Raw genomic sequence first — 270,441 nt, forward strand, 5'->3', positions numbered from 1 at the left:
AGAGGCCTTGGGGCCCAGGAAGGACAAACAGGGCGCTGGCGGTCACTTCAGGTGCTTTTATTGTTTCAACTGCAGGGCTGGAGTCCAGGCAATGCTACTACAAACCCAACCGACACACACCTGCAAGCCCCAAGTGGGAGCACCGGGAGCAGACTGGTTGGTGGAGGCCGGGCACCTGGGCCCCCCTCGCTGAGCTGTGGTGCCTGGTGGCATGAGAGGGTGTGTCCACACAAGGGCAGGAAGGATGAAAGTGGAGCTGGGGGCCCCTCCCCTATGCAAGAGGAGATGGCTAAGCTGCCTGGGCCCAAGCCTGTTGGCAGGTACCCCCACTCCTTATGTTGACCCCCGACTCTCTTTGGACAAAATAAAGTGCATTACTGAACAGAGTGACTCAAAACCAGAAGCAGAGAAATCACAACACTTTTTCTTTAGCTAAAAGATAAAAGGAAACGAACTATGCAGATGCCAGAACTTCAGGGTGAGTAGGACACTGGTCAAAGAGAAAAGGAAATTAGCTCGGTAGATAAAGACCAGAGCAAGTACAGGAGGAACGGTGGGGGCCGCGAGGTCTGAGGTCAGCGCCCTCCTGCTCCCCCTGCAGACTCACATCTGATCAAAGGAGCAGATGACTTGGGCCAGATGGTCCTTCCAGCTTGCTGGCAGGTGGCCACAGATGAACTGGGGAAACAGGGGGCCCTGCACCTCCTGCCCCCCAGAACAGATCCGCTGTAGCCAGACCCAACCCCACTGGCCACTTGGTGTCCCATGCCAGGTGGACCTGGAGTGCCAGGCACAGCCCTTGCCACAGGTGAACACATGCCCAAGTGCTCTCTGTTCACAGGCCAAGGGTGAGGGAGGGTCACACAGGCTTGCCTCCTGCCCTAGGACAGAGACATGAAGTCCCCAAGCAGCCTGTGTCTGGGTCAGCCTCTCCCATGGGTGGGTGCAGTGCAGCTCAGAGATACGGCTCTTGTTAAGGCAAAGAGGCATCAGGATGTCCACGGCTCCCAGGGAAAGGCCAGACCGGAGCCCAACCACAGAGGAAACGCAGGGACCCCAAAGCACATGCAAAGTCTGACCACAACCTTTGTCCTGGAATAGCCTGGACCCATACCTCAGCACGGTACCTACTTTCCAACGTCCCCACAGCAGCCCCACAGCTGCTGTACTGTGGCCTGGCCTGTACCGGGGCCACATCACCGTGCCAGAGGCCAGGGCCTGGGCAGGACAACAGGAAGGAATGGTGTGTGGGGTGAAGGGGACCAGAGCTTCCAGCTCTGCCTGGGCCACCCAGCTCACCCCATGCAGGCCTGGTCAGCAGTGCTGGCCCCCCGGAGAGGCTGCCTGCTCAGTGGGAGCCAGCACTAGCTTTCCTGCTCGGACTACCTGGGTCTGCACCTGTCCCAGCCGTGTGGCTTGGCAGGAAAGTCTCAGGCACTGAGGTTCATTTGTGAGGAGACCTGACTGTGGGTCCCCTGTCCACCCACCCAGCCTGCAAACACCTCCAGGGACTCACTGAAGGAGGGACGAAGGTGGAAACTAGTCTCTCTCCTTTTATGCAGTTTTTATCTTAAAAAAAATAAATAAAAGTCTTCTTCGCAGGAATTACTGGTAACTGTTATTACAACCAAAGCAGACTTTAAGGTCCCCCCTGGACGCTGGGTGAGAGCAGGAAAGGGCGGGCAGCAGATTCACCTGCAGACCAAGCGGACAGAAGACCAGCGAGCCCGTGGCCACGCATTTCCACCACACGATGGCTACTGGAAGGGGAAGAGGTGGCCCTCACAGGCAGGGTCTGCCCCAGAGCAACGGGGTACAGAGGTCACCAAGAGCTCCCAACCAAAAACATGGGAACCAAAAGCATCCAAAGGAAGGAAAAAAGAAAGCTGGATGGTGCCAGCAAGCCCTCCCACCCTTCAATTCCAGGTGATGATTTAGAGGCACCTAGTCCTTCTACCACAGTAGGAGCTGCTGCAGGGCATCCGGATGAGGCCATACGGTGCCTCCACCAAGAGACTGGTTCCAGCCCAAGAGCACCAGCCTGGCTCCCTCCCTCCAGGGAAGCCTGGTGCTGAGAAGCTTCATGGGTCAGAGACCCCCCAGGGCAGCCGCCCCCGCCTCGCCTTCAGGGCTGCCTGCGGTGGGGCATGGTTGCAACAATCCTGGCTTCAGAGAGGGCTAGGGTGGGCCCAGTCCGGGCAGCAGGGCCCGGGAGCCCTAGGTCCTGGGGAGGCTGCACATCTCGCAGTGGCCGGTGCCTGGCTGGTTCATGAAGGTGCAGTGCTGACAAGCCCACATGGCGGCCGAGGTGGTGTGTGCAGAGCCCCCGACGGCTCCGTACTCGTGGAGGCCTGGAAGCTGCACACCGACTGTGCCTGTGGGGCAGGAAGAGAAGCAGTGTTCATCATTTCTGCACTGGGAAGCTGTCCCACCCCATCTGAGAGCTCTGCACAGCTGCTTATCAGGGTAGGAGTGGACTCTAAAAGCAACTGCTGCAGGCGTGGACAGATGCGGCTTGAGAGCCCCTACTGTGGGTCCCCTGCTCAAACACAGAACACCGATAAGTAAAGCTGCTGTCTGCAGAGCGGAGAGCTGTCAGCTGTGGCCACTCATGCACCTGCCCAGCCTCCTTGCTTGCTGTGTCAGTGGTTCCTTCCTTCTCACTGCTGAGCAGTAGAGCTCAGTGTGAACACCATCCCTAGTTATCTATCCCCCTCCTGATAGACAGTTGAGTCACTGCCAAGTTTGAGCCCTGCCATGAATATTCTTTTTTTTTTTTTTTTTTGCAGTACGCGGGCCTCTCACTGCTATGGCCTCTCCCGTTGCGGAGCACAGGCTCCAGACGCGCAGGCCCAGCGGCCACGGCCCGTGGGCCCAGCTGCTCTGCGGCACGTGGGATCCTACCGGACTGGGGCACGAACCCATGTCCCCCGCATCGGCAGGCCCACTGCGAATATTCTTAAAACAAATCTTGGTGTGGATCTGTGTTTGCATGTCTCTTGGGTAGCAGTGGGCTCGCTGGGTCATCCTCACTGGGCGTGCGAGAGCTCCAGCTGCTGTGGGAGCTCGTGAGCACGCGATGCGGCCAGTGTTTGCATCTCAGCCACCCTCAAGACGTGTAATGGTACCTCGTTTAATTTTCATTCTTCTGATGACTGATGGTGACCATCACTGTAATTCTTTTTATGGAACATCTTCTGTGGAATATCTTCTCCCAGTCTGTTCCTTGCCTTTTCAAGTTTTTTTTTTTTTTGCGGTTGTGGCGCACGGGCTTAGTTGCTCTGCAGCATGTGGGATCTTCCCGGACCAGGGCTCAAACCTGTGTCCCCTGCATTGGCAGGCGGATTCTTAACCACTGTACCACGAGGGAAGTCCTGACCAATTTTTGTTTGTTTGTTTTTGTGGTACGCGGGCCTCTCACTGTTGTGGCCTCTCCCGCTGCGGAGCACAGGCTCTGGACGCGCAGGCTCAGCGGCCATGGCTCACGGGCCCAGCCGTTCCGCGGCATGTGGGATCTTCCCGGACCGAGGCACGAACCCGTGTACCCTGCATCGGCAGGCGGACTTCAACCACTGTGCCACCAGGGAAGCCCTGTCTACAGGAATTTTGACTGAGATTGTACTGATCAATTTAGGGAAAACTGACATGTTAAAAATATCTTGTCTTCCAGTCCAGATAGTGGGATTTCTTTTCCATTTGCTTAGCTCTTCTTCTGGCAGAGTGTTAGTTTTCAGCAAAGAGCTCTTACGTAGCTTCCACTGACTATGTCCCGAGAACTCTCATGTTCTGTGACTCTGCATCTGTAAAGGGTACTCTATTGCTAATTTGTGTTACCAGCCCTATGCAGTGACTGGAATTCCACGAGTAGTGTATCTGTTGACAGCATTTGACAATCACGTAGCACTTTTTTAGCAAAGTGAGTGTCGGTGAACACCAGGCGCTCTCCCAACAGAGGCTGCAGGCAGCAGGTCCAGACAGTGTCACCCTGCTGCCGGAGGACTGACACCTGACTCGGGCTTGGGTTTCTTCCCACCCTAAGTATGAGGCATGAAGCCAATGGGACCCAGCTCCTATGGGGTCACTAGTTTTTCATTAGTGTCTAATGGGGTTGGCAAAAGCAAGCCAAATGCTCAGACTGAAACCTTTCCTGATCTAGTTTTCCATTCCCCCAACTGGGCCAATGCTTGTCCAGGATAACCTCTTAGCTAAGCCACCCCCTGTCCCGGCTTCCCTGTGTGCACTTTCTGGGCTGAGAGAGAGGGCTCCCAACTACTAAAGCTGCTGCACTCAATGTCTGTGTGTGAAGCATTTGAAGAATAACACCAGGGGCCTGGAGAGCCCCATACATAGGAGAGTTGGACCAGGTGCTGAGATCCTGGCTGGCACCTCACCACTGTCCACCCAAGGACACAAGGCCGTGGGCTTCACTGTAGGGAATTTGGTGGGAACAATGAGTCCTCTGTTTCAGAACGTGAGGGCAAGAAGAGTACATGGCACATCCAGCCCTTTTACTGTTTGGTTGTAAGAATCATATAAAAAGAAAAATTAAGAAGGACGACACAATGAATACCAAAGCTCCAACCCCTGAGCTTCTAGGTACTTAGTGTCGAGAGAAAATAAGAACCCTGCTGGACTCCCTGTGCCTTGGGTTCCACTGAGGGTTTCCTGGCTAATTTTGGCTCAAGTATCAGCCCACTAGATTGAGAAAATATTTAAACACTTTTTTATATGTACTTTCATTGTTGTCTTCAGGGGGCGTTACAGTACTTCTCAAAGCCGCAGGGAAAAGGGCCACCATGGTCACTGCCCTCTTGAGCTCTCAGCTGGGGGGCTTGGTGGCCACGGCACTGGCAGCGTGGGGGCAGCTCCCAAGGCTGATTGACAGAGGCGCTCACCCGGGAGACACAAGATCCCCGAACTCTATTCTCTAACTCTTTTCCTCCTTAGCCACCAAGAATGCTCTGAGAACTGATGGGGAAGGGGAAAAGAAAAGCCGGAGGAGTCCAGAAGGTCTCCGCACTCAGCACTTAGGTGAGTGTGAAGTTTCTGTTCATCTAAAACAATGACTTTCAAACTGCTCCTAAGATGCTTGAAGAATAGCGTATCTGGTATGTACGTGTACAAAAATCCATGGAACGGTATACCCAAAATCTGTGGCCTTTACGCGTATGTTATAGTGATGAAAACATCTGTGAGCCCCGGCAGAGGTCTGCTTGTTCCATTGCCCACGATGCTGTCAGAAGGCATCTGGGGTCAGGTGTCCAGGGCCCGGGAAGAAGTACTGGAGCCCTGAAGGGCAGGAGTTTGGGCCCTGGCAATGGGGACTGCGGGAGGGTAAGACACTTACTGCAGAGCTGCTCGATGGTGGCCCACTGCTCAGACTTCTTCCACGTCTGGGCGAGCTCCTCATTTCTGGTCCTCACAGCCTCCAGCAGCAAGCTGATGCTGTCCTGCAAGAAGCCAAATAAGAAGGTTCCAACTCGCTTCACTGACGTAGTAGATAGACTTGTTCACAAGTTTCTTTTTCCCCAACATCAAGACACACTTCAGAGGGAATTTCAAAAATCTCACAGGCTGTCACTATGACATGCAAAACACCACACACTTAGTTTTATAAATACAAGTGCTAAATTCTTCCCAGAGATCCCCAGGTTGGCCGCTGTGCTACTCTGTGTCCCAGGCTGGCTGTGCTCCACCCACTAGGTAATCACAGCTCACAGTCCTTCTCCTGAGGGCCTGGGTGGATGGGCAGGAGCCTCATGGCCGTGAGGCCCACCCTCTTCCCTCACAACCCCCTCGGCCCTCTGTTTTCTCCATCACGTCTGTATCTCAATACACTCTGCATCCTAGGCCTCCAGGGTCAAAGTGAAGAGAACTAAATAGTTTTTATTTTTATTTTTTTTTTGCTGTACGAGGGCCTCTCACTGTTGTGGCCTCTCCCATTGCAGAGCACAGGCTCCAGACGCGCAGGCTCAGCGACCATGGCTCACGGGCCCAGCTGCTCCACGGCATGTGGGATCTTCCCGGACCGGGGCACGAACCTGTGTCCCCTGCATTGGCAGGCGGACTCTCAACCACTGCGCCACCAGGGAAGCCCTAAATAGTTTTTATAACGAGAGACTTCGAAAGCCTTCCAGGGGCTCTCAGGCAGTATTTACAGAAAATGCTTCCTAACAAGTAAGTGACTGCAAAACAGCACACGTTTTCCAGGGAGAAGGCCCTAAGCTTTCACCACCTCCCCAACCGGAGGGGCAGCAGCTAAGCCGGGGGCTGGAGGTGCAACTCTCTGGGCTTAACAGGGAAGGCAAAGCCAGTGAAAAGTTTCGGGGTGCCTGGTGTCAAGTATCACAAATGGGTAGTTTGGACAAAACACAGACACAAGATATAAGAACAGCTATAGGCCACCTGACATAGAAAAGCAGTGGGAGGAAGGAGCCTCTCCTTTCTACTCTGTCACCTCGCAGAAATGCATTTCCTTGGGTCCCAAGCAGGAAAAGGGCCAAAGTAAAAGGACAGCCATGACACAACCCATGCAAGGGGCTTCCTGGCCGGCCCTGCTGGCCCTGTGCTGCTCAGAAAGCAGCCGCCATCTGTAACACTCGCCCTCATCTCCCCCAACAGCATGTCTTAAAAACGCCAACTGTGCAGCTGTGTGCCTGGGGCCTGGACGCTGGCCAACCTTCTGGGCCAAGGTGATAAACTGGAGCTGATTCGGGAAGAGGGGAGAGAGATCGGGAAGAAGCAGAGGCTGGGATTCTCAAACTGTTCCAACAGGAATTTTTAAATTGTTGGATCCCTCATGTTCCCACTAGAAGGACACAGAGCTAAGCGGCCTCTGCGTCCCATGTGGTTCTAACAAATGGAGGAACTGTCCTCCATCACAGAGGGCAGACACTTTTGAACAAGCTGTTCCAGTGTAAACGCTGCAAGTGAAAAATTCACCTTTCTATCAAGGCCTTTGTGCAAAGCTGCTGCCCACAGGACAGGTTAAGGGGGACTTAGCTGCTCTGGTGCTGCCCAGCATGCTCTGGTCTGAGGAGTAGAAGCCCACTTGGCCCGTACCTGCAGAGGCATGACGTCATTGGTGACCAGGAACAGCAGGAGGTGGAAATCCGAGATAGTGTCCAGGAACACGGATGAGGTGTTCTGAGACAGGTAGGTGGCCAGGCTGTGGAAGTCCTGGAGTGCCAGGTATGGGGGGAGACAGACACGAGCACCCGTTAGTCCCAAGCCAGAGTCGCAGGAAAGCCACTGTCCTACAAAGATGGAACTGAACACGTTCGGCGCTGATGGATGGGCCTCCCCGTCTCCTTCCAGAACCACTTACTGGGAGCCAAGGACAGAGGAATGCACAGTTGCAGAATAAGCTGTGGCCTCATCTCCCAGGAAAACACTCTCAGTACATTTGACTTATGGAAGAGTGTAAGCAACATGTCTGTGAAGCTGACCCAGCTGTGAGACATGTTCAAACTCACCTCTGGGGGCCAGTGGGAGTGGGAAGGGCCACTGCAGGGCTGGGAGAAGCCCCGTCTGTCTAGGTACATTGTTGATCCAGGGCAGCACGGTAGTGAGGAGTAGGAATCGGGGGGCGGTGGGGAGGATTACGTGACACTAACACTTTCAACAGGAGTGAAAGCGGGAGATTCAAGAGTGCCACCCCAGTCAGTGGCTCTGCACCTCCACAAGCACCTGGGCAGATGGGCAGTGAGGAAACCAAAGCATCAGAGAGGCCTTGTACACTAATCACAGCTTCAGAAGACAATCTCACTGTACACATTCTTTAACCAGGCCCCTTTCTGTAGTGCCTGTTATCAACTTGGGATGTGTGTTCACAGACCATTGATGTGGCAGGACAAGGCAGTCACAGCAGTTCTGATCGGGCCTGATGTGCAGGTGAGAGCCAAGGTGGCCAGGCCACATGAGCCCCCACGGCTTGGATGGTGCCTGAGAAACATGGCAGGGTAATGAGGTAGGGGGCAGAGCACGCAGCAAAGTGAGACATTGTCACAAAAGACAACGCTTACCAACAATCAATAACGTTGTTGGGAGAGGACAAGAAGTGACCAATAAAACAGGCCCCCTGAGAATGGTCCTTCCAGCAAATCCACAGGCCTGAGGGCTTACAGGGATTTGCCTCTGTGCTCATCCACTGCCCCTGCCCTGGAGAGGGCTCATGTGATCAGCAGTGTCTTAGACAAAGGCCTAGCCAGGTTTTGTCACAAAAACAAATCAGGAGAGTCAGAAAGCTTGCTACTTTCTAGAAAAACAATAGTGACACTAGATAAACAAACAGTAGGGACTCTAAATTATGTTTCTAAAGACAAAGAGCTTACCTGTGTCTCACCCAATACATCCCGGTTTTCAATAGGAAATGGATTTTGTGAAATAGAAAAAGTATAAACTGGATCCTTGGGGAAAGTTGTTGTGATCTAATGAACGAAAACACAAACCCGTGATAAATTAACTGTGCTATAAACAAGGGTGTGGGCCCTGAGCACACCCCTCCCTGGAGCCCTGAGCTGCTCACAGCAGCAAGAGTCCTAACTGTTCTACACTGAAGGGAATGCTTAACTATTAGGACAGCCCCTAAATGAAAACTCTGAAAACTGTGACTCTGGAAGGCAAACGGAAGAATCGTTTTTCATGACTGGTAAGATCATGGTGCCTGTGGGCAGGTTCCTAACTCCAGCCCCACTGGGACGGCCTCTCACACAGCTGCTCTCCTGCTGCCGCGGGTGAACCAGAGAGTGGGCCACAGGAAAGAGCACAGGTGTGAGCGCCATCTCAGGAGCAGACTCTGTTCCTGTCACCGGGTCTGGAGGGCATGTGCAGAACCAGCCCCTGATGGTTTTGAGAGCCACAGTGCCCTCCAGCGAGCTGGCTGAAGTCTTCTGAATTCCCAGGCACCACTCCATGGAGCCTGGGCATGTCCAGGCAGGAAGAGAAGCAAGGCCATTGAGATGCAGGCATGGTTCTCGCCTGAAGATGGCTGGAGTCAGGAGCTTTTGTCCAAAGGGGAGCCTAAGCCCTTCATTTGGCTCAGACATGCTTTAGAAACGACAGAGGGGATTTTAAATCCTACAATCAATAGAAGCTACAGGGACAGTGGCAAATGTGCAAGAATCAATACAAGTACAGTTTCTCATTCCTCCTGGCAGATGCTCCTCCCCCAAAACACACCCAAGTGTTAGCCATCATCAGCCATCTTTTGGTTGACACAGCTTTTTCTCTGCAATATAACACTAGCAGCAGCAGATTATACCTCGTCCAGATTTAGCGTAGCTATTCTGGTTCCTTCGGGACTATTTCTAAAGAATGAAAATGTTGCTCTGGCCTGTTTTCTGCATCAGTGAAGGCAGCGAGCTGTTCCAGGCCTGCTGGCCCAGGACCTGCTGTGACTGTGCCAGCGCTGTGAACGGTAAGCTGAGCCATCAGCAGCTCCCTAAATCGAGCCCCGCTGGCCTTTTATGGACGAGACCACGTGGCCTCAGGGCACAAGGTGTGGCCTTGAGCACACTGCCAAGTCCTACTGTGAGGCCTCGCTCTGTTCATCAGAGAGATACAGACGACCAGAGAGCCCAAGCCTCCTAAGGCTGCCGTGAGGATCAAATGCGCCCAGACACGTGGAGCCCACAGAATGGGTGGCACATGTGGGGCTCAGTCTCAACTGTTGTCATGATTCTAGAGATGGCAGAGGGGCCACTCTGCTGCAGAGGCAAGGCCTGTGGCCTGCTCTCGCCCCTCGCTTTGAAAGGCAGATAAAGGAGTGGACCAGCAACAACAGTAGACCCACTAGTTAAGTAAATGTGGAATTAGGGAAGTATTTGTTAGACCTGTAATTGCAACAGACCTTGGAGAGCAACAGAACCGAGGTTCACACTGCAGCCTGAACATCCCAGATGCCGGGGGAGAGGATGCAGGGTGGTGAGCACTTTGTTTTGTGCTCAAATCCTCTCCCTACCCAGCCTGCCTTGTCACCTAGCTGATGCCTGGCCACCTGCAGAGCACCTCTGCAGAAGCCTGGAAGAGCCACCTGGTCATGAGGTTTAGTCATCAGATGCCCTGGTCAGGTTGGGGTCTGGGGCCGGGCAAGGAGCTGAGCACACCTGTCTGGGCACCTGCTCCAACCTCCTTCCACAGTAAGAGAGCGCTTGGGTATCACAGGGTGGAATGCTCCCCCATCAACCAAACACTACAGTGACAACCACTAAGGCAAGAACTTAGCTCCTTTGTGAAAGGAAAGGGATGGGGAGGCCACTGGGAGAGAAGACCTCAGGAAGCTGGCTTTAAATCACGCAGACTCCTCCTAAGTGTATGCTCCATCAATCTGTTTTCATCTTAATTACACCCTAGGTAGTCTAAAAAGCAGATGCCTTTATGGCCTAGGTAATAAATATGTTCTCGGGAGCTGTCAGTTGGAATGGAGCGTTGGCGGGCTCAGCTCACAGGGACCCACTGCTCCAAATGCAATGATACTTTATGGCCTGAATCATATGCCCATCCTAGTCCAAATGCAGCCTGAATTCATCCTGGCAGGCAGCAATTAGGAAATGAGCCGCCTCCCATACCCTTTGGACAGAGCGCTGACTACTGCAAATGCATCAGGCTCTAGTCCTGCAGCACGCACTCCCCTCTGCACTGTGGCCACATCTCCGTGAGCAGAGCACACCCCCAGAAAGGAGCTGAGACTTGGGGAAGGCGTGTCGGTACCAGGTACCTTCTTGGCTCCTGGAGTGCCCCCCTGGAGACCATGCTGCCCCCACGAGTGGGCCTCTGAGCTGTGGCCAGGGCAGCACCTGTGCACAGAGCCAGGGAGAGGCTCGCTGACCTCCAGAGGCTGCTTGGCCTTGTCGGTGGTCCTTTGCTACACTTTAGGTTGGGAGAAGTTAACCCCTTAAATTGTTTTTAAGGAAATAAAAAACGAAAAGCCCTTAAGGTTTCTAGCTTTTCAGGGATGCCAGGAGCTCAGTGACTCAGAACACCTCTGGATGCCTGTCCTGTGCAGGCAGAAGAGCAGGTATTCAAGCCGCCACCCTTGCGAGGCCACCCCAAGCCGTCCTGACCTCCAGGGGGAGATGACACACACTTACGTCTATGATCAGATACTCCACGGGCAGGGGGCGAGCCAGCTGGGTAATCTCGTTGCCAAACTTGTCTATGTCCTGAAACACAAGACAAAGGTCCAGGGGGTGAGTGCAGGTGTGCCGACCTGTGACAGGTTTTCCATTCACACGCTTGTCTCACCCCTTAAATTACTACAATTCTTGTTGAAGTATATGAAAAGCAGAGAGGAAAATGTGCATATTTTTGCAGTGAATCCACCTTCCATCACTTCTTGGAGCTCTTGATGACGGCCAAGACTCAAGAAAGCAGCCTTGGGGGCTTCCCTGGTGGCGCAGTGGTTAAGAATCTGCCTGCCAATGCAGAGTACACAGGTTCGAGCCCTGGTCGGGAAAGATCCCATATGCCGCAGAGCAACTAAGCCTATGCGCCACAACTATTGAGCCTATGCTCTAGAGTCCGTGAGCCACAATTACTAAGCCCATGCACCACAACTACTGAAGCCCGCGCACCTAGAGCCCATGCTCCACAACAAGAGAAGCCACCACAATGAGAATCCCACGCACTGCAACGAAGACCCAACGTAGCAACAAACAAATATATATATAGAGAGAGAGAGAGAGAGAGAGAGAGAGCACCAGCCTGGTGCTAAAGCTGTGGAGACACAGACCCCGGGCTCCCACCCCGTCAGGCTACATCTGTACCCCTCCTCCTCTATAAGCTCTCCTAGTCTCACACCTGAATGCTAACTCTTAACAACCTTACACACACCTCTGGAAACCCAACTTCATGGAAACTTAATCCTTATACATTAATAAAATAAACACACACACAAATCAGTACACATACACACAAATACGCAGACATGGAAAACCACCACCACCAATCTGTCAAAGTCTAAACTTCTTTTGCTTTATCAGATGCATGGAACATAGTTTAATTATGGGGAAAAATGGCCAGCATATGTTCATTAATCATAAAATGAAAATGAGATCTGATTTATGTCAAACTTGCTGAGTTCAAACACAGCTCTAGAAATAAATTCATAAGAACCAACACTTTTCATTAAAGATTCTGCAAGAGGGGGTCATATTTTCTATTTAAATCATCACTTAACATTATATAAATCATTCAAGTCATATATAAATTATACATCCATAATTTCCAATTATGGGGCCTTACATAAAAGTTTATGTTTATTAAAGCTCAGACCCTAATGGGTGTCAAGCAGATCTCTCTGAGGTGTGCAGGTGACACAAAGCCACCCCTAGCACATCACACCTTCCGGGGATGTCCGAGGCCCATGCCATCTTTTGAGACAACCTTCTCAGGCTGTCCTACATTAAACCGAGTCCATTATCCTAATAGGAATTCCAGAGGCTCCATGTGGCCCTGCTCTTTTTTTATTTTATTTTCCCCAGAAATTAAACTCTCTGGTCCGCAGCACATCTCAGATTATCCACACCTTCCCTACCTTTTCTCTGTTCACAACCCAGAGAGTTGCTAGCAAGAGCCTGCCCCTCTGCCCTTCCAGAAAACGGTCCAAATACATCTAACCAAACACATCTAAGCCAGCCACATAGGGAGCAGGAGCACCATCAAAGGACAGGTTCCTGGAAACAGTGTCCGTTCTGTCTGTCTGCATTCCTTTGAGGTTGGAATACTGTCCCTTCCACCTGGGCAAGAGTCCCTGGTCCTTCCGCATGCTCGTTGCTGCAGCAGGTAGGCTGGGCCTGGCTTTCCGTGGCTCTACCAGCTTTGACAGTGGCAGCCCAAGGTATGAGGCCTGCTGAGTGGGTCCTGGGGCCCCAGAAGCGGTAGTTTCTACTGGAGGAAATACGGTAGGAGGCGGGAATCAAACCCAATCGAACTAAATCACCATTTCCAAAAATATACGCTTGCCCCTACAAGAAACAACCTGCAACAATTCACACATAATTAGCCCGTCTGGAATTCATCTTCAAATCTAATTAAGCTCTAATATGCAGAGACATTTTCCCAGCACCTGTTCGCTTTAATCTTCCCCTCTAGGGATGATTCTTGTTAAATGCCCCCCTCTCTTTTTTGTGTGTCATGCTATTCTCTTTCAAATTTAACTACCCCACTGCATCCTTCTGCTCCCCAAGAAAATAAAGGTGCTGCATCCCCTTCTCTTCCCTGGAGGAAAAGCAGGTACCTTCTATCTCTCCCCCATGCCTTCACTCAAATGTTTTCGCCAACCAAGCCTTAGCCCCATACACCATTTTAAAAGGCAATTACTTTTTATGGGCGTTAGCAAATGTCAGGCAGAGTACACTAGGAGGAAGACACCTTAATTCTTAGTTTGGCAGCTGCCAAAGTGTCAGAAATTTTATCTCCACCTGGAGCAAGACACTGGGAGAGTCAGAAATTGAGGTCCCTGGTGCCTCGCTACCTGCTATTGGCCATGTCTGGAAACATCAACAAGAAATCCAGGGATCTCTGTCTTTGTTAGCTCAAAGGCAGGCAGGCTTTGTGCCAGGACAACAGCAAACTCCACTTACTGGGTGGCACCATCTTGCTTTGGAAAAGGAAAATGAAATCCTTAATGTATTGCTTTTCTTCTTACAAAACTGGCAAGAAGGTAACAAGTGAAACTAGCAGTTTCTGAGACTTCGCAGAATAAAGCAAGAAAAAAATTTCTCAGGACAAAGTTTCTTAAAGAATCCCGTTTAGGACTACCCTGGTGGTGCAGTGGTTAAGAAGCCGCCTGCCTATGCTGGGGACACGGGTTCGAGTTCTGGTCCGAGAACATCCCACATGCCACGGAGTAACTAAGCCCACGCGCCACAACTACAGAGCCTGCTCTCTAGAGCCTGCGTGCCGCAACTACTGAGCCCGCGTGCTGCAACTATTGAAGCCCGCATGCCTAGAGCCCGTGCTCCACAACAAGAGAAGCCACCGCAATGAGGAGCCCGCACACCGCAACAAAGACCCAATGCAGCCAAATAAAAGAAAAAATTTTTAATTTAAAAATTAAAAAAAGTAAAAGCACTAAAAGAAAATGTAGGTAAATATACAGCTTTGAGGTAAAGAATTACTTCCTAAGTATGATGACAAAGGCAGGAATTACAATGAAAAAGGATTAACGTACCTTTGAAATCACAAAATGTTACACCTTACTTTGTATGAAAAGTATAAAGAAAATGATATCCTGGCATGTGTCTGCAATATATGACAAAGGGTTAATGTATAAAGACTTCACAAACGAATGTGAAAGTGATGAACCACCTTACAAATACCTCAGGGCACACAGAGGCGATTCATAAAGAAAACACCAACACACACAGGGGACTTGGGACAGAGTGAGTGCAGAGCATGGGGTCCTGAGAGCAGGGCCCAGGCAGGCAAGCAGACTAGCGCAGGGCTGGCCTGCGGCACAGTCTGAGCATGTAACTGCAGCCTTCTTGGAGGAACTTTGGGAGACCACACGAAACCCTTGAAATCTATGTTATCCTTTGACAAAACAACGCATGGAATGGTTTGCTTGGAATGTCTCAAGTAACTCAGCACACACATGGAGTGAGCTCCTGGATGAGCCACAAAGCACTTCTGGTAAGTGCCAGATGCTGGGACAAACCCGTGTCGGGCTGAGGACAGGTCAGTAAATGATGCCTAGGACAGAGAAGACTCCACAGTCCCCCCAGAGAGCGCTGGTCCCCTCCACAGCCGCGACGCCGCAGCTGCCTGCATGCTCTCTCCTCCCTGCTGCAGCCACCTGTCAACTCTTCCAACTCCTCAGCACTGAGCCCACAACCACCCTTCATGCCAGGAACCCACCCTGCTGCCCCTCCACCTGGGCAGCTGCCTAAGAGCAGTGTTCCCTGGGGTCTCCAATCTCGGCTTCTCTCCTCTACTTCCAAGGCTTTAATTTGGGGTTTCTGGGCAGATAACCGTGAAAAGGGCCTCTTAACCTCCTTCCGGTCCCACCACATCAAACTTCAAACACGGGCATCTGAACTCACCCCACCCCCCCTGCTCTCACCACTACTCATCAAGGTTTACAACTCCAGCACCCACCACTCACCCAAACCAGAGACCCAGTTCCATCCTGTCCTCCCCGGGACCGTGCAAGGCCCATGGAGCTCTTGGCTCCAGGACACCCTCTCCATCCCCAAATGCCATGGGGAGCAGACACATGTCACCTGGACTGTGGCACCAGCCTTCTCACTGGCCACCGGACTCTGTACCCAGAAAGAATCTTCCACACCGGGGAGCTCCCTCCCCACGGCCTGGCCTTCAGCTCCTCCAGCCGCACCCCACCGCACATCTCTCTCCTGCTGCCCCTCCTGGATCGGCCCTGGCATTTGACACTCATGTTGCTGCAAAAGCCTCCTGCCTCCAGACCCCCCTTCACGCCACATCCAGCAAGATTGTTCCAGAATCACCTTCCATCTTTCTTTCTTTGGCTTCTCACTGCCCACCACCCCCATCACGTGCACATTCCAGCCAGACTGAGCCTGGGACCCCTAGATGCACCATGCCCTCTGGACGTGTGGCCCCCAGATGGGCTTCCTCCCCACCTGGCTAACTTCCACGCTGCACTGGACACCTCAACAGCCACCAACAGACCACCTGGGAAGAGAGGATGATTGTGACTTGCTCATCACTGTAGCCCCGGGGTCTGGCGAGGGACGCCGCACCCTATCCACAGCTGGACCGAGTGCAGAGGCTGCGGTTCCAGAGGCAAGGCCCTGTCAACGTCCACGTGTCCATGCATGCACGCGGGGTGCTGGAAGGACAGGTGAAGAGGCGTGTTGGGGTATCTATTTCCTTATTAACCTGTAATGCAGGATTTCCCATAAAAAATATACATTTGATTTCACATTAATAAAATGTTCTTAGTTAATATTTAGAAGGCTTGCACTCCTAATGCACATGGAACCATGCACCTCACCGTTCTGCTGCCCGTCCCCAAGCATCCCCTCGCCGGCTGACTAGATCCTCGCTCCAAAACCCTCCTCTGTGTGCACCTCTCCCCACCTTTACAGGAGGTGCTCCCCGGCCGTTCTTTCACTGGCTGCACGGGACTTCCTAGGACAGACAGATCAGAGCTGTAGACAAGGGTGGACCCTCAAGCTTTCCACCCCCATCTCCTGTGTGAACGCACATACAAACGTGTATACGTACAGGCATCAACATCTACAAGTGTGCCTTTAAAAAACAAAAAGTTAATTGGGATTTTACTGTATATAGATACATTCGTAATTTTACATCATGAGTTTTATCCCATACCTTCAAGTAATTTTCAAACACACACCTTTAGTGATCACAGAATATCCCACCATATATGTATTGTAATTTAATGCCCGTTATTAGACTTTTAGATTGCTTTAAGTTTTTGTTACCACAGATAACACCATGATGAACAGCCTTAGACAAATATGGGTACGTGTCCTGTTTACAAGGTATATTTTAAATCCAACCCCAAAGCCCACAGGAGGACTAAAAGGATTACTTAAATGTTTGCTTTCATAGGTCTCTTTGCTCAAACTGGTATTTTCCTGAAACGTATGAGAAATGAGTGTCTCAAATCCTACAGGGCTATAAACAATCCTGGGAAGCCCTTCTAGCCTGCTCTCACTAACAGGCAAGTGAGCGATCTAAGAAAACAGCAGCATGATTAAGGAAATAACGTTTGTTCCACGGCAAAAGGGAGCTCTCTTCTTAAGGGCAAGAAACTTACAAGGCATGGAAATAAAAAGCAAATTTCCAACCTGATAAAGGGTACTACAAAAAAACAAAAACAAAAAAACCCACAGCAAACTCATAGTTAATGATGAAATCCCGAAAGCACATCCTTTACAATTAAAAACCAGACAAAAGTGCTGATCACTAGACATTGTTCCAGAAGCCCTAGCCAGCACGAGGAGTGAAAATGAAGGGAAGGGAGAAAAAGAACTGTCACTCCTGGATAATACACTCATCTGTGTGGAGAACCCAGAACACACATACAAATTAGAGGAACAAGTAACAGCTGAACTGCCAAATGGTAGTTTTTATAATATGTAGAAACTATAAAGTACCTAGGAACAATCTAACAAATGACGGACAAGGCTTTCAAGGAGAAAAATCCTAACTTTCTGAGAGAGGTCAAAGAACAAGAAACAAAGGGCAGCATCACACACATTGCGGGGCGGGGGGGGGGGGGGGGAGTGGGGGGGGTGGGCGTGACCTATTTGTTGTGTGCAACCTGCAGGCAAGTCTCCATGAAGGAGTGAAGGGTCAGGAACAGTCAGAGCTCGGGAAGAAAAGCAGGGAAGGGCTGTGATGGATCAGGGACGAAGAGTAAAGTTACAGTGACTCGGACAGTGCGACGTTGGTGCTGGCTGAGGAACACCGGCCAGTGGACAGAAGGGAGGACAGAGACACAGCCACGATCACAGAGACGACTGGTAATGGAAAGGCACCACAGATCAACAGAGAAAGAAGAGGGTTTTTCCCAATAAATGGTGTTCAGACAGTATATGACTAAAAACTAAGAAGGAAACTGGGCCCCTATCTCACACCACACATCTGAAATAATCCCAGGTAGAAGAAGAATCCAAAAACATCAACCTTAGAGAAGACAAGATAACAGACTTTCTTTGTGATTCAAAATGCCAACCATAAAGACAAGATTCAGAAAACTGACCACATGGAAACATAAACTTTCTGCCTCAATGACACCATGGGAGTGGAGAGGCAGAGGTGTCACACCCCTGACTGACAGGGTTAGAGGCAGGGAGAAAAAGATTGAACCACCCAGGGAAGAAGAGGAAACAGACACAACAAGCACGTTACGGGAGACAGGACGAGCCAACAAACAAAGAAAAAGGAGTCTGGCCTCACTTATGATCAGGACGGCACAGTTACAGCTCAAGGAAATGCCCCATGAGTGTCTGAGTGGGGAGTGGGACTCGGGCCCAAGGCTGCGGAGCGTGGTGGTTCGCACGGCATTCTGCTCGCAGTGGGCACATGCCGAGGTGACATGATGGCCACATGCAGGCAGGTCTCAGGCCACACCGGGATAAGTGAATGTGGCCCATCTCCAAGGACAAAAGAACACAGTTTTGGGTCTACAGTGTGCAGCAACATATAAAACTCAACACCTGCTTTAGGAAAACACACAAAGGAGGTAAAACTAGAAGAAAAGCAAGAATGTCATAGTGCACCCCCGAAGGTAGTGCTCCCTCTGGAGGGGGGAGAAAAGGAGACAGAAGCAGAGAGAAGGATCCAGCAGCTTCAGAGGCCACAGGAACGTTCTGGTCCTTAACTCTGGGGTAGAGACTCAGGATTGGTATTTCTGCTTTTTTTATTCCTTAAACATGTTTTATAAATAATCTTTCATATCTACTCAATATTTAATTTTTTTAAATTAATTTATTTTTGGCTGTGTTGGGTCTTCGTTGCTGTGCGTGGGCTTTCTCTAGTTGCGGCAAGTAGTGGCTACTCTTTGTTGTGGTGTGCAGGCTTCTCACTGCAGTGGCTTCTCTTATTGCGGAGCATGGACTCTAGGCACGCAGGCTTCAGTAGTTGTGGCACGCGGGCTCAGTAGTTGTGGCTCATAGGCTCTAGAGCACAGGCTCAGTAGTTGTGGCGCATGGGCTTAGTTGCTCTGTGGCATGTGGGATCTTCCTGGACCAGGGCTCAAACCCTGGTCCCCTGCATTGGCAGGTGGATTCTTAACCACTGTGCCACCAGGGAAGTCCCTATATTTAATTTTTAAAACTCTGAAAAGAGAAAGAAATGGCAGCCTGATGACCCTGGAGCAATGTATTCATGCACACTGAGCGCACCGGGGCTGCACAAGCCTCTGTGGCTAAAGGGGAGGGGCTCTCCACAAGGACAACAGGCCCTGTTACGGCCCCCAGACCAGTGAGCTGTGCCAAAAGGCTCAGGACGGCAGCCAGCAGGACCACCAGGTCTCAGGGTCTAAAACTGAGTCAAAACATAGATTCTACATTACAAAACAGTGCCATACAAATGCATCTTATAAGATAGAAACTTTTGAGGGAAAGACTGAACCCTCACATTGGTTCCCAGCGTGGTGTGACTTGATGTGTGAATGTTTAATAATGGTTTAAAACTAATGATTCTTCAAAGTACCTGATGCCTACACAGGATTTGTGTAAGGGTGAGATCTGTGTTATCAAGCCAGGTAATTGCTATTAAACACCACAGGAGGGAAGAGACAATGGGAGTTCCTAAACAAGGCTCTTTGGAAATATTTTCTTTCAAGAATGATATGGAGAACCCTTTCCTGGGGCTCCTTACTGTCCCCAAATCTGAGGGGTCATCTAAGCAAGTTGTCACAGTCCAGCCTCACTCTGTCCCTCCACTGCCACCACCTGAAAGGAGCAGATACAACAGCGAGGCCTGCCTGCTGCAGAGGAAAGACAGACTGCTCGCTAGCTACTGGCCTGGCCTTCCTGGCTCAGTGACAGTCCCCGCCCCCGCAGCCCTCGGACCACGCAGCAGCGCTGATTCAGAAGCAGACTGAAGACTTTCATTCCAAAGAGCTGAGGAGGAGACCAGGAGCAGGGACAAGACTCTCAGGCCCTTGTGCCCTTCCTTTGCACATCACCCACTGCCACAGACACCCACAGCATGGACAAGCCAGCTCTAGACAGGGTCTCAGCCCCACTTCTGATCCCTGAAGAGGTGACGTCTTTGTCACAATCAGGTAGTCTCTGGTCTCCAAATCACCACCAGGACGAGGCCCCAGAGCCCCTCAGCTTCTAGGCGCTCTCCTGTGTGTCTGATGCATCCCGCAGGTAGTAAGCTGCGCCCATACCACTGAATGCTATTCGGCAATGAAAAGAATGAAGTACTGCAGGCTGCAGGCACGGAGGAACCTTGAGACATTACGGTTAGTGGTGAAAAGTCAGTCACAAAAGACCACACACTGTAGGATTCCATCAGGGAAACCTCAGAGAAAGCAGATCAGCGGTTGCCAGGAGTTGGGAGGACTGGGGAGTAACCGTTAAAGGATGTAGGGCTTCTTTTGGGGGGACAAGAATGTTCTAAAATTAGATTGTGGTGATGATTACACAACCCTGTGAACATCCTAAGAGCCCCTGAGCCGGGCACATTAAATGAGTGAATTGTGTGGTATGTGAATTGCATCTCAATAAAGCTGTTTAAAAATGCAGACTTAGGGACTTCCCTGGTCCAGTGGCTAAGACTACGTGCTCCCAATGAACGGGGCCTGGGTTTGATCCCTGGTCAGGGTACTTGATCCCACATGCTGCAACTAAAAAATCCCACATGCCGCAACGAAAATCCCACATGCGGCAACAAAGATCCCACGTGCAGCAACTAAGACCTGGTGCAGCCAAATAAATAAATAAATATTTTTAAGAAAGAATTTTAAAAAACTAAATAAAATTTTTAAAAATAAATAAATAAAAATGCAGACTTGCTAGAACAATAAAAACAACAAAACGATGACTAGACATGCACACACTGATATAAAAAAATTGCTGAAAGATATCAAATCATTTTAAAGAAATTAGATCATCACTCTTTCTGGGTTTTCATTGCTTGCCTATTTTATTTCCAGGCCCCTTCTGCCAGCAGGTCTTTGTGGCCTAAGTGCAGTGAGATTGTGAGCAGACCTGTCAACCTAGAACTCCTTACACAGTGAAAATATTCTTCAGAAATGGAGAACAACGTACTTCTCAGACACACAAAAGCAGCCGGGAACACAAGAAATATTAAAGACAGAGCAGTGCCAGATGGAAACCAAAGTCTGCCCAGGACGGGGAACAGGCAGGATGCCTGCCTGTGACCAGAGCAACTCCCATGAGGAGGATGGGAGCCGTGTTGCTAATTCCCAGGGAAGCACCCAACTCCAACTTGTTCAAACCAGATCACAGTTTTCAAAAAAATCATTTTTATAGCTTTCACAGGAAACAAAGGTTTAGAAATGGAGAACTGCTCATCTAAGCGGTTAACCTAAACTTGGTCCCCTCAGGAGAGCCTAACTTCTGCCAAACAGCTCCAACCTTCACTCCTGCTGAGGCCCTGTTAGGCACCATTTCTCCTTTTCAGAAACTGAAACAGTCGGTGTTGCAGTGGTTTCACTTGTATTATGTACCCCTAAACCCAGGGCGTGTCACCCCCACTTCTGCTTATAAGCCCTAACACCACAGAAGCCTGCCTGAGTAGCTAACAAAGGCCCTGGAAATGCCAAAGAGTCCCTTATCCACAAGCTAGGCTCTAGACGACCACGGCTGACCAACAGCTCCCATGGCCAGAATGCACCAAAGTTAGCAACGTCCAGGACAGGTCAGTGTCCATGCTGCTCTCCATCCACTTCTCTCTTTCGGTACCGTTGCATTTTTACCTTATAAAACACATCAGGCACGTACTGCTCGCTGCTGGACTCCTTGGCGTAGCCGAGCTCAGGGGCGTCCTTGCAGGGCAGCAGGCACTCATCTCGGACCAGCGCCATGCACTGATTGGACACCTGGTACCCTTCAAAGTGCACCTGGTTGTCGGGGCCACCTGCAAAAGAGAGACCTTCAGCGAGAATCCTCCAAAGGACGTTCAAAACAAGTGTCATCCTTTACTTTGGACCTGCAGAACCAACTCTCATGAGTGTGTCTTGGGTAAGAATCAAAAATGTTTGACAGCAGTTTTACGACAGCCTTGGGCACAAGGCCTTGAGCACAGGGTGTGCAGATGCCACTGCAGCTCCTCAAACAGGCCCCACCAGCGACACGCTCTCTCAGAATCGGGAGGCAAGACTGTTAAACCTTCTCCAACACCCACCCAAAAGCATACTTGGGCTTCTGGTTTTTAGTATCACAGAGATGTGAACAACAGACAGAGCCCTGTGTTCCAGCAAATTCTGTTCTTGAGTGAATGCAGGGAGACGAATGGGAGTGGATGAGAGAACACAGAAACCTTTCCCAGCACAGTGTCAGTATCTGCATAGCATGGAGAGCAGCCCTGACCTCAGACACCTGTGCAGCTGGCACATCAAGGAGGCGTGGACCCCACCACAATGCCTAGGAGGTTGCTCTCCTTGCACCGAGCCCTGCCCTCCACGCCTTCCATTCTAACCTCTCTCAGGCCCTGCTCCAAAGAAACCCACAGTAGGGCTTACAGTTTGGGACAAGGGTAAAACCCATCCCAAACGGGTCAGGAGGTCAGGCAGTACCGAGCATGCAGCCATCTTCCTCCCCTGCAGAATCAGGGTCACACTCTGACAACTGTAACAGCCATCATTTTTATGGCTTTGGAGAATTTTAAAAAACCTTCAATATCTCTATCTTAGTTTCTTTGACAAAAACAGAATAAGTTACTGATCAGGGAACAGAAATTTTATCTGTCTGGCTTTCAAACATTTACCAGAAAGCCAATCTGATGGCCAAGCAATCAAAAATGTGAAGGACAGGGCAGAGCCAGCCCCCAAGGGACAAACAGGGGCCTGTGTCTGCTCGACTCTGCACACCAGAGGCCAACAGCAGCTGGCTTCCAAACGCTGCGTCACGCTGGGCTCCAAAGGCCCGGTGGATAGTCAAGCCTAGCATCTTCTCTCTGGCCCTCAACTCACACTCGGGGGAGGTGGCCAGGCCTGGACAGTGACCGCTAACTAAGGTCAAGGCAGCAAACACAGGGCATGTGACCCTCTGGTGCAATCCGGGGAATGAACGTCATAGCACAACGAGTGTGCAGTTCACAAGGAGCAGAGGAGGTCGGGAAGGAACCTGGAGGAGCCGCCCTTGGTGTGTGTACTGTAAACCTGTGCTGGTTTTGAGATAGATGTGGCCTGTGAGAACCAGGGAAAAATGGAAAGCTGTATTTATAAAACAGAAGATTCTTAAAAAAAGCAAACTCAGTCCATATGGACAGTCTCCAAAGGCAGAGTCACTGACAGGAACCGCAAGCTCCCCATTCCATGTGGAAAAGCAAGAAACCAGGTCCTGAGGGGTTCTCTGAACCTTGCTCTGGTACCGTCCCAGAGATGAAGCAGGCCAGGCCAGTTAACTCTCATTCCCTTCCCAAATCAGTCCATCAGGAAGTCCACTGTGTGATGGAAAGGGGCGGTGATAAAGGACAGTTGCTATTGAGTCTGAGACGCAGCCCAGAAAGTAACATGCACAGCTGAGAAATGAGTGCGAGTGTGCCAGGTGACCGAGACACAGACACCAGCATCGTGGCAGGGAGTTTAAACTTGGACTCTGTGATGATTCTCCTTCCACAAGCTCCTTCATGTGCACATGAGCAAACCCCACATGTAATCATCACTCTTTTCCCCTAAAAGTTTCAAGCTAGAGAAGTTCTTAGAAGGGATCTGCAGACACAAGGCCAAATGGTAAGGCCCCCACACCCCAGCCAGCATCTGGGCCTGCAGCATCAGCAGCAGCTGTGGGGAGCTGACAGCAGCGTGACCATGGAAGCACCATGAACCCCGGGACACACCAGCCAGTCTCCCGGGAGACGGCCATAAACACACAGGACTGCTCCTTCCTGTCCCATCAGGGTCTTAAGGATGGGACTTCGGCAAGGGCATTTCAAACAGCTCCCCAGGGTACCAACACGTCCCTGGTCAAGAACCACTGAAGAGGAGGAAGAGAACAATCTGTCTGGAGTCAGAAGATCTCTGACACTTTGGATAACCACCTTCCATCGCTGCCCCCTGGGAAAGGGAGAGGAATTATGAGTCTGAGCATCTCACAGCATTACCAAGAGGGACAAATCAGCACAGATGTGAAAGGACTCTAACTGCAGATCTTATTCTAAGTTAAGTGATTTTCTGCCTTATAGTTCGAAAACCCTAGTAAAGTGCCAATTTCGGAGGCAAAAATTCCAAGGTCAATCTATGATTTCCAAATTTCCAACTGAGTCAATAACTGAAAGTACAGGCAGCCCCCAAGTCGGAAACTATTTATAATTCAAAACATGTACCAGTTCTTTGGGCCCACTGAATAATTCCCCACAGAAACAGTAATTAAAGGGGTTAGGTTACCATGGGAGCCCATGGAAGCCTAAAACAGCAGTTCTCACAAGAAGCAGTTCTGGAAATCTGTGGAGATGATTTTTGGTTGTCTCAACGAAGGGGGGCAGCGGGGGGCAGGGGCTGCCAGTTTTAGCAGGCTAGAGTCAAAGGTACCAGACGTCCTGCTGTGACCAGGGAGTCCCACACAATAAAGAACTGTTCCACATCCCACATGGCCTTGAAATGTCCCCCTAACACTCCTGTAGGCAAAACCCGTATTTGTGATGATCTAGGATTAGAATCAATTATATTTTATACACAGCCACAGAAACAAACACGCCCAGCTTTAACACACAGCGAATCCTCTAGGAGCATGATACCACATAAGCTGAGGAAGGGCCCTGCTTGGCTCAGAGCTCCGTGGAGAGCTGCTGAGTGTCTGGGAACCACGTCACTGATGCCTGTGCAGGCCCCGCCCCACAAGGTTGGCAGCCCCGGCTCCTCCCCTGTGCTCTCCTCAGCAGGCACCAGTCCCCAAGCACTGGCATGCAGAATGCACTGTCTTATTACATGCATGCTCCTTCACTATTATTTCTCCTCAATGTTACAGTCAGCCTACTACTCTGCTTTCTTTTTTAGAATCAGGTGTGTGGGCAGGTATATTATCTATGAATTTCACTTTCTGGATAGTAAAGAGGTGTCACAAATGTTCTAAAGAGAGGGTGTCCAGTCTGATAGGCTTGAGAACCACCAGCCTAAATGCCTGGACCCAGAATCTCAGCCTAAATGAAGAGGGTTTATGTGATGCAGAGAGTAGAAAGAGAATACTTTCCTCCCCTTCATCAAACAGAAAGCTGGCTTGGCAAAATTCTGATTATGTAAAACGTGTCTCTTCTCTGCTCTCCTCCTTGGCTCCTGCTACCCTGAGCGCTCTCATCACAACAGGCCCCCTGCCCCATCTGCCCCCGTGGAAGGACTCTATGCTACGGAATTACTGCTTCCACAAATCCCAGTCCAAACTCCCATCCACTTCCTTAAGCATCTGACCCCATTAATTTATGCTAACATGTGAACAATGCAGCCATGGCCTCTCATGCCCCCAAAGTACATTCATTTCAAAAAGAAGGTGCTGGTCACTCTAAATGGATCTCAAATCAAATGGATCTTAAAAATTCAGACAGTATGATAGATGTTTTCCTTCCCATGGCAGTGGTAACAGGCTCAGCTGGGATTAATAAGGGATCTAGTTACTTACATGCTTGGGCTGTTTGTAAACTGGTATTTTGAACTAGAGGAAGCATGGTTACCATGAACAAACTGGATTATCATCTCTGTGATGGTAGAACCCAAGTCTTCACAGGATAGAGGTTAGTGTTTACTTTAAAAAACTGACCAAAGAGATTGTTTTTATTAGTTAGTTCTCCAAGTTTCAAGTTCCTCCTTCTTTCAAATTATACGGTCTTACGCCGGGCTTTTCTCTAGGACAGCATCTCAAGTATGGTATAAAAGATTTGGCGGTACTTGTTTAAGGCCACAGTCTTTTATTATTATATATTCATGGTGTACATAACATGTAGTATGATGTGCACAACATCTCACACACACACACTCATCACTCCCAAAAACAAGCTTTATGGAAATGGTTTCTTAAAATGACACTCCCACTCATAAATAAAAAAGTAACAGAAACAGTAAATCCCTCTTCTCCTGCACAGCTAGACAGAGTCATCCTTGGTTACTGCAAAGGGGCAAAGATAGCCCAGAACTCTCCAGAACCAAGTGAACTTGGACTGAGGCCAAGAGAATGGACTAGAGGAGGGCTACACTGAGGCCGCAATTCTAGTAGTTTTGTGTGATGCTGAGTAGTTCAAGATTTTTGCCGCAAACCAAAAAAGAAGAATCTTATGTCTCACAGGCCCATTAAGAAAATCTATTGTAGGGACTTCCCTGGCGGTCCAGTGGTTAAGACTCCACACTTCCACTGCAGGAGGCACGGGTTCGATCCCTGGTCAGGGAACTAAGATCCCATATGCCGCGCGATGCAGCCAAAAAAAAAAAAAAAAAAGAAGGAAAGAAAGAAAATCTATTGTAACTAAGTTAAGAATGCAAAGCTACTGAAAGAGGAACAAAACATATTAACAAGGTAGTAATATTTACAATATAAATGTCCCCATTTATACCTGTAGCCACTGCAGTAACAAACTTGGATCCAAAATGTCCATCTGGAGAGAGTCGACATATGTTGGGATGCTTATTTTGAAAGTCTCCTGCAGTGATACATTCTTCTGAACTCAGGAAATAGGTGTCCTAAGAAAAGAGAACCAGCATACCAAGTTTTATAGCATCATGTCAAAATATGCCTCTATTTCTTCTTTAGAAAATATTAAGAACTAAACTATGACACATCACAAACTACGGTGAAGCAAGTACCTGTAATTCCTGACTGTTACCAACTCCTTACAGAAAAACACGTGTAACCAGTAACGCCTTAGAAGCACAGGCAATCCACCTCATGGGCTGACCTCCAAAAAGCAGTGGTTTATAAAGGTAAAGTCTCTCTGATCTCCGAGACAGAATGAACAGACCCAGCCTTAATTTATCAAGAACACTGTGTTGAAAATAACATGGTCTAAAAGCCAGGGTGAGCTGTGCAGAGACACCGGAGAGTGCAGCCCAGAGCTGGTCCATAACAAGCTCTGGCCGAGCGAGCATCCCTGCCCCCTCTCACCTTATTTCGACTATATCGAACTGTACCCTTTCGGGTATCTTCCGAGACAAGGTCTGTAAATATCCAGCCAACCTGCATAAAAGAGAAGAATACCTTCTGAGTCTCTCCCTGAAACAGGTGACGAATGTCTTCTAGCTTCTGCCAAGAGAAGAGACTCCTGGAAGCCAGTTCTTTCTTTCCAGGTGAGTCAGCTCCTCAGCTAAGCCACTGTCCACACCAGGGCTCTCAAACTCTACTCAGCTGACACTGGCCGTCCTCCCCCTGGTGCTGCCGGGTGGAGATGAGGGCAAACGAGCACATCTCATTTATTCGTTAGAAAAAGTCTTCTCAGCACCACCTCTGTGCCCTGCACTATGCTAGGTGCAGGGGACCCCCGGGTGCATAAAATTAACAGAACATCAGTGAAAAGGGAATCTACACTCCAGAGAGGAAGACAGAGAACAAGCAAGCAAATAAAGACAATGCCACTTCAGATACTAGGGCTTTCTCCGTAAGACAGGAAAACATACTCCCCAGAGAATGCATGTAAAATAAAAAAGAATGATAGAACGGAGACTGCGCAGCTGCTCCTTTAAGCTCCGGTGTGGGGCTAAGGGAAGCATCTGAGGGTACACAGATCTGAAACGCCAGTCCCAGGGCTTGGGGCAGGGTCAGCCTCCCTGGCACGTCCTGCTACAGCAACAGTGCCTGTCTGTGTGCTCTGTGATCCCTGGCCTTCCTGTGCCCATGAATCTCGCAGCTGATTACCATTCCTGAACCAGAACCTGGCTGGGAGGTCTAAGAGCAGGGCTGGAATCCAGACACACACCCACTTCTGCCCTTCGGAGAAGTGATCTGGTGCTTGTGACCCTCTCTAGCACAACCCTGACATGAAACTCTTCAATTCCATCTCCTGCAGACATGACCAGGCAAATCTGGAGACTTTCATTTTCTTTAAAAATGCCCAAATGAACAAAACCCCCGAGGAGGATGGCAATGGAGAAAATGAGACTTAAAGGATAAATGTAACTCAGCAGTAAATAAAGCAGAACCAAAATCAAGCTGAGATAAATTAGGGCTAAGGAACCAGTGTTTGGAGAAAGGCATTTAAGTAACTTCAAGATCTTCTAATTATGATTATCATGACCAAACATTTATAACAAACATAGGCAAAAAAAATCAGGGACACTGATTTCTCTTTTGAACAAGAGAAAATTCCAGAATTTAAACCAAAACATGCCCCTAAATCATGATGCTGACTCCTTGTTAGAAACAACAGGACTTTTTTGTTCTTAAAACGATACAGTGACTTTGTTCCGCAGCATTCCTGGGTTATAAGGCACATTTCCAGTCTTCCCTGTTTATCTGTAGGGAGTTTATTTCTCACTGTCTAAATTGATTAGGAAATAAAGGATAAAACTTACATAGCTACTAAGAGTGAATTCCTAAGATGTGTTCAAATTCACAGTTCAACATTATCTATAAAACGCCATCTTTATAGTTCCTAGGAACTTAACCAAAGATGTGAGATAAACTAGATCATCAGACTCAAAAAGAAAATTCTTCTGTCTTCTAACTGCCCAGGAAAACTAAGAAGGCTTACACGCTCAGATGGCTCAATTATAAACAGGAGGTTCAATGAGGATTGAAGAGGGACCACGAGAAACTCCAAGTGTGGGGGACAGAAAACGATGAGCGCAAACAGACACGTGAAGGGAGAGCTCACACCTAGGAGGATGTGCCTTAAGAGCCTGGCGTCAAGGTCCCCTCCGGCAGGAAGTAGGGGTCTTGCTCCTGCTGCTTCTTTCCTCCCCCACTTTGAGGCAATCCTTAAGAAGTATGTCTGGTGGATTTAAATATAACAGTCCCTGCACTGGGATCCTTTTTTGGGCACCCAATAAACACGAGCGAGGTTTCAAAACGTGCCAGGCCTGCACCTGACCTTGTGCAGTTGGGAGTTCAGTCCCAGACCAGGTCTGGCCATACCACCCACCTAGATGTCCCCAACACAGAGCCGGGGCGCCCCCCTCAAGGCCAAGAGAATCAGTACCTTCCTCAAGCCAAGTTTGGCAGCAATTTCATCAACCACCTCAGCCTTTGGGTCTTCAAGAAGCTCCAAGCTATTCTGTGTACCAATCTGTGGGGGTATTAAAGAGAGATGTACTTAGAGGAGGGGTTCAGAAAAGCAGCACAGCAGCTCTGTTCCATTTCTGGCTCAGGTGTCACAAAGGAGCACCGGTCTCCCCCTTGCCAAAAAGGAGAGTTAAGGCAGCGGGAAAAGCTCAACCAGATAACACAGGCCAAGCCCTCCAGGCTCTTCCCATCTAGGGCTGTGCTTTGCTTTTAATCAAGGTTTAGAGAACATGAAGAGGCTGTATTCAGGCTGGTTCATGTCAGCAGCTCCACATGAAACATGTGGTTGTTTAGGACTAGGGAAGGCTCTCTACACCTTAAGGTTCCTTCATTGGGGATAGAAGTTAGTTTCAAAACTCCCTTGGATAAATAGTTTTCACTCCAAATAGGCTTGGCTAGATTAGGTAAGATTAGAGCTGTAAGGTAACGTTCGTTCCCAAAAAACAGTCTTTGAAAATTCGTATGCAGCTCCTGCAGGGACAGTGCTTAGCTTCACAGGCATGGCAGAGTGAGAGAGTACAACAGATACACACACCCTAAGCCAAGGATAGGACACCTGAAATCGGTAACCTGCTGACCGGTGGGCAGAGCCCTCAGCTTGGGGCAGTGGCGGGGGGCTTGGGCTGGCTCACATGCAACCTACACTGGCCACAGGATCCCACTTCCTGCAGTGGACAAAGCTTGCTGAAATCTTTAATCTGCACTGAAATGCAGCTCATAAAGCTAAGCATCATACTGAGCAGAAGACCCGGCTACAGATTATGAAAGTGAAGGTAATTCCAAATTGAGTTATACTAATTGGGTATATCCTTGTAAATTAGTCAAATCCTGGCAAAATAACAAAAGAACTTTATGTTGCTGGGTATGACCCATATGGAGATCATTAATACCTCCAGAGCACAGGTCAAAGCACAAACTCAGAACAAACCTAAGGATTTTGTTTCATGACATGTGGCAGCATGAGCTTCAACTTCTAATGAGCTGGAGGTTATTAGAGGTCAAGTGTTTCAACCTCCAAGATCCCCAATTTGGGAGCTCTGATGATGTTGTTAGTAGTCTGGACACCAGAGGCTTCTGTTCCGATTTTTGTTCAATCATACTCTTAACAGAACTGTTGAAATGCTTCATGAAAGGACCCTCCTCAAAACTGAATTGGAATGTCTTGTGCTTCCAAAAGCAGCTCCCACTGACAGAGCACACTCAGTGCCCAAAGAGTCAGACAAGCAGGGTCTCTGGGTGAGCATCTACTGCCATCTCACGTCTCCCTGGAAGTGAACCATCATAAAAGGCCTGGTCAAACATTTCATCTGTAGCTCTCAGTAAATAATGAGAATATCCAAGGAGTAGATGACACACAATCTGTATAAATACAGCCAGGGAAGAAACAGCATCTGTGCAGGAGCCACACACCTGCACACCAGCCAGTGGCCACAAGGCCTGCAGTTTCAGACCCTAGTTTATTTAAAAAGTAGACCAGTCGCGGTGAGATCTCCAGAACATGGCACAGGTGACACACCTGTATACGGCGTGGTGCCCACCCAGAGACAAAGGAGGGGATAGTGTGAAATATCTGTATATCTGCTTATAGTAAAAAAAATTCAAACTTTAGAGATCTAAGCCAAAAACTGCTTAAAGTGGGGGCTACCTGTAGGAGAGGGAGGAAATTAGATGAAGGGGAAGACGTTGTTTGTAGACCTCACTTTGCAAATGTGCAGTTTTTTTTTACTTTTCCAACATTTTTTTAAATAAAAAATTTCAGACATACAGCAAAGGTTAAAGAATTTACAGTGAACACCGATATCCCACCACCAAATTCAGCCACTAACATTTACTGTGTTCCATTCACCCCTCTGGCCATGCCTCAGCGCACCATGTTTTTGTGTTTTTACATCACAGTCACCTGCAGGCGCAAGACCCTCCCCCAACTACCTCAGCACATCATGAACCAGGATGCAATACAGTTCCAATCTTCACTTTTGTAGTAAACTTATATACTATAAGACAAAATAAATATTTTATATAATATATACTATACAACCATATAAACATTTTACATAATTATACAAATTAAAAAATATATATGGGCTTCCCTGGTGGCGCAGTGGTTAAGAATCCGCCTGCCAATGCAGGGGACACGGGTTTGAGCCCTGGTCCGGGAAGATCCCACATGCCACAGAGCAACTAAACCCGTGAGCCACAACTCCTTAGCCTGTGCTCTAGAGCCCACGAGCCACAACTACTGAGCTCACGCACCACAACTACCAAAGCCCGCGCGCCTAGAGCCCATGCTCCGCAACAAGAGAGGCCACCGCAATGAGAAGCGGTTGCGCATTGCAACGAAGAGCAGCCCCCGCTCGCCACAACTAGAGAAAGCCCGCGCACGGCAACAAAGACCCAACGCAGCCATAAATAAATAAATAAATAAGTAATAATAATAATAATAATAAGTAAATCTATTTAATAAATAAATAAAAAATATATACGTAAATCCAATCCCTAAATACTGAAAATAAAGCAAATGAACGTAAACGTGTAACTCGTTGGTGACGTAATCATACAGGGAAGATCTTCCAAGTGACTTTAAAACACAGTAACCAACTGCTGGTCCCTAGTGGGATATACCCTAGGGGCCCTCCCCTCCCACCAAAACAATCTTGAACTGTTTTCAGTCCTACACTGGTGGTAATTTTGATATTGTTATTAAGACAGTTACATGTGTGGCATAAGATAAAGAACTTGAGTAATTTTGTGACTCTAATTCCATAAATCCCGGGACAGCTGATTGTAGGCATGGACAGAAGAGATACAGAAGCAGAAGAGAGAGGGCAACTGTATGACACTTTTGGGGGAACTGACAAAGGTTGAATAAGATGGCAGATTAGATAAAAATATTGTATCAAAGTTCAATTTACTTAAGTTGCTCAGTGTACTTGTTATATGAGAACGTGTCCTTATTCTTTGGAAATATACACTGAAATATTTAGGGGCCATGATCTTACTTTCCAATAATTCAGAAAATAAATACTGTGTGTGTGTGTGTATAGAGAGAGAGATAGACTGGGCAAATGATACAGTAAGAGAAGCAGCATGCAACCTGAAAGGGCTCCCATACAGCCTTCAAAACAAAGCAATACAGAGACCCGTAGACAGCAAATCCTGTTCACATCTACCTGAGGAGGTTCATAAATCGCAGCCACTTCAGCCCTGATACCAAGAGGAATGTCTTTGTGCTCCGTGTACCGTCCATACAAGTACCCGAAGTGCTGGTTCCCTGTCTTCCTCCAGAAGTCAAGGAAGCGGTCAGCAACTGTATGATTCTCGAACATGATGTTGTCCACATGTCTGTATTTCTGTAGAGTTAACAACAATGGGCTAAATTAAAACACTCCATCAAAAATAAATAATTTACTATTTTATCACAAACTGTTCACAAGTATCTTTTACCTACCTTTTTTTTTTTTTCAAAATTTATTTATTTTATTTTATTTTTGGCTGCGTCGGGTCTTTGTTGCTGCGCACGGGCTTTCTCTGGTTGCAGCGAGTGGGGGCTACTCTTCATTGCGGTGCACAGTGGCTTCAGTAGCTGTGGTTTCTCATTGCAGTGGCTTCTCTCATTGCAGAGCACGGGCTCTAGGTGCGCGGGCTTCAGTAGCTGTGGTTTGCGGGCTTAGTTGCTCCGCGGCATGTGGGATCTTCCCCGACCAGGTCTCGAACCCGTGTCCCCTGCATCGGCAGGTGGGCTCTTAACCACTGCGCCATCAGGGAAGCCCTTACCTAGCTTTTTAAAACACACACACACACACACACACACACACACACACACACACACACACACACACACTCTTACTTTAAGAATGTACTCTCGGGGGCTTCCCTGATGGCACAATGGTTAAGAATCCGCCTGCCAATGCAGGGGACATGGCTTCGAGCCCTGGTCAGGGAAGATCCCACATGCCGTGGACCAACTTAAGCCCATGCACCACAACTACTGAAGCCCACGCGCCTAGAGCCCGTGCTCCACAACAAGAGAAGCCACCGCAATGAGAAGCCTGCGCACCACAATGAATAGCCCCCAGTCTCTGCAACAAGAGAAAGCCTGCGTATAGCAATGAAGACCCAACGCAGCCAATAAATAAATAAATAAATTTATTATTTTTTTTTAAAAAAAGAATGTACTCTCGGGACTTCCTTGGCGGTCCAGTGGTTAAGACTCTGCGCTCCCAATGCAGTGGACACAGGTTCGATCCCTGGTTGGAGAACTAAGATCCTGCATGCCACACGGGGTGGCCAAAAAAAAAAAAGAATGTGCTATGCCCTTAAGACGACTTCAGATTCTAGTGGGTGGGAGGGGTAGGGGTGGGACTCTCATTAAATTAATTCAAATTAATCTTACTGGGATTTTGCCTAAAACGCAGGTTTTCACAATCTCTAGGTCAAAAAAAAAGTTTTCAAAAAGAAATTAAGACAGAAAGAAAGAGAGACGGGGAATTCCCTGGCGGTCCAGCAGTTAAGACTCTGCGCTTCCACTGCAGAGAGCGAGGGTTCGATCCCTAGTTGGGGAACTGAGATCCTGCATGCCGTGCAGCGCGGCCAAAAAAAATTAAAACAAAATTTTAAAAAAAATGGAGGGGAGTTCCCTGATGGTGCAGTGGTTAAGAATCCACCTGCCAATGCAGGGGACAGGGGTTCAATCTCTGGTCCAGGAAGATCCCACATGCCACGGAGCATCTAAGCCCGTGTGCCACAGCTACTGAGCCTGCACACCCTAGAGCCCAAGGACCACAACTACTGAAGCCCACATGCTGCAACTACTGAAGCCCGCGTGCCTAGAGCCCGTGCTCTGCAACAAGAGAAGCCACCGCAATGAGAAGCCCACATACGGCAACGAAGAGTAGCCCCCACTCGCTACAACTAGAGACCATGCACAGCAACGAAGACCCAATGCACCCAAAATAAACAGAAAGGAAGGAAGGGAGGAAGGAAGGAAAGAAGAGAATGGGAGGGAGGGAGGGATGGATGGAGGGAAGGAGAGAAAGAAAGGGAAGAAAGGTGCTCAAACAGTTAAGGAGGGATGGAATTCTAAGGAGCTAAACATGGGCTGGCAGTGGCAGGGGAAAGATGAGGAGGGCTATTTTTGGAGGGCTGGACAATAAGAGTGGAAAAAGCCAGAATAACTGCACACAGTTTTCCCTGATTCTTTTTTCGCTCCTTCCTGAGTCCAGCCCCCTTCTTAACCTGGCCTGGACAGATGCCCTGAGGTGGTCCCAGGGCAGTTCTGTTCAACTACCAACTTCCAGAGCCGCAGTTTCTTAAAAGGTAAAGTCACAACCACTGAGCATTTTAAACAGTCGCCAAGTAAATTCTGCCTCCACACAAGCCAACAAAACAGAAAACTGAAGGCTCCCCTCTATGCTTGAAAGAGCTAGAGATCTTACAAATAATGTCCTCAGTGTATGATTTCCATAAAAGGGTCAATCAATCAGCCCCAAAATACCCGAGACTCTGCCCCATGTAACTCACACTGCTACCAGCAGCTCCTTTCCAAGGAGGGGCTTTTCCAGACATTCTCACTCCTCAGCCATGAACACAAATCTACTGCTTTCTGCATCTAGATGGATACAGCGAACATCTCACCTGTCTATTCAGAGTGATGGCACTTGGCTGGCACTTAGTACAGATGCCATTAGGCCACGGAAGGTGTCCTTCACACCCTGATTTAATCTTGCAACTGATGTTCTCCAGGGCAACAAATTTCCCCCTGAAAAAGAAAAGGCAACTTAATTAATTAAACATTACAATGGTGAAAAGTGTAGCAGGAGGCTGGAAATAAAATGTCAGGTATCTTACACTTCCTGAAGGGAGTTCTCAGGAGCTAAGCACGTGGTATCCACAGCAGGGAAAATGTGCTAAAACTTATTCTAATGGTGTTGTAGCTTCTGTCCTGTACACTAGACTGTACAAGAATACAAAACTATTTTCCAATAAAAGCAGTTTTAATTTTCACTACCACTGACATCTATGAAGATTTTTTTTCCTTTTTCTTTTTTTTAAATTGTAGTTGCTTTACAATGTTGTGTTAGCTTCTACTGTACAATGAAGTGAATGTACATATATGTATATACGTATATATGCATACACATATATACTACATATATATGTATATGTATACCTATATCCCCTCCCTCTTGGACCTCCCTCCCACACCCCCATTCCACCCATCTAGGTCGTCACAGAGAACTGAGCTGAGCTCCCTGTGCTATACGGCAGGTTCCCACTATTTATTTTACACGTGGTAGTGTATTTATGTCAAAACTAATCTCCCAATTTGTCCCACACTCCCCGTCCCCCTGTGTCCACATGTCTCTTCTCTATGTCTGCGTCTCTATTCCTGCCCTGCAAATAGGTTCATGTGTACCATTTTTCTAGATTCCACATATATGCGTTAATATATGATATTTGTTTTTCTCTTTCTGGCTTACTTCACTCTGTATGACACTCTAAGGTCCATCCACATCTCTACAAATGACCCAATTCCGTTCCTTTCTATGGCTGAGTAATATTCCATTGTATATATGTACCGCATAAGATTTTCAACAGTACTGCTAAATATCTAGATCTAACCTATGCCATTGACAGAAAATGAAGTTCTTTTCAAGTTCCATCAATTTATCAGAAACATTTACTTTATGAGTCTAGTACTTAGACTTCTGTATAAAATTCTTATTCATAGAAAAAACCTGATTAGGATACATAACAAAGATATCTTCACTCTGCTTTTGGTCAGTGAGGATGTCCTGGGCCCCACTGTGGACTTGGGGTGAGCCTGCACAAGTGACTTCACCCTCTGCCACTTTCCTGTTCACAAATGGTCCAGTGAATAGTCCTGTCCTCACAAGCCAGTGGCATGCTGGAACGATGGCACCTGGGAAGCAATGACTGCCACCTAGGCTGCACGTTAACAACAGCAACAAGTGAGCCCTTGACCTAGACGGACAAAAGGCAGACAGGTCCCAGCACACTCATGCTCTGGTCAAGACAGCTCCAGAGCTTACCCCACAAGTGGGCAAAAATGGGCTTCTGGTGGGATCTTTTTTTTCCTGGTCTAACTTTTTTTAAAAGTCATTTTAGGATGTTAGTGGGTTGTCAGAGAAAAACTACGAGCAGGCCAACATGACATTCTTCACAAAATGTTGCTGACTCGGGTTCAGCCACCGTCTCCTCTCCCTGCATGGATAAGAATCATAAAATCACAGTAAGAAGTCCGTTACTTTCTGGTGAGGTGAGCATATCAACAGAAGGGGGTTGCACAGGCAAGTACCTGACGTAGTTTAAAAGAAATCAAACTGCTCTCAGCTTGCCACTGTCACAGCATGCTCTAAGAGCCAAGAGACAGCTGCCCCCACTGCCCAACCCCACCCACGCTGCCCGCCTGGCCGAGCCTGCAGACAGCAATGCTGAGGCACCAGAGGCCAAGCCATGGACAGCGCCACCGCCTCAGCCCCGCTACAGCTGTGAAATTGAGTTGATAAAGAGGCAGCTTCCAGGGCAAAGGGCAGACTCCACAGACAGAAGACTGACCACCATCACGCCTTATCTCATCCAGGTTCAGAAACAACTAAGTTGCCAGGGTACCGCATACCCGAAGGAAGGTCAGCGGGGTGCCCCTGGGCCTCCACAGCCTGGCCTCTGCCTGCTTGGCCTCTGCCCATGCACTGGGCACTGTGGATTACAGCAGGGACCAGAGTCTCCCCCGACTTGTTTCTCTTTTAGAATCAGGACAAGATTCACGAATACAAAGACTTCATGCCCAGACTTTGATCTTTACTTTTCTCACTCATATGCCCAGGGGCTTTAAGCAACACGTGCCAGAGAGAGAAAACGAACTCTGCGCCCCAAAGCCACATGGGTGCCGCCCCCTGCCCTCAGGCCGCTTACTTGTCGGCCCCTCCGGTCAGCTTCCGGATGTAGGCGTGGAAGGACATGTGCTTCACGGGAGGCTCCAGGTGATTTAGGTAGTCCTCGTCGAAAGGCTGCCAAAACACACAGTCAACAGTCATGCACTCGCCGCTGGGGTCGCGGTCGCGGTCGCAGCCTCCACCCGCCAAACCCCGAGGCGGGTGGGCAGGCAGTGAGGGGGAACTGGTGATGGGTCCTCACTATCGTTCTAAGTCAGAACCAAGTTCTTCTCTGTGTACCAGTTATCTTTTCAAGATTGAAATGAATCTCTATTAAACACAAAATGCTCTAAGTCAAATAAATATCAGGTAAATTTTGCAAAAAAAAAAGCCACAAGATGAAGCAAGAGGAGCCTCATGAAGAAAATCAGGTTGGCCTTCCTGCCGTAAATTCAGTGTCAACCAGTCACCAGTCGGCATTATTGTGGTAACTCTCAACCTCACCACGACAAATCAGTAGAGGAGACGTGAGATGCAGGGTAGAGTAAATCAAAACAATGATGAGCATGAAAACCGCCAGGCCCGGCTTTGTGTCAGGTTTTAAAAGGACTGTCCAGGGAGCCCAGTGTAAATGCTGCCCGTTTATCACAGCAATACCCATGTCCCAGCCGTTCATAATCCACCCAGAAGGTCACTCCCATAAATAAAGGCTCATCCTCTCAGTGCAGCCTGCACTAGTGGGAATACGAGGCCCAGGGCAATAAATAGGTAACTTCCTTGAACCACTCTGACCCAGCCCAGGGACTTAGGGGAAGTGTCAAGACGGCTCTGGGAACTCACTCTACTCGGACTCTCACCTCTAGAGGAACGCAGTGCACGCACTTCCCCAGAGGCCCATGTCGGCACCTAGAGCACAGGGAAGAGAAACGCACAGTGTCAGCACACTGCTCTTCTGCTGCTGCCTCCCTGAATGTTGATACTTAAAAGGCACATCATACCTAATAAAGTACTTCCCCATCCACATGAAATTATCTGAAATGGTATGTGGTGAACAGTTTTTAATGGTTTAATATTTTGGTGTGTATTAGAAAACACCGACCAGTGCACCAAACCTGTGATTTCATGGATATTAACTGATTTCATGGAGATTACCACAAACTAAAAGCAAAACTGAATGGATTTAAAGTCAATTTAAATAAAAACGTTTGGTAAAGACTAAGAAAGTTGGTACATAGACATGGCAAAAACCCTGAGAATGGGAGATCAGCTCGGTGCTTTGTGACCGCCTGGAGGGGTGGGACAGGGAGGGTGGGAAGGAGGGAGACGCAAGAGGGAAGAGATATGGGAACATGTATATGTATAACTGATTCACTTTGTTATAAAGCAGAAACTAACACACCATTGTAAAGCAATTATACTCCAATAAAGATGTAAAAAAAAACCCTGAGAATGGTACATAAATAGCTAAAGTGTGGAAAACACCCACTTCATGCATATTTTGGAAAAAAGCATGAAAAGAACGCTTGGCTCTGTGGGTTTCAGTCTGTGCATAGTAGGACAGTGGAGATGCGTTCGGGCGCCAACAGGCTCAGTCACAGCACTGTCCACATGGGGTCAGAACTCCTAGGTGCACCGCATTCTGTATTTCAGAGAAGAAAGGGCCTGAGTCTCCCAACAGGCAGACTCTTACAGGTGATGCACGCACAGGCACGTGCACACTCAAAAAGATTCCTAACGAGGCCTCACAAACACGGATCGGGGTAGGAGTGGCACTGGGTCCCTGGGAAGAACACAAATGGGGGCAGAGAGCCAGTTGATGGCCACAGCCACAGAGTGGCTCCACGCCAACTGCAGCTCAGAACAATCTGGGGCCCTTTGATCTGAGACATACAGGTCACTAATGCAGCATGTGGAATCCCAGTATCTCAATGTCTTGATTACAGGGTGATGCAGTTACAGAGACTCCACTGAAGAGACAATCTTCGCTCAGACAATTTTACATCATTGAGTGTGAACTCAGATGTTTCTAAACAGTTTCCTTAAAAAGAACTGCAAAAAATCTATAATAAACAAATGTATACAAGCATAGGCATTTTATACAATCCTTGGTGAAAAGTGAATATTCAAAGAAGGAGCAGCACCTGCAGCAAATGAAGTGTTCCCTAGACGAACGGAAAGAGTGTACTGAATATGGAAGGTTGAGATTCCTCCACTAAAGTTAAATGAGACAACGTGAACAAGGACCTGCACCAGCAGGTGCCCAGGTACCACCCCCTCCACCCTGTCACACTTGCTAAAGCCCACTCTGCACATGCACGTGTCTCAGGGGAACACCACGGTAAGGACTTCTTAGAACTCTTAGTTCTCAACACTTGGAAAATTTTAAACTACATGCGGGGCTTACCTGGTGGCGCAGTGGTTAAGAACCCGCCTGCCAGTGCAGGGGACACAGGTTCGAGCCCTGGTCCGGGATGCCGCGAAGCAACTAAGCCCTGATGCCACAACTACTTAACCTATGCTCTAGAGCCCGCGTGCCACAACTACTGAAGCCCGTGCACCTAGAGCCTGTGCTCCGCAACAAGAGAGGCCGCTGCAGTAAGAAGCCTGCGCACGGCAACAAAGAGCAGCCCCCGCTCGCCACAACTAGAGAAAGCCCACATGCAGCAACGAAGACCCAACGCAGCCAAAAGTAAAAACTGATTAATTAAAAAAGAAGACAATCACAGTGTATTTTAAATAATAATAATAATAAAGTACACGTGGAGCATACTTTGAGATTCAAACAATGAGAAAAAGCTCACAGAACAGCTTGAAGTGAGATGTAATCTGAAAATAGATGGTCAAACTCAAAACTTACATTTCTTTATCAGGGCACGTTACAGACATTTCACTTCACTGACACTGTGGCCCCGCAGGCACTTACAGCTGTGGGTCACGGCTCCTGTAGATCTTCCCGTCCTGCCTGCTGAGGTACTGGTCGATCTCATCTTCCACCACATTGGGAGCACCACAGGCCTTTAACCCCAGTGGGGCCGATGTCTCCATCTCAGACGACGGTCCAGCAAGGCTCGAGGGAAACAGGAACAACAAATCTCCATGCCTGTTCAAATGACAAATGTTAAGTAGAGGCCGCCTTCCTTTCTTCACAACCTGAGCTGCACAGAAGATCAACTCAGGTGTGAGAACCTCTGAAACCTGCAAACAGCAACATCAACCACCCTGCAGGCCTAAACAATGAGGCTTCCAATTTTAAGAGACCAGAGTTCTCTTTTCCCACCTCCCCTATGCCTCTTCCCCCATGAAGGTCAGCAGCAGGCTCTCTGGACTGTAACATAACTTCCTTACAACCACGCTGCGCCATCTATGCTGCACACGCATACACGCACCTGGTTCCACAAAGAACACACAAAATCATAGCTGACACTGGAGCTGCATGGCCCCCTCCCTCTTCCTTCTCTGCTTAGCTCCCACTTTCCCTCATTCGTTCCCTGGCCTTCTCTTCAGCTGCCCCCCATTTACTTGCCTGGGACATACCTGCTTTCTCTACGTTCACAAATACATGTGTACATAACACACGTCACTGATATACAAACCTGAGATGATAAAAGACACATTTTCTGCATTTGCTGTTCTCTCACAATCCCTCCAAACACGGTCTACGTCTAATCAACGTTCTGCAGTGAAGTTGCCTCACAATACGCTTTGCTGCTCCCCGCATGACGGACATGGCTCCCTGTGGGACTGCCACCACAGGCCCCACCGCGGAAACGCCCAGAGACGGGCAGTCGCACGGTCTCCCGGCCGTAGGGTGGATTTCTGGGAGAGGGCCCGTTAGACCTCAGGAGTTTTGTTTGTTCCTAAAGCCACTGACGTACTGCTTTCCACAAAGGCTGCCATGATTCACAGTGCAAAGGACAATATTTGGTTTTCGATCATTTTCAATGTAAATGGCGTCCTTCCACTGTCAGACCCACCACTGACTTTGCCAGAGCCTGACTGCCACCCCGCCGGTATGGGTGAACAGTCCCCACCTGGGAGCACTGCAGGTCCCGAGACACTCAGCGTGTTCAACACCAGTACAGGAGGAAAAGCTGTAGCACCACCACCAAGCAAGTATTTCACTGCTCTCAACAAGATGCACATACAGGAAGAAAGACTGAAAGAACTGCCTGCAGCCCCCAATCAACAAACGGAGAGAATAGGAGCAGGTACCACAGCTGGGACAGCAAGAGGCTGGGCTGCAGCTCTTCAACGGGTCTGCTCGCCCCTCTTTTCCCTCCCATAATTTAGGGTGATAAAATCACCAACTTGTAATTGAAGATTTGTTTCTAACAGCAAATGAGATATTCCTAAACACCCTCCAGCTTCAGGATACATGGCTCAAATGCTACATCAGTTTTAACAAATATCCTCTAAAATGCACTGTGGAGCTCTAAAGAAAAGAGTTTCCCCAAGGGTCCAAAAACCCACAGCAGCTCAAATAAGAATAGTGAAGGAACCTCCGGCCAGCCCATTATGGGAACCCTGAGCTTGGCTTATAGCCACTGTCTGGGCCACGAGAGACGAGGCCTTGAGCCTGCCTGCCCAAAGCGAGCTGCTGAACCTGAAATGCCACACAAAGCCAGATGTCTGAAGGATGTCTCAACCGCTGGGAAAAACCCACCAGTTGAAAACAGGAACCAAGGAGGAATCCTGTCTGCCTCCATCCACTATGCTGTAGGGGAAAAAATCACTGCTGAGAAGTCTGTAACCAAAGGCCTGCTCCGCCATGTGTCTGGGGTAAAATCAGGGATGCTACTTGGTTCAGGAAACCAGACAGAAATTAACTCAAGTGCTGGGCCCATGACGCCCCCTTGTGCCGAGAGAAGCAAATGGCTTCTCCGCAGAAAAGTCACCAACCCCAGATCTTTCAGGGCCCCCTAAGACCAAGATTGGCCAAATATAAGCTCTCAAATAAAAGTCACCAAACATAAAAGAGAAACAAGCCACTGGGAGCAACAGAGGGCAGACAACAATCAAAAGATTTAGACAGCCAAGGACTTCAGGTGTGGAATTCAAGACAAAGAATATAAACTTACGTATGGAATGCTAGCTGGAAACGGAACAAAAGGAGTACAAGCAACAAGAGACTATCCGCAATGACAAGGGGCTCGGAGAGTGGGCAGAGGGGCTGCAGACTCGGCAGTTCTTCCCAAATCCCCTGCTTAGGGACAGGCTAGACAACAACAGCAACAGTGTGAAAGGATCCTCACAAACCCTGAATTCACTCGGGGCAGACAGACCCCAGACTCCTCAAGACCCGAGAGGGAAGCATCCGGTGTGTGATAGGCCAAGGCAGAGCCTCCAGGGAACCCAGCAGTCTTCACTGGAAGCCTGGGGGTCAGGGTGAGAGCACAGCAGGAGCTGGGAAGGAGCCCCTGCGAGCACATGACCTAACAGCCAGGGCTGAAAGGAATCAAACAGAATTAAACAGAAAAAAGTAAAAAACGTAATCACTGAAATAATAGAGAGAATGGGGGAGAGGTAATATTTAGATATAATGTGGACTTTCCTGGTGGTCCAGTGGTTAAGAATCCGCCTCCCAATACAGGGGATGCAGGTTCGATCCGTGGTTGGGGAACTAAGATCCCACGTGCTGCGGGGCAACTAATAAGCCAACGTGCTCTAGAGCCCGCGTGCTGCAACTACTGAGCTTGCATGCCACAACTAGAGAGAGAAGCCTGTGTGCTGCAACGAAGATCCCATGTGTCGCAGCTAAGACCTGACGCAGCCAAATAAATAAATAAACAAAATATAAAAATAAATTAAATAAAATATCTTAAAAAAAATAAAGAGATAATGGCCAAGAATTTTCTAGACCTAACCTGCAGATACAGAAAACACATCTTACATCAGATAGCATTAAACCAACCAACCAACCAACTAGGAATCCACACCTGGACAGGTCAAACAGAAACCACAGGACCCCAAGACAAACAGAAGATCTTAAAAGCAGCCAGAGGAGAAAAAAAAGAACCTACAAATGAACAACAGAATTATAACAGCCAGCTGAACTGCGACAATGGAAGCAGAGGTAGTGGAGTGAAACCCACAAGGAGCTCAAGGTGACCACACTCTTACAGACATGGTCAGTAACTCTCGAGCGGTGACAGGACAAGGTTCTCAAGTTTGGGCTTGTGCTGCTCAACAAGCATCACAACTATCACTGGAAAGACATGCTCTAGGATAATCCAGAAAGACATGCCATCCAACTGTGACCACACCTCAGGTAGACAGGGTGTTTCACTCTGCAGCCCCCGTTTCTGGCATCCAGTCATCAGAATAGCTTAGACACACAGCTGCCACCCCTGCAGTGCTCATCACGTGCAGGCACCGGACAACCATGTGGAGGAGGCATCGCCACCCCCTTGCAGACAAGGGTGGTGAGGCCCAGTGAGGTTAGGTGACTTCCCAGGCACACCGCCAGTGAGTGTTGGGTGTGAGTCCAAACCCGAGTAACGCCCATAGGAAGTGATTCTCAAGATGCAAAAACCCTTTGCAAGCTGGGAGGAAAGATGACCCTCACCCACTGGAAACGAACGTAAACAGGGAAAGGCTTTACATCATCACAGCAGCAGGCAAAGAGCAGGTACCGAGCGAATATTTGTTGAAGAACAAATAAATTAATGCTGAAACTGTATTTTTCCCCCCTTGATATACTAGCTGTGAACCTAAAAATGACCAAACTGCCAAAATAGCCTATTATTCTGACTGGTAAAAGGCACACAGCCAAGTGCCAGCAAAGCCCAGCCCAACCCTCAGGCAGTGGCTACAGCAGCCAGGCTGCTTGTAGCCCCATGGGAGAACTCCCTGCCCTCTGTCTGAGGATTAAGATGACTTGAAGGGTTCTGCTCACTGATACGTGAGGTGTGCCCAGGCAGTTCAGACAGGAGTCAGCAAACCTCTTCTGTAAAGGGCCAAATAGTAAACGTTTTCGGCTTTGCAGACCATACAGTCTCTGTCACAATCACTCAGCCCTGCCCTTGTAGCATGAAAACACATAAATGAATGAACGTGGCTGTGCTCCCATAAAACTAGAAAAACAGGCAGTGGGATGCAGGAAGAGGTCTCTGCAACCTAGAAACTCCTTCTGACATTACCCATCAATTCTAAGGCACTCCAGGGTGTCCTGCCAGCAAGAAATACAGCGTGGGCAACAGGCCACAGTACTGCCAGCCCCCCCAACCTACCAAGCAGGTCCTGAGGCAGAACGACGCACAGAGCTACATTCAAGGTCCTTCTCCGCAGTGAAGCAGCTGAGTGTGCAGGTGCACACACAACCCAGGACCATAACTCCTTCTCGTGACACACATCCCCGAATTCCGCAAGTCAATCAAACCGGCTCAACAGTAACTACAGATTCAGCATGGCTGCCAAACACCTGGCAAGAAGCACAGTCACCTGCACTTTTGTCTGCGTTCAGGACCGTAATCACAGTAGCATGAGAAGGGAAAAGGAGAGAACTAAGCGACCTCAGGCGGGTAACTGGTGCCAGCATGCCCTCCCTACTCCCCGCCCTCTCCCCTCGGGCACTCACTTGATCTTCAGCAGGTTGAGGGATTTGTTAGATGACGCTGTTATTTCTCCAGTCTTGTTTCTATTGATGTAAACTGAGAAGCCGTTATTTTGGAAGCCAAACTCCTTTGCGACCTAAAACAAGACCCAAACAACAGAGATTTAATAAAATATTGAAGTCTCACTACCCTGACCACATATATATCAGACATTACTAGTGAGTTTAGAAACTGCTCCTCATTAACCAAATTTCTCTTGTTATTTTGCTCTCTCATGAGGAAATTTGAGTCTGGGGCCAAGAGAAGGGTCAGATCTGGAGCTTGACTTTTAGGATCATCAGAGTACAGTTAAACAAAGAAAAGACAGGGAATCTTGGCAGAGAAATAGAAATGATAAAATAGAATCAAACAAAAATTCTACAACTGAAAAACACAATAACTGAAATAGAAAATTCACTGGGTGGGCTTATCATCAGAAGGGAGATGACAAAAACAAAGTTAATTAAAGATGAGTTAACAGAAGCCAGATAATCTGAAGACAGAGGTTTGAAAGAAAAATGAACAGTCTTAGGAACCCCTGGGACAATATCAAATGATCCTCAGGAGAAGAGAATAAGGCTAGGACTGAAAAACATTTGAAGAAAGAATGGCCAAAACCCTCAAATTTGATGAAAAACATAAAAGTAACAAATCCAGGAAGTTCAGCAAAACCAAAGTAGGATAAATAAAGAGAAAACTACGCCTGGGCATGTCATCATCACACTGCTAAAATCCAAAGATCAATGGAGACCAGAAGACAATGGAACAACATCTTTAAAGTGCTGAGGCAGGAATAAACATCTGTCAACTCAGAATTCTCCATCTGGAGAAAATACCCTTCAAATAAAAGGGCAAAATGAAAACGTTCTCAGGTTGACAAGACCCAAGGGCACCTGTTGCCCGTAGCCTCCACCACAATAAATGCCAGAGGATGTCCTTCAGGCTGAACAACACCAGACAGAAACTCCGACGCAGAGGACACACAAAGGTAAGAACTCCAAATCACACAGTAGGAAACCATCACAGAATTGCCAGGAGAATCCTGACAGAGCAACAACCACAGGTCAGGAACAGGACCAGGGAGGAGCCGCATGTCCCTGAGGCACCCAAAGGCTCACCCCCTCCCCCCATTTTATACCTTGTTCTACCTGCTGCTTTTTACCTATGATTGATTTGCCCTTTAACACGGAATTATTGATAAAACCTAGAATTTATTTACTGTAAGGAAAACACGAGTTTAAAGATTAACTTTATGTACTAACAGTACTTTCTGATTAAAAAAATGATTGAAAGTATCTATAGGGCCTTTCCTGGTGGCGCAGTGGTTAAGAATCCGCCTACCAGGCTTCCCTGGTGGCGCAGTGGTTGAGAGTCCGCCTGCCGATGCAGGGGACAGGGGTTCGTGCCCCGGTCCGGGAAGATCCCACATGCCGTGGAGCGGCTGGGCCAGTGAGCCATGGCCGCCGAGCCTGCGCATCCGAAGCCTGTGCTCCGCAACGGAAGAGGCCACAACAGTCAGAGGCCCGCGTACGGCCAAAAAAAAAAAAAAAAAAAGAATCCGCCCGCCAATGCAGGGGACACGGTTTCGAGCCCTGATCCGGGAAGATCCCACATGCTGCGGAACAACTAAGCCTGTGCGCCACAACTACTGGGCCTGTGTTCTAGAGCCCGCGAGCCACAACTATTAAAGCCCGCGCGCCTAGAGCCCATGCTCCGCAACAAGAGAAGCCACCACAATGAGAAGCCCACGCACCACAACAAAGAGTAGCCCCTGCTCGCTGCAACAAGAGAAATCCTGTGCACAGCAATGAAGAACCAACGCAGCCAAAAATAAATAAATAAATTTTTGAGCTTCCCTGGTGGCGCAGTGGTTGGGGGTCCGCCTGCCAATGCAGGGGACACGGGTTCGTGCCCTGGTCCGGGAAGATCCCACATGCCGCAGGGCAGCTGGGCCCATGAGCCATGCCCACTGAGCCTGCGCGTCCGGAGCCTGTGCTCCTCAGCGGGAGAGGCCACAACAGTGAGAGGCCCATGTACCGCAAAAAAAATAAATAAATAAAAATAAATAAAGCACCAGGAAATTAAGACCATGAAATCTGTATTCCCAAGAGCAAAAAAGGCAAAAATAAAGACTAAAATTAATGGCTCCTTTTTTCTGAAACAGATATAAACCGAAATTAACAAATTGTGGCACTTTATTCTGCAAAACCATTCTGTTTTTCTGTAGACAAAGCACTGCAATTATTGCCAAGAATGAGAAAGAACTCTTGTACCAGGAATGTCGGCTGTGTGAGTTAGCACAGCACTCCTGGGATGTAAGGCAATCTCCAGAGTGGAGCACGGTGCTATGTGGGCAGCCCTATGGGCAGAGGGAACTTCCCTGTGACCACATAACTGAGCTCTGTGCTTTATACCAGGACTGAGGTTCAGCTGCATTTTCAAATACGATAACCAACAACATTACTTCCCATATGTTGAAGCCCACTTTCGGGAGATGAAGAAATACATGTATTAGGTTTTATATGATGCTCCTGTGAAAATAACCGCTTCTATGAACTCTGTGAATTCTCTATCTAAAGATACAAAAATCTAACATAAGGTACCAGGCATTAAAAAAAAAATCTTAGCAGAGTCTTATAAAAGCACAATAAGGCTTCCCTGGTGGCACAGTGGTTGGGAGTCTGCCTGCCGATGCAGGGGACGCGGGTTCATGCCCCGGTCCAGGAGGGTCCTGCGTGCCGCGGGGCGCCTGGGTCCGTGGGCCGTGGCCGCTGGGCCTGCGCATCCGGAGCCTGTGCTCCGCGACGGGAGGGGCCGCGGCAGTGGGAGGCCCGCGTACCACAAAAAAAAAAAAAAAAAAAAAGCACGATTAAAATCTTAAAAATTTTATTTCACACCTGAGGTAATAAAACCAGAAACATGGTACGAAGTAAAATTAATACAAATGTTTATAACTGAAGGTAACAGAAAAGAATACATGGCATGATTCCAGTTATCTCAAGTTCAAAATAGGCAAAACTAAAATTTAGGGTTTAGGAATGCATACTGTGTGGTAAAACACAGAAAAGTGGGGGAGCAACCCCCATCAAGTCAGGAGAGGGGTGACAGGGTGAGGGAGTAGGAAGGCTGACCTATGGTTGCTGGAGACTGGCACTGGGTATTTGCTTCATCATCAATCATTTTGGCTGTTCATATTTTTCAAGCATTTCTTAGCAAGTATTTTATTTCACAGTTAAAAGAAAAAGTTTAAGTATTATAAGGGAAAACGTCACTTGCTGCTGAGAGGCCAGTTAAGATAGGACTGAGGGGAATTCCCTGGTGGTCCAGCACTTTCACTGCCGAGGACACAGGTTCAATCCCTGGTTGGGGAACTAAGATCCCACAAGCCACACAGCGTGGCCAAAAGAAAAAGAAAAAAAAGATAAAGGTAGGATCTGGGGTGACTCAATAAGGGCCACTTCAGGGGAGTGACAGCAGCAGAAGCAAACTCCTGGGTCGTGGAGGTGAAGGAAGACACCGGCGAGCAAGATAGCCAGAAGAACTTGTCCTGTAGGGGTTTATGGTCTGGTGATTCACAGAGAAGGAATTCTTTTTTTTTTTTTAATGATTGTTCCTATTCTTTTAAATTAATTTATTAATTAATTTATTTTTGGCTGTGTTGGGTCTTCGTTTCTGTGGGAGGGCTTTCTCTAGTTGTGGCAAGCGGGGGCCACTCTTCATTGCGGTGCACAGGCCTTTCACTGTTGCGGCCTCTTCTTGTTGTGGGGCACAGGCTCCAGATGCGCAGGCTCAGTAGTTGTGGCTCACGGGCCTAGCTGCTCAGTGGCATGTGGGATCTTCCCAGACCAGGGCTCAAACCCGTGACCCCTGCATTGGCAGGCAGATTCTCAACCACTGCACCACCAGGGAAGCCCGAGAAGGAATTCTTGAGTGAGAAGCATTAGATGGTCTCAAAGGAACCAGTAACTCAAGATCCTGAGAGATTTTCAATGCAAGCCATCTCATCACACTCGCAAAACCAATTTCCTTAGAGGGCATAATGCCACATATTAAATCAGGGTAAGGCTGTCAAGTATAGGGACAGCAAGTTGGAGCCAACAATGTTCACAGTGGTCAATATACACTTTTCAGGCAAGTCTGTGAGGGGACAGGAAGGCCATTTCAAAGCCCACTTATAGGGCACAAATGCACAAATTATTAATTATTAAAAATCAAGGGACTTCCCAGCAGTCCAGTGGTTAGGACTTTGCCTTCAATGCAGGGGGTGCGGGTTCAATCCCTGGTCGGGGGGCTAATATCCTGCATGTCTCTCAGCCAAAAAAACAAAACATAACACAGAAGCAGTATTGTAACAAATTCAATAAAGACTTTAAGAAAATGGTCCACATCAAAAAAATCTTAAAAAAAAAATCAGTATGAGTCCACTTATGTGAGATACCTGGAGTCAGATTCATAGAGATAGAAAGTAGAATGATTACCAAGGGCTGGGGGAGGGGGAGAGGGAGTTAAGTGTTTCATGGGTACAGAGTTTCAGTTTGGGGAGATGGAAAAGTTCTGGAGATGGACGGTGGCGATGGCTGCACAGCACTGTGAATGTACTTAATGCCACTGAACCGTACACTCAAACATGGTTTACACGGCAAATTTTATGTTATTTTTCTTACCACAGAAAAAAAAGAGACGTAAAACTACATTTATTGACACAGAACTATGTCCATAACCTATTGTCAAGTGAAAAAAAGCAGGACACAAATGATCACAAGGTGAGATTTGAACTTCACTAGAACGGGTGCATCTTACAGCAAGAGGCTTACAACTCTTGCCTGCAGGGCAGCAGGGCTGACATACGTACGGGTCACTGCCTGGGCTCATGCAAACCTGTCACCCAGTTAGCTAAACAACTGTCACCCCTCAACATTTCTATCAAACAATCCATTTAATGATCAATCAAGGAAGGAACAGGGACCTCAGTTTTTGAGCCCTGCTCGTAAGCACTCTAGCACCAGCACCTGCAGAACAGCTGTCGGCAGCTGGCAAACTGACCCTCCCGAGAGGGCAGACAGTGACCCCATCAGTAAGCATGACGCTGACAGCTGAGTCAAAAAAAAGGTTCAGGAGGGCTGGACTCTGAATATGATTTCATAGGGAGAGCCTACCCAATTAATTTCAATTGGATTTTCCTCATTACAAATACATAACACATGATTAAAATACATTATTTTCCAAATCAGTCTAAAAAAGCACTTTACATATAAAATAAAATGCTACAAGTAGGTGTGACAGCGTTTTTTTCTTTCTTACTGATACATAAATGTTTCTCCTTGGGCTTCCCTGGTGGTGCAGTGGTTTAGAATCCGCCTGCCAATGCAGGTGACACGGGTTCGAGCCCTGGTCCAGGAAGATCCCACATGCCACGGAGCAACTAAGCCGGTGCACCACAGCTACTGAGCCTGCGCTCTAGAGCCCACGAGCCACAACTACTGAAGCCCACGCACCTAGAGCCCGTGCTCCGCAACAAGAGAAGCCACAGCAATGAGAAGACCGTGCACCGCAACGAAGAGTAGCCCCTGATCGCCGCAACTAGAGAAAGCCTGCACGCAGCAACGAAGACCCAACAAAGCCAAAACTAAATAAATTAATTTTAAATTAATTAATTTTTTAAAAACTAAATAAGTAAATGTTTCTCCTTACACTCAGTCAGATTTGATGAAAATACAGCAGTAGTATAGTATGATCCCATTTTGGTGAAAGTATGTGTACATGCACATGCAGAGAGGTGTGTGTGTGTGTCTGTGTGTCTGCACATGTGTACACATAAAGACGTTACATTAACAGTTATTTCTGGCTAATAAAATCTTGAGTTATTCTTACTTCTTTATACTTTCCTGTATTGTTTTTGAGCCTTTTATAATTAATCCATATTATCTGTATAATCAGAGAAAACGATTTTCACTTGAGGGGAAACATTACTTCAGAGTAATAAATGTTTGTTTTTGAGTATTCCCAAGAAAATTTCTCCTAAACAATGACTACCATGTTGATGATGGCTTCAGCGATTAATCAGTCAACACTAAACTGTACCTCCCTGACTCCATCCACATCCAATGACAGTTATTGTGTCTATATTCCCTATGCAAGACAACAATTAACTACCAGAGGAAACACCAGGATTTTAGGAATACTTCTGAGGCAAATAAAAGTCAGAACTACAATCCTGACTTTTTAGGTTTCTCTGAAATCATCTGAATTTAACCTGTCCAACAACTCTACATTTGATGCCAAGCACAAAAGTCTCAAGTTAAAAACAAAATGAAATGATATCTCTACATGACTACTAGATTTTTTTTTTTTTAAGGTTTTTTTTTGGGGCACACTGCACAGCATGCGGGATCTTAGTTCCCCAACAAGGGATCAAACCTGTAACCTGTGCCCCCTGCAGGGGAAGCGTGGAGCCTTAATCACTGGACCACCAGGGAAGTCCCCTGGTTACTACAGATTTAAGTTTAAGAAATTTCCGTATCACAAAGACTCAGAAAAGTAAAGAACAACTGTATGCAGTCCTCTTACATCTCATGTTTATCCCCACAACTGTCCAAGCAATAGCTACATAATACTTAATCTTTGTCTCAGACAATCTCTCAAGAACTCGAGCATTTAATGTATCCCAGCACCATCTCCAGGAGCAAGCTGACAATGGTCAGCTGTTACTAAAAAAGCAAAGAGTAAGATATTAAAAAGTCCACAAAGACATAGAGATTCTCTTCTCTGCTGTCTATTGCACCTGATTTTTTCCTTTTATTCTTGTAAATACGGTCACTTAAGCAGCACTGTTGGAATCAGGATAGCAACTACCTTTCAGAAGCCAAACTTCCCAGGTAAGTGCTGTGGCTTCCCTAACAGAACACAGTGTGATCCTCAGCAAATCTCTTTATTCCCTGGACTTCAGTTTCCACCTTTGTGAAAATAAAAAGATCAGACTACATGACACCTAAGATTCCCTCTGGCTCTAACAGTCTGTGACCTGACAATTTTTTTTGCTTATGAACAGTGAAAAATGATATTTTTTATCATTACAAAGGTAACAGCTGCCTGCAACAAATTCAAATAGTAAAGAATGTATAAAGTAGAGGCTGGCAAACTTTTTCTGTAAAGGGCCATATAGTCTGTCACAACTACTCAGCTCTGCTGCTGGAGCTCAAAAGCAGCCAGACAGTGCATAAACCAATGAGTGTGGCTGTGTTCCAATGAAAACAGGCAGCCAGCCACAAGCCATGCTTTGCCAACCTCTGGTATGAAGTATAAAGCAAAAGCCACTCTCCTTACTTTGGCCTCCCCTCCTGGGGTTGCCCCTTTTAGGTCTGGCTTGTGCTCTTTCAAACCATATTCTCACACAACAATTTGTGTATGTGGCTTTAATTTTTTAAGAACAAAATGGGATCATTCTATACATGTTAGCAATTCCCCTTTGATGGACAATTCAAGTTTCTCATTCTCTGATTTTTCACTCATAAATATTCCTCTTGTGAAATCCTTTTACACTGACCTTTGGGCCCTTGGTCCTGCAATGGTTAGCAGTGGTCAGCTGTGACACTTCTGATCCTGTAACAGTCCCACCAATCATGACAGAGAAAAGCAATACAAGAGACTGAACTTGGGAGGGGGCGGACTCAGGAAATGAGGAAAAGAGAAAAGGTACACAACAGGAAGGGAATAACAGTAGAGGATGAAGGAAGGTCAATACCCAAGCCACAAGTACCTTTTTCAAAAATGTTGCAGCTGTTTCTCTCTTTGTTGCTGTGATCCGCTTCACCCCATCTGGGGACTGAACACGAATTATCTGTGGTAAATGAAACAAGTTGGTTACTGCACAGACTAGGAAGGTCCTGACCTATTACTGAAACTAACCTCTGCAGTCTTTCAGCATCTGGGTCACCGAAACTTAGAGCCAAACCTCACCCTTCCCCTTGCCAACACCCAACCCAATGTTTCTAGAAAATGAAGCAGAGGTCTGAGAGACATCAGCTCATGGGAGGACATCCTAAGAGGACTGCCCTAATTCTCAACTCTCACCGTTTCACTAAGAAAAATACGACTTCAATTTTTAACCATTATTTATAAAGAATATATCTGAAACACTAACGTTTTTCTCTTCCGATTTACAAAAAAAATTTTTTTTTAAATCAGCAGGAAAAAACCCACCATGAATCATGAACAACTGAGTTCTTTAAAAAATATCTCACTTTGTTCCAGGATCCATACACAGACTAGACCAACTTAAAAGGATAACAGGAAAAAAAAAAAAAAAAAGGATCACAGGGAATTCCCTGGTGGTCCAGTGGTTAGGACTCCACAGTGAAAGCTGAGGGCACACGGGGTAGATACCTGGTCAGGGAACAAAGATCCCGCAGCCAAAACAAACAAACAAAAAAAAACAATTAAAAACATAAAAAGGATCACAGGAAATCCTCTAATTTGTTATTTACTTTCAATAAAAAATAATAAAAGAAAAGAAAAAAGGTGTTTAATACCACGGTAAAACTTGGCAGGGTTTTAAAAAAATGTATTTTCATGGCAAGCCTGAAATGGTTGCTAGGCCTGGAAGACAACTGGACGGAGCATCACTTTCTAGACTTGATTTTCATGCTGATCGAAGCCCAGTGAAAATGTGCTATTATGCCCTGGCCAACCATCCAAGGTCCTGCCTCAGTGGGTAGCATAAACCGGCATGCCCTGCCGCCAGCAAGACAGAGGATGTTCCAACCACCTGAGGCATGGGAGGAACAGAATGTGCCAGAAAGTACTCATGTTATAGTTACATGAGTACTCATGTTATAGTTACTCCCCTCAGCAACTACTGCACAGTACACTGTATTCAAAACAACACTATACAGACAAGAAATGTCACAAGCAGTTGTTTTTAAAAAGACTTTCACTGATACAGGACAAAATGCCACAATGGCTTTCGATCTGTCCACCTTTATCAAACAAGAATCATCTAGATTTTGCTGAAATAGCTTGCCTATGTCTTTCTCATTTTCTAATAACTTCTGCTTAACTGAAAAGCCTTTGTCCCCATATTGTTCTCAGTTTTTAAGATTTTGTGTTGAACAAGCCTTATGAAATCCCAATTGTTAAGAGCATAAAATATTTTCTTTTTGCTTCTTAACAACATCTGTTTAACTTTCTCACTCATCTATGTGCACTCAAGTTATTTTGACTTTTGATTTCTAGTACGCTTTACTCTGGATTCAACATCTAGAAAAATGTCTTCTTAATACACAGCCTGGGCATTAGGTAAACTCCCATTTATTTGTTTCTGAAATCTGTCTCCAACACTGAGGCAGGTTAAGAAGTAAAGAACTCTGCTTCTCTTTGAGGGATTCTATGACTGTTGCTTTGACTGTTCACTTAGGACCAAGAGCATGACACTCCACACCTCGAGAAGCTAAAGGTCAGGATAACACGTTTCTGGAGAGCTCTAAAGCTTAAGAACTTATTCTACTTGTTCATTTACAACAGGGCACGGCAGTCCAGGTTTCCAAGCTAAGCTCAGTATTTAACTCCAAGAGACAAAGATAATTCATACTGAGGGAAGGTATGACTTGGCCTTTGACACATGGTATAAAGTAAAATACACAAGAGACAGACCAGGCAACATGGACACATAGCTTCTTGGTAACTAAGTTTCCCTATTTATAAGAAAATGAGCCCAGAATATTTCTTGTGGGAGTCAAAGAATTGGTGAGATAAAAATTAGTTATCCCACAGAAAATTTTAGAAGACCTCTTTCTAAATAAATAAAAACTTTTGAAATAAATTTCAGAAGAATCATGTTTTAATTCCTGACAATCTGAGAAATTCGACAAGAGATCCATGCTATCAATGAGACCCTAGCCTTACATACGCTAGTAGAAAAGTGGCCTTCTCTGAAACAACTCACGTGTCCACGGTTACTTCAATTTGGTCAAAAATATTACAGTAAAGAGAAAGTCTGGAAGCAGATTTGAGTGCTAATTCTTAACCTATTTCTAGAGTGAGTCACCAAAGACTAGTAAATCTTATTTTAAAAGGAATCAGTTGCTCGTTTCTCTTGGGGCATTCATGCCCACTGCTCATCTCCAGGCTGGGAAACACGGAGCAGACGCCAGGGCCCCTGAATGGAGAGCTGCATTAGGAGGAGTCACCGGATGAAAGCCTGAAAGTCCAGAGCTGGAGGTTCTTGCAGCCCAGAGCATCCAGAGAGGAGGATGAATGCCATTCCCAGACACCTGGCAAAACTGCAGAGGCTCTCCCATGGCCAAATTCTGAACATGACTTGCCACCCCATACTGCTTCTGCTTCCTCCAGGAAATCCCAGGTGGTCCTTAACGTTAACCAAAAATTTTTCTGTCCAGCTGGTCTGTTGGCTTTTTTCCGGCTATACTGACTTCTGAGAGGAAACTTTCCACAAGTTAAGGGATGGCCAGTTTTTTCCGATTTTCACTTTTTTTTTTTTTTTAACTTTAAGCAGGGAAAGGGAGTGTGTCAATCCCTGACTTAGGGTACAAAATGAGATCAACCTTTATAACATCCCTTTACAGACAGGTAGCTGTTAAGGTCTCCTTGCCATCCACCAGGCCACCGTTTCCCTTCTTAGCAGCTTCCTCTCGTGGGATGGGGTCCCCGTTTACAGAAAGTGCTCTCCTTTTAAGGAACCCATGACAAGGCACTCACTGGGGCGACGAAAGGAGGCAAGACAGACGGACAGGAGGCGAGGAGGGATCGTAGCCCCGGCCCCGAGGAACTGCAGCCCCTCCAAGCGCGACCCCCGCGACCAGGAATGGAAAGGCCGGCACAACCCACACCCCGCGGACGGCCCGGCCTCCCCCGTCGGCCGGGGACGGGAGGAGCTGAAAAGAGGAGGTCGGGAGCCCGGCCACCCGGCCGGCCCATGAAGAGGAGGGCGGGCCGTTGGGCCTCTCCGCAAGCCGCGCCGGCAAATCTGCTGCCTCATCCCGGCACCCTCCCGCCCGGCCGCCCCACTCACGATGCTCTCGGCCATGGTGGCCGCTCCCGTATCCGGGCTTGAGCCCCGGGCCGCCGCTGCCTGCCGCCCCGCGGGCCTTGCAGCCCCGACCCCCGCCTCAGCCCCAGCCCCGGCCTCCGGCCGCCGCCGCCACCGCCGCTCCAGCTTCACCGCCCGGCCGCCACCGCCGCGACGTCCGGTGCCTCGCCCGACGCGCTCCCCCGGCCACGCGACCGCGCAACCGGGTTCCGGCCGCGCGATCAGGTTCCGGCCGCTCAACCAGGTTCCGGCCCCACCAACGGTCCGCGCCTGCGCAGGGCGGCCCCGCACCGGGCTCCCCGCGGAGGGGCGCCCCCGGCTGGCCACGCAGTGGAGAGACGCTGCAGAGAAGCTGGGAGGGAAGCACTAACGCGCGTCTCGCCCAGGAGAGCGGTCGGTGGTCTCGAATTGGACATTCCCAGCGCCTCGCTGGTCCCATGGAAATGGAGAAATAGCTTCGGGAAGGTGACATCATACCTTCATGATATGTATTTTTTAAGAAGGCATTTTCCCTGAATCTAACATAAGAGAAACGAATGAATTTCGACCACATTTTGGATAAATGCTTCTTTGCCACGGAGATACAATATCCTAAAATTGCCCTCAGGGCCAGCTTCATGGGCACCCACGTGTGTGGCTCCGAATGGCCTCACACTTGATTCAATGCTCTGCCGTCACCGTCTTGCAACCTTTAATAGTTTTCAGCAAGGAGCTCCACATTTTTATTTTGCACTGGGCCCTGCACATTTGGTAGCTGACCTTGCCTATGATTATGAAAAAAAAGTTACGAAAACCTCTAAGAGGCTAAACTATGTTTTTTAATCCCATGATTCAATTTCAGATTGTGTTTGTCTCCTGTGTTGAAAACAGTTAGGAGGTTGTTACTCTCATTTCCTCTCCCCGCAGGAAGTCTGAGATCAGGGGGACAGCCGGTTTGGTTTCTTCTGAGGCCTCTCTCCTTGGCTTGCAGACAGCTGCCTTCCTCCTGTGTCCTCCCTCTGCACAGGTGCATCCCTGGTGTCTCTCTGAGTCCCATTTTCCTTTTCTTATAAGGTCATTGGAGGATGGCCCATCCTAATGACCTGATTTTAAGTTAATTACCTCTTTAAAGGCCCTACCTCTAAGTCTCATTCTGAGGTGCTGGGGTTGGGACTTCAATATATAAATTTGGGGGGACACAGTTCGGCCCATAACAGTAGTGGTAACTATGATTTCATCCGAAGGCTACTCTATATCAGAACAAGGCTGAGATGGGGCCTGAGAGGTGATGACCATCTCCCAGAGAGCCTGGCTTTGGAGCCTGATTGCGGTAACTGATGAGGCTGGGTGTGTCCCCTTTGAGGAAGGGACGAGACACAGTTTGGCTGCACAAGGCCTGACCTCCAGCTCCCGTCCTTGCCCTGACCTTCCGCCTGCAGCACAGCAGCCTGAGTGGTCCTTTTAAAGCATGAGTCAGGTCGGAATGCACATTACTCAACACCTGTCATCTCCCCATCTCACTTGGAGCAAAATTCGAACAGCCATTCTTCTTCAAACTTTCCAGGCTTGCTCCCACCTAAGGTACTTTACAGGCCTGAAGCGCTCTTCCTGCACACGTCAGCCTAGTGTTGAAACAGAACAGGACCCTATGGTCTATGCCCCCCATGTCTTCCGCCTGCCTTTTGTCTGTGGAAAAACTTTAGCCAAAGAATAAGTTTAATCAGAGAAATGAGAAAATACAGAAACAAAGGAAAATAGTCAAAGGGGACAAAACAATAATAGTTTATCAGTAAGCAAGGTCAAGGACCTTTAGTTCCACCTCAAGGGCTATAGATAGTATTCTGAGCCGTGCCCTGTGAGCTGTTTTTTTTTTTTTTTTTTGCAGTACACGGTCTCTCACTGTTGTGGCCTCTCCCATTGCGGAGCACAGGCTCCAGACGCGCAGGCTTCAGTGTAATGGCTCATGGGCCTAGCCGCTCCGTGGCACGTGGGATCTTCCCGGACTGGGGCACGAACCCGTGTCCCCTGCATCGGCAGGCGGACTCTCAACCACTGTGCCACCAGGAAAGCCCATGTGAGCTGTTTTATAGGTACTGAAACCCCCACCAGGTAGACGTTAACTACATGATGACCAGACTGTAGCCATGACAGAAGCTGCCACAATTCTGAGAATTGGCCTCATGGAAATGGGAACAAACTGACCCTGGAACTGAAGATTAACTGTACTTAGAACAATCAAGATGATGCTGGTCAGACCACCAAGGACCAATTTCAAGATGACCATCAGAGCTGACTGTGCTGTCTCTGCATGTAGCCCCCTCCCTCCGTCTATAAAAGCTCTTGCCCACTGCTTGTCAGTGGAGGGGAGTCGGCCTTTGGACAGGAGTCTGCCCTTCCCCTTCCCCGGACCCCGCCATTGCCAGCCTCAGAAATAAAGCAAACTTTCCTTTCCACCAGCCTTGCCTCTTTATTGGCTTTTGAGCAGCGAGCAGCTGGACCCCACATTCAGTTACAGTGTGTGCCAAGTGCACTGCCCTCAGACTGAAGTTGCTGGCAGCCCTGGCTGAGCTCCCCTTCGGGGACTGTGCTCACTCCAGATCACGGTCCCTTCCCCAGGCAGCTCATGCCCAATAACAGTGGATGGCTATCAAGGCGCATACCCATGTCTCAATCTGGGATGACTCTGCAGGCCATCCGAGCTGCGGGGATCACCAAGGACTCTGTTGAGATTGCCTGACAGCTCGCCTTCTCCCTCCACCAGCACAATGCTGTTTCCTTCCCGGGTCTGGATCCTGAGACACTCCCCAGTGACCAGGGTTGGCCTCGCAGGGACCCTGACCTGAGAAAATCCACGAGGTTCGTTCCCTCTTTTCTTTTTTTTTTCTTCTTGGCCACGCCATTCGGCGTGTGGGATCGTAGTTCCTTGACTGCGGATTGAACCCGCGCCGCTTGCACTGGAAGTGTGGAGTCTTAACCACTGGGCCACCAGGGAAGTCCCTCGTTCCCTCTTTTCCTTCGGCTTCTTCTCAGCCCTCTTCTTTTATTTTTGTAAAACGATATGAAATTCACAGAACATACAGTTAACCATTTTAAAGGGAAAAACTCAGTATCATGTAGTACATTCCCAGTGTTGTACAACCACCTCCTCTATCTAGTCCTAAAGTATTTTCGTCACTCCCGGAAGGAAGCCCTACACTCCTTCAGCATTAGCTGCCATTTCCCCCTCCCCCAGCCACTGGCAACCACTAATCTACCTTCTGTCTCTATGGCTTTACCTATTCTGAACATTTTATATAAGTGGAATCGTACTGTATGTGGACTTTCTGTGTCTGGCTTCTTTCACTGAGCACCATGTTTTCAAGGTTCATCCATGTTGCAGCCTGTGTTAGAACTTCTTTCCATTTTATGGCTGAATAATCCACGGTATGGATGGAGCACGTTTTGTTCATCCATTCTTCATTGATGGACACCCGGGTTGTTTCCACCTTTTGGCTGCTGTGAACGTGTATATCCATGTATTTGTGTGAGTCCCTGTTTTCAATCCTTTTGGGTGTATACCTAGGAACCCAACATTTTCCTACAGTGAGGCCTCTCTGATCACCTGATATAAGACAACACCCTCCACCAGCCATTTCCTTTCCTTGCTTCCTAACACTCATGACCTTATAAAATAGCATGTATTTACTGGTTTCTTTGCTTACTCTGTGACTTCCCCTGTACTCAAATGTAAGCACCTTATGACGGGTGATTGTCAGGTTTCCTCACTGTTGTAGGGCTCAGAACAGTCCCTGACAGAGAATAAACCCAGTGTCAGTCATCTGTGCTCACAATAATGCTGTGTTAACAAACTCTCCTCATTCAGTGGCTTAAAACTCAGCTGGCCCTCTGCCGGAGTGTAGGCTGGGCTCCGTGGGGTAGTTGTTCTGGGAGAAGCTAGTGGGGGACCCAAAGCAAGAACACAGACAAATGAAGCGAATAAAAATGAAAAGTGTTCCCTCGGCCGTACTACTCTGGAACTGAACACCAGGAGGAGATTTCAGGGGATGGCATAGGTCAGGGCACACAAGTGCCAGGCGTTTCAGGCCCAGCAAGCAGCCCATGTGGCTGGACTGTAAAATGGTGACTAAATGGAGGAAAAGAGGCTAGGCTTAAACATCAAACGGAAGAAGCTGAGAAAGGGAGTGGGGAGGATGGTGGAGACGGGATGCGGCACACACATACCCTGGAGGCCACCCTTTTTCCTGCCACGCACACGTGTTTGCAGAGGGGCCCCTGGCAGCCTCTGCCCCCACCACAGCCTCCGGCCACAGAAGCCAACAGCAGCGTCGACGCACGTCATAGCCTCATGCACTCCACAAGCAGGACCCAGGAGGTGTGGGAGTGCGTGCCCAAGGTCTTCCAGAGTTGTTGGCTGGTAGGGGTCTGCTCTGAGCCAGTCTTTCCACCGCATCCAAGCCAGGGTGAAAGGGCCGACAATGCAGGGTCAGAGAGCCTGGAGCACATCTCTGCCTGCAGAGGTGGCAGCTGCATGGCTGGGGTCCCTCCAAGCACTAGGGCACAATAGTAACCGTGACAAAGTCCTACTCCTGAGAAGCTCAGAGGGTGGGGGATCCCAGCCACCTCAAAACCAGGAAGGATGTGATCTAGCCAGTGATTAAAAAATAAATAAATAAACAAAGGGGGACTTCCCTGGTGGTCCAGTGGTAAAGAATCCGCCTTACAATGCAGGGGACGCGGGTTCGATCCCTGGTCGGCGAACTAAGATCCCACATGCTGTGGGGCAACTAAGCCCACGCCACAGCTACTGAGCTCGTGCACCTCAGTTAGAGAGCCTGCGTGCCGCCAACTACAGAGCCCACACGCCCTGGAGCCTGCGGGCCACAGCTAAGACCCGATGCAGCCAAAAATAAATAAAATAAATAATAAATAAATTCTTAAAAAAAATAAAGGCACTTCAAATATACACTTATAGGGACTTCCCTGGTGGCGCAGTAGTTAAGAATCCGCCTGCCAATGCAGGGAACACAAGTTCGATCCCTGGTCCGGGAAGATCCCACATGCTGCAGATCAACTAAGCCTGTGCGCCACAACTACTGAGCCTGTGCTCTAGAACCCGTGAGCCACAACTGCTGAAGCCTGCACGCCTACAGCCCATACTCCACAACAAGAAAAGCCACTGAAACGACAAGCCCACGCACCACAACGAGCAATAGCCCCTGCTCGCCGCAACTGGAGAAAGCTTGTGCACAACAACGAAGACCCAATGCAGCCAAAAATAAAATTAAAATAAATAAAAATTGAAAATATATATACATACACATATATGTATGTGTATACGTATGTATATGCACATATATACATAAAACTTCTTTCTTGCAGTGAATAAATCGGAATACATTGGCGTTTAGCTGTGGGCAGGTCTCCCGGGCTGTTACTGGGAGCCAGGGTCTGATCTTCGGGCTGAGCTGAGGGGCACCACTGGACCCGCCAGGCTGAGGCCCACACGGGGGCCCTGTGGAGATGCCCATGAGGTCTGCCCCCTGACAGCCCCACCCACGTCATGCCTGCACAGAGCGAGGCCAAGAATCTGGGCTCAAGAAGGATCCTTTGCATCTCAACAAGCAGAGGCTGTCTTAAGCCCTAAACTATGACTCCTCACATGATCCGATCGTGACTGCAAAGTCCCGGTGGGGCTCACAGCTCACAGAGCAGCCGGGGGCACAGGCAGCACCAGCCCTGGTGTCCCAGCCAGAGAGGCCAGCGGGGGACCAGCACACCTTTCCTGGTGGAGGATGGAGGAGGGGGAAAGGAGCCCGCTGCTGTCCCAGGTAAGCCGTGCCTGGAGGCCTGCTGGGGTTGGAGATGTCCCCGGCTGGGTTCTCCCCACCCGGGCCCCCCAGAGCCATGTTGTGTGCTGGGGCTAGCCAGCAGGTGGGTGCTCAGGAGGGGCTGCTAAGATTGGGGTGGGGCTTCATTAATCAGGTGCCTTAACCTCCCCCAGCGCCCTGTTCAGACTCTGAAAGGTGACCTGCCCTTGCCCTTGTGTTTGACACGGCATGGGGTGTGTCCACACCCCAAGGAAAGCGCACACCCAGGGGATGGTGCCCACCAGGGCCATCAGGCCACCCTCACATTTTCCCTGTCCCCCACCCACCTGCGACCTGCCCCGCCTTCTCACCTCCCTGTTGCCCCCTCCTCGAGGCTGCCATCCGCTCAGCCTGGTATGGCCCCTGCACAGGAGATCCGGCAGGCCTCCCCGTGGATCTGGCGGGTCGGGGGGTGGGCTCTGGCTCAGGGTGCAGACAGGGCTGAAGGCCAAGCCGGCAGCCTGGCCTTTTGCTCTTACTGACTTGTTGAGTTCTGGGGGGTGCTGATCAATAACCCTCCTTTCCTGTGCTCTGATGCGGTCAGGCAGGTGGGGAGTGAAGGGCCAGCTTCTTCCTGGTAAACTGGGAGCCCTGCCCAGGCCTGGGGCCTTAGCTTCCTCATTCTTCCCCCACAACCAAACTCAAGGGCCTGCTGCCCCTCCCCCTGCAGAGAGGGGGCAGAAGCCCTCCCATACCTGCCTGCCAGTGGAGGGGCTGCAGAGGCAGGCATATCTGAAGTGGAGACTGTCCATCAAGGGGCCAAATGGAACTGGCTTTGCAGCTTCTCCCAACCTCATGATCAGTGAGCCAGCCCTCTGTTGGGGAGCCAAGAGGAGGGTGGGGGGAACCGAGAGAGGGGGTGACCCCCCAACCGTCAGCACCCTGTTAATTTTCTCTGTGGTAAGGCCAGGGCCCCCAAGCTTGGCTGAGTGTCCCGCTGGAGGGCAAGGTGGGGTCCTCGGGAGGCCCTGCACCCCACAGAGCCCCGGTCTCCTGGCCTCTCCTCTCCCTGCCCCCAGAGCCCCTCACCGTCCCCTCTGCTGCTCGGCCAAGCAGAACAAGCCTTAAGGCCCCCATGTCCCTGGCCTTCTAGGGTCTTTGTGCACCCCTTCCGCCTTCACCTTCCAACTTCACCTTCCAGCTTCCTCCCCCCTGCAGGCTCTGACCCTGCTCCCAGCTGAGCGTCACAGGGTCTGAGTGAAGAGGGTTGCCCTGGTGAGACCTCCCTCTTCTTCCTCCCTCTGCAGGATGCTGGGGATCAGGAACCACCCCTCGCCAGAAGCAGCCCCCTCACTTCAAGCCACCCAGGGCCAGCACCCTGGGAGGACCAGGCCCGGAGGGCAGGCCCTGGGGGGGTCCTGGCCTGCTGCTTCCCCTGGGGAAGCAGCTTCCTCAAGTGCCTGATCTTCCTGTCCAACTTTGTCTTCTCTCTGCTCAGTCTGCTGGCCCTGGCCATCGGACTCTGGGGCCTGGCCGTCAAGGGGTCTCTGGGGAGTAGTTGGGGGGGCCCCCTGCCCGCAGACCCCATGCTGGGGCTGGTGCTGGGCGGACTGGCGTTCAGTGCGGTGAGCCTGGCAGGCTGCCTGGGCGCCCTCTGCGAGAACGCCTTTCTGCTGCGCTGCTTCTCTGGGGGCATCCTTGCCTTTCTGGTGCTGGAGGCCGTGGCAGGGGCCCTGGTGGTGGCCTTCTGGGGCCAGTTACAGGATGACCTGGAGCACGTCCTACGCATGGCCATCACCCACTACCAAGACGACCCAGACCTGTGCTTCCTCATTGACCAAGTTCAGCTCGGGCTGCAGTGCTGCGGGGTGGCCTCCTACCAGGACTGGCAGCGGAACCTGTGAGTCCTAGAGCCTGAAAGGGCGGAGGGCAGCCCCATGGTGGCCGGCAGGGTCCCTGGGGCTGGAGCGGAGGCAGGCCACACACACGCTCACATGCACATACTCACCTATACACAAACTCACCTGTATAGGCTCCTCACCTGTACACATATGTGCGCACACGCTCATGTGGGCACACTTGCGCATGTACACACTCAGGCCCAGCCAGGGCCACGTGGTCATGCAGGGATGTTAATAGAGAAGCTCAGCCAGTAGAGCTAGAAAGTCACTTTTGGGGGTTGTTTTTTTTTCTTTTTCAGTAAGGACATCGTACATCTCAATGTCAATTGAAAATAACTTTTAGTTTAATTCAGGACATCATTTTGGACTATGACTCCACAGTTCTCCCTCCACTGTGTGTGTGTGTGTGTGTGTGTTTGTGTGTGTGTGTGTACATGGGTGTGTTTAGAGCCATATGGAGACTCTTGAAAACCAGCCATTTGTACCCAACAGTCCCTGCGACATGCTGGGCCCTTCTTCCCGGGCACCTTAGAAGCACCCATCTGGATTGTTCTCATTTGGTGGCCAAGTGTGACTTTGGGTCGGTGGCAGCCCTTTCTGGTGTTGTGATGCCACCCAGCCTGCCGACCTCCAAGCCCCTGCCTTACTGAAGCCCATTCTTCAAGGAGATGAGACTGTGCCTGTGAGGGAGGGCGAAGGGTGAGCCTACTGGTCACAGGGCCCTGGATGCCAGTCAAAGGCCAAGGGCACCTGAGGGCTGCCTGAAGTGAGTGACAAGAGCAACACTCTCTCGAGGCCCTGCGAGCTCCTCCCAAGCCTCCCATCCCTTGTTGCTGCCCAGTGTGGCCCCTCATGCCCCCACCACGACCCGGTGACCACTACAGAAGCCTCTACCAGTCCTCAACCCACCTTCTCCCACTCCAGCTCTGCTGCTCAGACCAACTCAGCAGCATCTGTGGAGTGAGGCCGTCTTACTTCCAGCCCCCATCAAACCCTTGCCTCCCTTCAACTGTCTTACGCAGTGTGTGCCTTCTAACCAAGCTTGTACAGAGGCCTATGTAGTGCTGGGATGAATTATAGAGAGCTGGGTATCGTGTGTGTGTCTGTGTGTGCACAAGTGTGTGTGCGTGTGCATGTGTGTGTGTACATGCCTGCCAGTGTGCATGTGTGTGTGCATTCTTGCCTGTGTGCTTGCATGCATGCGCATGTGCATGCCTGCGTGCCTATGTGTGTGTGGCTATGGAAGTTTGAAGGCGGGTAGGAGACATTCCACACAGCGCTGGGGTCCAAGACCAGGGGCCCTGGCCTCCAGATTGATGCTCCCATGTGCCCTTGCAGGTACTTTAACTGCAGCTCCCCTGGGGTCCAGGCCTGCAGCCTTCCTGCCTCCTGCTGTATCGACCCCTGGGAAGATGGAGCCTCAGTCAATGACCAGTGTGGCTTCGGGGCCCTGGGCCTGGATGAGGACGCGGCCCAGAGGGTGGTGCACCTGGAGGGCTGCAGCCCCCCACTCCTCCAGTGGCTGCGCAGCAACATCTGGGCTGCAGGTGGCTACGCCATCGTTGTCGTGGTGGTCCAGGGGGCAGAGCTCCTGCTGGCCATCCAGCTGGTGAGGGCCCTGGCTGTCCACAAGAGGGCAGCAGAGAGTGAGGGCTTGTCCACAGGACCCCCAGACGCAGTGCCCTCCCCTCTGCCAAACTGGTCCCGGGCTGACTGGCAGGTGAGACGAAAGACCAGGGCACCCGGATGGGGTCTGGGGCTGCAGGCCTCCCCTCCCCTCCCAGGGAAGGTGTCAGAATAACCCGCCTTGGTGCTTGTGGACACGCACCTTGGGCCCCCAGGCCTCCTCCACCTGCTGGCCTCTGCCTCCCCAGGGTCCCCTTTCCCCCACACTGCCCATTTGCTTGTAAACGCTGCCATGGTCCGAGTGTAAGCTGACCCCAACGACTGCCTGGCCAGCGTCTGCCTCCCACAGAGGGTGCAGGCAAAGCCTGGCTGGCAGGGAGAGTGGGGGGCGAGCGAGACTGGATGAAATCCTGCCACTGAGCCCCAACTCAGACCCTCACCCCAACCTTCACTTCCGATCTCCACATCTGACCACTTTTGACTCTCACCACTGACCCCCCCCACTTCCAACACCTCCAAGCCCAGTCTATGAGTCCCCACGTCCTCACCATAGCCTGGCTCCTGCTCTCCTCTGGGGCCACCTCCCCCTTTCTTGTCCATTGTGGTGGTTGAGGATGAGGCCCAGGCCTCTCCCTCCAGAGTGCTTTTTTTGGGGGGGGGCGGTAAGTTTTATTGAGATGTATCACTCATACAGTAAATTGCACCAACCTTAAGTGGGCAGCCTGAGGGTTCTTACTTATCCACACACCTGTGGACCCACTACCAGGTCTAGATCCAGCCCCAGCAGGGTCCTTCATCTCCTCCTCGAGGTCACCCCTGTTGGAACTGTGTCGCCTTTGGTTAGCGTGGCTTTTTCTGGCCTTCACATAAATACGATCACAGGGGCCCCCTTCCTGAGAGTCACTCTCTGGTCACTGCTGTGTGAACGGACCCCCCGACGTCCGTGTGGATAGGCACTTGGGCAGCTTCCCGAAGATGACTGCCACTGGGGGCAGTTTCCCGCAGGTTTGTGTGTGGCAGCGTGCCCTGCTTCTCCTGGGTGTGGTGTCAGGAGCGGAATTGCAGGGTTACTGGTAGGCTTTAGTGGACAGTAAGGTTACTGTCCAGCTTTAGTGGACAGTAAGGATGGGCTGGCTGGGCCCAATCTCCCTGCACCTGTTTCCTCACCTGTGGGGAGCAGATAGGTGTTCCCTCCCCCTGACCTGAGCTCTGGCCCCCGGAGTACGTGGGGCTGCCTGCCTTGCCCCAGTCCAGCCATCAAGAGGTTGGCTCAGTGCCCGATGTGCTTCCTTCCCTCAGCCTGGCCAGGCCCCTGCCATCCCTGCCACCAATGCCCACATCCGTCCACTCTTGCTGAAGAGACTCCACCCTTGGGCCCTGCCCCCACTGACAACACATCCCAGACAAGTGGTGGGGGACACGCTAATTTTATTTGAAACAGGACATGGGCCATGTTGGAAAGGACAAGCATCCTGCTGGTGTGACAGGTCCAGAGGGGTCTTGCTCTTTCACTGACGCCCGCAGGACTCCTGCCACCCACTCCGCCAGTGCAAGGGCCTCAGCTGGGAAGGGCTAGTGGGGGAAGCTTGCCTCACCCCCAGACAGGCAGGACAGGGGACACTCCTGGGAGGCCTGCCCTAGCTTTCCAGCCATGGGAGGAGAGGGTCTGTGGACCAGTGTCTCTAGAAGTTAAGCCAGGCCTGGCCGGCCGGAGAGGGTATCCTGCAGGGAGTTGGTGGGCTCCCGGGAACTAGCTTCCATGGGCCTGAGGTCGCCGCCTTGCGGGGATCTCCAGACACAATCTCTGGACACTCTGGAACCCTCCGGTGGGGGGGCGGCCCTGCTCACAGGAATCCTGAGCAGGGGTCAGAAAGGGCAGCGGCATGGAGGGGTCAAGGGCCGGGGTCCAGTGCTAGATGATGCCGTACTGGGCCAGCTCATGCAGCTCCAGGTGGTTGAAGGCCTCCCATGGGCAGATGACAGTGATGTCTGCAGGACAAGGGGGCCAGTGAGTCCAGGAGGGTCCCATGGCCCCAGGAGCCACCAACCCCTCCGGGCCCTGTTGTCCACACCCCAATGGTGAGAGTACAAGTCCAGGGTGTACAGCCCTCTTTTCAGGACATACCACCTTTGGGGTGTGTCGAATGGGCGCCCTGCCCAGGAAGAGAGTGGGTGCAGCAGGCCCAGGGAGGGGGCCAGAGGAAGGTGGGCCTTGCTGCTGGGGGGAGGGGACAGCAAGAGCTTTGGTCTTTTCCAGCCCCTCCAAGCACTCGGTGGACCCGCTGAGTAGGAACAACCCCACTCGGGTGGTGTCTGAAGCTTGAAGTTGGGAAAAAAAAATGAAGGACAGCTGGAGGTGGTGCCCTAAGTGAGCCTCTGCCTGAGGAAGCAGGGGCAGGGTTGATGGGGCCCCAGGCACACTGGGGGGTGGGCAAGTGGGGGGGACCTGGGTGGACGCTAGTGGCCGTCATACCTGTTCCCAGGCCTTCCATTCCGGGGATGTCGTCACCAAACCTACAAGAACAGAGCGGTCAGGGCCAGGAAGAGCGGAGAGGGGGTGTGCATACACTTGAGTGCAGGTTCCTGGGAACGCGGTGTGTCTGAGTGTGTCCTGGGTGTGTACACGTGGGGCTCTTTGGGTGCAGGGAGACATATCAGTTGGTGGGGCTGTGGCTGAGTGTCTGGGTGGCCGCGGGTGGGTGTGCTTTCCGGACAAGAACAGCTAGAGAGGGTGACAGGAGCCCCGCCCCCCGAGTCCCCTCCACCCCCCGCCCCCCATGCCAGGGAATGGGGGACGCTGAGACAGGCCGGCTCAGGCCCTCAAGACCCGCACCACCTGCTTAAGAGGATGGGACCACCTTCCACCAGGAAAGGGTGGCTGAGGCCCCACCCAGCCCCCCAACCTGAAGGCCCCTGCCATGGCCTCTAGCACCAGAAAGGCCCCATCTCCCTCCTGTGCAGCAGGTGGGCCCTCCACCCCCCTCAGGGCCAGCCCTCCCACAGCTCTGCTCACCCTTGGACGCCTTTCTTGGGGGGCTTGCTCTTGAACTGCCTGGTTTGCCGCTGCTTAAATTTGGGGGGCCCTTTCCTGGGAGTGACAGGCCCCCCAATCACCCTGGTGGCCGGCCGGATCTCGGCCTTCGGCGGCTCCAGGTTCATGGCCAGGCTGGCAGAGACCCCGCGGTGACCTTCGGCTTCTGGACTCCCTCACGCTGTGGGCCCTCCTGCTTCCGACCCACCTCTCAGGTCTCAACCCACCAGAGCAGAGGAAACCCTGAAACATGAGACCCACCGGTCCCCAGTATGACTCAAACAGCAGCCCCCTGTCCCAGGGAGCCCCAGGCAGGGGCTGAGAGTGCTGGGTGGCCCCCCGGTGTGCCCCTCCTCACTGCCTCCCCCTTCTCCTGCATTCCCCATCCCAATCCCTGGGGTGGGACACTTGGCCTCATTCATGGTGGCATGTTAGGCACCTAGCGGTGCCAATAACGGTAACCCGAGAAATGGGAGGGCAGGGTGCCCGGGCAGGGGAGGGGCCTGTGTCACAATGAAACGCCCAGGCGAGCTGTGTAGCCCTGGCCCCAGCAGCGTCTTCCCTCTGCTGGTAAATACCCTACCTCCCCCGTCCCACCCCCCACCCCGCCCCAGCCACTCACTGGGCACCAGCATCACCTGCTGGTGTCCTTGAACCCACTGCACAGGGTGACCTCCCCTCCTCCTCTCCCCCGGAGTCCCCCCCTCGAGGCCCTAAGCCCTGGTGACCTAGGCCAGGGGCAGCTCACCTTCCTCTAAGCCTATTAGCACCAGAGGGAGACCCTAATTCCTCAGGGTCCACTATAAGCCCAGAAAGTTCTGGGGCTAAGTACATGATGCAGAGAGGAGCCACTGCCCTGGCACTGAGCCGGTGCTCAGGCACCACTTCTTGGGTCCTGTTTCTTGCCCCCCTCCCCACTTGTGGGCTGCAATGCCTGACTCCAGCCTGGGGCCACCGCTAGCTGCCTGTTAGAGTATTAGGGGCTGAGATCAACCGGGAGGCAAGAACAGGTGGTTCTACCAGCGAGGAAGGCCTGGTTGTAGGTGCCGGGGCACCTGGGATTCGGTGGACCCCACTGTGGACCTTCCTTCCCTAAGGTTCGGTCTCTGTGCCGGGACCAGCAGCAGCCTGAGAGGAACCAGGGGACAGGAGCTGGATCTACACGGGGTCCAAGTTGGACAGCAGCAGGTCTGGTGGCCCCGGCTGCTCAAACCCCACAACACCCACTCCTCACAGCCTAGGTAGTGTAGGCCCAGCTGGACCCCTTCTCTAGTCCCAGGCCACAGGCCTGGCGTGGGCAGCTCTGAGCCCTGATAGAGAGCCAACTATCAGATGCTGTTCCCATGGAAACCGCTGCCCAAGCTGCCCCGGCCGTAGCCTGGCCTGTGGCTGGTGCCCACTCAGGTTGGCTGACTGTGTGTGGCCTGAGGCTCCGAGACCACTGCTAGCCTGGGGGACAGCCTGCACCACTATTTGGCACGAGGAACAGAGGAGGTGATGGGCTGGGTGTCCTCTCTGAACAGGGCAGTAGGTGGCCTCCCCCAGACCCAGACCTCAGGATGGTGGTGAAAATCCCGCCCACTCCTCACCTTCTGGGCAGATACCCACTAACGCCCTTGGGTAAGTGGCCACCAGGAAAAGCAACCTGGGAAGGTCATTACTCACCAAGTACCAGGGCAGGTCTCAGGGGACCATGGGTGTGAGTGGCAGGCCTCCCTTAGGCAGGGTGCTGGCTGGGCATTTATCCTGCAGCTGGGTAATCTGATTAGGACTGTGCCTTGACACCACACTAATGAGATTGTGGGGTGGGTAGCAGCACCGAGGACTCCCTGAGATGGGGGAAGGGGCTCAGGTGCGGTCAAGGGCCTGAAGGAAGGACGAGCAGGGGGCAGGGTCAGGGCAGGAACGGGACGTGTGACCATGAACAGCCCGACTCTCCTGAAGCTGCTCTTTTTTTTTTTTTTTTTTTTCGGTACGTGGGCCTCTCACCGCTGTGGCCTCTCCCGTTGTGGAGCACAGGCTCCGGACGCGCATGCTCAGCGGCCATGGCTCATGGGCCTAGCTGCTCCGCGGCATGTGGGATCTTCCTGGTCCGGGGCATGAACCCGTGTCCCCTGCATCGGCAGGCAGACTCTCAACCACTGCGCCACCAGGGAAGCCCGAAGCTGCTCATTTTTGAAGCAAGGATGAGACGGCACTGGCTGCTGTCTTAGGCCTCCCCACCCTTACTATCCTGACTGCTGAGGAACCTGCCTTTGTGGCCCCCAAAACTCTGCATAGCCTGTCCCGATCCACTTCTTTGGCCTCACCTCTCATCCCTTCCTCTTGCTCTCTGTGCTCCAAGGAGCCTCTTCCACCCCAGGGCCTTTGCACCTACTGCTCATGCCATGTGGTGCATTTTCTATTGTACATCTCTCCCCTTCCCCTAGTTCCCTCCTCCTGGGACTTCAAAGATCTGCCCTGGTATCATACACACATAGAAAATCTTTCACAAATATGTGTTTTTGAGAAAAATACAGTAAACCTCTTCCTACATCTCTGAGGTAATCCACCTCCATGTTGTAGACCCCTTCGGGGGCCCCAAGCCCACTAGGCTCTGCTGTGCTTTTGTCTCTAGGGAAACCTTTCTCTTCCTGGGCCATTTTCAAATCTGTAGGACAGGGTTGGAGTAGATGCTCTCTGACATAAAGTGTAACAAACATGTATTGCTATAATCATGTTTCTCTGAACCAACCAAAACTGCTTCTGGATGACATCACTAGCTGGCCAAGACAGCCCGCACTACCGGGTGTATCCCCAGGCATTAGCATGGCAGCACGTTTTGTGGCTGTGTGGTTTCATTCTCTTGTCCACAGATCTGTCTCTGTGGGAAACTCTGGCTTTACATTGAAGGCCCCTACCTGGGAAGGCCTGCTTATCAGCTCAAATTCTTTGTGAAGCCTTATAACAACCCAAGCTTTTCCCTTAAATGAGAGAAGATAAAACAGGCATAAATTCATTTAACCCTGTCTGTCCAGGCCACTGGTATCAGAGCTTGAAAGCCTGCAGCTGGATGAATGGGGCACATTCCAGGCCATCTGCGGGCATTTGTGCCTGCCAGAGCTTTGCTAACAGCAACCTCTCAGGACCGGATGGTCCTCCCTCTGCTGCACCACTGAGAGTAACCAGAGCTGACCTCTGGGACTTCTGGGATGCTGGGACATAGAAGGGGGCCCCTGGGGTCACTGTCACTTGAATAGTCAAGGAAACAGGTTTAGCCAACCTCACAGGTTGGTGAAGGCTGTAGGTGCCCAGTGGACATACAATGACATCTGCACGTGCTTTCCTTGAGGTAATACACGCCTATGGATGACAACACAAAAGCCTCCTGTCTAACCACCACACAGAGCTTATTTATTCTCAGGCAAAGTCAATAAACAATCCCGTCGACACCAGCTGCACAAAGGGGCCGTGGATAAAGGAGGCTGTGCTGCATCCTGAGGAGGAGTCTGTCGGGGTGAGGCTGTCTGGCCAGGCGGCTCAGCTTCCACTCCTCATACGGAGCTGGATCTCCATCCGGAGGAAGGCCTTGAGGTTCTCATCAGCCACGTGCTCCTCCAGGGCGGCCAGGGCCCGCTCCCCGCCGTCCTGGTAGTGCTGCAGCAGTGCGTCTGCATATTCCACCCACACGCAGTTGGGGCAGCCGCTCATGCAGCAGTTGGTGGGGGGCTGGAGCTCAGGGGGTGGCGGGTACAGGGGTTCTGAGGGGCCCCCACCAGGCAGGGAGGACTCGGGCTGCCCAGTGCCCGCTGCACCTGCTTGGGAGCCCCCCTCCACATGGTCCTTCCTGAACTCTCTGTGGCCTTCACGGACTCGGATCCTGTGAAGAATGCTGCCACCTCCAGGAAGCCTTTGGCCCCAGTCCCAGCTGGATAGTGGCCCCTAAGGATTCAGATAAGCACATGAGTCTCCAGAAAGCTGGTAAGGCTCTGCCTGCCTCCAGCTCTGGGGAAATTTCGGACTCCTGTCACTGGCAGGGGGCTCCACGTCTTTCTCAGTTTCCTCACTTCCTGCGTAACCTTAGACAAGTTACTTCACCTATAGACTCAGTTTCCCATTTGTAAAATGGATGTAACGCTTGGTACGAGGATGAGCCACAGGTTCATGAGAAATGCTGGGTTCAAGGCCTCGCACTATGCGTGCCCTCCAGCAGATGGTGGGGGTTGAGACTGCACCTCCAGCTAAGATGCCTCTGCCCGGTGGACAGGAGTATGGCGAGGGCAGAAGGCTGTGAGCTCCAGCCCACACAGCCACCTCTCCCTCTCCAACCAGTACTGCCACGTCCCTCCCCCGTGAGCATTCTGACTAATCGCATCACCCCTTCATTCCTGTTTCTCTCTGTCACATGAGAAGCCCAAGTCATTCCCAAAGGCCAGTGGGCAGCCCTCTCCCCACCTCCAGCCCCCACCCCGGCCCCCGGGTCCCCTTCCCTGCTCTGTCTCCAGGGCACTGAACACAGGCGCAAACTTTACTTATTTCTCTAACTCCTCTTGCGAGGGGCGCCAACTCCTTGTACACTGAGGTTTCCCCAAAGGCTTCGCACAAAGCAGGTGTTCAACAGGTACTGGACGAGGGAACGAGCTCAGAACCCGCCGGCGCTACCCTGGGCTCTGCCCGGCTGCCGGGAGAGCGGGGCTTCTCGGCCCCGGCGGCGCCCGGCCTCCCGAATGCACCCCGTCCCCCTCCTCGCCGGTACTTGCCAGGCCGCGGGCAGCGACTGACACGGCCAAGCCTCCCCGAGCCACACTCCACAGCAGCATCGCCCACTGCCTGGCCCACGGCGCAGGCGCCCCCCAGTCGGCCCCGCCCGAGCTGTGAATGGCGGCCGCTCTGGCCAATCCCGGCCCGTCAGCGAGCTGCACAGCCCCAGTGAGCGCAGGAAGCGGAAATGGTGGGCATGGGGCCGGACCGTGCGGGAGTGCGGAAGTGGTTTCTCTTTTGAGCGCAGGGCGTGTAGATGGCGGGAACCCGGAGCCGAGCTGCGGCGCCGGCGAGGACGGCGGGGACGGCTGGGCTAGGGAGCCCAGGGCGACCGCAGGGCCGGAGGCAGCAGGAGCCGGGGAAGCAGCGCTCGGCGCCACGGCCGGGGCCGCGCAGGTGGGTGCCGGTCTCATCGTCCTGAAGACTCCCCGGCACCCCTCCCCGCACCGGGCCCAGCGCGCTGTGTGGTCCGTGCGGTGGACGGCCCGGAGGGTCAGCCGGGTGGGCGGAGGCGTGAGGGAGTCTCCGGTGTGGCACTTGTCACCTTCCGGGGCGCCGTCTTTGCTATCCTGGACGAGGTCAGGGAGTGACGGGCCTCCCTGGGGCTCTCGGAGCGCCCCCCACCCAGCGTCCTGTGAGAAACCGGTCCAGGGACAGCCTCCGGGCGGGCGAGGATGAGGCCGTGTTCTCTTGACCGGCACGCACTACAGCGGCCAGGATGGCCTGCGAAGTTTCTTTCTCCGGGCTCAGCTTCGGTTTCTCTGATTCTGCTTATACTCGATTGGAGACGTGTCTCACCCCCGTGTTCTCCTTCCCAGCAAAGAAAAGAAGAAAGTGAATTGCCAGCCTAAGAACCAAGATGAACAGGAAATCCCTTTCCGGCTCCGAGAGATCATGAGGAGCCGCCAGGAGATGAAAAACCCCATCAGTAACAAGAAGAGGAAGAAAGAGGGTAACTGCAGGCCCATGCTGGGTGGCCATAAAGCCTTGCGTGTTTGAATCTACTTAATTGCACAAGTATTCAGTGGCGTTTCAGGCAGAAGAAATCTGCCACACCCCAGCAGTCAGGCGGTGCAGGAGCATGTGGAGGACTGACCAAAGGCTGGTGTCACCAGGGCCAGAGTGGTGGCTGGCAGCAGGTGGCGGTGTGGTTTCAGGTGAGGCTCCAAAAGGAGCCCCTGGGGCCTCCTGGGCCAAGGTGGAAGCGTTGATTTTCCCCTCCCAGGAGTAGTGGAGATCCATCAGAGGGGACAGTCAGTTCAGATTTACTTGAAGGAAAGGTCACTGTGTAACAGTCGAGGGGGCGAGAGGACACTGCAGGCCAGCAAGGCTCTTGCAAGTAAGAAGTGATGATGGTTCCTTGGACCTGAGTGCAGAAATCATGGTGGAGAGAAGTGTATAGTTTCTAGAGGTTATGGAGGGAGTTGATCAGACCCCCTGAGAAACTCATCCCTCCCACCCTTCCCCCAAGGCCAGGTAGGGTGCCCAGCTGTCAGCCTCTGCCAGAGATAACACTCCAGATGTTGGGGAATGGGGTCCAGCGTGTTTGTGTTTTGTGTACACGTACAGGTATTTGTTTTCCCAAACATGGGACTGATTTTTCAGCAATGCTGTTTTGTAATTTCTTGTCAACCTTAGGCTTTTCATTGGAGGCTAGATGGCTACCAAAGCGATAGTGAAATAAAGAGTTGAGGAGGGGGAGGGGTAGAGGAGGGCGCTGGCCCAGATGGAAGATGGCACATTCTGAACCATGCTCTATTGAATCAGCTCTTTTTGGGGTTTAAGTTATTTAAAAGACATAAAGTTACACACGTGGTGAAATTAAACAGTACTGAAAGATATGAGGTGAGGCGTGGCCTCCTTCCCTGTCTTTCAATCCTGCTCCCTCCCCCTAAAAGAAACTGCTGTCTGTCTTGTTTACCCTCCCAGGGGAAATATGCATATTTTCACATATTTATGAGGTAAAAGCTATACCTTCATTCTCTATATTGTTTGGTGTCCTGGGTTTTCGCTACCAGTGGATTTTGTAGGTCTTTCCACGTCCTTATCGTAGCTCTACCGAGCTCCTAGCAGCTGTGCAGTGACGTCTCTGGATGAACGTAGGGGGATTCGCTCAGCCAGTCAGCTAGTGACGGATACTTAGGTTGTTTCCTGTTTCCTTTTTCAACCGAGCTGCAGAGGACATCTTTGACATGTACCAGTGGGCTGTAGGGGTCCCACCCCAGGTTCCCCCCAGCTGGCATCTTAGATCCTTTTTAGCTCCCACGTGAACGTGGTCTTCCCGTCCCGTGGCCTGGGGAGGGGAGATAAACATGGGCGGCCAGCCCAGCGCCACCTGCTCCCTCCTGCCTTCGCTTCACGACTTTCCCCTCTGAGGTCTCCCTTTGTCCTCAGCCCAGGTGGCCTTCAGTAAGACATTGGAGAAGGAAGCAAAGGGAGTGGAGCCGGACATCGCTGTACCCAAGTTCGAGCAGAAGAAGTGGGAGTCCGACAGGGCCTATGTGCAGCGCATGGCGCAGGAGGCGCAGCATGTGCTGTTCCTCAGCAAGAACCAGGCCAGCCGGCAGCCTGAGGTGCAGGCGGCTCCCAAGAAGGGGAAGTCGGAGAGGAAGAAAGCGTGAGTGGGGGCTGCAGGGGCTGGGAGGCAGGGCTGTGGGGTGCCACCGATTTCTTCTGTATTGACAGCATCTTGTTGCCAGGGGGCACCCCACCTACCCCATGATTCAGGCCGAGCAGGACCTGGAGTCAGTGGGTGTTTTTCTCTGTACTGCAGCCACTTAACCTCAGCGTTTCTGGGAGGCTCTGAACCCACAGAGCTCCGAAGGCCTATCTCTGTCTGTGCCTCTCTCTGGAAAGCATCAAGGTGTCCAAGAGCCAAGGGAGGTTGAGGGCCAGCTGTCTACCCCAGGCCAGTTGTTTCAGGGAAGTAGAAAAACAGTGAGGCTCAGTGTCCTCCCAGGAGGGCCCGCAGGCCGTCAGGGGACTGTGCCTACCCCACGGAAACTGGTTTCCAGGGTTCACCTTTCCAGCCCAGAAGAGATTTGAGAGTCTGTAGCTATGTCATTTGTACAAGTTCTGTGACCTCTCAGACTCAGCTTCCTGGTGGGTAAAGTGGTGAAATTGGCACCAGGAGGAAGCCCACCGCCAGCTGCGGCTCCCCTGCCCATCCCTACCCTCAGCCCTGGAGAAGTCTGGGATGCAAGCCGTGTGCCACCTCCCTGAGCCTGTGGGTGGGAGCTGGGGCAGTAGTTTCAGCAAACAAATGCTTTTTGAGATGTGTTTCTGCCTTTACTGCAACTTTTGTCTTGAATCAAGCCAGGCTTTCATCAGAAATTTCTCTAAAACTGGGCACTTCCTTGGTGGTCCAGGGGCTAAGACTCCAAGTTTCCGCTTCAGGGGGCGTGGATTCGATCCCTGGTTGGGGAACTAAGATCCTGCATGCCATGCGGTGTGGCCTAAATTAAAAAAAAAAAAAGAGGAAGAAATTCTTTTAAAAGCTGTGAAAGTTAGATCATTTTCAGCTTTGTAGAGTTTCCTTACGTCCAGATTCTTACCATACATGTACTTACGTTAGCCAGTGAAAATTACATCACACAAAACATATCCCAGGTACCACCTAAAGCCACAGTGATCTCTAAAACTCATTGAACGTTGATTCTAGTAACAATAAGGGACCATGTCACACATGTTGCTGTGCGGGGCCGTTTACACACAGCAGCACAGTTGACACTTGGGACAGCTGATTCTCTGGGGTGGGGGCCATTCCGTGCACTGTAGGGCATTGAGCAGCATTCCTGACCTCCACCCATGAGGTGCCAGGAGCACCACTCTCCCCCCGACGTTGTGACAACACAGAACATCTCCAGACATTGTCCGATGGGCTGTAGAGGTACAGCCGCAGCCGCTGAGGACCCCTGACTTGGAACTTTGGCGGGGCCTCCTAGGTTCGGAGCGCTCTCTGTGGGTCCTGGGGTTCAGAGGCAGCCACCTGGGGTCTTTCCTGATGCATCCCTCGTGGGCAGGGGTGACCTCTGCCTCTTCCTGAGTCCAGTGAATTGAGAGTTTAGGAAAGTGAACAGCACTGTGCTCTCTTCCCAGGTTCCAGAAGCGACGGCTGGTTAAGGTCCAGCAGAGGAGGGAGGAAAAGGCAGCAGAAAGGCTGGAGCAGGAGCTACTCCGAGGTAGCTCTTCACAAAGCAATTGTGTCAGCCCTGGTTCGGGGCAGCCTTGTCTCCCCAGGGTCGGTGGGTGGGTGGACAGTGGCTCCGGGTTCCAGGGCTGCAGTGGTTGTGTGGGCAGCAGGCCTCAGTTGTTCTTCTCTGCCCCTCCAGACACGGTGAAGTTTGGTGAGGTTGCCCTGCAGCCCCCAGAGCTGACTGCCAAGCCCAGGATGAGCACAAGTAGGGACCAGGTAAGCAGGGGTGGGGGAGTTGCCCTTTTTGCCCCTCGGTGCTGCCTGGTTCAGGGCACACAGGTGGAGAGCACCATGTTCTCACTGGGCTTAAGCTATTGGGCTGGCCTAGGCTCTTTGTTACCTCCCCTCCTTCCTGAATCTGTGCCTCAACCTCCCTCTCTCTCTTCCTCAGCCTGGCAAGAAATCGCTGATGCTGAAGATGCTTTTAAGCCCTGGCGGTGTGTCCCAGCCTCTGACCCCCTCTCTGGCCAGACAGCGGATCGTGGCGGAGGAGAGAGAGCGGGCTGTGAACGCCTACAGGGCGCTAAAGAAACTGCAGCAGCAGCGGCAGGGGGCTCAGTCACCACGGCCACCCCACCTCCGTTCTGGGAAGAAACCAAAGACGCAGCTGTGATGGTGAGGGACCAGAGACGCTGCACCTGGGTTGGGGGTAGATGGGCAGATGGCCTGCAGTCAAGAGTCCTCTCCCTGGCACACATCCTGGGACTCAAGTGGGGGAGAGGGCTCCTGTTTTTTCTCCCTAAAGACTGCTGTTTCGTGAGTGACCACCCGCCGGCCCCATGTCTCACACAGGGCGTCGTCTGTCTCCTGAGCCCCCAGAGATGGGGCCAGTGCCTGGGTGAGATGCAGCCAGCATCATTCCCTTGAGCCTAGCGTCACATATAGCTTTGTTTTGAAACAGAGGTCCAGGCTGAGACACAACCTAGGGCCACTTTACAGAGGGCCAATCCCATAATCCTGTCCCTAGATACCAGTTAGTTATAGACACTGCCGGTTTCGGTTAACTAAATCCATAAGCGAGGCTCTGCTGGATTCGACAGAGCAGTACAGCTAGAGCGAGAGCCAGGCAGCAGGTTGGTGTGGGGAAAGGGCGGGGGTCAGCATCTAGGCCACCTAGACCAGCTCACGGCACTGCTGTCACAGTCCTCGCAGGGCAGGTGGAGCCTCCCCAGCTCATGTTTGGGTGTGGAGACTGAGCCACCCACATCGAGGTTTGGGGAGGCTGGGTCCTTATGTCATCGAGGTCTCTGGGGAGGACAGGGCAGGGCTCTCCAGCAGGTCTAGAGTGGCTTGACAGCAAGGACAGGAGCCCAGCCCAGGACTTTCTTGTGGTCAGAGGGGCCGTGTGAGTTCCTGCCAAGGGCAGGGCCCGGCGAGGTTTGAATCTCCCACAGGTGCCAAAGGAGGGAGCACCTGGGTTTATCATCCTGCTCAGATGTGGGATACAAATGAGAGAATGGGGATGGGGCTTACAGACTGTTAGCAATTGAACATGGAAGGACAGGGGCAGGCCACTCATAGCCCCGTTGGAGAAGGACAGCTGCCGGGCTCCCTCACTCTCTCCGGCTTGGGCTTCTCTAGCCAGCAAAGATGGCCTGGACAGCTCAGTCAGCGCCAGGCCTCAGTACTGACAATCCTAGAGAATGAGCGTGGAGTTCTGTGGAATCTGTTTTGCTCTTCCCCAAGTTTGCATTTTATGTAATGAAGTTTATTTTTTTGTTTTGTGTTTTTTGCGGTACGAGGGCCTCTCACTGTTGTGGCCTCTCCCATTGCAAAGTTTATTTTTGAATTAAAAAATTTAAGTTGTGGAAGCTCTACCTGGAATCAGGGCTGTCACTCTTTCAGGGGTGTGTTTCTGCATGGCGGGTGGCCCCGGCCCCAGCGTGGGATGACCAGGCGCTGGTTGCTATGCAGTAGCCAGGATTTGCCCCCATCACATGGCAGTTGGGGCAGGCAGCACATCTCTGGTTCAATGTTGGCATCCTTCTGACAATAGGGTCCCGAGACAGGCAGGGCAGCAAGAGCAAGGGGTGAGGTGGGGTCGCTGAGAAACACCAGTGTTTCTTGGATACAGTGCAAGTACAGTTATGAATGTGGCAATGAGGAAACAGGTCGTGGTGAGGGACGTTTGCCTTTGGTCACATGAAATGTGAAAATTACATTCCCTCAGGCCCTTGTCAGAGTGCCCCTAAAACGGATCAACTTAGCTCAGGCTGGCTTTACCATCAGAGATGGTGACTAGGCCAGGGGTCACCCCTCAGAGATGGACCCACAAGCTGGGTATCACCCCTCAGAAATGGAGCCCACACTCGGGTCATCCCTAGAGACAGAACCCAGGTAGGATCAGCCATTAAGACACTCGGCCCGGGTCAAAGGTGTTGACCTTAAGAACGGCATAAGGTCTTTAGCCAAAATGAGTTTATTTGGAATCAGAAGAATTTCAGTTTAGGACAAGCAAACTGGCAAGTTGGAGGAGACAAACGGAAGGTCAGCTTTTATTAGGTTTTAGGAGGAAATTAGGAGGGCCCTGGTGGTTTTCCATTGGCTGCAATCAGTGGGTAGCTTGTCGCTGGGCCAGATGAAGACCTTCCTTCCTGCTGGGTCTGTGAGCTGTGGTGAGAGATGCATGCTTGAGAGCCCTCCCATCATAGCTTCCCTACCCCATTCTGATTGAGCTTTCCTTTGCTCATTTCCACATTCCCCCCATTAGATGAAGATCTTTCCTTGAGAGCATCACTGATCAGTTTTAGTGGAATTGTGTTTTGTCCCTCAGCACCAGGACCTTTCCTGGACGTCATGTCTCACATCAGAGGAAAAGGGCATAGTGATTGAAACCAAGTGAGCCCACATTTGAGTAACAAAGAAGGAGGAACTCTCAGCCATTTTCCCTCTTAAAATCTTGTCTTGTGAAGGTACAGGCATGGGCAGTCATCTCAAGGCATTGAGCCAACATCATACTATTCATTGTGTCATTTCTACAGGGGGTTGACAGGCAACATGTACAAAGTTTAAAAATGGGGAATTCCCTGGCTGTCCAGTGGTTAGGGCTCTGTGCTTTCACTGCCAAAGGCCCAGGTTCAATCCCTGGTTGGGGAACTAAGACCCCACAAGCCACGAGGTGTGGCCAAAACAAAACAAAACCATAAAAAATATGCAAAGCAGAATGAAAAATAATATGACATTTAGTTTGTATGACGGTTCTAAACCATGACCCTAGACCTGAAGGTAGCCAGCTGAACAAATCAAAGGACCAGAGGGAGTCAGGTGAAATTTGGGCTTGTGTCCTCATTTTGTGTAATTGAGTTTCTACTTCTCCAAAAGTGTTTATCCAGGTAGTATTTGCAATCGTACAAATGCCTCCTTGTTCAGCAAGTAGGAAATCGAAGGCTATGTGGTTGTCTAAAAGTATTTTAGCCAGTGAGTCAAGTGATAATTGTTGGGCTGCAGAATCAGCCAGCTCTCCTGATATTAGGGGGAGATTTCCGATCACGTTCTCATTGGCGCTTACTCCGACCCAAGGGGGTTTTGATGAGAACTGGCCAAATGGCACAGACTCGTAGCACTTGACCAAATAACGTGGGATCCCCAATCACTATGAAGTTCAAGAAGCGTTCCTCTCCCATGGGATCTTAGCCACAGAGCAGCAGTGGCTTGTCTACGTGGAAAAGCTTCGGTCCACTGAGGAAACATGCACATCATTACCAGGAATTATTTATACCCATGAGATGGTGGGCAGCTCTGTGAAACCCACTTGGCAAACGTTGAATGGTCCATCAGGCAATTTGGAGCTCCTGGGAGGGAGCATTGTGGACAGTTTTTCTGGATTTTATTTTGGGAATGTGACACCAACCCTGGATCCAACAGCTTCCCACAAAATGCTGCATGATATTTGATATCATCGGGCTTCCCTGGTGGCGCAGTGGTTAAGAATCCGCCTGCCAATGCAGGGGACACGGGTTTGAGCCCTGGTCCGGGAAGATCCCACATGCCGCGGAGCAACTAAGCCCGTGCACCATTACTACTGAACCTGCACTCTAGAGCCTATGAGCCACAACTACTGAACCTGCATGCTGCAACTACTGAAGCCCGCAAGCCTAGATAGAGCCTGTGCTCCGCAACAAGAGAAGCCACTGCAGTGAGAAGCCCTTGCACCACAACGAAGAGTAGCCCCTGCTCACCGCAACCAGAGAAAGCCCGCGTGCAGCAATGAAGACCAAATGCAGCCAAAAATAAAACATTAAAAATTTTTTTTAAAAGTTTGATATCGTCAGCTGAGAATTCATTACTTGGAAAAGCAACATTGAAGCCTGCACACTGGTATTAAAATTCACAATGTGCAACACTTTAAACAGCAATATCAACCAGCCCCCTCACTTTATTACCACCAGTCTGGTGTAAGGGCATGATGTGTTCACTCCTGTTGGAAGAGCACTAAGTCCTGTGGATTCCTGTCTTTTTTCATGACTTGCTAAGGTTTATTGGAAACTCCACTATTGGAATTGTGCTCCGAGGCACGGGCTGTTCAGTAGTAATGGGCTTGAGCACTGAGAGTGTAGCTCCAGTATAGAAATTCATTCCCAGTCTGGAGAGTTGTTTCTCTGAGCTGAGTAAGAGGGAGGCTTGGAAAAGCTCCAGATTCCTTGGAGTCCCATCACTGGGAAGTGGGAGGACATTGGAAAGATGAGTTGACTGAAGATGCCTGGAGCGTTTTGGTTTCTAGAAGTCTTTCTTCCAATATCCTGGCTTCTTACAGTAATGACGGAGGCTGAGAGGACTTTGCTTAGGGAACTCCATCTGCTGAAGTTGGATATTAAGGATTTTAATGGTTTTTTTCTTAGTAGAATCATCTAGGGTGCAGGTTTGCCAAATTAAGTCTGGAGAGGACATAGTTTCCCATTCTATTGTAATTCTCTTAACCAAGAAAGTCCTGGTTTAGCCCATTAATGAACACAGAGTTGAAGGCTACCCCAGTGGATTCGACATCCATAGGGAGAATACTGAAAAATAATTTGGAATCGATGTGTGATAGTGTGCTTTATGTATAAATGTAGATGTGGTCTTCATCTCCATTTCTGGCACAGAGCTCTTAAAACCCTTGGAATTTTCTTACTAGAGCAACAAAGGTGTCTCTTGTGAGGTGAATGAATTGGCTTTTGGAGCTCACCAAATGATGGGGGCTGGCTGCCAGGAGAAGCAACCTTGTGATTAGAGGGTTAGAACCTTTCAGTTCCAATTACCCCCTACTACCCAACCTCGGGGGAGGGGAGAGGGCCTAGAAGTTGAATTAATGATTCAATCAATTATAAAACCCAAAGGACAGGGTTTAGAGAGCTTCCAGGTTGGTGAACATATGGAGATATGGGGAGAGTGGTGCACTGGAAAGGGCATGAGAGCTCTGCCCTTTCCCCATACCTTGCGCTATGCATCTTCCATCTGGCTGAGTCATTTTCTTTTATAACAAACTGGTGATCTAGTAAGTAAACTGTGTCTCTGAGTCTGTGAGTCGCTCTAGCAAATTAATTGAACCTGAGGAGAGGTCCTGGGAACCTCTGATTTATAGCTGGTCGGTCAAAAACAGAGGTAACAACTCAAGCTTGTGATTGGCCTTTGAAGGAGGTGGGGGGCAGTTTTACAGTTTTGTAAGACTGAGCTCTTAACCTGTGGAATCTGTATCTCGGGGTGGGTTGTGTCAGAATTGAGTTGAGGCTCCAGAAGGACCGTCCTGCAGGGTTGCGACCCCATCGGGCACTCGGCTAAACAAGTCTCCCTAGTGGGGAAAACTGTCCGCAACTTCTCACGTGTTTGACATCATTACACGCTGTCAGCATTTACCCAGTAGAGGGAGGCGTGGTGCTGCCACGGACAACACAGCCAACCGCACAATGGGAAGAGGACCCCAGACCACCAGGAGAATCGTGTCCTGTGGGAGTCCTGAAAGTGCAAAAACTTGCCTGAGAAAAATGGGATTGGTAAAACTAATCAACAGAAAAACTGGTCATGCTACCAAGTTCTAGCTCATACTGCTCGCCACATGACAGGCCAATTGAGAGACGAGGTGTTGGGACAAGGAATAGCAACTTTTTTCAGAAAGCCAGCAGACTGAGAAGGTGGTGGACTAGCATCCCAAAGAACCATCTTCCCAAGTTAGAATTCAGGCTTCTTTTATACTGAAAGGAAAGGGGGTAAAAGTCCTGGTTCCAGCCAGACTCTGGACAGGAGTGTTGCTTTCCTCCTGCACCCTTTCACAGGTGCGCCTGGTCAGGATGTTTCCTGTGAGCTAAAAGAATTTTAGCTTCGGGCTTCCCTGGTGGCGCAGTGGTTGAGAGTCCGCCTGCCGATGCAGGGGACACGGGTTCGTGCCTTGGTCCGGGAAGATCCCACATGCCGCGGAGTGGCTGGGCCCGTGAGCCATGGCCGCTGAGCCTGCACGTCTGGAGCCTGTGCTCTGCAACGGGAGAGGCCACAACAGTGAGAGGCCCACGTACCGCAAAAAAAAAAAAAAGAATTTTAGCTTCATGCTCATTACCTGGGAGGCAGGGTTCCCAGAGATGGGCCATTATGTGTAATTTAAGCTAATAGGCAACATCCCTTTAGTGATAAACTTGTCATAGAATACAAGGTTCTTCCCTATTACAGTCAGAACAGTAAAATTCATTCCTGACTTTAAAAAATGAAGACTCAAAGAAGAAATAAGATGTTCTTAAAGTTTTTTAAGCCTGTGAAATTTGGCCCAGGAAGACTGATTTTAATGGAGGAAGAATGGCCGCAGAAGAATTTTCAGTAAGTAGAAATGAAATATGAATATATGGGTATATCTCTTATCTAAACATATTACTCCCCCTGTAAATGCCACGTGGAACACCCCAGATGAGGCCACTGGTATCCTTTGTATGCAAGCCAGTGGGACTGGCTTTATGATGACTGGGATATTCAGCTGCTGAATATGCCTGTTACCCAGGTCACGGTAAATGCTGTGATTAAGGGGGCCCCTTTCACTTGGGCACCCTCTTACTGCAAAATCGAAAAACAATTTGGGAAGCCTTAGGGAATTTGCTATCTCAGCTTGCACTGAAGGGTATTGCAGAGAACAGTATGTTAGCTAACAAGAGAATGGAGAGAGGCCCAGGGCAGAGTGAAGGGGCTCTTCCCAACAAGGTGGAAATTTTTAAAGGGTTATGAGAAGATGAATAGAGCAAATATTGAAAGAGACAGAAAAAAGGAATCAGGAAGGGATGAGCAGGATAGCAGTCATTAGATGGTTATTTATTTTTATTGAAGTATAGTTGATTTACAATGTTGTGTTAATTTCTGCTGTATAGCACAGTGATTGTTATATACACACTTTTTTTTCATATTCTTTTCCATTATGGTTTATCACAGGATATTGAATATAGTTCCCTGTGCTTATACAGTAAAACCTTGTTTATCCATCCTATATATAATAGTTTGCATCTGCTAACCCCAAACCTCACCCTTCCCCCACCCCCCTTTAGATGGTTATTAAGAAATGGGATGGGGGGCTTCCCTGGTGGCGCAGTGGTTGAGAGTCCGCCTGCAGATGCAGGGGACACGGGTTCGTGCCCCGGTCCGGGAAGATCCCATATGCAGCGGAGCAGCTGGACCCATGAGCCGTGGCCGCTGAGCCTGCGCGTTTGGAGCCTGTGCTCCGCAACGGGAGAGGCCGCAATAGTGAGAGGCCCGCGTACCGCAAAAAAAGAAAAGAAAAGAAAAGAAATGGGATAGGGAATTCCGTGGTGGTCCAGTGGTTAGGACTCTGAGCTGCCACTGCAGAGGGCACGGGTTTGATCCCTGGTCAGGGAACTAAGATCTTGGAAGCCTTGTGGTGTGGCCAAAAAAAAAAAGAAATGGGTTGAATAAAACAGACACTGATGGGGTTAAAACAAAGGTTTTAATACCTAGGTTGGGCAGACCAAAGGGACCCTATGTTGAGCCCCAACATTAAAGGGCCCCGAACACGTCTGCTCTGTTTACCCCAGTTTGGAGACATTTAACAGCCGGAAGGCAGAGATTACACTGAGAATCCCAACCAGCAATCACTTGGGTCAACAGTTAGGTCAGTTAACCAAGATAAAGATTGAAGGCCTGGGTCTCTTGGCTCAACCCCTCGCTGGGGACTTCTGCACAAGAGTGGGTAAAATAGGGGGTGGAGAAGAGAAGTTTCCAGGACTCCTTGACCCAGGAGCCCAAAGACTGGTACCAAAAGCCTGGTGAAGCCCTGACTTGGATGCAGTCAGACTGAGAGGATGTGACAGTGTCACGGTTGGTGGGGTTATGAGAGTTGGAATGTTTAGGCAAGTATTATGTACAGAAGTTGTCTCTCCCAACCTGAATTTACAGGGATTTTACAGGGATGGCTGGGGACACTTCCCCTACCCAGTGTTGTAAAACTGAAACACCGGAGGCCACAGTTAGGAATGTAAGAGTTGACGGAAGTAAGGGAAGGGTGTGTAGAATTGGCATGTTTGAACAGGCGTTGTGTGAAGTGGTTGCATCTGTTTTACCTGATTGTATTATGGGGACGGACATTGTACCTGCCTGGGGGACATTCCCCCCACCTAGTCTTATAAAACAGAAGGCATGTAACTGCCTTTCAGGACATGCTAAATGGGAACCGGTAAGGTTGGCTGAGCCCACACAGTGTGGGGGTAGAAGCTGGGGTGCTAGTCAGGGACAGATTCTCTGTGCGGTGGCCCTGTGTGGAGGGTGAGAGCCTGTGAGCACCCCCCAGCGACGGCTGCTGGGACTTTGGACAGGAGAACTTCCACTTGAGGGGGGTTTACCACTCTCAAGGTTTACCACCTTGCCATCTGACATTAACTGAAGCTACCCCAATGACTGAAGGACATAAGATGATCTTAAAGCTCCTACAAAGCTATGATGTCTAGGACGATGTCAGAGAAGCACTTTAATGGGGATGGCAGTCCTCAGAAGGGTTCCATATAAATATGAAAGTGGAAATGGTTTATACCAGACCAAGGTGCCTGGGGAAAGCAAGGAGGTGTAGGAGGCAGGAAGCCTCTTTTGCCCCCAGCACTGACTCTGGAACTGCATGAGGAAGTGCTGGATTCTGCCTTCACTTGGACAGTGCCCTATCACCAGCTCTCGACTGACCAACAAAGAGCTGTTTGGTTTGTGGACGGCAGTTCCAAAGTGAATGGACAACATCTCGTTTGGAAAGCTGCTACATAAAGACCAGAGAATGGAGACTAACTGAAAAAGGTAAAAATGGACCAGCTCGTTTGGGCTGAATTACATGCAGTTTTTCTAACAATGATGGAAGAACTGAGCAGTGGTAAAAGCCCATATGTTTGAGTTATTACTCATGGGTAGTGGCCAGTGGCCTGGCTATATGGTCAGGCAGGAGGGCAGTGGAAACCTGGCTTATTAAAGGATGCCCATTCGGGGCACAGCCCTGTGGAAATCACTGTGGGAATTTGAGGGGCACATTAGAGTAGGACATATTAGTGTCCATCAGAAGAACCCCTTTCCGGGTTTGGAAGGTGACTGGAACTGACAAACTATCCCCACATGCTCCCGTGAGATAGCCACCTGGGTCCATGAAATCTGTGGACATGGGGCACTGCAGCAACGCAGAGATGGGCTGAATCTAGACATACAGGCAGACCTCGTTTTATTACGCTTCATAGATAATGTGTTTTTTACAAATTGAAGGTTTGTGATAACCCTGTGTCAAGCAAGTTTATGGTTGCCATTTTTCCAACAGCACTTGCTCACTTCCATGTCTCTGTGTCAAATTTTGGTAATTTTCACAATATTTCAAACGTATGCACTGGGGAACCAAAATGTTTGTGTGGCTCACTTTATTACAATATTCGCTTTATTGCGGTGGTCTGGACAGGAACCCACAGTATCTCTGAGGTGCCTGTAGTCCTCTTGCGCCCTCTGAGGCCCAAAATGTCAGTAACAACGGTCCCGTCTGCCAGTGTGAGACACCAAGACCACAGATGGCTGCACAGCAGGTGCCCTGGTGGGCAGGCCCTGAGCATAGGGGGCAAGTCAGACTGATGCCAGGAGCCTGGGGCTACAGGGGGTCCTGACATGAAGAGGCGCCAACCCTGGACTGTGCTTTGCTGCCCTGGTGGTAGATGCAAATGCTCAGAATACTATGAAAGAATCACAACAGAAGATATTGCACCAGTTTGGACAGCAGACCATCACTTCTTCAGACCAAGGAACTCACTTTCATGTCCACCATGGGACAGACATTATTCTAGATGTTTCTGTGAAGGTGTTTTTTAGATGAGATTAACATTTACATCAGTAGACCTTATGAGTAGGGCAGATTACCCTCCATAATACAGGTGGGTGGGCTTCATCCAATCAGTTGAAGAGCTTAACAGAAAAGACTGACCTCCCCCTCAAAGCAAGAAGGAATCTGCCCTAGATGGCCTTCAGACTGGAAATATACCACCAACCCAGGTCACCAGCCTGCTGCTCATCCTGCAGATTTTGGACTTGCCAGGTTCCAAAATCACATGAGCTAGTTCCTTTTTTAAAATGTTTTCTTATTTTTAAAATTTTTTTCAACTTATTATTTATTTATTTATTTTTGGTTACATTGGGTCTTCATTGCTGTGCGCGGCCCTTCTCTAGTTGCTTCAAGCAGGGGCTACTCTTCGTTGCAGTGCACGGGCTTCTCATTGTGGTGGCTTCTCTTGTTGCAGAGCACGGGCTCTAGAGCGTGTGGGCTTCAGTAGTTGTGGCTCACAGGCTCTAGAGCACAGACTCAGTAATTGTGGCACATGGGCTTAGTTGCTCTGCGGAATGCGGGATCTTCCTGGACCAGGGCTCGAACCTGTGTCCCCTGCATTGGCAGGCGGATTCCCAACCACTGCACCACCAGGGAAGTCCCGAGGTAGTTCCTTAAAATAAATTTCATTCTCTCTTTCTCCCTCTCTCTATATTTATAGATACATATAGATGCTGTAGCACAGTCCCTACCCTGCAGCTGTACCATCCAAAATACTTACAGACTGGCCAAACTGCCCCAGTTAAGAACCACTGTGTATATAAATCTTTTCTGTTCCTTGCTGCTAGTTTGTGGTTTCCTTCGTATGTGTCCTTTACATTTCTTGACAGTTTACTCCTAAATATTAAAAAGCTATCACTTTGTGAATGAAATTCACAATTCATTAAATTATCTAATTTTACTGATGTATTTTTTTTGGCCATGCCACGTGTCTTGTAGGATCTTAAGTTTCCCGGACCAGAGATTGAACCTGGGCCCTCTGCAGCGAAAGCACAGAGTCCTAACCGCTGGACCGCCAGGAAATTCCCCTAATTTTACTGATATTTTAAAACTATTTTCTTTTACTCATTTTTAACAGGTGAGCAAGTGAATTATCTTAAACATATTGTTTTATACTTTATACAAAATACAAAACTTGCTCGTGATGGCACTGGTGCTCCAGGCCTGCTCTGGGCCTGGGGCCAGCAGGAGGCGGTCTTTGCTTTGCTCCTGCCTGATACCTGGGGGACTCTTGCACCCCCGAAGCTAGTCTGGGAACACAGACACCAGGTGGCAGTATCAGCACTTTTTTTTTTTTTTCTTTGCGGTACGCGGGCCTCTCACTACTGTGGCCTCTCCCGTTGCAGAGCACAGGCTCCGGAGGTGCAGGCTCAGCAGCCATGGCTCATGGGCCCAGCCGCTCCGCGGCATGTGGGATCTTCCCGGACCGGGACACGAACCTGCGTCCCCTGCATCAGCAGGCGGACTCTCAACCACTGCGCCACCAGGGAAGCCCTTTTTTTTTTTTTCATCAGCACTTTTGAGACGTCAGTACTGAGTTCAGAGGGCCCTGTGGCATCCACATGGAATTTGAGGGTCCATAGTGGGCTGTGCAGGCAAGTATCACGGCTGCTGCTTTCCCTCCCGCTGGATGGAGTACTTGCCCCAGCTTCGGGCTGTGTGTGTGTGGGAACAGAGCTCCTCCCTCTTAGGGCCACTTAGCTCTGCTGCTCCTTCTTTTAGATCCTGGCACTCACTAGGTCCAGACCAAGAACAGCAGAGGAACCCAACAGCAGGGGCAGGTGTGTCCGCTCCACCAGACACACCAGTTTATAAGGTGCACTAACAGGTGGCCTGCTGGTTTGCACATCAGGCTGTCATTCAGGGTGGCCTGTTCTACATGTCAGCTTAGGAGCCACAGAGGAAGGCAGTCTCCTCCCCTAGTTGAAACACCCTTTTTTCTTGGTAATAAAACCCAGCAGATCTGAGCAGCACATTATTCCCAGGTGTCATTCACTCCATGGTTGGAGTCCATACTTGGAAACCCGGAGATGCAGGCTCAATGGCTTTTCCAAGCGCCGGTGGGCATTTCCATCACTGGATGGGGCCATTCAGAACTGTCTCTCCTGAAATTTGTGGCCTTTGCTCGTAGCAGGGACCTGGAAATCCCAGGTCCGTCTCTCCCCCGACCTGTGTCTCTTCCTGAGCCGTTTTGTTTTTTTCCTGCTCTCTGGCACAATCCCCAGCACCCTCAGTGGAGGACATGGAAGGTGGAATTTACGTGCCATTTCTGGCACATTAGCAGTTTGAAGCAAGGCCTGGTGGAAACTGAAGCCCTGGCTGACCTGGAGCTCTCTACCCGCAGCTGACCAGAGTGGGGGTGGGGGACAACCTGATGGAAACACTGAGCAGGGGCTTGTGGGGATTGGAAGGCACAGAAGGGGAGGAGAGGAGGCCCTGTGGGAGGCTTGGCAGAAGGAAAGGAGGGCTGGGGCTAGCCAGAGCATGGCCAAGTCCAGGAGCCACCAAGGCAGGTGGCGAGGCCCCAGCAGCACCCAGGCCACGTCAGCAGCTCTGGGGCCGTCCAGCCACCATGTTGCCAAGCTCTGTAGGCAATTCTGAGAATGGGGACACTGAGGATGGATGGGCCCCTCTGACAGCCAACCTTGCGGGGTGGTGTTAGGGGGCCTAGCAGGACCCCAGTGTTCAGAAGCTCACCCTGTAACGTGGGCGAACGGGGAGTATGTGCAGGTGGCATGTTCTCCAGGGAGAGTGCCTAGCCCCTCACCAGATTCTCAGGTCCCAGACAGCCTCTGCTCAGAACCTCGCTTCATCCCAGAAGGGAAAAGACAGGTTCCAGGTGGCCAGCACCCACTCCAGGGTCACAGTCACAGAGCGGTCCCCACTAGGGCTCCAAACCACCGCTGCACCCGTGTTCAGGTGTTATGGGCACTGCAGAGCACCGTTCCATGGCCTCAGACTGAGCCGTCCAGCCAGTCACCACCTCCCAAAACTGGCTGCTCTGTCCTGCAGGTCTTGGGAAAACTGTTTTCAGGGCTCTTCAGGATCACCTGCCCAGCTCCAGGATCTCTTCACAGAGGACATTTACTCAACCGAGAGCCACTTCTCAGAGCACCTAGGGAAACAGGAGCGGGTCGAGGACACAGGGCAACGGGAGCCCAGACCCCTCAGGCCAATCTCCTGGAGTACGGATGTAGCCCTGCCTGTCCCCTCTGGGCCTGGATGTCTGGCCCTGGGGTCAGAGTGGCTGGGGCAAAGACACAACCGCAGGGGTGGCCGAGGCAGGCTGGTGTGAACTGTTCCCGCCCTAGAGAGACCCAGGGGTGCTGGGGCCCTGGGTCCCCATGAGACCAATGGGGGCCATGCCGGCCTTCCAAAAGCCCTCGGAGGGCCTCAACAGTGCCACCTGTACCAGCCTCATTTGGAAAATGCTAAAATGCTTTGTTAAAACACACCTGCATCAAGCCAAAAGATGAACTAGGCATGTGACCCATGAACGGTTGACACTTCAAGGTCTGGCCACGCTCTCCTCAGTGCCCTGAGATTGGGGGGCATCTGCCAGCCAGTCACTGTGGGTCCTGTGAAATCTCCACAGACCCACCATGGAGGGCGACCACTGGCAACTACGTGGTCTGCCTGAGAAGGTGGCACCGGCCCTGCACATCCAAGAGCCAATTGAGAACCTTCCCAGGGAGCAGCAGCACTGAACTGGGAGGCCTATCGCTTCAACAGGGAAAGGAAGACTTGAGACCGCACTGCCCTGCAGGACATACAGAGCTTTCTCGGAGCACCATTTAAAACCTCTGTAGAACAGAGCTCCCCTCACCCCCGCAGAGTGACCAACTGGAAACCGTGAGGAGGCTGAGGGCCTGGGCCGATGGCCCAATGAGCTAGACCACCAGCTGAGACAGAGGAAGCTGTTGTAGGAAACTCACAACAACACGCAGAAGCAGAGGATTTCTTACTAGACTGCAGTAGGTTTAATAGTGGCCCCAAAAGATACGTCCAAGTTGTAACCCCCGGAACATGCAAAGGTGACCTTTGGAAGAAGGATCTTTGCACATGTAACTGTGGATCTTGAGATGAAATCACCTTGGATTTAGGGTGGGCCCTACATCCTCCTTATAAAAAGAGGAGAGAAGACCACGTGAAGACAGAGGCAGAGATTCAAGTCCTGCGAGCCACAAGCCAATGACGCCAAGCGGCACGAGCAGCCACTAGAAGCAGGGAATGGATTCTCCCTCAGAGCCTCCACACTTCTGGCTTCCAGCACCGTGAATGTAAGTTTATGCTGCTGCAAGCCACCATTTGTGGCGATTTGTTACAGAGGCCCTAGGACACAAATGCACCAAGCAATAGGTGTTTTCCCACAAGCTTCCTTGTACTGTCAAGGTATCAGAAACTCAACAGGTTGGAGCTTGTATCAGAGTTGAGAGAGCAGCTCTCCTGGTGGGCAGGGGAACAAATCCCCTGGAACCATCCCAGGATGGTGTAGGACACAAGCCACCTGGAAGGCCTGTCCTCCTCTCCCAGCTCTGGAGCCAGAGGGCAGATGTCAGGAATTCTATAACCTGGGTGCCTCAGTTTACCCATCACTGCAACTCAGCACAGAACCCCATCTTCTAGGATTTATCCTGCCCTTATAAAAGCAGCAGATGGCCAGAGGCCAAGTAATGCTTGCTTCTGCCTTCTTGCCACAGAGCAGGCCAGCCACGCTTCTCGGCCCTGCAGTCAACCATTCGTTCTGTGGGTGTCCTCGAGCCAGCGCAGCACTTCTGACAAGCCAGTGCCTTTCCGGGCACTGATTTCTACCGTGGTGATGTTCTGCTTGGCACAAGCAATGAGGTCCGGGAGCCTGATTAACGACTTTATCTCTTCTATGGTCATGTAACACGGCAGGTCACTGGAGTGAAAGCAATACCTGTCAGACTGGGCTGCCATCGCTGCACCCCTCCCTAACGAGCCACCCTCCTGGCTACACTCCACAGGAGCTCCGCCCTGGGGCACCCCTGCATTTCCTCTCAGCTCACAGACACGTACATTTTGTTGAAGAGAATCAGAACCGATGCTTCTGCAAGTTGTTCTGCCGAAAGGAGAGCCAGGAGCTGCACACAGGATGCAGAGAGCTGGGTAGGGTTAGAGGTGTCCACCATGAACTGGAAAGAAGTAAATGGAAATTAGGACCCCCCTGCAATGGAACACTATCCCTGCCAGACCTCCTCTCCTCGCATTACGGGCCTGGCTCAGGAAGAGCAAGAAAGGCTTCCAGAAAGGGAGAAGCAGAGGGGAGGGAGCTGTGCAAGAAGGACCGGTGTTATTTATTTGTTTCCACCTACACGGAAGTCTCTACTTGTGTGGCCATTACTTTTCCAAGGAAGGGTCCTAGAATTTGGGGCACAGGCCTTGCCAGGATGGGACGAACCAGGGGATATAGAATTCAAACATAAAATGTAAAAACACACCCAGGACAATAAGGCAGTGAGTGGATAGCACAGTTACCTGCAGAAAAGGAACACTGCCCTCAGCAAGCCTTCTGTGAGTTTTCACGTTAGCCTGGGCTCAGGAGCCCTAGGGATCAGGCTGGGGTCCCAGAAGGAAGCAACTCTAGTCTGGACCCTGTTTCCCTGACTCGCACAGTTGCCCAGGAAACCAAACTCTATCCCACACAAAGTGAAACTGGGGACTAGACAACGCTAGAATAGGGACATACTTCCCCAAAGGACGTTCAAAAGACTACCACCTACCAGGAGAGAACAACAGGACCTACCAGGAGAGAATGACAGTTTCCATAGTAACTGGACCAGATGGGGCCCATGCACCCGCCCAGCTCCCGGATGGTGATCCTTCTCTGAGCCACGATGTCCGTTAGGTTGGTACCCACCTGTGGAAAAAAACAGGATGCACAGAGACCACCACAAGCGCTTTCCCACACGGAACTCCTGGATAGCAACGTGCCCAGCCCTTTACACTCCAACCTAACCCCCAGCATAGGTCTTCTCAAGTGTTTAGGCCCTAAGGTGGAACCGTAAGGGAGGAGGCCTGAAGATGCTCCCAGGCGTCCAGAACCCTCAAGGCTGGCTGTGGCCAGGGCACCAACGCCCACCAGCGGGATTCGCCTTGTGCGGCGAGCAGCAAATGCAGTCTGACCAGTAGTGAGGGGCGGGAGGCTCCGGATCCCCTGGGACTCTGTCCAGGCGGAGCCAGGCTCCCCGCGGCGACACCACCTCAAGTCTGTACTGAACACACTGACCCGCCAGACCCCAGCTTCCATTTAAAGGAACCCAGGAACTTCCCTGGGGGCACAGTGGTGAAGACTCAGGGCTCCCAATGCAGGAGGCCTGGGTTCGATCCCTGGTCAGGGAACTAGATCCCACATGCATGCCGCAACTAAGGAGCCCGCCTGCCACAACCAAATAAATAAATATTACAAAAAAGAAAAAAAAGGAACCCAAAGCGCTCTTCTAACCGCAAGGGGACCCACTTCTCCTAAACCTGCAAGAGGCCGGACGCCTACCGTGGGCCGCGTGGGGGGAAGATCGCCCAGGTCGACCTTCCCATCCCGGGAGCTCAGCTGTGCGAGGTAGTCAAGGTCTCCGAGCTGGTCCGAGGAGGGAGCGCTGGCCGGACCCCGCCCCGGGCGCCCCGCCCCCCGCCCGGGCGCCCCCCACCCCGCTCGCCACCAGCGGCCCCCGAACCCCCAGGCCCCGGACCCAGACCTGCGCCCCAGGCCCCATCCCCCCGACCCGGCGCGGAAGGATAGTCTGCAAGCGTTTCACCAACAGCGTCTTCCCCACACCCGTGGCCCCAAGCAGAAGACACATCACGCTCCCCGCTCCACTCTACACCCGTGGCTCGGCGTCCTGGCGACGCCAGGCCTTGCCCCCGGGCTGCTCATTGGTTCTCAGCGCTTACCGTCTCAGTGGGCGCGGTCCAATCTGCGCCCAGCGTCTGGGGCGAGCGGAAAGGCCCGCCTCCCCGCGGCTCGCGAGCAGGCCAGCGACGTGCGCGTGCGCGCACTCGAGACGGCAGGCGGAAGCGGAAGTCGGGGGCGCGCCGGCTCGCAGCGGGGAGAGCTGCGGCGTCAGGTCGGGTTCCTGGGTCGCCATGGGGCGCGGCAGCGGCACCTTCGAGCGTCTCCTAGGTAACGCGGCCCCCGCCCCCGGAGCGAAAGCCCCTGGGCCCCAGCGCTCCGGGGCGACCGCCGTGCCACCCGGGCCCTGGGCGGGCGCGCAGGCGACGCAGGGCCGGCGGTCCGGGGCGCGGCCCCGGCGCCGGCCGAGTAAAGGAGGGTCCGCGTAGGAGACGGGCCAGGAGCCTTGGGGAAACGACCACCAGCGTCTGGCCGAACAGGCCTCACGTCCTGAGTCACGAAAACGGGTGACTCAGTGAAATAGTAAAATCTCAGTAGACTCTCCATACCGAAACCTAGGTTGCATGGGATTTGGGAGTTCTGACACATACATGGGCCCCAGAGGGTGGAGCCAGCAATGTCCTCTGTAGGTCCTGCCAAGCTCTTTGGAGCGCTGCTTCCCCAGGGACCCAGACCTGCGCCCTGTGTCCCCACTGGGCTCCCGGAAGCGCCCAGGGCTAGGAAGGCGTTTCCTCTGTTTTCTGGGGTGGATAGCTGATCCTTCTGAGCCTCCTGGAGGTCACAGATTTTAGGAAGGAAAATCGATTTTTATGGGCGAGCCCCCACCACTCCATGAAACCGTGTGTGCTCTGTGTTTGGGATCGGTGCTCTGGGTACTGGAATGGTTAACCCGAGCCTGCCCTCCTTGTTCCTTGAATATGGTTTCAGAGGGACCTCAGATGAGGCGCCTTTCTTGCTCATTGAACATACAGGCCGAGGAGCTCAGCTTATGAGGTTGTTCAGGCCTTCAGTGGTTAGTCCAGAAGTTACTCCCAGATCCATGTTGACCATTTGTACAACTCCAGGGAAGATGGTACTGGCTGGGCTGGAGAGCAGCCCCTGAGCAGCACATCTGTCTGTCTGAGGCCACAGCGACATAGACTAGAGGTGGTAGCTGGAGAATCCTTGGCGGGTCGATCCTGTCTGCGCCTCACAAAACACGTGAAACAGAGCACTGGGGTCTCTGCTGCATGCCTCTCCAGCCATGCCTCAGCTGAGACCTAATCAAATAGGTTAAGCTTCTGAAAAACCAGGGACTCTGAGGGATGAGGCAGCAGAGTTCTCTTTGTTGAGAAACAGCTGAGTATAGTGTTGAATTCTGGCTTTGCCCCAGCAAGCTTTGTGACTTCAGGCAGTGACCTCACCTCTCTGTTTCAGTTTCTCTGTCTTCAGAGAAGGTGGAAATACCACCTAACTCTTAAGGTTGTGTGAGAATTGAGTGAGTTCACGTAAAAATGTTTGGAACAGCACTTGGCACGTAAAAAGCTCACAACAGCGTTCTCCATTGTTATTTTCCAACCTGTTTGTCTGTCTTTCAGGAAGGACAGTGCTTTCATGGTTATTGTCAGGTGTCAGGAGCATTTTCAGTAGTTTTCTGTTTGGTCCAAATGTCTAAAATGGGAAGGGGGCAGTCCCTCCTGCCTGTTGCTGAGGTGGGGGGCCACCTGGGGAATTACAGAGCAGGATGAGCCCCTGTAATGGTGAGTTTCTGTCTTAGACAAAGCGACCAGCCAACTTCTTCTGGAGACCGACTGGGAGTCCATCCTCCAGATCTGTGACCTGATCCGCCAGGGGGACACGCAGTAAGTGCTCCCTCAAAAGCAATGGGGTGGCCACCCCGTGGACTAGGGTTGCTTGGTGTCCGCTCATCTTCCAAGATCCTGCCCGGATGGAAGCCAACCGTGTGAGGCCCTGGTGGAGGACTGTGTGGTCTGTGTGCTGGGGTTTTTGAGATCTTGGGACGATTAAAGGACTTTCTCTGTACAGCTTGGGAGGGCACAGTTACCTGGACATTTGCCTGGGGGGTGTCTCAGGGACCAGATGGTGGGTGGGCTTTTCTCAGTCTTAGAGGCTGTTTTCTTTCTCTTTTTCTCTTTCTGCTTTTATCAATGCCTTTTTCTGTCAGAGCAAAATATGCAGTGAGCTCCATCAAGAAGAAAGTCAATGACAAGAATCCCCACGTGGCCTTGTATGCCCTAGAGGTAATCAGACCCTGTACGCCAGGTGGCACTGGTGGGGATAGCAGGGATGGGCACACCGCCAGAAGTGGAGGCACTGGGGCCGTGGGGCAGGACTGGGAGCAATGCCTCAGCTGTTCCACCTGAGGCTGACATGTGTGGGCCCTGAGGTTGACTCCAGTGTCTGTCCCTGGTGATAAAACACAGAGTTAGAAGAAGCAGGTGTACCCCTGGCTGCTTCCTGCCTCAGAGGCTGTAACGCGGGCTTTCTTGTCCGGCTGGGTGGCCTGAGGGCCCTGTTGAGGCCTGCCTTCTTGTGGGGAGGTGGGCCCGTCCAGGACGGGGAGTTCCTGCCCTGACCAGAGACTTAAGTCTACCCTACCTTGGGGCCTGCAGGTCATGGAGTCCGTGGTGAAGAACTGTGGCCAGACGGTTCATGATGAGGTGGCGAACAAGCAGACCATGGAGGAGCTGAAGGAGCTGCTGAAGGTGGGCACTCTGTGGGGAGCAGGGAGGCCCAGACTGGGGTGCGCCACCACACGGGCTTCTTGGGGCTTTGCTGGTGGGAACAGTGCCAGGTGCTGGAGGGCTGGAAGGCGAGCGTTCGTGGTCCCTGCCTTGTGAGGTCAGGCCTTCCCAGAAGTCAGCGGGGCTGCATCTGGGGGTGTGGAGGAGACCCCACTCCTCCTGCAAAGTTGGGAAGGCTTCCTGGGGGGCAGGAGCTGAGTCTTGAAGGGCAGGGGATGCTCACTGAGCAGTGGAGAAGGTGGGGAGGGAGCTGTGTGCCATGGGCAGAGGTTGTAAGTGGAGGCCTGGGGTCCCCAAAGGCTCGGGTAGAATCTGAGCAGGGAGGCACATGAGTGCTTGTGGAGGGAGAGTTAGGGAACAGCAACAGCAGAGCAGGGACGCCAGGGCAGTGGGTTTTACACGCCCCCCGGCCCCCCGTGGGTGAGGGGCATCCCACGGAGCTGAGGGTGTGGGTGCCCTAGGTGGCAACCAGGGAGTGAAGCCCCAGCACCAACTCCGCCGCCACTGTGGCCTGGGCCCTTTGGGGGCCTGTGGGCCTCACAGCCAGGAGCCCGACTGGGGCTGAGCTGACGGCGGGGCTTCTCCAAAGCCCTGACTGGTGACTTGGCCAGCCCCTGCTCTGGCCTGGGTGACAGCAGAGGAGTTAGAACCCGCCCTCCTTGTCCTGGCACAATCGTGTCCTGTTCACACTGTACATGGTCTGAGTCCTCACAGGGGCAGGGCTACCGGAAAGGGGTCCGCTGACCAGACCCCGATTACAGGGGAGAGTGGGAGCCCTGGCGCGTGAGCTGTGCTTGGTGTCTTGAAGCAGCTTCCTTGACCCGCCATCCTGAGCATCGTGTGTGGATAGGCTCCTGAGAGAGCTCTAGAAATGTGCTTGTCTGTGCTTCAGCTTGGTGGTGGTGGTGGCTCTGTATGTGGGGAACTTTCTGGAGCCACTCCCCCGCCTGCCCGCGCTGCCTATGACTGGAAGGAGGGGACCAGCCGACCGTGCATCTGCTTCCTCAGCCCAGGCCTGATTGGCTCTGCCTGTCAGAGGCTGGCCTTAGCTGGCAACAGAGTGGGTTACAGGCTGAGGAGCTCGCTAGGCAGTCAGTGTCCTGTAGGGCACGGTGATGGGGTGGGGAGAGGCAGGTAGTTACGGGGCAGTAGGGGTTTGAGAGCCTCCACCTGAGGGATGCGCAGCTTCACCTAGGCGGTTAAAGATAAGTCCAGGTCCCGAGTGGGCAGACAGGTGCAATGGATTTGTCCTTGGGGACAGGGCTTCCTAAAGTAGGCCTGGGTCTGGGGAGTGGGTCACTACATGGCCCTGGTGCCCCACTTGGGGGACCCGCCCCACCTCTGCCAGCCCCAGTTGCTCGGAGTGTTGGGGTCTTGCCAGCTGCTTTTTCGTGCCGAGATGTCTCTTTGGCACCTGCCTCTCCCAAGGTTCTTATCTTCTTTCCTCCCTTCTCCACAGAGGCAGGTGGAAGTAAACGTCCGAAACAAGATCCTGTACCTGATTCAGGCCTGGGCGCATGCATTCCGGAACGAGCCCAAATACAAGGTCGTTCAGGACACGTACCAGATCATGAAGGTGGAAGGTGAGTCAGGGTAGTGGGGAGCAGCAGGGTCCAGCGCCAGGCCTGGGACATGCCACCAGGAGGTGAGGGGCTGCCCTGCACAAGGCGGGCCCAAGGGTGGCTGTGCCCGCCCCGTGCGCAGTGGGGGAAGCACTGTGCTCTGGGCACAGCGGAAACTCCTAGAGAGTTGTAAGTGGGGGTGTGGCAGCTGAGGTGTGCTTCTTAAGGCCCACCGCGCGTTCCTCCCGGCTGTTGCGGTGCCAGCGGAGAGGTGGTGGGCTTTGGCAAGGAGGGCGGTGGATTCAGGCCTTGTTTGGAGGATTTGTTGGTGCTCTCACCAGGCATGGAATGAGAGGACTGGGCTGGGGCCTCTCCCACCTGTGCTGCGGCGGGGGAGGGCAGGTCCTCTGGCCCTGAAGATGAGGCATGGAGTGGGAGCGGGGGCAGCGCCTGCTGGCCGCGGGGTGGGCAGGACCGTGCAGACACTGTGTGATGAGGTCGGTGAGCTGGCCTCAAGCTCCCAATCCCTGGACCTTATACACGAGAGAGAACGCGCAAAGCTTTACGGGGGGGAATTCCCTGCCGATTCAGTGGTTAAGATTCCAGGCTTTCACTGCTGGGGGCCTGGGTGGACCCCTGGTTGGGGAACTAAGATCCCCATAAGCCACACGGCATGGCCAAAAACAAAAACAAAGCTTTCATGGGATTCCCAAGGGGTCCATGTCTCAAAAAACAGCTTAGGAACTCCAACTTTTAAGAGCTCTGGGAAGCATGCCTGGCTGGGGTGCGGGACCAGGAGCCAGATGGACTGGGGAATGTCTATGAGGCCTTGATGAGGTGGGAGCAATGCCTGGCTCTGTGTGTGGTCCCCAGGACAGAGCGGCCTGTGGGGAGCCACCCCAGCTGGGGGGCGGGCCGGCTGAGCTGTGCCCCAAGGCTCCCTTGCCCAGTGTGGGGTCACCGTGCCTGCTGCCCCGGGGCTCTGGGCTCTTCTGTCTGTTTGGGGAGGCAGATGCCAAGAGCTAGGATGCAGCTCTGGAGGCCTCAGGGCAGATGGGTTCGGGCAGGTGAGGCTATGGGCCTCGCCCACTAGGCAGCACTTGGCGGTAACAGCGGCCTCCTTTCTCCAGGACACGTCTTCCCGGAGTTCAAGGAGAGCGATGCCATGTTTGCGGCGGAGAGAGTGAGTTCACGGGGTGCTGGAGGTCTAGGAGTTAGGCTGCTGTGAGAAGGCAGAAGGGAAGCCCTGGGATCTGGGCTTGTTGGCAGCAGGTGAGCTGCTGATCTGTCTCAAGAACGAGAAAGCTTGACTTTTTTCAGTAGAATATGCAGCTGTGTCTGCAGGTTGAGACAGGAACCCAGTTCAAGGTGCCCTAGGGCTGTGCTTCCCACAGCCGTGAAGACAAATACTTATATATCCCCAAAGCTGTGGGAAGGAAGTCTTGCTGTAAGGTCTTTAGAAAGAAAGGAAGACTGTTTTGGAGGGGGATCCTTCCTCGAGTCATGCCTGCAGTGAGTTGGCTCCAGTCCCTTGCGCACACCTGTGGGAAGCGGGGATCGGCAGGGAGGGCAGGGACTATGTGACCCGACTCTGCCTGTCCCCAGGCCCCCGACTGGGTGGATGCTGAGGAGTGCCACCGGTGCCGAGTGCAGTTCGGGGTCATGACCCGCAAGGTGAGTGCACCCGCCTTGGGGAGGGACCTGGCTCCACGCCTGGCCGGGGCAGACCCCAGGCCACCTGCTGTCATCACAAGGCCACCGCACCCACGCACGGGCCTTTCTGTCTTGGCTGGGACCTGGCAGTGTAGGGAGTGTGGTCACCTAGGGTTGGTGTCTGATGGTCAGTGCTGTCAGGGGAAGTTCGGGCAAGGCTGCACCCCTCTGGGAACGGGAGTATACCCCACGCCCGGGGCTGGGGGTTTGGGTCTGCGTTGCCTCGGCCAATAGCCCCTTGGCCAAGTCTCCTCAGCTGACTTGGCCTGTGCAGCTTGGACCCTCCCTCTTCCCACCGAAGCCCAGGCTGGCCATGGCAAAGGCTGGGGCCTGGGGCATCTGAGCAGACTCACCGGACTCACCGTCCAGCAAAACTCGTTTATCGGGACAACTCATGCATGTTTTTTGTGAATTTTTCTTCGTAATTTGACTTCTTTTCCTCAAAGTGGAGGCTACAGTTGAGAGCTTGCAAGTGCACCCTGTTCCCCCAGGGCCTTTGTGGCCTCCTGGGCTTGCCTTCTGCCCACCCTGGCCTGGGAGACCTGGTCTGGCGCGTCCTGCAGTGGGCGGTGCTGGGCGGGGGGTGGGCGTGAGGGGTGGCCGGCCAGGCTGCCCTGACCTGTCCCGTGTCGCAGCACCACTGCCGGGCATGCGGCCAGATCTTCTGCGGCAAATGCTCCTCCAAGTATTCCACCATCCCCAAGTTTGGCATCGAGAAGGAGGTGCGTGTGTGCGAGCCCTGCTACGAGCAGCTCAACAAGTAAGTCCCCTTGGACACTGAGCGGAGCCAGCTTCTACCTTGGTAATCGGGGGCGGGCGAAGGAGGCGGGGGGAGCGGCAGACTTGGACAGAGCCCAGCAGGGCCCCCGGCTCTGAGACCTGCTAGCTAATTGCTCAGGTTTCTTTTTGTAACGTCTTAGTTTGGGAGTGACACTTAGAGAAGAGATGCAGGAACAGTCTGGAGACCACACACACACCCTGCTCCTCCCACAGCCTGGGTCCCTCGGCCCCATTGACTCCATCACACCTGCCCTCCCCGCATCTGCCTGCGTGTCCAGACACATACACGTTGTGTCCTGAACCAGTTGAGAGTGAGCTGCAGGCACCCTGTCCTCCTCGCCTCGACCTCCTGCGTGCGCTTCCTTGGATGAACTTTCCCCATGTGACTGCTGCCGGCTGTCGAGTTGGGGCATTTAGCATCAGCGTGGATCTGACACCTACTGCCCAGTCCCTGTCCAGGGTTCCCGTGTCCCAGTAACATCCTGCGGCGGTTTTGTCCTGTCAGGACCCAGCCACCACATCAGTTTCCTAACCCAGCATGTTTTATTTGCTTCATTTTTTGTGACGAGGACGTCGCTGAGGGGCCTAGGCTGTTGTGGCACATCCCTAGGTTTGGGTCCAAGGTTTCCTCGTGGTTAGAGACAGGTTCTGGCCTGGGAGCCTGTGCTGTCCATCTGTCCCAGCATCAGTGATGGAATCTGATCCCTTGGTGAAGTGGTGTCTGCAGGCTGCTCCACCGGGAGGTCCTTTTCTGTGGAAAGCCGGAGCCAGGCGGGTGTTTGAGCCCCATTTGCAGGAGGGGGAGCTGTAGCTGAGGCCAGTGACTTACCCAGGGCTCCACAGCCCAGAGGTGACAGCTGGTTTGAGGGTCCAGCTTTTCTCTGGAATGTGGTCTGTGGAACCCCCGTCTTCCTTCTGTGGGGACGTCAGAGGGAAGCCCCAGGCTGTGTCCTGAGAACTTGTGGGGGGCCAGGGGTACAGTGCCCGATAACGTACAGCGTCCTGTCTCCTCCAGGAAAGCGGAGGGAAAGGCTGCCTCGACGACGGAGCTGCCCCCGGAGTACCTGACCAGCCCCCTGTCGCAGCAGTCCCAGGTACTGCCCGGGCCTGCGGGGGCGCCTCAGCCCTGGGCCCGGCTCACCCTGCCCTGCCATCCTCAGCTGCCCCCGAAGAGGGATGAGACGGCCCTGCAAGAGGAAGAGGAGCTGCAGCTGGCCCTGGCCCTGTCGCAGTCCGAGGCCGAAGAGAAGGAGAGGATGGTGAGCCGGGGGTGGCCTCACTGAGTCTGGGGCTGCCAGGGGAGTCCGGGGGCACCCTCGCGACACCCTTCTCCTGGTTCTCCTGCAGAGACAGAAGTCGGCCTATGCCGCGTACCCCAAGGCGGAGCCCACACCTGTGGCCTCGTCAGCACCCCCTGCCAGCAGCCTGTACTCTTCGCCCGTGGTGAGCGCGCCCTCCGGCTCAGCCCCACTGGCTTGGACCCCCTTCCCATGGTGGGGTGGGGAGGCGGGGGGGGGGTGCCCCAACCTAGAGGCACATGTCTCATGGGCAGGGGCAGGGTGCGGCCTGGCGCCCACGGGTCTCAGCTCCCTGGTCGGGACCCTTGTGGGATAGAGGGCACTGTAAAGGCTGGCGGTCTCACTGTCGAGACCCTGGTCTCTTTCACACCCCCAAGAGCAGGAGGAGGTGAGAACCCCTGGGGTCAAAGGGGCTTTGCGTTTTTCTGGCCTTCAGTGGGGCCGTCACAGGTCTGCTTTTTGGGGATGGACCCAGCCTCTCTTTGGCCTCAGTTCTCTTTGTAAAAAGGGGGTGGGTGGCAGGTGGGAGAAAAGGTTTAGAAAGTCACTTGCAAACTCTGCAGGGCTCTGTGGGTGGGGCTGAGAGCAGCCCTGCCACCTGCCCACCTGTACCTGTGGTTCGTGGGAGGGCTGGTGGGGCACCACGCTGCGCCCTTTCTACAGTTTTGGAGCCCCTTGGGGTTCAGACAGGCTTTGGCCAGCCTCTAGGGTCCACTGTCATGGCTGCGTCATCCAGGCCTCCTGAGCGATGGCCAGGGTTGCTGCTGCTCCGGCCTATGACGCCTCACACCCCCCACATCTCCCCAGAACTCGTCGGCGCCTCTGGCTGAAGACATCGACCCCGAGGTGAGGACACCCTGTGTGTGGTGCTTTCCCCTTGCTGCCTCCTGGCCCTTGGGAGTGACCCCCTCTTGCCTGTGCAGCTTGCCCGGTACCTCAACCGGAACTACTGGGAGAAGAAGCAGGAGGAGGCTCGGAAGAGCCCCACGCCATCTGCACCGGTGCCTCTAGCAGAGCCCGCCGCCCAGCCTGGGGAGGCACACACAGTCCCTGCCAGTGTGGAGGTAAGGGGGCTGCTCTCAGGCTCCTGGCCATGGTCCCTTGGGAGGGGGCTGCCAGGACAGGCCAGGGGCGGAGTCCCAGTCACTCTCTGGTGTCTTCCAGACTTCCCTCCCGGAGACAGACCCTCAACCTGTAAATCCGGCCGGAGGCCCCTTTAGTGAGGTAAGCCATGGCTCCCTCCTCAGGCTGGGGGCATACTTGGCCTCCCGGAGCGCAGTGTGCTAGGCCCTGCCCAGGCATCTATCAGGAGGGCCGAGCTGTGTCCTCAGTGACCTCCTGGAGGCAGGCCATTGCAGCTCATGGCTCTCCGTTGAACCTCGCTGGGCTGGCTGTGGGCCAGAGCTCGGCTACTCGCGGCCTACCCTGAATGGATTGGAATATTCTGGGGCTCTGTACTTTGGTGCCCAGGGGAATATGAGGCTAGAGCCAGGACAGCCTTGTCTCGGCCACACTGCGTCTCTGGGTAAAACCCAAGCCTCCCTGGGCCTTAGTTTCCTCACGTGTGAACCGGGTGCTGAGCGTGCCCCTTGCAGACCCACCGGGAGGACCAAGTCAGATGTGCAGCAGGTTCGGAGCTCAGCGGCCAGATGGTGGGTCCCTGCCCCTGCTCGGGGACCTGGGGGCGAAGGAGGCACTCAGCCAGACCCCCTGTGCCCCGGCAGCAATACCAGAATGGGGAGTCGGAGGAGAGCCACGCACAGTTCCTGAAAGCCCTGCAGAATGCCGTCACCACCTTTGTCAACCGCATGAAGAGCAACCACGTGCGGGGCCGCAGCATCACCAACGACTCAGCCGTGCTGTCGCTTTTCCAGTCCATCAACGGCATGCACCCCCAGCTGCTCGAGCTGCTCAACCAGCTGGATGAGCGCAGGCGTAGGTGCCGCACACACCCTCCCGGGCGTCCCTCCGGGGCTACGGGGGCTCCCGTCAGGGGCCGGCCACATCCCCTCGGGGCAGTGGGTGCCCTCCACCAGGCGTCATCAGGCCTGGGGTCGTGTGGGCAGGGCTGCCCTGAGGGACCTTGGGTTCTACAAGAAATAGTCCCAGTGGCAGGAAACGTCCCACTGAGCGCCAGACAGTCAGCTGGAGGAAGTGTGTGCGTGCGTGCGTGCTTGCCCACCCACCCTGGAGCCCTTATGCCAGCTGTGCCCTGTTGACAAGCGCTCAGCTGGGGAGCCATTGCCAAGGCCCCCGCTCTGCCCTCTCCCCACAGTGTACTACGAGGGGCTGCAGGACAAGCTGGCGCAGATCCGTGACGCCCGGGGGGCACTCAGTGCCCTGCGGGAGGAGCACCGGGAGAAGCTGCGCCGCGCAGCCGAGGAGGCCGAGCGCCAGCGCCAGATCCAGCTGGCCCAGAAGCTGGAGATCATGCGGCAGAAGAAGCAGGTGCGGCAGCGGCGGCCCAGCCCTGGGGGTGTGGGGGGCAAAGCCAGCACTGACGGCTGCCTCATGGCCCACAGGAGTACCTGGAGGTGCAGCGGCAGCTGGCCATCCAGCGCCTGCAGGAGCAGGAGAAGGAGCGGCAGATGCGCCTGGAGCAGCAGAAGCAGACCATCCAGATGCGGGCCCAGATGCCAGCCTTCTCCCTGCCCTATGCCCAGGCACGTGCCTGCCACACGTCCCACTCCCTCCAGGCACCCTGGTAACTGAGAACTGCCCTGAAAGCCGTCTCTCTATCCCCAGCTCCAGGCCATGCCTGCAGCGGGGGGCGTGCTGTACCAGCCCTCTGGCCCAGCAAGCTTTGCGGGGACCTTCAGCCCAGCGGGCTCAGTGGAGGGCTCTCCCATGCACACCATGTACATGAGCCAGCCGGCCCCAGCCACCAGCGGCCCCTACCCCAGCATGCCTGGGGCCGCAGCAGGTAACGGGGTGGGGGTGGGGCGGACGGGCGGAGGGCCGACAGCCCAGATGAGCCCCGGACCACTACCCCTTTCTTCTTTTATTATTTCAGTGTGATTTCAGAGTTACAAAACAGTTGGCAGAATGGTACAAAGAATTTTTCAGATTCCCAGACATTTCCTTGTCAGCACTTGCCCTCTCCACACACACTTTTTCTTCTGACCCGATTTAGGGTGCATGGCAGGTGTGACGCCTTTCACTCCTAGAGGCCTCGGTGCATTTGCTAAACCAGGATGCTCCCCACGGCCTGGGTACAGATGCCGGAACAAGGGCTCTGAGGCCGTGTTGTGACTGTGTCCATAGCCGGCTCAGCTCCCACAGAGTCCCAGTACCCCGTTCGTGACAACAGGAAACCCGTCACATGTTTAGCTGTCCTGCTTCTCTCACCTCCTTTAATCTAGAATGTTTCTTGGTCTGCCCTGGCATTCTGTGACACTGACTTCCCAAAGAGCACTGGCCCGTCATCTTGCAGACAACCCCTGTTTGGGTGTCACTGGTCTTCGGAGAGTGTGACATTCTGGGGGTCCTTAGCTATCTTTGTTGATTTCACTTACTTTCGTTTCGTGAGAATGTGAAACACAAACTTGGTTCCAAAAGTCATAAAGAGAAGGAAAGGTCAGAAGAGGGCCCCCACCGTCCTCGCCACTTCGGGGTGGTGAGCTCTTTCCTCTTTTCCTCCAGATCCCAGCATGGTAAGCGCTTACATGTACACAGCAGGGGCCGCTGGCACGCAGGCAGCCCCTCAGGGCCCCACCGGGCCCACCACCAGCCCAGCCTACTCATCCTACCAGCCCACTCCCACGCAGGGCTATCAGGTAGGTGGGAAGGCCGCCCCCTCCCCTACAAGGCCACTGGGGCAACTGGGCTCAGCCTTCTTCCATTGCCTCCTCCCCTCCATAGAACGTGGCTTCCCAGGCCCCGCAGAGCCTCCCGGCCATCTCCCAGCCTCCACAGTCCAGCACCATGGGCTACATGGGGAGCCAGTCAGTGTCCATGGGCTACCAGCCTTACGGCATGCAGGTGAGAGGTTGTGGGGGCATCGGGTGGCGGCAGTGCTGGGCAGGCTTCACTCTCTGCTCATCGCCCCACGTCCCCTCCACTGCCCTCTCCTCGCTGGTTGGTGTTTATCTGGTTACAGAGCTCCTTTCTCAGTGTGGGGTTGTTTTATCCTCCACAGAATCTCATGCCCACCCTCCCCGGCCAAGACGCACCTCTGCCGCCCCCGCAGCAGCCCTACATCTCGGGGCAGCAGCCCGTGTACCCGCAGGTGAGCCTCTCCCGGGGCCAACACCATGGGTCATGACGGGGGACAGGTTTTGCTGTGGACCCCCCTCAGCAGCGGGGCTGCCCTGGGAAGTGCAGCCAGTGTGGGGCAGGACGGCTGCTCTGCGGGCAGGACCAGGACAGACACTTAGCAACACCTACAGGTGCCAAACCACGCATTTACTAAAAAGCCCAAGGTCACATCATCTCCGGTCCACAGACATGAATCGGGAACACCTGGGGTCTGGGCTCTGCTGGGGACAGGAAGAGTGCAGGGAGTCGGGAGGGTGGGCTCGAGGGGCCTGAGTACCAGGGCAAGGCTGGGATGTGGCATGTTCTGGAGAGGAGCCGGTATAGGGTGGGGTGGCTGGGGCCTGGAGAGGGAGGACAGACCGATGGGCCATGTGTCCCCCCCCCAACAGATGGCGCCCTCTAGCGGCCCTCCCCAGCAGCAGCCCCCAGTGGCCCAGCAGCCGCCGCCACAGGGGCCGCCGCCACAGGGCAGCGAAGCCCAGCTCATCTCGTTTGACTGACCACGGCTGGGAGCTCCCCATCCAGAGTAACACTACGGTTCTCCAAAACCACCGCCTCCGTCTCTAACTAGCGTCGTCCTTCTGCCTCGTTCTCTCCCCTCTGCGTGTAGTGTCCCTGCTCTGCACGGGCAGGGTGACCCTTCACCCTGGCCCTTTTCCATCTTTGTCCTCACCTGCTGGCTTCTCGTCCCCCCCCAGGCCCCATCCTTGTCCCTGTCTTCTTGAGTTGGTGTCTGGCTCCTCTCCCCAGGGCTGGGCCTCGGCGGGGAGGGTGGTAGGGAAGGACTTTCTCTGAGAGGAAGCCCCCAGCCCAGCACGTCGGGTCCCGAGAGGGCCAGGTGGAGTGGGGTCTCTGCCCCACACAGCTCATGCCCTCCCGTTCCCACCCAGGACACCTTAGGGCCTGTGGCCTGTGACTAGCGTGAGTGCTCCCCAGAGTCCTCCCCTGCAGGCTGTCAGCAGGGGTGCTCTGGCCCTCACAGGAAGGGTGGGGCCTGTCTCCAGCTTCTCTGCTTCTGAGCCGTCATCTCATCCAGTGCCCTGAGTAGACAGAATGGAACAGTGATAATAAAATGTCTTTCAACAAGTATTCGGGTGTCTGCACAGAGAGGTGCTGAGCAGCTGGTCCAGCTGTGGACAGGGGTGTATAAGGTGCCTCCCCACAGGCCAGCTGCCCCTCGCCCCAGGCCCAGCTCCACAGGAGTCTCAACTGGTAGATGCTGCTCTGCCTTGAGATCTGCTGTTTTCCTCCCTGAGAGAGAGCACTGAGGAGCTGTCCTCTCTCCACCCAGCCCTGTGCTGCCCTGACTCCAGTCTGAGTCTGGGATGCCAGTTGAGAGTCGTAGCCTAGAAGAAAACATTTAAGACAACGCAGACTCGCAGCCTCTTGCATTCAGGATTCGGAACATTTCACAGACTTTGGACAGACCTCTTGGGTGACCCCCATTTTAGCTTGTCTGCGAAGGAATGGACTAGTTTAATAGGCACAGAGCTCACGTCAAAGGAATGGCCAGAATCACAGAGGTGCTGGGCCGAGAGCAGCGCTGTCTCCTGGCTCTGATCTAAAGTCAGGGCTGTTCTGCCTGGGCTCTTAGGAAATCATCTGTGGCGTCTGGGACAGCAGCGAGGGGGCATGCTCTCTGTTGCATCTAAAGAGGAAAGGCCCCAGGACCTGAAGGGCTTGGGATACCCCATGTGCCAGATGTTTAGGAGCTGGACTAAGGCAGGGATGCAGAGGCTTCTGGCAGGTGGAGACAGAGCCCAGGCTTACAAATGCTCTTCTCCCAGGACCCCGTCTGACCCCTTCCGGGCTCAATCACAACCCTTAGCAGACGCTGTAAGCCGAGTCCCGAGCTCCCTGCGGGTCTGGTCCAGGCGGAGGGCGGCGGCCTGGCTTCCAGGGTGGCCAGGACGGAAGGACAAAAGGTGCGCCCGTGCTGGCCGGAAAGGCAGCCGTTTAGGTACAGGAGGAAACCGAGGAGAAGGCGGTCCAGAGGGTAGGGGCGCTCCTGCCGCCAGGTGACCACAGGCCACGGACAGCCGGACCCCCGGGGCGAAGCTACCCAGGAAGGGAACTGGGGACCCTCGAGCCCGCCCTGCGGTAGCGCAAACTTCACGAGCCCGGGCTCGGGTGCAGGCATTACTGTGCCGTCCAATAGGGCCAAGTCCCGGCCGGTCGTCCCTAGTGGGACTGCCCGGGGGTCCAGCCCGACTCGGACGGAACCCACGCCGTGGCTCAGCCTTCTCTGGGCTTCATTCACCCCCCGGGGCGGAGAGCCCGGGCCAGCCGCTGTCCGGCCACCACCACAGAGTTGTCTGCGCCTGTCCCGTCCATCGTCTTCGGGGTAACCTGGGAGCGAGAGGAGGCAAGTCGAGGTGAGAGCGTCCTCCTCCAGCTCGTTTCCTCGGCGGCCCTGGCGGCTAGAGCGTCCTCCCTAGCTCCTATACCCGATGGCCCTGGCGGCTAGAGCGTCCTCCCCCAGCTCCTATGCCCGATGGCCCGCGCGGCTAGAGCGTCATCCCCAACCCCTATGTTCGGCGGTCCTGGCGGCTAGAGCGTCCTCCCCCGACACCCAGCTCGCATGCTCGGCGGTCCTGGCGGCTAGAGCGCCCTCCCCACAGCGTATGCTCGACGGTCTTGGCGGCTAGAGCGTCCTCCCCCAGCGCGTATGCTCGGCTGTCCGGGCAGCTAGAGCGTCCCTCCTACTGGGAGCCGCGTGTGACCTTCTCGCTTGCGGAGCGATGCTGCCGGCGGCCGCAAGCCTTCTATGGGGGCCGTGTCTTAGGCTTCGAGCCGCCGCCCTCCGCCTCGCCAGGTACCGCAGGCCGCCGAGGGCCGGGCAGCCGGGCACTGAGGGTGCAGGTCGGGGCGGCGTCCGCGGGCGGGGGGCCACCCCGGACTCGGTGGGTCCCTACGGGGGTGGTGGGCGCGGGGCCCCCTCCTGACGATCCCCTAACCGCGGGGGCCGCCGATAGTTCCGGCGTGGCCCAGGATGACCTTGGACCGGTCCCTGATTATTTCCGAGCTTCAGTTTCCCCGGCATCACAGTGACATGGTAGGACTTCCATGAGTGGATCTGGCGTTCTGCCGCCAGGGGCCCTAGGTTCTGAAAGGCTTTGTGCCGCAAAATGCATTCAAGTAATTGCCTTACCTTTGTGGGTTGGTATAGTTCATCCAAGCCGGAAACAACGTCGTGGGTAGCGTGTCTGCATTACAGTTACGTGGGTTTCTAAGGCCCTTTGAAGAACATAAAGTAGTTGGGAAATCCCTTTCTTATCCACGTGGACCCTGGAGTCTGAGAACCTGAGTCAGGACCAAGGAGCTAGATCTTCTGAGCTCATGGCACCTACCTACCTGGTCCGTGTCACCTGCTTGTGCCAGGCTGATGACTCTGTTTGAATGGGGGTTAGGCAACAGGTACCTCGTGTCTGCTCCGTGCGCCTGATGAGATGCAGCAGCCATCGAGGGGGGGAGGCCCTTGCTGGTGCCCCCCTGGATAACACCCCCAAGGAGTACCCCCCCAAGATCCAGCAGCTGGTCCAGGACATTGCCAGCCTCACGCTGCTGGAGATCTCAGACCTCAACGAGCTCCTGAAGGTATCATGGCCCAGGCCGGGTAGGGAGGTCTGGGGCCCTTTCCTGGGGTATTTGGGAATTTGGTAAATTGTCCAAAGGGTACTCCATGAATGCAAGGATCTTGCCAGGCATGTCCCTGAGCGTGTCTTGGTGTGATGGCCAGCTCCTGAAACTACCTTTCTCTGTTCCTGCAGAAAACGTTGAAGATCCAGGATGTGGGGTTCATGCCGATGGGTGGCGTGGTGCCTGGTGCTGCCCCTGCCGCAGCAGCCCCCGAGGTGAGATCAGGCTGGGGTCCCGTGCACAAAGAGGTGTTTCTCTGGTGTCCAGCTGCCGTCTTGCCTCACCTAACGTAGCCAGGTTTCTCTCTTCGTCCCTCATCTGGCTTCTGCATCAACCAAACACACGCTGCGAGTCTGCGTGCGCTTTCTGGCTATGGGTGCCCCTGCAGCCTCCCTGGGACCTCCTCCCTGCCAAGGATGTGCAGGTCCCTGCCCATATGAAGACCACGTTCCTAGTAGAAGGGGAACAGCCAAAGGAGAGAAAACGAGAAAAAAAGAAATTTTATCAAACAGAACGGGGAAAAGAAAAAGGAAGAAACTTAAGAAACGGGGAGGGTTACAGTTTCAAGGAAGGCTGCAATGAGGAGGTGACTCTGAGGGAAAACTTGAGGAGTTGAGGATGACAGCGAGGCAGAGGGATGGCAGGCACGTGGGCCATAGAGCATGTCAGTCTGGAGCAGAGAGTGGGGGAGGTGAGGGGCAGCCCCATCCTCTGGATGGCTGGGGCAACTTTGGGTCTCTTTGTGGAAACCAGACTTGAGTCCACAAACTAATTTTGGGTATGGTTTGGTTTGGGTTATTTGTAATTTTTGTTACAAGTCTCGAACTTGTAACAAAAGGAGGAATGATAATACAATTACCCATATATCCATCTCCCAGCCTCAATAATCGTAAAGGTTTTGCCATATTTGCTTCTCCCATCTCTTGAAGATTGAGGCAGATTTCAGATCTGTTTTGCCTCGTGTGCTGCAGCATCCATTCTGACCAACATCCTTGCCGTGAGCTTTTTTGCACAACAAGTACAATTAGCAGGGTTTTCTATCCCAGCCCTTTCAAGTTTTGCTAATAGTTCCAGACTTTCTTTAAAACAGTCAGTTTACTCAAATCCAAACAAGGTCTGTGTGTTGCATTTGGTTGTTGGGTTTCTCAAGCCTCTTAAATCTGGGTCGCTGCCCTCAGCCCCGTCCCCCCAGCCATCACCTACTAAGGAAACCAAGTCAGGGGTCCTGTGGAACGTCCCACGTCCCAGATGTGTCTGATGGTTCCACCAGCGTCATCCACTTCTCCCTCTACTGTGAACTGGAAGGTGGCTTTACAGTCTGAACATTTGGGGCAAGGAGAGAGAGACTGTGTAACTTGTCTAAACTGGAGCACTTTAAAGAATAAAGGGGTGCTGTTAATAATTAGGCAGCAGACCCAAACCAGGACTGCCCCAGGCTGTTGGGTCATGTGGTCCTTGCTCTAGGGGCGCTGCAGTCCTCACTCGTGACAGTAGGAGCTCTGTCATGCCCGGTCGTCCCATCGTTGGTCATTTGGTGGAGCTGAAGCTGATTGTATATTTGTCATCAGTATGTAACCTTGGGCTTGGCTGACCACTGCACCAACACTGCTTTTCTGTAGCGTTATTTTATGTGCAGAGCACTTTTGGTGTCGCTCTTCCTTGTCTCGTAAGTTACAATTTTTAAAGGACAAGGAAACTAGAGTGCTGGGTGGTGGGGACAGAAGGCAGTTTTCGAGCAGCCTCTGGAGAGATGGAGCGGAGTGGGTGAGGGAGGAAGAGCGCCCAGTTGGGCAGCCTGGGTCTACCTGGCCTGCTGTGGCCTCCCACTGGGATCGTAGGCTTTGCTGGGCAGCCGGCCTGGGCCTTGCCTTTGGGGTTACAGGACATGGTGGCCCAGGAGTGAATCTGCTTGCTTCACCCCATCCTTTCTCATCTCGCCACCCACTTCCTCCCTCCCTCCATACCCCAGGCAGCAGAAGAAGACATCCCCAAACCAAAAGAACAGACGCATTTCACCGTCCGCCTGACAGAGGCAAAACCTGTGGACAAGGTGAAGCTGATCAAGGAAATCAAGAACTTCGTCCAGGGCATCAACCTCGTCCAGGTGAGGCTCCGTGCACCGCACAGCCCTCTCCCACCGTCACTGACAGCTCTCAGGCCTGCCCAGGCCCAGGCCAGGTTCTGACTTTGCTCTCTGGCAGGCAAAGAAGCTGGTGGAATCCCTGCCTCAGGAAATCAAAGCCAATGTGGCCAAGGCCGAGGCCGAGAAGATCAAGGCGGCCCTAGAGGCGGTGGGCGGCACCGTGGTTCTGGAGTAGCCGCCCAGAGGACTGTGGACAGGGGTCCCGGGCCCCGAGGGGGGCTCTACCTGCTCCTCGCGAAGCACCCAGGCTCAGCGGACAGAGTGGCCTCGGAGCAGAACTGGGCACCCGCACTACATGGCCAACTCCGTTCTGGGACAGATGTGGATGGACCTGCTGAGATGGAGAGGGAGGGGCAGCCACTGCCCGTTCAGCCCCAGGGAGGACTCTAGAAACTACCAAGAGTGTACATGCCCCGCTGTGGCTGCTGGGAAAAATGCATTGTCCAGGCCCTGTGTGTGGAGTTGTTTGTCAGGTGGGCACTATATGCAGGGGGCTGTCCTCTGAGATCCCACTGCAGACAGCAGCCCAGAGGCAGCACAGGGGGCTCTGGGCATTGCCTGTCCTGCTTGCAGGGGCAGCAGCTGCTGCGTGGCTGGTACCAGATCTTCACCTGGGAGCTGGTGTGGGGCGCCTGTGGAACTCCTTGCCCTTAAACTTTGGCGGTCTTCAATAGCACATGCAGCCCCTGGCCTGGGCAGGTGGGAGTGAGGTGTGTACCATAAGTGGGCACAGCAGCCCTGTGAGAGGCTGCCCAGCAGGCAGGAGGATGTGTTTTGCAACCTGCAGCAGTTGGTGTCAGCTGCTCCCTTAGAGGGGGCTCAGGGAGCTGTGTCGTGGAGCCAGGGGCGAGGTGCGAGAGGTGGCCTGGTGCCAGAGTGGTGTTTACAGATGGCCGTGGCCGCCCAAGCTTGCAGGCCCTGCCTAGTGCCCTCCTGCTCCAAGGACCCCTGTCTTCCTTCTCTTGGGGAAGCTCCATCTCAGCGGGGCCCGGGAGGGGGCGGTAGATTCCTTCCTCACTGGCCCATGGCAGGAGGCCCCTGGGGCTTTGGGCAGAGCGGGAGGGCAGGTGGCTGCAGGGCATTTTGAGTGTCCACTCTGGGAAGGCACATAGTTCCTGTGACCCATGGGGGCCCACCCCTTCTGGCCTGGGTCTCCAGGTCCTACCTGGAGCCCCCTCCCTTGGCTCTGAGGGACCAGAAGGGGACACTAGGTCTGGGAATGCCACCCTCTCGGTGGGACGGCTCAGGACAGGCCCAGGAGCTGCCAGGCTCCCAGGTGGGTGTGCCCAGCATCCCCCACGCCACCTAGGTGTCCTCCTTGAGGACGTGCCCCCGGCTGGCCCTCATTGTAGGAAGGGTCCAAGGACAGGGTAGGCAGCCCCTTGACCAGAGAGCCCCACTGGCCAAGCCTGTGGCCCATGAGGTTACTGATTCGCCAGCAGCAGATCTCTGGGTGTGCCTTTTCTTAGCAGAGGGGACTGTTGGCCACCTGGGGCTGGGTGTGGCCTGCTGATCCTGCTGCCTTTTCCTAGGGGCAGGGAGTGGTTCCAGGCCCAGGGACACCCCCCAGCCCAGGCATTCGTGGTCACGGGGCCTCCCCCACCCGCCAGTGACCTGGAAAGGCTGCTTATGCTCTGAGCTCCTCCATCTTTCCAGGGCAGCTGGTGTGACAACTGGGGCTCCCCTCACCCCACCCCCCAAGGATGGGGCCCTCTGTTCCATGCTGCGGGTGACTGCACCTCTGGGACCATCGGGCCCGACTTCTCCCGCCTTGTATACAACACATGGGATGCTGCCATGGTGCTCCCACCTGACCTTGAAGTCCTACCTGAAGGCTCTGTGAAGATCCTGGGCCTTGCCTTCCCAGGCAGCTCCCTGGCCCAGGCCTCCTGTTGGGGGTCCTGGCCCCTCCACCTCCCCCTGATCTGCTCCAGCCTGTAGGTGGCCCTAAAGTGCCTCAGACCTGGAAATGGGTGGAGTGTGCCACTGGGGATCACCCTGGGTCCCTGGAGCCCACTTGGCCCTTAGGCTTGGTGTTAGGAGGTGGGTCTGCTGGGCATCCTGAGTTGCCCTGCTGAAACCCGTGCAAGACCTTACAAGATTCCATCGGAGCCTGGTAGGATTTGGCCTTCGTCCAGGCTCATGAAATGGTCACAGAGGACGCAGCAGAGGGAGATCCAGAGCTGACTCACGTGCTTCTCACCCCCATAGACACCCCCACCCCCCTCCCCGCCAATTCCAGGGACCCTGGCGTCTGCCAGGCTACCCACATGGCTCCATCCTCCCTGCCCAGGCACCAAGAGGAAATGTGTAAATGCCGCAGCACAGACACCAGATCCCAGAGAGGCCTGGCCTGGCAGCCCTGTCCTTAAGCCCTCGCCTGACCTCCCCATCACTCTCTCAGACTTCTGCACAAGTCTTTAGGATCCATTTGAGAATCTGGGATCTTTTTGAGTTCCGTGACCTATAGTTTGCACAATCCACCTTTTTCTAAAAAGGGTGCTCCAGTCTCGGGGCACTTCCCGTTTTCCAGGATTCCTCCCACATTTCCAACTGCCCTTTCAGCAAAGCACTACCCCTTGCCCCACCCTGGGCTCCTTGGCATTTCTGGGCTGGAAATCTGGAGCCAGCTGTTCATGTTCCCAACTGATGACAGGGGTCAAGGCCTCGTGGGGTTCTGGAAGACACAGTTTCCTTAGTCTCCAGGTGGCCGCTTTAAGCAAATAGCAGGGTTTGCTCAGGCACCTAATGCCTCTCACAGAGAATCACTGGGTGCTCAGAGACCAGGCTGGACTTGTTATTCAGGGTGCTCGGTGGGCCCAGGGGGCCAGGGGTTGTTTCCCTGATGCCTGTCACCCTTCTCCCTTGGGGTGGGGGCTACAGTGGCCAAGCTAGGACAGCAAGATATAGGTCCTTACTAGTGCAGGGGTCTCTGCCTCTGCCTCCCCCGAGGTCCATGTAGCCCCACCCAAAAGCGGCCCTGGGGACTCAGATTTCTCTGCCTGGCAGGTGCGCCTTTGGGCTAGCAGCACACCTGCACTTCCGGTTTGCTGGGAGATGTGCATCTCCTGCTGGAGCCAGGCTGGGGCAGGCAGTTTGCTGATTGCCGCCTCCCAGGAGCCTGAGCCCCACGCCCCAAAGCCCTCTCCTGGGCCGCCTCAGGGTAGCTGCCTGGGGCCGTGTGGTCAGAGCAGGCCTAAGGCTGGAATTGGCTGGGCGTTCTGGGAGGGGCGGGTAGGCGGGGCGGCTAGTCTCTCCGAATTGCCTTTGTCCCTAGTTTTCCTGTAATCCGCAGGTTGGTCCTAAGAAGGTTTGCCGCAACCTCTAAGCAGCTGTACGCGTCGCGGAGTCTGCGCCGCGGGGGTGGGACACTGGGTGCAAGTCCAGGGCCGCGACAGGGGGCGGGCACTTACGGGAGGCAGGCCTCTAGGAGGGGTGGGGGCTGGCAGAGCGCCCAGGCCACTCGGGCCGTGACCTTCGCAGACGTGCCCTAGGCTCCAGGGCGGCCCCGCGGGCTGGCCGGCGCAGGGTGGGGGAGGACGCAGGTCCCTGGGGGGAGTGAGGGAGGTTCACCCGCTAGCTCCCTGCGGTTCGCGCGGCCCACACCAGTGGGGGTCCTCTAGGCGGCTCTGTGGGGCCCACGAGGTTGACCTGCCGGCCGCGGCCGCTTTAAGGCGGGGGCCCCGCCTCCGGGCTCGGGGCGGGGTCTTAAGGGCCCCGCCCCCTCGGCTCCTCCCCCGGGCCGCGCGGGCGCATTGGCTGTGCGGGGCGCGGGTGGCCGGCAGCCCTTTGAACGGGCGGCGGCGCGGAACGGGCCGTTTTGCGGCTGGGGCGGGGCTGGTGTCCGGGCTTCAAGGGCTGTGTCGGGGTCGGGGCCGGACACCTACGCTCCTCGGCGGCGGTGGCGGCGGCGTCCGGGCCATGGCGGCCGAGGCGCGCGTGTCGCGCTGGTACTTCGGTGGGCTGGCGTCGTGCGGGGCCGCCTGCTGCACGCACCCGCTGGACCTGGTCAAGGTGAGTGCGGCGCGGGGAGGGTCCGCCGAGAGGCTCTGCGTGGAGCGGGCGGCGGAGGTGCCCCATGGTCCCCACTTTGCTACCTGTGTGACCTTGGACTGGTCCCTTGGCCTCTCTGAGGCACTTTACCCTGCACTTTTGAGGACACTCGTTCTCCTGGCTGACACGTTGAGGGGGTGGTTCTCTGAGCGCAGCTGGAGGCACCCCGGCAGGACCATGCGCTCCCTCTGCCTACTGGGTGCCAAGCACACACACAGAGACGGAGGAAGGATGTGGCCGGCAACCTTGCTTTGGGCTGCTTCTTCCTGGGAGGTGGGCATCTGGAAGCCATGATCCCAAGGCTGCATGCAGGTCCTGCCCAGTGAAGGTGATTGTTTCTCCCAGGGAGAAGCAATCACTGTTTCTGCGTTTTTTTGAAAAAATGCTTATGGGGCAGAACAAGACAGAGACTCCCTTGTCCCTGAGGCAGGCCAATTTTCTGCCCTTTCCTCACCACAAACAACAAAGAAGGGCCAGAGGCACAAAGCAAATTTTGGCCAGTGGGCCCTGGGCCAGGGAACCTGGGCTGTGGTCTTGTGGGGCCTGTTGGCAAGGGCAGCCCCCTGGCCACCCCCTTCCTTATCCCCACCCAGAGCAGCCTGCACCCCACATTGGCCCCCTGGGAGGGATTGGCACCTGTGTCCTGGGCTGACCCAGCCACCCATCAAGCCTGGCCACCAGGAAAAGCAGGATTAGCAGATGTTGGGGATGGGGCTGAAGCTGGTAGGCCCTCTGGCATTTAGAGACCTGGGAGAGGCCTGCATGGCTCCTGGTAGCCCCCAGGGCCTGTGATGTGGCCTGGCAGAGCAGGGCCAGGTAGGAAGGTGCTTTTTGGTTTGTGGAGAGAGGAACCCCTTCTCATGCCTGTTTTGTTTTACTTTCTGGATGCCCGTACAGGTCCCTTTGCCCTCCTGCCTCCCCCATCGCAGGCTCGGGAGGATCAGGCTCACTGTCTCTGCCTGGATGTGGACACAGCCTCCGGGGGCTCTTGGAGCCCTCCCTGGCCCTGGGCCAGCCTAGAGTCACTTGTCCAAGGCTCCTTGGGGCGTCACTGCCCCTTGCCCCCTCCCTTCCGCCCAGGTGCTATTTTGCTGCAGAGCGCTTGGGGTGGGGGTGGGAGTCTGGGAGGCCGGCAGACACAGGAATGTGGCCGCCCTCTGGCCCAGGGAGCACACGGCCCCGTGCTGGGGTGAAGCGGGCGGTGCCGGCAGCCATGGAGGCCTCCAGCAGGGGAGGCCCTGGCCAGGGTTTTTACTTCTCGTCATCGTCTTTGGAAAAAGTATCTTAAAACTCCTTGAGCTCTGCCTTTGCCCCACGTCTTGGCTGAACCCTCACTGTGGCTTCTCGCCTTCACGGAGGCTGCTGTGTGGCCGCCCTGCCCCCAGGCCCAGAGGGCCTTCTGTTCCCAGTTCACAGCACACTGAGAGAAACTGAGGCAGAAGAATCAGTAACTTGCCTCCGCGGGTCCAGCCAGGACCTGACTTGGCTGGAGAGTGTGCTGCAGGGATGGACTCTGAGGCGCCCTTCCCCCTGTGCGCCCCCGGTTTCTCACCCACCTCTTCCGAGTCTCCCATGTTTCTTCAGGTCAACTCTGAGCCCCCCTAACGCTGCCTCTGTCGAGAGGCAGGCGAGGCTACAAAGTGGGGCCCTGGAGTTGCCTAGTGTCCTCATCTAAAGGGTGGAGCTGACGACTCCACCCCATGGCAGGTGGAATTGGGCTCACATGTCGGCTGGTATTGTCTCTTGTGAGATGGTGGTGTGAAAAAGAGGTTGGCGCCAGCCGTGGACACAGTCCCGGCTCCACTCCCCAGCTGGTGCCCTTTAAGGCTTCAGTTTCCTGTCTCTAAATGCGGGTGCTGGTAGCACTTCGCCCACAGGCTCAGCATGTAAAGGTGGAAGATTGTGGAAAAGGGCTTAGAGCAGAGCTGGCCCTGGTCAGCTCCAGATGGGCCGTGGCTCTGAGCAGGTGCGACCCGCGTCCCCACAGGTGCATCTACAGACGCAGCAGGAGGTGAAGCTGCGCATGACGGGGATGGCGCTGCAGGTGGTGCGCTCCGACGGCATCCTGGCTCTCTACAATGGGCTGAGCGCCTCCCTGTGCAGACAGGTACCTCTGGGGGGCTCCCCACCTCCCGGGGTAGTGGGTGGGTGGGACTCACGGCCAGGGGTCCCTTAGGTCTTGATCCCAGAGCCCACACTCAGCCCAAGGAGGCAGAGGGATCGCTGGCCTCCCCCAGGCCAGTCGCGCCTCTTGTCCACCGTGGATGCCCTGTGGGCATGGAAGCTACTTTCTCCTTTTCAAGGCTGCTTAGGAGGAAGGAACCGTAAGGCCTGGGGAGCCAGCAGCCCCCCGGGTGGGTGCAGGGCGTGGCAGTGTGAGATGTGCTTCTGCCTTGCACAGGGTTGGCCATGCTCTCACAGCCGGCCCGAGACCTCCGCCTACAGATGGGGATACTGAGGCTGGCAGGGGCGAGGCGGGAGAAGAGGAGGGTGCGGGGCCTGGACTCAGCCAGCCCTGGGTTCACGAATTGGCTCAGCTGCTTGCTGGCCGAGAGGTCCCTGGGTGTCCCTGTGGTCCACGTGGTGACGACCATGCACTGGAGGGCCAGGGGTGTGGGGGGTGCCCAGCGCCATCCCTCCCCCTGCACCCTCTGAGCTGGGCCCCTTCTCCCCAGATGACCTACTCCCTGACTCGATTTGCCATCTATGAGACCGTGCGGGACCAGGTAACCAAGGGCAGCGAGGGCCCCCTGCCCTTCTACAAGAAGGTCTTGTTGGGCTCCATCAGTGGTGAGCAGCCGGGTGGGCAGCGGCGGGGCAGGTGGGGCGGGGGTCATGTGACCCCTTGCCAATGGTCACATGTTGGCTGTTGTGACAGGTTGTATCGGCGGTTTCGTGGGGACCCCCGCGGACATGGTCAACGTCAGGTCAGTGCAGTCCCCGAGGCTGGGGTCTTGCTGTCCCCTGGTGGGGCCGGCCTCGCTCGCTGGGGTCTCAGTGTGTTCAGCCTGGAACAAGCCACTCAGACCTCAGGGTCTGGGGCACTGGGGGATGGCGCTGAGCCTGTGGCGGGGCAGCCCTGGGTGGGGCCGGCTGCTCACTGCCAGAGGGAGCCCCTGACGCCTGCTGGGGTCTGTGGGGCGTCTGGCCCTGCCGCCCCCTGAACCCTCTGCTTGTTTCAGGATGCAGAATGACATGAAACTGCCTCAGAATCAGCGCCGAAAGTGAGTAGCATGGTGTGCCCGGGGGTTTGGGGGATGGGGCTGAGAAGACCCCTGAGCAGCTCTGCCGGGACCCGGTGGGGACTCCAACAGGGTACCGCTCCTGTGGGGTCACGGGGAGCAGGTCGGGCGGCTGACAGCCTTTGGAATCATACATTGTGAGCGTCTGTTTTGGAATCCTGAGGGGGCTTCCAGGACCTCTGGGTTCTTCTTCCCCTGTGGGAGGACCCCGGGGTTGGGGGCTGGACTGGGAGGTGGGCAGGGGTTGGTCACTCTTTACTCCTTCTTGCACCTGTGCACGTTTGCATGAAGGGTGGTTTAGAAGTTTAAATGAGTTTGGTCTTCAAAAGGGTTTGGGAGCTGGGTGGTTGTTTTCGTGGTAAAAACACCGTTTTGCGTGAAGCCTAAGACACTGGATTCTGAGGCCCTGTTTATGGACCGATGCTGTAATAAACGCTGGGCACTGGTATCAGCCAGTTCAGGGAGAAGTGTGGCTCCAGGTGGCCCCACTGGCCACTCGCTGGCCAGAGCATAGGCTGTGGGGAAGGGGGCCCGGCACGGCGTCCCATCCTCTCGCCCCTGGTAACGGCCTGCAGACAGGACTAGCCTCAGAGCTGGCAGCCCGCCCTCCCCCCCGCAACAGAGGGTGTTTTCCTGTGGAACTTGGGATCTTCAGGCCCTGAAGTCCCCTGAGCAGGGAGACTGCTCTGAGCTGTCAGAAAAGGCCATTGTTCTCTGGCCCCTGTGGCACTTTGACTTCCTCCTGGCCTGTGATGGGGGCATGGCCTGTGATGGGGAGGACCTTCCCAAGGGAGCCAGTGGTCAGGAAGAGCTTCACATGGGCCCACTCTCTGTCCCCTGGCAGCTATGCCCACGCCCTGGACGGCCTGTACCGCGTGGCCCGAGAAGGTGAGAGGGGAGGTCCTTTGCACGGTGGGGGCCTGGGGCAGCCTCCAGCTGGGACCCAGGAGCGGGCCTAGGGAGAGCGCTGTTAAGGACTTGGGGGGAGGCCGGAGGGGTTTGGGCCGGGCACCCAACCTCTTCCCTTCCCCCGACAGAGGGTCTGAAGAAGCTGTTCTCGGGCGCAACTATGGCGTCCAGTCGAGGGATGTTGGTCACCGTGGGCCAGGTAGGGCTTCCGCTTGGGGTGGGACTCGGGCAGCATCTGGGGGGCCTGGTCGCAGCCCTCTGAGAGGTCCCAGAGGAAGGCAGTGGGCACAAACACACATGGGGCCGGGGAGGTGGGCTCAGGCCGGCCTGGGCCTCATCTGTCCGCCCAGGTGTGGTGACGGTGGATGACCCACAGAGCATGTACTTGGCCAGTCCAGCTGGTGTCATCGTGGGCCCCATCTGCTTTCCCCCGAGCTGTGGGCTGTCCCTTGGGCCCTGAGCATCCCTGTTCCCCCAACAGCTGTCCTGCTATGACCAAGCCAAGCAGCTGGTTCTCAGCACGGGGTACTTGTCCGACAGCATCTTCACTCACTTTATCGCCAGCTTCATTGCGGTGAGTGGCGGGGGTGGGGCCCTGACCAGCCTTGGGAGCTGAGGGCGCCTGGGATGAGCAAGGGCTCAGAACGGCAGGACGCTTTGGCCCATCTGGCGGCTGCCCCTCTCAGGCTGCATTGGTAGGCGCCAGGGTCCTGGGGAGGAGGCCATGGATTCCCCCAGAGCCCAGGCCAAGACTGTTCCTGTTGTCCTCCATGGCCCTGGGGGTCCAGGATAGTCCTGTGGTGAGGGGGGTGAGGGAGGTGAGGGGGGTGAGGGAGGTGAGGGGTGCCCACCCGCCCTGCCTGGCAGACCCATTGGCGACGACCTGCCTTCCAGGGTGGATGCGCCACATTCCTGTGCCAGCCCCTGGATGTGCTGAAGACCCGGCTGATGAATGCCAAGGGCGAGTATCAGGTGAGTGGGGGCCTCGCCCTGCTGCTGCTGCTGGGTGAGCCTGTGTCCTTGTGCCAGGGTGTGGATGAGGCTCTGCCCCTCCACCCACGACTGCATCCCTCCCGGTTGCCGTCAGGCCTGCAGCAGCCTGGGCTCTGTGTGTGTTTTTGGTTTTTTTAAATAATTTGTTTATTTATTTATTTATCTCTGGCTGTGTTGGGTCCATTGTTGCTGCGCGCGGGCTTTCTCTAGTTGTGGCGAGCCGGGGGCTACTTTTCGTTCCGGTGCGCGGGCTTCTCACTGCGGTGGCTTCTCTTCTTGCAGAGCACGGGCTCTAGGCGTGCAGGCTTCAGGAGTTGGCACGTGGGCTCTAGAGCGCAGGCTCAGTAGTTGTGGCGCACGGACCTAGTTCCTCTGCAGCACGTGGGATCTTCCCAGACCAGGGCTCGAACCTGTGTTCCCTACATTGGCAGGTGGATTCTTAACCACTGTGCCACCAGGGAAGCCACCTGTATGTGTTTTTAAATCAGATTCTTTGACTCGTTAACAGAGGCAGTTGGATCACTGCAGTCAGTGAAACTCGGCACGGTGCAGGTCGGCAGGTCCAGCGCCTGGGGCCAAGCACCTGTCCGAGGCTCCCTCCATCACGCACAGTGTCTTCTGTGCCTTTATGGCAGCCGCTCAAGCACCGTAGGTGCCTGGCAGGTCAGCCTGGCCCTGGGTGTTTTTTCAGATTCTAGTTTTGCCTGGTTAGTGGGCAGGGCAGCCCTTGACCTTTGTGCCTGCCAACCCCACCTCCCGTGTTTACCTTTGAACTTGCAGGCTGCTTTGCACACTCATGCCTGCCATCAGGTGCGGGGGTGGGGGGTGGGCGTTTGTGCCTTTCGAGAAGCAGCTTTCCATCTTATTGCATTATCTTGCGTTTTTTGCAGGGTGTTCTGCACTGTGCCATGGAGACAGCGAAGCTTGGGCCGCTGGCCTTTTACAAGGTTAAGCAGGGGCGTGGCTGGGGCAGGGGGGCAGGGCAGGGGGGTTCCCTCCAGGGCTATCTTCACATCCCCCCTCCTCTCTCCCTCAGGGCCTCGTGCCTGCCGGCATCCGCCTCATGCCCCACACCGTACTCACGTTTGTGTTTCTGGAGCAGCTTCGCAAACACTTCGGCATCAAAGTGCCGTCCTGATGTGGCCGTAGGAGCAGATGGGTCATGCCCAGCCCCCTGCCCCAGTATTTTCCAGAGTCCTGGAGGGTCAGCAGCTGAGCGCTGCCCTGAGCCCAGCACCTGCCCGCCGTGCTCCGACCCCCTCCTCCCTGGCTCAGGACCCCCGCCCCAGCCTGCCTGGCCAGCCCATAACCATCGTCCCCTCCTGAGCTGCTGCCCACACCTCCACCCCCTGCTGCCCACCCCAGGCTCTCCCCACCTGATGTCCAGCGGCCTCCTCTGCACACCAGTGACTCCCTCAGAGGAAGGTGTCTAGGCCCCAGGTTCAGTTTTCTCTCTCCCCAAGTAGGCAGTTGACCCTGGAGTTGGGAGGGGCAGGCTGTCCAGGCTTTCTGCAGTCTGGAGTCTCCAGCCCCTGTAGTCTCTTCCTTTCACTAAGCCCAGGGCCCCCAGCACTGTCTTCCAGCAGCTTCCACCGAGGACCTGGGTGATAGAGTGGGGGTGTGGACCCCCGGCATCGCTCACCAAATGACCCGTGCACCTGCACTTTCATCCCAGGAGAGGGACCATAGCTTTTATGATGTTCTCAAAGGTAGCTGCGCACGCACAGCTGCCGGGCCAGGGCAGAATGAGTACCCAGGAGGGAGGGTCTGGGTGTGACCCACAGGTGCCCCACACCCCTGCCCCCCGGTCCAGCCCATCCCCAGTTGCTTTAACAATCAGTTTCACCAAAACCTCTCAGTGCCAGCAGGCGGCTGCTGTCTTCATGGAGCGTGCAGTGTCCCCTCCTGGCTCCCTGAGCAGGAGTGGCATGTCCACAGGGGCTCCTGTCTACACAGCGGTCACTTGCAAGGTCCCCAGCAGCTGGTCAGCCAAAACGCCACTGCCCAGGTTCCACTGCCACAGCAGCCTGCAGATGGGCTGGGAGCTGCATCTGTCCGCCTCCCCCAGTCACCTGGCCACTGTGCCACACCCCCCGCCCCCCCAGCAAGTGGCCAGCACTTCCACGTCGCCCTACAGGGGTGTTAATAAAGGACGGTGAAGTGCTGGGTCTGGTTTCTGTGTCCAGGCCACTAACTAGTCTGCCTCGCTGTCTCAGGCTACAAGACCATCCTCTGCACCCTCCAAGGAGGGCTCTTGGGTTTATGGAGGAGTAGGGCCCAGAGGAGGGGAGAAGCTGCAGCCCTGCCTGGATACACTGGGATGGCCTGTGGACAGATGGCTGGGGCGAGCGCAGGGCCTGCACATCTAGGGGTGGTCAGTGTTGAGGTCCTGGATCCAGGTCACTGTGGATCCCACAGGGCTGCCCCTTCCCAGCAAGCATCTGGTGCTACAAACCCCCTAGGAATAAGATTTCCCAGTAGGACTGGCTGGTCTCCCTAGAGGTGCCCCTTGAGTCAGAGCCCTGGGGTTTTGGACACTGGCCTATTGTCCAGCAAACCCAGAAGGGCCTGGGAGACCCTGGTTCTATGGGCTGCAGACCCTCAGACAGACAGGCTAGGGCAGGAGCTGGTGAGAGTACCATCCTGAGGCCTTTTGATGTCCCAGGACAGGTGGAAGCTGCCCCAGGGCTCCTGCTGCCCCAGCCAGGGGACAGGACAGATGCCCTGGGCAGTTCATTCAGACATCAACGCCTCTGGCACCCTAGCCGTGAAGCAAGGAGAACTGTGGAGCATTTCAAGCAGATAAAAAGTAGAATTTTAGGTCGTGGTGATAGTTGCACAGCTCTGTAACCTGATAACCACTATATCGCAACAAAGCTGTTACTTTAAAAAAACAACAGGGCTTCCCTGGTGGCGCAGTGGCTGAGAGTCCGCCTGCCGATGCAGGGGACACGGGTTCGTGCCCCGGTCCGGGAAGATCCCACGTGCCGCAGAGCCTGCGCATCCGGAGCCTGTGCTCCGCAACGGGAGAGGCCACAACAGTGAGAGGTCCATGTACCGCAAAAAAATAAAAAATAAAACCCACATGCCCCCACCCCCACCCCAGCCTCAGCGGTGAGCTCTCACCAGACTCATGTTGAGGTGTTCACACCCCACAGACCCTCCCCACCCCTGGATTATTTGGAAGCAAATCCCAGATGTCCTGTCATTTATAGATAAATACTTCACAAGTCTCTGAAAATGCTCTTTAAGAAAATCTAACATAACTACAATAGTAACTAACACGTAGGAAACAAAGTGGCCCGTGTTACCATCATCAGATTTCTCGGTTGCCACATGCGTGTTGTCAAGTTGGTTTCGTTTGAATCCAGTCCAGCTGAGGCCTCCTACTCACGTCTCTCTATTGCCGGCGTCCCCTCCCCATCCTTTCTTCACAGGATAAGCCAGGTCCTTGATCCAGCTGCCTCTCCTTCCTCCGTCTGTGAATTTCCTAAAACCAGCAGATGGATCTGGATTAGGGTCACATTTCTGGGCTACTGTACAGGGTATGGAGTGCATGTCCTGCCTCAGCGTTTGGGCGCGAGGCAGCTACTGGCCTGGAAATGCATGGTCGGTGTGGGGGGCTGGGGTGCGGGCCAGACTTCCTGGGCCCTGGGCAGGTGGGTGGGTGGGGGGGTCTCACAAGGAGCCTCGCCCTGGGTCTGGCCTGATGCTGCCCCCGCGCTCAGGCTGGAGCCCCGCTGAAGCGGCTGGAACCCAGAGCCCACACTGTAAAGCGGGAGCGGTGAGGGCGCGTGGCTGTTCGTGGGGCAGGCTGCTTCTCTCGGACCCCTGGCAGGTTGAAAAGGCAGCGTAGTTCAGAAATGCTGCCCACACAGGGCCGCGTTCTCTGTCCTGAAAGCTGCTTTGGTTTGGAGCGTTGGGATCCTCTTTCCTTGCCTGCGGAAGTGCCCGGGCAAGCCGGGAAGTTGGCATTTCACCAGCCTCCTTCCAGCCCAGCCAGTTTATGTGGCGCTCCCTGGACCAGTGTGTGGTGGGGGGAGGAGCCCCGTCTGGTTTGGGGTGGGGCACTGCAGGGTGGGGGTGCAGAGGGTAGTGAAGGGATGCTAGGTTTCCAGGTAGGCCATGGGGGTGGGCTTCGGGCACAGTGCCTGCCCACCCGCCCTGCAGAGGCCCAGCTTCCTGGACAGGGGCACAGAGGGGGGAAAGAAAACGAGACAGACCGGGGGCAGCAGGAAGGTTGGGGCAGGTCAGGGGCAAGGCCCTTCCCCGGGGAGTTCTCCACTTTTGTGGGTTCAGAACCAGCCTGAGAAGGTGAGCTAAGCAGTGGGCCGGCCCCACCTGCAGGTCACCTGACCCCAGGTAAGGAAGCATGGATTTCACACTCTGGCAGGGAAGCAAGTTCAGCATTTCATGACTCAATCTCCACCTTTCTTTCTTAAAGAAAGACGATCGTTTACAAAAAGTTACACAATGAGTAGCCGTTGTCAAGAAGTTACAACAAGGGTGCCAAGACAAGGCAGCAGGGAAGGACGGTCTTTTCAACAAATGGTTTTGGACGTCCACGTGGAGAATGAGCTTGGACCCTCCCACACACATGCACAAACCGCCTGGAAATGGATCACAAAGCTGAAACTATAAACCTTGTAGAAATGAACGAAGACCCTGCAAATGAGAACAAGCGGGGCTGTGTACTCAGCTTGCTGTAGCAGGGAGACAGCCCCATCACTTGCATGTTGGCAGAGACTCAAAGGCAGGCAGAGGAGGGGCCAGCTTCATAGTGAAAGGGGGGCTCAGGTGCGCCCCGAGTGGGCTCGGGGAAGCTGTGGGCGGCCAACTGGAGGTGCTGCAACCTGTGTGGTTGCTGAGGGGAGCCTACTTGGCTTTCTCTGATTGGTCCTGAGCTGGAAGCGGAGGCAGAAATTAGGGAAGCTGGCAGGTGTTGGCCAAGTTTGGGCCGGTTGCTACAGGGGCTTAGAAACACACATCCACACAGAAACTTGCACAGGCATCTTCAGAACAGCATTACTCATAACGCCGAAAAGGTGGCAACAGCCCAAATGTCCGTTCCCTGATGAACAGATAAGTAAAATGTGGTATATTGTGTACAATGCAATACTATTTGGCCATAAAAACGAAGGAAACGCTGACGCACTACAGCATTGATGAACCTTGAAAACATTACGCTGCGCTGGGTGGAAGAAGCCAGTCACTAAAGACCACACATTATTATGTGATTCCATTTGTATGAAGTGTCCAGATCAGGCAAATCCAGAGACAGGAAGTAGATTAGTGGTTGCCAGGAGCCGGGATGCGGTGTGAGGAAGGGGGAAGTGACTACTGAAGGAGACTGGTTTCCTTTTGGACTCATGAAAATGTTCCAAATGTAGTAGAGTGATGGTCGCACAATTCTATGGATATACTAAAAATCACTGAATTGTGCACTTTATTTTTTTTTAAATAAATCTATTTTTTTTTTTGGGCCGCGTTGGGTCTTTGTTGCTGTGCACGGGCTTTCTCTAGTTGTGGTGAGCGGGGGCTACTCTTTGTGGTGCATGGGCTTCTCACTGCAGTGGCTTCTCTTGTTGGGGAGCACGGGCTCTAGGTACGTGGGCTTCAGTAGTTGTGGCAGGCAGGCTCAGTAGTTGTAGCTCGCGGGCTCAGTTGTTCCGCGGCATGTGGGATCTTCCTGGACCAGGGCTTGAACCCGTGCCCCCTGCATTGGCAGGAAGATTCTTAATGACTGCACCGCCAGGGAAGCCCAGATTGTGCACTTTGAATGGAGGGATTGTATGGTATGTGGTAACCAAGGTTTGCGCTCCTTGACCAAACTCCAGCCAGGTTCCTCTGGGCCTGCTTCTGCATCAGGCCTAGAAAGCCTTGGTTTCTGACAGCTCAAGCCGCATCCCCGGGGTGACTCCAGCCCCCCTTAAAGTGCCCGCCTGAGGACGGGCATCTCGGGTCTCTGTGGGAAAACAGAGGCTTACCTTGGACAAGCGCTGTTCATGAACCAGATGGGGGTCTCAGGGTCCAGGCGCCTGCATGCTTTAACTGTCTGCTGCCTGACTCCACTAAGCTACCCCTCCCAATTCCCACATTCTCACTTTAAAACACCAGTCACCGCCACACAAATCGAAATTGAGTTCAATTCACCCTGGAATTGTCCCCACTGCGGGTATAGTGCTGATTAGAACCTGCCCTTTGCACTTCACCATCCAGCTGTGTTTATCTCTGACATCGGACTGTGTCTCAGTGATGCTGTCTGGTGCTCCCTCTGGCAGCACATATATGAAATTGGAATGATACAGAGATTAGCATGACCCTGTGCAAGGGCGACACGCAGATTTGTGAAACGGTCCATATTTTTTCAATTTAAAAAAAAATTCAAGCAATACAGAATGGTGGAGAGAAGAGAGCAAAACAAATAAAAAATATGCTTCCACGTCTATCCATGCCTCGTCAGCCGGTGTGGGTGTAGATGACACAGAAAGAAAACTTCTCGTTAAGATGGGATCATATCGGGACTTCCCTGGTGGCGCAGTGGTTAAGAATCCACCTGCCAATGCAGAGGACACAGGTTTGAGCCCTGGTCCGGGAAGATCCCACGTGCCTCGGAGCAACTAAGCCCGTGCACCACAACTACTGAGCCAGCGCTCTAGAGCCTGCGAGCCACAACTACTGCAGCCCACGTGCCACAACTACTGCAGCCCGCATACCTAGACCCTGTGCTCTGCAACAAAGAGAAGCCACCGCAATGAGAAGCCCGTGCACCGCAACAAAGAGTAGCCCCGCTCTCCACAACTGGAGAAAGCCCACACACAGCAACGAAGACCCAACACAGCCAATCAATGAATCAATCAATCCATCAATTTATTAAAAAAAAGATGGGATCACAGCATATGTCATCATTTATAATGTTTCATAAAAATGTTAAATCTCGTATTCATTACATGTTTTGCTTAGAAGGGAAATGAATATATTTAACTTGGAAAAAAGAATTGGGTTGATGCAAGGAACACATTAAATGAGGGATGCAGGTGCCACGCCCACAGAGCCAGAGGTGGTCAGAGAGCCACACTGATATGATGGACCCTGGGGACTTTGGGGAAAAGAAGGGACGTGAGGACATCTTTGTGATGTACACACTCCTCACAAGTGCCCATCCTGCTCAGGCCCACCCCCTTTTAAAAAAATATTTATTTATTTGGTTGCGCCAGGTCTTAGTTACAGCTTGCAGGATCCCTAGTTGTGGCATGCATGTGGGATCTGGTTCCCTGACCAGGGATAGAACCCAGGTCCCCTGCATTGGGAGCACGGAGTCTTATCCACTGCGCCACCAGGAAAGTCCCTGCTCCGGCCCTTTGAACCAGCCCTTCGTAGAATTTTGGATCCTGGAATGAGGCTGCTGACATTTGGGACAGCTGGGGACGAGGCGTGAATCTTGAAATCAGCCCAAAGGAGCACAGAGGGCCAGATGGAGCAGGTAAGGGCAGGCAGCCTGGGAAGGGAGCTGGCCTCCACCAGCCAGCCCAGGGACATGGCTGCGCCATCCAGGTCCTCCCTGCCTTACTCCCTTGTTACTGCCAATGGTCAGTCTATGTGTTTATAAATATTTGTTTCAAGTTGGTTCACCACAATACAAATTTGCACACACAGCAGGGTTTTCTGGGGATAATTTACTTCCTTCCAGACAAACCCGGGCCCTGACCCCTCCCCAGAAGAACAACCACTGCCACCAGGTATTTTCCCCACGTTGCTTAAATTTAACAGAAAAAATAAAAACAGAAGTGAGGTGGAAGAATCTCCAGTCATTGGAAAGTATCTATTTTTTACAAGAGATATTAGTTCCCAAAAGATGACGGAAACACCGGGAAAGAGGAGTCACTTGGTTTGGTTCCCCTCCTTCTGACACCACCCTCTCCCCCACCTCCTAACTGCTGACAAGCTGGAGGGACCAAAAGGCGGTGGCAGGAGCACCCAACACAGCACCCAGAGGCCCAGTACCATCTCTGGGAGGCTGCTCTGAGCTCGGCTCCCACAGCTGCCCTCCCCATCTCCAGGGGCTGGGCAGCGGCCTTCCCAACCACCCAACTGCCTGGCAGTGGCAGGGGCTGGGGGGCGTGTGCAGCTTGTCCTCATGGCCAAGTTGCCGTCCTGCTGGTGCTACAAGCTGGGGGTCTGTCCCTGGAGCTCAGATCCACGCTTGGTGGCCAGGAGGACCCCTTCTCAGGGCTGATGGGAGTGGGGATCCTGCCCTCTCCTTGCCCACACCTGTGACCCTTAAGGACGCCCATCCCGTTGTGTCCCATCCTCATAGCCACACTGTAATAGGGAAGAACTTTTGTATTCTATTACATGTTAATCGCTAAAGGGATGTTGCCTATAAGCTTAAATTATACATAATGGCCCATCTCTGGGAACCCTGCCTCCCAGGTAATGAGCATTAAGTTAAAATACCTTTGTTTAGCTCACAAGAAACATCCTGACCAGGCCCACCTGTGAATGACTGCAGAGAGGAAGAAATTAACACATCCCCTCCGGAGGCTGACCTGAACCAGGAAATGCTTGACTTTGACTCCCTCCCTTAGTAAAAAAGAAGCCTGAATTCTAACTCAGGTAAGATAGTTCTTTGGAGCACGAGCCCACCATCTTCTCAGTTTGCGGGCTTTCCAAATAAAGCCGTTATTCCTTGCCCCAACAATTTGTCTCTCGATTACTGGCCTGTCATGCGGCAAGCAGTACGAGCTTAGACTCCGTAACACGCCATAGCTTTACATCATCGAAATCTAAACACTAAATGCTGTGTTTTGTGTATCTTTGTTGCACAGAGGTTTTGCCTCCGTCCCGTTTGTAACAGCTGAGCTCTGGTCCTGATTCTGCTCAAGGACGCCCAAGTCCCCCCCTCCAACCCCACCCTCCCTGGGGGCCTGGAGGGCCATCCAGTGTCCAGGATCGAGGGGGCCTGTCCCGGCCTCCTGGGAGGAGGCGGTTGGTGGTCCTGCCCCCACCCTGGCCTCTCCAGCAATCTTCTCACCCGCCTGCCCGGATTTCATTTGTGGGTGGTCTTTCCCAGAAAGGCTGGGTGGAGTCGGAGGTCTGGGGGCTGCCTGTCGCCTTTGGGCCTGAACCACAGCTTGGCTTCTGAAAGCTTCCAGATCCCACCTCCCCTGTAAACACTGACCCGATTCCCCACCCTCTCAGGGTGACAGGCTTGTTCTGAGTTGAGGCCTAAATGACTCTTTAGGCCTGAATGTCAGTGACAACCAGGATGTTTGTCTCGGGGTCGTCCTGGTACAGTTCCTGGAGCCACAGGGCTGCCCTTGGTCTGCACGTCAGCTCCTCCCAGTCCCTGCTTGGCCTCTGCGGTGTCTTCGAGGACATTTTCTGCCTGAGTTACAGGGTCACCTCTGACCATTTCTCTGCCCTCGACCTTCCTGAGTGTCTGTCTTAGCGTTTCTAGTCCGTGTCCTGCTGTCCACGCCCTCCAGCCCTTTGCTCCCTCAGCCGCCCCTCCCTCACCATGGCCGTGTCCCCTCCTCTCTGAGAGCGGACGGATAATTGGAGCGATTCCTCTAGTTCTTTCTGATGCCCTTGGCCCCTGATTGGGTTAACTCTCCATGACTGGGTGTTTGGCGTGTCTCCGCGCAGGCTGCGGACTTTCTTTTTCTGCCCCCCTTTCCTTCCTCTGTTTCTGGCACCCCATTTGCAGGTCACTCTGCCCCTTATCTGGGCCTGCCTCGTTTCTGACCCCGCTGCTCTGAAGCAGTTCAGTTCCCGGGCTCCTCGGGCGGCTGCCCTCCCTCCACCCTGGCCCAGGGCCCAGGGCCTCCCGGGGGACCTGCCCCAAGAGGGTGGAGCCAAAGGGGGTGCTACCTGGCCGCCCAGTCCCAGGGCCGGTGCTCAGGGAGACCAGGAGCAGAGGCCTCCCCGCCCTCCGTGCACTGGTCTCTCTGGCCAAGGTGCTCCAGCTGCTGGGTTCGGGCCTGCGGTGACAGAGCCAGGACGTGGCTCCCACGAAGGGGCTGAAGAGAGGCCAGCTGCTGACCATCGGGCCGAGTGGCCTCCCTGTGGCTTGTGGCTCTCACAGCACGGCCACTAGGTTCCAGAGGGACCTTCCCAGAGCCAGTGTTCCAGAAGACCACTTGAGAGGTTTTAATAGTTCCCCTGAGGGGACTTCCCTGGTGGTGCAGTGGTTAAGACCCCCTGCTCCCCAGGGAGATCAGCTCCGTGCTCTGCGACAACCTAGAGGGGTGGTGTAGGGAGGGTGGGAGGGAAGCTCAAGAGAGAGGGGATATGGGGATGTATGTATGCTTATGGCTGATTCACTTCGTTGTACAACAGAAACTAACACAGCATTGTGAAGCAATTATACTCCAATAAAGATCCAATAAAAAAAAAAAAAGACTCCGTGCTCTCAATGCAGGGGGCCTGGGTTTGATCCCTGGTCAGGGAACTAGATCCCACATGCATGCCACAACTAAGAGTTTGCATGCCTCAACTAAGGAGTCCACCTGCCACAACTAAGACCCAGCGCAACCAAAAGAAAAAGTTTCACTGATGTGTCATTTATCCTAACACACGATGAACTGCACACAATCACAGTGCACAGTTTTAGAAGTTTGTGCAGACAATACACCCTGAAAGCATCACCCCAGGCCAGATGGCAAACATCACCCCCCCAAAGTTTCCTCCTGCCCCTCTTCGTTCTCCCCATTCTCGGACAATCACTGACAGGCTGTAGATTCCTATAGATTCATTTCATGGAGTTCTATACTCTATACTTTCATGTAATGGAAACACGTAACGTTCTCTCTTTTTGTCTGACTTCCTGGCTCAGCATAAGTACTCTGAGGTCCATCCAAGTTGCTCACGACATCTTACGCTGGGCACCATCCCATTGTATGGACGGAGATGCCTCAGTGTGCTTGTACACTCACTCCCTGATGGACACTAGGGCTGTCTCCAGTTTGGGGATATTACAAATAAAGCAGCTATGAAAACTCGTGTACGATGTTTGTACGGACATACATGCACTTTCGTTTCTCTTGGTAAAAACCACTAAGAAAGTGACAAACTGTTTTCCAAAGTGGTTGTACCATTTTCATCCACTGGTAGCAGAGGAGTTTCAACTCCCACCAGCACTTGGTAGAGTCAGTCTTTTTAACTTTAGCCATTTTCATAGTGTGTGGTGGGGTCTCACTGTGGTCCTAATTTACATTTTCCTAATGACTAAAGATGTGGAGCATCTTTCATGGGCTTACTTATTTGTCATCTATGTATCTTCTTTGGTGAGGTATCTGTTCAAATGCTTTGACCATGTTTTTACAATTAAACTGTTTTCTTTTTATTGAATTTTGAAAAACATAACCCCACTAAGTTATTTCAATTTTCCTTGTGGGAAGATTTTAGTTTAGTTTAGTTCCTTTTTTTTTTTTTGGCCACACAGCATGCGGAATCTTAGTTCCCCAACCAGGGATCCAACCCTTGCCCTCGGCAGTGAAAGCACAGAGTCCTAACCACTGGACCTCCAGGGAATTCCCAAGGGAAGATTTTAAACTAACAGTTCCATTTCTTTAATAGATACAGGGCTATTCTGGTTATCTACTTCATTGGTGAGCTTTGGTAGTTTGTGTTTTTCAAGGAATTTGTCAAAGGTATTGGCATAGAGCTGTTTATAATATTACCTTATTATTCTTTTAATCACTATTGATTACTAATTGTTCATGTTTTCTAAGTTACGCATTTAAGGCGATAAAGTTTTTCCTCTGAGACTGACTTGGGCTCTATTCCACAAGTTTTTGACCAATAGTGTTCTCTCATTATTTGTCATTTAAAATTTTTAATTTGCTCTTTTACTCAAGAGTTAGTTATCTGAAGACTTTTTTTTTAAGTTTCAAACTATTTATCAATCAGTGTAAACCCCATCACAATACACCAACATGATTTTGTGCGTTTAGAGGGGAAATATTTCCTGGTTAAGTGGAATATTGTGCAGATGGCTTCTGGAAGAACTTCATTCTAAACTGCTTTACAGTGAAACATTTAATTTAGAAGTCTGGACCTTCTTTCTTCAGTTTGCTGTAATCTACATTCACTGAGTAGAACTTGTACTGATCACTGGGACCCAGTTTGTTCCAGGGTTCTGGGTTATTCTCTCTGTCCCAACTGACATCTGGATTGAACAATGCCAGGCGCAAAACGTACAGCGCTGCTCCAGTACCTCCTGCTCCAATAAATATGAAGAGGGGGATCACGCTAGGATGCTCCTTGGCCTGACCGATGATCTGGTGGATCATGGTTGCGACAGAAGCCTCGAGTCCAGACGGAGAGAACGACAAACTTGCAAAGCCTCTTATTTTTAAAAATAAGACAAATCCATAATTATAGCTGGAGACTTCACCACCTCTCTCTCAGTAGTTGACAGAAAACTAGACGGAAAATCACCCGGGATGTAAAAGACCTCAGCATCATCAACCAACAGGATCTAATCGGCATTGATCGGACATTCTACCCACAACAGCAGGACACAACTTCTTTTCACAACACAGCGTACTAGCCACCATACAATCACGATCATGGCAAGCCACCAGGAGTCACTTGGACACACATTCTGTTGAAACGCCTCAACAGATTTAAATGAGTTGAAATCATACAAATTATGTCTCTGACCACAGTGGACTCAAACTAGAACTCTTCAACAGAAAGATAACAAGAAAATCCAAACACTTGGAAACTAAACAACACATTTCAAAATCATTAGTGGGTCAAAAGAGGGAAACTACAAAATAAGGTGAACTGAATAAAAATGAAAATACAACATACAAAAATGTGTGGGCAGCAACAAACAGGGTTTAGAGGGAAATTCATAGCATTAAATGTTTATATTAGAAAAGACTATGTAAGAATGTATTTTTCAAATGAAAAAAATGTAAACTTCTACCTTATGAACTAGAAAAAGAAGAGCAAAAATAAACCGAAAGCAAGCAGAAGGAAAGGAAATTCTAAAGGCAGCAGAAATCAATTAAAATGTAAATGGACAAATAATAGAGAAAATCAATGAAACAAAAAGCATTTCTTTGAAAAGATCAATCAAATTGACAAATTCTAGAAAAACTGATAAATGCGGACATCACTACAGATCTTTCAGACACCGAAAGGAGTGTAAGGGAATATTACAAACAACGATAAAATTTGACAATTTAGATGAAATGGAACCAATCCTAGAAAAGCATAAATTACCACAACTTACCCAATTTGAAATGGATCATGGGAATAGCCGCATAACTATTATGGACATTGAACTCATAATTTTAAAAATCCCAAAGAAAGAACTCTTCAGCCCAGATGGTTTCATGGAGAATTCTACCAACATTGAAAGAAAAATTTTACACAATCTCGTCCAGAAAATAGAAGAGGAGGAGATACTTCTCAATTCATTTATGAAGCTAGTATTACCCAGATACCACAACCAAACAAAGACAATACAAAATAAGAAAACGAAAGACAAACAATTCTCGCGATATAGATGCAAAAAACCTACAGCTAACATTATACTTAACAATGAAAGACTGAATGCTTTCCCTGTAAGTCAGAACGAGGCAAGGCTGTCCACTCTCACCACCTTTGTGCAGTGCAGCACCGGAGGTTCTAGCCAGTGCACGAAGATGAGAAAATAAAATAAAAGGCAGCCATACATGAGAAGGAAGAACTAAAACTGCCCCTATTTCGGACGATATGACTGTCTATGTAGAAAATCCCAAGGATGCTACAAAAGAAAAAAACAAAACAAAACAAAAAACCTCCTAGAACTAAATTTTTCTTTTTAGTGTAAAAAGAAAGTTGTTTTTGGTTTTTTTTAAGAATGCCATATTCTTAGAAACTAAAATGTGCACTCCTAAGTAACAGCTGCTGAAGAGATAATCACAACAGAAATTATGAAAAATTTAGAATTGCCCAACAACGAAAATATGACACATCGAAAGTTGCAACACTGAAGGGAAGCTTATAGCCTTAAATGCATTTATCACAAAACTATGTTAAAAAAAAAAAAGTATCTAAGCATTCAACTTAAGCAATTACAAAAAGAACAGAGTAAATCCCAGAGAGAGCAGAAGAAAGTACCAAAGATAAGAACAGAAACGAATGAAATAGAAATTGACTAACAATAACTCAAAACTGGTACTTTAAAAAGATGTGTCAGGGCTTCCCTGGTGGCGCAGTGGCTAAGAATCTGCCTGCCAGTGCAGGGGACACGGGTTCGAGCCCTGGTCCGGGAAGATCCCACATGCCGCAGAGTAACTAAGCCCGTGCGCCACAACTAGTGAGCCTGTGCTCTAGAGCCCGCAATCCACAACTACTGAAGCCCGCGTGCCTAGAGCCCATGCTCTGCAACAAGAGAAGCCACCGCAATGAGAAGCCTGCGCACCGCAATGAAGAGTAGCCCCTGCTCACTGCAACTAGAGAAGGCCCGCACTCAGCAACAAAGACCTAACGCAGCCAAAAATAAAATAAAATAAAAAGATGTGTCAAATCATCACACCACTAACACGTCCAACAAGGACAATGAGAAAAGACACAAATCTGCAACAAGAGAAAACATACAAAAGAAATATTAGAGATTGAAATTATTAGTGAATCCTACAAACAACTTGATACCAGTACATTTGAAAGGGAAGAAGAAATGGGTAAGACTCTAGAAAAACACAGAGGCTGAATGTACACTGGGACAATGGCTACTAGATACGCCAACAGAACTTGGCCGGCCCCAAACGGCCAGGACTTGGCCAACACCTGCCAGCTTCCCTAATTTCTGCCTCCGCTTCCAGCTCAGGACCAATCAGAGAAAGCCAAGTAGGCTCCCCTCAGCAACCACACAGGTTGCAGCACCTTCAGTTGGCCGCCCACAGCTTCCCCGAGCCCACTCGGGGCGCACCTGAGCCCCCCTTTCACTATGAAGCTGGCCCCTCCTCTGCCTGCCTTTGAGTCTCTGCCAACATGCAAGTGATGGGGCTGTCTCCCTGCTACAGCAAGCTGAGTACACAGCCCCGCTTGTTCTCATTTGCGTGGTCTTCGGTTATAGCCACAATATGTATTACCAAAATTCACACAGGCACACCAGATCTAGCTGGTTTCACAGGTGAATTTTTACTAAGCATTCATGGAGCAGAAAAATCACTATCTTAAAAAAAAAAAATCGCTATCTTAAAAACTTCACAGAAGGCTAGCATGATCTCAACTCCAGAATGAAAATGAAAAGACCAATCTAATTTCTCATCATAAATGCAGCAAGCCTAAAGAAACTGTTAATAAACTGAAGTCAGCTGTATATAAAAATGTTAGACCTCTGATCATGCTGGGCTTAGAGCAGCTTTTCAATGTCAGGAAACTGATGAATGTACTTCCCGATACAGGTTAAAGGAGAAAAAAAATCCATGATCACCTCAATAGTTGCAGAAGGAGGATCTGAGACAATCTAATACTCATTTGTGATTTTAAAAAAATCGCCTGGCGACCTAGGAGTAGAAGAACAACTTCTTGATCTGATAAAGGGCATTGTCTTCAAACGATATAGTAAAATTAACACCCATCAATTATAGGAGGAGAGATAGACATTTGATTATATAACAAATTTTGGAATTATGCATGGCAAAAGATTCTATAAAGAAATACACACACATGGGACTTCCCTGGTGGTCCAGTGGTTGAGACATCGCGCTTCCACTGTGCAGACGTGGGTTCAATCCCTGGTAGGGAAACTGGGTTCCCGCAGGCCACGTAGTGTGGTCAAAAAAAAAAAAATACAAGAAATACACACACAAACATGAACACAACAGACCAGAGAAAACATTTGCAAAGTATACAATAAAAAGTTCCTAATATACTAATTGCTCTTACAAATTACTGTACTAAGAAAAAACCACCTGATAGGAAAATGGGCTAACACTGCAAACCTTTTCTGGGCTGTACACCCTGCATTAATCAGGAATCTTTTGATTACATGGTACAGAAACCCAGTTCAAACCGACTTGTGCATGAGGGAATGTATTGGCTCACCTGGGCTTCCGGCATGGCTCAATCCAGGTGCTTCATCCATTTCTCTTTTCCTGTCTCAGTCCTGCTTTCCTGCACATGGCTTCATTCCCAGGCAGCCTCTCCTCAAATCCTGTCCACATTCTGCCAGCTTGGATTCCCCATGGAGAAGGGGACAGCAAAGACCTGCATGACCTCTCACTGCCCCCACCTCAGCCATTTGCCTGCCTGAATCAACTTCAGCTGCTAAGGACAGGCTGGCCCGCCAAGCCTGGGTTTCCAGCTTCCCCCAGACTGAGTGGGGAGAGAATCCCCAAAGGGAAACCAAGATACTCTCACCAGAAAAGTGGGGAGAGACCGGAGACTGCTGTGTAGGCAAAAGAGAGTGGGCCCATCGCAACCCCGTTTAGAAATTAAAACAAACAAAAAGGAAAGAAAGAAAAAAAGAAATTAAAACAGCTCTGGATCCCCTTCTGCTCAGAGAATTTCTTCTTCCACCAAATGATTTGAAACATCTATTACGTGCTTTAAAACACAGAGTACTTGCCCTCCTGGGGCGTCCAGACCTGGATTCTAATTAACTAATTGCACAAACACCATGGAAGCAAAACAAGAAAGGAGTTCCGGAGCCTGCCTGGGTCTGAGACCTGAAGAAAGGCGGGAGGGAGGCAGGAGAGCTCCAGGAGGAGAACCGACCAGTCGCTAAACCCCTGCGGTGGTCGGGAGCTCGGGGCCTGAGTCCCAGGATGGAAGCCTGTGGGCGGAGGGCGGAGGGCGGAGGGCGGAGGGCGGGCTGACAGGGCCTGGGCTATGCGGTCAGGAGCAGTTAGAGGGCCTTAATTAAGGCAATGACTGGGTCAGGTGTGGATACTAAAGGATTTCCTGGGCTGGCAGTCCATCACACAATTAAACATAGAGTTACCATATGACCTAACAATTCTTCTCCTAGGTTTATTCCCAAGAGAAATGAAAATATGTGTCTACGTGAAAAGCTGTACACGGGTGTTCACAGCAGCCTTACTCAGTCCCCAAAAGGTGGAAACAACCCAAATGTCCATCTGTGTATGAAGGGATAAACAAATTGTGATCCATCATTCAATGGGCTCCTACTCAGCCTTTAAAAGGAATGAGGGCCTCACACCTGCTACAACACAGATGCACCTTGAAGACATTAAGCTCAGTGAAAAGAGCCAGACACAGAAGGACAAATAATGCATGATCCCACTACCTGAGGTTCCCTAGAACAGGCAAACTCATAGAGACAGAAAGTGTATTAGCGCTTGCTTAGGGCTGGGGAGGGAGGTCTGGAGGGCTGCGGGCTAGAAGGCAGGAGGTTTTCTTTTCTTTCTTTTTTTTTTTTTTTAAGTCTTTGGCTGCACCTCGCGGCATGTGGGATCTTAGTTGCCCGACCAGGGATCAAACCCGTGCCCCTTGCAGTGGAAGTGCAGAGTCTTAACCACGGGACCACCAGGGAAGTCCCAGGAGGTCTCCTTTTGAAGTGATGAAATGTTCCAAAAATTAACTGTGGTGATGGTTGCATGGCTGTGAATATACTAAAAACCACTGAACTGTACATTTTTTTTTCGGATTTTATTTTATTTTTTAAATGGTTGCGTTGGGTCTTCGTTGCTGCACGTGGGCTTTCTCTAGTTGCAGCGAGCGGGGGCTACTCTGTTGCGGTGCGCGGGCTTCTCACTGCGGTGGCTTCCCTTGTGCAGCACGGGCTCTAGGCACACGGGCTTCAGTAGTTGTAGCACGTGGGCTCAGTAGCTGTGGTGCACGGGCTTAGTTGCTCTGCGGCATGTGGGATCTTCCCCGACCAGGGCTCGAACCCCTGTCCTTGCATTGGCAGGCAGATGATTCTTAACCACTGCGCCACCAGGGAAGCCCTGCCCAGTTGTTTTAAATTATATGCACCATGTCTGTGTCCCCGCTATAAAGTTGGCCCCAAAGGGAGGAGGGCTGAGTGTTTTCCCTGGCTGCGTCCCTCCAGCCATGAAGCCCACCTGGGCCTGGCTCAGCTGAACTCCCTGTGGTTTGCTAAATGAATGAAGGAGTGAACAAATGAGTGAGCGAGTGAGAGAGGAAAGAGGTGGGAGAAGCAGCTGGGCCTGGGTGGGTTCACCAAGTAGGCCTGTTGCCAAAGGGAAAGCTGGACATTCCCCAAGTGGCCGCTGGTTGGCAGCCTGGTGACACTGACAGTCAGGAAGGCTGGGAGCCAGAGGTGCGGGCAGGCTGGGCTGGGCGAGGTGGTGACGGAAAAGTGTGTGGCCCAGTGACAGGGATGCTGCCTGGCAGCCACCAGGCGGGGGCTTCCCTATGCCAGGCTGCATTCCAGGGTGAAGGGGGGCAACCAAAGGAAAAGTTGGCTGGAATGTCTTCCAGGAACAAGAACGGTCTGGAAAGTACAAAACTCCAAAATGCCAGGGTCCAGATCCCATCTAAGCCACCTGCACAGGGTGGAACCCAGGGGCTTCACAGAGAGGGCGGCCGGGCTCAGGTGGTAGGAGAACTCAGGCTTTGGGGCAACATTTCCTCCATACATACCCGTGGCCTTCCCGGAACTCAGCCAGCCTTGGGGAGAGGGGTGTGACCCAGGTCCAGGGCCAGACAGTCCACCAGCATCGCCAGCACCCAGTGCAGGCTACTGGGCTGATGGGAGAGAGGATGCAGACACCAGAGCCAGACCCACGATGGGGGCGTGGCAGGCAGGCAGGGTGCAGGGGCAACCCAGGAGGGCTCACAGCATGCTGTGATCGGGCCTGGAAGGGCCAGCTGGGTGACTGCGGGGAGAGCACAGAGCCATTCAGTATGCTCTGAGAGCTGTCTGGGGAAGATGGAAGGGGGCGAGGCCAGACCCTGTGGCCAGTGTGTCCCACCAGGAGTATCTGTCTGTTCTCATTCCTGCTGGGGACAGTGGGGATTCTGCAGCAGGGGCAGGACCCCAGCTGGTTGTGGGGCAGAGTGTAGAAAGAAGGCTCTGGCTTCCTTTGGTGAATAATTTTGGGGGTGTGATGGTGGGGCTCAGGTGGGACATCGGAAGGCTGGAAGGAGAGGGTGCTGCAGAGGGAAGCCATTACCGCAGGCCCTGGGGGCACTGGACGCAGGGTGCAGTGGAAGGGTGCTGAGAGGGGCCTGGTCAAGTGTCCAGGGTGGCCCCCCCTCAGGTCTTTGCACCCTGCCCTTCAGCCTCCAACCCACCTCTCCTGCCCTGTGGGCAACCAGGTCCTTCCTCACACAAGCCAACTGGGCCCAGCTTTATTTTCCAGACCCTATGAGGGTGACCAGGAAGCCCAGGACCCCTGTGGGGCTCCCTCTCTCCCAGCACCCAACACTGAGAACCCCCAGTGAGGGGAATTGGAGGACCAGCCATCATTGCTTACACTGCCACCCAGGGCCACTGCAGGGGTCACGCCTAGCAGCAGTGATTAGTTCTCTAGGAACACCCTGCACCCTGGGGGGGGCCACTTCCCACAACAGGTCCTGATGTCCAGGCTCAGCCCCAGAACCCGTCACCCCTGGAGGCCTGGTCACTGTGGGCTCTGCAGGCCGTCCCCTCCAGGGGGTCCACCAGGCCCCGGTCAGGGTCAGGGTCAGGTTGGACCCTAAAGCATTTTGTCTTCCCATCCATTTATCCTTCCAGCCAGTTAGTTGAGTTTCCAGCAACTCACAACCAGAAACATCTTCCCTGTTTCCAAGTATTAGAGTCGGCAGCGGCAGGAGCAGAGACAGGGCCCTGGGGCAGCGGTGAGCCCGCTTCAGGGGAACGTGCCGCTTCCCCTCTGATGAGGACACACAGGGGAGCACGCTCCCCAGGTGGTGTCTGCAAGACGCAGCGGAGGCTGAGGAAGGAGCAAGCCTGCTCGGCCGCTGTGCTCAGGCTCCCGCTTGGTGGAGCTCACGTTCATCCGTGATTCCGCGGGTGCTGGCAGCGGTCGTGCCAGGAATTAAACAGTGGGTATGATGGGCACCACCCCCTGCATCTTAAGACTTCAAAATTTTTTATTGCGGTAAAATACAATAAAATCTAACACATAATATAGATATATAGTAAATGTAATAAATTATATATAATAAAATTCACCACTTCAGGTGTACAGTTCAGTGGTATTGAGCCTATTCATATGGTTGTGCAGCCGCCGCCACCATCTCCAGATGACGCTTTTCATCTTCCTCAAGTGAAACTCTGTCCCCATTAAACACTAACTCCCCATCAACCCCCTCCCCAGCCCCTGGCAACCTCCATTCTGCTTTCTGTCTTTGTGAATCCGACTACGCTGGGTCCCTCATACTAGTGGATTCTACAGGATCGTTCTTTAGTCACTGGCTGATTTCACTGAACATCATGTCCTCAAGGTTCATCCGTGTTGCAGCAGGTATCAGAATTGCCTTCCTTTGTAAGACTGAATAATATTTCTTTACCTGGATGGACCACATTTTGTTTATCCATTCATCCATCCATGGACACTTGGGTTGTTTCCACCTTTTGGCTGTTGTGAATAGTGATGCTATGAACGTGAACGTACAAATATCTGTCCGAGCCCCTGTATTCAGTTCTTCTGGGAATATACCCAGGAGTGGACTTGCTGGATCACATGGTGATTCCACGTCTAACTTTTTGAGGTGCCTGTGTCTTAAGTCTTTAAGACTCTGGAATCCCCCACCTAACACAGAGGCCTCATAGTACCTTGGTGTCTTGGATTCAGGGTCAGCTCAGACCCTCATGTGCAGCGCTGGAGAGATCTGAGTGGTCTCCTCTCTCCTGAGTCCAGGCTTGGTCTGGAGTGTCAGGGAGGGGTCACCCACCCTTGACCTTTTTAGGGGATAAAAGTGAAGCAATGCCGTCACCGGCTGCCCACCCCCACTCCCTGAGGGGGCTCCTCTAAGTTGCCCCAGGACCCTCCCCCGGCATCCATGCCCTCATGAAGTCCTCTCCCCTGAGTGCAGACTGGACTCAGTGACTTGCCTCTGACAAATAGAAGGTGACAAAGTGACGGGACGTCCCTTGTGAGATTGGAGATTAAAGACTGTGGCTGCCATCTTGCTCAGGCCCCAAGGAAGGAGCCGCTGTGTCCAGCCAGCAACCAGCAAGGACCTAAGGATGTGACAGCCATGGGGGCCTGGAAGCTCCCTCCCAGGGCTTTCTCCATCAGCTGCAGGTTCTCTTGCAAATACACCGCCCAGCCCTCGTTTCCCCAGCCTCTGTCATCCCCAAACTCCCAGGAGCCATTCCAGCAGCATGTGAGGACAGATTTCAGGCATCCTTGCCAGGATTTGGAAAACGTCCCACATCAATAACTCCCCCCTCCCCAGCCCAGTTCCACTCCCCACTCCAGATCCTGAATATCCACCTTCCCTTCTCCGGGGTCCTGCGGGTGCAAGCCTGCTTGGCCACAGCTACCTGGAGAATAAGCCACCGCCGCCCACAGTCAGGTCACAAGAGAGTCACCCGTCATGACTTGTCAGGGGCCTGGAGGGGAGGCGGGCAGATCTTGGAAAGGACATCTGCCTCAGGTGAGGTCTGCACAGCCCGGGCAGCAGGAGGCTGGTCTCCTCCAACCAGGTTTGTGGCCACTTCTGCTGCCAGCAGTTTCGGGGGGATCTGAGTTCCGGGGCTGGGGGCTTCCACCCTGATACCCCATCTGGGTCATGGGGTCCACCCTCTACTATGGATCTTGACATTGGCCCAGGAGATGGCGAAGCACAACCATCCTTTCCTTTTCCCCACCCCCCAGGATCAAGTCTTTGGCCCAACTTCCAGCAAACCTGCCCTCCAGCTTTAGGGGCTGTGACTCTCTGTGCTGCATGGTGGCTGTGTGAATGTCTTGGGGCTGCCACGGCGGGTACACAGCCTGGGTGGCTTAAACTACAGCGTCTTATCAACTCACAGTCCCGACGCTGGATGCCTGAGATCAAGGCGTCAGCAGGCTGGCTCCTCCTGAGGACTCTCCTGGGTGTGTCGCCTTCTCCCTGTGTCCTTACATGGTCGTCTCTCTGTGTGTGTCTGTGTCCTAATCTCCTCTTCTTATAAGGACACCAGTCAGGTTGGATTAGTGCACACTCTAATGGCCTCATTTTACCTTAATTACTTCTGTAAAAGCCCTATCTCTAAATACAGTCTCATCCCAAGGTGCTAGGGTTTAGGACTTCAACATACACATTTTAGGGGGGATGCGATTCAGCTGGTAACAGGGGCCCCTGGATCTCACTGCAGCCCTGAATTGCTACTGGATGACCTGAACTTTCTTCAAGGCCTCAGGCTGGTCAATGTCTGATCCTTAAAATTTCTGTTGCCCCCGTATCTCTCCAACGCCAGAGACAAAGCTTGCCTAGGCCAGTCCACTCCAGGAGAGCAGCCGTCACAACCCTATCACCAGCGGCCCCTGAGGGATGGGAATTGTGGGTAAACCCCAGCTTCCTTGCCCCAGGGTTCCACCAATTCCCACTTCTCAGGGTTTGAATCCATCACTCAGAGAAGCCATCAGATTTTTCTGCAGGAAGTCTGTGGCACAGATGGGCAGGCACAAGTGAGCTCTGGGGCCGGCTGGAGGAGTGGGTGACACAAGAACAGGGGAAAAAAAAAAAAAAAAAGAACAGGGCAAGCCAGTTGACAAAAGCCAGCCAGGCCAGCCTGTGGGCCGTCTGTGCATCACTGGGAGAAGACTCAGTCCTGGGGGCACAGGGGAGCCATCGAAGGTTGTAAGGACACGATATGGTGGGAAGAAGTGAGAACAACCCATATGTGCTTGTGCTTCTGGGCAAGTCCGACTCAAGCAAAATTCCAGGCTTAACTGCCTACATTCTGGCCCCCAGCCTTGAGGGACCCCTCCCTGTCCTTCCCAGCCTCCTTGTCACACACCCCCGCTCCCTGGTCCCATCTGGCCTGGCTCATTCTTCAGGAGCCCTGGGGGCCGTGCCTCTTCTGCTCCCACCTCACCTGTGCTCCGCATCCTGCCCTGATATCCCAGATGGGGGCCTGGGCTTGTCTGCCCCCATCACCCTGAGCTCCTGGGTCAGGGGCCGCCTGCCATGCTGCCCCTCTGTGCCCAAGCACCACCTGTCCACCTGTCCCCTGGCCTCCCGGGCAATGCTGCCCAGCCCCCAAGCCCGCTGCTTGTCGCTGACCCAAGCCTGGCCCCATCTAGGCTGGTGGCCCTAGGGCCCCTTCCTGCTGCTGCCGTCCCTCTACGTGGCTTGATTTGATTGAGCCGCGCTGGATGCCACCTAATGTGATGTTGCTCAGCCTAACAACCTTGATGGTGGCTCAGGGCGAGAGGCAGCTGGCGAGACAAGAGGCCAGGACTCAGAGGGTGGGGGTCACTCGGGGAGAGAACGACGGCCGTGGGGGGAGGATGCTGCACCCCTCAGTCCAGCCCTGCTTTGTGCAAGCCGGGACCAGGGCCCCTCCCCAGGACAGGCTGCAGGGGGCTGAAGGCCCTGGACCGGCCACTTCACCTCCAGAGCCTCGGGCTCCCCATCTATAAAATGGAAGTGGGGACCCCAGCCCTGCACAGAGACTGGTTTCCAGGCCCAGTGTCCCATTTGGTCAAGACGTGGGCTCTGGGCTTCCACCACCCCCACCCTCGGCTAAGGGTCCTCGGCAGGCTTGAGTTCTTCCGTTTACCTTTTCTGAAAGAGGCCAGATGCCCCCTCACCACCCACTGGTTGGGAGAATTCAGAGGGCGTATAGGTGGGGCTGGCCCCGAGCCTGATCTGCGGAGGAGCCGGGTAAACACTGGCGGGTGAGCTGACGCTCCCAGGAGATGGGCAGTGAGTGGGGACAGGTCCTGGGTGCCCCAGAGGCTGTCTAGACTTGGGGATGGCTGTGGCTGGTCATGGGGGGCCTGGCCTCTCCCTGTCCCCGGCTCCCCAACACCTTTGAGCACGCCACCTGCCCTCTGGGAGTGGGGTCTGGGCACGGCCCATGTGCACAGTGGCCACCAGAGCCTCAGTTTATCTTGAAGACACAGATGGAGGCTGGAGGGGAGTTTGGTGGCGGGGTGGGGGGTCCCTGTCAGCAGGAGAGTGGCCATGGCGTCCAAGAGGCAGAGGAGGCCCGCGTGAGGGGCAGTCTTAGCCGGACGGGGTGGGGCTCGTGGTTGTGCGAGCGGATGCGCTTGGAGTGGGGCTCAGTAGTGACCAGCCAGGACCGTGGCAGTGGAGCCCAGGAAGGCTGCTGAGGCCTGAGAGCAGCAGGGCCAGTGAAGGCCACCTGCAGGAGTTTCTTTGTGACCGCCTGGAGGGGTGGGATAGGGAGGGTGGGAGGGAGGGAGACGCAAGACGGAAGAGATATGGGAACATATGTATATGTATAACTGATTCACTTTGTTATAAAGCAGAAACTAACACACCATTGTAAAGCAATTATACCCCAATAAAGATGTTAAAAAAAAAAAAAAAAATCAAGATCAGGGGAGGAGGAGCCGGCTGGTCAGGAAGGAATGACAATGAACACCTGGGAAGAGGGACCTCGGCTCTGAGCTGCCCCAGCAGGAAGGGTCCACCCCATCCCAGACACAATTCCACCAGCTGTGACCCAGCACCCTTTTGCTTTACTTTAAGAAAATACTGAGAGTTCCCTGGTGGCCTAGTAGTTAGGATACCGGGTTTTCACGGCTGTAGCTTGGGTTCAATCCCTGGTCAGGGAACTGAGATCCCGAAAGGGTAGAGTCCTAACCACTAGACCACCAGGGAATTCCCACAGCAGAAACCCTTAAATCCTGCTAGTGGTACTAAAAATCGGCATAATAATTTCAAATAGCAATGGGCCAATATCTAGGGAAATAGCATTATGTCTATTTTAAAAATTGAATGTGTAGTTAAAAGCCTTCCTACAAAAAGACAGCTCCAGGCCCAGATGCTTCACCAGTGAATTCCACCAACATCTAAGGAAGTAATAATGCCAATTTTATACAGACTTCCAGAAAACAGAAGAGGAAGGAGTACTTTCCAGCTCATTTTATGAGGCCAGTATCATCCTGATACCAAAGCCAGACAACTTTATTACAAGAAAATAAAATTACACACTAAAATCCTTAATGAACACAGATGCAAAAATCCTTAATAAAATGTTAGCAAATCTAACCCAGAAATATATAAAAAGGATAATATTTTTGACCAAGTGAAATGTATCCCAGGAATGCAAGGTTGGTAAACATTTGAAAATCAGTATAATTCAGCACAGCAATAGACTAAGAAAGACAAATCAAAAGATAATCTCATAAAAAAGAAAAGACATCTGGGTTTCCCTGGTGGCGCAGTGGTTGGGAGTCCGCCTGCCGGTGCAGGGGACGCAGGTTCATGCCCCGGTCCGGGAAGATCCCACATGCCGCGGAGCGGCTGGGCCCGTGAGCCATGGCCGCTGAGCCTGCGCGTCCGCAGCCTGTGCTCCGTGGCGGGAGAGGCCACAGCAGTGGGGGGCCCGCGTGCAGAAAAAAAAAAAAAAAAAAAAAGAAAGTAGGAGAGTGACTTCCCTGGTGGTGCAGTGGTTAAGAATCTGCCTGCCAATGCAGGGGACACGGGTTCGAGCCCTGGTCCAGGAAGATCCCACATGCCACGGAGCAACTAAGCCCGTGCACCACAACTACTGAGCCTGCACTCTAGAGCTCGCAAGCCACAACTACTGAGCCCACGTGCCACAACTACTGAGCCCGTGTGCCTAGAGCCCATGCTCCACAAGAAGAGAAGCCACCGCAATGAGAAGCCCGCGCACTGCAATGAGTAGCTCCCGCTCGCCGCAACTAGAGAAAGCCCATGCACAGCAGCAAAGACCCAACGTAGCCAAATATAAATAAGTAAAAAATTTATAAAATTAAAAAAAAAAGAAAGTAGGAGAGCAAGCCATTGAACGGGAGAAAATATTTACAAAACATGTATCTGGTGAAGGTCTTGTATTGGAATGTATAAGTAATTTTTTGAAAAGCCAATTTTTTTTTTTTTTTTTTTTTTTGCAGTACGCGGGCCTCTCACTGTTGTGGCCTCTCCCGTTGCGGAGCACAGGTTCCGGACGCGCAGGCTCAGCGGCCATGGCTCACGGGCCCAGCCGCTCCACGGCATGTGGGATCTTCCCGGACCGGGGCACGAACCCGCGTCCCCTGCATTGGCAGGCGGACTCTCAACCACTGCGCCACCAGGGAAGCCCTAAAAAGCCAGTTTTTAATCAGCAATAGATTTGAACAGGTGATTCATAAAAGAAGACATACAGACAGCAAAGAATCACATGAAGAGATGTTGACCATCATTAGTTTTTGGGGAAATGCAAACCAAAACCACAATGAGATACCACTATATATGTAGTGGAATGGCTAAAAAATCAGAATCAACAACCAAAAATCCTGAAGATCCCGAGAGAGCCGAGGGGTCGAGGCGGGGAGGGGGGACGCAGGACGGTGCAGCTGCTCAGAACAAGAGCTTGGCGGTTTCTTATAAAGTTAGTCAAGGGCCTGGGAACCACAGTCCCACTCCGAGGTGTTTCCTCAGGAGAAAGGAAAACACGTGTCCACACAAAGATCTGCACACAACTGTTCAGAGCAGAAGAGTTCACTATGCCAAAAGCTGGGAACAGCCCAAATGTCCACCAACTGGACGAACCACCAAACCTCGGGCCACCCATCCGGGGGAGCAGGACTCAGCAATCAACAGAAGGAACCATTATTACAAGCTGCATCACGGATGGATCTCAGAAGCTTCGCAGTAAGTGAGAAGCCAGGTACAAAAGGCTACATAATCCATTTGTATGTATTCTGGGAAAGGCAGATCTATAGGCAGAGAAATCAGGTGGGTGATGGCCAGGGGCCTGCGGGGGGAGGACAGACTACACGGGGTCCTGAGGGAATTTGGGGGCAACAAAAATGTTCTGTATCTTGTCTGTGGTGGTTACATGACTATATATTTGTCGAAACTCATTCAATTGTACATTTTTCAAGAGTATATCATGTCTCAATAAACCTGACTTTTAACACATGCTATGAAATTAATACATATGTGCATTTGAAAATAAAATACGGTGTTAGTGAGTGTATGTACGGGAACTCTTAAACCCTGCTGCTGGGACCGTGAATGGGCTCATCATTTCCAAAAACAATTGGTCAATATCTAGTGAGGCTGAAGATGTGAAGATGTGCACCCCCTGATAGCACAGCAGTTCACAGCACCCCTCCCCGGGAGAGACCCTGCCCCCTGCATGCACCAAAGGCTTGTCCCGAAATGTTCCTTGCAGCTCTATTGTCATGGTCAAAACAAGAAAGGAAAAGAGGAACAGGGAGAGGCTTCCCTGGTGGCGCAGTGGTTGAGAGTCCGCCTGCCGATGCCCCGGTCCGGGAGGATCCCGCGTGCCACGGAGCGGCTGGGCCCGTGAGCCATGGCCGCTGAGAATGCGCGTGCGGAGCCTGTGCTCCGCAACGAGAGGGGCCACAGCAGTGAGAGGCCCGCGTACCGCAAAAAAAAAAAAAAAAAAAAGGTCAAAGAGGGACAGGGAGGAAGAAAGCCAAATGTCCTCCAACAGAAACATGAACAAAGCAGGTGGGTTTTCCCTGAACGCTGGAATATCATGCAGTTAAATAATCAAGGAATCAGGGTGGTAAGGGATAAATTTAGGAGTTTGGGATCAACAGTACTACATATAGAAAAGATACTATATATAAAAAAGATAAACAACGAGGACCTACTGCATAGCACAGGGAGCTATATTCAGTATCTTGTAATAACTTACAATGGAAAGGAATCTGAAAAAGGATACAGGTATAGATATAACTGAATCACTTTGCTGTACACCTGAAACTAGCACAACGCTGTAAACCAACTATACTTCAAAAATAAATTTCTTTTCAAATAAACAAACCAGAGCCACCTGGGTCAGCATAAACGCAGCCCGAAAGCACATTGCTGAGCAGAAGAGCAGATATATCAGACCCGGTGCTTTAAGAACATGCCACGGAATTGTAAATCAACTATACTTCAATAAAAAAAGAAAAAAAAAGAACATGCCATGGATATCATGAATCATTCCTACATTCGTTTAACAGAAGTATGAAAAACTGAGAGAGAAACACCCAATTCAGGGCAGTGGGAGTTCTGCGGGGAGGGTTGGGCAAGGTCTGGGAACAGCCGGGACTTTAAGAAGAAACTATCTACAGTAGCCACATTCTTCACTCTATCTCCTCACCTGCTGTATTTTCTTCACAGCCCTCAACAGAACCTCACGTTGCAGTAGGAATACACCGATCTGTTGGGTCGTGTATCGTCTGCCTCCTTCTGCTAAGATGTCAGCTGCCCTCTGTCTCCCAGCACCCAGAACAGTGCCTGTCACATTGCAGGGGCTCAATCGATGTTTGAATCGGTCTTGATTTGCACTGTTCAGCATTATCCCGACATCCTGGCACCCCAACCAGAGACGGGCCCTCCCACCTGCTTCTGACCCCTTCCGCCCCCCTTCAATCCAGAGGCATAATGATCTGCATTCACACCGCAGTTGGGTACATTTTGTTGGTGGAAGGGTCGGTGGGCAGCCCGGGGGAGGGGGGTGGGGGCTGTTATTACATTTCCTTATTTATACAGTCTCTTGGCGTTTTTAGAGGGCGCCGCCCAACAGAAATATTACGCAGCACAACTGTGAACCAACGAGTCATTTCAAATATTTTGTATCCACATTTAAAAAGGAAAGGGGGGACTTCTCTGGTGGCACAGTGGTTAAGAATCCACCTGCCAATGCAGGGGACACGAGTTTGAGCCCTGGCCTGGGAAGATTCCACATGCCGTTGAGCAACTAAGCCCAGGCTCCACAACTACTGAGGCTGCGCTCTAGAGCCCGCGAGCCACAACTACTGAGTCCATGTGCCACAACTACTGAAGCCCACATGCCTAGAGCCCGTGCTCCACAACAAGAGAAGCCACCGCAGTGAGAAGCCCGCGCACCGCAACAAAGAGTAGCCCCTGCTCACCGCAACTGGAGAAAGCCCACGCACGGCAATGAAGACCCAATGCAGCCAAAAATAAATAAACAAAATAAATAAAATTTTTTTAAAAAGGAAAAGGAACAGGTGAAATTAACTTTAGTAATACCTTTTATTTAAACCAATTTGTCAGGAAGAGGATCCCTTCAACATGTGACCAGCACACATAATTCATGATACTTTACGTTCTGTTTTTTTTTTTTTTGTTTGTTTTTTTTTTGCTGTACGCGGGCCTCTCACTGCTGTGGCCTCCCCCGTTGTGGAGCACAGGCTCCGGACGCGCAGGCTCAGCGGCCATGGCTCACGGGCCCAGCCGCTCCGCGGCATGTGGGATCTTCCCGGACCGGGGCACAAAACCGTGTCCCCTGCATCGGCAGGCAGACTCTCAACCACTGCGCCACCAGGGAAGCCCTACGTTCTGTTTTTGTACTAAGCCTTCAAAATCCAGTATCTTCTTGACTGGCATGGCACCCGCTCCATGCTGGGTGGCTCAACCTCGAGCTTCTTAAGAAGAGCTGTGTGGGAAGTAAGAGTCCTCTGGTGTCTGGAAATGTCCTGTTCTGCCCTAGCACCTGCAGCACGACCTGGAGGATGGTGGGCCTGGAGAGAGGATGTGAGGTGAGAAGTCCTGTCCCTGGGAATGTGGCTCGCTTGGCTGCTGGCGACAGGTCTTATGCCACGCTGAGCAGTGCCCTCTCCGGGAGACTTACGTTCACACTCTAGAAACTTTCAATATCTTCTCTTTATTCTGATGACTTTGAAACTTCATGATGATGCAACGTGGTGGAGTTTTTGAATCCGTTAGCTGGTTTGCTGTTTTTACTGTGCTGGCCGCTTTTCCACTACAGAGGTTCTGGGAAGAGCTCTGTATTATTTGTTCACAGTTGTCTCCTCCTCCTCTGATCTCATTTTGGAAACTCTGTCCCTCAAGTGCTAGGCTTTCTGCACAGATCCTCCACCATCTCTTATCTTCGCTTTCCTAGTTTCTGTCTCTCAGATTTTTGTTCTTTCTTCTGTGAGATTTCCTCAACTCATTCTTTCAATCCTTCTATTAAATTTTTAAGTTTTTAGATTCTGTTTTTAAATTTCACAAGGACTCTTTCATTATTAGCTGGTCTCTGCATTAGCTCTGTTTCATCCAGTGTCCTCTTTTCCATTGGTTCTCAGTCTCTCAAGAATGTCTGAGCGAGGCACCAGGATGCAGCTTAGTGCCCATTCGCTGGGGCTTTGGGTTGTTCCCTTTTCTGATTCCTATAGCCTGTGAATGGTTGAGTAAAGTCTGACATATCCACACAATAGAATACTAAGTGCCCAGGTACCATGGTGTTGAGAAGACCTCTTATTAAGATGGGGAAATGCTTATGTTACCAGCTATGCTGGGAAAGCTGGACACAAAACTCTATCAAAAGCAACAGTAGGGGACTTCCCTGGTGGCGCAGTGGTTAAGAATCTGCCTGTGAACGCAGGATACACAGGTTCAAGCCCTGGTCCAGGAAGATCCCACATGCTGCGGAGCAACTAAGCCTGTGTGCCACAACTACTGAGCCTGCTCTCTAGAGCCTGCGAGCCACAACTACTGAAGCCCACGCGCCTAGAGCCCGTGCTCCGCAACAAGAGAAGCCACCGCAATGAGAAGCCCGTGCACCACAACAAAGAGTAGCCCCAGCTCTCAGCAACTAGAGAAAACCTGTGTGCAGCAGCGAAGACCCAATGCAGCCAAAAACTAAATAAATGAATAAATAATAAATTAAAAAAAAAAAAAAGAATCTGCCTGCCAGTGCAGGGGACACGGGTTCGAGCCCTGGTCCAGGAAGATCCCACATGCCGCAGAGCAAATAAGCCCATGCGCCACAACTACTGAGCCCGCGTGCCACAACTACTAAAGCCCTCGCACCTAGAGCCTGTGCTCCGCAACAAGAGAAGCCACTGCAATAAGAAGCCCGTGCACCGCAACGAAGAGTAGCCCCTGCTCACCGCAACTTGAGAAAGCCCGCACGCAGCAATGAAGACCCAACGCAGCCAAAAACAATTAATTAATTTAAAAAAAGCAACAGTAAAGAGACCTGAAAGGAACCACCCTGCAACATTAACAGCAGCTCTGTCTGGGGGCACCATCTCTTTTCCCCCTGAATCCTTTCCTGCAGCTCCACATTTTCTGGGTCCTGATGCGCCGGGGGGTCCCTCTGCCCTGGGTTTCTGCCCAGCACCACCCAATCTGGCCACCTCTTTCTTGGCCACTTATCAACATCTCCCGCCCAGAACTCGATGCTGGGGTGTCTGGTTCTCCCTGCCAGGCTTTGTGCACAGTACCAGTTCATGACACTCAGCCAGATGCCTGAATTGAGCTCTGCTGGTGTACTCTTCAGAGCCCACAGCGCAGACACACGGAACAGCACTCCTGTGGCTGTGGAGGGCAGCCCCCAACCCCGGCCTGCCCTGGCACACAGGAGCCAGCACACCTCCAGGGTGCCACCCCCATCGGGACCCTCAGGGACCCAGTGATGGACAGACCCCTTCCTCACTTCCCAGACCTCCAATGCTCCGTGGGAAGGCCCAGCCCCCTTCATTCCCAGTTTCTGCTCTATTTATGTCTTATGAATTCAGTTATGTAAATAAAGGTGGCCCAGCCCAGGAAGGCACCCCCTCCTCCATCTCTTCCCTCTCCCTCCCGCTTCTGCTCCCCACTGTGTCCACACATTTCAAGTATGCCTCCCCCATTTCATACATTTATGAATAAACTCTACATTTATTCTTTCACATCTCTTCCTGCTAGAACCCAACTCGGGCCACCCAGCCCCTCCCCCAGACGGCTGGGCCTCCACCCAACCAGAATTTCCTCAGGAAAATAAGTTCCAGAGAGGGAAGGGCCTCTCTGAAGGTCACACAGCAGGATGACCTTCCCAGCTCCTCGGATTTATCCCACCTCTGGGAAGAACCTGCAGCTTCTCCCCTGAGCCTCACAGCCACCCAGCGTGGTGTCAGTGACCCTGCTCACAGGCAGGAGCCCACCCGGATCACAAGCAAGACCCCAAGATGACAGCTATAGGGAGAGTAGGGGGCACCTACGCAGATCTCTGTTGCCCGTACGGGTGCCCTGCCCCAAGAGAAGTGGGAGGAGAGCTGGAAGAGGGGTGCAAGGGAAGGGGGGAGGAGGATCTCGGAAGGCTCCCCTCCCCCAGCACCTGCATCCAGCACCAGCGCGTTTGGCCCTATGCGAGCAGCCCAGACTTTCTGACCTTTGCTTCTGACCTTTGTCTTCTGGCGACTGCCTGAACCAAAACAGGCTGCTCTGGGGACAGGGTTCCAGGTGGGCTGGTAAGAATGGGGGTCTGGAGGGCACCCCCAGAAATGCCCCTCCTCCTGAGCCTTCAGACTGTGGCAGGGCAGGTTACCAAGCACCAGCTACCTGTGGGTATGTCACAGGGTGCTGGGACCAACTTCAGCTCTGCTCTGGGGGCTGGAGGGAGGGGGGAGCCATGGGTAGGGGAGAACCACAGGTTCCAATGTCCCCCAAAACAGCAGTAGGGAGAAGGGCCCCAAAGACAAAGGACAGCATCTAACAAAAGAGCTGACCCAGTGGGCCAGGCAGGGCATCCCAGGGTGATGGTGGCCAGACAGTGGTTGACAGTGGAGAGGTAGCCCAGACAGATTCCAGAGAAATGCGAGAGGGAGAATCAGGATTTGGTGATGCACTGGAGACCTCAAGATCCCTGCCAGGAGTCCAGCAGGTGGGTGGGCAGAGGAAGTACATTCAGGAGATGGGAACGGGTCAGGGGAGAGGGGTCCTGGTGGGGTCCTGGGCATCTGGCAGTGGGAACATTAGGAACCGTCCAAGGGAAAGTGGAGCGGAATGCAGAGAGAAGGAGGTGGGAACGCCAGCCTGGAAGCCAGAGCCATGGGAGAACTTTCCAGAAGGAGGGCATGACCATCCATGTCCCCAGATACTGAAAGGCCAGGAAAGATGAGGCCCCAAAGTGTGCATGAGATTTGGTGACCCTGCGGTCACTGGGGGCTGACTGCTGGGGTGTGTGGGGCGGGGGGGGGGGGGTTCCCGGAGGGAGGGGTTGTGCTGTTGGATGAACGGTGCTGGAGGGTGCTTAAGGGAGATGGCGCGGTACCCTCGGGCTTAAAGAGGCACCCCAGGGGCCGCCCTTCCCCGCCTTGGCCCCCCACTCCACTCCGGCGCGGTGGGAGGGTCGCCTAAGAGCCACGGTGCGGGGTTAAGTGAGGAGTCAGTCCTTCCGACAATCAGTACCCGGGAAAGAAGCTGTGAGGGCCCGGGAACGCGGAGGAGACGAGAGGAAGGGGCGTGGAGTCACAGCCCCCACGCCCGGCCGCGCGCCCGCCACACACCGCACCTGTCCATCCACCGCTGCTGTCCCCGCGGGGAGCTGCCGTCTGCCGGCCCGGTTCGCCGGGGCGGGGGTCTGCCGAGTGAGCTCTGGGTTGGGAGTTCTGCCGGGCGGGGTCCGCGGGGAGGACCCCGTGGGGTAGGAGTCCGCAAGGCAGGAGTCGGGCACGGGTGCGCGGGGAGGGGTCTGCGGGCAGGGGCTCCCGGGCCCGCAGTCGCTCCCCGAGGCGCGGCAGGAGGGCGGAGGCGCGGGCGGGGACCCTCGGGCCGCTCCCGCCCCGCCCCCGCCCCCTCCTCCTCTCCCTCCGCCGCCGCGGAGCGTAGCCGCCGGAAAGTTTGCTAGAGGCTGGCGCGGGGCGCGGGGCGCGGGCGCGGAGCCGGCGCCGACCCTGACCTGGCAGCGCCGTGGAGACGAGCGGCGGCCGGCCCCTAACCCGTGCGCGCGGAGGACTACGGGAATCGCGAAGCGGCCGGAGCGGCGCGCGGTGAGCACCTGGGCCAGGCTCGAGAACACGTTCCCGGCCGGGGGCCGAAGGCGGGAGCGCGGGACTGGCCGGCGTGGACCCCTATCTTAGGTGGGCGGTCTCGGGCCCCGGGTGTCGCCGTCCTCATCGCCGTCGGACACCCCGTTCCCAACCCCAGGATGCGCCCTTCCAGCTCGGACGGTCAACCTGGTTCCGCACTATCGAGAAAGTTGGGGGTCTCAGCGCTTCCCCCGTCCTCTCCTCCCTGGGGAGCGCGTCTCGGGGAAAAGGGTGGGGTGTCTGTGAGCGCCAGGCGCGCTGTCCTGCTGCCCATCTCCGCTCCCGACTCCTCCCTCCAGCACCCCCGCTTCCCCGCCCCCCCCCGCCCCGCGCAGACACAGAACCTCGGAGACACCCCCAGAGGCGCGGGGGGCAGCCCTGCTTCCCTCCAGCGGGCCCCTGCTTCCCAAAGCTCTCCAGCAGTATCTTGGTTACCCGGGTTTCCCCGGAGGGGCCGAGGGGCGTCATGCGCGGAGCCTACACTTGTCACTTTGATCCGCAGGGAGGGCAGGTCACTGCCCTGCCTGCTCCTTCCTCTCCGGCGGCCCCCACTCACACTTCTGGGCCGCAGGATTTCTGCCCCCACCAGAAACGGACTGACTCCTGAGGTCTGGGCGCCCGCATCTTCCGAGGACCTGTCCAGGCTGTTTTCGGCCCTTCTGTGCTGGGGGATGAGGGTTGGTGGGGGAGTAGCACCCTGGCCCACATCCAGGCCCGCCCTGCCCCCACAGAGTGGGAAGAGGACGCAGGAATCAGGCTTTGTCAACAACCTGTGGCCCCTGATCCCGCCCTGGGGCCATGACCTTCCTCTACTTGCTCTGGTTTCACAAACACCCCCCACCCCCATACCCATCAGAGGCTGGCAGGCCTCAACCACACCTATTCAGATCCTGGGAGGAGCTGGGGTGACCAGCGCCCCACTCTCCTCCATGGAGATCCACCCATCCTGGGGGCCCCTCCCCCAGCTGCAGGTCTGGGAGTCCTGGGGCATCCCCAGGGGAAACTGGAGAAACAGCTGAGCTTTGAGCACCCAGGAGTGGTGCGTTCTGCCAGGCGGGGAGACAGAGCACCGGCCAGCCCGCCCGTGGTGGAGAGCGGGGGCTGGGAAAGAGAGGAGGGGGTGGGCTGGGGCCGGGGGAAAGCTGGCCCTCCTTCCCACTCCACCAGAGTCTCTGATCCTGAGCTATCTGTGCTGGGCAGGTGCAGTCCAGGGCCAGAGAGGGAGCGAAGCCTCCAGGTCCATGAAGGGAGAAGGCTTGGTCCCTGGCCGGTAGTCCCCCGCCTCCCCCCACCGGGGAGGGTAATAAGGTGGAAGACGGCAGCCCTGACTCCAAGGCCAATGGGAGGCTTGGAGCGGCACCTCCGCACCCCAGATATTTATCCCTGGGGCTGGCAGGCTGCCTCTGGGGTTGCAGTGTCCCCCACGGAAGGGAGGGGCCTGCACGTGATAATCTGTCCTCCCCGTCGAGCGGCACATCTCATTGTCCTCCATGGTGTTGAGGAGGCAGGGACTTTTCAAGTAGGGAAACCGAGGCTCTGAGAAGTTGAATTATTTACCCTTGGTCCCGGGACCAGAACTGGGCCTTGCAACGTCCCCTGCTCCTGTGGCGGCAGCCTCACACCTGGGTGCTCAGGGCAGGGACCTTAGAGCCTCAGCCTTGCACAGCTGAAAGTCGTTCCACAGCCCCACACTCTGCCCAGTCCTCATTCAGAGAAGTGTCTAGATATCTCGCCCGTACTCCCCTGACAGGCATGGGAGCCTCATCCACTTCTGCCCCTTGTGTTTCTATCAGAGACGTAGTGAGAGGTATCATCCTCTGCTCTTGTATTGGTTGGGGGGTGCTGAGGCCCTGATCCCTAGGGATGTGGGGCCACCGGTGCTCTGAGCTGGGGTACCAGCTTGTGATCTGTAGGTGCTGAACTGCGTGGGGTGAATCTTCAAGGATTCCCAGCCCCACGTACCAGACCAGGGATGGGAGTGGGGGTCATGGAAAGGCCTCCCTACTCCTCTGCTCTGGCTGCCATCAGAGGGGCAGTGAAGGAGGGGCCCCAGGGCAGCCCATCCCTCTCTCCCCTCTACCCCGGGGCTCAGCTTCTCTCTGTGGTTCCCAGACTAACTGACCCCTAGCTGGAAGGCAGGCTGCTTGGGTGTGGCCCCGCCTACCTTGGGTTCTAACAGCCCTAGGAGGTCAGCAAGGTGAACTCCCACTTTTCAGATGGGAAAGTCGAGGCACAGCCTGGCCACCACACCCCAGCTGGACTCTGAGGGGCTGACATTTTGCCTTGGAGCTCCTCACTGGACTATCCCCGCAGCTTCATCCTCCCTTCACCACCGGCTGCAGGGCCCCTGGGCAGGGGGCAGTATCCTTCCTCCCCATGTTCCCTGCCTGCATCTCCACTGTCTACTCCACCCCAGCCATCCCTTGGCACTCTCCCCTTGCCCTGCCCCCAGAGCCTCTAGCCATCCAGGCTGCCCTTGTCTCCCTGACCTTCCCAGCCACCTCCCCTCCTCCAGCAGCTGGTCACAGTGGGCCTCACCCACCTGGCTCCGTGGCCTCCGTGGGCAAGGGCAGGGCAGAAGACCGGGCTGTTTGATAAGAATCAGGAGATAAGGCCCCTTGGGCTGGGGACACCTGAACTGCCCCTTGTCCTCCACCCGCCTGGGGGCTACTCCCCTGAGAAGGCCCACCGCTCTGGCTCCTCCACCTGGACCAGGGCCTGGGGACCAGCCACTACTGGGCCCTGCCTCACTAGGCCTGACCTGCGCTGTGGCCCAAGGGCCAGGGTGAGGAGCCCCACAGCAGGCTATGGTCCAGGTACTCACCCCATGTGGTGGCATCTCAGGGTCCCGTTAGGGGTGAGGAGTGAATCACAGAGGAGCCCACGTGAGTTGGCCCCATGAGGGCCCATCTGGACTCTGATGGGAAGAGGCTGAGATCCAGGGTTGTCCAGCAACCCTCCACCTTCAGTCACAGCCTGCATCCCTCCTCCCCACCTTCTCCCTGGCTTCTCCCAGGCACTGCCTTCCAGCCAGCCAGTTTCGTCCATCTGTCCATCCATCGGTCCATCACATGCTCACTCTGTGGCAGGATGCCATCCACAGCCCTAAGGGGGCTTGCATGAGTAGTTCCTAGGGGCCCCACCCCTAGGCCCCAAAGGAATCCCCTTCCTACTGCCCTTGTGGGATTCAGTGGACCAGAAGACGGACTCTGGAAGCAGTGACACGATGACTTACGGGGCTGCTGATGCCCCCAGTGCAGGCTCCGGACAGGACCAGGCACCTCAGGTCCCCCCTGCAGGCACCACGAGGGCAGGGGTCCTGTGTCTGAGCCCCCGGCAGCTGGCAGCGCTAATCTCAAAGGAATGCGCTGCAGCTGCCTGCGTGCTATGGCCCATGGGACCCAGGAAGCCCGGCCGGAGTCTTGGGCGTGGCCCAAGGGAGCACCTAGACACCCCAGTCCTGGGCAAGGGGGCATGGATGTGACAGGGACCACCCTAAGCATATGCTTGGCACTCCTGGCCCCTGCCAAGTCTGGGAGCTGGCCCAGGGTCACCTTGATAACCATGCCCCTGGGGACCAAGTGATGGATGGTCCTGGTACCCTGCCCCAGCCTGCCATGCTGACTTTCCCAGGAGCTAAGAATAGGTGGGAAAAATAGCGAGAGCCGAAGGGAGGAGTTGGGCAGCTAGGGAGGCTGCTCCCTCCTCTGACATCTTTGGTACCAGGCAGGACTGGGGCCGCTTAACCAACATGTAGGAGAGGGGCTCTGGGACTGTCAGAGCCGCCACACAGACAGCCACGGTCTGTGAGATGGAGCAGCCCCCAGGACCCTGGGCAGAACCCCCAGGTGCAGGGCCAGACCCCCAACCTGCCACTGGCAGAGTGACCATTTCTGGCATCCCCTCCCTCCCAGCCCCCACTTCATTAGTAGGATTCGGAGACTCAGAGGGATGGTTTTAGGGGAGCAGGACACCCTGCTGATCACAGCGGAGACCAGCTGGGCCTCTTTACTCCTGGGTGTCCCTGCACAGACCCTGCTGCTCTGATACTCAGCAGCCCCCAGAGGAGAGTGCACCTACGAGGACCTCTTTGCCCCAGCTGTGCAACCCCAGCCAGATGTGGGGGGCAGCTGCCCAGAGGCATGCCCCCCATCCTGCCACGCTGCCCCCACCTCCTCCTGCTTCTGCTGCTGGCCTGCCAGGTGAGCGCTGCTGCCAGTCCCCCTGTCCCACCAGCCTGCCTGCCCCTCATGCTGACACCAGTCTGTCCCCTCTGTCCATCCATCTGTACCCCCAGCCGCAGGCCCCCTCCGCTCAGGTGATGGACTTCCTGTTTGAGAAGTGGAAGCTCTATGGCGACCAATGTCTCCACAACCTGAGCCTGCTGCCCCCCCCAACTGGTGAGCCCCGCCTTCGGCCCGAGTGCAGTCCCCCCAACCCCCACCCACCATTTACAGGTGAGGAAATTGAGCCATAGAGAAGCTGGTGACTAGCCCAGGGCCACAGACCAGGACATTTAAGAAATGGTAGAACTGCCCCAGAACTGGGGTGTTTCGTGACCCTCCCCTGCTGCTGGGCACCCCTCAGGCCCACGGCCTGGACACCGTCTTTCCTCCCATGGAGCAAAGCCTCGTGGCCCAGGAGGCAGACAGCGTGTGGGGGAGGTGGACCGAGAGGGGCAGGTAGAGGGCACCAGGGCTGGTGAGGGGGAAGGAGATGGGCCATTACCTGGAGTGCTCAGGCAGACTGAGGTACAGCGTTCTGGGCAAGTTCTGAAGATCACTCAGGTGCAAAGAGAGACACTGGGGCGGGAGGAGCTGCCTGGGAGGCCGAGCCATTGTTTGGGGGAGGGAGGGGGCCGGTGCTGGGCCCAGAAGGATGCCAACAGAATTGGGGTTCAGCCTCCAGAGGTGGAAGTGCTGCTAGAAGGGCACTAGGAAGAGGGAAGACCCTGGGTGGAGATGCGGAGTATCTGAGGGGAGGTGGCCGGGCAGAGCTGGAGCTCAGGATCAGGCTGGACAGAGGCGTCCAGGGCAGGCAGGATGGTCAGGGAGATCTGGGAGGCTGCCTCCTGGGGCACAGACAGCGTACAACAGGGGACTGTGCAGGCCAGGCCCTGCTGAGGAGCAACCCTGTCCCCGCCTCTGCAGAGCTGGTCTGTAATAGAACCTTTGACAAATATTCCTGCTGGCCGGACACCCCTCCCAACACCACAGCCAACATCTCCTGCCCCTGGTACCTGCCCTGGCACCACAAAGGTAACCACAGCAGGGATGTGGGGGGTTGGCAGAGGGGGCTCAGCCCAGGGGCGGGGAGCTGACCAGAGCCTGCCCCCGCAGTGCAGCACCGCCTCGTCTTCAAGAGGTGTGGGCCTGATGGGCAGTGGGTACGTGGGCCGCGGGGGCAGCCATGGCGAAATGCTTCCCAGTGCCAGATGGACGACAAGGAGCTTGAGGTCCAGGTCAGCCTGTGGCAGGTGCAGTGGGGGCTTGGGGGGAGGGGCAAGATGGCCCTCTCCAGCCCTGACTGGCCACTGCGATTTGCAGAAGGAGGTGGCCAAGATGTACAGCAGCTTCCAGGTGATGTACACCGTGGGCTACTCCCTGTCCCTGGGGGCCCTGCTCCTGGCCCTGGCCATCCTGCTGGGCCTCAGGTATGCCCACCGCCCTGCTCATGGGGGGCCCCAGCGGGCAGGGTGGGCGGGGACTGACTCGCTGTCCCCACAGCAAGCTGCACTGCACCCGAAACTACATCCACGTGAACCTGTTCGCGTCCTTCGTGCTCAAGGCCAGCTCTGTGCTGGTCATCGACACGCTGCTCAAGACCCGCTACAGCCAGAGGATTGGGGACGACTTCAGCGTGAGCGTCTGGCTGAGTGACGGGGTGAGCTCCCAGATCCGGCCTCTTGGCCTCCGGGCCCTGGGCGGCAGGCAGCTGGGAGGCCCGCACTCATGCTGCCCCCGCGGCCAGGCAGTGGCCGGCTGCCGGGTGGCCGCGGTGTTCATGCAGTACGGCGTCGTGGCCAACTACTGCTGGCTGCTGGTGGAGGGCGTGTACTTGCACAGCCTGTTGAGCTTCGCCACCATCCCTGAAAGGAGCTGCTTCCCCCTCTACCTGGGCATCGGCTGGGGTGAGTGGGCCGGTGCGCAGGGGGCCAGCGGGCTGGCCAGGGCCACGGGACCACAGCTGTTCTCCCCACAGGTGCCCCCATGCTGTTCGTCACCCCCTGGGTGGTGGTCAAGTGTCTGTTTGAGAACATCCAGTGAGTATCTGACTGGCGGGCCAGCAGGGGGATTCGCCTCTCCTGTGGGAGGTGCTGGGCTGGCCCCGTGGGGAATGGCCATGTGGCTCAGAGTGTGGGAGTGGCTCAGGGGTCTCCGGCCAGAGGCAGTGGGGGGCACTAAGCAAACCTGGTTCCCCGGGGGTGGAGATCATTGGTAATTATCTCCCTTCTTTTCCTGAGGCACTAATTAGATCCCAAGGAATCAGGGGGCGGGGGGCTACGAGGCTGCCAGGACACGAGCAGGCCCCACCCTGCAGGTGCTGGACCAGCAATGACAACATGGGCTTCTGGTGGATCCTGCGCTTCCCCGTCTTCCTGGCCATCCTGGTGAGGAAATGAGGCACCTGCTGGCACCGCAGGGAGGGCCGGGAGGCTGCTGGCCTTGGCCCCCCAGCCCCTTCCTTCCTCATCGGCCTGCAGCAGCCTGAGGAGACAGACAGCATCCTGCCTGGCTGGACAGGGAGGGAGGCCTGGCATTCACCCAGGACACTGGCTGGCGCCCTGGGCCTTGGGCCAGGCTGTCCATCCTTGACTGGGTGCCCACAGCCCCAGGGCCCCAGGAGCCAGGGTCTGTCTGGCTGCCAGGCCCACCTCCAGGAGGGACAGGTAGGGGCCAAGAGCTGCCCTGAGCTGTGTCCCCCACACACACAGATCAACTTCTTCATCTTCATCCGCATCCTTCACCTCCTGGTGGCCAAGCTGCAAGCCCACCAGATGCGCTATACTGACTACAAATTCCGGTGGGTGTGGGCGTTGGGAGTGGGAGGGCGCCAGGCGGCTTGCGGAATCCCGGGGGCCAGAGGGAGTGTAGGTGGGGGTGGGGGCACCAGAGCCCCAGGGGGTGCTGGGCTGGTGGCTCAGTCTCTGCCCCCGCAGGCTGGCCAAGTCCACGCTGACCCTCATCCCCCTGTTGGGGGTCCACGAGGTGGTGTTTGCCTTTGTGACCGACGAGCATGCCCAGGGCACCCTGCGCTCCGCCAAGCTCTTCTTCGACCTCTTCCTCAGCTCCTTCCAGGTGCCTGCCCGCCCCTTAACCAACAGCCCAACCCCCAGGCCAGCCTGGGTGCAGCCCTGACCTCCCCCATCTCTCCAGGGCCTGCTGGTGGCTGTTCTCTACTGTTTCCTCAACAAGGAGGTAGGTGAGGGGGGTGTGGGTCTGGAACCAGCGCTGGGGTTGGGGTCAGGGGGAGTGTAGACATCCTGGCCCCACCCCTCAGGTGTGAGCCCTTCGTGTCCACCTGCACTTACTGGGCTCAGTTTCCAGGACACTGGGTGTCAGGCCTGCTGAGATGGGTCAGCCTCAGCCTGTCCTCAGGGAGTGCACCTGAGGGTGAGGGGGTCCCCAAGTGTTCCCAGACCCCAGCGTTCTGTGGTGACAGAGCCTGCCTGGCTCCACACCCAGGGCCCAATAGCCCTTCAAGGCCAGGGGGTTGGGGATCCTGAGAGGGTGGCACGGGCAGGCCCTGGGACTGGCCCGACCCACCTGCCCACCCCAGGTGCAGTCGGAGTTGCTGCGGCGCTGGCATCGCTGGCGTGAGGGCAAAGCACTGCAGGAGGAGTGCCATGTCGGCAGCCACACGGCCAGGCCCACTGGTGGCCCCCCCAGTGAGAAGCTGCTGCTCTCAAGGGGCAGTGGCAGCAACAGGACTAGCCAGGACCCCTCTACGGAGACCCACTTGGCTGGCGGCCTCCCTGGATTGGCTGAGAACCCCTTCTGAAGCCCCCTGGAACTTCAGCTGTGGCTGGACTCAGGTGCCCAGAGAGGGCATCACTGGACAATCCATAACCGATGCCCAGCAGAGGCAAGAGCGTGGGAGCCAGACAGCACCCTGCTGTCCACATGTTCCCCAGTGTGGTGGTCTGAGGGGCACCTGCTCTGTGCCAAGGGGTGGGGGAGGGGATGTGGCAGGGAAGCTGTTCTGTGAATGCATGCCCGTGTGTCCCCGTGTGTGTCAGTGTGTCTGAGTTAGAGAAAACATGTGTCCTCCAACAATAAAGAGCTCTGTGCTCACCCTGGGTGGACAGCTGGGCTGGAGGAGAGGGGCCAGCTGGGCCCAGGGCCTCCCCGTGAGAAGGGAGCAGCCGTGGACGGCCCGTGCTGGCTTGCTCCTTCTAGACTTCTCCTTGTTGCCCCATCATACAGGTGAATTGGAGCTGGAATCCCTGAGGGTGTGTGTGAGTGGTGGCTGGTGGTGCCCCACCAGCACGTGCCGTCCCCAGCCCTCGCGCCAGGGTGGGGTGGGGGGTGGCTCACCCCCACCCCGGGCCAGAGTGGATGGGCCCCACTCAGTCTTGGCCCCTCAACCCCCGGAGTGTCACCATTCGCCCGCAGAGGGGCATGAAGGGCGTCAATGGCCGAGGGAAGCCACCAACATCACAGTCCTTCTACCAACCCCACATGAACATCCCTGGCTCCCTGCTAGAGCCGAAGCCGGGGCTGGACTCAGGCCCAGCAAGGGCATCACTGGATAATCCAGAACTAGATAATCCAGAACTGGATGTCCTCTACTGGCCTCTGCTTCATCCCAACTCTAGCCACCCCAGCAATCCGCAGCCCATGTAGCCGACTGAAGCAGGGAGAGATGGACCCCCAAAATCGAGACCGTCCAAGTGCAGGCGCAGCACAGTTTTCCAAAGACTGCGGCACAGCCCAACATAGCCACTTCACAGAGAATCACTGCAGTCCTTGCTGCTCCAAGCGCATGCGGAAGGGCAGCTGTGTGCGAGGGTGCTGCCCATTGCCTGGTGGGTGGGCACCCTGCTTGGCAGTCAATGAGGGCTGGCACTCATGCAGGAAGAGCCAGGTGGTGCGCCCTGAGTCCAAGCTGCCCCCCGGGGCGCGGTGCATCTGATGCAGAGGGTGGAGACAAGTGCAGGAGCAGTGCGAGGACTGTAGTCACCCTCAAGAGCGCCCCTTGTGTCCGGTGCCATGATGCCTGGTGGGGGGTATGCGTGGAAGGGGGTAGGAGCAGGGGCACCGTCAAAAGAGGAAGGGGCCACAGAAGCCAAGAGTACAATGGCTTGTACTCTTGGGCCAGCCAGGCGGCCCTGCTCCTAGGAGCTGGTGGGGGGTGACTGCCGGGACCCGGGGGAGGGGGTGTCCACAGTCCCTGCCCAGCCACGTGGGCTGGAGCTGCTTAGGCAGAGCTGAGCTAATTGCAGCAAATGAAAGGACAGGAGGCCTCTCAGGAAAGGTAAATAGAATTACTCACCTGCCAGGCACTGGGGCCCTCCTGAGGGGGCCCTCACCTCGTGCCACCGGATATAGCAGGGAGGGAGGGGCAGGAGGTGAGTTAAGGTAGATTGGGCTCTCCTGCGGCCCAGGTGGGATGCGATGTTACTATGATCGGTGGGGACTGCAGGGCAGGGAGGTAGTGTGGCTGGCTGCACCTTTGAGGACCTGAGACCCCTGACCTTGAGGCTTCAGGTCACTTCTCATCCCAGGCCCCCCAGGCTCCCTAGGCCCTAGTGCTCCTTTGAGCCCCTGCCCACAGGGGCACCCCTGCCAGCCCTCCATGCCCAGAAGCCTAGCACAGGGAGGGCACAAGTTCTCCTTCACGCCAGCTGAGCTCAGGGTTGGTGACTGCCCTGCGGGTGTGCTGCTCACCTAGGGGCCTCCTGACAGCCCTCCCCATCCTGACTCCCTCTGCCCTTGTCCTCCTTCACCCTGTCCCTGTCCCCAAGGGAACTGGAGCAGGCCGGTGGAGTCAGGAGTGGAGGTGGAGGCCTGGAAGGGGCTGGGCTCATCCAGCCAATAAACATTGGCTCTGACCAGGCCGTCCTGCAGGTGGGATGGTGGGGGAACCTGACTTTCTAACGCAGGGCCCAGCACCCACACAGCATCACCCTCCATTCAGGAAGACAAACACTCCAGGCCCTCTGCCCCTTCCCCATCTCTACTTCCCTTCCCACCTCCACCCCAGTCCAAATCTCAGGCACTTCCCCTAAAAGAATGCATGGGAACCACCCAGCACGTACGTGTGTGTGTGTGTGTGTGTGTGTGTGTGTGTGTGTGTGTGTGTGTGTCTCCCCACATGCATGCTACTAAAATGAGTGTGGAGACCAAGAAAGAGGAAAACATGGACTACAATAAACACTGATCAAACCTAGGAGAGTTGAGGGGCATCCCCAGGATGGCAGCTGTGTGCCAGGCAGAGTGGGTCACTGGGGGGAAGGAGCCTCAAGCAGGGCGAAAGTACAGGAGAGACGCCCTCAAGTGGATCAAAGTGACCGAACACACTGAGAGGAGACTTAGATGACCTGGTGGAGAGTTCAGGACTTAGTACATAGACAACTGAGCAAATGAAAAAAGAAGGCAATTAATAACTTCAAGGAAAACAAAAAGTTGGGCAGAAAAAAAAAACCCACAATTTACCACAAGGCTCATCTCTAAATACACAGATATCATAATGTAAATACTCAACACTGATGTAACCAAAGTTATGAGAGAAAGATCTAGGGAGGATAGCGGATGGTAAGAGCACGTGTGAAATGGGAGTGGGGGACGGAATGAAATGGGAAAACCAAGAAGTAACGCTTCACGTATGCTATTTAGACATAGAAATACAAACCAAAGAATCAGCAGGAAAGTTGAAAATGGTTGGCTCTAGGTGAGAGGGTGGGAGGAGAAGTCTGAGGGCTGCAACTAGCCGAACTCTGACTGCCTCGGCCTCCTCCTGGACTCTATGGCAGCCTTCAGCCCCAGGTCCTCCCCCACCTGCCCTTTCTCTGACCTTGCTCTCTACTGCTCTCAGTCCCTGGTCCTGCTTCCTCCTCCTCTCCCTGAGTGCAGTGCCCAGGGATCAGGTCCCATCCTCCTCCCTTCTTTATCAACCTTAAAAAAAACATCAATATTCAAATTACTCCCAAACTATATCTCCAACCTCTGTGGCCCTCCCAAATCCACTCTAGACTCAGCTTCCCTCTCGGCACCTCCACTCAGACATCCAATGGCAACTTAAATTCCACAGTCCATATCGAACTCCTTACCTGCCCCCTCACCCAGCTTCTTCCTCCCACGATTCACTTGAGGTAGCCCCCCTGACAGGTCTCCCCGCTTCTACCCTGAACCTGCAGCCTATTCTCAACACAGCAACCAGCGCGATCCCTTTACATCCAAAGTTTCCTCCAATGAATCCCATCAAGCATCCACCTCTTACCTCAGTTTACAGAAATGCAGGCGACAAAGGAGTCTGTTAACACTACAAAGATGCAACCAGTGAAAACCAGAGTTTGGGAAACTCCAACATCAAGTATCCAGCAGGTCTTCAATCATAAACGGAGGGGAAATGTGGGAGGAGGCACTGTGACTAAGAAAGACTTACGGGACGCATCAAGCAGATTCAGCCGATGCACTTGGCCTTTCTATTCTGAGTCTATAACCCATGTGGAATATATTATTTTAGACACTAGGAGACTATGGACTGGGTGTTAGATGACATTAGGGAATTGCTGTTCATGCTCAATTTACATGAACGTGCTCAGGGTACATGCTCAGGAAGTACTTACTAAATTCAGATTTTGATAACAGTAAAAGTTTAAAAATCAGATTAAGGCCAGTCTCCTACAAGAGGTCACCATTTCCTCATATGTAAGATCAGGGTAATAAAATCCACCCTCCGCCCCCCGAGTTGTCAGCACTGAATGAAAGCAGACAGTGATATGAGCACCACCAAGGGTAGAACATGATGGAGGACTGGGCACCCCTGTTCCACCAGGATGCTCCCCTCATCTCCTCTACCCTCACTGTCTGAGGCGGGGAGAGGTGTCTCCAGCCACTCATGGTCAGCCAGGCAGCCCACTGTGCTGGTGAGGGTTACGTCTCCAGTGCCCCCAACCGAGTTCCTCACCCCCCACCCCAGCACAGCCTGTTAACCACATTCCCACCTCCAAGGTGTGCTCGGCAAAGACTCCAGGTCCAGGGCCTCTATTTCAGATAATCTAAGTTGGCGGGGAAAGCGGGAATGAAAAGGCCTTGCGGGGTATCCCATGGGCCCACCCACACAGGGGCAAGGTACCACTGCTAGCAGGAGGGTGGCTGTGGGCAGGGGAGACCCAGATGCTGGGGCCCGGTGTGGCCCCATTCCCACCTTCCAGCCCCACAGGAGGGAGGAATGACCTAGAGAGGGCTGGGAGCAAAGTTAAGTCAATTTTTAACCAACGCAGCAAGATATTAGACATTCCCCGGTGTGCTGCCAGGGGGCTCCAGCACCCCTTCGGAGAGAGGCCTTGAACCACCACAGCCCATACTCTCACTTCACTTGGGGAAACTGAGGTGGGACAGGAGAGTGATGTGCCCCAGGGCTCACAGCAAGGCCATGACTGCGGTCGCCAGGATGCAGATGTCCAGCCCCGCTGAAGCCTGGTGGCTGAGTGCCCCGTCAAGTGCATCCACCAGGTGACTAATAGCGGCAGCAAGCACTAGCACTGGGCAGCCGCCCAGCAGGCAGGTGCTGAGCTCCACCTGAGGAAACTGATGCTTGGAGACTCAGCAACTTGCTCAATGCCACAAGCGCAGCAGTGGCCTGGCTGGACATCACCCCATCCTTAGTGGTCTAGGACACGCTGGGTGGAGGGCATGTGTGCCTGTGTGCCCACTCAGCCTCTGGCCACAGGTCCCTGCACCCCAGGCAGGCCACGCCCACCCCCCTCCAGCCACAGAGGGGGGCTGCTTGGGTGACCCAGCCCAGCAGGCACGCAAACCCTTGGCAGGATGCCCCACAGGTCCCTGGGGAGCAAACAGGCCTGTGTGGTTACAGGAACTTGGCTCAGGGCCTGGCACCAGCCAGCACCCACTGGCAGCAAGCCATGGCTGCTGCTTATTCCATGAACCATCCTTCCTGCACCCCCATCCCTGGGGAATTCCCCCCAGGAAAAGACACCTCCCAGAGCCACCTGTGGGGCTGCTGGAGCCCCAGAATACTCTAACAGGAAAGGGTGTTCCCAAAATAAATTCCGGTTTGGCCTGTCTGCCAGGGCTATGTCCAGGTTTGAAGGTTGAGTGCACTTGGGGTGCTCTGAGCCCTGCAGCCACTCCTCCATCCGGACAGCAGAGGAGCCGCTCCCCAAGGACCCAGTGTCGCAGAGGGATGTGGGATGTGTTACCTTCCAGGGCCCCCACCTCCACCTCCCACTGCCCCCCAGGAGGCCCAAGGCCCCTGGTGGAGCCCAGGGATCAGACGGAACTTCTGGGCCTGGACCATGACCCTGGATTTCCAGCCCTGTGTGGGCAGCCGAGACAGGGGCCTCACAGACCAAGTGGCCAAGCCAATGCCACCCCGCCTTTATTCACTCGTCCTCAGGTTCCAGTCAGACACTTGGATTTGGAGGGCACAGGAAGACCCTCCCAACTCACCACACAGGGCAGGACCCACTGGGCAGCCTCACCAGCTCAGGCCAGCCCCATGCCCCTTCCCAAGGCGACCCCTTGGAGGGGGCGCCCAGCGGTGTCCCAGGCCCAGGCAGCTGGTGCCGTCCTGAAGCTGACACAGGGAAGGAAGGGGCCAAGCTGGAGAGTGGGGCGAGGGGTCAGACACCCCGTGTCCAGGCCAGAGACGCAGCAGGGGCCAATGGGGGACCCATGCTGGGCATGGGTGCGATCACCCTTGTCCTGCCTCCTGGCCACCTCAGGAGCTAACCCAGCCCAATCCCACCAGCACAAGAGACAACAAAGGCCCCCTCGTCTCCCTCCTGATCCTGGAAGTGGCCAGGGGTAGGGGGGTGGGGGCAGGGGAAGGTGAAGGGAGTCAGGGTCAAGGCCCTGGGGGGCAGGCAGGGCCAGGCAGCTCAAAAGAGCCACCTAGGCCCACGGGAGGGCAGGGGCTGGCAGGGCCCAAGCCCTCCTAGTGTTGGGTAGCTTGAGATCCCCCAAGTGGAAAGGAGGGGGCTCAGGGAGGAGGGGCAGGCCTCGGCCATCAATCATGTCCTGGTCCTGGGGTTTTCAGACCACTGGGAGCAAGGCCCCCTCCCCCTCCCAGAAGGTGGGCCCACAGGAGAGGAGGAGGCCAGCAGCAGACTGCACCCAGATCTCCCAGAGGCCAGGGGAGGGGCACCGGCGCGCCTTAGGACTTCTTGGCGTCCTGCGTGTTCCGGCGTTTCAGGTCGCTCAGGTCGATGGGCTTGAAGGCTGCCAGGGGACAGAGCGGTCAGCGGTGGGCGCAGGTGGAGAGGCAGGGTCTGTCCCTCGTCCTGCCCGTCTCTGAAAGCCCTGGGACCCAGCCCACCCTGCCAGGCTGTCTTGGAAGCAGGAAGCAGGTGGGCCTTCCTGCCCCCAGCTCAACCCCCTGGCCGGCCCCTCCCTCCCAGGCCAGCCCCACTCACTCTTCAGGCTGGGGTTAGGGACCTTCTCCACATACTCCTCCACCAGGCCCCGCTCGCTGCCCGACATCTGGCTGCGCAGGTCCCGCTCCACGCCCTGCCAGGCTGCAGGAAGCAGGGGTGGTCAGGGGCTCTAGACCCCCAGGCCTGCAGCATCAGGCAGTCCGGCCCAGTCAGTGTCCAAGCTGGAGGACACCCTCTCCTGACCTTCCCCCACCAATCAGAGTGGCCCCGCAGGCCCCCTGCCCCCAACTCCCGCTTCACAGCTTTTGGCCCCCTGGCCTAGCCTGCTCTTGACTTGAAGTTGTCCCCAACACATCCCCATTCCCTCGGGGAGCCCTGCCCAGACCATGCCCCTTTCAGCCTCATGGTACCATGACCAGAGCTGCAGTCACAGTGGCATATGAGACTCATTGGGGTACAGCACTTCCTCCAGGCAGGCCCCCCATCTTTCCCGCCTCCTCCATCCCCCTCCTCCTGGCACAAATGTTGTGCACACATGCTCACACACCCCAGCCACACCACTTCCAGGATGCCCCAGGTTTCCCAGGGTGCGCTGTCTTCCACGGCCCCCCTCTCCCCAAGCAAACACCACTGGCTCCAAATACTGCCTCTTCTGGGCTGCTCCCTGTCAGGAACACCATAGCGCTGACCACCTCCCGTGACCAGAGCTGGGTACCCCCACCTGCCTGGGGCAGGAGGGGCTCAGGGGGCCTGGCTGGGGGCACCCCGTGTACCTTCATAAATGAAGCGCACATTCTCCTCGTGGGCCGGGGTGAAGATCTCACTGCTGTTGGGGGGAGAGCGGGGGCTACTGTTCCTCTTGCCGTTGTAGACGACTCTGGAGACAGGGGAACTGGGGGAGCCCGGCCAGTGAGGAGGGGCTGGGGGCAGGCCCCTCCCACCTGGAGGCCACTCCACTGCCCAAGACCCACCTGGTCATCGCTGGGGCGTCTGGTCCTCGCACTCCGCTGCCGGATCCCCTCGGCCTCTGGAAGGGAAGCCCACGACACAGGAATGGGACGGAGACCACCCTCTCCAGAAGGGCTCCAGAGATTGGAAGGGCGTGGGGTGCATCTGCCTCTTCCCCTTAGCTGTGGCCTCCCCGCCTTCCAGGAGACAGGGTCTAGCCACAATCCAGCTGGCTAAGGGTGCGGCAGGGTCAGCCAGATGGGGCTGGGCCGGCGACATGCACGAGTCAGAGCAGCATGAGCTCCGAGTGGCCCCGGCACTTGGACCACTGCTGCCTGGGAGCACCTTCCCCAGAGTCAGGCAGCTCTGTTGACATTCCCAGTTCAAGTCTCAGAACACCACTGCCTGCAGAGCGTGGGTCTGTGGGGAAGGCCTGCGGTCGTCCCAGTGCCCTCACTGCCTGCAGGGCCTAGTGTGTCATTTCTGCTGAGCCTCAGTTTCTCATCTGTAAAATGGGGATGTGCTTCCCAATGGTGAGAAGCCCAGCAGAGCCTGCCCAGCTTCCTGGTCCCCGGGGTGTGACGGAAGGGCTGGGGGAGGGCTGTGAGCCTGGAGGAAGTCGCCAGGCCCAACCTAGTGACCGAGACTCTGGGGTGTGTGCTGTTTACAGCCTCTCTCTCAGCCCAGGGGACTATACAGCCCTGGATGGGGGTCTATTTTTAGGCTCACTCTCAAACTGGCCAGTTGGACAATGTGCTCTCTCTGGCTGAGGACACACACCGCAGGTTGAGGAAGCTGGCTGCACAGGGCCAGTCCCAGGCCTGGCCTTGCCCCAGAGCAGGGCAACCCCAGATGCTGGGGGTGTGGGGGGGAAGCCTGGGAAGGGCCTTTGAGCACAAGTGCCTCTCCCACATACCCCTGGAGCTGAGGGGCCCCAGAATGCTTAGAGCATGTAGCCACAGCCCCTCCTGAAGGGCCAGGAGGATGAGACACGGTGGGTACTTCTTCTCTGGTTCCCATGGCCTTTAAACACCCGCACAGGGGAACTTCCCTAGCAGTCCAGTGGTTAAGACACCGTGCTTCCATTGCAGGGGCCTCGGGTTCAATTCCTGGTCGGGGAACTAAGATCACACATGCCACACAGTGCAGATGGGAAAAAAAAAACAACACCTGCACAGGTAAACACAGCCCACAGGTTGAGGCAACAACAACAACAAAAAAGCATAAAGCCAGTTTCCTGGGGCGGCACGTGGAACCCTGTGCCGTCCCAGGGGAGAGGCCCAGCTCCTCACAAAGTGACTTCTTTCCTGGACTCAGGGGATCTCACTGCCCATGGTTCTCCTGCCCAGGCGCCAGCCCCACGAACACCAGAGCACAGAGGGAAAGCCCTCTCTGGCCTGAGGGTGCCGTGGGGACACTCAAAGGGCTCAAGAACACTCAAGTCCCAGGGGGCTGTCGGCAGCAGGGTGAGGTGGGAGGCTCCAATTTCGCAACAGGAGGGAGGTGCCTGGAGGACCAGCCAGCCCCTGACCACTCTAGGCTGGCCCCTCCTGCCCAGGCCCCCTCAGCCCTCCTGCAGTCTGTCCTCTCGGACCTGAGTGGCCACTTCTTCAGGGTACCTGCCTTCCCAGCCTTGCCCATCCCTGGGGCCTCTCCTTCCAGGGCAGCCTTGGCCTCTTCTGGTCACAGCCTCTGGGGGCTGCCTAGCCTTTATGGGCACATGCCTTTGGCCTAGGGCCCCCTGCTCAGTCTCAGGCCCAACTCAGGTGCCAGATCCTCACAGCTCCCGTCGCCCTGCCTGCACACATGCACGTGAACACGTGGCTCTGGGGTTCTCTGGGCACCTACCTGCTCCCCTTGGTCACTGAAGTCCCGAGGCCTGTGCCCCGGACCCCTGGAGCATTCAGTCTCCACAGTGGGCACCCACCCCTCGCTCCCCACAGTGGCTGGGCTTCCCAACCAGAGGCTAGTGTCCCCCATAAACCACGGAGCTGTGCACCTGTCACTGGGCGCCTGCCCATACAGATGTGCTACTTGAGTTACAAGGTTTCTGGTGCCCCGGACAGAGTGGCCAGGAAACACCTCGGCCAGGTGCTGGACACCCTCTCACGTCCTTGGGACTTGAAGGACGAGTAAAATGACTCTTTAAAAAGGAGTCACCGTCTGCCTCTTCTCAATGGGGAAGGTCACACCTAACCAGGTCCATCTTTAATGGCCTGTGTCCTACCAGCTGGCCTTCCTAGATGTGAGGAACCTCTGAGTCCTCCGTCTTCTCCCAGCAGCTCAGCCTCCCTCCAGGGGCCTTTCTCCTCAGAACCTTGTGCTGGCCCTGCCCCCCTGAGATCCTGCCACCTGAAGGGACGCAGAGACACCAAGGCTTCTCCTGAGTGTACCAGCAGCTTCCCGAGAGGCCAGGTCCCTGCTGCTCCCCTGAAGACAGAGGGACAGTGAGCTGCACTCGCTCACCTTCATCACCTCCTGGGGCTCCTCCAGGGAGCTGGGCCCCCATGCTGACCCCAAAGGAAATTTCCATGAAAACCCTAACAAATATGCACACCCCATGACAGCTATTCCAGTCCTAGGTGCGTATCCAAGGGAAAGGGCCACGTGGCCACTGAGAGGTGCACCGGGGTGACCAGAGAAGCGGTACTTGTCAGCGCCCAGAGGGTAGAGCCACTGAAAGGGACCAATATACATGGGGCCTGTTTCCACTACAGAAGGTGACAGCCGCGAGCACGAGCCACAGCAACAGTGGGCAAATCATACCACTGATGTTAAAGACAGAAGCCTGGGGACACACGGCTGCTCCAGCAGAGAGGGCCGAGCCACAAAGGCATGGATGGGGGAGGGAGAACAAGGTCAAGGAAGAGATGACCAAGGGGGCAGCTGGACTCAAGGCTAAGACCTGGACAAAGAGGTGACCGCTGGACCAGCATGACAAAATCTCCATCGACCTAGCACAAAGGGTCTCAGTGGAGCGAGGGGAGGAAGTGGGACCATCAGCCATGACTGCCTGTCCCTGGCTGCGAAGGGAGGTGCGAGGCCTGGGCTGACAGTGGCACGTGGGGTGAAGTGGAGGGAAACCCGAGCACGTTTACTGCCCAGGGAAAGTGCTGAGCAGGGCCACTACAGAGGCCGGTGTGGAGGGGCCAGGTGAATGGCATGCCTGGAAAAGTGCCAGGGACACGTAAAAAGGCCCAGCAGGTCACAAGAGTCCCACTGAGGTTGGAGCCTCAAGTCCATCTGGCCAGCAGGGAGGGAGCATCCACTTCCGCAAACATCTCCCTCCCTTTGTTTTCTTTCCGACTTTTGCTCACAGTGATTATCAGGCACAATTATTTCCTCAAGACTGGAGCTCAAAACCTCATCACATTTCCTATATCCCATCAACTCTGAAAAACTTTTTTCCTATTTTAATAGCTTTGAAATTGGGCTGCATCTGGCATTCGCCAGCACAAAGGTTAGCAGCATTTTTCCATTCTCAGCGGACCACGGAGACCCAGCTCACACCACTGAGGTCTTAGATCTGATTATGCAATGAGTCTCCCCTCGGCCCACAGATCTCAACCCTCCACGCATGTGCTCTTCAGTTACTTCTTCCCATTCCCACCCACCCCTGGTCCAACATCCACTGCTCACCCTCCAACCCGTGTCAGGACAGTATCTTGCACTATTCTTCTCCATCCCCGGTACACGTCACGCCAGCACGATCTTCCCAAGACCCACCCTGCCAAGTCACTCCCCACCCGGACACTAGCAGGGTCTTCTACTGCCATCAAGCCCTCAGTCTGGCCACAATCTATCTCATCAGGTGTCACCAGCTACTGGGCCCACCCCTCAAACACAGTCTGTGCCTCAGAGCCACCTCTGCTGCTGCCAGCGCCACGGAGAACCATACACTGCCCCCGAGTGTGCTCTGCAGGCCTTGACTGTTGTCCACGGCCGACTAGCCCATAGCAGCCAGCGGGCTGCATGCTCGGCACCTGGCAGGGTCCAGAGCCACTCTGTGAGTGGCGGTCGTCCATCCCTGCTCTGTTGCCCCTGGGCAAGTCTCTTCCCTCTATGGGCCTCAGAATCCCCATCTGAGCCAAAACATTCCCCAAGAATGTTCACCAGGCCTTCCTGCTCAACAGGGACCCAAGTATAGCCACATGAAGCCACCATCTCAAACAAGGTCTCCGTGGCTGCTTATCCAATATGATGGTGGACAGGGCAATCACAGAAGGAATGTATTGTCCAGCTGGGCACTCCTGAGAGTAAAAGGGCTGCTGTTGATTACGAACCGTGAGCCAGGATAGCCCTGGGCAAACTGAATGCAGAGACAGCCCACTCAGGCATGGTGGAGACCCACAAACGTAGAGTACACTGTGAAGGGGCAGCAGCGCTGCCGGCCACGGTAAACATTTGCCATGGGCCGATTGTAGGGTGGCCACTGCGCTGAGCCAGGTAGGACCCCGATAACCCCCATTTTGGAGGCCTGACAGCTGAAGCAACCTTCCACCCAGCAGAATGGGGTCTGGACCACAGGGGCCTCCCAACCTCTGGGTTCTCCAGGGCCACAGCAGTCAGGGCTAGGTCAAGATGGCTCAGCTGGCTTGAGCACCCGAGAGCCTGCCCCCACCCCTGCCTGTACTCCTGGCAGGTTCCTGACCCCTGGCACTGATGTGGTTCTGCTCAGAGACAGGGAGGGAGTCCTCCTGGATGGATCTATGTAGCACCTTGCTCTTCCATGGGAACAAAGGGCTTCAGAGACCTCCTGGGAGGAGGCATGGGGGGAGGGGGCGCCAAAGCCCAGTCTCCAGGCCCCCAGCCTTGAACTCTTTCCCCACACACAGCCATCTGCCTAAGGACTGGGCGAGATGACACTCTGTGGTCTGGGAAAGTGACAGTGGATATTCTGGAGTTAGAATCAATGACGCAATTGCAGCCACTCTGTGTTCCTTTAGAATTTTTGATAGGTACTCAAATTTTCTTAGACTCCACTTCTCCTTCAATATTCGGTGTTTTGGGGGCTCTCAACAGCCCAGTTTCTACCAATGAGACTTCTAGAAAACGATCTATCACTCAAGCAAGTGCCAGCAGGACACTGTCGTATTAGATGCCAGATGGGCCTGGCAGCCTCTTGAAGTCCCCCAGGCAAAGCCTCTAAGCACTGCACCACCCCTCCCCCACTTTCCTGGGTGTCAACAGCAGCTCCCCTCCCGAGCAACAAACCCCAGTGTGTGCACCCCCTCCCTCCTCACGTGGAAATCTCGCTAGCCCTTCCACTCACCCCAAATCAAGCCTCCTCCTTCAGGACTCAGCTCCTGCCCCCTTCCCTCCCCACCTGCACTCCTCTCTAAAAGCTCTGGACACTCCCCACTGACATCTCAGGGCCTTTGCTCAAAATGTCCTGTCTACCCAAAACTATCGCGCTGGTGCCTGGGGGCCCGGCTAACGACCACCTTCTCTGGGAACTCTCCCTGGGACAGGTCGGGGACATGACTTGTGCGCCTCCACGTTACCTGAAGTTTCTCACAACCTGGGCTGCTTCTGTAATTGGAAATCTGATGTCTGCGGCCTCCCCGCTGCGGCTCCCGCCCACCCCGGCAGCCCCCGGGGCCCGGTGAGCTCCCCGACGGCGGGCAGCCTCTTACCCGCTTCCCACCCCCGCACCCGGCACCGCCCCGCCTGGCTCAGAGGCCAGGAGCTTGGGACAGGCTGGACGGCGGCGGAAGGCGAACCGCGGGAACCCGGCCGGCCGCGCTCAAGGGTCAGGAAGCATCATCAGGGCTGCTCCCCGGACGACTGGGCGACTGCAGCTTCAGGGGCGGAAAAGGGCGGCCCGCTGCCCCCTCTGAGCCCCGTGCCCAGCGGGCCCTCCCCGCCCCGCCGCGCCCCTCCCTATCCTCCGCCACGGCGGGCCGGGCGCCCCACGACCCCGCCCGGGGCCCTCCCCTCGCGGCCGCCGCGCCAGGGCGGGTCCCGGCCGCGCCCGCCCCGCCCCCGCCCCCGCCGCCGCCCCCGCCCCCGCCGCCACCGCCTCACCTCGCCCTCTCGGCCGCCGCTACAGCTGCCAGGGGCCCGGCCGGAAGTGACGCGCACCGACGCGCACGCGCACGCGCGACGGCGCCGGCCACGTGACCGCTGGCGTGCAGGGTAGGGGCGGAGACTGAGGCCTGGGCTGAGGGTCTGGTGTCCGTGGGGTTTGTGGAGTTGGTGGCCGCGGGGGACGGGGGATGGACGGGCTCTCGAGGCAGCGGGGTTCTGGGGGGTCCGGGCCGGCGGGGTCGGGGTCCTGGGACAGGGCCGGGGGGCAGCGGGGTCGACGAACTGCAGGGACTGGCGGTCGGGAGCCGCGGGGCTCTGGCTCCTTGCTCCGGCGCTGCCGGACCCCTAGACCAGAGTGGAGGGCGGGGTCCGCTGACCACAGGAGCAGCCGGAGCCGAAGGACTGGGACGGACCGGTCCCCAGTAATCAGGCCATCACCACGGGCTTGGGAATCAGGTTTATTGAAAAAGTAGAAAGTGTCGCAATAAAAAATTCACCTGGAGGAAAAGCCAGGCCGGGGTCGGGGGGCGAGGGTTGTGTCCAAGTATGGGGTCCTGGCCAGCCTGGGCGGCCCCCAGCCCGGCTGGTGGGGCACTCCTGGCACTTGGGGGAGGTGGGCACCTGACGTCTCCAGGGAAGGCTAGAGCCCTAGGAGGGCGGGGCTGGGCTCAGTCCATCTTAGTCCCTTTGAATAACTCCACCAAGTCCTTGAAGTCAGGGTCAATGAGGTCCGAGGGCAGATCACCATCGTCGTTGGCTGCTTCTCTGTCTGCCCCCAGGGAAATGAGGTACCTGGGTGCAAAGGGCATCCCTGGTTGAGGAAGGGAGGTGGCCTGCAGGATGCTCACCCCTGCCCCAGGGTAGCAGGCTGGGGTTCTGAGGTCCACATGTTTTTTATTCTTCCAGGTGAGGTGAGGAGGAAGAAACCAGACCCTTTGGAAACTACGGCTGACTTTTGCAGTTTTCTCTTGGGAGGGCAACAGGGCAGAAATGAGATTCCAGAAGCCCTTAGGGTTCTTAGCTACATCAGCAGGGCCACCTTTTGGGGGACCACATCCTGGAAGCCACCCTCTCACCTGGCTATGTCAGGGTACCCATCGCTGCAAGCGATGTGCAGGGGTGTCCAGCCTGTCTCATCTCGCTGATGAATGTCCGCCCCGTATTTGACTAGCAGCTTCACGCACTCCAGGTTTCCAGAAAGCACTGCTTCGTGAAGGGCAGCCAGACCTGAACAGGACAGGAGGGGTCAAGGCTCAGGCCTTCCCCTGCCGCCCCACAGACCCTCACTGGCCCCACAGGCACTCACCTGAGGGGTGGATGGTGTCCAGGGCGACTTTCCGAGCCCGGATGAAGCGCCCCACCTGCTCCAGGTCGCCCTGGCGGATGTGGTCCAAGAACAGGACATCGTTAGGGAAGCGCACACTGCGTTCAGCCAGTAGCCTCCGGCGCCGCTGCCTCGGGCTGTAGCGGGCATAGCGGACTGTTCTGCTGGGCATCCTGGCAGCTATGGTGTGGGCCACCCCTGTGGGGACCCTACTGCTTGGGGGAGGAAGGTGCCCAGACCAGAGTGGCGTGCAGGCTCTTCCGGCCGATGATGATCTCCAGCACAGCCACCTCAGTGCTCTCCGTGCTCCCGCTGGCCAGGGCACCTCCTGCTTATATAGGGCCCGCAGAGCTATATAAAGCTGCGCAGTCATGCTTACACCCCAGGGGCTGAAACTGAGCCGCTCCAGCCGTGCCCTCAGGATCATGTTTAGTGGTTCATCTTTCAACCCACCTGTCACTGTTCCTGGCCAAAGGGGTCAGATCCTTCCTGGCCACGCTCCCTGCCCCTCAGCTGGACCTCGAAGGTGCCTGACAGAGGGCAGGAGAGGCGCTAGAAGGGCAGGGCCCATAAGGAAGGCAAACAGGTACCAAGGTCAAGGTCTCCTACAGTCCCGGGAACTTGGGGAGAAGGGCATGATGTGTGGTGAGCACAGCTGCCTCTGCCTCCTGGGAAGGCAAGGGGGCCACCCACACCTGAGGAAGCACAGGACAGGGTCCTGCTGTGGAGAAGGCGGCCCATCCCTACTCATCCCCCTGTCACTTATCACCTTCCATCATGGCTCGTATCACTCTCAGGGCAGTTTTCCCAAAACGTGGGCTTCAGTGGCACTGCCCTGCTTGGAAATCTCCCAGATTAGAATCTAAATGCCTCAGCTCCCACTCAACCCATCCGACCTTACTTTGGGACCCCCCCCAGCCGCCTCCACCCCCAGGTCCTCATTCCCCTCCTTCCCATTCCCCTATATTCCTCCTGGTTCCAGGCTCCTGCTGCTTCCTGCCAAGAACACAGGTGCTCACACTCAACATGGTATCTAGTCTGCTACCCAAGGACCATGACGCCATAGCTGTCACATCCTGGGCGGTGTGTGCCCTCTGCACCTGACCTAGAGCATACTTACCTGTAGGAGTACAACCAGCGGAATTGTGAGATATCCCAGCAGGCTGGGCCAGCACTGGCTGCCTTCAGTGCGGCGGCCGAGGTCCGAGGTGGGGCTCAGGCTTCAGTGCGAGACAAGAGCCAATGGATGGACGCGCACAGGAGACACGCCCTGGGAGCAGAGCTGGGCCTGTGGGGTCCACACAGTCCCCGCAGCATCTGAAGCTGGCCATATTGCTCTTCCAGGGCTGCTGTAATGAAGTACCAGACTGGGGGTCTCAAACAATAGTTCTGGAGATCAAGATCAAGCTGCTGGCAGGGCTGTTTCCTTCCCAGGGAGAATCTGCTCCAGGCCCATCTCCTGGCTTCTGGTGGCAAGTCGTTGACGTTCACTGGCCTGTAGACGTATCACCCATCTCCACCTTCGTGTTCACATGGTGCTGTCCCTGAGTAGGTGTCTGTGTCCAAATTTCCCCTTTTAATAAGGAGATCAGCCATTGGATTAGGGCCCACGCTACTCTAGTATGACCTCATCTTAAGCAATCATACCTGCAACAACTCCACTTCCAAATAAGGTCACACGCTGGGGTATTGGGGGTTAACACTTCAAAACATGAATATTGGGGTGGGGTGCGGTTCAGCCCCTAACGTTGGCAAGATCTTCCGGGCAGTCACTGAAGGCCTGGATGCTGACAGAACCACGGATAGCCAGCGCTCTGTATGGGGGGGGGCAGGGACTTGGGCACCGGAAGTCCTTGCATCACCAGGCTGATCTTGATCCAACAAAATCAAATCAACAAATGCATCAGCACCCTAGGTGCAAAGCCTTGGGCCAAATGCTGCTGAGGATAGGCCACTGCCCGCGGTGGGCTCCCTGCCCTGACAGGGTTTGTCTGCCTGCCTTGTTGCCACTAATGTTACATGGGAAACTCCACCTGACTCAGGCCCTGCAGGGGCCCGGAGGGAGGGGTGGTTCCCGGTGTTCCTGCATTTCAGGCTCAGAGTACGATGCTGGGTGGCCCTAACTCTTGGTCACTTGGGAGGAACTGGGTACAGTTTCTTCCGGCTTGTTTACACGAAGCCCAGAGACAAAGTCCTATGCTGTACACAGAGACAGAACTTTCCTTTGATGTGAAGATTGCCTTTTCTGATGTTGTGGAAAGTTCTGTCTGCCTGCCCTGCTCAGAGGATCAAATGAAAGAACTCCGATGAAGCTGCCACCAACAGCATGTTTTTTCCCACCAGTGACAGGCCTTAGGCCAGGCAGGGCAAACCATCAGGGTGGGTCTCTTGGCGACACCAAGAGCGACCCTCCCGCTCTATCCTGCTAGAGGCAAGCTGAGAGAGCTCAGGATCTCGGCTTTGGGGTTTCTGTTTGGATGTCTGGATCCAAGAAGGGACAGATGCCTGAAAGTCATTCTGTTCAGGACATGGGCAGCACGTCCTCAAAGCCATGGACATGGCCTACAGCAACTCACTCAGAAGCCTTTCGGCAGAAGCCAGCCATGAGCAGTCTAACCTGCTCTTCACACAACCACACCAGCACCAAACCTGTATTTACACAGCTTTGCCCCTGAGCCTCTGCCCGTGTGAACTTCTCAAGTGACCTGGTTTGCACAACTTTCAGGTTCTGCCTTCTGGAGAACTAAAGCAAGTGAAACATTCAGGGCAAAACTCTTACTTTGAAAAGTCCAAGGAAACTCAACTAGCAAAGCTTTGCATCTAGCAGAAAACAAGCCAGGGGCCTGGAGGGGAGTCTGTGCAGGGCCCACTCAGCTGCCTCCTGGCAGGTGCAGAAGCCAGACCTCGAGGGTCCGGTACACAGGCCCAGCAGTTGCTTTTTAGTTCCAGGCCAATAGCTTCCTACCAGCTGGACAGAGGAAGAAAGAGATTGGGACACCCCAGGCTGTTAAGCCTTGACTGCCTACCCTATGCCTGCAGTTACTTCGCTAATCCACCAGCGTTGCCGGGCTTGGGACTCCAACCACCATGTCCCAGCAAACCCAGACCCAGGAATGTGCTAATCAGCTGCCTGGGCAAAAGGGGAAAGGTATCGGTGACTCACTCCCCCTCCCAGGAGCACATGACGGCCCTGTTCTGGGCAGCGACACCTGGTCCCAAGCTTTCTATGCGGAGGGCCAGGCTCCACACAGCTGGTCTGCAGGGTCACCCACGCCTGTCATGGGGCATAGCCCACCCCTTGCAGCTGTGACTCCTGACAGCCCTGCTCTCAGCCCACCCTGGGTTCCCTCCTCTGGAAACCACACGCATAACCCTGGGGAACCCGCTCACGTTTAGGAGGGCAGAGCTAACATCTCCCCAGCGATCTCCCACAGAAGCTCCAAGTGCCCGAGCTCACTCTTTCACGGATACACATCTCATTGTGTCAGCACAGCCGAGGCACAACACACACAGACCCTGGAGCAGCCCTGGCACAGACCACCTGAGAACCAGGGAAGGGAGTCCGGCCATGGGCTGAGCTGGGGAGCGGTACCTGGATGCCAGAGCGTGTGGACAAGCCGGGGCTTGGTTGGTGCTGCCAAGGGTGCTAACACCAGGTTCTCCCTGGACACCAGCTGTGTACCACACGCCCAGGTGAGAGGCAGGAGCAGTCCTGGGGTTTGTGAGGGCAAGAGCAGACACCTGGGCCTCTGGCTGGAGCGTAGCTGCGGTCATGGGGGAAATGACACACCCACCTCCCCCTGGGCCGAGACCACAAAGGGAACCACATTCACAGCAAGTCTCATGGTCACGTCTGCTGGAACTGCCTCTGCCACCTCCAAGGTCCCAGCAGCATCAGAACTGGGGGCTGGGAATCAGGAAATGCATGCACACTTCCTACGCCAGGCAGCAAGTTGGAGGGACCGCTGGAGCACGTGGAGCGACAGGCCGGGCTCCTCGGAGACCTAGCCACATTTAGTCTGTCCTTGACCTCCCTAAGTGGACTGGATCTCCACCTGTTCCCTCCAATAACGTCATCAACAGCCCTGCTGTCCTACCTGTGGCTACAGATGTGTGCAGAGCAACAGACGGGAAGCCCCGGGCTGGGCAGGGCTGTTCTGGCCGGGGGACAGACACCCATCTGAGCCCGGCTGGCCCCCTGTGGGTCTCCCACTCAGAGCTCTCCCCAAGGCCCAAGAGGTGTCACCAATCCACGCTCAGGTGCCATCAGCCCAACACTGCAGCCAGGCTGGCAGCTTTTGAGTTTGTGGGGAAAAAAAATCAATCGAGATACTCTTCCCTATGTAAACTATGAGTAAGCAGAGGTTCTAGAAGTCAAATTACATCTTAAAAATAGAGATTTGCAACCTTAACTCCAGATTCTTTTCTACATGAAGGTTTGGTGATGAGCACAGCATTCTTGAAGTCTGAATGCCCCTGATTTCTCATCAGAAGCTGCAGTGGTTCCAGACAGCGGTGGGGAGGGGCCGCTCCCCACCTGAGGGTTAAGGTTAGAGCCACGCGTCCCTGACCATCACGTCCTGACATGGCACGTGGGGAGAATCCATGTTGTGACCACTGGATGCCCACGGCGGGTAAAGCTGCCGAACTGCGTCACGGGTAAGCCAGCCTGACGGCACAGGAACAGGGCCAAGAGGCAGCCCTCACCCCGTCATGATGGTGACAGCTCCGCACACTGTGCCCACAGGATTTGTGCACGCTTCTGCATCTCTGCTGCGTTCCAAGAAAGAGATGTCTCAACAAGAGTGGCCCCCACCAAGCCCACCTCCTCTCCCGAGAAACCTGGAATTCCAGCCCCACTCCCCGTGCCTGGAGATTGTAAGGCAGAGGCAACAACAGGCAGAAAATTTCAACTTTATTTGGCCAATGTGTCCAATTCCAATATTGTGGTAGAAATGCCTGAAGAACTGTCAACATGTGATTCGGCTCAAGCAAGCATCCTTGGCCGTCTCCCAGCCTGGAAACGGAGGGTCCTGGTTCTGCCTGGTGCAGGCCTCAGGCCACCCTGGATGTCAGAGAGCAACAAGGACCCTGGCTTGGGGAAGGAGGGGGCTGCAGCTGCACCCTCCAGTCATGGGGGGGGCCCCTGTGACAGAAACCTGAAGTCACCATTTAACCAAACGATGCAGGAGCCACGCTCCACCATGGCAACACCGCATGAGGTGAGGGACCTGTCCAGACCGGCCTGGTCCTGCCCCACACAGGGGACAGGAGTCCCAGGGAGGCCTGGCCAAGGTGGAACAGACGCCCTGACTTCCAAAAACATCTAAAAATCCCACAGATGGAATTTTTTTTTAAAGTGATAGTATAAACTTAACAGGAATGAGACATTGCCAGCATGAGATTCCAAAACATTTTAGCGGGCACTCTGGACAGAACCATGTACAAAAAAGTACATCACAATTTAAAAAAAAGGCCCACCAAGATGGGCTGGGCTGGCCTGGAAATAAACCCTTTTCCAAAAGTTGAAAAGCAAAGGAAGACGGGTTTAGATTTACACGTGTGTTAGAGTGAAGTGTGGCTTCAAAAAAGTTCCCTGCATTTCCGATCGACGCTCCCTCTCCGGGAGGGTCTGTGGGCGTCCGGAGGCTGTGCTGCTGGGTGTGCAGCCCACTGGGAGGTGCCGGGTTTGGGTGCCCAGGTCTGGTTTTCTGTGTTACAGTTCATCTTTCACAGCTTTTTGATCATCGTCTTCCTCCAGATCAGGCTCTTCTGCTTCTTCGAGGTCTTCTAGATCCTGGGACGGAGGATGAAAAGGAAGGGAAATGAGAGGTCCAGGCCAAGCTGGCATGCTGAGGCCCCCACACCCATGCCAAGTACGCCAGGGACCAGCTGGCCACTCGGGCACAAGCAGCCAACTTTGGTCTCTGTGAGCAGATGTGCGTATATGTGGGGTGCGCTTCCCGAGGAGAGCGAGGCACGGGGACTTCTGCCCACAAGACAGGGGGGAAGCAGAGCTGGTGCTGTGGCAGCCCAGCCCACGCCATCCAGCAGGTGAGCGCAGGGGCTGCCCCAGCGTGAAGACCGAGCAGGGAACTGCTGGTGTGTAACATCCACCCCTGTAGCCCTGGAGTCTGAAAGGCCAGTGGCAGCCCATGAACCACAGCGGCACAAACGGCCCTGGCGCTCCTCACCTGCCCCCGCCCCCCAGCAGGTCTGCCCCCTGGTCCCACATCCCCGCGCTTCCACTTCCGGGCGGGCCCTGCGGCCTCAGCTGACCATTCCCTTCACCACGCCCACCCTGCCACACCCTCCTGGCCTGGCACTTCTGATGTCCCCTCCACTACCCCCAGGTGACCTTCGCTGATGTGGACAGGCCTGAGCTCACACCCAGCAGAGCACCTCAGCTCGACAGGGAACGTACCAGACGAGCCTGAGAAGATTCCTGAGCAAACACTGGCACCTAAAAACCCTCGCAACACCCCTGTATAGTGCTACCCGGCAGCACTGAGAAAGCATGTCCCATGGGCGGCAGGGTCCGGTGACCACCTACATCATCATCCCCGGCTCCGTCCTGGCCGCCGCTCTCCAGGAACTTCTTAAAACCGTCCAGTGTCCGCTCCCCATTGTAGTCGATGACCTGTGGGGAGGGGAATGAGATGCGGGAAGCGGTCCTACCTGACAGCCCCCCACTGCCCCTGCACACCCTTCCCACCCAGCCCTCGATGGCGGGCGCACCATCCTGTCGGCGCTGGCGGGGAAGAACTTGAGCGTGGGGAAGCTGTGCACTTTCACTGCCTCCACCTCATTGGCTGTGGAGTCCATCTTGGCAATGACGACGTTCTCGTGGTCCTTATACGTCTCTCCCAGCTTATCCCAGATGGGGGCCAGCTGCTTGCAGTGACCGCACCACGGGGCGTCTGAAAGAGAGCCGTTCTGAGTCTTGCTCGGCCGCAAAGTACCCTGCCCCACCGAGCCCTGAGGAGCTGGAGGGCCTCACTTACAGAACTCCACAAAGACGTTCTTTTTCTCATCAAAAGCGACCTCTTCGAAGTTCTTCCCGACGAGCACTTTGACAGGCTGCTTGTCCCAGTCATCAGGCAGCTCCTGGCTCATCAGGTGGGGCTAGAGGGCAGGTAGAGCAGGGTCAGGCATGCGCGGTCACCCAGGGACCCCTCCGCTGCCTAGCTGCTTCCAGAGCCTCAGGAGGAGGTGCGCCCCCAGGATCCTCAGCAGTACCCCCAGCCCACCCCCAGACACGGCCTATACCTTGATCTTGCCCTCCAAGAAGCGGTGGCAGAACTCGGTGATCTTCTCTGCCGTCAGCTCGTCCGACTCTGGCTTGTACTTGGTCATCTCCTCCTCCAGCGTGATGAGGCGCACGGCCGGGCACTCCTCCTTCTTCAGGCCGAAGAACTCCAGGATGCGCTGGTTGTCAGCATGGTCGCTGTCGATGAAGATAAACAGGATCTTGGGGGAGAAAAGGCACGTTGACGGCACTGTAGGACAAGGGCTCCCTCTGCCTCCTTGCTGCCCACTCCCAACAGCTGGGACCCCGAGACTAAACAGGCTGTCCTGAGGCAGGAAGAACACTCTGGACCAGCCTTCAACCTGGGGCCGAGCCGCCCGCAGGCCACCGGGAGTGCTCACCTTGCCCTTGAAGCTCTCGGCAGCTTTTTTGAAGTTGCTCAGCTTTCCCTCGTAGTCGGACACGCTCTTCGGCAGGAACAGCAGGATGTGTGTCTTAATTTCCCCTCCGAAGATCTTCGGGGCTGTCTGTGTTAGAAACGCAAGTTACTTGGTCTGAGTCACAAACCAAACTGTTGACACAGGCTATTCTCTCAATGGCCCCAATGCCACCACAAGCCTGGACAACAGCAGGGGCTCTGCAAGTGGGGGTCCCCACGACCGAACATCATGACCCCCCGAAACCTCCCCCCACCAGGGGCAGGACCAGCAGCACAGAGCCACACCTGCTCAGTGAACTCGATGACCAGGGGTAACTGGTTGTGCTTGATGAAGTCCAGAAGTTTCTCCTTGGTGACCTCCCCCTCAAAGTTGTTCCGGCCTTCATCAAACTGTGGAGAGAGAAAGGTGTGGATGCCGAGGCTCTCCGCAAAGCCCCCTATTGCCCCGGCTGGCCCGACTCGGCCAGGAACGCAGTCTGCAGCATTTTCCTGTCTGGGTTTTGAGCACAGTTGGGGGCAGGACCCACGTGCCTCCATCCAAACCAGGTGACGGCTGCAGGGACATAACCTCTGGGCAACCAGGCAACAGTGAGGCCACTAGGAGCGCACGCAGGCTCCCCACGAACACTGGCAGGCAGCCTCCCACGTGCCAGGATGGCAGCAGCTGACCCACACCCTGCCCCGACATGTTCCTGACAAGCCACGAGAACCCCACGTCCTGGGTGCCAGAGGACTGCCTCATTGCCAAGTCCCTAAAACTGCAGCTCTCCCAGTGCGGGCCTCACCCCTGTGGGTCCAAGGCCCTCCCAGGGGGGATGCAAGGTCAGAGTGATTTTCACAATCATGCTCAGACGGCAGGTGCCTTGTCACCCTTTCCCCCCGGAGTGTGCAGTACGGTGTGACATTACGTCAGACTAAAGGCAAACAGGAGAACCCAGCTGTCTTCTGTTTGGGCAGACATTAGAGACCAGCAGAAATCTAAAATACCACTCTTACCCCTAAGATGTTGTTGTTGGGGAAAAATTAATTTTCACAAAAATATCTTTTTTTTGGCTGCACCATCTAGCTTGTGGGATCTTAGTTCCCCAACCAGAGATTGAACCCAGGCCCTCTGCAGTGAAAGTGCGGATTCCTAACCACTAGACCGCCAGGGAATTCCCCCCAAATGTCATTTTTTTTTTTTCAAAATGTCATTTTTGATAACATGTTAACATTTATTACTGTTACTTCAGAATGAACAAGTTATTTGTTTTTTTTTTCCAATTTCTCAGTTCTAACTTCTAACACTTCTAACAATAAAAATGGATAGGTGTAATACACACACACAAAAGCTCTGGGAACTCCAGTAACCTGTTAAGAGTTTCAAAGTCCTGAGGCCACGAAGGGCGACGGCTGCCGCTGCAGAGCCGCGAGATGCGGCCCTGCTCTGGATGGGGATGGCAGACACAGCTCCTCGTGAGGAAGGCTGAGCTGTGCCTTGGCCTGTCCAGCAGGTCAGTGAGCCTCCCATCACCCCTGTGAACTCAAATGGGACTTGGAGAGAAAAACCACTCACCTTCCTTTCCGGGTCATTTCCCTCTGTGTTTTCCTAAAGTAACTTCCAGAAAAGCAGGTGGCCACTTCCCACTCCCACTGCACTTATGCAGGGCCTGACACATGGCTTGATCACAACACGTGCTGCTAAGTAGGACCACACGGAGGGCCAGGAGCAGGGAGCTGAAGCCTGCTCTGCCTTCCCCACACCCGCAAAGGGAAGGTGCAGAGAAATAGGAAGGAAATGGAGGCGAGAGGCTGGCCTGGCCATGGCTGGGCACCATCAGGCATAAAATGGAGCCCCCAATAGAGGCAAATAGGCCGTCATCTCCTCTCCTGCAAAACTGCCGTGCCTCTGTTGGGACGCAGTCTGCGAGGTAATGTTGCCGTGTCACACTATGTTCGGTGTCTGCTTTGGTAAAAACCAAACAGCCAGCTGCAGGAGGCCTGGGGTCCTGGGCAAAGGCCACCCCTCCAGACCACAATGCGAATGCCACGAACAGGCCCCACAGCCACGCTTAAGCCCCCAGCTTCAAAGATGAAAAAGAAAAACAAAGTAAACACCAAACAAAGACACAGGATGGTCAGCTCTCAAACCAGTGGTCCAAGTTCCAACGACCTGGAACCCAGCTGACCTGGGACCCAAGCTGGGAATCTCGGGCTCAAGTTCTGCTGGAGCCCCACCCTCGCCATCCTCTCTCTCAAGTGGCAGTTGGACGTTCCTGGGAGCCCCATCCCGCTCTCGAGGCTGCCCACTGGAAGACCCAGCTAACTCTGAGGAACTAGGCGAACAGCCTGAAGGAAGGGGAACTAGTAACGGCAGAGAATGGGGACCACAGGCCGGGCAGGAATCTGCATCTTCTTCCTCTCATCTGTGGAGCTGTCTGACCCCCCAATACAAAGCCTGTGGGCTCTGCCAGGCTCTTCCTCACAGCTGCCCAAGGAAGCCATGCCGTTCCAGCACAGTCACCGGAAGCAAACGAGTGCAAGAGGGTATGCCCGCCCACTGGCACTAGACCTGAGGGGGTCGGCTGTGCCCAGCCTGCGTGAACACCAAAGACTTGAGGCCAAGAACAGATGAGCTACCGTGACTACAGTGTTTGCCGAACAAGGAACAATCGTGCTAACCTTCAAGGACATATGATCACCAAAACCATCGATCCAGTGTGACAAATGCCACTCCAGATCTCAAGGATAATGGAAAAGAACTGTGTGGACCAAGCTGATGAAAGGGGATTTGCAAGCTCTACAGGCCTGAGTCTCCCAGTCCCTCACCCAGAACTGCAGGGTGAGCCCAGGACCTTCGTTCCACTCAATTCCATCCAACTCGGCAGGGTTTTTTCCTAATCAGCTGTTAATTACAGTTTCCTGGGCACTTTTGGGAAGACAATCGACTAATTTAGCAATTCTATTCCCTTTAGGGGACATCATGAGGATGTCTACTAAGAAAAGAGAGCATATATAATGCCTTGAGTTCTTTCGAAAAAGGGGCTTCAGACAGAGCTGAAAGCAAGCTGCCCCAGAACCCTGTGCAGCTGGGAGGCCCCGCCCCATGCTCCCCACCCCCAGGCGCCGGAGGCTCAGCGGTGCCCCACCGGAAGTGCACACACAGTGGGAGGTCAGCCCCCCAAACACTGCGTCCTTTCTGACCACTCGATTTACAACTTTGCTGTAACACTACTTCTAACCACCTTCTAACCCTGGGGACAAAACAGGACAGGAGTCAAAGGCCCAGCCCCACCCCCACAGCCTTCCCTCCTCCACTCAGCACCCAGTCCAGGGACAGCTGTGTCCCAAGAGCATGGGTGCTCAGCCACTGTCTGCTGGCTAAGATAAAAGAGAGACCCCCATCGCCCACTCGGGTAATGCCTGCACACACCCATCTCAGCTGTGTCCTAGCAAGAGCGCAGAGCGGTTAAAAGACACACGGAAGGAATAACAGACATGGGGCTGGGAAAGCCTGGAGGAGCCCGAGGGAGCCCTGGGGCCAGGCTCTACCAACAGGGTGGGAACACATGCCACTAATACTCCAGAGTGGAAACAAACAGGAGTGACAGCTGCACAACATCGCAAATGTAATTAGTGCCGCTGAATCCTATACTTAAAAGTGGTTAAAATGCCAAACTTTGGTACAGGTATCACCACAGCTTTCCTTTAACAAGCTAACACTCCGAAGCCGCCTGGCTTCCATAGAACACTGCACCGGGGCGACCACAGAAGCTGGAACAAAGGGCCCACAGCTGAAGGGCTGAAGGCCACTGTTTAAGAGGCTCCTACAACCTGACGTTGCAAAATGGGCCCTGATAACAGGTGGGCCTCAGTCCAGCAGCCAGCGCCGCCCGGGCAAGGTCCTCGAAGGCAACACCAGCCCTGCAGCACAGCACCGCAACTACCCACGGGGGGGGGGGGCGGGAGGGGGACGCTGCCCGAGGGCCACTCACCTTCTTAAAGAGGACAACCCCGTCCTTGTCCAGCTGGTATTTGGAGAACATGTCACTGTTGGATGTGATCCCGAAGGGGATGTCATCGGTGGCTTCTGCTGCCAGTAAGAACTGCTTGGCAGACTCCGACTCCAAGTCCTGGAGAGGAGAAACAGAGGTGGCTGCCACCACAACACTGAAAACCCCTGCCCTGGTCAGCAACAGGGCAGACTGTGGTGCCCAGGCCACAGCAGGAGGAAGGAAGACCCGGGATGAAGTTCCAAAGCCTCTACCTTAAAGAAGCCGATGACTGCCACCTCGCTGGACTCCACCAAGGCCTCCGCGGCAGCCCCGTCAGACAACGTGCTGGCAGCAGGACCTGTGCGCTTCTTCAGCCAGTTCACGATATCGTCGGCTTCTCTGCCAGCTGCACCCAAACACATGCAGGGTCCACTTGAAACCAGGGGTGCGCCCACCCTCCCCGCCCATCCTTATCCGACCTCTCTGCCAAAACCAGAGCAAAACATCCTCTTGCCACAGAAAAGGCATCTTGTCTACATACCTGCCCAAATTCCAGGGCTAAAAAGGATTTTCTGAGTATATGGGAGACTGTGGTTGTGTTTAAAGGAGGAAAAGGCAGTGGTTACCTCTGGATAATAGATTACAAGTCATTTTTTTCCACTAATACCTTTGCATCTTGTAAATTTTCCTTGACATTTAAATTCATTAAACACATGTGCACTTTCCCCCCAGTGGTCTCACACTAGGCTTCATCTTAATGAAGATGTGGTAGGATTGGAAGAAAGGGCTGGTTAGCAAGTCAGCCTCAAGGCCAGCTTTCCCCTGCGAAAGCGGGCTGGGCTCTACCACCTCGTGCGCCAAGGTTGGTCAGGTGTCCTCGCCCCACATGCCTCCTGGACGGACAGGAGGAAGAGATCAGCCCATGCACACCACCCAAGCAGATAAAACGAAAAGGAAGAAAACTGCTCCTCCTGAGACTGAGGCTAGTTACCCTTTTTCCCCTCATAGGGTGCAACTACCTGGTCCAACCTGGAAAGGGCTGCCAAATCTCATGTTTAAAAGAACTCTGCCTTAGGGACTTCCCTGGTGGTCCAATGGGTAAGACTCCACGCTCCCAACGCAGGGGGCCCGAGTTCGATCCCAGGTCAGGGAACTGGTTCCCGCATGCCGCAACTAAGACCCGGCACAGCCAAAATAGATAAATAAAATATTTTTTAAAAAATAGCTTTAGGGGGCTTCCCTGGTGGCACAGTGGTTGAGGGTCCGCCTGCCGATGCAGGGGACGCGGGTTCATGCCCCGATCCGGGAAGATCCCACATGCCGCAGAGCGCCTGGGCCCGTGAGCCATGGCCGCTGAGCCTGCGCGTCCGGAGCCTGTGCTCCGTAACGGGAGAGGCCACAACAGTGAGAGGTCCGCGTACCGCAAAAAAAAAAAAAAAAAAAATAGCTTTAGGACTTCCCTGGTGGCACAGTGGTTAAGAATCTGCCTGCCGATGCAGGGGACACGGGTTTGATCCCTGGTCTGGGAAGATCCCACATGCCGTGGAGCCACTAAGCCCACAAGCCACAACTACTAAAGCCTGCGTGCCTAGAGCCCGTGCTCCGCAACAAGAGAAGCCATCACAATGAGAAGCCTGTGCACCGCAACGAAGAGTAGCCCCCGCTTGCTGCAACTAGAGAAAGCCCGCGCACAGCAACGAAGACCCAACACAGCCACAAATAGATAAGTATTTTAAAAAAAGAAACAAAACACTTAAGATAAATCTTTAAAAAATAGCTTAAAAAAAAAAGCATTCTGCAGAGAATAAGTGAAAGCTGTGCTATCAGTTACAGGTGGAGTCAGGAAGAGTTGTCTCATCTACAAAGCCTTAGTGTTAGTGACGGGATCATGGTAACTCTGCATAAGGCACTTCCATTCCAAAAGTGAACATAAGTAAAAGTGGGAGCAATGAAACCGCAGCCTACTGAGAAAACCAGAGCTGCTGACATCAGAACTAACAAGATGTGCTGCTCTAAAGGATTCTAGCAGATAAGCCACAGAACCTGTTTTACAGACAAAGATTCTCCGCTGTCACTGGTACCGACCAGGCTACACAGGGGAGGCGGCCGAGCAGCGACTGAGGGCCTGTGCCGCAGACGAAGCCGGGCACGGATTCAAGCTCTGCCACGACCGGCACGAGCCCCAGACCGGTGCCCACGGATCTCCGCTTGCCCCTCTTCTGTGAAAGGCCCCTGCTCCCGCCTTGGTGGCAGGCGCACCAGAGAGCCAGCAAAGGCGGACGTGTTGCTCCATTTGCTCAGCCTCCCCCCACTTGCTGGTCACCTTAGCACAAGCCTCAGCCTACTAGCCACCCCCCTGGGATGACCCTCTCCACTTGAGAGGTTCAGGAATGAGAGAATGTTCCTCACACAACCCTCAGAGTCTGAACTAGACCTAGAATGGGTTCAAGAATGGGTTCTCCTCCACGCCTCTTATCTTCAAGAACTGCAGGCAATGAAAGGACGTGCCGCGGTCACACCTGTGTACTCTTTGGGGGACGCCGTGTCTCCGTTCTTGAAGAACTTGATGGTAGGGTAGCCACGGACGCCATACTGCTGGGCCAAGTCAGACTCTTCAGTAGCATCCACCTTGGCCAGTCTGATCTCAGAACCTTCTGCCTTCAGCTTCCCAGCTGCTTTGGCATACTCCGGGGCCAGAGCCTTGCAGTGGCCACACCATGGGGCATCTGGGAGAGAAAGCAAGACCTAGAAGGCAGCACCAACCCACTCCACTGCCTCCCCTCCCTTCTCCTTTGCTACTTCCCTCCATAAAATCCTTATCTTTGAACCAAGATAACCCCTCTGAACCCACAGGTTGAGCTGATAGCTTGGTTCTCTTGGGCAATATCCGATAGAGGCCGTGAATGACAAACCACCAGCCCCACTCTGCTTTGTCTTCAATGATTAGCAACTTCCTACTACCTGCAGGCGATCAGGGCAGTTGAGTCCCCGGAATTTCCCTTTAGGAACCAAAGAAGTTAGGCAGCTAAAGCCACGGCAGCCGTGTACTCGGTGAGACTAATCATGAGTACAAGACTCACATCTAACACGAGTTGTTTAGACTCTCTCTGAACTCAGGTTAGCAGCTGTCTTAGGCCTAAGATTTCCCCCTGAAACAGTCAGGGCTCAAACACTTATGGACACAAAGGTTTTGGATTCTGGTTGGCAACACTGTTAATCAGAAGACAGCTGTTCCTGGTGGAAGGTGGTGTGGGCAGGGGCAGTGTTTTCTGGGAACTGGTCCAGGCAAGCAATTAGGGGACTGGACCCTGCGTGGTCCTTCGTAGTTGTAGCAGCTTACACAGTCGACCCTGTTTTACTTAGGCTATCCAAGACATCCTGCCATGTGGACCTCAGGCATAAAAGCACATTCAAGCTGTCTGCTCTTGGTCACCCTCAGGGTCCAGCTGGGCAGGAGGGATGCCCCCAAGACACGGGCAGCGCACGGACGCTGACAGGTCTGTGGGCTGTTTCCGCTTAAGGATGTGCCTCTCCAGGGGCTAGGAGTCAGCGCATCCATGGGGTGGCCGGAAAGCTGACAGCCCTTTAGACCCCCAACCCACCTCTGGCGGGGCCGGGGGAGGGAGGGTGAGGAGGGGCGCCCAGGACCCCTGCGCCCCCCCCACCCTTCAGCCCCCCTCCGTCCCTCTGTCCCCCCGGTGCTCCTGCACCCCTGGCCCCTCCTCTGTCCTCACTCCATCCCCACGCCGCGGTGACGGCGAGGCCCGGCCCGGACGGACGGACAAGCGGGCGGCACTCACAGAACTCCACCAGCAGGTACTTGTGGGCCGCCAGCGCCTCGTCGAAGTTGCCCTTATGGAGCACCAGGACGTGGTCCTCCTCGTCGGGGGCGCCGGCGCCCGCGCGGACTAGCGCGGCCAGGGCCAGGCAGAGCAGAGCACGGCGTAGCATGTCGAAACGATCTCCGCGCTCCTGTTGGCGCCGCCAGGACAGCAGGCCACAAGAGCGCGCACTGCCCGCCCCGCCCTTATAACTCAGGCCGCAGAGCGCGCGCCCGCCCGCGCCCACCTCCGATTGGCCGGTGGGCTGAGGGGCCCGCCTCCGCCGCTCTCGCATTGGGCGTCCACACTGGCCACGGCCCCGGATTCGGAATCGCTACGGGCACCTCCCTCGCCCTCGCCCAGGATTGGCCAAGGAGCTCGCGCTCGCACTCTTTCCCGGCCTCTCATTGGTTCCTGACGGAGAACTTTCTCTCCCTGGCCTTGTGACTGGTGGCTTTCTCCTACACCTTCAGCGGGTCTGGAATGGCTGCTACCTTCGGGGGCCTGGGCTCTGCGACTCCTGATTGGCCGAGACATGCGCGCACCCCGCGCGATCCTTCGTCGAACGTGGCAATGGGGCGGAGTCCCCAGCTGAGGGGCGGGGCCGCGCTTGCGCCTCCGAAACCCCTCGTGTTGCTTTCTGACTGGACCGCGTATCCCCAATTGACACCGCCCCCCAGCTCTGCAGACTGGAAACTGAGCTGACGCGCTTCCGGCGCGCGTGAGGCGCGTGCGGCCCCTGCAGTGGCGGGGCTCCGGTTCGGGCGTCGCCCCGGGGGCCTCAGCGGGCGGCTCGGGCGCTCCAGGTGGCGGCGTAGCGAGGCGCAGGGGCAGCGCGCGGGGGGCGCGGGGAGGACCGAGGCAGGACGCGATGGGGCCGGCAAGACTCGGCTCGGCCCGGAATGGGGCCGCCTGCCTTGGTGAGAGGGTTCAGGGCCGGCACCGTCTCCTGCGGCACCTTCTCTCCCTCCCACCGGCTGCCAGTCCCACGAAGCAGCCCCTGGGTCGCTTTCAGGCGCCCGGGTAGACCCGCGCCGTCCACTAGGGGGGTCGCTAGCGGCCACCGAGCCCTAAAATGCGGCCGAGCAGCGTGACTGGGAGTGAGCGTAACACGCACCGGACGTCAAGACTGAGGACGGGAGGGGAGTGTACGATATTCCCTTGATGCCTTTTTATATTGACATGTTGAGATATTTTGTATACGATGACTTAAGTAAAAGTATTAAAGCTTTTTTTTTCCTCCAGTTTTTTTCTTTAACGTGGCTTTAGAACATTTAAAATAACATACGTCGCCCAAATGTTGCTTCTGTCGGGCGGCGCGGCTCTGGACGGAGCAGCTCCTTTTCCTTCACAGCTCAAAGCCTAACTCTAACCCCACCCCACCCCCGTCTACACTCTCTTCTTCATTTGTGTTCACTTCCTCGGTTGTGAAATGCCAACCCCACTGATTTTCATTCATCATCGATTTAATAACTTGACAGGAAAAAGGAGGACACGCCCACATTAAATGTACACGTTGGCACTATAATAACATCCTGATTTCAGAAATGGTAAAACATAGAAAAAAAGATGTTTTTGTACTTCTGAGAGTTTGCATTTATTGACACGTAGCTCCTGAGGGCCTGTCTTCTCATCTCTTGTGGTACTTCCTCACCTAGAATATGAATTCCTGAAGGTCAAGACCAGGTTCTCTGTGCCCCTCCCCCAGGGCCAGTAGAACAAGAGTCAGTCAGAGGTGGTTGTAGCTCCTGGGATGCCTGTCTACCTCACAGAAGGCACTGTACAGGAGCTGGGCCTCAGGCAACGAAAGGCTATGAACATGTGTCTCTGCAGCTGCAGCCTCCACCCCAGTTCAGTGGGGTCCTGGCCCGCTGAGTGGCAGTGATTCAAAATAAGCCATCACAGGCACCCTCTGCTCTCTGGGAAAGGGTGGGAATTGCCTCATATCTCCTGCCCTATCTCCCAACATTTTTGTGATTGCCATGACCCCGATTTACAGACCACAATTTGGGTCTGAGACAAGGGACATTTGTACCACGTCTAGATTTCAGAGGCACTCATGAAATCAGAGTTTAGATGCCTAAATTTTTGGACTTTAGTTTTTTCATCTGATAGGGACAGAGTGAAGAGATACCAAGATGTTGATTAGTTTGTGATGGTTTGGAGGCAGCTTAGCCTCACAGCATACGGTAAAGTAGTTACAAAAGATGAGAATACTGGGACCAAGGGGAGAACAGACCAGACGCAGGACAGCAAGGATCTGAGTTGCTGGCTGTGGTTGACTCTCACTCTGGTTCAGTCTGGGCCTCCATGGCCAAAGCCAAGGGTAATTGGGACACACCTTGATGCAGGTGATGACAGGCCACTGTTCTGCAGCCCAGGTGAACCCAGCCAAGTCATCGTTCTGTGAAAACCAGGGCTCTGGCCTGGGCAGGGCACGGTATTTTCATGCCTTGCCTGCATTGGTGCACCTTCTCAAAGCACGTCCGCAGGGAAGTGGGGTTCCCAGAAAGCTGGAGGGAGGCCATGTTTGTGGATGCCCCAGGTCTCCAGTCTCTGGGGTTGGTCAGTAGTTGGGTGAGGTGCAGGGGTGCATCCTTCCCCCCAGGACACAGGCCAGGTTCACTGTACACCTCTGCAAGCCTTGGCCCTGAGGGGAGGGCCAGCGTCTGTCTTTTTCCTAAGGCCACTCACATGCCTTTCATGGGCAACTCTAGGAAGAGGCGACGGAGCCGTGTTCACTCTCATACCAGTGCCCTGAGCTGGAGTGCACCTTTGGAGAGCAGAGCCCCAGTGGCTGTGGCTCTGGCATCTCTCTGAACCCAGTACAGCTGCTTCAGGATGTCCTCCAGGGGTCTCTCACGCCCAGAGGAAGTGCTCATTAAACACTGGTTGAACAACTGAGTGGTAAAACATATTGATAAAGACTACTCTCAAAAATAGAGTTCTTGGGGACTTCCCTGGTGGCGCAGTGGTTAAGAATCCACCTGCCAATGCAGGGGACATGGGTTCGAGCCCTGGTCTGGGAAGATCCCACATGCCGCAGAGCAACTAAGCCCGTGCGCCACAGCTACTGAGCCTGCACTCTACAACCCGTGAGCCAGAACTACTGAAGCCGGTGCGCCTAGAGCCCGTGCTCTGCAACAAGAGGAGCCACCCAATGAGATGCCTGCGCACTGCAACGAAGAGTAGCTGCCGCTCGCCACAACTCAAGAAAGCCTGCGTCGCAGCAACGAAGACCCAATGCAGCCAGAAAAATAAATAAATTAAAAAAAAAAAAGATTCCACGCTTCCACAGCAGGGGGCGCGGGTTTGATCCCCCGTCAGGGATCTAAGATCCTGCGTCCCGCCTGGTGTGGCCAAATATTAAAAAAACAAAAAAAGTTCTCAGAATAAAACAACTCCCTTTCAACCCAACTGGAGGCATTGAGGGAGTTAACAGCTGGCTCCTGGACACCCAGGAAGTCCTCCTGACTGCAGGTTTCCACGGTGGAGCAGGAGCAGGGTAGTGAGGGCTGTGCCATGGGCCACACAGCCCTGCACATGGGTGAGCTGGGACATAGGAAGAAGGTGCAGTGGTTGAGCGTGGCCCTGGTGGACTGAAGTGGACCCTGATTGTAAAGTATGACAGTGCTGGGCATGGAGAAGATTCTAGCAAGCTACAATAACTGGTGAGTAGTCACAATAAAGGCGCTGACCTGGTGTCCACTGCCACTCTCCTCAGTGGAAGAAGGGTCCATCTAGGGGATGGCTGAGGAGGCAGAAGCTTGGGGATGACTAGGGCTATGGACAGAGGGAGGGAGTGGAGAGGAAGGGTCACAGGCACTGGCTCACTAGGGCAGGGAGCCCAGGCCCAGCGGCACTGAGCTGTACAGACAGGTTTGGGTTTGGGGTGGAACCAGAAGGATCAGGTTAGACTTGGGACCTGAGAGACACGTCATGCAGGTCCTGCAGGTGCCACCTCATGTAATCCTTCACCAGAGGAGGAACGAGAACAAAGTCCTGGCTGTTGGCAGCGTGTCTGTGCTACTTGGCACTTGGGGTCTGAGTTCACATATCAAACCAAAGCTTGGAAAATCCAAGAGCTAGTAGGCCTCCTGGCTTGCCGGAGCCTCGGAAGGCCCTCGCCCAATAAACCAAACGGCTGCCAGCACAGGCTGACCCTAGGTTTGAAGATTTTCACTGGACCTCTTAGGAGGTGGACAGGGAGAGATAGAGCGGCTGTGGCTGGCCCCGGGGCTCCTGCAGACTGAAACTTGTAGCCACCGCCTGGGAGCCTTTCCCCTCCAAAGGTAGAGCTGCTTCAGAGGTAGCTGTGTCTGAGTTTAGTGGGAAAGGCCTTGGGCCTCGGAACCCAAGCTGTGCAGTCTCACTACCTCCCCCTGCCTCCAGCAGACAGTCCTGGGAGAGGCTGGTTAGGGTCCTTGACCCCTGTGGATTCCAGAGCTGGGGGGTACGGCTCTTGGATTTACGTCTGGGCCAGCTGCTGCACCAAGTGGCATTTTATCCCATTACCCAGCCCAGCGCCCAGACTCCAAAATCCCACCAGGGCCCTGGTAAGGAAGGCCAGGAGATAGCCAGCCCTGTGGGTGCCATCCTGGCATGACATGTGGTCACTGAACTGCGGGTGGAGGTGAAAGGGTACCTCCGAGTCCATCCCAGCTGGTGATAAGGTCCTGGGAGGGCTCACCCTACTGATAAGCACTGGGAGGAGTGCAGCCAAGGCGGGATCAGGGAAGCGGCTGCCTAGGTGTGACACATACCACTCTCCTCACCGGCTCAGCACAAAGGGAGATTTTGCAACCAACACTGAGCCATAAAAGGGAGTTTCTGGAACCGACACTCCGACACTCCGGAGCTGGGGATTCCTAACTGCCCTTTCCTGCCTTAGGGCTGGGAAAGGGTGTGTTAGGTACTGGGTGCCCTTGGAGGTGATGCTCTGAGGCAGCACAGTCCCTGCTACCCCAAGGTCCTGAAGAGACCCTGATGGTCAGCGGGACTGGCTGTGGAGCATGCATGGCCCTTGGCAGTCCTTCAGGGCTCGCTAGGTGCTCTCTTGTACCTCCATGCAGCGAGGGTCCCCCTCTCCTCCCGTTCATCTCACCTTACCAATCCCACCTTTGGACCTCTGGCCCTGCCTGGCCCTACAGGGCACAGGGGCTTGGCCGGCCTTCCATGTCACCCTCCATTGGCCCTGCTGCCCATGGTGCCAACTTCTCCACCTTCCTACCTAGCTTGGAGTCCTTATCCCAGGTCCCTTGCGACCCAGTCATCCCATTTGTTCCCAAGTCTTCAGCACGATTCCTCTTCTCTGAGGCTGAAAGTGTTCCCTCCCAGAGGCTCAGACAGGGCCCATGAGTCGGGTGCCGGAGCCACTCTGGACACCCCACCGGGTCCAGGGCCTGACTGTGCCCCGCCCTTTCCCCACAAGAGCTGAAAGGGTAGCACTGGCCTCGCGGGCTGACATGACTAAGAAAGGGCTTAAAACCCATTATCCTTCAACAGCCACAGGAGCAGTGGCGACTGCACCTGGCCCCTGGCCGGCCTCTGGGTGCCCTGGGGTAGCAGAGGAATGGGGCCCCACTTCCCCTTTCCCACCAGGAGACGACCAGCAGACACCCTGGCTCCTTAGGGGGAGTTTATTTCCCGGTCAGAAAAGGAGAAGCAGGACAGGCTCTTGTGCGTTCTAGGCCCGGGCCTGACCGGGGAGGGGCAGGGTTGGGTGGGGGGCACAGGGGACGGCTCCAGCTGTGCAAGCTTGGTCCCACAGTTGTCCTGGCTGGGTCCTGGTTGGCCTGCTGGGGATGGTGGCACCGAGCCTGGGGGCAGAGGCAGCAGGCCAGTGGGCCCAGAGGACGGCACATATGGAGGCAATAAATACCGACAGGCCAGGCACATGACTCCAGGCCGGCAGGCCCAGGCGGGACAGGTAAGGCTTGGCCACTGGTTTTGTCTGCTGAGGGCTCTCTCGTGGGGCTGTGGGCTCTAGGCACTGCCCACCGGGACAGAGAAGGCAGAGGTGTGAGGACACCCAGCCTCCCAGATGGGACTGGAGGCCGCTCAAGGTTTGGCATTTGGCTTTCCCAAGCCCCTGGAGCCGTCCCCGCAGCCCTGGCCAGGGGGAGGGGGACTGGCCAGGCCCAGGCAGACCGGGGAGCAGCAGCAGCACATCCCACACACCTTCTCGGGCCACGGGGATCACAGACAGGGCAGGGACTGGGGGAGACCACATGCTCATGCAGACACGGGGTTAGGAGATTAGTGACGCCCCCTCAGCACACGTTCCACATGTTAAGGCATCATGGTTAGACGGTTACTGACAGCGATGGATGGACTGACCGGGGAGAAGTGAAAGCTGGAGGACGACCGGCCCAACGAGGCCCCACGTGGTACACCCCACCCCCACCAGGAGGGCGTGCCAGAACACGAGGTGGGGCAACAGAGAAGGCCCAGGGGACCTAAGCCCCTCTGCAATGCCTGGCTCCCTTGCCAGGACCTCAGGTCGGGTTAGGACAGTGGGGAAACCTCAAGGGATACAGAAGGGGAGGTGTAGACCTCCCTCCCCACAGCACAGGCGGAAGCAGCAACAACACTAGACCACCGAGGAGGCTGGGGCCAGCAGGCTGGAAGGGTGGAGGAGGGACAGACAGGCCGGCCAGGAGGCAGACCAGGGGGAGTGGCGGCAGCGTGGGCGGGCCCTGTCAGCACTTTGGTCTGGGGTCGGGAGGGGTGGGGAGGGGCATGTCCGTCCTTCCGTCCGCCCGCCCTGCCCACCTCCCAGCCACGGCTCAGTCCTTCCACTCCTTCTTGATGGTGAGGTTCCACTCCCAGGACAGGTGGTCAGTCCTGTCGTCGTCTGTGAAACGGGACTTGATGTTGTAGCTGCCTCGAGCCAGCATGCCCTTGGGGGCCTCCTCCATGGGGGTCAGGAACTCGTATTCCTCCGCCCGAGGCCCATAGCTCCCCACCATGTAGTCGGTCTTGTCAACTGCGATGCAGAAAAGGCGTCAGTCAGGGAGCAGAGCTGGGTGTTTCCTCTCTCCCTCCCGATCCCTGAGCCCCTGGGTGGCCACCTCCCTCCTGGGGGCTCGGGCCTGGCGCCCACCCTCACTCACTCTTAACGCCTTTCCTGTACGTGTGCTGGATGTACTTCATGCCGGACACGATCTCTCGGTTCACCTGCAAGGAGGCACCCCAAGCAGGGCTCAGCCAGGATCCCCAGCCCCAGACCCTGGCACCTCCCTGAGCCTCCTCCTTACCCGGAAGGAGATTTTTATCCTGTATTCCACACCTTCCTTCAGCACAAAGGACTGCTTCTTAAAGCTCTCCAGATCACCTGCATTTGACAGGAACGCCACACTAGGAGGTTCAGCCAGGGGAAGCCTCTGGCCCTGGTGGGGTGCCCCTTCCACCCGGCGCCCCCACATAAGCCTTGGCAACCCAGACCTAGACCACACCAAAGCCAGAGCCTTTTAAGACCACTTGGCTACACTTCTTGTGCTCCCCACAAGAGGGCGCCAGCACCCCAACAAACTATTTTTAGGGGAAGCAGCAGGGTGCCAGGCAGCCCCAGCCAGGAACCTCAGAGATGCCACTCACCTGTCAGGTCCAGCTCCAAGGGGCCCGGGGCGGTGCTACAAACCAGAATCAGTCGGGTCACCACAACATTGGGGACATTGGGGTCTGCAAAGTGACAGCAAGTTAGAGTTTCACCAGTGGGGAAAATAGTAGCAAACATCCAGAAAAGCGACAGGTGTCCACACACACCCACCAGGGCCCACTCACCAGCGGACACGGCCACACGGCCCAGCAGGGCCTCCTTGTACTTGCGCAGACTCTCGTCGTCCTTGTCCAGCTCCTGGATCTCCTGGATGCTCTTCTGGGCCGGGGGCTTGTAGTTGACCGAGTGCTCATCCTCCTCGTTCTCAGCCGCAATCTGCGCCAGCTGCTCGGCTGTGGGCTCCTGCTCAGCCATACTCACCTCTAGCTAGGTCTGGGACACCTGTGGGCAGGGTAGCATGGGCTGTGGCATCTCGGAGGGACCCAGTGTTCCCCCTCCTGCCCCTCTGCAAGTCCCCCAGGTGATCTGCGTCAGATCTCTGCAGGTGGCCAAGCCCCACCTGGGCCCAAGGAGAGGTGCACCTTCTGTAACAGGAAAGCAACGACAGCCAGAACTTTGAAAAGGCCCCAGACACTGGCTCCTGAGGCCCAGAGGGGCCACACTTACCTCCTTGCCCTGCCTACCTCAGGGGACCCCACCCCAGGTCCAGCACCCAGAGCTAAATGGAACCTGCAGCCTGCTCCTAGGGGAGACCAAGCACAGCTCCCCTGCTGCCCAGGAAACAGCAGCACCCTGGTCCCTCCAGGCAACATCAGGACCAAGTCCTGCTGCTTATTCTGAACTGCCCAGGCCCTTGCCTCAAGGGACCCCTCCTGCTGGGTCCTCTCTAACCAGAGGGTTCCTTCGGACACGTCCTAGCTGCAAACCAAAGCCTTTGTGCAAGACACGGGTCAGTTCTGTCTCACCCTTCAAACACAGGACTCTCCTAAGGCTCAGATGACAAGGCCAACCTCAGTCTCACAGGTAAGTCCTAAAATGGCATGAGAGATCCTAAGTGTCTGCCAACCGTATCTCCAATTGTGAGGGTCTGCGACCTAGAATTTGCGAACCGCTGCAAACATGTGGTAGTCTCAGGACCCTCCTTCCGGACCCTGCCCCAGAAGAGCCCGCAGCAGTGCTGACAAAGCGAGGAGCAGCGATGGGGCAGCCACTGGGCTTCCTTCGGTAAGGATGACCGTCGCACCCCCTAGAATCCCTGAGGAGTATCTGAAACCCGCTCAGATCTAACCTGGAGGTGCAGGAGGTGGGTCAGGGCCACCAGTTGCCAGTAAAGATAGCCAAGGCTGGGACCCGTGCGAGGATCAGATCTTACAAAGGGCCGCTAGGGACCCGGAACCGCCCGGCCGCCGCAGGCAGGGTGGGGCCGGCCCGCTTTTCCAGACCTCCCTGCTGCTTCCTCTGGAATTCCTCTAGAAGACTCACGCCCTAACGCCACTCAATCGCGGCCGCAGGCGACAGGATCCTTTAAGTGCGATGGCGCGGCCCGCACTTCCGCAGGGCCTGCAATCTGGGCCGGGCGCGGCCCGGCGCGTGGGGTGGGGCGCGGGGACCTCACCGCCCAAGGGAAGGGGCGTCCGGCCTGGCCCGGGCCCGCGCGCACCAGCGGGGAGGGGGTCCTGGGCACGAGCGGCGACCACAAAAGAGGCCTGCACAACCCCCGGATCCCGCCCCCAGCACCCAAGCCCCCGCCTCCGGATCCCAGCGCCCCCGACCCGCACGTGGGCCCGCCCTACGCCCAGGCCACCGCTCGCTGTCAATGCCGCCCCCGCCCGGCGCAGACCCCACGGCTGGGCTGGCGGGCGGGGCGGGCGGCGAGAACAAAGGCGCGGCCCCGGCCTCCTCCCCCGCGGCCGCCCCGCCTGCCGCGCCCACCGCGCTCGCCAGCCCCGCCGCCCGCGCTCACCGGAGGATCGTCCTCGCCGCTCTAGCGCTCCCTCCCGCACAGAATGACGAACCTTGCCGCCCCGCCCGCGCGCGCCCGGCCGGCCACTTCCGGGGTCACGCGACTTCCGCTCGCGACGGGCGGGCTGCGGAGAGCGCATGCGCGCGGGCCCTGGCGTCTGCGCGCCGCCGCCATCTTGTGGGCACGGCCTCGTGGGCGCGTCCTGCGTGGGCGGTGCGACGGTGGGGACGTTTACGGGGGCCTATCCCGTTGGGGCTTCTACGCCCTTTGCCCCAGGCATTTTTTGGACCCGGGCATCCCCAGGGGTCAGCCCGCAAGCTGAAGGGGCGGGGCAGTGTTACAGTCTCGCTGAGCCCCACGCGGAACGTGGGCGCGGCGTGGCATTTCCGCGAGATGCTGGAACGCGCGTCTGTCAACGGGCGCGTCTCCCACGGCCACGCCTCCTTCTGTGGGTATGCAGCCGTCATTCTGCGAGGACAAACGGGCCCGGCCTGTCCCCTCTAGGAGCCGGGGTCAGCGGATGGCCGCCGTCCAGCCTGAGGCGGCCTTCGCGCCCAGTCGCTGCAGTCCGGCCTCCTGGAAGTTACCGCCGGACGTTCATCCGCGGGTGTCGGCCTGGCGCGCCCTTCCAGGAGAGGGATCGGTAGGCCTGCCGAGCTTTTCGCTCCTTCCAGACCAAGTCAGCATGTGGTCGCCCTGCCAGGAGCTCCTGCCCCAGACGCCACGGCCGACCCGGGTTCTCCAGCCGCATGGCGAGTATTGGACACTTGCCCATGCGCTCAACCCAGGAGCATTTTGCAGCTCCAGGTGGGGCCCATGATTTGTGACCAATGTGGTGGGCCTGGCGGAGCCCGCGCCGCCAATGCCCGCCAAGCACCCCACTTCCTCCTCCTCCTCGCGGGGTCTGAGCCCCCAAATGTTCAACACCAGAATCATCACAAACACACACCCCTAGATTGCGCGTAGGAGGGCCTTTTAGGCCATAGAACTTAACGCGAAATACTGACCTTGGTATCTTTTCGAAATGTCTTAACTTTTGATGAGTATTTGCGAGTTTTCTGTATCTAAGAGTCTCACTGGCCCCTTTACGTGTAGGAAGTTGAGTTGGCCAAAGACAGAGCATTCCAGTATGGTATTTATTCGGTGTGTGCTTCTGAGGCTTCCTGCCACTGAAAACCGCGATGCTAGAGCCAGCTGTCCTGCTGCACTGCTGAATCGCTGGTTGAGCAAAAGTTTGCTTTCCCATAACCCAAGTGCTTTTTGAAAAATACCACACTTGTTATGTTAGTCACCTATTGCTGGGTAAAAACCTACCCTGGAATTTAGCAGCTTAAAACGACCAACATTTACTATCTTGAACGAGGATTAGGGAGCTGCTCTGCGGGGTGATTCCGGCTCCAGTGTTGTGAAGTTGTGGTCAGCTGTGAGCCTGGGACCTGGTCTCAAGGATATGCAGTGGGCTGTTGGCTGGAGGGTTTAGTTCCCTGCTGCCCACAGCTTCTGGCGTCTCTATAAGGCAGTTGGCGTCCCCCAAGTGAGGCCTCAGAAACAGAAACAGAGGGACTTTCCTGGTGGTCCAGTGGGCAAAACTGCACTCCCAATGCAGGGGGCCAGGGTTCAATCCCTGGTGGGGGGACTAGATCCTGCATGCCACAACTAAGAGTCCACATGCAGCAACGAAGATCCTGCGTGCAGCAAGAGAACGCAAGCAAGGGAAACAGAAAGCGCCAAAAACAAACCTGCAGTGTCCCTTACAACCTAGTGTCAGAAGTGCCATCGCTTCTGCTGTCTTCTGCTGGTCACACGGACCTTCCCCAGTACAGCGCCGGAGGAGAGCACAGGAGCATGAGGACAAGGAGGCGGCCCACCACATGGACCAAGCTAGAAAGAATGGGATTATGAAGCCCAGGGGACCTATCCCCAGCTTCAACAGGTAACCACCAGCTCGTGTCCAATCCTGTGTCATGTGTGCCCTCATTTCCTTAACACATGCAGCAAGTTTGAAGCAAACGTCAAATGTCATAAATATTTCAGCATGTATCTATTTCTAAAGAAAAGGATCCAGACTTCCCTGGTGGTGCAATGGTTAAGAATCTGCCTGCCAATGCAGGGGACACGGGTTTGATCCCTGATCTGGGAAGATCCCACATGCTGCGGATCAACTAAGCCCCTGCGCCACAACTACTGAGCCTCCGCTCTTAGAGCCCATGCTCTGCAACAAGAGAAGCCTACGACGCGGTGAGAAGCCCGCACGCTGTGACGAAGAGTAACCCCTGCTCGTGGCAGCTAGAGAAAGCTCACGCACAGCAACGAAGACCCAACGCAGCCTAAATAAATAAATAAATAAATATTTTAAAAAAAATTAAAAAAAGAAAAGGATCCTTTGGGAGTAAATAATAGCAGTACAGTCATCCCACAAACCACTCCAGGACTTCCCTGGAGGTCCAGTAGTTAAGACTTTGCGCTTCCACTGCATGGGACATGGGTTCGATCCCTGGTCGGGGAACTAAGATCCAATATTCCCACATGCTGCGTGGTGCAGCCTAAAAACAAACAAACCAACCAAACGCAGTGGCCTGGAGCAGCGGTTTATGGTTCTCTCCTATTCTGTGGGCTGAGGGCTGGGCTTTCTTTCGTGCAGTTGTAATCAGCTTGGTCGTGCTGCAGCCATAAAGACTGGCCATGAAGACTGGCCGTCAAGATGGCACCATTTCAACAGCCTGGGCTGTTGGCCCGAGGACCGCCCACACAACTCCCATGGGATTTTGGCCGCTGGACTCCAAGAGCAAATGTTCCAAGAGGCCTTTCTACTGTGAAGGAAGGGCACGGCCTAGCAGTAAGGGCAGGTGAGAATCAGGAGTGGAGATGTAGGGAACAGTAGCCAACATTCAATTCACGAATCACTCAGTTTATTACACACGGTTACAAAGTAGGGAAAAGGGGGTAATGAACCACTCCAAGAAGAAGTCTGAGAAGGCGGCGTCTCAGCACAAGCAGCATCTCTGGTCTGGCCACAGGTCTTGAGACAAGTGTGAATGGGAAGTTGCCTTCCGCTCTGACAGGGCCTCTGGCAACGTTCAAAAGGCTGGAACAGCTCTCAACAACATGGAGTCGGGTCCTTCAGGGAAGAGTCTTCAAGTCACTGGGCTTAGTGGTCTCTTAAGGAGCAACAGTTACCCCCTGGGGGAGGGGTCTTCACTCTATCAGTTGTTCCTTCTCTTCCAGTGACATATATCATCCATCAAACTTTTTATCTAAAGTAACACTCTTAGTTTATCACTTAAGATACTCGCAGTGCTACAACAGACATTTCAAAACAATTAACATGGACGTTCACGTTGGCCAGTGTGACTCCATTTTGAGCTACATAACATGTCTTAACAATAGCTTAAATCCTACAAGTTTCACACAAGATGAGTAGGAATCATAACAGAAAAGAAATCACATCATAACAGAGTTAGATTCCACCTCTCAACGGGAATAGAAACAAAGGATGTGTGACCCTCTTGTGTAAAACACACTCTCTGCCTCCCAGGACCCCCAGAAGTCTCATCCCATCATGGCTTCTGGTCAAGACTGGTGAGGGTGAGGCTGGGGGGTGTGGCTTCTCTTAATCTGAAAATTGGAGCTGAAGACCCAGAAGACCTGCATTGTGGCACCAGACAAAACAATTGTCTCACTCCCTAACCTTCAGAATCTGTGACCATAGTAAAATATGTTTCACACCACGTTTTGGAGTAATTTAAAGAGCAGTAGGTACCTGGAATACCAACCAAGAAAATATAACAAACTCTTAAATATCATTAAAGATCTAACCAATATTTTCCTTGATTGTACTGAGTTCTTTTACTTTTTGTTAGAGCTTCATACATTGCATTAGTTGTGTTAGGGTCTTCTTTTTTTTTTTTTTTTTGCGGTACATGGGCCTCTCACTGTTGTGGCCTCTCCCGTTGCGGAGCACAGGCTCCAGACGTGCAGGCCCAGCGGCCACGGCTCACGGGCCCAGCCGCTCCGCGGCATGTGGGATCCTCCCGGACCAGGGCACGAACCCATGTCCCCTGCATCAGCAGGTGGACTCTCAACCACTGCGCCACCAGGGAAGCCCTAGGGTCTTCTTTAATAGGATCATCCTCTCTGCTCTGTGCAGTGTCCTGTTGAAGGACCAGGATCACTGGTCCTTAGAGTCTCCCACAACTGGGACTGGCTGGCAACACCATACCCAGTGCTGACATTGTGTCGCTGCCCTTCATCCTTTCCGTAGGTGCAGGTTGGACCTGCAGGAGCTGGACCCCTTGGAATGTGACGTGTTTCTGCACTATCACAAGGGAGGAATGACGCTGCTTTGAACCTTTTATCAAATTAGCAAAGATGTGACACGCATGGCCACACCCGGAACGCCCAGCGGGGCTGGGGAGGGCTATGAAAGTACACCTTGAACCTTAACAGAATTAACAGAATTCTGAGGAAAGAACCATGGCTGTGTGCAAAGGTTTAGCTGCAAGGACATTTATTTCGGCACTTTTACAATATCAAACGTTTTCCTAACAGGGATCTGAAAAGCAGAGCAGAACACTGAGCAGCCCCAGAACATCTACACTGTAGTAAATATTAATATATATTAATTTAAAAAACCCTGTGATTAATTAAAACTTCTTATATTATTCAAATAAAAATATTTAATGACATAGAAAGGCAGATTTACTGAGGCATAATTTACAAAATCCACTCATTGAAAGTTTACAATTCAAGAATTTTTTAGTAAATTTGTAGAGGTGCATAATCCTCATGCCAAGAAAGTTTCCCTTGAGTTATTTGTAGTTGATGCCCACTCTAGCCCCCCTTCCCCCGCAGACCCTGGCAACCACTGTCCTGCTTTGTGCATCTGTAAATTTGTCTTTCCTGGACATTTCTTGTAAGTGGAATCACACAATATATAGTATTCTGGTGTCTTGTGATTTCACCTAATGTTTTGCAGTCCATCTACAGCATAGAATGCACATTTTCTCCTGTTTATTGTATAAGTAGAGCATATTCTGTTTGTATTCACTTGTCAGTTGATGCACTTTTGGTTTCCTTTTTGTCTGTTGTGAACATTTGCTGTCTTTGCATGAACGTTTGTTCATTTGTCTTGGGTAGATTGCCAAGTGTGAAATTCCTCGTGTTTTCCAAGGTGGGGATGCACCTTTTCACATTTCAGCAATGTGAAAAGGTTCCAGTTGGGCACACCCTGCCAACATTTGGCATTGTCTGTCTTTTTTTTTGGCTACATTGGGTCTTCATTGCTGCATGCGGGCTTTCTCTATTTGCGGCGAGCGGTGGCTACTCTTTGTTGCGGCAGGTGGGCTTTTCATTGCGGTGGCTTCTATGGTTGCGGAGCATGGGCTCTAGGCATGCAGGCTTCAGTAGTTGTGGCACGTGCGCTCAGTAGTTGTGGCTCACGGGCTCTAGAGCATAGGCTCAGTAGTTGTGGCGCACGGGCTTAGTTGCTCCATGGCATGTGGGATCTTCCCGGACCAGGGCTCGAACCTGTGTCCCCTGCATTGGCAGGCTGAATCTTAGCCACTGCACCACCAGGGAAGTCCCTGTCTGTCTTTTTGATTAAAGCTGTCCTAGTGGATGTGACACGGTGTCTCTTTGTGGCTTTGATTCGCATTTCCCTGTTGAAGAGTCGTCTTTGGTAAAACATCTATTCAAGTTTTTTTGTCCATTTTTAAGTTTGGTTGTTCTATTCAGTTGTAAGACTATTGATGGGTCCTGGATGGGAGTCCTTTGTCAGATATATTTTCTGTGACTTTTTTTTCTTAATGATGTCTTTTGAAGGGCAAAACCTTTTAAGTGAATTCTAACATCAATTTTTTTTTCATGGCTCATGCTTTTGATGTTGTGTCTAAGAACTCTTTGCCTAAGCCAAAGTTGTAAAGATTTTCTCCTATATTTTCTTCTGTTATGTGTACAATTTCAGCTTCCATTTAGGTCTGTACTCCATTCTGAGTTAATTTTTGTGTATAACACGTGTCAAGAGTTGAAAAGACTAATAATTCTCCCCACTGAACTGTCTTCACACGTTTGTTGAAATTTTATTCACCATAAACTTAAAAAGGGTTTATTTATAGACTCAATTCTGTTCCTTAATCTATATGCCACAACCTCTTGATTGCTGTAGCTTTGTTGTAAGTTTTGAAATCTGGTAGTGTAGGTTCTCCAACTTTATTATTCTTTTCAGAATTGTTTTGGCTATTCTAGGTCCTTTGAATTTCCATATAAATCTTAAAAATGTGTTCTCAATTTCTACAAAAGCACCTATCGATAGGAATTACATTGACTCATAAAGCAATCTGGGGAGAATTGCCATTTTAACAATATTGAATGTTCCAACCCAAAGCATGAGATTTCTACGCATCTATTTATTAAAAAAATTTTTTTGACCATGCCTTGTGGCATGCGGGATCTTAGTTCCCTGACCAAGGATTGAACCCGTGCCTCCTGCAGTGGAAGCAGGGAGTCTTAACCATTGGACCACCAGGGAAGTCCTTTAATTTTTTAATTGAAGTATAGTTGATTTACAATGTGTTTATTTCTGCTGTACAACACAGTGACTCAGTTATACACATATATACATTCTTTTTTATATACTTTTCTATTATGGTTTATCCCAGGATATTGAATATACTTCCCTGTGCTATGCAGTAGGACCTTGTTTATCCATTCTGTAACAGTTAATCCCAAACTCCCAGTCTGTCCCTCCCCCACCCCCACACAACTATTTAATCTTTAGTTTCTCTCAGCAGTATTTCAGTTTTCAGTGTGCAGGTCTGGCACTTCTATTGTTAAATTTGTTCCTTTTTTTTTTTTTTTTTTTTTTTGGCTACATGGAGTGGCATGTGGGATCTTAGTTCCCTGACCAGGGATCAAACCCATGCCTCCTGCACTGGCAGTGCGGAGTCTTAACCACTGGACAACCAGGGAAGTCCCAATTTTATTCTTTTTTGTATTGACATAAATAGAATTTTAATTTCATTTTTGAATTGTTGGTTGACTTCTGTGTATTGATGTTATATCCTTATATTCTGCAACCTTACTAAGCTCATTTACTAGTTCTTTTTTTTTAAATTAATAATTTATTTATTTATGGTTACGTTGGGTCTTCGTTGCTGTGCGCGGGCTTCTCATTGCGGTGGCTTCTTGTGTTGCAGAGCACGGGCTCTAGGCACGTGGGCTTCAGTAGCTGTGGCTTGAAGGCTCTAGAGCTCAGGCTCAGTAGTTGTGGCGCATGGGCTTAGTTGCTCTGCGGCATGTGGGATCTTCCCGGACCAGGGCTCGAACCCGTGTCCCTTGCATTGGCAGGCAGATTCTTAACCACTGCGCCACCAGGGAAGCCCTCATTTACTAGTTCTTAAAGTTTGTGTAATTCCTTAAGATTTTGTACCTGTAGGATCATGTCACCTCTGAAAATCCCTGGTTTTACCCTTTCCAAGAAAAGCTTGTGTTAATCTTTTAAAAGAACATATCTTTGACAATTTAATGTCCTAAAATGATGGCATCATATAGTTTTTTTTGGCTGCCTTTGGGTCTTCATTGCTGTGTGCAGGCTTTCTCTAGTTGCGGCGAGCGGGGGCTACTCTTTGTTGCAGTGCACGGGGCTTCTTATTGCGGTGGCTTCTCTTATTGCGGAGCACAGGCTCTAGGCGAGCGGGCTTCAGTAGTTGCAGCACGCAGGCTCAGTAGTTTGTGGCTCGGGTTCTAGAGTGCAGGCTCAGTAGTTGTGATGTACAGGCTTAGTTGCTCCATGACATATGGGATCTTCCTGGACCAGGGCTCAAACCGTGTCCCCTGCATCGGCAGGGGGGTTCTTATTAAATATTTGAATGTTGGTGATTAACTCAATCTCCAGCCCCTCTCCCCTCCCCAGAGGTCAGGGGATAGTGGGTGGGTGGGGCTGAGAGTTCCAACCCAGTAATCAAGTCTTGGTCTTTCTGGTGACCAGCATCCAGCCTGAAACTATCCAGGGGCCGACCAAGAGTCATTCATTAACATGAATTGAAAGGGCCTTGTTATGAATAACAAAAGACAATCCTATCATTCAGGAAATTCCAAGGGATTTAGGAGCTCTGTCCCAGGAACCAGGGAGAAAGATCAATTTACTACTTATTTATTATACCACAGTCACTTTTGACGCCTTTTCTATGCTTGTGGCACTTAGGTGGGGAGGAAGCCAGGACACCTGTGGTGAGAACTTCCCGTGGGCACTTCTGGATTTGCTAGGTGAATCCTCTAAGGTGTGGTGTAGTGTGGTGTGGTCTTCTATTCCCCTTACATCTCAGGGGGGATGAGCCCCAGGTCAATTTCGGGAGGTGCTGTGGGCTTCCCAACGCTTCATCTCAGGGGACACTCTGCTGGTCCCACCTGCAGTGAGGTGCAGTAGGCTCCAGGAGCTGCCTGGTCCACCATCATTCATCACCACATCAGCTGCTGAGGACTCTTCCCAACATGCAACATTTTATTAGGTATCACAAAATGGTGATTTTTCTAACATTTCTGCATTTCTTAGCTGGAATTCTTTTAAAAGAACCTCCAGTCATCAGCTATTTAATCCCTTCAAATTACAGTTTGTATAGAAAAAAACATTAAATGTTTGTTCCTTTGCTTTTATTTGTCAATTTTTAGAATGAATTAGTGCCAAAGTAATCTCCAGATGTGAACATTAGATTTTTTTAAGTATCATCATAAACTCTTGGATGTTTATATATTTGACAAGGACCAAAAAAGAAAAAAAAAAAGAAAAAAGAAAACAACCCAGAAAGAAATATTAACTCTATGAAATCATTAATGGTAACTTGAATGGCTTGTTTATGATGGCTTTGTACATTTAAAAAAACTGGAATGCTCACATTGATTTTATATACAGATATTAATTTACAATTAATTAACATGCTAAAACATTTTATAATTTGTTTGTACAACCCACATAGATAACATAAAAATTAACTCTGGCCTAGCTTACACAAGCTGATGTATTTGAAACTAATGAGAATCGGGCTTCTCTGGTGGTGCCGTGGTTAAGAATCCACCTGCCAATGCAGGGGACATGGGTTCGAGCCCTGGTCCCGGAAGATCCCACATGCCACGAGCAACTAAGCCCATGCGTCACAACTACTGAGCCTGCGCTCTAGAGCCCGAGAACCACAACTACTGAGTCTGTGTGCCACAACTACTGAAGCCTGCACGCCTAGAGCCCATGCTCCACTACAAGAGAAGCCACTGCAAAGAGAAGCCCGCGCACTGCAACAAAGAGTAGCCCCCGCTCGCCGCAACTAGAGAAAGCCTGCGCGCAGCAACAAAGACCCAATGCAGCCAAAAATAAATAAAATAAGTAATTTTTTTTTTTTTTTTGCGGTACGCAGGCCTCTCACTGTTGTGGCCTCTCCCGTTGCGGAGCACAGGCTCTGGACGCGCAGGCTCAGCGGCCGTGGCTCACGGGCCCAGCCGCTCTGCGGCATGTGGGATCTTCCTGGACTGGTGCACGAACCCGTGTCCCCTGCATCAGCAGGCGGACTCTCAACCACTACGCCACCAGGGGAGCCCTAAAATAAATAAATTTTAAAATAATAAATTAAAAAAATAAAACTAATATGAGATTACCTCCTGGTACTTTGATGGTTTATTTTTATATTAAAATCTTTAATGATATATATTATTTATTGCTATTTTCCCCTAAATGGTCAGTTGATCCCAGGGTGACTCATTAATAATAACAGCTAATTAATGTAAGCCATATAAACATTTATGAAAATTATACAATCATATGTAATTCCATGACAATATATGTAAATTACCAAAAAAAAAAAATCAACCAGGGTATGTGAGGAAGCCACAATGGAATGCAAAGTGTAACAAAAGAAACTAACTATAGTACAAATTACACTGAAGGGGGTGGAAGAGAAGGACTCGCATAAGCAACTTTGGAAACCAGTACTTTCTCACTGGATACTCTTCTATGCGTTGACCTCAACTCACAGAAGAACCCAATTCTGTACCCTAGTTAGTAAATGCTTCTCACAGGACTATATGTTAGAGTTCTAAAATCAGGTTAGGTGGACACTTAAGGGATTTACATCATATAAGCAAATATCATGTTGATAATGAGAGCCACGTTTCTGTCAGGGAAAGAATTTACAAATAAGGGGAAGTGAGAAGGAATCCTATGGAATTGGGTTGGAATCAGAGATATCAGTATGAACTCATGGTTTTTAAAAATGCATATATACAGCTAAATAGATACAGAAGTGAATATAGATGCGTATGCATGAATTAGTATATACAGTTCCTAGCTCTGTCCTGGGAGGGCTCAGATGCAACAACAGCTCAGTAGCAAAGAGCACACCCAATATCCAGATCTTGGTTGCTAAATACAGTCACCATGAAAGGAGCCAGGGACTAGAAGGTGAGCCTGGAGCCTCTCCTGGGGCCAGAAAGTCAGGACGTGCTTTAAAAAGGACATGGCGGTCTTGCCTGGCAGTGCAGCGGTTAAGACTCTGCACTTCCACTGCAAGGGGGTATGGGTTCAATCCCTGGTTGGGGGACTGAGATCCCACATGCTGCATATAACGCAGCCAAAAAAAAAACGGACACGGCATGTCAAAAGGGCACAGGAGGAATCCTAACAGTCTGAGCAACAGAGTTTAACAGTTATCAGATTATGACTCATAGAATCAAATACATACCCACAAGTCCATACTGTATAAGCGAATAAATGGTGAAGGGACTGCTCTTTCTTAGAAAAAAATTCCAATTAATGTTGAAAGAATGGGGGAAATGTAAAAAACTCACCATTAAACACCATAATAATTATTGCATCATAGCATGCTAAAATCAGCAGGCAAAATGAGGTGAGAAACAAGTATTCATTTAGTCTCAAAGTTCTCCTCCAATTAATTTATAAAGGGGAGAAGGATAATGCTACAGTCCAGAAACCTGGCAGCTCCTACTGAACCACACAAGCAAGGTCACAGCATGGGTAATGAGACAGATAGACCACCATGCTGTACCCCACGGGAAACCCTTTCAGTGGTATTCTTGCCTGGAATACATAACCCTGGACTAATCATAACAAAGCAAAACAATCCCCAATGAGACTGATCTTCAAAAAGTGTCAAGGTCGTGAAAGACACGAAAAGGCTAAGTACTACCAGTTACAGGCGACTACAGACATCTTTAGCTCAAGGCAGTGGCCCAGGCATTCCTCTTCCATGTGAACCAGAGAAAGCATTTACAACACAGGCTATTAGGTTAGCTGGCTAAACTTGAATAAGGTCTGTGGTTCAGATAACGGTATTGTTATCAAGTGTTAAGGTCTGATTATGTAAGATGATGTCCTTGTTTTTAAAGACATACACGTGGAAGGATTTAGGGGTATAGTGGCATCACGCTGCAACTTACTCTCCATCAGTTCAGAAAGAAACAGAGAATGAAAAGGAACGGGGTTCCATCTGGGGGTCTGGGTGAGGATCCAGGAATTCTTTGTATGATTTTCACTCCTTTTCTATAAATCTGAATATCAAAATTACAAAATGACACTTAAGAACATGCACAGTTAAACGGAGAAATAGGCCGACTTTAACAGAAATGATTAGGGAAGATGCTAGCTATGTCAATTTCAAGAAGATCACATCATTTCTGATTGAGCATTTCTATAAAATCTAAAGAATACAGGTAATATAAAGAGACCTCTGTATTCATCTTTATAAAACTGGAGTACAGGTACTCATGTTCAACTAAATCAACCTTTTACGATTTTATTTTGTTGAATGTGATGAATGTTGGTGATAGTAACAGGACATTCAATTCCATTTAGGCTATGAGTGTTTGCAAGGAAAGGCCTCCAAATTGTCCAGGGAGGAACGTGTTATCCATGATAACTATTATTCAATCCAGACATTTAAAAAAAGAAAGATTATAAAGAAAAGAAACTGCAAAGCAAAACCACAATGAGAACCCACTTCACACCCTATAGATGGCTAAAATAAAAAAATAGACGGCAACTACTGGCAAGAAAGTGGGGAAGTTGGAGCCCTTATCACTGCTGTCTGGAATGCAAGATGGTGCAGCTGCTGTGGAAAGATCCACGACTCCTCAAAAAGTTAAACTTAGTTGCTTTATGACCCAGCAATTCCACTCCACAGGAACTGAAAACTACCTCCACATAAAAATGTGTACATAGATGCTCACAGCAGCATTATTTCAATAGCCAAAAAGTAGATACAACCCAAATATCTATCAACTGATGAACGGATAAAACAAAATGTGAAATAACCACCATAGGATATTTGGCAAGATAAAGGACTGGATACTAACACAGGCTATAACAACGATGAACCTCAAAGACATTATGCTGAGTAAAGAAGCCAGACACTAAGGTCACATATTGTATAAATCAATTTGTATGAAATGTCCAGAACAGGCAAATCCACAGAGACGGAAAGTGGACAAGTGGAGGCTAAGAGAGGGGAACTGAGGCATGATAGCTAATGGGTTTCTTTTTGGGGTAATGAGAATATTCTGGAATTTGAATGTGGTAGTGGATTTGTGACTCTGTGAATGTAGTAAAATTACTGTAACTGGGTTAGCTCTATAGTATGTCAGTTACACGTTAATAAAGCTCTCATTAAAAAAAAAAATCCTGAAGTAACAAGGGTCTCGTCTGGACAACGTTGGGAAGGTGATTGTTTACATCATTACCCTTTTGTACTGACTGAATGTGTTTTTTTTTTTCAGTTAAAAAACTAGTGCTTTTAAGAGTACTTCACATTCCATACACATTGAAACAAAAACACAAAAGCCTACTCCATCCTCTCTGCTTTTTCAGTCGTTGTCTGTGGATGTCACCCACGTCAGTCTCCAAATGCTAGGCCCTGGCGGCCCCTCCTCAAGCCAAGCTGCACCTCTGGTAGATGCCCCCACAGGGCTACTTCCTTCAAAGCCCAGCACAGAAGCCAGTAGTGAGGCCCCACAACCTCTGCCCCCTCCACCCAGCCACGCTTAGGCTCTGGCTTGTCCTGGCGTTCTCACCCCAGGAACTTTGCACTTGCTCTTCTCTCTGCCAGCAAGGCTCCCCTCCAAATATCCAGGTGCTCACACCTCCACCTCATCAGCAAAGGCCTCTCCCCACTCCTTACCATCCTCTGCTTTGTTTTCCTACACAGCCTTGTCACCACCTGACATCCTGTATTTCACTTTTCCCACCTTTCCCCCATTGGAATGTACGTTCCAGCAGAACACAAATGCTCTATGTTCTCCTTCACTTATTTCTATTGTAGTTGTTAGACTGTACTGTAATTTCTCACTTTTGTTTTCTGTATTAGAGCCTCAGCTCCCTGCATGCAAAAACAAAACCCTTGTTTAGAGAACTGTTGCTGAGCACAGACACAGCAACGTTCCTCTTCTGGTATTTCAAACCATGTCTAAGTGTGACAACTGTTCAACGACTCTGGCATCTTGGCTCCTGCTGGGTTTCCCATCACCTGCCAAGGAACAGGGCTGTTCCTCCTTATCCACGTTGCTCTGTAAACCACGTGTATCTTTGCTCAACCAAGCAAATGTCAGGAACACACCCAGGAGCTGAGTGGCTCCTCTCCACCTGAGCATCCCATCAGAGCCCAGAAGCCCCAGTCCCTGTGGGTGTGCCACCCTACCTGGCGCTGGCTTTCTTCTCAACACCTTTGAAAATCCTAAAGACTAACTGACCAGCCAGGCGAGGCGTGTTGCCACTCCTGGACCAATCACTGAGCTTTCCACTCATACCACATGGTGGGAGGTGGGCTGGGGCACATCCCAGTGGGGGCCTGACCCAGCAAGAGGGGCAGCCCCATCCACCCGTTCTGCGAGACTGCAATCCAGCGTCTGAGCAAAGAACATGAAGGAGAAAACGTGCAAGAGCACCAAGTCTATTTCATCCTTTCACTCATTCGACCAGTATTTTGGGGGAAGTGCTGACTATCACAGGGACACCCAGCACTGCCCTCAGGTGACCAGAAGCCTGAGTCGCCTTGGAGCACAGAAGCTGCCGCTGCACACTCACCAGTCCCTTCTTTCCAAGAGTATCCCTACGTGAACAGCAAAGCACATGGTCCTCCAGCCCTTGAAGTAATGTGGGGTTTCCCATTTCACAAATAAGAAGACTGAGGATTAAAATCATGAGAAGGCTTCTCTCAGCTCCCTGCCAAAACACAGGCTTTTTGACTCGGTCGCCTCCCCACCACAGCCTCCAGCAACCATGACGTCACCCCCTGCCTACTCCTGTCGCCTCCAGCTAGTGTCCCCAAGCCAACTTCCAGGTCAGAGACATCCAGCTCAAAGCAACCCTCGTCTGGGTCCACATCTGGACGCCTACCCACATCCGGTGTTTCTGCCCACCTGGACCCACCACTGAGCACGGCCCCTGTCCATGGCCTGCTTTCTTCCTGAAACTTTCTCTTCACTAAAGACATCCTCCTCCCATGCAGCACCCCTTGGCCACTCCTCACGATGCCCCACAAGCCCCCAAATCCTGGCCATCACTAGCTCCAAACACCTGAGCCAACAGCCCACGGCTCCCCATCCCAGGGGCCACTAGTCCCACCATTTACAGCCTCTGACCTGGGCCCAGCGCACCCCTCAATCAGGTGCTCTTCAGCTTCCAGGCGGAGCAGAGCAAGATGTCCTACCGCCTCTCCCAACATCCAGAAAGCAGTCTCCTTGCCTGGAACGTGCCTGCTTAGCCCAAGGCCACCTCCTCAGGGATGCTGCCCAGCTCTGCCCAGATGGTCCAACCTCTACCACACCCACCCCTCATGACCATGGCACCTAAAGCCAGGCCCTGGACGATCCCTTCCTGTTAGACTGGGCTCCTCTGAGGGCAGGGATGAGTCACCTCACCCATCTTTCCATTAAGCGCCTAACATGGCTCAGGCAGCTCAAGTGGCAGCCGCTGGATCTGCAGTGATAGCTCGGTAACTGACAGTTAAAAGGCCACCCCTTAATCACACCCCTTCCTCGTGATTCACTCCAGCCCCATCCCAAACATGGAAGCCTGAAAGCCTCCTGAGCTGCAGACCATGGCAGCTGCCTCCGGAAGAACCAATGGCTGCCATAAGGCTGGGGTGACGCTGAGCTCCATTCTGCAGGCCCCCACCCACCCCTCCCCACAGTCTCTATTCTCAAAAAGCTATCACCATGTTCTAACCAACCCAGCATCAGGTGATAAAGGTTCCCCCTCCCACCCCGGAATGTACCTGTGAGCCACAGAACCAGGACCCTGTGAGTAGCTCACAGGCATGCCCTCAGGAGAGAGGGCACAAAGGGGCGTCCGTGCCCTGCATTCCACAGGGATCTCGGCCCCTCCTGAACCACAGAAACTGCACGGCAGGTCACCGGCGTTCAAGCGTGTGACGTCACTGTCCAGCTCTAGTCTGTCCCAGGAGTGGTCCAGATGGGCACCCGTGTCTGCCAGCCCCTCCAGTTCTCTGCAGATCGAGTTATATTCTTCCGCAGCTCCCACTAGCTACATCACCAAGTACGCAACTAAGAAAACACCCTAACACAGTGCTCCTTCCTTGATGACACAAAAGACGAAAAACATGAGGGGATTATGTTGCAAAGTCAGAACTGCTAAATCACATTTCTGAGAACCAGAGCATCAGAAGGAAAGGAACAGTTCAACCCAGAAGCCATATGAAATCTGGCAGAAACACAGGGCACCCCGCCCCACCCCACCCCGCCCCTCACCTGGCTGTGCAGGCAGTGCACAGGCAGCTGCAGGCTGAGGACCACTGCTCCACATCCTCCCACCTACCGGGGTTGGGGGTGGAGAGAAAGGAGTTCGGATCTGCGGGAACAGAGATGGGAGAGGGGCAGCCACCATCCTCCTGCAGGACTAACTCCAATCTGCAGGCCAAGTGCCACGTGCCTGGCAGGCCTGCCCGATTTCCCCCTCAGATCCTGTGTCCCCCCTGCCCGCCAGACCACACCAGAGTTCTGGCCCAGGTGAGGACTCCAAGAGTGAGATGAATTAAACAGTTCCAGCTCTACACACATTTCTATTTTATTATGGCAAAGGTGAAAACACCACCTTCTCCACAACAACCAGTAAAATTTATCCCAAAAATAACTCAGTACAAAACAGGTCTGTTTGAGAATTAAAAAAAAAAAAAAAAAAGAAAAAAAAAAAAAGAAACCTTTACATGAATTTTAAATCCTATTTTAGAACATAAAGGAAACAAATCCATCATTGGCCACACAGCCCCAGTCTGTCACCCCTCCCACCAGGGAGCACGGACGAGACTTCCGGGTCCTGGTCCATGCACGGATTTGCCAGTCTGTTTAACTGGTGTCCATCTGAAACAGAGAAAGAGAGGTTCTCGCTCAAAATGAGGTCCTCCTCCAGTTGGTCTTTGACCGGCCCCCACCCAGTCTTCCTCTGGGACTTACTCTTGCATTATAAGCATCCAGCTGGGCGTCCAATTCCTCTGCAGAAAGCTGCTGCTTTGAACTCCTGCCGGTTCCTCTGCCTCTGCCCCGGCTGCCTCCACGGGTGCCTCTCCGGGTGCCACCGCCACCACCAAAACCTCCCGAACCACGGTTTCTAGTCATCCCGCCTCTGTTTATGCTACCAAAAAAAGGGAACTTGCTCACATGCCTGGAAAGGTCTGCGGGGTAAGTGGACACCCACAGGCCAGCCCCGCCCAGAGGCCCCAAACTCACCTCTGTGCAGGTCTCCGCTGTGTGTCAATCTGTGAGGTGACGAGCTGAATGTTCATGGGGCGGCCTGCGGCAAAGAACACAAGAGGACCAGCTCCTGTTAGAGGGCTCTGAGGCCTGCTGGCGGCACACACCCTGGCCTCCATGCAAGCACTAGAAAGGGGCGCTGTGCATCTCAATGCTCCCAACAAGAGCAACAGCCTGGAGATGCTGGTGGGAGAATGAAATGTTGCCAACGACAGCCCCACCAGCGCCTCCTTGCTCCTTCTCACCCAGTGTAGGTGGGTGTCTGTCAGGTGTCCGGGGTGCTCACAAGCGGAAAAGTACCTTTGTCTTTACGACTACAGCCCGGTACTCAGAGGTGTACTATGGTGGTTCTGAGAAGCCTTCACAGAAGTGAATCTTCCGGAAGGAGCTGAAGGAGGGGAGGAATGTAGCTTGCTGGATGGGGGTTCACAAGAGGTTGGTCCAGATGTACGGGGCAGCATGAGAAGTGGCAGAATGGAAGAGAGAGACAAAGGGGCGAATGCAAAGTGTCCTCAGGTAGAGGGGGTCCTACTCCTGCAGGGCTGGGGCCAGCCCCAGGCTCCACAAACTGCCTACAGTGTTGTAGCCTTTCTGGGCCAATCCCAAACGCACCATCCAAAGGGACACCGTTGTACTGTTTCATAGCTTTTAGTGCATCTGCCTTCCGCTCAAAGTGCACATCAGCTGTTCCTAAACTGCGGCCGGATCGGTCGTAGTGCACAGCCGCCTTCTTCAGAGTTCCGAATTCAGCAAAGAGTTCCTGAGAGTCAGAAAGAGCAGTTGTCAGCAAAGCAGTTTTTCTTCTGGCGCCCCAGGGACACTCCCTGGAAGTATGAACTGCTTTGGGGTATTTCCCTGGGAGGCAGACATACATGTTGGGGGCAGGGCAGTGGTAGTAGGGTCTGGGGTATGGGATGGGACAGGTGGGACAACAATTTCCAAGAGCAGCTGGGCCCGAGGGCTCCTGCCCACTTGGGGACCTGACATCTGCACCACGATGCAGGTAAAGGATCACAAAGCCCACCAGTGAAGGGCACAAGATTAAGTCGCTATCTTCTTCAACAAAGGAAAATTTACAACACACCCAAGGACTGTGCCAAGAAGCAGCAAAGGTCAAGATCACAGAGCAAGGGGCTCTATCCACTTGTGGACCAGCTCCAAGGGCCCGCTGACTGGGAGCCCTGACCCAGCCCCTCCCCCAGGGCAGATTCTGGCTCACCTTTCCCTCTCCTCCTACTCAAGCCTGCCGCAAAGCCTGAAGTCAAGCGCTGCCATGGAAACTGCCCTGACCTCAGGCAGGCTGGGAGTTGGAGAGGGAACCCAGAGTGTGGGGCTACTCCGGCCGCAGGCACACAGCGGGAAGTGGAGTTCACCAAAAGCGGTTTCCAGTGGATGCCAGAAACCACCTTAAAAAAAGTGTTGAGACACTGTGAGTGCTCACCGGCCTTGCTCTGTCCTCCCACGGTAAAGTAAAGTGGCTGGGCTCTGGGAAATTGAACCCAGGAAGGCCCAGTACCCTGACCCAGCCATCTCCTGGACTGACCCCCAAGATATCATTATAGAAAGCAAATTTAAATGCCTTTGGGGTTCAATCAAAGGAAAAAAAGAAAGAAAAAAAAAAGAAAAGAAAGAAGAAAAGGAGGCTTCAACCAAAGATGAGTTAGAGAATCATGCCACTAACAAAACCCAGGAAGTGAAAATAAGTGAGAATAAAACAGGGAACAAAATTCCATATAAGACATAGGCCTTAAGGCAAATGGAGCCAAAGTGATGCTGGCACCATCCTGCTTCTGTGCTTTGTCAGTTCTACAAATGAAAGGCTTTCTCCTCCCAACAAACCGTTAAAACAGGCACAAAGTAAAGAAGGCAAATAGCCTAGTTTTTTCAATAACACAGAAACGACACACATTCAACCAAGCTTCTGTTAGAAAAGCTTAGGCGAAGGGCCTTCATCCACAGAACGAACACGTCTTAGTAACGAAGAGCAGCGGCTCCTCAGACTAAGCTGGGGGCCTGTCTTCCAGCACAAACTGACCCACTGCTCAGACTTTCAACTCTAGCTTGACCTCTCCTTTGCATTCCTGGAGCCCCTTACAGGGCACAGTGGCTAGCCCTTGGGTGCCTGGGAGGGCTCACTGTCCTAAGGTGGGTGGGGATTCAGGGCTACGTCCCAAACACCACAATCAATTCCGTGCGGGGTAACCTGCCCACCGAGAAGCTCCAGTCCCTTACCTGAATATCAGCGTCAGACACTCCAAAATCCAGATTTGACACCAGCAGTTTCCCACCGGTCTCCACGCCGGCACCACCCCCAAAACCGCTATCGAAAAGGTCATGTTGCCATTTGTCAGGAAGTTGTTTCGGCTAAATAAAAAGTAAAGATAAGAACAGAAAGAGACCCGTGAGTCTCACTCCAGGGCTAGCCCTCGACCTCACGGCCATAGCAAGACCCTCCCCCATCACGGCAGGGAGGAAGGCGCGTAGAGGGACCCGCAGCCCCCGCTTCCCGCCCACTCCAGGCCGCAGCCGACCGTCGGGGCCACACGTCCCGCAACTTTTCACTTCCCTCCACCTAACTTCCCATCTCCCGGGCGGTCGCGCCAACGGCCCTTCGGCCCCCGGCGCCATGAGGCCGGGCGCCCAACCAAGACAAAGGCCGCCGGGGTCTCCGCCTTGGAGCCCGGCCGGCGCGCGACCTCCCCGTCCGCTCGGCCGGCCGGCGCCCTCGCCCTCCAGCCCGGTTGGCCGGCTGGCTGCCCGCCCCGGCGCCGCGCCGCCGGCCCGTTCCCCTGCCGCGGCCCGCCACCCGGCCTCCGCACTCACCCTGCTGTAGGGCGCCGGCCGGTTTCTGCCGCCGCCGCCCGCCGCGCCGCGGGCGATGGCCGGCCGGTTCCGAATGGGTCCGCCGCCTCGGTTCACTCGCGCTGCGGCCTGCGCCCCGCCTCCGCGGCCGCCCTGGGAGCCGGCCCGGCCGCGGCCCCTGCCCCCGCCGCGGCCGCCTCGCTGGCTCCGGTTCAGTTTAATGATGTCGTCCAGAGACATATCCATTTTGTCGGCCATGGCGGGCGCGGAATCGGCCTCGGCTCGAGCCCGCGCGTCAGCACGTCGGCACGTCACTTCCTGCGCCGCCCGGGGTTTTCCGGTGCCGCGTCCTCGGAGCGGCCGTGGATTGGCTGTGGGTCGGTGGCGTCGGCAAGGAGCGAGGCGGCGCGTGCGCGCTGGGCCAAGGGGCTCGGCAGGCGCCGCTGAGAATTGCCGGGCCGCGGCCGCAGTCGTTTACATACCTTCCCGCGCGGCGCCGGCGCTGCCAACTGAAAGCGGGTGGGGCGGCGCGCGATTAGGTCGGCGGGGGTGAGGCCGTTGGGGCGGGGCCGGGCGTGCCGACCCTCCCTTGCCCCTCCCCCACCGCACTCAGACCCCGCACCCCAGTCCCGCGGCGGGGAGCGGGTGCGGCTTGCGCGACCTGGCCCGGGGTTGTTACGGCGTGACCTCGTAGGGAGCGGGCGTGGGTCTCCATCTCTCACCCCGTCAGTCATGTCCCTTTCAGAAGTTGCGCAGAGCACGTTTTTGCAATTGTTAACGGAATCCGACGCGCCTTTCTCTGGACGCCCGCGCAGAAGTGCGGTGTTGCCAGACGCCTTGAGCGTCCTGGTTTCCCGAGGAGTCGGTCCCAGCCCCAGCCCCCTTGTAGACAGCTTGTGCTGCCCTTCGGCGGCGACTCCTGCTTGCGCTGACCCTCTGGCTCGGGGCGGCACTCCTTCTTTGGCTCACAAGTGCTGTAGCTCCGCATACTCAACGGAGCCTCGTGGTCTCTTTCCTCCCCGCAGGCTTCCCGCGCCATGAAGGTGAAGATCAAGTGCTGGAACGGTGTGGCCACTTGGCTCTGGGTGGCCAACGACGAGAACTGCGGCATCTGCCGGATGGCCTTCAATGGCTGTTGCCCGGACTGTGAGTGCACCCTGCCCGCTCTCTCTCGAGCTTTGCCTACCCTTCGGCCTTGACGTGTCCCTAGAAATACCTGCGCAGCGTCCCTAGGGTTTGGTTTCCTTTCCCCAGGAAAAGTTAATAGAGAAAAGCCAGGCTATTTGGGCCCATATTTGTACAAAGACCCCGTCAAAAGTTTTGTAAGAAAAAGAGCACAGCTTCCTATCCTGATGGAAGTCGCTATGAGACACGTGGAACAAAAAGTTGTGTTAAAACCTTTTATTTGAAAATTCTCAAGCGAACACAAAAACGTAATGTTATAAGGTCATCCCCCATGCAGCACATAGAGCAGTGAGTAACGTGTCTATATTTGTTTTTGCCCAGATGTTTTAAAGTTAATGCTAGATATGAAGCCTCACCCCACTCACTTCAGCTGCGTCTCTAAATGTAGTGCTGACTTTTACCCACCACTGTTGTCACATCAGATAACATGACGATAGTTCTTTACTGTTGCCCCTCATTCCTAGTCCTTATTCAGATTTCTTTAGTTGTTTCCAAATGTCTTTTTTTTGCGGTACGCGGGCCTCTCACTGTTGTGGCCTCTCCCGTTGAGGAGCACAGGCTCAGCGGCCATGGCTCACGGGCCCAGCCGCTCCGCGGCATGTGGGATCCTCCCGGACCGGGGCACGAACCCATGTCCCCTGCATCCGCAGGCGGACTCTCAACCACTGCACCACCGGGGAAGCCCCCCAAATGTCTTTTTATTATTGGGTGGGGTGAGCCAGGACCCAAGGTGTGATCACTTTGTTCCTTCGCTACTTAATCTAGAGCAGTTCTGTTTCGAGTTCTCTGTCCCTTTTTAAAAAAGACATCTAATTATTTCAGAAAGTGTTGTCTTGCAGAATGCCTGCGCTCAGGTTTTATCAGATTTCTTCTTGGTGGTGTCTTTTGCCTTGTTCCTTTGTCCCCACTGTATTCTGTGAAATGAAAGTGTTTGGTTATATATTTGGGTCAGAAGCAGATTTTTGCACCAGTGAATTTAGTTTTTAGTCAGACCCAACTGAAAGGATCTGAGGCTTTGCCTAGGGGACAAGGGTGGTCCCAAGAGAGAAGTGGGACTTGGGGACTGATGAGAAGTCAGTGACCAGGCCTGTCACTGTGGGGCTGTGAGCATTGGAATAATCATAGGTTTTTGTTTCTTACCATGAAATTGAAATTATTGAATTGTAGTGCAAATATCATTTTATCTTAGTCTTAATCTTTACATCTCCTGAGAGGAAATGTCATCACTCAGGGGCTAATCTATCCTGATTTAATCAAACAGGTGGGATATAATCTTGGGAAGTCAGTGATTGGCTCTACTTGATGAGGTTTTACATAACAGGGAAGGAAAGTAGAAGCACAAGGTCTGGCTTGGTTTAATCCATTTAAAACCACCCTTCCTAAGGGTACAGCACAGGCTGTGGGTAGGTACTTGCAACTTCCTCAGCAGCAGATTGTGACCTCTGAACAGAAAAGTCCTCGGAAGCATTTATGTGGCCATTCCCTCGGCCTAATGTGGGCCAGTGAGCCTTTGTGTCTGAGATGGCACCAGGGGCCGCATCCCAGTGTGCGGTGCTTGCTCACGTGTGCTGGCTGCTAGGAAGAGGGGGTTTAGAGTCTGAACTTTGGACCTGCTAGTTATGAGGTTAGAGTGAGCCAGTTGTAATGAGCAAAGTGTTTGGCTAGGCCAGGGCGCTTTCTATACAGATCAAGTGACACTGGGTTTCTCTCTGCTGAAATGGAACTCCTATGGAGAATCCAGAGTGACTCAGGCTGTCATAAATCTGCTCCTCGTCCCTGGGCTTTGGGAGTGAAAGTCTTGTTAAGAAGATTCCACCGGCGCTGGCATGAGTCACTGTCGGCTTGCACTTGTGCTGTCAGATGCCCCGGCGGGCTGCCTCCAGGAGCCCTCCCTCAAACGGACAGGATGGCTGGGTACCCCCACCAACAGGCTGGCTGGCCCCTGCTCACCCTCTTCCAGACTCTGTTTGTAGGGACTAATGTGTTAGGGGTGATTCCAAGCATAGTTCTGCTGAGGTTGGAAAGACCCTGGGTGGGTGGGAACCAATATAAATCAGGTGTCACACTCTGTGGGTTCCTGGCACAGAGTCCTACTCACCCCACCCCCCCTGGCCTGGGAAGCAGAGTGAGTTAGATCGTTTTGTATTGGCCAAGTAAATTATTTTCTGTTTGTTTTGTCATAAAAGTTTCAGAAAGGGTGTGGCGTTTCGTTATTGAAAGGATTTTTTTGAAAGATTGAGGAACACTGCCCCAAACCAAAGAGTAGAAAGATGGAAGTGCCCATCCCTTCTGGCTCCGTGGGGTTTAGGTACCACTGTGGGGCAGGGGCTGCTTGCGAATTGGGAAGGAGCTGAGTGTTTTCAGCAGACATTGAAGGATATTTAAGACCTGGCACCCATACCAGCCTCCTGGTCCCTTCAGGCAGTGGCATCTGCCTTCGTGAGTCGTGTGGCCCTGGCCTCCTGTCTGTCAGGTCGGGTGACGGAGGCTGCGGGAGCACCGTGAGGTTGGATGAGAGCACAGGCCAGGTTCCCAGCCCCTTGTGCAGCTCGGAGCAGGTGCTACATGAGGTTTTGTAGGTGCTACATGAGAGCATTGTCATGTGGCTCAGCCATGGTGTTATCTCTTTAACGCATCGTACAGTCAACTGTCCCTGTGTTTGGTGTCAAGAGTGAGGACCAGGACCACAGGTGACCAGCCCAGCCCTGTGGTCACAGGGGTTCAGCCCTGCACTTAGGAACCACTTCGTGGACAGGATGTACCCTGTTCACCCTGGCTTGTCCGGCTGGTCCACCGTGTTTATGTGCTAGTGACATCTGGATACAGCTCGTGTTTGATAGGCGTGAAGGGCCCCCAGGGCAATGATTGGGGGAATGACACCCCTAAGAGAGGGTGGAGAAAGCAAGCTGCAGCTCCTTAATGCCCATGGGGACCTGACTCGAGGCTGGGGGAGGCCACTGTGCTCTGCTGGCACCAGCTGCCTGATGGCTGGGGGCGGCCATTGTGCTCTACTGGCACCAGCTGCGTGATGGGGTTTTCTAGATTCTTGAAAATCAGAGAGAGGCTAGTTTCTCTTGATGACAGGCAGTGTAGCATGTCCTCTCTGTGCCAGGCCCTCTCCACAGAGGTAGCATTTCCAGGTGTGTGGGGTGGAGTGCCAGCAGCAGGTGCCCTGGGCCTTGGAGGTAGGATCCTTTTAGGCTAGAAATGGAGAGGAAATGGAAGGTAGTGCTGTATCACTCCCAGCTGCCACCAGCCCACTCCCTGGTACTGCACTGGGTCCCTGCTGCCTAAGGAAGGAGCCATCTAGGTCCCAAGGCCCCAGCCCACCTCACCTTGATCAAGAGGAATAGTTCACCGCTCAGAGGCGGGTCACCTCTGCAGGCTCCTTGACACACTGATGTAACCTTCTTGGCATCACAGGTGCCAGGTGATGGCAGAGCTGTGGTGTGTCTGCAGATGGGCCCAGCCCCTGGGAGGCCAGAGCTCTTCCTGCCGCTGAGCTCCCTGAGCTGCTCCCCCTTGCGAGGGGAGAGTGGAAGCAGGAGCAGCCTGGGTGGGCTTTGCAGATGTTTACCTGGGGCAGCTGCACGGCAGAATCTGTGGTTTCACTCCTGAAACCTGTCCTCTCTAAGACACAAGGCCACCCTGGGTGCACATCCCCCACCTGGCTTGTCCCGAGCTCTGTGACTCACTAGTCCTCTCATCCCACCCGCAGGCAAGGTGCCAGGTGACGACTGCCCGCTGGTGTGGGGCCAGTGCTCGCACTGCTTCCACATGCACTGCATCCTCAAGTGGCTCAATGCGCAGCAGGTGCAGCAGCACTGCCCCATGTGCCGCCAGGAGTGGAAGTTCAAGGAGTGAGGCTGCACTGCCTTACTCCCCCCTCGCCCTGAGACGGCCCCACCCCCACATTGGCTCTGGGTGGCCATGGTTTCCACTGGGACAGTCCCCTTTGGGCTGTGACAGGGTTGAAACGAGGACTGGAGCTGCGGTTGTTTTTTTCCATCACAACACTGACACTTTTATCCAATAAGTAAAACTCATTAAACCACATGAGCCTGGCCAGAGGCCTCCTGTTGCTTGTTTTCTTGGTGCTGAGGCTGTCTTGGTGTGCGCCGAAATGAAAACTCTCATGAATAAACATCTCGATGTGTTTCCACGAGGCCCTGAGTCACATCCCCTGGAGGAGAAGGAGCTTGGGATCAGCCGGAGGAGCCGGGGTAGGAGGGACGGGCTCAGCGGCTTGAAGAGACTAGCCGTGCGGAGGCCTGGGGACTACTCTTCAGGCTGGTCGTTAGGACCTTGGCAGGACACAGCTGGTGGCCACTGCTTTGGTTCCTCCTGCCGGTGGGCCTTCCCTGAGCAGGTGCTGGTGGTGCTGAACCGGCTCTGCTGAGGCAGCTGTGATGGGTTTTCTTGATCCCTTTCTCCCCTGCTCCAACTGAAAGCCAGCTCCTTGTCAGGGCTGATGTCCTTGACGTTAGGATGTGTCCGCAGGTGTCTGAGGGTCTCCCTTCCTAGGGAAGGACAGCCGTTGGGCCATCTTTGAGCACTTCTGTTCCGCCACAGCTCCCATGGGGTGGTGGCCCCTGGGGGGCAGCGGTCCCAGACCTAATGGTCTTGTGCAGCTTCTTGGTGGAGACCGCTGCAGGCTGCATGTCTTGTGAGCACTGGCTCCTTCCAGTCTATTCTCGATGACCTCCCCCCTCGGGGCCACTGTCCTGTAGCTGGTTGCTGAGCACGTTTATGCTACTCTACCTGTCCCCAGTCCCCAGGCGAGAAGACTGGGCAGTGCATGGTCACCCATGTGGTACCATGCTTCCCATCTGAACATTGTGCCCAGAGGAAAGGAAGCCCTCACAGAACCTGGAGGTCATGTGCTCCTTGCCCAGAAACCCAACTGCCAGGGCCCTTGTGCTGGTGTCTGTCCTGGGAAGGCACGTGGCCAGGATGTTTGGAAAGTGTGAGCAGGAGGACGGGTGGCTGAGCAAGCCTAATGGCTGACGTCGCCTGCTGTGTGCCCTCCATCTTGGACCCTTGGGTTCAGCCTCCTGGGTGCTCCTACTTAGCTGCCAGTTTCTAGGCAGCAGCTCTACTCTAGGGGCCTGTCTACACTGTCTGGATGCAGGGTCACCAAGGAGCTCACAGACCAGTAGGAAGACCAGCCCTCACTGAGAAGTGGGCTGTGGCAACTGTAGAGGGTCCCACTGCGGGGCCTGGCCTCCATCTGGCCTACCCCCAGTCCGCCTCCCCTCCCTGAAGTCCTTCCTTCCCTGGGGAATGCTCTCCTGTGACAGGAAGTACCCACATGCCTGGGGTGCCAGACCCTGAGCCCAGCCTCCAGGCTTTTAGCCTTCCTGCACTGGGACAGGTGCACTCACCCCAGAGGGGTCCACAGCTTGCCACAGGTCACATGGTCCTCCTGGCAGGCCACTGCCCCTTCCCTGCCAGGTGGGCTCCTCTCCACTCTTTCCTGGGTTCCAGCCCAGTCCTCCCAGGGCCTGCTTGGTCCCCTTGAGCTGGACACACAGCTGCCTGCCAGGCCCTGCACACACCCAGAGTCCAGCCATCTGCCCTCTCCCGGGAAGCTCAGGGGCCACACCAGGTCCTCTCAGGATCCCATAACCTCAGCTCTCTCTCCGCCATGGTGGCACAGGATCACAGCACCTGCCTTTGCAAATGCTCTCCCCTGGCTTCCCCTCATCGCTCCTGTGAGCCATTCTGCCTGTCCTGCCATCAGCTCTGAGGACCAGACCAGTTGTTGAAACTGACTTCTGGCCCCAGGCCCTCCCAGACTTCCGTGCCTCCTCAAGAAGCCCTTGTCCTCTGGTCAGTTCCCCTTTAGGGTGGGAACTGCTCGTTTGTCCCCTGGGCACAGTGCAGCCAGTGGCTCTCTCTCCAGCCTCATGAGTGCTGGGGACCTCCGGGGGTGACTCGGGGCTGGGGCGCCATCGGACTGGTTGAGGGTTCAGTGCAGCACTGCTGCCCCCGCTCCCACTGAGGCCAGACCCAGGAGGGACCAAGGTTGGTGGGAGTGGCCTGGGGGCCGCCTCCCAGTAAGAGCAGGCAGGGTCAGAAACGGGGAGGTGGGCCGGGGTGGGGGAGAAGGGGGCGTCTCCACCAAGCTCTCGACCATCTGTTCCTCCAGCGCGCCCCTGTGCCCAATAGGCGCTGACCCCATGGGGCTTCTCCCTCTGGGATGGGGAGGCCCCTGCGTCCCGGCGTCCGCCCTCGCACCTCGCCCCGCCCAGCCGCAGATATAAAGCGCCGGTGCTGCTGTTTCGCGCCCCGCCGCCCGCCGCCGCCCGCGTCCCCATGGCCGGGCTTGCGATAGTGGTGGCCGCCGCCTTGGCGCTGTGCCTGCTGCTGGCGCCCCCCGGCCTCGCGTGGTACAAGCAGGCGGCGGGGCCGGCCTACTACTCCGTGGGTTGCGCCGCGGGGCTGTTGTCCGGCTTCCGCAGGTCGCCGTACGCGCGGCGCTCCGAGCCCCTCCGTGGGCACGGGACCCCCGGGACGGGCTGGAGCCTTTCCCGGAGCTGCGCCCCAGCCTGCGGAGCCTTGTGAGTACTGGGCGCTGGAGGGTGCGGGGCGCTGGAGGGGTGCGGACGCCCCCTCATCCTCCCCCCGCCCCCAGGCCGTGTGCGTCGAGGACGTTACCCGGAACCTGCAGAGCTGCGAGCGGCTCCCCGACGGCCGAGCCATGTTCCAGTGCAAGGCCGACGTCTTCCTGTCACTCCGCGCCGCGGACTATCTTAGCACGTGAACCCCGATCCCGGAACGTGGACCTGGCCTGGCTCCCGCGGGCACACCCTGGGGCCTGCCCTTGCCCTGGCACCAGATGGCACCCAGTACCGCCCACCCATCCCCATAGTAAATGGCTTAATGAATAAATGAGACTCGCAGCCTCTGGGGGGGCCGGTGGCCCAGCAGACGGAGTGGGCAAGTACCTGTGAATCTCCAAACCGGACTCTGGCCACCTAGGAGCACAGACAGCAACTAGGGCCCTTAGGCCCACAGGCTTCACGGAAACACCTGCAGAGGAGCTCCCAAGCCCCACTGCTGGCAAAGTGCTGCTGGGCCTCCAGCTGTATCGGCCCCAGACATCTTCTGGAGCCCCACATCTGGCTCTGCAAGGCTGCTCTCCATGTCCCCCACCTCCAGCCCCTACCCGACACCTCCCTGCCTTTGTCCACGCAGCTCCTGGATCCTCCCAGGAGGTGGTGCCTGGGTCGCCCACTAGCCATCAAGTCTATTAGGCCAGCTCAAATGTCCTGCCTTACAAAAGCTTCCCCTGAACACTCCACACCGGGAGGCCCTCCTGCGTCAAATCCTAGGTTTCTTGAGACCAAAGATCTCCCTTACCAGAGGGGCAGCTCTGGGGTCACTCTTCTTGGAGCCCCCCAAAATTCCTCAAAGTACACAGCACAGGACAATACTTGTGCCAAGTGAATGAATAGGCTGGGCCCAGCAGGAGTGGGAAAGCAGCCAGATGTGCAGCTCCAGGACCAGGAGGGGCTGCACCAGGGGGATGACAAAGCTGGGCGCCACTGCAGCTGAGTCCTGAATCTGACGTCAGGCAGCTGGCTCCTCCCAGGCCTGGGAACTCTTTGTTCAGCCCTCCCTAGACCCACAGGGAAGCACATATCCCCAAAGCAATGGGTGCTGCCCCACCTTGAAGAGGGAGGGGCTGTGTAGGGCCAAAGCTCCTGAGCACAGCTGCCTTGTGCCAGCCTCCCCCCACCTCACACTCAGGCTAATTCCCTAATTCACTTGTGGGCATCTTAGCAGGTTGATTTGCCCTCCCCACCCCCAATGAAGTTGACTTGAGTCCTTGGCCTGAGCCCTGGTCCCAGAGGTCTGCAGCCTGTCTCAGTGGTGTCCCCCACCCCCATGGGGCCTTGCCAGCTGGACCTACCGGGCCTCCACTTAGGCTGGCAGTGGGACCCGCAATCCTGCTGCACGTGGTGGACCAGTCTCTGGAGGAGCCCACCTCCTGGACCCCCAGGCCCTGAGTCTCCTCCAACCGTGCGTGGCTCACCTGGGGCTTCCTGACTGCTGCTGTGGACTGTTCCCCAGTCCTCACCTTGCGGTGCCACCCAGCAGGGGGTTCTCAGCAGGCCTAGGGCTGACTCCAGTCTCAAGAGGAACCTCCGGCCTCTCCTGTGTCCCACACTTACATCAGTCTACAGGAGACTGGCTGATCCCTGCCGCCCAGGGATCTGAGCGTGGGAAAGTCTGGCATCACTGGGCTCCTGAAATTGGGGGCCCAGGTGGGGTGGGGGTGCAGGGAGGGCCCTGTGCCTCTCACAGCTTAGTGAGCTCCCCCTACTCGAGGAGGGAACAAAGGAAGCAAGGCAGCAGCTGCCCGGCCAGGGTGCGTGCACCGTAGTCCCCCACAGCAGCTTCCTGCACGGGTTCTAGGCTGGACCTTAAGGACCAAAAGAAAGGACAGGCCCACCTTCCAGAAGGAGTGACCGCTGGCCAGGGGCTCCCATGGGGCCGGGCCACAGGGTACTCCAGCCCCATCTGGCTCAGCAGCGCAGGGCAGAGGCCATTCTGGAGGAAACTGGCAGAGGACTGAGAAAACATCACAGTCCTCACTCTTGAACACCACAGAGCCATAAACCACTGCCACTGTTCCCCCCCAACCCCATCAAGAGGTGACCGGGGTCAGCACCCTGCAGCCACGGCACTACTCCAAGTGTGCCCTGACTTGGGTGCAGAAGACCCTGAGATTCTGTGGATTGGGCCAGGGAGCAGCCCCTAATTCCTTCCTGGATCAGGTAGCTCTATGTGGGCCGCGGGGTGTCAGCCTCTCATTTTCCCCATGACAGACCCTGGGGCCAAAGGTACTCTGTTGGTCCTTGCCTCCCTCCCCTTTTTTTGTCGCCTGCCACGTGGGAGGCAGCTGGAGGTGTCTGGGGGCCCAGATCTGGGGGGTTCCTTGCTGCCATCATGCTGCCTGCTGGCCCCCTCCTTGCTGGGTGGGCAACGGGGAGCACGGCCAAGGTGGTGGGTTTCCTGGTCCTGCCCTGCAGGGTTGAGAGCCTCAGGCAGAGCACCTCCTAGCAGGTTTATTCGGTTGCACACCAGCTAGTCAGGTACAAAACCGAGAACAGTCTGTGGGGAGGCTGGCCCGGGAAGCAGGGGGTGCAGCGTCCGGGCGACAGGCCCCGGGGCGCCAGGGACACACTGCAGGGCAGAGGCCGCTCATGTGGGAGGTGGCATGGTCTGCACTCTGAGGAGGAAAGGGGGCGGGGCCCTGGGTCACTGCTCCCTGATGCTGGCTCCCACGGAGGCCGGGCGGGCAGGAAGGCCACGGCCTCGAGCTGGGTGGTGGGGGGCATCCAGGGTCTGCAGGAGCTTCCTGGGGGCAGAATGGAGAGCAGCAGCGGAGCCGAAAGGATGGAAACTGGGCCTTTCCGGGCACGCAGGGTGGCACCCCTCTGTTGAAGGTGCCCCCTGCTCACCCTGCCTGTTGGGCTGCTCCACTGTGCTGGATCCCCTCACTGTGCAGCTCAGCAGGAAGGGCAGGAGGGCCTGCTGCAAGACGGACACCTCACGGGCAGGGTGAAAGGCAGTGTCCTCCACACCAGCCCTTCCACGGCCAGGTGGTTGGAAAGGAGGGCACCGCAGCTTTGTTAAAAACCGAGCCAAGCTCTCGAGGCAGGGCTGGGACAGGGCCAGCACTCGGAGGGCCCTTGGCGACCTCTCCCCTCTGGTCAGAAGTCACAGTCGCTCTCCCTCTCAGGCCGCGCCTCCTGCTGTCTCATGGCCTCCAGGAAGGCCAGCTCCTTGGCCTCCTTCTTCTGGTTCCGGGCCTCGTACTCCAGCCTGGGGGCCAGGTGGGGGTGAGTGGTGCACCCATACCCAAGCCTCAGCGGCTTCCCGTGCCCCCAGCAGCCTGGCTGAGACTCACCTGTTCTTGATGATGCGCTGGACAATGAGATCCGTGGTGAGGTCATTCCCACTGTCGATCTGACAGAAAATACCCCTTCTTTTGGGCTCCTGGAGGCCAGGAGGAGGAGGAGGTGAGAGCCCTCCTTTGGACCCCAAGAAGACTGCCCTGCTGCCCTGGTTCAGAGAGTTCCCACCCCACTATGGTGGGGGCAGTTATTCCCACCCGTTAGCAACCTGCCTCCTTAAGCCGTGAGGCCATTAGCGTGGCAGCTGTCATCCCGCCCATTTCCCAGACAGGCATGATGAGGTGCGGGGGCGTTAGGTGGCTGGGAAGCATCAGACAGTGGCCATCACATGTCTGTCGAGGGCCCAGCATGACCCACCTCATATGGGTCGGAGCCATCCTTGTCAGGCATGATTTCTGTCTTCCCATGACACACCAGGTCCACCTGGGGAGGAGGCGGGGGTCAGGGCGCCCTCCCAGCATCTCCACCCATGGTCCCCTGCCCCCAGAAGGCCCTCTCCAGGGAAGCAGCCTGGGCTCAGAGAGCTGGCCTGGCGCCACTCAGTCAAGACTCTCCCTGGAAGCCGCCCGCCAGGAGCCCCGTCCTCACCTTGAAGTGATCCAGGAGCTCTGCTGTGACCGAGTACGGGGCCCCAATCACCACTTCGGACACATACTGGGTGGAAAGGGAGCACAGCTGGTTAGATGGGCCTCACCAGGCTGCGGGGTAGGGGCTGAGAGGCAGCATGGTGAAGCCCCAGACTCCTGTACCCCAGGGAGGGTCCTGCGGAGAAGCAGCTCCAGCCTTGGAAGGAGGCGCCACTGGGCCTGCCACGTGCCCGCCTGCACTCACCCTGCAGGCCAGCACGCTCAGGGTCCGCTCATGCAGGTTCATGATGGGGTAGTTCTTCCCCTTGTAGTGGTTGACCTCCTAGAGCCAGAACAAGGTTGGGTCAGCTGGTGACCTCAGGGGTGGGCTGGGGTGGGAGTGAGGCCGTGCTCCCTCCCAACAATCCCTCGTGGGGCGTCTGCCAGTGTGGGGAAGCCCTCGATGGGAGGCTCTCCTGGGCTTCTCCCTGGGAAGAGGCCCAAGCTTGCCACCTCTACCTCGCCTGTGCCCAACCCCAACCCTAGGAGCCCCTCCAGAGCCCCCACGCTACCGGCTGCCCGGGGTGAGACCTGGTCAAAGTGCAAGCCGGCGATGATGTAGGGCCTCTCCGCCAGGCCATGTACCTTCTCCAGGAAGTCCACGTGCCCGATGTCTGCGCCCAGGTTAAGGACTGAGGAACCAACGAGGAGTGGCCGCCCACAGAAGCAGGGGCTCAGACAGGTACCTTCCCACCCACCTGCTCGTGCCTCTCCATGCTGACAGTGGCACCCCTGCACCCCACCGCAATCCTGGGCCTTCGAGAGTCAGGGAGGCCCCTCTAGCTCCCACAGCCCGCTGGGGCAGATGTGGAAATGCACAGAAAAGGCCTGGGGCAGGGACAACTCCCGACCCAGTCCCAGAGGATACGGAACAGGTCAAAAGCACCAGCCACGTAGATGACCGTCTCCCCCGGCTGGGGCTCCTTCCCCGAAGCAAACTGGATGATCTTCCGGGATGTCTGTAAAAACTGGGACACCCCCGTCCAAGGGTTCCGCCCCCCAGGACACTGTAAGCCGAGAAAAACCTGGTCAGCGACAGAGGCCTCGCAGGCACGTCCCTTGCCTGTGCCCATCCTTGGGCCTGCCCGCATCCGCCTGTCAGTCTGCTCTGGGCGGCACAGGTGTGAGATGGCGGGGGCAGGCATGGGGGCTATAGGCCGGGACTCCAAACCCCTAGCCACAGCCTGCCACTCGCTTGTCGCTCTGCTGTTGTTTCCAGGCAGACATCTCAGGCAGGGATGCCGAGGGCTGGCTGGCAGGTGCCTGGTTCACACCACAAGCAGGCTGGGCAGGGCCGCTATGGCCGGTGGGACTGGGGTTCTGTCCCATGGCCAAGCAGGCGCTGCAGCCAACACCACCTTGGCCTGGCAACGAACCCGCTAGGAAGAGGCCAGTGGACATGGCCCTCGTGGGGACCTGGCACCCTGAGGCCACCGTCTGGTCACCTGGGAGGAGCCTCCTGAGGAAAGTGTCTCCCTGGAGGGTGTCGGGTGAGAGAGCTACAGAGGGAGAGAGGACCAGGTCACCTGGTTAGAGACCCCTCGTATGCGGGCAGTCCTCACTTTTCCTCCATGCAGTGGCTGCTGGGACCGGCCAGCCAGCAAGACCGGCGGTCAGTACCCGGTCAGTGTCCAGAAAGCAGGGAGCAGGGTAGAGGGCAAGGCTCCAGGCCAGCCTTTCCCCAGGGGTGGCCTGGGGGTTGGGCAGCGGCCCAGACAGCACAGGTGACACTCACCTTGCCAAAGCTGTCTGCGTACTCCCGGTACTCAGAGGACATCTCCTGCACGGAAGGGCAGGGGGTTGAGGGGCCTTGCCCTCCAGACGCAACCAACCCCAGGACACCGAAGCTTGCTGTCCTAGTGCCCACTGAGGGGCAAGGGTGGGGTAGGCGATCCCTCCCTCCCAGCTCTGGGACCTCGGGGATTCCGCTCTGGCCCCAAGACTCACCTGGCTGCTGTGATGGGCCTTGGTCACAAGCAGCATGCGGCCAACGAGGTCTGTGGTGGACACCCCCTGGGTGCGCTTGCATTCTCTGGGAAAAGAGTTGGGGGTGGGGCTCTCATCCTGGGACACACCTGCAAGGCTGCACCTCCTATGGGCACCTAAGTTGCCCCACCTAAGGGCAACTCTGCTTGTGGCTGAGTCTACCGTGGTCCAGCCCCCAGCCATGCTGTGCACAGACCCGGGCGTCTCCTCGCCACTCTCAGCCACAACAAAAAACCAAGACCAGGAGAGTGGAGGGACCACTGAGATTTTATCAACCAAAGGAAATGACTGGACAGAACGCTGTCACTAAGCCCCAAGTTCGCAGTGTCGGGGTGAGCAGGCCATACAGGGTGGCTCTGGTCCTGTTTTGTCCACTGACGCCCAGGTCGTGCCTCATCACACACTCCCTGCCAAGGGAACCCCAGGCTTCACTGCCCCATTCGAGCTGCTGGCCACACTGGCCTTTTCAATTAAAGTGACTCAAACAAAAGCCAGCTCCCCAGTCATACCCCACGTTTCCCCTGCTTAGCAGCTGCCCGGGGCCAGTGGCTACCGTACTGGGCGATGCAGATGTATGGCACCCCCAGCTCCAGTCCAGGCCACGAGAAACAGGCTGCGGCCCGGACGCTGCCCTCACAGGCAGAAGGAGCTCGATGGGACCTGGGAGCCCCGCTCCTCGAAAAGCAGGGCACTCAGCAAGTAGAGCTTACCTGTACCTCCCAGCCTGCTTCACTTCCTCGTAGGTATCCCGGCCATCTACAGTCAACGTGATATCATCTAAGGGGTGACACGCACACGAGAACAAGGATCTTAACCCAAAGCCATGAAGACCTCCAGGCCCATACCCCGGCTCCAGGCCTGCCCTGGTGTGCATGCGCTCCTTTCTGGGGAAGGACCCAGAGCTTCCTCAGACCCTCAAAAGCTCTGTGCTCCCCAAAGTGTGAAGAGGCCGGCACCTCCAGATGCCCCTCTGATGGTCAGGTCTGGAGCTGCCCAATTCCCCTGCCCCGGGGGCTCTGCCCTGCCGACTCACTGCCGTGGACGCAGAAGTCGCAGCTGTACTTGTCCAGCGTCTCCAGCGTGGTGACATAGGGGGCTGCTGGCACCACCTCGTCCACCCACTTGATGGCCTGCACCATCTTGTATCTTTCCTCCTGAGTGAACACCGGGGGCCCCTTGTGCTTGGCGATCTCCTCTAGGGAGAGAGAGGAGGGCAAAGAACAAGGTGGGTGACCACTGGAAGGCTGGCCACAGGCTCACTGGCTCCTCCTCAGAAGTCCCCTCCCAGAATCGAGCAGGGTCTGCGGCCACGAGGGCTCACGGTGGGAGGCTGTCTCTCATCGGGCCCTCAGCTCACAAGGCAGGACCACAAGGAGCAGCCCTGCTCTGTCCTCTGTGAGCCAGTACAGGTGCTGCGGATGCACTTGCTGGGTAACTGCACGCCCCTCACCCCCAGCCAACCAGAGTTCCAGGTACGGTCCGGGGTTCCCTTTTGATGGCTGGGTGCTCTGTCCTCTAAGGCCCTGGGAACCAGGAAGGGGGTAGGAAGTGGGCGGCATACCTGGACTGATCCACTGGACCACCCCTGCCCCCCAAGCTCACGACAGGATGCAAGACGGGAAAGCTCTGGATGGCTTGGCCTGGGCCGGGGTTGGGGCGAGCCTGTGGAGCTGCACTTCTGGGGAGGACGGCTGGGCCTGGCCCTACCCAAGGGGACCTGTGGCGTCTGTCACAGGCGTGGGGGAGGAGGGTGGGCCTGGCAGCCCGGCTTACCGTCAGTGTGTACACCCACGATGAGGTGGTCACCCATGGCCCGTGCCTGGCGCAGCTGGTTGGAGTGGCCATAATGTACCATGTCATAGCTGTGGAGAGGGCAGGGCCATCATCCCAGTGTTGGGGGTGCAGTCTTGCTCCTCTGCAGTGTCCTTAGGAAGCCCTCTGGGAAGCCACCATGGGCAACTGCTCCCAGGGTCCGGTTGGGCCTGGGCTTTCAGAGGGGCGGGGTGCTCAGCTCTCCACATTACTGGCCCCTAGGCTCAAGGTCAGACTGAGCGAGCATGGCTGTGCCCAGGGACAAGGCCTGGCAGACCTGAGGGCTGGTGAGTGCACAGAACAGCCCCTGCTCCCCACACCTGGGACAGCACTCTGCCCTCAGCCCCTCCCCTTCCCAAATACAAACTGTCACAGGCAGTCCCTCTGAAAGGTAATAGAAGGCAATGTTAGTTCAGGGGTGGACTGGGCTCTGTACTACTGTGAAACAGCCAGACAGTCCTGGGGGCCAACACAAAACAAAGTCCAGCCAATGAACAAGGGCAGTCACTGGCTTTAGAAATCCTGCCTGCTCCCCAAGGCCTCTGGAAACTCAGTGAAGCTTTGCTCTCTGGGGCCAACAACCACCTCCCTATCACCTGGTACTAGAGCTTTCATCCTCAAATCCAGGCCTGGTTAAGAGTGAACTCTCAGCTGAAGGCCACACACAGCACCACAGCAGCTCCACTCGGGTTGCCATGTGTGGCGGAGGGGACATCCACTTCTCTGTGGGCCCTGAGGTGGGCCCTCATTCTCACTCTGCTTCTTCCCAGCCTTGTATTGCCCTCTGAGTAGGTGGAGCTGTCCCTGCTTCTCCAGGTGACCCAGGTGTACAAAACCATTCTACTCAGCGCCACCTGCTAGCCCCACCCCAGCACATCAGGCCCCAGCAGCCAAGCCTGTGGGGCACAGGGCTCTGGTCCTGGGCTTAGGGAAGAGGGAAGTCCAAATTCAGGAGCCTGGCAGGCCCTTGTGCCCACTGGACAGGCTGGGCAGAAGGAGGGTGCATGGCACAGAATGCAGGGTGGACCTGGGTCCAGGCTGTATCCCAGTCACTGTGGCCTGTGGCTGTGGCCTACTGGGGCAGGGGCCAGGCCTGGTCAGGGCCAAGGTCAGAGTCAACGGACAGGAAGCCACGCCCCCTCCACAAGGTGACTCAGGTGCAGGCCCAGGAGTATGGCAGCCCCACTTGTTGGCCGCTGAAGCCCTGGGCTAGCCAGATGTTTTTCTTTCTCTGCTTCCATCAAATAAGGTCTAAGGAAGCATCCAAGTCGTCAACTTATCACTAGAGGTTCACTTTCCTCCTGTCTGCTGACGGCCTCAAACCTATCTCAACACCACTCCAGCTGTCTGGCTTGCCAGAAAAGAGGACAGTTCGGCACTGTAGCCCTCCTCAGATGGACCCAGGAGCCTGGGGGCTTCATTAGGGTCTTACACAGATCGGGCAATGCCTGCGCTGACGCTTGCCCAGATACCTAGGAGAACCTTCCTGGTTTTGTGCCGGCAAGCTGGGAGCCGGACAAGGAGAACTCTGGGAAGATATTTTGGGTGCACGGCTCCTTTGGAGAAAAAGAGCTCCTAGGGCACTGAAATGATTAAAGTCATCAAGGTTAGACACGCAACTTTGGCCACTATCGTGCACGAGTTAGGCAGGTGGGACAGCCTGGCTGGGTCTCCGGCTTAAAGGCAAACGTGAGAGAAGGAGCGTCCGGGGAAGGCGCTCATGTAGAGATCCGCAGAAAGACTCCAGCAACCCTCAGCCGCGCTGCCCGCGGCGACGCGGTGACCCGGGTTCCAGGCGTCCTACGCGGCCGAGGCGCCGCCCGCCCCGCACTAGCCGGCCGCCCGACCCCGGCGAAGGCGACCACAGCTGTCACCGCGGCCCCGCCCGTGCCCCCCGCCCCCTACCGCGCTCACCAGCCGTCGCACCACACCCGCACGGCACGCCTGCCCCCTGGGCCCGGACGCTCGGCGCCGCCTGCCTCCCCGTGCCCGTTCCGGATCATGGCCTCGAACCGGCAGCGCGGTACGGCCGGCTCCCCACTCCCAGGCCCCGCAGCTCGCGCACGCATGCGCCGTCACGCGGGCCTCACCCGCCTCTCACAGCCAATGCCGAGCGCCGCCCCGCCCCGCGCGCGGAGCCCCGCCCCCTCACCTCCCTGGCGAGGCCAATGGCGAGCCCCGCCCCTCCGCTCCCGGCCAATAGCCTGCGCCCACCAGCCCGCAGCTCCCACCTGGAGCGGCGGTTGGGGCAGGACCACGTGGGGCGCATCCGCCCCTCCAGGAGTCTCGCCAGGCGCCCGCTCCCACCCACCGCTTCAGAAAGGCAGTCACTCGGTGACACGAGGAAGACAGTGCAGAGATGTTTAATAACAATAAAAAGGCCTGGAGAGCCAAGGCTCAAAAACCACTCCTTTGCAGCATACCCAATACAGAAAAAGGCTTCTATAAACTTAACATTTTTAGTAAGAAGTGGTAGAAATAGAGTTGAGGCCCCTGAGACTAGCCTAGTGAATGAGGTAAGGCAGCCGTGTGCTTCCTCTTTGTGGCCAAGTGTGAAATAACACGAGTCCTGTTTTCACAGAGGGTGTGGCTGCCACCTCTTTAGAAGAGGCTGCTTGGGCGAGGTGTCTTCCATCATTAGGCCCATGCAGGGGGGCAACCACAGCAGTGCAAGGGAGCTTTCCACAATGACAAATGGCTAAACATGTCAGGGTGAAAATGTCACCCCCAGAGAATTCCAGGGGCAGTCCTGGCCTTAACAGTGCCACTTGCCCCTGAAGAAGAAGAGTCCTGGTCATTTGCAAAGTGCCATCATTGTTCTCGGTCATGCAACAGGTTATGTTACTTTCTTCCTTTTTGTGCGCTTGGTGCAGCCCCTGCCAAACCAGCCGCCCAGGACAGGGGCTGAGCTAAGTGGTGCACCCCGGTCCCCAGGCCCAGGTTCTTCTCGACTTCTGCACAGCGACTTGCGACTGTGGCTGCCTTCTTCACCCGCACGCAGGGGAGTGGCCAGCGAGAAGATGGGGTCCTGCCACCTACGCAAAGGGAAAGCTGGGTCAGGCGTGCCTGGGAGCCCCTCACAATCACAACCCGCCCCAGGACGGGAAAGCTGACTGAGGTCACCCTGCGTCCCTCCCACGTCTTAATCATGGCTGGGCTTTGCTCAGTGGTAGCTCCACAACATCTGCGAGAGGGGTAAGCTCCGCAAGTAACTCAAAGGCTAGCACCCAGACTAGCCCAGCCTCTGCAGAACTCAGTCCTCGTCGGTGATTGAGGGGGCTGTGCACACATGGGGTAGGGCGGCAGTAGCCCCAGGAGGGGTGAGTCACTAGCCAACTCTGGGCCCCACCTTTCACTTGTACGGCCAGGGACAGGTAGACCAGACCCTCTTCCCCTTCCCAGACTGCAGGACTTGATGGGAGGGAAGCTGACTAGGGAGGCGCGGCCTAAACACTACATCGTGAAGAGATCATGTGTCTGACTGAGATGTAGAACCACATATCATAAACTTAATATACAGATAAGCACTGATAAAGAAAATGAGCTAAGTTAATGTGGAAAAAAAAAAAAAGTACAGTACACAACAGGCCCACATTACAGAACACCACAAACATAACATACAAGAATTGCCAGGCCCAGAAGGTGAAGGGATCCTTAATTCTCCAACCCTTTGATTAAAAGAAGTTATTGATTTCCCCTATAAGACCCTGAAAATTCACAGAGAAAGAAAGTGTAAACTTTTCACTCAATACACACACCACATCTCAATTATCACAAATTCTGTATTCAGGCACAATCTGTTTAAGCTTCCCCAAAGTATTCCAGCTCCCCAAGCCAGTGCACCCAGATCCTGACGAGCAGAGTTGCTGAGAGCACATCCCTTCAAGGCACCTTCCCGTCCAGGCTGCCTGAGGTGAAGGGGGACATCCAGGTGTGCCCTGGCAGATTCCCTCTCCCCACAGGAATCACGCCAGCCAGGACACCTCAGCCAATGCTGGGGCTGGTCCCTGCAGAGGCCACCACACTGCAGTCACGCCTCAGATGCCATCTGCCGCAGCTCAGAGCTTTCTCTACACTCAGCTCACGAAAGACAACAGATACAACCCATCCACACAGGGGCAGGGAAGTGGGGGATGTGTCTGTGCCCCCTCACCTGCTGTAGCGGGGGATCTCCAGGCCCAGCTCATCCATGAGGAGCCGCATGACGTCATCACACTTTCCGTGCAGCTTCAGGGCAGCCCAGTCATCCTTCGGGGTCCACTGGGGACAGGAAAAGGTAAGTGAGGACAGCACCTCACTCCTTCCCAATGGCCTGCTGGCCTTGGCCCCTACTCAGCCAGACCTCGTGGTGCATTAGTGTGGGACATAAATGTCCCAGGGACTGCTGGCTCTCCTAAGGCCCAGGTGTAGGGAGGCACCTCTGAGCACCTGAGTTACCTGCAAGTTCACAATGTAGAGCTTGGGCCGCCGGCTGGGGGGCTTGGTCATGCACCAGAGGTGTGGATACTTCTTTAGAACCTGCGGGAATGGACGGATGGACAGACAGACCACACACACACACACACACACACCAGGGAAGGAGGCTACAGGAAGCTGGGGTCTAAGGCTGAGCTGGCCAGCTGCGGGAAGGCTCAGCCGTTCCCATCCACAGTGCCATTCGCATACCTTTAAGCTGGAGCCTAAGCACAGGATTGTGTCTGCTCTGCTGGCAGCCTGGGTGGCCGCCTCCCAGTTCAGAGGCTGTCCCAATGTCCCCCTCTCCCCAAAGTGCACGATGGTGTCCCGGAGCTGGGCCCCGCACTTGTGGCAGGTGCGGCCGGTCTGGTGTCGGTGCAGGGCGGTGCGCTCCGTCACATCAAACACCCGCACATACTCCCTGTTGGGAGTGCAGGCTGTGCAGACCTGAGGAGAGTAGGGCCCTGTGAGCAGGAGCCACTGGCCTGCCCAGTCCCCCGAGTCCCAGAGGGACCGCTCACTTCGATATACATGTTCCCGTGGAGCTCCGACATGGCTGTGCGAGGCAGCCCGCTCCGCAGGTGGAGCCCGTCACAGTTCTGAGACACCACGTGCTGCACCTGGAAGGGCGACAGTGGCAGTCAGCAGGAGGAAGGGGGGAAGCAGCACTCAGGAGTGAAACCATACCGAGCCCTGCCCGCCCCAGAGCCCCCAAGCCAGCGGCAACTCCGACCCTGCACAAAGCATCGAAGGCAAACCCAGGGCAACAGGCTGGTCCCAGTAGGACTCAGGAAGCTCCGGTGGGGAGGGCCCTGGGCCCACCCCCAAAGACTCAGAAGCCCTAGGAGCCCCTAGGAGGGCAAATGTTTGCACCGCCCCCTCTTGGCTGGAAAGGAGCTTGGGGCCCAAACTGATGCTCTCTTGGGTCATCATGCTTCAGGTCCTTGAAGGCCCAGGAGGCTCGACCCCTTCCCCACTCGGTTGCAGGTGCTTAGCAGAGGATCTCCAGAGGTTTCCTACTAGCCTCCCCTGTATCTAGGTGGCTCCTGAGGTCTGTGGGAAAAATGCAAGAGAAACACAAGGGGAAGGGGCTACCCTCACGAGCTCTGGGCCTGTGTGGACCCTCTATGTGATGATTCAGCAGAGAGGCTGCTCTCTACTCTTGGAGAGGAAACACAGGAGGAGTAGAGGTAGGCTCAAACCAGGAATCTAAACTGCTTGGTGGGCACTCATCACAGGGTCCCCTGGCTGATGGAAGTAGGATGCAGTTGTCACCCGGGCACCAAAGTGGCCCTCCCGGTCCTCGCCGTGGACCCAGTGAGTACAATCAGCCCTCCGTATCTGACGGTTCTACATCCGCAGATTCAACCAACCAAATATCAAAAATATTCCGGGAAAAAAAAAATCCAGGAAGTTCCAAAAGGCAAAACTTGAATTTGCCACACGCTGGCAAGTACCTGTGTAGCATTTACATTGCATTTATATCTTTTTAAGTGGTACTGACATTTTATTAGGTATTACAAGTAATTCAGAGATGATTTAAAGTATGGGGGTGGGGAGGACTTCCCTGGTGGCGAGTGGTTAAGAATCCACCTGCCAATGCAGGGGACGTGGGTTCGAGCCCTGGTCCGGGAAGATCCCACATGCCGTGGAGCCACTAAGCCTGTGCGCCACAACTTCTGAGCCTGAACTCCGCAACAAGAGAAGCCACCGCAGTGAGAAGCCCGCGCACCGCGACGAAGAGTAGCCCCTGGTTGTCGCAACTGGAGAAAAGCCCGCTCGCAGCAACGAAGACCCAACGCAGCCAAAAATAAAATAAATTTATTTTAAAAATAAATAAGTAAGTAAATAATAAAGTATGGGGGGAGGTGTGCAGGTTATATACAAACACTACGCCATTTTATACAAGGGACTTGAGCACCCTCAGCTTTTGGTATCCAAGGGGGATACCGAAGGATGGCCGTACACCAGCCACCCTGGGCTCTTACCAGCTTCTGCTCGTGTAAGCAGGTGATGCTCATGTGGGTGAGGGTTGGCTCGGCCTCACTCAGGTCAGCAGCACTGCCAGGTAGAAGGGAAATGAAGGTGAGGAGAGCTTCAAGGTCAGGTCTCTGCTTAACTAGGTGGGAAGGCTGTGCTAGGCTGCTTACCTAATGCTTCTTCCTTTCTGAAGCAGCGTCCACACTCCATTAGGACCCCGGTAATCTGGGATAGAAGCTGCCTGCAGGTTCAGAAAGGAGATAAGCCCAGTGAAAAGACATCACTGTAGGCACTGGCAGAATTCCCAATAATTTCTCCCAGCACTTTGAGAAGTGCTGGCCCACAGACTGGCCTCAATTCGTTCCTCAGGCTGAGCATTTCCTAGTCTAACCTGTCCTCCCAGATGGAGTGCACCCGCTGTGGCTCCTTCCCTCTGCCAGGACCCCTGCACCCAAACCTGGTCCAGCTCATCCTTCTAGGCTCCAAGGAGCCCTGCCCGCCCTGGGAGACTCTCTAGCATGTAGTACAGCCTGGGCTCTGTGGCCACGTCTGTCCTCATACTGAGAGGGAGGACTGGTTAGGCTCACTGCACGCCTCCCTCCACGTTCTCACATCCTGATGCTGTAAGTGTTTCCTGGCCTACCTCCACACAGACCAACCTCTTCAATGAGATAAACATTACTGCGTTTCCCAAGTTCCCAATCCAGTGAAACAGAGCCACCCCGAGAGAAGAAAACAGATAGTGTGCCAGGATCAAGGTGCCCTGTGCTTCCTGAGGTGTGAGTGACCTCCCTTGTAGGGAGCCCTGTCTCTTCCCTGTTGCTAAAGCTCAGAAAAATGCCCACCTGACCAGTGGGTCTGACCCACATGGAAAAAGGGAACCTCAAACAGTAACAGAGCAAATTAATGAACAGCAAGTGGCTTTAGCAGCTGCTTACAGTTCTTTAAAAGATGGCATTACTGCTTTTACATAATGACAAGAGGTCACATGTGCCAGGGCTCCAGGTGTTGATAAGTTAAAGCAGTTAACATACCTCACGCATTCTCGCTACTGGGCTTCTTCAGTCATCCCTGGATGGAGTGTCTTACTTCCTAAATATCTGTAAAATCCTACCCACCCTTCAAGGCCCAGACTCAATGCCACCTCTCATAAAAAAACAACCAGATGGGTTTCCCAGCTCTCAGAGACCACAGAAGGCGTATCTGGATTTCTACTCTAGCAGCCTAGCACAGCCAGCTTCACGTTACAGTCATTCGTTTATATGGTTTATTATCGTCACCTACGGACCTCTCCACAGAAATCCTTGCTATTCACCTCTGCTGGACCTACATGTAGGTCACACTCAACTTGCACCCAGCAATTTAACAACGTGCTATCCACACTGTCAAAGCTAGTCACATTCTACCACCCAGGTAGCTTCCTGATAAAACTTATCAAAAGCCAAAGCATTTCTCTTCCTTACCTGGTGCACTCTAATGCATACTGCCTTGCATTCCACTTACCTTACTTCAACATTCAGGGGACACAACGAATGGGGAATCAGAAGACAGTTTGGGGTTTAGCTCTGCCAATATATAATCTCAGGACAAGCACGAAACTATTACATCCCGTTTTTATCCCTCTTCCTTTCCTGTCTCTAACTAGGTACAATACAAAATTCAAGCATTTAAGAATGCTTTTCTATTTTGCGAAGTTCCAAATAGAGTCGTTCTGAGTTTCTCTAAGAAAAGAAAGACCCTCAAGAGGTGCTTTTAAGTCGAGCTTTTGCGAATCGGTACTGTTGCTTAACAGAAAACGGTGCTCGGTGCTGGGGTCCGACACCCAGAAGGGGGCGCCCCACGCCCGCCCCCGGCGGTCCGTGTTTCGCACAACCTGGGAGCCGACCCGGGGCGCGGCCGTCCCTGCCTCGTCTCCTTACCGTGCTGATCCCCGCGCCCGTGTAGACGACCAGGTGCTTGGCGTTTCGGACGGCGCTAGCCAGCTCCCGGACTTTCCTCCGCAGCTCCTCCGGGTCGTCGCACACCTGCCGAGACGCCGAAGCCGGTCGTAAGCCGGCCCCGGCTCGCCCGCGCCCCCGCCCGGCCCGCCCGCACCCCGGACTCGCCTCCTCCTGCCGCCGCTTCAGGCCCTCGCGCCGCCTGCTCCGGCCCTGCAGCTCGGTCACCAGGTCTTCGCTCTCGGCCAGGAGCCGGCCCTCCTCCGCGCTGCGCTCGGCCACCGCCTTCCTCAGGATGCGCGACACCTGCGGGCGCGGGGCAGGCGGTGAGGGCGGCGCGGACTGGGGGCGCGGCGCGGGGCGGGCAACGCCGTACCTGGCGGAGGCGCTCCCTCTGCTGCTCCTCCCGCAGCCTCCGGACCCGCTCCGCCGCCTTGCGCTCCAACCGGCTCAGACCCCCGGCGGCCATCTCTCCCGGGGATACTTGCGCTTCCGCTTCCGCCTCCCGGCAGGCCGCGCGCCGACACATGCGCGCGAGGCCCGCCCCGCCCTTCCGCCCCGCCCTTGCGTCGCCCCAAGGAAGCACCTGCCAGTCTCTTTAAAAGGTGTTTATTGATCATATACAAAATAAAGAAAACCTTATATATCACAAACATACACTATGTACAGCAATAAATACCCGGGGCCCGGCCCAGTGCCGCCCCTCCTGGACAATAATTTAGCAATAAATACTGCACAGGGTAGGGAGGGCGCGAGGCCGACGCCACCCAGGTCAGCCAGAGTGCTCCAGTGGGGCCCCTCCCCACCTGGATCTTCAACAACCCCCGCCCACCCCGGCAGATCCCAGCGTACCCACCCCACCTCCTGTCTTCAGCCCTAGGCAGGGCAGGCAGGGTCTGATCAACTCTGCTCCGCCCACTTCTCAGCGCCAGGAGAGCAGCAGAGCTGGACACACTGGACAGCCCTTGTCCTGCTGCCCTAAGATGCCAGGAGAAGGCTTTCTGTACCCACTCCCGTTTGGTTAAAGGCTTCAGATTGAGGGGATGTGGGGAAGGGTGGGGCTGGGACATGAGGCTGTTAGAGGGGTCCCCCTTCACAGGTCATCGGGGACAAGCTCTCCTACACTCTAGCTCAGACTGAAGGGACACCCACGTACCAAGGCTGCTGCTGCAGAGTGGGGTGGAAATGTGTGCGACTGGTCCAACAGGTACAGCACATGCTCAGGACACAAAGGCCAGAGCAGGACAAGCCATCAGTCTCGAGGGCACACCCCTGCCTCTTCCCATCTGCTTCAAAACCAGACAGCCAAAAGGAAGGCGAAAACCGGCCAGCAAGAATTATTCAGTGGCTTCTGGGGAAAAAAATCGTTAATGTGTTGGTTCCTTTCACCAAACCACAGCCTAAAAAAGTAACTTAAAAGATCCTAGAGCGGAAACAGTGTTGCAGGCTGTGGCTTCCCAGCTGTGGACGGAAGCTTTGGCCAACCGGCCACCCCAGAGAGGGAAGTCGCAGGGACAAGATGGGGCTCGACCACCCATCCCAAAGCAGGCTGCAGCTGATCAGAGCCATGGGCCCAGCCACCGACCATCAAGGCTGCTGCTGCTGATCAGGGTTATGCCCAGACCTGAAGCCTGGACCAAGAGTAGAAAAGCCTCCAGGGAGGCCTGGCACCCGACAGAAACCAGCACACCACAAAGCAGCCACAACTTCTCACCTGCACAAACGCAGTGCCACCTGGAGCAGCAGCCAAGAGCCATGGGGAGGGCTCCCTGGGGCCATACTCTGGGCAGGAGCTGACCTGTTCTCAAAGGGTTCTCCTCTGAAATCTGAGTGTCCATGTTGGGATAGGGAGGATGTGGGCAAGGTGTGAAGGAAGGTGCACATTATGGTTTACTTAGCGGACAAGTTTGGGAGACTTGGCCTCGGCCAAAGCCCTCAATTCGCTGTGTCAAAAAGTTGAGGAGAGAGAACACAACACACTCACAGTAGGAAAAACGAATTAACGAGAATCAGAAAGACGCCAAACAGTCACATGTGGACACAGGATCTACTGTCAATAACCAAAGTGAAGGGGAGAAGGGGCACAGCAGCCCCAGAGAGACTGGCTTGATGGGAGCAGGATGCTCCCCCAGACCCAAGGAACAGTTGCTCCAAATCCAAAAACCTCGAAAGGAAGTATAGCTTCACTAACTCCAGAAGCGTCTGTAAACCAAACCAAGGACCTGCAATTTCTGTTCAGCACATGCTCACCCTCAAACCCTCCTCTCTCTAGGTCTACAGCATGGCAGGGGTGCACAGAGATGGAGGACCACCTCCCAGCCAGGATAAAAGTGGGAACCGTACTTGGACATGGGGAGCCTGTCCCTCCCCCTGTCCAGGACAGGGCATGATCTCTCTTTAGGGATTCTTATGATGTGATTCCAACTTGCTGCTACAAGAAACATCAACTACTCTCGTCTGGACCTTAGGTGGACAAAGCCAGACTGCAGGGAGGCAAAGGAAGCCACTAAGTGATTCAGAGTCAATGGTCAAAATCTCCATTGCAGGCCAACCTGGGTACAGCCAGGAATGTCTCTGAGTATCTAGGGCCAAGATCAGCCCATCAAGACAACAGAAGTTGACAGCACATCCCCCCTCCTATCCCACAGGCACACTGTAAACTCTGGGATGAAGATTCTGCTGTCCACAAGGTTAAACCCTGCCTGGCCGCATTGTTTTTCTTTTCATTAGCTCACTTGTCTGTGCCTTTTCAGGGGTTCAGGACCCCCAGAGAAGCCAACCAGCAACTCCCAGAAGTAGCCAAGCCCCACACGGCCAGAGCCAGGGCAGTAGCCTCTTGGGGAGCAGGCACCACAGGCAGCCCCATCACATGCCTACGAGCAGCTGCCTGAGCCAAGTCTGGGAGACTTGGCTGCCTCACCGAGTGGCCAGGATGGGGAGGTGGGCTCAGCCCCGGGGAAGCACCTCCACAAGCCAAGCAGTGGATCCCTGGAAGACACAGACCCCAAAGGGAGTTGAAAGAAGGCCCATAGCCAAGAGCTGCCAGCATGTTCAGGGGGAGAGGGGGGACAGGACCTGGCCCTGGAGACCATAGCCCTTGTCTGGCACTGGTGGAGACCCCCAGGCCCTCAGGCAAGAAGGGGCTGCCCCAGGTGGGCCCCGAAACCACCTGGTTCTGCCTGGGAAGCACCGTCCCGCAGCATGGAAATAGTTCTGGGATGAGTGGGCCGCGGGCCCCTGGGGTTCCCCTGCTGAGGCCCACACAAAACCCACCGTAACAAACCCCAGATTGGTGGCTGGAGCCCAAACACATTGACTGGAGGCCAGAAGGAAGACAGTCGGGGGCAGCTTGGCCCTGGCCTGGCGGGCACCCACAGTGACTCCTTGTGGTCCCTGCAAGCCCCCACCCAGGGCCAGAGATGGTGGGCAAGGAAGTAGTGAGGGGGCGGGAGGGGGGCCCAGGATGACCCCCAGTTTCACCTACCCTGCCACTGGATCAGCCCAAGCCTGAGACACACATGCGAAACCAAGGGTCAGCAGAGGGGTGTGGCAGAGCCCTGCATCTGACCCCCCGGGGGCTCGGGGTGGGCGCCAAAGCAGAAGAGGCTGGGCTGGAGGCACAGATACCCAAGCTCCACTGGAGCAGGCGCAGCCTGGCACTACAGCCCAGGCCTGACAAGCCAGCAGAAGCAAAACCACAACCAAATCCAAAAAACAAACACGGGAGAACAGACACAAGAAGTGACACCCACAGGTCAAAGGTCACCAGAAGCACCAGCACGTGACGCTGCACAAGACCTCACCAGGCACAGACAACACCACGGCACCGGCAAGAGACGGAAGCAGGAAGGGCAAAGGAGTAAGTCACTTTCGGTACAATTGCAAAAGAGATAGCAAAGAGGACGTCAGGACGCGCCTTCTGGTCGCTCACGGCTTGGCTTTTTTTTTGTCTTTTTTTTAACTAAGTTTTATAAATAACGTCTGATAACTCTGTGTATATAAAAACTAAACTTCAACAGCCACAAAGACTTGTCTGTAAGTTTACAAGAAAGGATTTTTTTTTCTTTTTTTAAAGTAGCAAAGTTTCTATTATACTTTCTTCCCTTTTCTGTTTATACGGTCAAATGTTCTCGCTTTTTTTTTTTTTAAAAAGACAGTTTTATAAATACTCTGCAGCTTTTTTTTTCTTTAGCTTTTAAACATATAATTTAATAACTTCGTAAAAGGAACTTCTCTCTTTTAAATAAAGGGCTATGTAACCACACAAATAGGTCATGTAAACAGTGACACGGGACCCATCGCAGGACACTGGACACACCCTTCACGTACGCTCACAACCAGTGATTTGGTCTTGTTCAGTGCAACACGTCAGGTGTGAGTGCCAAGGCCCCTGGCCCACAGCCACACGACACCCCATCCCCCCCAGCGCCAGACCAGTGGCCCGCCTGTCCAGGGCCCTCAGGGACAGCCTACTCTGCAGAGCAGTGCCTACCTATGCCTGCAGGCCGAGCTGAGAGTGAACTGCCCGGCCTCCCGGCCTCCCGCTAGCCTGGCGGCTGTCAGAGCCTGTGGGCCATTCTGCAAGGAGAACAGCCTCTCTCCTGCCCTGCAGCCCTCCCTGCTCAGGGACACATGTGCCCCAGAGCACCCGGTCAATCTTTCTCTCTGTTCACTCCCACAGGCTGACTCTGGACTCCAAGCCCACCTGCTCGTGGGACAAAGGGGGCGGGGGCGACCCCACGTCACCACCAAACTGACCAATCCCAACGTACAAAACACACGATGACAACGACGAGATCAAAGGGGCTCAGCCCGGCGCCCCTGGGGTGCAGGTTGTGCTTTGCAGGGAAGGGAGGAGGTAGGAGAGGAGGAAAAGAAGAGAAGAGGAGAAAGAGGAGGGAGGGAGAAGGGGACAGGGCTGCTGAATTTGCCATGCGCCTACTGGCCCCTTGCAGACCCGCCTGGGCAAGCGCATCCCTACGACCGGGCGTCCGTCTTGGACTTTACTATCGTGATGACGCTGGTGGCGGCCACCTTGCCAGGGACGAGGGGCCCCAAGCCAGCAGCAAGGGGACCCCGAGCTGGCGCCACAGGGCTTCGGGCCACGGTCCTGGCGAAGTTCTGCAGGGCCTCGTACTTGGAGCGCAGGGCATCGAGCTCCAGCTTCATGCTGGCGTTCTCCGAGGCCAGCTTCTCCACCTCCTGCTGCAGCTCTGCCTTCTGCTTCTCCAGCTCCTCCTTCTGGGTCACCCGCTTCACGCGGCAGCTGGCGGCATAGCCGCGGTTCTTGAGCGTGCGCCGGCGCTGCTTCAGCTGGATGATCTCCTCCTTGGACAGGCCCCGCAGGTGCTGGTTCAGCTCCCGCACTGACATGGTCACCAGCTCCTCATCTGTCAGGCTGGTGCCATTCTCTCCCGGCTCCCGCTTCACCTGGGGAGGGCATAGCGCACGAGGTCACAGGCCAAGTGGGGGCAATCTGCCCCTGTGCCACCCCAGCCCTGAGACACTGCCCACCCTATCTGCTCACCTTCAAGGCCTTGTTTCCTTTATTGGGGGTCGTCATAACCCGAGGGCACAGCAAGCAGGCACTCTGTGAGACAGGGAGCGTAGGTCAGGACCCTGGAGACCCTTCCCCTCCCCAGTCCACACAGAGCCCTGAGCCCCCTTACACCCTCTGCCCACTCAGGGGAAGGCACCCAGTCCCCAGCCTCACCCCTTGCCCGCCCATTCCCCTGATACCTGGCCTCAAGGACCGCCCTTCAGCCTCGCCTCTCCCAAGCTGGGCTGCTCCCTGTCCCCCTGCCCCTAGGGAACCAGGTGGGAGACCAGGAGGGTCTGATGGGGGAAGGGGAACTGAAGGGCTATTAGGGAGGCAGAGGCAAGAAAAGGGGCCAGGGGAGAGATTAGAAGGATGAGGGAGGGGCCAGCCTAGAAGGAAGCCGGGAGCTTTAAAAATAACCCCAGTGCGCCCCAGAGCACGGCTGTTCCTGGCGAGTCATGCTGACTCAGCACATCGCTCCCGCTCTCTCACCAGCCTGGCACTCCCCAAGGCCGCCAGCCAACACAGCTCCAGGGGACGGGCAGCAGCAAGCTGCTGGGGCGACGAAGGCCAGCCTGGCCAGCAGCAGGTGAGGGCCAGGGCCAGCGCCCCTGTGAGCGTGTCCTCTAGGGCTCTACCTCCCCTAAGCTGGCCTGGGGCAAAGCCCTGCTCCCATGAAGGCTCACTGGGCGTCCCCGCTGGGGACTCGGGCAGAGGAGAGGATGCAGGAGAGCGCCAATTCTCCCAGACGGCTCACTTTGAAGAGCAGCAAACGGAGCTGTCCAACCAGCTCTGACTCTGTCTTTAACACTGGTGGGAGTTCCCCAAACCTACTGGTGGCAGACACTCCAGCCGGAGAAGCCGGGCCCCAGGCCCCTTGGCCCTCTCTGTCCACCTCTGCTGCTGATGGAGTAACCATCCTGTGGCTTTGGGTTGCAGCCTTTTGTACTCTGCCCCACCCCATCCAGGGTATTTCACAAGAATGCCCACAATCGACCCCCCAGCGGCCTGCTCAGCCCTCTCTGGCCACTGACTACTCTCTGGCTCCCTGCTCAGGGTCCGCACCCACAGGGCAAGGAACAAAAACCAGAGGCCCCCCTCCCACCCACTTGGTCATCTTTTCCGCAGCCCTGCCAAGGACATTTTTACCCACCTAGTCCTGGGATTCCTGGCTCAGCTGGACCCCCTCTGCCCACCCCCACTCCCTCCATGACCTTCCAGGTTAGATGCAGGGAGGTAAACGGAGGCCTAACAAGCACTGTGGTGCCCTCCTGGAGAAGCTACAAGCACTCAGGCAATTTGGGGCTGCGGGGTCTTCTCAGCCCTATCAGGTCACTAAAGTATGGCTGGGGAGGTGGAGGCAAACACTCACTCAGGGTAGAGACCCCTCCTCACCCAGCCCTGCATCAGGATGCGAGGCTGCAGGCAAGGGGGCCAGAGACGCATCCCCACAGCCATGCCCCGAGGCTCCGGCCCCAATGTTCTTCCAGAGCAGAGGATGGGGCAGAGGAGCTGGAGGCCAGAAGGTCCTCAGGGCCCCACGCCTACCCCCGGAGTCAAGTCCTCAAGGCAGAGCTGGAGGAGCTCCCCCAACCTCAGGTCCAGGTACAGCGTCACTGCACTGGTCCTGCCACTGTCAGTCCAAAGGAAAAGCCCTGGCACCAGCTTTTCCCACCCGCCATCCTCCCTCCACCCCACGAATGCTGAGCACACGGTGACTTCCTGAAGAGATCACACAGAAAAGTGCCGAGCGTGGCGGCTGGGAGCTGAAAAGTGCCTCCTCGGCAGATTTTACCCTCCACAGAAGCCCTGAACTCAGCACAAGTGAAGCCAATCGCCTCCTAATCAAAGGTGTGCTTGTGCTCGGGTGGGGGAGGGGTGGGTCTCAGCAAAGCCCATGCAACCAGCCTCCTGGCCTTGTCTCCACTACCTGGGGACACACACTGATGGGACAGAGACAGCTTTTGGGCATGGGCTGGGATTGATGGCTCAGGGCACCTCTAGAAACCAGAGGGAGGGGATCCCAGAGACTGGATCAAGAACCCTCAGCCCTCCTCCCGCCTCTGCTCCCCCTGAGGCTGAGCACATTTTGTGGAGAAGGCATGGGTGGTCCCAAGAGCACTGATCCACCAAGGTACCCAGGGCCACCCACTCAAGGTGAGAGCCAGCCGGAAAGGGGAAAGAACTCCATCCCCTTCCCCTGGGCCCAAACTCCAGGGCATGGACAGTAGACAAGAGGCCAGCCCGCCCCTGTTCCTTCTCCTGTCCTGCAAATCCCAGTGGCCAAACCTCCCAAGCCAAGGCAGGTGTGGCCTTGGTCACTCTGGAGCCCCCACCTAGCACGCTACACTCCCACCCTGCCCTTTAGACCCACCTCCTCCAGAAGCCCTCTGAAAAAAGTCTAAAACTTAATTTCCACCAAAGCATAAGTAGCTGAGAAGATTTGAAAAAACATCCCTCCAGGAATCTGCATTTTCCTGGGGCATAAAATTCCAGCCAAAAGATCAGCTGAAGTGTTAAGACATCTGGCATCTATAAGCTCAGGGATGGGGGAGAGGGCAGCGGCAGGGAATGTCTGAGGACAAACTACAAGGTCAGCCTTACCTAGCCATGAACGCATGGGCAAGAATGGTCAGCTCTGGTCTAGACGAAACACTCCCCCACCCCTGAAGACCAGGAACCATTCATACACCCAGGAAAAGTGGCTCAAGCCACACCACCCTGAGGCTGTCACTCCCCAGGAGTCCCTACCACCTGGCCTGACACCCATCAGGGCCACGTTCTTTGCTAACCTGCACAATACTGCGCCCCAACCTCAAGTGGAACAACTTTGGGGTGATTGGGATTCTTCAACCCATGCCATCCACACCAGTCCACCTGCTGGGCGCCCTCAAAGTTACCACCACCCGCAGCCTCAACCCGGACCCCAAGGCCAGGCTGCGAAGAGAGCCACAGCCTGCTCACCAGACACCTCGCTCCCCTGATCAGAGTCTAAGTCCTGCTGCCTCCTCTCATTTGCAATTTCCCGGTAGAGCTGCGCCTACTCGCCCTCTGCCCTGTCCACTGTCACCCAGGACTCTAGTACACGCACCCCTCCTTCACCCACTGCCTCGGCCTCTTCCCACCGGGAGACTTCCCAGCCTGGCCAAACAGACCAGTCATAGGGAAAGCCTACTTCCCAGCCCGCAAGCACGGCCCCCCTAAGCTCCTCCCCTCTTCTCACTCAGAACTATTTCCCAGTTTGGGGAGCTGTCCCAGAGGCGGGTCAGGGACCAGCAGCCTGAGAAGAGCCTGCCTGGGAGGGGATGAACAGGCCAGGGGCTTCACCCTCTACCCCGGGATAACCTGCACCAAGACCTCTGTATTTACTCCTCACCCACCCTACCCTAAACTCCCACATCAGCCCAAACTTAAGCAGGCGCCCCAGCCCAGGGCCTGGCCCCTTCTCACTCCCCACGGTTTCCCTCTTACCCCTGTTTCCCGGCCTCTCAGGCCCCTAGCTCTAATCCCCCCAGGCATCAGGACGAGCATCGAGTGACCTCATGCTGATGACTCAGCAAGTCTCCTTCTGGGCTCTGGCAAGCGTGTGACGGAGCGAAGCCGGAGCGGGCAGGGTCTTCCCAGCCCCCCCTCCACGTGCCGCTACCTCCCCCTAGCCAGCCGAGGACCCCGCGCCTGGGAGGCGTTGACACAGACACCTGATGAATCAGCAGCTCAGGCTGGGGCCGCCGAGCTCTTCCACGGAGCCCTGGGCGCCCCGCTCGACCCCACCCTTTCCTCCCGCCACCCCGGCCGTCCCTCCCTCCAGGACTCCCCGGCTTCACCGAGCAAGACCAGCGCACGCCCCACCCGCCCCTGCGGGCCCGCGCGCCCACCCCAGTACCCCCGGCGGAGGGACCAGGAGCCGCTCCGGACCGGTGGGGAAATCGAGGCATGGGCCGCCAGCAGGGCACAGGGCAGACCCAAAGCCCGAAGCACCCGGACCACGCCGCCACAGGCCGCCGGAAGGAGCAGCGGCCCCGCAAGCACCCGCCCCCGGATCGGAGCACCCGCACGCCCCCCGCTCGGCCCTGGCCCCCGGCCCCGGCCCCGGCCCGGCCGCCGCCGCACTCACCCACCACACTGCGGGCCCGGCGGGCCGAGGCCGGGGCGGGGCGGGGCGGGCGCTCCGAGGCCGCGCGGGGCTGGCCGCGCGGGGGCTCCGGGCCCAGAGTGGGAGCTCGCCGCCTGCGCGGGCCGGGCCGAGCGCACTAGGAAGGCCGGGCCGGACCAGGCTTGGGGCTCCGGATCCTCCGCCGCCGCCGCCGCCGCCGCCGCCGCTCCACAGACGTCACATGATGTTTGGTCACGTGGGCTCCATTCATGAAGCGGCGACGCGACCGGCTGGGGCTTAAAGGGGAAGGCGCGGCGGCGGCGGCGGCGGCGGGGGGCGGGGCACGCCTGCACTGCGCCTGCGCGCCCGGGCGCCGTCGCCCGGGCAACGCAAGCCGCGCCTGGTGGGTGAGGTCTCGCGGGACTGGCCCGGGAGTGCGCTCCCGACCGGCCACGCCCCCTTCGAGGCGGGGCCTGGTGATCCTGCCCAAATGCTCTCCTGAGCCTTCTGTGTAGACGTTTCAAAGGCCACGTGTCCAGGGTGCAGGTGCGGAGGTCCCCACGCATTATGGAGAAGATTCTCATGGTGTTTCTGATGCCGTCTGTCAGACTGCATGCACTGCCTCCGTAACTGGAGCGGGTCTCATCCCTGCCAGGAACAGTGGCCTGGCACACAGGAGACCCATACGCTCCTGTAGGTGAAGGGCTTGTCCAGGATTCAAAACTTAGGTCTTCTCAAGGCCGCCTCCAAGATCCTCTGTGTAGTGGTCTGTCTTCACGCAACATCCCGAGAGCTCACATGAGTGACAAGGACTCAGGCGGTTCCTGGAACGAGTCCGGCTCAGGGTGAGTGTGGGGTAAACATCTGTTGAATTAATAGTTGATGTAGGAATTGCACCTTTCCTTTCCTGTTTCATCAACATCTGCCTGGAACTCAGGTCACTGGTCCATGTCTGCTCCTGCACTTTCTGTAAGGAGTTCTCACTGCTGTTCAAAATTCCCAGAGAAAGAGGTGACGAAAGGAAGAAGAGAAATTGAAGGGATCCAATTTCTACGTTGATTTACCTTCTCAAGTGTAAAGCCAGGAAGGGTGACCTACCCTGCCAGGCAGGTCAGTAGAAATCAGGTGAGCTGAAAGAGGGATGAGTGAGGGCTGCTGGGTCCTCAAGGGGATTCAGTGCCACTGAATGAATGATGGAGGCCAACCCAGGAGGCCCCCAGAGCCAGGGGACATCAAGGTGTCAGCAGCTCTCCCTGCCAGACTCCAGTAGCTTCCCTCTGAACCTACAGGGCCTTAATATGCCCAGGGCAAGACTTCTAAAGCCCTCAACTTTTTGTTGTTGTTGCCTCTCCCATTGCGGAGCACAGGCTCCGGATGCGCAGGCTCAGCGGCCATGGCTCACGGGCCTAGCTGCTCCGCGGCATCTGGGATTTTCCCAGACAGGGGCATGAACCCGTGTCCCCTGCATCGGCAGGCGGACTCTCAACCACTGCGCCACCAGAGAAGCCCAAGCCCTCAACTTTTATTGTACTAAATCACAAAGACTTGCCTCTGAGGCCAAGAAAGAGGTCCTTTTGGACCTCTAGCATCCTCACCACCAGCTGCCGGCTCCTTCTGGCCTGCTCTGCTCAGGTCTGTGCTCACACTTGCAGGGGGTTCCCCAGGTGTCAGTCCCTGCAGAACACCAGAGACCTCATAGCTTTCTTCCCGCATCACACCCCTTCTCAGGCCCGTGTGGCTCTGCCCCACTTCCCCACATCTGGCTTTTGGTGGTTGGGACCAAGGCTCACATCCCTGCCTGCTGAAACCCAGTGTGTTTTTCACGGGGTGGCGCAAAGCCCACCGCAAAGCTCGTCTGGACTCCTGTGCCTCCTCCCAGGCTGTGACGTGTGATTCTTCACTTTAGAGCCACCTGCTGGCTTCCTCCAGACCCCAGACCCAGGGCACATGTGGGAGCAGCAGGCCCCCCTTGTCTTATTGGTCAGCACCTGACACACACAGCAGGCACTCAAACAGTGAGACTGGCCTTGACTTAAGGGAACAGTCAGGGGGAAGCTTTGGTCCTGGGCAGATGTGTGGCCTTTGGGACAATCTCTTCTGGGACATCTTTTCCCCAGAGGGAGGGTGCCAGGGTCTCCCTGCACCGCCAAGTACTTTGCCAGGGGAGGCCCACAGCCCACCTCACGCCAGCTTCTATCCACCAGCATGGTGGCCTGTGCCAGGGGTTTATGCCTTAGGAGGGCCCTGTAGGGACTCTAGGCCCCGTGAGAGCCTTGGGCAGTCGGTACATGGGGTGTGACCTAGACTCTGGAGGCCACCCTGGCAGGGTCAAGGGTATATGGTCTTGCCCCTCACTTGCTCTGTTTTTCCTGTCTCCTGTAGATTTGGAAGGCTGGGTCCTTGTCCTCAGAGTGCTCCCTCTCCTACCCCACTTGCATCAGGCCTTGGTTCTAAGTAGGCCCAGGGGAAGGAAACGAACTGGAGTTGAGACCTTGCAATGTAGTTCCTGGAAAACCTCTGCCCAGGGGCTCTCCTGGTCCCCTCCCCTGCCCCTCCTGGGACCCATTGCTTCACCTGGGTGCCCCCTGCCAACACCCTACAGACACCCAGCCCCGCTCCTCTGATATACTCACCCGGGTGTGTGTGTGTGTGTGTCTTACTGTTTCTGTGCTCAGTAACTGTTGATCAAACAAATGTGAGCACTCCTGGCCCCATAAAGGGTTCTGACCTCAGCAGCTCCTTTGATCTTGTGGGCCTCCTGTGATGGTTAATTTTACATCAACCTTTGGGCCATGGGGTGACCAGATATTATTCTGTTTCTGTGAGGGTGTTTTTGCATGAAATTAACATGTAAATCAGTAGACTTCAACATTAGACCAAATTAACATTTTAACCAATAAAGCAGATTGCCCTCCATATGTGGGTGGGCATCACTCAAGCAGTTGAAGGCCTGAATAGAACAGAAGACCAACCCTCTGCAGAGTAAGACAGAATTCTCCATCAGTCTGCCTTCAGACATCACCTGCAACATCAGCTCTCCCTGCCTGATGGCCTTTGAATCGAAATATTGGCTCTCTCCAGGTCTCCAGCCTGCCTGCTAGCCTCCATAATTGTGTGAGCCAACTCCTTATAATAAATCTCTTTTGTTTCTATATTCCCTCTTCTATATATATAAGCCATCTCCTACTGGTTGTTCCTCTGGAGAACCCTAATACACTTTCCTAGGAAGCTTCTTCCTCACCCACCCTTGGCCTCACCTGGGTGAGTCGGGGAGACATCTGCCCCCACCAAACCAGGAGGCATAGAGGGTGCTGAGGCTGATGCCCCTCCCACAGCAGGGCCTGCCAAGCCCAGCTTCCAGTGCCAGCTTCCAGTCATGCCTCTAGTGACTGAGGCCCCAGAAGCCCCCTCCCCCTCTGCTCATTGGAGACTCAGCCCCACCAGCCAGACTGGCTGCGTTGGAATGCAGGGCTCTGGGCCTGTGGGCTGCTGGCTCAGCCTTCAGTGTTACATCGGACAGCAATGACCCTCTGGCACAGGTCTGGGCCTCCCTCCACAGGTGGTGACAAAGTTAGAAGTCAGGACACTGGGGCTGAAAACGAATTTATTTAACCCGAAAAGTCAGAGACAGAAATGACAGCATCTGTTGGTTGGACCAGGAATGGGAGATGATGGCCTGAGTGTATTGGGGCCTCGGGCGTTCAACCATCTGAGGAGCCCTTTTCTCAAATGTCACGCTGGCCAAGAACCATGGGCCCTTTTGCTGGATTCCAGGGACCCTCTGGCCCTTCCCACACTGAGGAAGGAGTGCAGAGTGGAGAAAGGGCAGGAGTGGGATCAAGCTCTCTCCTTGGCTGGGTCTTCATGGTTGGGGTGGGGTGGGTCGGGGGGGACCTTGACCTTTGTACTCAAGCCCAAGCCAGCTGACACTGGGTGCTGAAGCCCCCCAAGCCCTGGAGGAAGGTGGTCCTGACCTGGTTTGGGGGCAGAGGAAGGGGGAGGCTTAGGTCAGAGAATCCTTCCTTGTTCTGGACCAGGACACACTTGGGGACCATGGAGGTTCCCACTGGGAAGTGATGTGCCCCCTCCCTGGCTACAGCTCCACTGACCCAAGTGGATCAGAGCCACGGGGGATGTGAGGACATCCTGTGAGGCCTGGGGCTAGACACTCGCAGCACAGAGCTCCGAGCCCAGGAGGAAAAGGCAGAGAGTGACCTGCGGGCAGGTTGGACACCTCAGTCCTTCTTGCCTGCCGGGGCCATGCTGCGGGGCAGCAGCTTGGAGTGGCCAGAAGGGGCCAGTAAGGTGCCGGGAGGGGAGTCCAGCTTCACCTTGTCCAGGATGGTCTTCTTGATGGCAGCTGGTGAGACCTTCTCCCGGTCGGCCACGGACTGCAGCTCTCTGGGGAGACAGCGAGGAGGGCTGTGTCCAGGGCTCCGCCTCCTTCCGAGCCCAGGGGTCCAAGTGGAAGTGGCAAGAAGCGCACAGCTCCCAGCACCTGCCAGCCTAGGGTGCTGCTGTGCTGTCACTCCCACCTTAGGGCCTTTGCCCCTGCACTTCCCGCCACCAGCTACCTCTCCCCTAGATTGCCGTTCAGTGGCCTCTCACCTCATTCAAGCCAGCTGAGGGTCACCGAATCTACCAGCAGCCCCCCAGACACTGAGCCCTCATGGCCCTGAGCACGGGACACATGCCTCATCTGTCTCCCCTGCAGGTTGGTGCCAGGAGAGCAGCATTACGTTCTAGCCTCACTGTCAGGCAGTGGCAGAGAAGCCTGTGGGCTTGGACTGGAGGGCAGGTAGGGTGGTGAGAAAGAGCCCTGTCCATCCTGGAGGCCTGTCCATCCCCTGCTCCTTGGATTTCTTTCAGCTCTCATGTGCTGTCGTTGTGCCAGCGCATCCTGTGCTTCTAACTCTCTCTGTCTCCCCGGCAAGGCCAAGAGGAATGTGTTATCATCAGCCCCACAGAGGTTCCCCCTGGACTGCCTCCCTGGCTTGGATGACCACCCCAGTCTGAAGGCCACAAGTGATGAAATCACGTGCGGAGCCCAGCGTGGGCCCAGAGGGCCCCTCTTCACAGGATGATGGAGAGTGGTGAGGGATGCTGCACACCGCCACCCCAGGGAACCTCAGGGCTCCCCGCACCCTACCCGCTGGTAGGCCAGAGCTTGATAAACATCTGGTGAGTGAATGACTGAGTGGGCAGGCAGCAGCGGGGGCCCACCGTGTGCGGATGCAAGAGGCCTCCACGGCATTGATGAGCAGGGAGCGAAAGCCCCCGCTCTCCAGCACGTGCAAGGCGTGGATGGTGGCCCCACCGGGAGAGCAGACGTTGTCCTTGAGCTGGCCTGGGTGCTGTTCGGAGTCCAGTAGCATCTTAGCGGCCCCCTGAAGCCAGAGAGGGGAGCTGAAGGTTGTGAGGGTACTGCTTCCAGCCCCAACCAATGCAGCACCCACTGACTCTCCACCCATCCACCCCAGAGCACCAGTCTTGGTCCTGGTAAGGAGTGGCCCCCACCAGAGGGTCAGGAAGAACACTAACCAGCAAAGCCTGGGCCCCGAGGCGGACTGCCAGGCGCCTTGGAAGCCCCATCTTCACACCCCCATCAGCCAGTGCATCCAGGGCTGTGAATGCCTGCAGAGAGAAAGCACCTAAGCTGCTGTCCCAGGCCTTTCCTCCATTTCCTCTAGGCAGTGGTTAGTCCAGCAGCTCTGCCCGCAGGGGCCCAGAGCAAGGAGGAGGGTGGAAGATGGGCAGACATGCCCTGAGATCCTGGGGACTGCCTACTGCCCCCGCTCCTCCCCAGTCCTCACATAAGCTGGGCCGCTGCCGCTGAGTCCCGTGACAGCATCAATCAGGTCCTCCTCCACCTCCGTGCAAAAGCCCACACTGCTCATGAGCTGCTCCAGGAGCCTGCCATCCTCCACCTGGGCGTGGGTGCCCGTGGCATACACAGTGGCTCCTTCCCGCACTACGACCGGCGTGTTGGTCATGCAGCGGATGACTTTGGGGGCCGGCTGGAAGGCTGTCAGCTTCTGGGGGAGAAACTGGCTGTGTGTCCATCCCAGCCCCTTGCCCAGCATGCTGTGCTGGGTGCGGGTGTGAACATGCTCACCCAACTGAACGCTTCCTGAGTTCTGTGAGCTATACAAACACACCCATTCCAAAGATGGAGAACCAGGTGTGGAGCACGCCAGGGCTCCTGAGCCCTCTGCAGTGCACACCTCCACCCCATCTCCAGACCCCGCCGGACCCTGACCCGTAGTGCCCACCTTCTCGATGGAACTGATGGTAACGCCAGCTGCACAGGACACCACGATGTGTCGATCCTCAATGTCGGCGGCAATCTCATCCAGGATGAAAGGGATAATGTGTGGTTTCACCGCCAGGAAGAGCACATCACTGTGCTGCACAGTCTCCTTGTTGTGGGGCGTCAGGTTCACCCCCATCTTCTGCAGGGAGCGCCAAGGCGAGCTCAGCCTGCTGTATGTGGCTGGCTGGCCCCCTTAGTATCCCCGCAGGCCGAGAGCCCCTCGTGTAGAACAGCACAGAGGATGATGGGAACGTGGGCATGGCAGGGCTGGGGGCTCAAGGCATGGGGCTCTGACACCATCTAACTGCCCTTCCCACCCAAAAGTGGAGGAAGCATCCTGATCTGGAAGGGCGGACAAGCGAAACTGCATCCAAACCAAAGTCCCAGCCCACCCCACCTAGGGCTGCAGCCCCCAAACCCCTGACCACCTCGTCAAGTGCGAGTGGTGGTGTGGATAGTGGTCTCAAGCTGGTAGCCTGCCCCCACCCTTGGACATGGAGCCCTCACTCAGCTATGGCAAACTGAAACTGTATTCAGCCCCCAGGTGGTCTCTCCTGGCCCCCATACTGTGATCCCCTGTGGTGGTCCACTTGGGGAACCCCATTCCTGACCACCAGTGGCACATGTGCCGGTCACCAAGTTCCCAAAAGCATAGGGAGGGGACCCATCTGCAGGCCAGGAGGCAGGGTCTTTTAGATACTCCAGCCCAGGGACCCTCTTCTCATTGGCGTGGGGGACTGTGGCATGGTGCCTCCCTCTGGGGCCGCTACTCCTGGCCTTCCAGGGTCAAGGCTATCACACACTGGCCTCTAGAAATACTGACTGGTCACCCTCCACCCTGCACCTACCCTGAGGGCAGAAACAGTGGCCAGGTCCATGTCTGGGGAGCTGGCCATTATCTTGTGGGCAGCCAGGACACCTGTGAGAGACAGAGTTCCTCCCTCAAGGCCAGTCTTGGCGTCCCTCCACCACATCCTCAGGAAGACCAGAAATCGCACCACCCAGGGTAAGACAGCAACCCCTGCCTTACCCCAAACCTTCCAAGGCTACCGTTTCCCACAGTGCTCAAATGAGGCACGTTAATGCAGACTCCACCCTCACCTCCCAGCCTGGGGAAGAGTAACTGGCCCACCCTCTCACGCTTGGCCCCTTCCTGGCCGCAGCGCCTACCGGCTGCTGTGAAGCCCTTGGCCAGGGCAAAGGCCAGCTGGCCAGCCCCGATGAAGCCCACGCTCATGGTGTCTGGAGGCCTGCGCCCACTGCCCTCACAGCTGGCACCGTCTCCGCAGGAGCAGCTGCGGGAAGATGGGGCAGAATCCAGAACAAGAAGTTAGGCGGGCAGTGCCAGGCTTGACTACTCCACCGCCGACCGGTGACCCCCATCCCAGCGGGTCTAACTCTCCCCCGCTCCGGTGCCCCCGCCCACCGCAGCGTCCCGACCTGCTCCTGCAGGTCCCAGACGGGGCAGAGAGGGGTGAGCCAGCCTCCGGAAAGGGTCGGGAAGACGCATGGGGTAAGGGGACGCCCCCACGCCCGAGTCCCCTCCCCACGCCCGAATCCCCTCCCCACGCCCACGCTCCCCCAGGTCCGAGCACCCCCGACGCCGGAGTCGAGTGCGCGGACTTGCATTTCCCCCTGCCCGGCGGCACCACCGCCCGCCCGAGCCGAACCCCGACCCACAGCTTGGCTCCCAATTACCCAGTTACTCGGTGCGAGTCTCCCCCTGTCCGCAGCTGCGCGCCCGCCACGCGGCACCCAGCGCCGGGGGGCCCCCCGCCCCAGCCAATCCGCGGCGCGGCCGCCCTGGAACCGGCCAATCTGGGGGCGCGGGAGGCGCCGAGGGGCAGTTGCATCATCCGCTCACCCCCGCCCCCTCCCGCTGGGTCCAGTCGCCCCCGCACTCCCGAACCCGTGCCTTCAGTCCCGGCCCCAGCGCGCCGAAACCTTCGCCGCCCCCACCCCCATCCCCCGGGACCGCGCCTGAGGACTGAGGGCACCGGGGGAGGGGCGGCAGGAGCCGGGCCCTCAAAGAGTGGCCCTGGGCTAGGGCTCCTCTCTCGGGGCCCTGTCGTTGGACATGGACACGGACACGTCAGGCTGGCGTCCGTGATGGCGTGGCCCTCACTCGGGTTTGGAAACTGGCGACATAGCCCGGACCTTCTCAGAATCTCAAAGCGGGGAGGCATCTGGGAGGTCTAGGTCGGTCCCCCTGAGATCTGGACCCCCTCCTTCCCACCTGGGGTTTCTGCTCTCCAAGTCTATTCTAAGGCTCAGGCGCCCTTTGAAAACTGCAGGACACTGGGGGCCACTGGCCTGTTACCACGTGAACCTCCTCAAACAGGCTCTCAGGGTGGGTGGTGGTCAACCAGTAGATAGAGGAAGATGACCCCCTAGTGCCCCCAGTTTCCACGGAGCACCCATGTCTCCTGACATCTCATGTGAAGGGTCCGTGGAATTTTTTGACCCTAGGTTTTCCGAAGAAAAAAGCTCTAGTCATCTCCCCGAGGACGCGCTCAGGGCTCGTCTGAGCTGAGTCTGCATTTGGGTTTCAGGATAGTCTGGGGTCCCAGTCAGCAGCAGGGTTAAGGGCAAAGTAAGAAGCATCATCATTGACATCCCATCCCCCCACCAGGGGAGGGGGTGGGGGTGCTTTATTTTTTCGGTTCTGTATCTTAAATGACGACAAACTGTTCTGAAATGTAATTTCAGTGTTACTTGGATGATTGTGCCGCAGAAGCAGGGCTGTGAGTTCTCCTTGACATAATAATGACCAACATCAACACCACCAGACCACTGTAGTGAGCGTGTGTACGCGGCAGATGTCCAGGCCTCCTCGTATGTTTATTCTGGTGTTCAGTCCTCACCCTCTGAGGGAGGAGCTATAGTAAGATCCGGTCCAAAGTGGACTGTTCAGGGAGTGGCCCAGACTCAAACCCATAGACGCAAACTTGGGGGTCCCACTCCATTTTAACTGACTGTATATAATCAGAGAACAGAGTCCATCCTTTAAAAAGTATTGTTTCCCAAGTGACGACGACAAATAACTCCTTCCTCCAAAGAGCAAGAGTCCTCTGATCCGGGGAGAGAATGGCATGAAGACAATCCCCAGGGCAGCCTCCCGGAGGCCAGTCGACATCTGCCATGCTTATCTTGAGCCCTGGAACCCCTTGCCTCCTCTCTCTCCCCCTCAGGATCTTTGAAACTTAGGCTGGGTGGAGCTCTGGGGGCAGAAGTCCGTGGGACAGTGAGGAAATTGGAAGTTGGTGACAGATAACTCATTTCAGAAATTTGATTAGAAAAGGAAGACTGTCTACAGGCCTCCCTGTGAGCTGGGAAGGGTGTGGCCCATATGCTCCTTTGTCACCTGGTAACACACTCCCAACCCCGCCCTCCCTCAGCCAGCAGGGCCCTCAGGACGCCTCAGGACACAGGGGTCCCTGCCCCCTCAGGGATCTGCTGCTGAAGACGGGCCTCTCCAGGTAAAGGAGCCCTGTGCGTGTGCCCTCCCCAGCGGGCGGGCGGGCCACTTCTCTCACACTGTGCATGGTGCCAGCACAGGGAGCCCTTGGACCCTGTGCCTAACAGCTGCTTGGGCTCTGCTGCCACGGGTGTAGCAGCCCCTCTGCCCACTGCTATGCCCAGGGCCCTTGGAAACCCCAGCGGTGGTGGTGAGTGCCGAGAGCTCCCCACCCCCATCCTCCCCTTGCTGTCACCCACCTGGGGAGAGGACACTACTTCCTCGGGAGGCCACTCTTACCCCCAGAGTGCCCCAGCCCTCCCGCAGCTGCCTCCTTCCTCAGCCAAGCCCAGTCTAGGCTCTTCTCTGGGAACATGCTGGTGGATGACCCAGGAGGGACAGCTGGCCACCACCCCCTCTGGCTACCACCCCCTAAGCAGAAACTTCTCCGTGCAGATCAGCGTTGGTGTTTAGTTCCTGCTCAAGGCCAGGGGCCCGTCTATGGGCTGAGCGGCTGCTGTGCTTCGGCAGCTAGTGCGCTGCTCTGGGCTGGCCCAGTCTGGGTTCTTGAGTGGGAGAAGCTCCCTGGAGTGTGGAGGACAATGGCCCCAGCAGGCCCTCGTGGTTGGCAGCCAGGCAAATGAACACTTGAACAGAGGTGGTGGGCCTGTGAGCACCAGGGTGATGCCTGGTGCCCAGGCTCCATGCCCCAGTGGCTGCCCCAGGCTGGTCCTCCCCTGGGTCAGGGCTGCCCTAGGCCAGCCCCCCGGGGCCCATGGCAGGCACTGCAGAAGCTGCCGCATCGGGGCAGACAGCAGGGGCCCAGTGGTGGCTCCCTGCCTGGGTGGGAACCCAGCTTCTCCTTAGCATGCTGTGCTCTTGTCAGTGTTGCCGCCCCATGGATCCCTCCAAGCCTGCACTGTCTCCAGCATGATGAGACTGCCCTGTGTGAACACACCAGAGTCCTTGCTCAGCTTCCAAAGCTGTGGCCGCTCAGAAGCGGCAAGGCGGGGTCCTGATTCCCAGCTCCTCCTCGAGTTGGCACAGATGCCCCAGCAGGGCCCTGCTTGGATAGCTGTCCTTCCAGGGCTCCAGGAACTGCCCCTTCAAGGCTAGAGGAAGCGCAGGCTCACCACGCTCCTTTTTCACACTACTTAGTTTACTCAGCCCAAATGTGGTCTCCAGACGTTTATGGACGCTTGGGGCCAACTTCTTAATCCTAGCCTCAGGGTCCCCATCTGCAAAGTGGGTCACAACAGCACCTGCTTCAAAGTCTTCTCATGTGTTACAGTGGCCAGCACGGAGGCAGGGTGTGCCAGCAAATGAAGAGAGATGGAGAGAGACAGAGAGAGACAAAGACAGAGAGAGAGACGGGGAGAGAGAGGGGCTGGGAGCTGCCTGGCAGACTCCTCCCCCGTGACCTGTTCTGTCCCCCCTCTGCCCCTCCCTGAGATGAGCTGCTGAGCACTGCCAGAAGCCCAGTCATGGCTCTACTGGCTGCCTCCCTCTGGCTTGTCCCTGGAAGTCTGGGCTCACCTGGGTCCCCTCATGGTGCCTGAGCCCTGGAGAGCAGAGGTGGGTGGGCCGCTGCCTGTCGGGCTACAAGGTAGGCACGAAGCGGATCCTCTGGGAGTAAGCCAGGTCGGCGACGTAGAGGAGCAGGTTGACATAGGTGAAGGTGGCCACCACCAGCTGGCTGTCCCAGGTGCAGCTGCCCCTCAGGCAGTCGGGGGGGCGCCCAGGCTCACCGTACTTGGGGTCGAAGCAGAAGACAGGCCAGATCACTGCAGCACTGAGGTAGAGGAGCACAGCCAGGAAGGTATACACCACCACTACACGGTCGAAGGGGCAGCCCAGGCCCCCCGTGTGGCCCATCACGCTCAGGGCCACCACGACCACTGTGGCAAGGAAGCACAGGCTGTAGACGGCCACACACCACTGGGTGGCCACGTAGCGCCCGTAGCGGCTGTCGTGGACCAGCGCCCCAAATATGATGCAGGCCACAAAGGCCTGGACGATCTTGAGGAGTCCCGACACCGTGGCCATGTAGCTGGCCACCTGACCTGGCCGGGCCCGGGTCAGGGCCACCTCCGTGGCATAGGCCAGGAAGAGGAGCCCGGCGAAGATGCTGGCTGCTAGGCGGAAGTCCCTGGCTGTGCAGCCCGCGGGCTCGGGTAGGCACTCCAGCTGGGTGAAGTACAGTGGGTAGATGACCGCAGCTGTGGCGGATAGCAGCGTGGCCAGCATGGCGAAGGCTGCTGTGAAGTTTCCCCAGGACAGGTGCAGGCAGCTGTGCAGCCGGGTGAACTCACAAGCCACCACCAGGACCGAGAGCGCGAAGCAGAAGCCCCAGGCGGCCATGCAGAAGGTGCCCTGGACGCCATCGAAGCCGCCCCGGTGGGCCACCAGGCTGAAGGTGGTGCAGCCAAAGGCCAGCTGCAGCACGCGGGCCGTGCCCACAGGCGATGTCACAGCGCCCAGGTGCAGGTACCCACCCCCGGGGGGCTCCATGGTGCTGCCCATGTGGCCGGCCGAGTCTCTGCTTCACACAGTGCCTGGTGGCCCCGGAGCCTGCGGCAGCGGCAGATGCCAGCAGCCTGCAGTGGCAGTGACGCTGGTGACATTGCAGCAGAGCAGCCTCTCCACCGCCTGTGTGGGGAGGGCCGAGGCCCCCCCCAGCTCTATAAATAGGTGACCGTGATCAGAGCCCGGGAATAGCAGCTTGCGTTCCTGTGCCTGTCCCTATCCAGGAGGGACATCTGACCCTTGTGATCCATCGAGCCCCTGCCAGGACCATTAACCCCTTGGCTGCTGGCACCACCCCCACCTCCAAAGCACCTGCTTCTGTCGGTCAGTCGGTGCCACTGCCCGTGGGGGAGGGGGAGGGAGAAGAGCAGAGAGGACCAGGCAACCCAGCTCCAGCAGCTTCAAGGGGGAGGGGCACAGGGAGGAGAGGGCGGCAGTGGGGGATCTGGGAGCCCTGCAGGGCTCGGTTCAGAGCTGGGATGGTTTCAGGACCCCATTGTCATTGTCCCTTGGCCCACACTCAGCTCTGATTCCTGGGAGGTGGTGGGAGAGGGGAGTGGAGATCCTGTGCCCCCTCCCAAAGGTGCCCACCCTCATTCTTCTCACATCCCCCAGCCTGACCTGGGGGAGTTAAGTTTTAGTTATTATTTGGGGGGATCATAATGGAGCACTTTACTTGTCCCTCCTAGATATGTAAACACCTAGGAAAAACTCAACTCTCCCAGTTTTAGTCTAAAATATTAAAAATATATGAAATGTTTTTGAAAAGGAAAAGAAATTTTTCTGACTGTAAAAGTAGTACATGCTCAGGCCCAATCAGCACAGAAAGAGAAGAAAGATTGCCAGCGATTAATCTGCCAGTGATTAATCTGCCAGTGATTAATCTGCCAGTAATTAATCTGCCTGTAATTCTAGCTCCTAGATTCAACCCCTGTGAACATCCCGTGTATACAGTTGGCCCTCTGTATCCACAGGTTCCCTATCCACGGATTCAACCAACAGCAGATTGAAAATATTGGGGGAAAAAAATTCCAGAATGTTCCAAAAACCAAAGCTTGAATTTGGCATGAGCCAGGAACTATTTACATAGCATTGACTTTCTATTAGGTATTATAAGTCATCTAGAGATAAGTTAAAGTATATGGGAGGGGAATTCCCTGGCGGTCCAGTGGTTAGGACTTGGGACTTTCACTGCTGTGTCCCTAGGTTCAATCCCTGGTCGGGTGACTAAGATCCCACAAGCCAAGCAATTTGACCAATAAATAAATAAATAAATAAATAAATAAATAAATAAAAATAAAGTGTACGGGAGGATGTGCATAAGTTATACACAAATACTATGCCACTTTATACAAGGGACTTGGGCATCAGTGGATTTTGGTATCCTAGGGGGTCCTGGAACCAATCCCCTTTGACACTATATATATAGCCTTGTGTGTATTTCCCTCAACTTTTCATTTAGGAAAATTTCAAATTTACAGAAGAGTTGCAAAATAGCACAATGAACACTCATATATCTTTCACCCAGATTTAAGAATTATTAATATTTTGGGACTTGCCTGGTGGTCCAGTGGTTAAGACTCCGTGCTTCCACTGCAGGGGACGCAGGGTTCAATCCCTGGTCAGGGGAGTTCCACATGCCGCAGGCTGCAGCCAAAAAAAAAAGAATAATTAATACTTTGCCCTGTTTGTGCTCTCTCTCCCCCCCATTAATAATTAATAATAACATTAATTAATTCTGGAGATATGACAATTCTCCCCTAGATACTTCCACGGACACCTCCTAAAAGCAAGGCCGTTTTCCTACAGAACCTGAACACAGCGACCACACTTGGGAAATTGACGAATGATCACCTAATATACAGTCCTGCAGTTTTTCCCCACCTGCCCCCAAACTACACTTTATAGCATTTTTAATTTTTGCACCAGGATCTGATTGGAATTATACATTGCATTTGGCTGTCATGTCTCTCATTTTCCTTTATTCTGGAATAGTCTCTGCTTTTTTAATATTTCATAACACTGAATTTTTTGAAGTGTCCCAGCCAGCGGCCTCTAGAGCCCGCGAGCCACAACTACTGAGCCCGTGTGCCACAGCTACTGAAGCCTGCGCACCTAGAGCCCGTGCTATGTAACAAGAGAAGCCACTGCAATGAGAGGCA

At 54.8% G+C, this 270,441-nt stretch overlaps 22 protein-coding genes, 1 long non-coding RNA gene and 1 other non-coding gene across 48 annotated transcripts; 9 read left to right on the forward strand and 15 right to left on the reverse strand.

Annotated features, from left to right (window-relative positions):
• Nucleotides 1-408: 408 nt before the first annotated feature.
• Nucleotides 409-55,513, reverse strand: NPLOC4 (NPL4 homolog, ubiquitin recognition factor). 4 transcript variants are annotated; one of them, XM_059997183.1, is made up of 17 exons: nt 55,364-55,513; nt 52,094-52,174; nt 44,322-44,434; nt 39,669-39,845; nt 37,603-37,651; nt 36,786-36,880; nt 34,485-34,608; nt 32,021-32,200; nt 28,768-28,854; nt 26,739-26,810; nt 26,191-26,317; nt 21,410-21,570; nt 11,091-11,162; nt 8,334-8,429; nt 7,063-7,179; nt 5,348-5,450; nt 409-2,375 (listed from the first exon to the last, which is right to left on the reverse strand). In XM_059997183.1, exons 1-17 carry the CDS (start codon nt 55,376-55,378, stop codon nt 2,218-2,220), a joined length of 1,827 nt encoding a protein of 608 aa, XP_059853166.1. In that variant the 5' UTR covers nt 55,379-55,513; the 3' UTR covers nt 409-2,217. The 4 variants fall into 4 exon arrangements, with proteins under 4 accessions (XP_059853166.1, XP_059853167.1, XP_059853164.1 ...); XM_059997184.1 differs by lacking the exon at nt 55,364-55,513 and adding an exon at nt 55,051-55,069; XM_059997181.1 differs by lacking the exon at nt 8,334-8,429 and having other exon boundaries at nt 55,364-55,495.
• Nucleotides 55,514-61,152: 5,639 nt separating this feature from the next.
• On the forward strand, nt 61,153-64,869 carry TSPAN10 (tetraspanin 10). The gene is made up of 3 exons (XM_059997284.1): nt 61,153-61,188; nt 62,475-63,067; nt 64,407-64,869. The coding sequence occupies exons 1-3, from the start codon at nt 61,153-61,155 to the stop codon at nt 64,867-64,869; spliced, it is 1,092 nt and encodes a 363-aa protein (XP_059853267.1).
• Nucleotides 64,870-66,606: 1,737 nt separating this feature from the next.
• PDE6G (phosphodiesterase 6G) lies at nt 66,607-67,871 on the reverse strand. Its single transcript, XM_059997017.1, has 3 exons — nt 67,708-67,871; nt 67,168-67,208; nt 66,607-66,683 (listed from the first exon to the last, which is right to left on the reverse strand). The coding sequence occupies exons 1-3, from the start codon at nt 67,851-67,853 to the stop codon at nt 66,607-66,609; spliced, it is 264 nt and encodes an 87-aa protein (XP_059853000.1). The 5' UTR covers nt 67,854-67,871.
• A 3,226-nt stretch (nt 67,872-71,097) lies between these two features.
• OXLD1 (oxidoreductase like domain containing 1) lies at nt 71,098-72,555 on the reverse strand. The gene is made up of 2 exons (XM_059996531.1): nt 72,465-72,555; nt 71,098-71,646 (listed from the first exon to the last, which is right to left on the reverse strand). The coding sequence occupies exons 1-2, from the start codon at nt 72,522-72,524 to the stop codon at nt 71,245-71,247; spliced, it is 462 nt and encodes a 153-aa protein (XP_059852514.1). The 5' UTR covers nt 72,525-72,555; the 3' UTR covers nt 71,098-71,244.
• A 136-nt stretch (nt 72,556-72,691) lies between these two features.
• On the forward strand, nt 72,692-84,277 carry CCDC137 (coiled-coil domain containing 137). The gene is made up of 6 exons (XM_059998231.1): nt 72,692-72,861; nt 73,284-73,417; nt 74,860-75,082; nt 76,564-76,646; nt 76,797-76,876; nt 77,052-84,277. Exons 1-6 carry the CDS (start codon nt 72,722-72,724, stop codon nt 77,271-77,273), a joined length of 882 nt encoding a protein of 293 aa, XP_059854214.1. The 5' UTR covers nt 72,692-72,721; the 3' UTR covers nt 77,274-84,277.
• A 6,612-nt stretch (nt 84,278-90,889) lies between these two features.
• Nucleotides 90,890-93,577, reverse strand: ARL16 (ARF like GTPase 16). The gene is made up of 4 exons (XM_059998762.1): nt 93,466-93,577; nt 92,719-92,832; nt 91,992-92,107; nt 90,890-91,854 (listed from the first exon to the last, which is right to left on the reverse strand). The coding sequence occupies exons 2-4, from the start codon at nt 92,764-92,766 to the stop codon at nt 91,683-91,685; spliced, it is 336 nt and encodes a 111-aa protein (XP_059854745.1). The 5' UTR covers nt 92,767-92,832; nt 93,466-93,577; the 3' UTR covers nt 90,890-91,682.
• Nucleotides 93,578-93,980: 403 nt separating this feature from the next.
• HGS (hepatocyte growth factor-regulated tyrosine kinase substrate) lies at nt 93,981-107,259 on the forward strand. The gene is made up of 22 exons (XM_059998603.1): nt 93,981-94,092; nt 95,579-95,663; nt 95,987-96,062; nt 96,435-96,527; nt 98,026-98,149; nt 99,259-99,311; nt 99,734-99,802; nt 100,477-100,601; nt 101,637-101,715; nt 101,782-101,880; nt 101,969-102,064; nt 102,727-102,765; nt 102,843-102,983; nt 103,084-103,143; nt 103,644-103,854; nt 104,195-104,367; nt 104,442-104,582; nt 104,665-104,842; nt 105,562-105,695; nt 105,781-105,900; nt 106,058-106,147; nt 106,566-107,259. The coding sequence occupies exons 1-22, from the start codon at nt 94,056-94,058 to the stop codon at nt 106,674-106,676; spliced, it is 2,334 nt and encodes a 777-aa protein (XP_059854586.1). The 5' UTR covers nt 93,981-94,055; the 3' UTR covers nt 106,677-107,259.
• Nucleotides 107,260-108,802: 1,543 nt separating this feature from the next.
• Nucleotides 108,803-112,279, forward strand: MRPL12 (mitochondrial ribosomal protein L12). The gene is made up of 5 exons (XM_059997112.1): nt 108,803-108,991; nt 109,587-109,773; nt 109,947-110,030; nt 111,785-111,919; nt 112,017-112,279. The coding sequence occupies exons 1-5, from the start codon at nt 108,918-108,920 to the stop codon at nt 112,131-112,133; spliced, it is 597 nt and encodes a 198-aa protein (XP_059853095.1). The 5' UTR covers nt 108,803-108,917; the 3' UTR covers nt 112,134-112,279.
• Nucleotides 112,280-115,493: 3,214 nt separating this feature from the next.
• Nucleotides 115,494-123,323, forward strand: SLC25A10 (solute carrier family 25 member 10). The gene is made up of 11 exons (XM_059997111.2): nt 115,494-115,972; nt 117,999-118,118; nt 118,687-118,801; nt 118,890-118,938; nt 119,194-119,235; nt 120,098-120,141; nt 120,291-120,361; nt 120,644-120,736; nt 121,057-121,134; nt 122,046-122,102; nt 122,192-123,323. The coding sequence occupies exons 1-11, from the start codon at nt 115,880-115,882 to the stop codon at nt 122,291-122,293; spliced, it is 864 nt and encodes a 287-aa protein (XP_059853094.1). The 5' UTR covers nt 115,494-115,879; the 3' UTR covers nt 122,294-123,323.
• On the reverse strand, nt 121,171-154,765 carry LOC138413887 (uncharacterized). The gene is made up of 6 exons (XR_011246263.1): nt 154,493-154,765; nt 124,467-124,645; nt 122,532-122,755; nt 122,239-122,289; nt 121,922-122,056; nt 121,171-121,574 (listed from the first exon to the last, which is right to left on the reverse strand). It is a non-coding gene; the product is annotated as an uncharacterized lncRNA (long non-coding RNA).
• LOC132415605 (U6 spliceosomal RNA) lies at nt 127,421-127,522 on the forward strand. Its single transcript, XR_009517327.1, has one exon. It is a non-coding gene; the product is annotated as a U6 spliceosomal RNA (small nuclear RNA).
• On the forward strand, nt 153,417-164,231 carry GCGR (glucagon receptor). 8 transcript variants are annotated; one of them, XM_059997109.1, is made up of 14 exons: nt 153,417-153,449; nt 159,042-159,211; nt 159,307-159,409; nt 160,160-160,267; nt 160,349-160,470; nt 160,556-160,662; nt 160,736-160,892; nt 160,980-161,139; nt 161,211-161,271; nt 161,550-161,619; nt 161,944-162,032; nt 162,169-162,307; nt 162,386-162,427; nt 162,789-164,231. In XM_059997109.1, the coding sequence occupies exons 2-14, from the start codon at nt 159,152-159,154 to the stop codon at nt 163,008-163,010; spliced, it is 1,440 nt and encodes a 479-aa protein (XP_059853092.1). In that variant the 5' UTR covers nt 153,417-153,449; nt 159,042-159,151; the 3' UTR covers nt 163,011-164,231. The 8 variants fall into 8 exon arrangements, with proteins under 8 accessions (XP_059853092.1, XP_059853088.1, XP_059853085.1 ...); XM_059997105.1 differs by lacking the exon at nt 153,417-153,449 and adding an exon at nt 153,632-153,862; XM_059997102.1 differs by lacking the exon at nt 153,417-153,449 and adding an exon at nt 153,632-153,862 and having other exon boundaries at nt 159,064-159,211.
• Nucleotides 164,232-168,558: 4,327 nt separating this feature from the next.
• On the reverse strand, nt 168,559-176,623 carry MCRIP1 (MAPK regulated corepressor interacting protein 1). 3 transcript variants are annotated; one of them, XM_059998164.1, is made up of 5 exons: nt 176,548-176,623; nt 170,544-170,599; nt 170,346-170,464; nt 169,612-169,713; nt 168,559-169,417 (listed from the first exon to the last, which is right to left on the reverse strand). In XM_059998164.1, the coding sequence occupies exons 2-5, from the start codon at nt 170,549-170,551 to the stop codon at nt 169,353-169,355; spliced, it is 294 nt and encodes a 97-aa protein (XP_059854147.1). In that variant the 5' UTR covers nt 170,552-170,599; nt 176,548-176,623; the 3' UTR covers nt 168,559-169,352. The 3 variants fall into 3 exon arrangements, with proteins under 3 accessions (XP_059854147.1, XP_059854146.1, XP_059854148.1); XM_059998163.1 differs by lacking the exon at nt 176,548-176,623 and adding an exon at nt 176,157-176,393; XM_059998165.1 differs by lacking the exon at nt 176,548-176,623 and adding an exon at nt 176,025-176,393.
• Nucleotides 176,624-177,011: 388 nt separating this feature from the next.
• Nucleotides 177,012-178,814, reverse strand: PPP1R27 (protein phosphatase 1 regulatory subunit 27). The gene is made up of 3 exons (XM_059996581.1): nt 177,857-178,814; nt 177,627-177,777; nt 177,012-177,342 (listed from the first exon to the last, which is right to left on the reverse strand). The coding sequence occupies exons 1-3, from the start codon at nt 178,299-178,301 to the stop codon at nt 177,219-177,221; spliced, it is 720 nt and encodes a 239-aa protein (XP_059852564.1). The 5' UTR covers nt 178,302-178,814; the 3' UTR covers nt 177,012-177,218.
• Nucleotides 178,815-182,772: 3,958 nt separating this feature from the next.
• On the reverse strand, nt 182,773-193,531 carry P4HB (prolyl 4-hydroxylase subunit beta). Of its 2 annotated transcripts, XM_059998102.1 has the most exons (11): nt 193,337-193,531; nt 192,056-192,262; nt 189,809-189,942; nt 189,537-189,674; nt 185,848-185,952; nt 185,525-185,650; nt 185,144-185,344; nt 184,879-184,999; nt 184,613-184,794; nt 184,428-184,514; nt 182,773-183,671 (listed from the first exon to the last, which is right to left on the reverse strand). In XM_059998102.1, exons 1-11 carry the CDS (start codon nt 193,485-193,487, stop codon nt 183,591-183,593), a joined length of 1,533 nt encoding a protein of 510 aa, XP_059854085.1. In that variant the 5' UTR covers nt 193,488-193,531; the 3' UTR covers nt 182,773-183,590. The 2 variants fall into 2 exon arrangements, with proteins under 2 accessions (XP_059854085.1, XP_059854084.1); XM_059998101.1 differs by lacking the exon at nt 182,773-183,671 and having other exon boundaries at nt 184,323-184,514.
• Nucleotides 193,532-198,984: 5,453 nt separating this feature from the next.
• Nucleotides 198,985-202,973, reverse strand: ARHGDIA (Rho GDP dissociation inhibitor alpha). Of its 2 annotated transcripts, none has more exons than XM_059998564.1 (6): nt 202,882-202,973; nt 201,143-201,359; nt 200,957-201,040; nt 200,617-200,693; nt 200,473-200,536; nt 198,985-200,345 (listed from the first exon to the last, which is right to left on the reverse strand). In XM_059998564.1, the coding sequence occupies exons 2-6, from the start codon at nt 201,330-201,332 to the stop codon at nt 200,146-200,148; spliced, it is 615 nt and encodes a 204-aa protein (XP_059854547.1). In that variant the 5' UTR covers nt 201,333-201,359; nt 202,882-202,973; the 3' UTR covers nt 198,985-200,145. The 2 variants fall into 2 exon arrangements, with proteins under 2 accessions (XP_059854547.1, XP_059854546.1); XM_059998563.1 differs by lacking the exon at nt 202,882-202,973 and adding an exon at nt 202,207-202,590.
• A 15,965-nt stretch (nt 202,974-218,938) lies between these two features.
• ALYREF (Aly/REF export factor) lies at nt 218,939-222,848 on the reverse strand. Its single transcript, XM_059996291.1, has 6 exons — nt 222,463-222,848; nt 221,872-222,003; nt 220,252-220,399; nt 219,616-219,679; nt 219,343-219,520; nt 218,939-219,249 (listed from the first exon to the last, which is right to left on the reverse strand). The coding sequence occupies exons 1-6, from the start codon at nt 222,697-222,699 to the stop codon at nt 219,235-219,237; spliced, it is 774 nt and encodes a 257-aa protein (XP_059852274.1). The 5' UTR covers nt 222,700-222,848; the 3' UTR covers nt 218,939-219,234.
• ANAPC11 (anaphase promoting complex subunit 11) lies at nt 222,828-227,682 on the forward strand. Of its 3 annotated transcripts, none has more exons than XM_059996293.1 (3): nt 222,828-222,960; nt 223,467-223,587; nt 227,345-227,682. In XM_059996293.1, the coding sequence occupies exons 2-3, from the start codon at nt 223,479-223,481 to the stop codon at nt 227,488-227,490; spliced, it is 255 nt and encodes an 84-aa protein (XP_059852276.1). In that variant the 5' UTR covers nt 222,828-222,960; nt 223,467-223,478; the 3' UTR covers nt 227,491-227,682. The 3 variants fall into 3 exon arrangements, with proteins under 3 accessions (XP_059852276.1, XP_059852275.1, XP_059852277.1); XM_059996292.1 differs by having other exon boundaries at nt 222,844-222,980; XM_059996294.1 differs by having other exon boundaries at nt 222,856-222,990.
• A 2,190-nt stretch (nt 227,683-229,872) lies between these two features.
• NPB (neuropeptide B) lies at nt 229,873-230,490 on the forward strand. Its single transcript, XM_059997097.1, is given in 3 exon segments — nt 229,873-230,140; nt 230,143-230,189; nt 230,264-230,490. Coding segments are annotated over 3 exon segments (372 nt in total). The 5' UTR covers nt 229,873-229,944; the 3' UTR covers nt 230,393-230,490.
• A 2,135-nt stretch (nt 230,491-232,625) lies between these two features.
• On the reverse strand, nt 232,626-240,048 carry PCYT2 (phosphate cytidylyltransferase 2, ethanolamine). 2 transcript variants are annotated; one of them, XM_059998441.1, is made up of 14 exons: nt 239,894-240,048; nt 237,941-238,029; nt 237,201-237,362; nt 236,878-236,944; nt 236,129-236,213; nt 235,917-235,961; nt 235,627-235,680; nt 235,050-235,188; nt 234,713-234,795; nt 234,387-234,464; nt 234,144-234,209; nt 233,913-233,978; nt 233,549-233,637; nt 232,626-233,463 (listed from the first exon to the last, which is right to left on the reverse strand). In XM_059998441.1, exons 1-14 carry the CDS (start codon nt 240,046-240,048, stop codon nt 233,352-233,354), a joined length of 1,290 nt encoding a protein of 429 aa, XP_059854424.1. In that variant the 3' UTR covers nt 232,626-233,351. The 2 variants fall into 2 exon arrangements, with proteins under 2 accessions (XP_059854424.1, XP_059854425.1); XM_059998442.1 differs by lacking the exon at nt 235,627-235,680 and having other exon boundaries at nt 232,628-233,463.
• Nucleotides 240,049-240,326: 278 nt separating this feature from the next.
• On the reverse strand, nt 240,327-246,864 carry SIRT7 (sirtuin 7). 3 transcript variants are annotated; one of them, XR_009516890.1, is made up of 11 exons: nt 246,728-246,839; nt 246,520-246,657; nt 246,334-246,438; nt 244,585-244,655; nt 244,423-244,495; nt 242,956-243,054; nt 242,645-242,881; nt 242,417-242,497; nt 242,133-242,239; nt 241,601-241,686; nt 240,878-241,014 (listed from the first exon to the last, which is right to left on the reverse strand). XR_009516890.1 is itself a non-coding variant. In XM_059996374.1 (10 exons), the coding sequence occupies exons 1-10, from the start codon at nt 246,818-246,820 to the stop codon at nt 240,816-240,818; spliced, it is 1,203 nt and encodes a 400-aa protein (XP_059852357.1). In that variant the 5' UTR covers nt 246,821-246,839; the 3' UTR covers nt 240,327-240,815. The 3 variants fall into 3 exon arrangements, 2 of the variants coding, with proteins under 2 accessions (XP_059852357.1, XP_059852356.1); XM_059996374.1 differs by lacking the exon at nt 241,601-241,686 and having other exon boundaries at nt 240,327-241,014; XM_059996373.1 differs by lacking the exon at nt 241,601-241,686 and having other exon boundaries at nt 240,327-241,014; nt 242,417-242,881; nt 246,728-246,864.
• Nucleotides 246,865-246,950: 86 nt separating this feature from the next.
• MAFG (MAF bZIP transcription factor G) lies at nt 246,951-256,244 on the reverse strand. Of its 3 annotated transcripts, none has more exons than XM_059998537.1 (3): nt 256,009-256,244; nt 251,879-251,941; nt 246,951-251,781 (listed from the first exon to the last, which is right to left on the reverse strand). In XM_059998537.1, exons 2-3 carry the CDS (start codon nt 251,912-251,914, stop codon nt 251,329-251,331), a joined length of 489 nt encoding a protein of 162 aa, XP_059854520.1. In that variant the 5' UTR covers nt 251,915-251,941; nt 256,009-256,244; the 3' UTR covers nt 246,951-251,328. The 3 variants fall into 3 exon arrangements, with proteins under 3 accessions (XP_059854520.1, XP_059854519.1, XP_059854521.1); XM_059998536.1 differs by having other exon boundaries at nt 256,005-256,244; XM_059998538.1 differs by lacking the exon at nt 256,009-256,244 and adding an exon at nt 252,725-252,816.
• Nucleotides 256,245-259,575: 3,331 nt separating this feature from the next.
• On the reverse strand, nt 259,576-264,252 carry PYCR1 (pyrroline-5-carboxylate reductase 1). 4 transcript variants are annotated; one of them, XM_059996487.1, is made up of 8 exons: nt 263,995-264,252; nt 263,467-263,591; nt 263,145-263,215; nt 262,256-262,435; nt 261,797-262,018; nt 261,525-261,617; nt 261,207-261,370; nt 259,576-260,384 (listed from the first exon to the last, which is right to left on the reverse strand). In XM_059996487.1, the coding sequence occupies exons 1-8, from the start codon at nt 264,150-264,152 to the stop codon at nt 260,219-260,221; spliced, it is 1,179 nt and encodes a 392-aa protein (XP_059852470.1). In that variant the 5' UTR covers nt 264,153-264,252; the 3' UTR covers nt 259,576-260,218. The 4 variants fall into 4 exon arrangements, with proteins under 4 accessions (XP_059852470.1, XP_059852471.1, XP_059852472.1 ...); XM_059996488.1 differs by lacking the exon at nt 263,995-264,252 and adding an exon at nt 263,892-263,976; XM_059996489.1 differs by lacking the exon at nt 263,995-264,252 and adding an exon at nt 263,737-263,808.
• Nucleotides 264,253-267,253: 3,001 nt separating this feature from the next.
• MYADML2 (myeloid associated differentiation marker like 2) lies at nt 267,254-268,276 on the reverse strand. Its single transcript, XM_059996673.1, has one exon. It carries the CDS (start codon nt 268,274-268,276, stop codon nt 267,353-267,355), a length of 924 nt encoding a protein of 307 aa, XP_059852656.1. The 3' UTR covers nt 267,254-267,352.
• Nucleotides 268,277-270,441: the final 2,165 nt, after the last annotated feature.

The sequence above is a fragment of the Delphinus delphis genome, chromosome 19 (assembly GCF_949987515.2).
Source record: "Delphinus delphis chromosome 19, mDelDel1.2, whole genome shotgun sequence".
NCBI classification, from domain to species: Eukaryota; Metazoa; Chordata; class Mammalia; order Artiodactyla; family Delphinidae; genus Delphinus; species Delphinus delphis.

Excerpts from the sequence above, each read along its gene's own strand:
- PDE6G (XM_059997017.1), bottom strand. The coding sequence starts at position 67,853 with ATGAACCTGGAGCCGCCGAAGGCCGAGATCCGGCCGGCCACCAGGGTG. Across the intron at positions 67,209-67,707 it reads CCCAAGAAAGGCGTCCAAGG|GTTTGGTGACGACATCCCCG; the intron begins GTGAGCAGAGCT and ends CTGTTCTTGTAG. Across the intron at positions 66,684-67,167 it reads AATGGAAGGCCTGGGAACAG|ACATCACTGTCATCTGCCCA; the intron begins GTATGACGGCCA and ends CTTGTCCTGCAG.
- HGS (XM_059998603.1), top strand. The coding sequence starts at position 94,056 with ATGGGGCGCGGCAGCGGCACCTTCGAGCGTCTCCTAG. Across the intron at positions 99,803-100,476 it reads TCGGGGTCATGACCCGCAAG|CACCACTGCCGGGCATGCGG; the intron begins GTGAGTGCACCC and ends CCCGTGTCGCAG. Across the intron at positions 104,843-105,561 it reads CATGCCTGGGGCCGCAGCAG|ATCCCAGCATGGTAAGCGCT; the intron begins GTAACGGGGTGG and ends CTTTTCCTCCAG.
- SLC25A10 (XM_059997111.2), top strand. The coding sequence starts at position 115,880 with ATGGCGGCCGAGGCGCGCGTGTCGCGCTGGTACTTCGGTGGGCTGGCG. Across the intron at positions 115,973-117,998 it reads ACCCGCTGGACCTGGTCAAG|GTGCATCTACAGACGCAGCA; the intron begins GTGAGTGCGGCG and ends GCGTCCCCACAG. Across the intron at positions 120,142-120,290 it reads GTACCGCGTGGCCCGAGAAG|AGGGTCTGAAGAAGCTGTTC; the intron begins GTGAGAGGGGAG and ends TTCCCCCGACAG.
- MCRIP1 (XM_059998164.1), bottom strand. Across the intron at positions 169,714-170,345 it reads TGTGCGCTTCATTTATGAAG|CCTGGCAGGGCGTGGAGCGG; the intron begins GTACACGGGGTG and ends TGCTTCCTGCAG. Across the intron at positions 169,418-169,611 it reads CCCTAACCCCAGCCTGAAGA|CCTTCAAGCCCATCGACCTG; the intron begins GTGAGTGGGGCT and ends GTCCCCTGGCAG.
- PYCR1 (XM_059996487.1), bottom strand. The coding sequence starts at position 264,152 with ATGATGCAACTGCCCCTCGGCGCCTCCCGCGCCCCCAGATTGGCCGGT. Across the intron at positions 263,592-263,994 it reads GACTCGCACCGAGTAACTGG|CTGCTCCTGCGGAGACGGTG; the intron begins GTAATTGGGAGC and ends ATCTTCCCGCAG. Across the intron at positions 261,371-261,524 it reads TCGGGGCCCAGGCTTTGCTG|GGGGCCGCTAAGATGCTACT; the intron begins GTTAGTGTTCTT and ends CTCTGGCTTCAG.
- MYADML2 (XM_059996673.1), bottom strand. The coding sequence starts at position 268,276 with ATGGGCAGCACCATGGAGCCCCCCGGGGGTGGGTACCTGCACCTGGGC.
- NPLOC4 (XM_059997183.1), bottom strand. Across the intron at positions 44,435-52,093 it reads CTGCAACATTTTTGAAAAAG|GTCGCAAAGGAGTTTGGCTT; the intron begins GTACTTGTGGCT and ends GTCTTGTTTTAG. Across the intron at positions 28,855-32,020 it reads CGATTTATGAACCTCCTCAG|ATTGGTACACAGAATAGCTT; the intron begins GTAGATGTGAAC and ends ATACCCCCACAG.
- ARHGDIA (XM_059998564.1), bottom strand. The coding sequence starts at position 201,332 with ATGGCTGAGCAGGAGCCCACAGCCGAGCAGCTGGCGCAGATTGCGGCT. Across the intron at positions 201,041-201,142 it reads CCGTGTGGCCGTGTCCGCTG|ACCCCAATGTCCCCAATGTT; the intron begins GTGAGTGGGCCC and ends GTCACTTTGCAG. Across the intron at positions 200,694-200,956 it reads CTTGGAGCTGGACCTGACAG|GTGATCTGGAGAGCTTTAAG; the intron begins GTGAGTGGCATC and ends TGTCAAATGCAG.
- PPP1R27 (XM_059996581.1), bottom strand. The coding sequence starts at position 178,301 with ATGATCCTGAGGGCACGGCTGGAGCGGCTCAGTTTCAGCCCCTGGGGT. Across the intron at positions 177,778-177,856 it reads GGACACCATCCACCCCTCAG|GTCTGGCTGCCCTTCACGAA; the intron begins GTGAGTGCCTGT and ends TGTCCTGTTCAG. Across the intron at positions 177,343-177,626 it reads GGGTACCCTGACATAGCCAG|GTACCTCATTTCCCTGGGGG; the intron begins GTGAGAGGGTGG and ends CTTTGCACCCAG.
- MRPL12 (XM_059997112.1), top strand. The coding sequence starts at position 108,918 with ATGCTGCCGGCGGCCGCAAGCCTTCTATGGGGGCCGTGTCTTAGGCTT. Across the intron at positions 108,992-109,586 it reads GCCGCCCTCCGCCTCGCCAG|GCAACAGGTACCTCGTGTCT; the intron begins GTACCGCAGGCC and ends AATGGGGGTTAG. Across the intron at positions 110,031-111,784 it reads CTGCCGCAGCAGCCCCCGAG|GCAGCAGAAGAAGACATCCC; the intron begins GTGAGATCAGGC and ends TCCATACCCCAG.
- OXLD1 (XM_059996531.1), bottom strand. The coding sequence starts at position 72,524 with ATGCTGCTGTGGAGTGTGGCTCGGGGAGGCTTGGCCGTGTCAGTCGCT. Across the intron at positions 71,647-72,464 it reads CAGTCGCTGCCCGCGGCCTG|GGGCCACTATCCAGCTGGGA; the intron begins GCAAGTACCGGC and ends CTGAATCCTTAG.
- PCYT2 (XM_059998441.1), bottom strand. The coding sequence starts at position 240,048 with ATGCGTGCGCGAGCTGCGGGGCCTGGGAGTGGGGAGCCGGCCGTACCG. Across the intron at positions 235,962-236,128 it reads AGGCCCATCACAGCAGCCAG|GAGATGTCCTCTGAGTACCG; the intron begins GTGAGTCTTGGG and ends CCTTCCGTGCAG. Across the intron at positions 234,465-234,712 it reads CCGGCTTGCACTTTGACCAG|GAGGTCAACCACTACAAGGG; the intron begins GTCTCACCCCGG and ends TTCTGGCTCTAG.
- TSPAN10 (XM_059997284.1), top strand. The coding sequence starts at position 61,153 with ATGGAGGAGGGGGAAAGGAGCCCGCTGCTGTCCCAG. Across the intron at positions 61,189-62,474 it reads GGAGCCCGCTGCTGTCCCAG|GATGCTGGGGATCAGGAACC; the intron begins GTAAGCCGTGCC and ends CTCCCTCTGCAG. Across the intron at positions 63,068-64,406 it reads CAGGACTGGCAGCGGAACCT|GTACTTTAACTGCAGCTCCC; the intron begins GTGAGTCCTAGA and ends GTGCCCTTGCAG.
- CCDC137 (XM_059998231.1), top strand. The coding sequence starts at position 72,722 with ATGGCGGGAACCCGGAGCCGAGCTGCGGCGCCGGCGAGGACGGCGGGG. Across the intron at positions 72,862-73,283 it reads CCACGGCCGGGGCCGCGCAG|CAAAGAAAAGAAGAAAGTGA; the intron begins GTGGGTGCCGGT and ends TCTCCTTCCCAG. Across the intron at positions 73,418-74,859 it reads CAAGAAGAGGAAGAAAGAGG|CCCAGGTGGCCTTCAGTAAG; the intron begins GTAACTGCAGGC and ends CTTTGTCCTCAG.
- ARL16 (XM_059998762.1), bottom strand. The coding sequence starts at position 92,766 with ATGGGCCCCATCTGGTCCAGTTACTATGGAAACTGTCATTCTCTCCTG. Across the intron at positions 92,108-92,718 it reads GAAACTGTCATTCTCTCCTG|TTCATGGTGGACACCTCTAA; the intron begins GTAGGTCCTGTT and ends ACTTCTTTCCAG. Across the intron at positions 91,855-91,991 it reads CTGATTCTCTTCAACAAAAT|TGACCTGCCGTGTTACATGA; the intron begins GTACGTGTCTGT and ends CTTTCACTCCAG.
- MAFG (XM_059998537.1), bottom strand. The coding sequence starts at position 251,914 with ATGACGACCCCCAATAAAGGAAACAAGGCCTTGAAG. Across the intron at positions 251,782-251,878 it reads AAGGAAACAAGGCCTTGAAG|GTGAAGCGGGAGCCGGGAGA; the intron begins GTGAGCAGATAG and ends TGCCCTCCCCAG.
- ALYREF (XM_059996291.1), bottom strand. The coding sequence starts at position 222,699 with ATGGCCGACAAAATGGATATGTCTCTGGACGACATCATTAAACTGAAC. Across the intron at positions 220,400-221,871 it reads TGTCTGACGCTGATATTCAG|GAACTCTTTGCTGAATTCGG; the intron begins GTAAGGGACTGG and ends TCTGACTCTCAG. Across the intron at positions 219,680-220,251 it reads CAACGGTGTCCCTTTGGATG|GCCGCCCCATGAACATTCAG; the intron begins GTGCGTTTGGGA and ends TCTTTGCCGCAG.
- P4HB (XM_059998101.1), bottom strand. The coding sequence starts at position 193,487 with ATGCTACGCCGTGCTCTGCTCTGCCTGGCCCTGGCCGCGCTAGTCCGC. Across the intron at positions 189,943-192,055 it reads GTCCCCCAAAGAGTACACAG|CTGGCAGAGAAGCCGACGAT; the intron begins GTGTGACCGCGG and ends GTTTGGGTGCAG. Across the intron at positions 185,000-185,143 it reads TCTTGGAGGGCAAGATCAAG|CCCCACCTGATGAGCCAGGA; the intron begins GTATAGGCCGTG and ends CCTGCCCTCTAG.
- GCGR (XM_059997102.1), top strand. The coding sequence starts at position 153,822 with ATGCACTGGAGACCTCAAGATCCCTGCCAGGAGTCCAGCAG. Across the intron at positions 160,663-160,735 it reads GCCATCCTGCTGGGCCTCAG|CAAGCTGCACTGCACCCGAA; the intron begins GTATGCCCACCG and ends CTGTCCCCACAG. Across the intron at positions 162,308-162,385 it reads TCTTCCTCAGCTCCTTCCAG|GGCCTGCTGGTGGCTGTTCT; the intron begins GTGCCTGCCCGC and ends CCATCTCTCCAG.
- ANAPC11 (XM_059996293.1), top strand. The coding sequence starts at position 223,479 with ATGAAGGTGAAGATCAAGTGCTGGAACGGTGTGGCCACTTGGCTCTGG. Across the intron at positions 223,588-227,344 it reads CAATGGCTGTTGCCCGGACT|GCAAGGTGCCAGGTGACGAC; the intron begins GTGAGTGCACCC and ends TCCCACCCGCAG.
- SIRT7 (XM_059996373.1), bottom strand. The coding sequence starts at position 246,820 with ATGGCCGCCGGGGGTCTGAGCCGGTTGGAGCGCAAGGCGGCGGAGCGG. Across the intron at positions 246,439-246,519 it reads TGAAGCGGCGGCAGGAGGAG|GTGTGCGACGACCCGGAGGA; the intron begins GCGAGTCCGGGG and ends GCGTCTCGGCAG. Across the intron at positions 241,015-242,132 it reads GAGATCCCCCGCTACAGCAG|GTGGCAGGACCCCATCTTCT; the intron begins GTGAGGGGGCAC and ends CCCTTTGCGTAG.